Here is a 232,004-nt window from a genome sequence, read left to right on the forward strand (position 1 = left end):
CTTTTCCCTTCCCCACCCTCCCCTATTACCCTATTTCCTCTTAAAAAGCCGGCAACGTTTTGATGCTGCGAGTGTCCATGGGCGACGGAAGTTGCTTTCCATCAGGTGACCCGTTTGGTCGTTTACCCCCTTATTTCATAAAAAAATAAGTCCTGAATAGACTGAATGCGAGACTGGATTTGTCTCGCTAATGTTATAAAAATGCGACAGCGCGCAAGTCAGTTAGCGGTTACCAGATATCAAAAAAGGTACGTGTAATAATTTGTAGAGTCCAGCTGGGAATGGAGGATAGTTTTCTTTGCGAAAAAAGTACGGACCCCGTTAAAACAAAATCAGCGCAACAATGTTTCGGGCAATATATCTAGAATGAACAATAATTATAAACAAAATTAAAGTACAAGTGCTACAAAATCGTGTAACGAATCATATAATAAAGATCAAAGTCGATGAAGCTAAATTGAGAATTCATTTGTTTACTTGCGCGCTGTCATTTCAGCCTACGTAAAACAAAAGATTTTTTTTGTTTGAAACACTTCTGTTATGGCTAAACGCTCCTACATTCAGTATGTCTACTGTTGATTATTATGCCGGCAATGCACCGCAATAGTTAATTAGGTACAATTTCCCAAAGGGCGGTAACGAGCTTACTGCCTGTTCCCTGGAGGACGCCTGGGAACAGCGACACTGTCGCGTTGCTGTTGAGAACAAAAATCAACACTCAACGCCGTCAGTTGTTCATTTTAAGAGAATCGACCACGAGTAGGGTAGGGTATATTGGATGTGGCAATTTTAACCGACTTCTAAAAGTAGAGGTTATCTGATGTGAGAATGTTTGTAACCGATTGTAAATTTTCTTTTCAGGATTAGTAGGTGTGGAATTAGCATATTAAATTAGAAGTTGGAAATTAACACAAATAAGTAATACTAGATTTTTATATTTTTTAGTTTTGTACTATCTTAAAAATATATTCTCTATTAGATATAAAAACAATTATTGGCCACCCATAAATTGAATGACACATTTTTTCTAATTCAACTAACTTTTTTAACTGGCAGAAAAAAAGCATATATTGTAGAGAAAGGTTTAACTAAATAACTGAACAATTCTTAACTACAGTACTGGAAATGCCGCATCCTTCCCAATCTGTCAAGTCCCGCAGGATTAGGCGTACGTCAAGTGTCACTCAACGCGTATTGACACTACAGATTACCCCACAGTCCACACCATGGTTTATTAGCCAATAGCCCGGCCCTACAATATTACACTCATATTTGATTAGTGCAAACTTGATATTTCAAATATTATTGTGAAATGTGAGGCCGAGTGTTACGTACTTTTCGAAAGTGGAATATTTTTTTCAATATACATTGACTTTGCAACTAGTTGGTGTTAAACTTATTAAGAATCGTCCTAATTATGTATTAGTAGTAATACACTTACCACCGTACTCATATGCATTTAATTATGATTAACCTTCAATTTAATGAAGAGTTTGACAGATAATGTATGGGGCTCATGTCAAAATTTTGAATTAATTACATTTAAGTAATTAATGTTCCACTCTGAGTACGGCAGTTATACTAATAGTTTACTAGTTAGGGATTTTCATGCAAAAGTCACAATACATTTTTAATATGAACTACTAGACACTGTAGTTAACCCGGACACGATTCTTAGCGAAGCGAATTTGGTTTAGTTAGATTAAGGGTCTGTTTCACCTTTTTCTGATAAGTGCCGAATAGGCTATCCCCCAATTAACTTGACAGATCAATTATGGAGAATCTGTCGAAAAAGTTGTGAATAGACATATTCGGCACTTTATCAGTGAAAGTGGTGAAACAGGCCCTAAATTATGTTGGCACGAAGTGCACGGAATGTGCCGCTCTCTTACAGGACAATTGTGGCCCTGCGCTGCAACTACGCTATCACTATCGCTTCCAACACGCCGTCGAATGTATGGCAGCTGCCGCGTTTATCGTTCAGAACGGGCCCTTAGGATCTAATCAAAATCCGTTATTTCCATCTTAGCGGGGACATAAAGCATTCCTTTATCGATCCGAACACCTAGCCCGGGGTCGGTGGAGGGCACGGGAGGGCACGGAGGGGCACGGGAGGGCACGTCTCCGAGCAAACACGGCCACGTGACCGCCCTCTGGCCGTCACGTGCGGGATAGTGATCTCTGGCGCGCGAAATTGTCTATGCCTCATCCCGCAACTGCCAACTGCCAGTTGTGGGTTAAATTAGCTTCTTTATCTCTTTGACTAGAGTTGAAGAGCGGCTTTTCCGGAATCAAGAGCAAGTAAAGCAGTAGATGACTTTCATCAAACCTTGGTTGTGCCATTGACGATGGTGACATTAAGTTTTTAGGTGAGCCGTAGTTTTACCAGAGCTATAGATCTTTTGGCGCGCTGTGATATTTGAAACGAATGCCGCCGTTTTGTAAAATGCCACTTTCTTCTACAGAGTGTGTTTGCATATGACGACCTCTGTGGCTCAGTGGTGAGCGCGTCGGTAGCTCAAGCCGGAGGTCGCGGGTTCGAATCCCGCCGACGGAACAAAAAGTTTTCAATGTTCTCGGGTCTGGATGTATATTAAATATGTGTATGATATAATAAAAATCTTAAATATATGTATAGTATAAAAGTATTAAATATATTTCCGTTGTCTGGTACCTGTAACACAAGTCCGTTAGGTACTTAGCACGGGGCCAGACTGACGTGGTGTGAAGCGTCCATAGATATTATTATTATTATTATATTATGTGTGTTTAATACAAATTGATACACTTATGCCCCAGCACCCCATGGCATTTGGCTGACATTGTCAAGGGGGACAATGTCAGCCAAACGCCACAAGATCCATGCCTAATATCGTTGCACTAAAGTTTCGAGCAACATCTTACTTTCAAAAACACTATTACGAAACGCAGTCAAGGGTCCAACACCTATTGCTTTGTTAAAAAAATTAACTAAACCTTCAGCGCCTTTGATGAAGTCTCAATTAAAGCATTGATTAATGGGCGCAGCGTAATTAGTTAATAGTGAACAGTTCGCTGACAGACAGCCCTCGCAGGCAGGCGATTAGCGCTAAACACCGATATGATGCCAGGTTAGAAAGTTATTGAAATTGATGCCACTAAAACCTCAAATTAGTCCCCGAGGTGATGGAAGGCGAAAGACTGAAGACGGAAAAACGGAAGACTGAAGACGTTTCGATAGAGCTATTGATGTTTTTTGTATCGCGGACACAGGTCAAATTGAGAATGTCCTTTTTAAAAAAAAAATGACTTCTTGTTTTAATTTATTAATTCTTGATTATTTTTTATTTTAAAACCATTTGACTTAAGTGAATACCATCAAGGCTTTGAAAATGAAGGTTCGGATTGAATATTATAAACTTCCGTCATCATTAAAATTGTCTGTATCGACTTATTCTAATAGTTACAAGTAATTCTAATGCTAAGTACTCACATGCGGTTTTGCTCGATAGTTTTACTCCAAATCGAGTAATAATTACTGTGTGGACCGCAAACACACTCTCACACTCGAAAGCTCCATCGGGCCGCTCGAAGGCTGGCATCGAGCCGGCTTGATGGAATTAAATATATCGATTTAGAATAAAACTATCGAGCAATGCTGAATGTGTGGACGAAATCCCGAGCTGCGGGTTTTGTTCGATGTTATTGCTCGATCGAGCAAAACCGTATGTGAGTACTTAGCACTATGTATTATGAGTATTATGTCTTTATATTATGTAATTACAAGGGTCAAATTCCTCTTCCTCGTACAAAACTTTATGGCTTTGATGTCCATTTACATGCGTTTACGATTAAAATCTGCACGGCTAATCGGCCAATAATGAGACATTATTCAAATGACCGGCCCGCGGCTGCCCCCGCTTCCATATGTAACCGCCGATGCCTCATATCTCGAAACCTTATCTTTAATTCATACTTTATGCAGAAATCTCTAAGCTAGAACCTGTGGAGGATACAAGTTTAAAATATTATCCTTAAAAAAATGTGATCTAAGCATCGGATCTAAGATATTATCTCTTAATTCGATGCGATTAAGATGGATAAAACCTGGTTTTTATTAACTTAATGGAAGGTTTTAGAATTATGGATAATATTATCGACTTTTAAGATGATGGCATCATTATTTTTTGCCTTATAGGTAATTTGTATGGTACTCTACAGTTGGTAGAGGTACTTATGTACAGTTTATAGAATTATTTTGTCTGTACCTTAATTTGTTATGTAATCTAAATAGGTACTAGTCGTAACTATTAGTGATGTAGCCTAGACATATCGATTAAAACAGGACAATAGTTATAACTTACAAACAATAAAGTGTACACGATCAATAAATAACATAAAAATAAATAGCACATAATAACATGTACGTCCGTTCTCTGATGCAGTCTAGATCAAAATGCAAGATAATGGTTCTAAATTCAAAACTGAAGAAGTTATGAACACAGCGGTCGGCGGTCGCGCACGGGCCGGTGTTGCCAGTTATATAATTAGAAAATGAAAGGGTGGCGCACACGCAGCCCCGGGCGCGATCACTACTATCGCTCACTATCGGATACACCGCCGCTAGTGATGTGACGTGCGTTCCCAACATTATCGATGTTTTAATTTTTATTTTACTTAAGTAGGTCTCAAATCTCAATAAAACTTTATGGGTCGATGTAAAACTTGCAAGAGATCAGGCGCAGGAAGTCGTTCCTGCGGCGGGCGTGTACATCCGATGCATAGATCACATTTCTTGACTGACAATTAGGTGATCAGCCCCTATTTTCCTTTTTTTCGTTGGGGAAATGCATTTACGCATCTTCTGTGGTGGATAAGGGGGGGGGGGGCGAAAGGGAGTCCCACATTCCCCGGTGGCCCAACCAAACTTAATAACGACATCTTTGAAGCCACGACCTCCGAGTTCACGACTGTACTTATGAGGTGTGAATATGACGTACCTTCACATACATCAGCTTAATAAATATTATTATTTTAGGAAAAAAAAATACACACATTTGAGGAAATAAATATACAAGCTTAGGGCGGTGCCAATGCGAGGTCGGATTGTAGTTTGAGAAGACTGTTGTGACTTGTACCTACTAGAATACTTTAATTGAATATTGATAGCAGAAATTATGTAAAGTGCTCCCAAACTGATAATGTGCATAGAAATTTTCGTAATTTTTCGGCAACGATTGTATTTCCCGAGCGTCGGAAGACGTTGCTGCAAGCGCTGTTTTAAACTTAACTTTAAGAGAAACAGCGCTTTGCAGCGACGTAGAGGAGATAGATTCGGGTGTTTTCGTGATTACGACAATTAGCGAAGATTTCCATGCGCATTATTAATTTGGGAGTACTGTAGTCTCTATAACAAATTGAAAATAGAATAACGCGCGCTTCCTAAAAATCACTTGATTGATATGAAAAGAAAAATGCATATGTAAGTACATATTATGTATAATAATGATTTTGTTATCGATACTCTTATTTCCTCTCTAATGCAAGAATTTACTCCCCTAACCTGCGGGCAAATGGTAACATTCTTTTTACGAATATTAATAAGGAGCGTGCAACATTACGCTATTTTTTACGTCAAGTAACATCTCGGCTTTTTCTTAATACTACTACCTAAATTTAAAACTAATCTTCCTGCATGAAGGAAATTTTTAATAAAATCTATTGTTATAGATCCATGTACCTATGACCTACTCGTTAGGGTCGCCGCAGATATACAATTTCAAGTTGGCCGACTATCGTACAACTAAATTGCGTAGTCGCACAATTTAATTGGACAACTTTTTAATTGTGGGTAATCGGAAAGGAATCGCGGTTCTGACACGATTGGTGTCCAATAATTATTTAGTTGTAGGTACAATTCACTTGGGAAAATGTGCGAGCTCTCATAAGTCGCTATCTATTGTAATACTATGCGATTAGGGAATGCAATCTCGTTCTCGCGAGATCTCGGCCTTTTTAGCGAGATTGATCTCGGACGAAAAAAAGCGAGATCTCGCGAGTTTGACGAGATTGCACTTGAGCTTAAAAATGTCTTATTTTAAGCGCAGAGTGACACGGACGCGACGGAGTTGCGATCACGAAGTAAAAACAAATAGGAGCTGGCCTAAGCAATTACTGTGCACTGTGATTTTCAACTAGGTCATGAATTTTGACTTCTCGTTGTTTTGTTAGTTACAAAATAACTGTTTTATTACTAAAAGATTTGTGTTTGATAGTGTACGCTTTTATAGAATTATAACGTGTCACGTTATCGTGGACGCCGGCTTCCACGATAAAACGTTGGGTACGTTCAATGCCCTTTAATTGATTTTACGCACGTGGACGTTTTGTGCGGTTCAAAAGTGGAGACGTCGTGATGTCCTCTAACGTGCACGTTAATAAGTTATCGTCGACGGAAATTTAAAAACGTCTTCATATATTTCCATACATTGTACTTCCCTATGCTATCGTTTTACCACGGACGTCCACGATATTACCGCCACGTCCAAAATTATAAAAGCGCACATTAGAAGAAAAGACTGGTTGTTTCTTTCATTTGTTATTTGATAGATAGTAGATACGTACTTATGTCAAAGTTTACTACTTAAAAAATATAGACAGATACGTCAAACAATGTTTGATGTTTAAAATTCACTTGAAAAAAATCGTGAAAATGAATGTTAATCTTATAATAGTTTGTAATTTTTTCGTAATTTATTCAAATATTGTGATTATTTGCAAAAAAAAACACCAAACTGCTAATCTCGCGAGATCTCGAAATTAGCGAGATCTCGCGGTATTGTATTCATAAACTCGCGGGATCTCGCTTGAGCCCCAATGTCGCGAGATTTAAATTCCCTATATGCGATTTAGTTGGCCAACTTGAAATTGTGAGTCTGCGGTCGCTCTTAGTCTACTCTATCAGAATTTTAGTAAAAATTTAAGTAGTCCAAGGAAAGTCAAGCAGTAAGAGAGCATGATAATGAATTTGTAGCTTATTATTTTTTATAAACTTTCTTGATCAAAAAACTACATCGAAATAGGTTTATTCGTTGACGAGCCTAGGGCCTAGACTCTAGTCACAGTATAAGACGGACATGTCAAATATTTTTCACCTCTGTTTTGGTAAGGAATTAGAAAATTTAAAAACACTCATTTAATACCTCGATCGTGGGAAACTCAGACACAATAGATATTCAATTTGTTTTTCATTTTCATTTTGTTTTAATTACATTATTAACAATATATAATAAATGTTATTACAATTGTTATGCGGCACCCGAGTGCCGCTCGCGCTTGGGAGTTGATGGGTTATAAAACAATAGAAAATTAAATTCTGAACCTCTGTTCTTTTGGAAATTGGCTAAAAAAAGAGCTACACTTAATTTTGCGTGATCGTTGTCTGAAAAGTTAACTACCTACTCCTATCCTTTCGTTTAGAAGAAATGAGAATTCCCTAAACCTTTGATTGTATAGCGTGAGTACTGATAGCTAGATAATGAGGACAATTTTAGTGTCAGAACCGTAAGTGGACTGGAGGGACATTAGAATACCACCGAAATATATGACATTATGTGACAGCCCCGGGCCTACCTCCTAAATACTTAACTGTAGATACTAGGCTCACCAGAACTTTGGTCATTTTCAGGACTGATATTTATGTTCTTATAAAGTGATTAAAATGTATTATCAGAGAAGTTGATTCATAGGCGGACCTACGTAATTTGGTCGCGTTATGTCAAACCCAGCTGACAGATCACGACAAAAGGCGCCGGTTAGCAGCGGGCGACATGAAGCAACCGCAGACGACGTGTCGTCGCGACATTACTGGTTTCTATGTCCGTCAAGAAAGTGAAGAAATTAAAAAGTGGCAACATCGTAGTGCTATCCCTTTTTTCTTAGATTGATTTGAAAGGGATGACACTACGATGTTGCCACTTTTTAATTTCTTCACTTTATTGACAGACTATATTTCTACGAATTACCCTCCGCAGCTAGCGACATGAAGCTAGCGACACTTTTCATAGAAATACATAGGAACCATTAGTGTCGCGACGACACGTCGTCTGCTGCCGCTTCATATGTAGCCGGCTTCCAACTTGTACCCTAATATTAAATTGACATATAACTCGACTAAACGACGTAGGTCCGTCTACTGCCTATGATTTTTATGGAAGTACTAGGTATGTTTTGCTGAAATAAAGTACTTATTTTCCAATTATCCAGTCATATTTTAGCAAATGTCTAGAACGTATAAGCTCTCCTAGCTTATACGTTCTAGACATCAAAAATAAATATCGGTACAGAGGAAGCTTTTTAAGAATTAAAATACTAGTAAAATCAAAATCATGGACACAGTAAAAAAATACCAGAAAGAAACTGATCGCGTGACAAAGAAGGCCACTTTCAGTTCACACTCAGATTCCTATGGGAACCGATCCTAATACTTTCGACCCTAAATCTGCTGATAAATTGCAAGGATTTCTTACAAGAATGTGCTAATAACTTCAAAATGATGCTGCATGTTACACCGAACTGTAAGGTTCAACATAGCGAACCACTTTTATGTGTGTTTCTTAAGTTCGGTATTTATCAGCCAAATACGTTAGTGCTCAGTAGGTACTTTTCATGGCAACACAACTAGGTAAATGAAACATAATAGTATTGATACAGTAGGTAGAAGTCACATGTTAATGATTAAGCTAAAAGATAAATACTTAATAATTCTATCTTTTCACTTATTTATTCATCATTACGTGAATCACCGTTTTTATATTTCTACCTACCTCCATAATATGGAGGTAGGTAAATCGTAATTCAATTTGGTAAAAGTCGTCTTACAAACTGTAAAATCCTATAAGAAAAAATAATAGTAGCCCCAATACTTGCAAATGTTACGTTACGGTGTGAGAGACCGCCGCCGTAAGTTGCAATTATGAGTTTTTAGGCTATCATTTTCGTGGAGCTAGGTTAACATTTGTTAATATGCACTTTGGAACAGTCGTGTTGCGGATTCACGACTTTTGAATTTGTTTGACGTGGACTTAGGATGTGTGGGAGTGACCGAGCCCTTGACCGCCAAAAATTATACATTTTGTACAGCCTAAATGAATGCCTTTAAATACTTTCTGAAGGACATCTAGAGTTTGGTTGCAACACTGGGTTCCTTGTAGCAACTTATATTATGATACTAAGCACGTAGAACAAAGTTATTTTCTTTACGACGTCCTTATTAGCAGTCTGTAGTCAGTTATACCACGTTATACTTAGATAATATTATTATCATATGAGTCAATGGGGCGGCAGGCTGCAAGGAGCGGCTTGGGAGTTGGGAGCGGCGATGAGGCTTCGTACTTAGCCGCCGAAGTTAAGTTTAACGGCCGGTTTACATTATATTCTAATCCAATAATCTAACCCAGGCCCCAGCACTGGATTGCCACTGGAATAATGTGCTTACACTATTCCAGTGGCACTAGAATGCACTAGAATGCAATTCTAGTGCATATATTATACCTATTAATTAAATAATTATACACTTTCCTTGCACTTATTCCACTTTATTAAATAAAGTGGAATAAGTGCAAGGAAAGTGTATAATTATTTAATTGAAGATGAATTTCCACCAAGAAGTGACAGTACATTCAATATCATATCATATTATATACTTATAGTAAAAAAAAGAAAACTATAAAGGGTGTAAACTAAGTGATAATACTTCAGGGTGTGTACATAGAGGACCCGCCTCTATGTAGAGTTCGCTGTGAAAGTAACTTTTTTAACCCCCGACAAAAAAGAGGGGTGTTATAAGTTTGACGTGTCTGTCTGTCGGTCTGTCTCTGTCTGTCTGTCTCTGGCATCGTAGCATCCAAACGGGTGGACCGATTTTGATCTAGTTTTTTTTGTTTGAAAGCTGACTTCATTGAAAGTGTTCTTAGCTATAGTTCATCATCATCAGCCTGCTCCGTGCTGAAAAGTGGCGGTTCATCCGGTTCGTGAAGGGCCGATTAGCAACTTGCAGTCGTTTGGTGGGCTTTATTGCATTCTAGTTCGTGACATTTATGAATATTTACACATTAATGGAAAGTTGACCTGGTGCTGCAGCATCACCTGGTAATCAATAGGATACCCAACTCCTCACCAACTTAGAGCAACGGTTTCGTGTTTGGGCTCATTTGAATTGCGACAACTAGTAAGACGTAGATAACCAATAAATTTTTGCATGCTGCTGCTGCAGCATCACCTGGATTCTATAGAAGCCGAGCTTCATATGAATCCAAAGTGGAGGTTTCATGTTTGGACTCATATTGACGGCCTCATCCAAAAGGACATTCCTAGATGGTATTCATTACCATGGTCCTGTTAATAGGAATTATTCTGCACTATAACCAACACAAGTTTAAAAAGCATGAAATAAAATTAAATTAAGAAATTTAAAAAAAACCCCCGCCAAACAACTTTAAAAAGTAATGAAATAATATATTTTACTGACTTTAAGTTTAAATAATTCCTAAGTGTAAAGTGATATTTTAGTACATAATTGTTGCCAAGGTGTGTCGGAGGACTGCCAACAGTGTATTTTGTATCGCCATGTCACCGATTGTCTCGATTCGGTTCGCTGTGCCTTGCCCATACAAATCACGAAAGAAACTTTCGCAATGAATAGGGACAAAATATACAAAGCCTAAGTCTTTCCCAAAGTGGGTGATAATGCCCCCTTTTGGGCGCTGGAGGTCTAAAGGTGGTCGGTGTGGGACCCAAAAAAAATGGGGGCGTTATGTAGAGGGTTGGGGGGGTGATTTATTTCATCTGGATGCATTTTAAATTAAAGAATGCTAATAATACTACGTTCGGTCACGAGAGGGGGGAGGGGGTCTAGAGTTTTGTCACGTAGTCAATTTCGCCGAGAGAAACCGACGGGTGCAAAGTAAAAAAAGTCATCTGCAATTTTGAGTTTTTCGTTTTTTTGTAGAAACTAGCTTAAAATATCATGTTCTACAACATAACAAAAACAAAAATTCAAATATCACCTTATTTCTGGTACTTTTGTCACGTAAAAGAAGACATCTACTCCTGTTTTGTGAAATTGCACGACGTAGATGCGGATAACTACCGCTGATCGTCTATACGCGGGACGCGCGGGGTTAATGTTATGCGGCATAAGCGGCTATCTGCCATATAGCTTTTTCTACGTTGCGATTGTGATTTAGATGTCTCAATTTACTTTTGTAAATTAGTATTGTTTGTTATGTTTATGAGTACCTTTCTATGTTAATTCTTATTGTTATTATATTAATTGACTTCTAATTTCTTTCTGTTATTTTTTACTGTTGTTTCATGTTCAGAAAGTCCAAAACAACTTTTTAAAGAAGTTGAAAGTTTCCAGAACATAAACGATAGATTTATCGAGCAAAATACTGTGTTGCCCGATGAAGAATTATTGAACTTCTATAGAAAACCTTGATGTATCAGCGATGAATACAAATGAATATAAGTTAACTTCGTAAGATAAGTCCCCATGATCTGAATACTCTGGGCCAGTCACACCAGTTCACTCTCAGTCTAAAATATAAAATGATTTTGAAAATTTGGATGTCGATCTAAGCAAATTATTAAATACGCCAACGCCCTCAGAATACAATTCATCACTTCAAGTCCGCCGCGTCCATTATCAGTATTAGATCAAAATATTATGTCTTTTTTAATAAACAGATAGTTTGATCTCATATAATCTATGACCTGCTTGAGTTTATTAACTCATATATCGAGCCATCGAGTATATTATCCCTCTCAAACTGTGAATCTTCTAAAGACAACACCATTGATACTTCTTCGGCAGTGGAGGCATCAAGTGAATATTCTATGCCTTCCTCGTTAAACGGTAGAAAAAGACGTCATCAGTTCAGTATTGATCTAAAGAAAAGGCGATTGAGAAATAAAAACACGTGTATTGACACATGACGTAAATTACGAGAAAATTTAGGTAAACAAAATATGCAAAACATCATATTCCGGCATTTGCAAGTTTAACTGTAGCGCAAAAATATCTCGCGAAATTTTCCTTTTAACTTATCTTTGACCGGTTTTAGGATCTCTGTGATCATGAAAAGCAATTGAGAAATCGTTGAAATAAAATTTCATTTTGTGTTCTGAAGAATCGTATACATCCCTTCGATGGTGTAAAATGTCCGGCGACGCTTATGATGTTATAATGAACCCATCATGATCACAATTCACAAGTGCCAAGTACAAAGACTTACTCGTAATAAGCCTCTGCCTAAATTATAATAATTTACAACATAGTTCCTGTACTGATAATGATACTGAATACTTTTTAAATTAGTTTTAAAGTAATGACACAGAATTTCATTTTTGTTGTGAGAAATTACGATTTGTACGAAAGTAAATGAATGATTCCTAAGTATATCCAAACTAATATTAAAATGGGAAAGTATGTTTGTTTATTTATTTATTTATTTGTCCTTCCTTCACGCTCTAACTAAGAAACTAATCGTATTGTTTTTTTGGCATAAACTTATTTGAAAAGATAAAACCGCTTATGTTACTAGACTACTTTTGGTCTTGGAATAACATCATGTTTCTAAGGGAGCTTACAGGAATATTTGCATTTTACGCGATTTTCAAATTCCACGCGAGCGAAGCCGCGAGCAAAAGCTAGTATTTCATATTTTAACTTCCTTCTAAATCGTGCACCTTGCACCGAATCGACAACGTAGAAAAAGATATCTATGCAATTATGTTCTGAACTTGGTGTTTTTAAGGTGTAAAACGGGCATTAACTACATATTTTAATAATATAAAGTGTTACACTTTACGTAGGTACTGATAATCGCACTAGTAATCGGTAAAAATACTTTAATAAATATAATTTTTAATTCCCACGTAGAAACGACCAAGTGGTAGTTAACTCAGTTGTCATATTTTCAAGCGCAATGTAGATGCAGACAACTACAATATCTCGTAAATTAAACATAAATAGAAGAAATTAAATATACATGTGGATTAATTTATAAATAATGAAACAACGATGAAAATTTCAATAAATTTGATTGGAAATTGACAAAATCGGAGCATTTTTTCCTATTATGCGCTCTCCTGAAAAGTAGCTGTTTTGTAGATGACTCTTTTTACTTTGCACCCGTCGAAACGTTATACAAAAAACTTTTTTTCGCCATTTAATACTTGACACTGGCATTTATTATGGTTATTTATAACAAACAGCCATTAAAAAAACAGGCACAGTTGTCACTTATCAGGCATTTTGAAGTTTGGTGGAGCTATCAAGCTTGGTGATCATATATTTACTATTTGGTGTGCAATTACTATTTGAACTACAGTCGTGACTAAAATAGCTAGTAGGTACCATCGAGGAAATTGATTCCTAGGTAGTTGACAGACCAACGTCATGTAGTCGAATCATGTCAATTCAATGTTAATTGTGATCTGTCGGTTGGGTATAACTTTAAACGCGACCAAATTACTTAGGTCCGCCATCTGCCTAGAAATTAATTTCTCTGATTGTTCTATTGTAATTTTAGACTATCGCTAAATATTATAAAACAAAGTTTTTTTCCCTCATGTCCCTTTGTTCCCTTTAATCTTTAAAACTACACAACGGATATTGATGCGGTTTTCTTTAATAGATAGAGTGATTCAAGAGGAAGGTTTATAAGTATAATAACATTCCAATAGTGGAGAAATACTGTTGGGGTTTCTAATGTGATGTCGTAAATAATTAAAATTTTTTCCACTTACATTGCAAACGCAGGCTGAACACTACGAGATTTATCAAAATAATGTACCAAGTATTGTACATATTCAAAAGGTCTACAGAAAAATCCACATTGGTATATGTCTATTTCTTATGGATATCCCACAATAAGAGTTTTTTGTCATTTTCTTTTAACGACAAATAATGGCTAATTTTCGAAGCGATTTTAACCAATACGGCATTAATACTTATTCAAAATACTTTTAATACATTGTAAATTTAATATATTATGTAGATCTATATGGCTCTTTACAGCATATGATTTTAATGAATATTTTCGAAGATAATATTACATATTTAAAAATTGCGAGACTTAGCTTTTGCGGCGGTACCGACCAATGCAGCGGGCCACGGGTAGTAATAATGAATATAAGTCAAAGCTGCTGAATAAATTTTAATCATTTTTTCGATGGCTGTAATATACATAAATCTAAGTGATAATACTTTAGGGTGTGTATGTGTTCCTTACATAGAGTTTACTGTGAAAGTAGCAGCGCTGAAAGACCAAATTGTTTTTCACTTTTGTATGGGGAAACTCGTTATACTGGGGCGCTTGCCCATACAAAAGTGAAAAAAATTTTGCTCATTCAGCGCTGCTACTTTTACAGTAAACTCATACATCCTAATACAGGAACACGTACACATCCTAAAGTATTATCACTTAGTTTTGTTACACCTTGTATAGTATATCTTAAATATTGGTGTCAAGTATTGCTTTTTGGCAAACTATTGGGTATCAATGTATTTTTGGTGATCGTTATTTTTATTCCCATATATAATTAAGTACTAACAATTATTGTAAATTTTGGTATCAAGTACTTCTTTTTGGCAAACTATTGGGTATCAAAGTATTTTATTCCTATATTTAATTAAGTAGTAATAATTATTATAAACATGCGAAGAGTCTTTTGTAATAAATTAATTAATAAGCACAAAATAATTATATGAGTCAAATTATTTTCATTTGATATCTACTCTTTCAACTTACAAAATGATTAAAAATTACTCTTGTCAATACCACGTGAACAATTGAAGGGGGGGGGGGGGGGGGGGGGGGGTTAAAAAATCTTAAAACGTAGGTCACGTAGTATGGGTATGCTCCCTAATGTCACAATAGACATAACGACCAGTAGTTCGACAGCAAAGAGACGGACAGGTTTCAATATCTGTCAAATTCGTCGGGTTTCACTAGGATTATGAACGGAATGTGCCTCGCGCTGGCTGATAAAATTTATTTTTAAATATTAAAAATAAAGTTTTCAAAATTTTATTTTTTATTTTATTTTATTTTATATTTTTCAAAAAGTTATTTTAATTTTAAATGACTTCTAAATAGGACAAGTGGAATAAGCGCTTTAGACACTGTACAATGAGGCATTTTTGCACAACCACTCCGGTGTAACCAAGTCGAGACGTGCGCGCTGACTGAATGAACGTTCAACGAATCTTGCACGACAGAGCAAGATTGAAACACGCGTACTCCACGCGCTTAGCCGTTCTAACTATAATAATAATAATAATAAATCATTTTATTCATCTCCACAAATTACAAGGATATATAAAGGTACTTAAAAACTAATAGTTTACACATATTTATTAAGTTGTAACTTGTGGGAGATCTGGAGTCTAAACTAGGCCAAGCCTGTAATATAGATCTCCAGGCCCCCCCAACCAAAATTATTATAATATGTATTTGTGTACAATTTGTGAACATCACTTAGTTACACTCATTATATGTATATTACAATATAATATTATACATCCGTTAAATATGCGTCAAACATATTGATATTCTTACCTTCTTAATTTAAAGTAAATAGTAAAAAATAATCTTATTAATTTAGGTGTGTGTATGTTGTAAGTGTAATTGTGTATGTGGTGTTTGTGTGTTGTTTGTTGGTTGTGTTTGTATATATTATGATTATAAGATAACAATATTTTAATATTAAATATGATTTTTACCTTTTTGTATATAAATAAATAAATTTACATTCTAGCTAATAATAGCTTTTCCGTTTCTTCGTAATTAAGACCTAGTAACCATTTATAAATTAGTTTCTTGCATTCAGTTCTGGTACAATTAGATATATAAAGTTGTTTGTTACATTTATTATAGAGGGCGCTACCTAAATATTGAGTAAATCTCTGAGCAAAAGATGTATTGACGGCTGTAGGCTCACATGTAGCGTAGCTACGTCTCGTATGGGCTATAAGTGTTCTGCGGCCTTCTTGTGGTATATTATTATGTGTGTGTAGTAGAGTATGGTATATATAAAGTTGACGGACTGAAAGGACTTGGGCGTCTTCGTATAATTTAGTTGTAGGATATAAGCGAGGTTTTCTAAAGCTAACTTTGAGTAACATTCTTTGTGATCTTTCGAGGGTTAGTAATTTAGATTTGGAGGCTCCGCCCCACGTAGTGATACAGTACGATATTATGGACTGTACTAATGCCTCATATACTGACTTTATAATCTGTCTATCTGCCACTTCCCGTAGTGTTTTAAAAATGTAAGACAATTTCCGAATTTTGCTGCTTAAGGAATTGATGTGGTTCTCAAAGGTTAGATTAGAATCAATCTCAATACCCAGATATTTTATATTATTAACACGGGAAATTTTGGCGCAGTTGCAATTATTTGAAAGTGGAGAAAAGTGACATTTGTGTGCATAAATTTGGTTCTTGAGATTGTAGCGATGGAGTAGTGCTACTTACTGTAGTGATGTACACTCGGAGGTAGAGACGTATTAAAACACCAATGGTCGGAATAGGAATGTGTATTTATTTACATTACAGAGCTGAGCTATATTTAGATTACAATACTTAAGGTTAGTGCGTGCGAGCGGGACGGACGACAAGTATCAGTGCGTCTCTGTCTGTCGGTTGATAAGGAGGACATCGTAGTCGGTAGAGTAGCAATAGGCAGCTACAGGACTCCCCCTCAAGTGAAACGTACCGGTGTTCTGATGATTCGCCCGGATCGCGATTGTTTCACGTCGTCTCGCGGTTGTCCATCCTCTTCTTCGTTGATGATGTACGCAGGTTTCAAGCGGTCAATTGATACGACTGCTTCTTGTCCGGATCGGAGTATCGTATAAAACTTGCTATTTCGCTTAAGTACACGGTACGGTCCTTCATACGGCGGCTGTAGCGGTTTTCTCACAGCGTCGATTCGTAAAAAGACATGTTCACATTTTTGCAGGTCTGGGTGTACAAATGTGACACGGCTGTTGCTGTGATGCTGTTCTGGCTGTGGCTTCAGATTGTTGATGGTGCGGCGAAGATTGGAAACGAAGTTGTAGTCCATGGTTGTCTGGACTTTTGGCTCGGTGAAAAAGTCGCTAGGTAGTCGCAGACTTTGACCGTAAGTGAGTTCTGCGGCGCTAACTCGCGTGTCGGCGCGGAGTGCGGCACGCAGACCTAACATAATAGTAGGTAGTTCGTCGACCCAGTTCTTGTTTGGTGTGAGTCGAGCTTTAAGTGCTGCTTTCATACTGCGATGCCATCGTTCCACTAGACCGTTGCTCTGAGGATGGTAGGCTGTGGTTCGTGTTTTATCGGCGCCTAGCATTTGTGTGAGAGCAACGAATAGTTGACTCTCGAATTGTCTTCCTTGATCCGATGTTATCTTGGTTGGACATCCAAAACGGGAAATCCAGGTTTCGTAGAGTGTCTTCGCTGTAGTTTCCGCTGATATTTCTTCTACTGGCGTTGCTTCGGGCCATCTGGTTGTGCGGTCTACCATAGTGATGAGGTAGCGCTTTCCATCGGGCGAAGTGGGAAGAGGTCCGACAATGTCAATGTGCAAGTTAGAGAAGCGATCCGTGGAAGGCGGGAAAGTAGATACAGTACTTGATGTGTGTCGCTGTATCTTCGCCTTTTGACATGCTATACAGGTTTTCGCCCATTTTCCGACATCTATGTTCATTGCGGGCCAAAAGAAGCGGTCTTGAATAAGCTTGCGTGTCGTTCGTATACCAGGGTGACTGAGTTTGTGGACGGCGTCGAATGCTTTTTTACGAAGTTCTTCTGGTATGTATGGACGAATGCGAGAAGTTGAACATTCGCAGTATATTTGCTTCTGAGATGTCGGCAGGCTGATTTTCTTTATTTGAAGATGTTGTTGTCTCATTAAATCTTGTATAGCGCTGTCCTTTTCTTGAGCTGCGGCGAGTTCGTCGTAGTCGAACGAAGTTGGAAATGTAATCGCATCGACTCGTGATAGTGCGTCGGCTACGATATTATCGGCTCCACTTATGTGTCGTATGTCCGTCGTAAATTCGGCGATGAATAATATTTGTCGCGTGCGTCGGGCCACTTCATTGTTGCTATTTATCTTCGTGAAGGCGTATGTGAGAGGTTTGTGGTCCGTATATATTATGAGATGTCTTCCTTCGAATATTTTTCGGAAATGTTTAACGGCCATGTAGATTGCAGTAAGCTCTCGGTCGAATGCGCTGTATTTCGTCTGTGCGTCGGAAAATTTCTTAGAAAAATATCCAAGTGGCTGCCATCGTTTGTTTATGTGTTGTTGTAGCACGGCTCCCGCGCACTTATCAGATGCGTCGCACATGAGTGCGAGTGAGGCAGAATGATGTGGGTGAGCGAGAGTGGCGGCTTCTTGAATGCTTTGTTTGCATTTCATGAAAGCTTGATTTGCCTCTTCGGTCCACTGAATTGTCGTCTTGTCTTTTTTCTTGCAGTTGTGTAGAAATGAATTGAGCGGGGCTTGTATGTCGGCGGCTTTAGGTATGTTTTCTCGGTAATAATTGAGCATACCGAGAAAACGTCGGAGTTCTTCAATATTGGATGGTTTTGGGTAATCGATAATAGCTTGAATCTTGTCTTCCGGCGGTTTGATACCTTCTTGAGAGACTGTGTAGCCCAAAAACTTGACTTGCGGCTTACCAAAAACACATTTAGACGGGTTTATGGTAATGCCGTATTCTTCGAATCGTTGTAGTACTTCTCGTAGGTGTTGACGATGTTGATTCTCGTTATCGGAGGCTAAAATGACGTCATCGACAAACGGGAATGCGTAGTCGAGTCCTCGGAGTACTTCGTGAATGAATCTTTGGAATGTTTGGCCGGCGTTTCTTAGTCCGGGACACATTCGAGGAAATTCGAAGAGTCCGAACGGTGTTGTGATTGCAGTTTTCTCTATGTCCTTTTCTGTGATAGGTATTTGCTGGTAGGCCCGGTTTAGGTCGATCGTTGAGAATATGACCTTCGAAGACAGCTGATTGGTGAAGTCACGTAGTCTCGGGATCGGATAGCGGTCGGGTGTAGTGACTGAATTTAATCGACGATAGTCACCACAGATGCGAAGATCACCATTTTTCTTCGATACTACGTGCAGTGGGCTCGCCCAAGGACTTTTGCTTGGCCGGCATAGTCCTTGCTGCATCATGTTGATGAATTCATTCTTCACGTCGTTGTATCGGTGCGGCGGTAGTGGCCTCGTTCGGCAATATATAGGCGGTCCGGTCGTTTCTATGACATGTTCTACGTTGTGCTTGTTGTTAAGTTTCATGGCGGACAGACGAGTTGTACCAGGGTAGTCGGCCAGGATATCGTGGTAAGACTGATGCTGGTCGATGCTTCTTATTGTAGGTATCTTCGTGCTGGTCGCTGGAGCTGCCACGGTGAGGTTGGTGATGTTATCTATTAGTCGACGGTTTTTTAAATCGACTATTAGATTGTGGAAATTGAGAAAATCTGCGCCAAGGATTGGTTTTGTGACATCTGCTACGACGAATTTCCACTTGTACGGTCTTCTCAAGTTTAGGTCAAGTTCGAGCGTCTTTTCTCCGTATGTTGCTATTGTTGTATTGTTGGCGGCGTATAACTTGAATGGGAGAGATTGAACTTTTGATCCTTTTTTTCTCGGTATGACGCTAATATTTGCGCCGGTATCAACCAAAAATTGAAGCCTTGTTCTCTTGTCAGTGATAAAAAGGCGGTGGGATTTGCTTGATACGTTAGGTTCCGCCGCTGCTAACGTTCTCCTTAGTTTTCCGACGACTTGTTTTCTTCTTTAAATGTGCACGGAGTTGTACATCTTCTTGCATTAATTCCGAAGCGGCGATGATAGTAACAGTACGGCGATGGAGTACTACACCGTTCGCGCGAGCGAGACGGCAGGCGCTGTTGTTTATTGTTTCTATTGCTTGAGTGGAAGCGATAAGAACGGCTCGATCTGTACGGTGAGCGACCTCTGTAGTAATGTTGCGACGACTTGAGTTCGGCGATTTCGTTTGTTAATTGTTTTATGATTTCTAGGAGTTCCGGATCTCGGCTTGCAGGTGAACACGACGATGACGTTGAGGCGACGGCGGAGATTTCTTGATTTTGTTCCAGCATTTTGTCGGCGAGAAGTGCTAATTCATCGAGAGCAGCGGTCTTGCTGATAGTGTCGCTTACTACGAGTACCGAGCGAACGTGTGCAGGAAGATGATTCATCCACATTAGACGTAATGTTGAGTCGGGTACTTTGTCGCGAGCGAGATTGCGCATGCGACGAAGTAATTGAGTAGGCCTCTGATCTCCAAGTTCCATTTCTTGTAGTAATTTTTGGAATTGACGTCCTTCGCTTTCTTCGTAGACTGATATGAGGCGTTCTTTCAGGATTTTGTACTGGTTCTGGGCTGGCGGACTGTAAAGAAGATCGGCGATCTGTTCGACATCTTGTTTGTCTAGCTGGGCGATTACCATCTGAGAAAGTTGGGCTTGACTCTTCTTCAGGTCGTGGGTTGCGGCTTCGAAGCTGATAAACCATAATCTGGGACGATCGCGCCAGAATGGTGGTACACGAAGGCTTAGAGCGATGGATCCGAGCTCGTGTGTCTCTTGTGACTGCGGGGGCTGCGTCGGTGGGTTGACCTTCTCGTGGGCTTGGGCGGCTTCACTTCCTTCGGACATTGTTCTTGCTTCTTGATTCCTATGTTTCTTGCTCGGGGTCACCAATGTAGCGATGTGTAGTGCTACTTACTGTAGTGATGTACACTCGGAGGTAGAGACGTATTAAAACACCAATGGTCGGAATAGGAATGTGTATTTATTTACATTACAGAGCTGAGCTATATTTAGATTACAATACTTAAGGTTAGTGCGTGCGAGCGGGACGGACGACAAGTATCAGTGCGTCTCTGTCTGTCGGTTGATAAGGAGGACATCGTAGTCGGTAGAGTAGCAATAGGCAGCTACAAGATTAATTATTTCTTTACGGTTTTGAATTGAGAACACAATATATTTTGTTTTATCCTCATTTAAAGTAAGGGAATGGGACGATAACCAATTGCACACTTTGTTAAATCCTACTTGAGCAGAATTAAAGACTTCTTCGAATGAGTCTCCATAAAAGGTAAGAGCCGTGTCGTCTGCATATGCGGAGATACGGCATTTTTGAAGGTTAAGTGCACAGAGCTGATTTACATAGCACAGAAAAAGGGTGGGACCCAATATGCTTCCCTGTGGTACCCCAAAAGTGACCGGAAGTTCTTCACTAATATTGTCACCGATTTTTACTGATTGAGTTCTATTTCGCAGGTAATCAGTTAACTTGATTTATTTATGTGATCTCAATGCTAACTACAGTTCGACAAGGCTTTATTTGAATGTGGGTGACATTGGTCATTGACGGGAGCGCTGCTGGTAAAAAGGCCCATTCACGGCAGGACTGCACGGCAGTCCTGCAGTGAATGGGCCTCACTGATTGGTTGACACTCGCTGTTACCGGCCGGCAACACCGAGTGTGAGCTTCAGGGGGTCTGCAGTATGCACCAACATTATAAAAGTGGGCCACGAAACAAAGGAGTTAGGGAACCTCTGGTCTAGATGATCAATTTTATTGTGCGATATCACGTATTGTGCAACACTATTGACTGTCTAGGGTCAATATTGAACGCGCCCGCCTTTAATCTTATTGTCAAATAAATTGTTGAATAATATTGTTCAATGATATTGCACAATAAAATTGATCGTCTAGGGGCCCACTTACAAAAATATTGTTTTCCCGCCATTTACTTGACACCATGGTTATAATTTAAAGGCATAGCGCCATAAAAAGGAAAAAAAACTTAACTGACAGATGACAGTCATTTCACATTTGACAGTTCAAAAAACTGTTTTCGCTTGTCATCATTCGGCTTTTTGTTAAAGATAATCCAGTTATAAATTAAATAATGGCTTTGCTAGATTTTTGTCGCTTAGATGAAAAGATCAATCTTAAACCTGTGGACTCCCTGGCATCCATTAACAACGATGTGCTCGGCTACACTCAAAACTTTATGAATAGTGCTCAGCTCGCTACTCCACCGTTCGCCAATGTAAGTGGTCATAATTTGTCGTTATTTACTTAAAAATTTAATAACAAATATATCAAATAACTGGTTCAACACCTTTATTTTACAGCCGATAGACACACTCGCTCAATTCAACACCAAAGACGAGACAGGAAGGCAAATAAAAATCGAGTTTGATCATGGTACCACTACTTTGGGATTCCGTTACAAAGTAAGTTAATCCAATGTTGTCAACTAGGACTCTGCAAAATATAAGGATCCCTCCCTAACTCGGTTCATCTTAGAAATTTAAACATTAACATGTGTACTCAATAGGGTGGTGTGTTGCTCGCTGTGGACTCACGAGCAACAGGAGGCCAGTTCATTGGATCACAATCCATGAAGAAGATTGTGGAAATAAATGACTATCTACTTGGTAAGTTTCGAAGAATTTTGTAGTTTCCTAGATATTAGTATAATATACAAATTACAATGTACATATAAAGTTTTTTTCAATGTTTATATGAAATGTAAAACAATGTAAATAATATTAATATAATAGTTTTAAAAGTAACCATGACTTGCATAATCCTCTCTCTATCAAGCATCACTATACACTACACTGCACTTTACAATGCACCTTAATTTTCCAGGAACACTTGCTGGTGGTGCAGCTGACTGTGTATATTGGGACAGAGTACTGGCCAAGCAATGCCGCTTGTATGAGCTCCGCAACCGTGAACGCATCTCTGTAGCCGCTGCCAGTAAACTCATGGCCAACATGGTCTACAACTACAAGGGCATGGGTTTGAGCATGGGAATGATGTTGGCCGGAATTGACAAAAGGGTAAATTTGTTAAATTTTTTGAGTATATCTTATTGCCCGGCAGTTTCATATCAGCAGTAAAAATTATCACAATAAAAAGTGTTCTGTGTGTCATCCAAATCAGTTCAGTGGTTTAAAATTTAAATGCTAAGAGGTTAAAGACAAGAATCCTCTGTCTAATTAGTATGATTAGAAAGAAAATTTAAAACAGATATAGGTTTGTGTTTCTTATCATATTATGTTTATCACCAGAAAAAGTATTGTAATAGTTTTCACTGGACTATTATAATAATATGCTGTAGTTTTATTTGACATTCACTACCTAAAATTTTTTCCTGCAATCAATGTGATGGATGCATCTTATAGTGGTCTGATTTAACTACTGATTAAAAATACCCTATTTTACAATAAATTCCTATTAGTAGCTCCATTCACAGTTTTATATGCTCGAACTTACATTATATTTTACATTATTGTTATTTCAGGGTGCCCAACTTTACTATGTGGACAGTGAGGGTACCCGCACACCTGGCAAAGTATTCTCAGTGGGATCTGGCTCAGTCTACGCCTTTGGTGTACTTGATTCTGGTTACCACTGGGATTTGGAAGATGTAGAGGCACAGGGTATGTATTTATGGTCTAATAGAGCTATTTAGTCACCTAACTGTTGTATTAAATCAAAATTTGTAAACTTGTAAATACCTATAAAAAAAGGCCTAGGCGCCTAGAATGAGCAATTTTATTGCGCAATATCACGTATTGCGTAATAATAATGACCATCTAGGGTTGATATTATTGAACATCGCGCGCCTTCAATATAATTGTCAAATAAACTGTTAAATAAAATTGAAGCATGATAATAACAATTGATCTTCTAGGGGCCAGCTTAGACAAAAAGCTATATTGAGGAATATATTATAAATAATAAATATATAATAAATAAAATTCGAAATACTATAATTTTTATAAAAACGTAAAAAAACTATGTGGTATATAACCAACTAGGTGGGACGACGATCTCCACTTAGTTGCAGGCCCATGTTGGATGCGAGTAGCAGGAGATCGGTCATCTTGGCGTTCATTGAGAAGAGGCCTATGTCCAGCAGTGGACGACTATAGGCTGATATGATGATATATGATAAAAAAACTAACCCAAGCGGTTAGAAAACTCTGAACTAACAATATATTTTTGTACAGAACTGGGTCGTCGTGCCATCTACCATGCTACCCACAGAGACGCGTACTCCGGTGGTATCATCCGAGTGTACCACATTAATGACCAGGGCTGGGTCAACATCTCCAATGAGGACTGCTCCGACCTGCACTATAAATATCAAGCCGAAAAGGGCATCACCGATGAATAAATTATGTATTAAGGTTTTTTAAAATAAATAATAATAATGAAATATATGTTTTTATTAAAGACAAGCTTACAAAGAATATAGAAGCCAAATACCGAGGCCTCTTAACAGACATAAATCCTTACAATAAGATAAAACAGGAGCATATACTAGTCAAAGGATACTTTTTAGGCTGTTACTCCTAAAAATGCGACTGCGGGACTTGTCACAACTCACAGAGGTGGCGCGGCGCGGGCATCCCGGTTTTTTATCAACATGTAGCCGACCACCACTCGTAACGCCGCTGTGTCACAGCGACGCTGTTTTCGACGCCTATAAAATTAATGCAAACTATAGCGCCCGCCGCCACTCTGCATGTATGTACAAAATTAGAAGCTTAATTAGAGCTTTAATAATAATAGCTCCCACACCGGTTTCGGTGACGGTGGCCGGTTTCATTGAAACCAGGCCAGCTACCAAGGAGTAATTTTATAGTGCCCAAGTGTGAGTTCACAACAGTACACAAGAGCACTCTCTATTCAAAGGAATAGAGAGTGCTCTTGTGTACTGAGGAAAAGGAGAGTAAAGACTCTCATAGCCCAGTGGGACGGACGACCGGCGAGAGATCAGGCGCAGGACTGACTTTTTACATACCCATCCGACGCATGGATCATCTTACTTGTCAGACAATCAGGTGATCAGCCTGCATAGTCCTAACCAAACTTGGAAATAACATGTTTCCAACGCGGGAATCGAACCCACAGTCAAGAGCCGCGCTCTATACCACTAGACCACTAAACACAACATCTAAATGAAACACTAAAATCAGACTAGATGTTTATTTTTACCTTAACTTTAACAAGAACAGCTAACCCTAAATAATACTTTATTTTTTATCATCTTTATCACTGTCCTCATCTTTTTTGATACTGATTTCTTCCGTTGAATCCTCTATTTCCCAATCCTTGAGTGGAGCTTCGGTCAGCTTGTAGAATTTTCCATGTTTTCCAATGCCTGTAAAATCATTGTTGTTATTATAATATCAGTATTGGAATATGCAAATTGTATAGTCATAAATCATAATTGTTTTTATATATGATGATATTGAATGTAATATAATAACTTTGTAATAAAGTGTAATAAGTGCAAGGACAGTGTATAATATTTAATCATTGTTTTTAATTTTATTTAGCAGATCACACAAGAACCATGATAGTCATCAACATAAAAATTATGCCTCTATCTTCTAGAATCTACCCTATCAATGCTTGTCTCTTTCTGATTTAGTGTTTCTATTTCAAAACCAATTCAAATCAATTTCTTAATTCAATAATGATGAAAAATTTATTTGGAACAACCTCCTTGGAACTTCTTAATTCCCTTCTGCAAGTCCTCAATAGCCAGCCCCATCAGACTCTGCATGATGGCCTCATCTCTCATGCTCTCCTCACTGTTTGGGTTCAACTGGGAGTTCACTGCGGCTAGCTTGTCCATAATTAAAGCATTCTGTGGGAACTTTAGTAGAGATTTTGCTAATTTTATTGACTCTCCCAAAGCTGAAATAAAATATTTTAAAACATAAAATTTGTTTTGTAAAGCCAAAAACCTTTACTAATTTCAACATTCAATTCAGATACTACCATTTTTTTCATTCTATTCATTATATTATCCTACATTCCAGGTAAGTATATTTTTTTTGTACAAAGGAAAAAGAAAATGTGATACCCTTTTACATATCTGTCAACAATATATTTTCAGACTCACCTGTACCAGTAGCAGTAACTTTCAATGATAGGCCCATGTTGTGAGCTTCCACCCCCGAGATTGGACGTCCAGTTATAAGCAGATCTAGAGCTCTTGACAGACCAATTAAAGATGTAAGCCGTCTTCCACCATACAGACTCTGTGGTGCACCTACAAAAAATTGTTTAAATTATAACTTAAGATGTGATACTGATTCTGATACTTCCAATTGCAAATGTTTGTAATTTGAACACTACTCTTTGTAAAAATACTATTTTAATAGTAATTACATATTGAAATGGCATACCAAATCTTCTGCCCAAGCAACCTAGGACAGCAGTATCCTCAACCACCCTCAAATCACAAGCTAGAGCAAGCTCAAAGCCTTCCCCAACCGCATATCCTGACACAGCTGCTATTGTTGTCTTATCACACAGGGGACGACGCAAAAGACGAGACTGAAAAGGTGTAATTAATATACACTTACTACTATGTTTTAATAATATTATTTGATTTCTAGTATATGATATATCTAATTTATAATTGTAAAGTAAATAATAATACCAGGTAGCGAGTATGCCTACAACCAGATATAAGGATTTTAACTCAATTTAAGCTCAAGTTATTACTCTGTCATATAGCTTACCGCTGCATCAAGAAGTGTATTATATCCTTTGGCTTCAACTTCGTCCAGGTCAAACCCAGAACAAAATGAACCTCCTTCTCCATTGAATACTAGCACCTTTGCTTCTGGGTCTTTGTCGAAGGAATTTATTGCATCTGCCATTTCTCGTAATGTTGCTTCATCCAAGCTATTTCTAGTCTTCTGACGATCAATGTTTAGTGTAGTTATAGCCCCATATTTTTCAATTAAAATATCTATAAGTAATTGTAATTACTACGATTAGCTGATAAAATAATGTTTAAAAATAACAATAATTATTAATTATTTTATCTCGGGATTTGAGTAAACAGTAGTCCAGTCAAACACAGTCCCGAAGCAACAATCAATTAATCATAAAGTTTTTAAATCCAAATGCTTACTTTTTTTAATATCTTCTGTAGATTTTTGGGCATCATCTTTTTTAGATGCATCTTTTTTGGATGAGAGAAGCCGAATTGCATTTAATCGGATAAATGATAAATTACTGGCAGATACTATTTTTTTTACGAAAACACTCATTTTTAATATTGAGTAATAGAATTATACATCTAACGCCAAATTTATTATTTATTGATATTTTTTTACACTTTTTGCAAATTGAGGTTATGTTTACGTCTTTTACTTGACAGCTAGTTTTTTTATTATAATATTTTTCTTATTATGGCACTTCGGCTATATAACCATGGCCAGTGTAGAGTATATTATATTATTATGGCGGGAAAATAATATTCTAAATATACAATTTTCAGCATCGTTTTTCTATATCGTCAGGTCCAAAGTCTAGTCAAAGTCTTAAGTAAAAGTCAACACAGTCAAGTCAAGTGAAGTCGGTTGATTCAGTAAAGTGCACAGAATACAAATTACTGGTAAAGTGGTAGCCGCCTTACTGAAACTTTAGATTTTGAAGGGAACACAAAATAGCACGTTTCTGGATATTGCATCACTTCCCTATATATTCTATAGTAGTTTTATATTCGATTATAATAGTGCAGGAAACTTTGACAATTTAAACATTATTTTAATATTTTTCGGGAGATTATAAAACGACTTATGGGTAAAAAATAATAACACATTTTACTGAAACGACATTCAATTCTTTCACCCAGTCGTGGGACATAGTATTATATGCAAATGGAAAATTAAAAGACAAATGCTCATAAAACCCATTTTTATTAGATATGTCATGAAACAGCTTTACATTTCCTCCTTTGTTACCAGTACTCCTTCTTTGTTACTGTCCCAACATTTTCACTGTCGTTCTTTTTAATTTATTTCGTTTATATTCTACCAAAATTAACAATTTGGCTGCTAGTTAAAAGAACCAATACCTAATTTTCATAAAAGATACAAACTGGAATCCAGATACTTATATTTTATATTTAAACAAAACTTTATGTGTGATTTGCTGTCAAGGTAACACAGAAAAAAGTCCATAGCGAAATTTAACGATAAATTACAATTTTAATACAGCATTTTCACTTATTTGATTTATTTTTTATTTATATTTTTATTAAATAACTTTATCAAATGGAAAAATATGCAACTTTTCAAGATATTGTTCAAAGAAAAAGTGACACACTAGGAACCAAAATTCTGTTTTCCCTCAGTAATTTAATGTTTTAACGGTTTAAATCCTCTAATTAAGAGGTTACTTGTACATTTTCTAAAAATGTATTATATATTACACCGAACATCGCTATCAAATTTAATTTATTCATACTTTTTCTATTTTGATCAATTTTGAAAAGTAGTGGCAAATTTTATGAGAAATGATCTGCTATGTTTGTATAGTTTTTGTCTACTTTTAGTATTTAAATACCTTATTCATAGTAATATAACATGTCCATGACTATTTAAAAAAATTGTAATAATTAGAAAATCGTCCGTAGCTGTTATATAGTTTTTCTTCTTTTGTATTTTAATTATTTGCATATTTAAGGATAATATTAGAAAATATAAATGTTTTTCATCTGTTACAAACCACTTAACGCTATGCACTAATGCATTTAAAATTCTTTCTCTTTGTTAGGAATATTTTGTATTTTTTTTTTTGTTATGCCGCGAACAATGGTGTGGGTTATGTGTTTATCACTTTTATTTATGTAATTGTACTTACTTTAAGATTATAGCATGTAACTGTTTTTTGTTCCAATAAAGAAAATAAAATAAAATAAAATATTCAAGTACATAATATTTCATTGGCCTTTTTAATTGTTCATTTTTATAAGATTTATAACGATTTTGTCATAGCGGTTAAATCAGTAGGTATCATGAATTAAATTCCTCTATGATGGTATCACGCGAATCACAAGTATAGTTGCCAACCGCTTCATAGAGCTAAGCTGTAGATATGCTAGAAAAAAACTGTAGAATGTAAATATTAAATTGAAAAACAGTAAATCTACAGTTTTATCCTTAATGATTTTTTATTATTTAATTATGGTAATAAATAGAATATATTTCAGGAAGCCGGGAATCAAAATCCATAAAAATCATGAAATATGTCTGTTTTACCGACTTAATGTTGGTAAAAAAGACATCGATCGACCGAGCGATCCATGTCGGTAAGGGACTTATTCCACCTTACCTTTAGACGTCCTAATTAGGATCCTAAAAAAGACAAATTAGAAGCTTCTGATTCTGATTGCACCAATCAAAATTCAAAAGCCTCTATTCTTCTGATTTAGTACGCTAATAATTAGGATCCTAACTGTTTCGTTTGACGATGAGATGATGATGACGCTGGCTAGCTCATAAAAACTGTAGATTTCGAGGCCTAAACTGAAAACTGAGAGGATTTCCGAAAAACTGTAGATCTACAGCTAAAACTGAGGCGTTGGCTACACTGACTGTGATACTGCGATTCGGCCTATTACACCATCAATATTATCACGGAATCGTGATAATATTCATGCGTGTAATAATATGCCCCATGGTTGCCCATTGGTATGGTTAATTATTATACCCTACCAATATTACACATTAAAAACCCAGTTAAGTGTGTTTACTTTTTACACACGGGCCACGGTGCCGCAGTGGCAGCGTTTTTCGCCGCCGTGGCGGCGCAGCGCCGCCATGGTAAAGAATCGCTGCCGCCGTGTGTAAGGGCAAATAAAAACACAAGGATGAGTAATGGAGCGGCATGCACCGCCGCGGCGGCGTGTGTATAAACAGCCTAACACAATTTTGGGGAAATAATACAAAAACCCTATAGGTGAAGCCAAACGAGCGTAGGTAATTTGTGAGTTGTGATTTGTATGAAAAAAATTCAGCCTGGCAGAAATTCTGCGGCTCAGAAGTCACGACTCACTTACGCTCGTTTGGCTTCGCCTCAGAACAGGAAAATAAGGGCTTCGCCTTTAATCCTTAATCTGTGACAAAAACACAACATCACTCTTTCACATTCCCGGCAAAAAAAAAACATTCTCAAAAAAGCTAAAGATGACATTTGGAGTTTTGCTTGGAATTGGAGTGTAGATGGAGGAGAACTATCTCTGTAGGTATTTAAAAAGCATAAACTTATAATATACTGTGTCCGCTGAAATGCGTTAAATTAGGGTGGCGCTACAGTAGCAACAGCGTAAATTTTAAATAATTTAGCACCTTTTATTTCAGCTATTTTAGGTTATATTTTTCAAAATATATTGGTATTAACCCAGTAATTTTGTGACTTGGCTATTCGGCTAACTTCAATTTATATTTTGTCACCAACGGCTACATTAATTCCATACCCTTTGCTGCAGCTAGCGCCACTCTTGGAGGATTTTTCAACTGTTATTTACTGTGTACAGCTGGACACTTTTCCAAATATCCCCCATTTAAGATAGTTCTCCTCCATCTACCCTCCATAGCGAATACGCGGAAAGAGTGCCCGGGGCCATTTTTAAATAAGAAGAAAAATAAGTGACAACTGACTGTGTTTTTGTATTATTTTCCTAAAATTAGCCCTGTTCGTTTCATTTTTTCGCAGTTTGGCAGCTGACTGTCAACTTCATAATTGAGTGTCATGTTCAATAAAATCCTAACAATTTCTGTCAGAACTGTTGGGATGTTATATTTGAACATGACACTCATTTATGAAGTTGACAGTCAGCTGCCAAACTGCGAAAAAATGAAACGAACACGGCTATCGTGTAATGTTGATAGAATAATAACTATTAAATATTCGATGTTGTGCAAGTGATACAAGTTACAAGTTACAACTTCAAGAAACGTGCCAATTACCATTTTGTGTTCCGTCCAAAACTTCATCGAAAGTTTTAGTAAAGGGCACAGAAATGGATATAGTTAGAACCGCCATGTCGCTCCAATGGGGAAGGCCGGTCGAAACTTTTAGTAGATGCCGCCACCATAACTTTTACCTGTCAATGATCGTGTCAAGCAACAACAACAATTTAATTTAGTAGTTTTGCATAATTTCTGTATTAAATAAATTAAAATCATTATGTATTCGTCTTGGCGTGTAAGTGAACTAAAAGCTGAGCTAACGAAAAGAGGCGCATCGGTTAGAGGAAGAAAGGCAGAATTAGTCGAAAGGTATAACCTCAAAATATTTGATTTGCATTTTTTTTCAATAAAATTAGGTACTTATAGCCAAAAAATGAAAAAAATGTGTAGCTTTTTACAAATATTTTTAAGTTACGTAACAATATTAAGTAAATATTTAATTTGGAGCTTAAATTGTAACTTCTGTTGTTGTTATTTATTCTTATCTATTTCACCTTGTAGATTGGAAATTTACGACCGGAACTTTAATTTTGGAAGTGCAGAGAATCAGTCCGATGACGATGCAATGGAAGTTCCTGATGTTAGGACATATCGGGACATAAATGCGACTTCATTGTTACCTCATTTAACCCAAACTCACATACGACAGTATTTTTGCTTGTAAGTACGCATAACCCATGTACATAAGTACTTACAAATGTTTTTTATTACAATTCAATCAAATATTATACTTAATATACTTACTTTATACAATTTTTTAGTGATGACAAGAAAATTAAAGAAGCTAAGGCATTGTATGAGTCCCGATACCTTGTTTTGGCAAGAGTGTCAAATGTGGGGGAAAATACCTTCATCAAAGGATATTGCAAGAAAACTATGAAGCAGCTGCAGTATGAAGTGAATTTAAAGCTTCACAAAAGTGGAATACCACAGGAATCGAACTGTGAGTGCCCGGCGGGAAGTGGGACAGAAGCAAAATGCAAGCATGTTGCTGTACTGCTTCATGGAGTGGAACATATGGTGCATAATAAAATATTACTTTTACACCAAGTCTGCACCCAAAAACTTCAAGACTTTCACATGCCCAAAACACGTTTTACTTCTTCTCCCATAGCAGCTCACCAATTACCTAGAAATAAGGCAAAAAAAAGATTTTGTCCTTTCCCCATACAAAAAGTAGATAAAAATAGTTACAATAACAAAATAAGAAATCTGGTTTTAAATTTTCAAAATTCAAAAATGCCTATTAAACAGTTATATGAACCAGCGAACCCTTATGCAGTTATATCTGACCATAGATATACTGAATTTGATCCTGAAGAAGAACTATTAAAAAAACTTAATTTAAATGATATTAATGATGAAACCATAGTTGAAATTGAAGAAACAACAAGGGGACAAAAAAATTGTCCTAAATGGCTTACTGAAAGAAAGTATCGAATTACAGCAAGTAATTTTCACACAGTGTGTCATTTAAAAGATACTTCAAAAAAAAGTTACTGCCACCAAATATTAAATCAACAATTATTTACGTCTAGGGCCACGACACATGGCATTTTAAATGAAGCCATTGCACTTAATCAATATATGGCCGTTTATGATTTAAATGTAATTCCTTGTGGACTTTTCATTAGTAAAGACAAGCCATATTTAGGTGCTAGCCCCGACGGACTGTTAGGAGAAGAGACAATTATAGAGGTAAAATGCCCATTTTCCTCAAGGAATGAATTCATTACACCTGTTACTGTACCATATCTTGTAAAGGACCCTCAAAGTCAAATGCTCACATTAAAGCAGTCTAGCCCATATTACTACCAAATACAAGGCCAGCTTTATTGTACAGGTAGATTGTATTGTAATTTAATTGTTTATACTTATAAATCTTTAGAAGTAATTCATATTTCAAGAAATGACGAGTTCATTAACTCTATGTTAACAAAAGTCGATGATTTTTATAATAACTATTTTAAGGCTGCGATTTTTAATCAATTTTTATATAATGATTATGATTTAATAAAAAAACGTATTTAATTATCTTGATTATTCGAATCATAATATTCGTGACGTGGGTGGATTTTTTTTATTATTTAAAATCATTTTCCAGGTTAAAGCCATAATTTATGCAAAAAACAAACATTTCTTAATTTGTTTACCCACTACATCTTCAGTCAGTGAACCATCTACCTCATTGTGTTCGAACTGAAAACAAGTTTTGTTTCTACTAACTATACACATTTACTAGTTTAGTTATTAGTTTAGTCACAAATTGCCAAGTTTAGTTATTAGAAACAAAAACTTATTATTTAGCTATATCTATAATATATTATGTTAATTATAAAGCATCAATGTGATGAAAATGGACTAAAGCATTCTGTTATAACATAATAATAATAATATATAGCCTTTATTTCAGAATTACAGCAATGTTTATAAATACTTTGTTAGTTTTGGTAGTAGTTATCTGTTATAACATAAGATCACATAAATAAAAAAATACATTGATTTTTTACTTTTTATTATCAACAATACATTCCCTAAAATTACATAACATAAAACAAATAAAAAATATTTCTGATGCTAAAGGCACATAAAAAGAGTTTAATGATGTTTGTAAAATTTTGTATGTTTTTGTTAATCCTATCAATCTCTCAATGTGCACACGTTGCCTTGCAAGCTTCTGGTCACGTTTTAGCAAAACCCCTGGTATTTGTGATTTGCCTTTTAAAAAAGTAGGTATGTTAATAGAAATGTTTTTTATTGCAAATAGGTCTTGAACATTAAAACCCCTGTCTGCCATAATACAGTCTCCTTCTTGACACTTATCTATTAAAGGACTTCTCTCTATCATTTGACGGTCACTTGTTGCTCCACCATACCCTTGAGAACAATAGCAAAACAAACCACCTGGGGTTGAGCCTACTAAAAATTTAATAGTATTTTTGTTTTTGTATGAGCTGTAGGTAGCTCTTTGAGACAGGTGATTGCTTGGTTTGTTGATAGGTATTTCAGTAGCATCAATAATTATTCTTGTGCTACTATTTTCTTTTTTAAATAATTTTGGCATATAATAGTTCACTAAATCCCTTTCTGGCCAAATATCAATTAGGGACCACATATCATGCACAAAATGTATGGATACATTTTGTGCATGATATATATACGTTACAATTATATTAGAGACTTCTGTTTTGCTTATGTTGAACATAGTCCCTATTTCTATGTCTGGTTTATTTCTCCTTAATTTTATAAGTAACATTAAAAATTGATCTTCAATGGGCACACCCACTACCTGACTCCATCTATATTTCAAATTATTAGCCATAGGCAATAGCGTGTTTAAGACCAAAATAAATTTTGAATAGTTCTCTAGACCAGTGTAAAACATAACTAATGAATCATCACTTTCTAATAAATCAGTACAAAATATTCTTAAGCTTACACTCGTTTGTGTGCCAAGAGACCTATAGGTACTACTATGAGTAGTACCGCTTTCAATTTCTGAAAAGTTGTTTGTTGCTTCTATTTCTTCTGTTGCTTCAACTTCTATACATATATCATCACACTGAGAATGAAGACTTTCAATTATATTATATTCTTGACCAGATAAACCCGAACTACACTCAGTGGAATCTGTTGTAACAGCAGTTTGATGCACTTCAAACAAGTTTTTTCTAATATTTCTATTAATAAGGCGTTGATCTCGTTGTTGAGCTTCTGCTGAGAGTGTTTTATTACTCCACGGAAAGATCGATGGTATAGCCGTCTTCTTCAGGTATCTGTGTTGATTTTTGAGACCTAAAATTATAATTTTATGTTATAAAAACATGTAAGTACATAATATATTGACTGGTGACAGCGAGTTACCCAATTTTTGTAGAATCATCCATATCTAAACAAACTAGGTACGTCTACTTATATATATATATGATTTACATACAAAATATAGTTATAATAATAACATACCTGTATAAATACTTATGTTTTGGAAGTCGGAATCATGGAAATGTTTACGACATAATTTTGAATTTCTTTGGGGCTTAAAGTTTTTCCTTCTTATAGCTTTCAGCCACACCTTAGCCATACTAGGATCTTTTGGGAAATTGTGGGCACCTATTTCTTTACAAAACGGGACTTCACACATCTTAGGCATGTTATTTATTTAAAATAATTGAAAATTCCTTGAAATTTCCATACAATAAAACAAAAACAAGGTAAAAGCTATTACAGCGCCACTTTGACAGTTGCCAACCCCATTTGTATGAACACGAGCGTGTCACTTTTTTCATACCTACTGTGACGTCACAAGAGCGCTTTAGTGATGGGAATACGCGTACGCGCGGAATCGATTCGAAGGCATCGCCGAGGCCCGTCTCATTTGTCATTTTAATAGGTGTATCGATTATTATTCGAGTTAATATACAGAGGAATGATAAATCTAAAGATACGTGCTTGCCAGGACAGCTAGTAATATATCATATTATTCTAAACTAAATCACTAAACAGGAACATAAATACATATTGCATAAAATATAATTACCGAGTCACAAAATATCCCAAAGCGAACATTATCATTCCTCTGTTTCATGTCTGTTTCGAAAATCGATTAATTAGAATCGAGAACATGTACAACACTATTTGCTTCATTTGACAGAAAAATGAGAATATTGACTGTACCTCGAAACTAAGCGATGAGTGAAAGTATCGATTGTTTTATTTCCATTGCGCGCTCAATAGCGGACAAACAGAACGGGCTCTATAATTTTCTAACTAAAGCGGCCATGTATTATGGATCATGCGGTACACACGCAGTTACGTAGATTGAAGTTTTTACCATGAGTAATTTCGAATTGCCACAGCCCAATACGGCACAATTAGACATTTTTAGAATTCCGATTGACGTCCGATTCCGATAACGGTGGAGCGCAGACTAAAGAACAGACTTTCGAAATTTTGACATTGTACAACGTTTGGGAACGCGATGGCACGCGAAGTACATACACATGGCAGTTCTAACTATATCCATTTCTGTGGTAAAGGGTCTACCTACCACTTTGCTAAAACAACTGACGTTGATCGACTCGTTGACTTTACTGACTAATTTTTTAGAGTTTTACTAGACTTTCGACTTGACGATCATCTGGAAAATGACTTTTCAGGAAAAAAATTTTTTCTCGCCATATTTTACTTGACACTGACCATGGTTAAAAAGCCGAGCGCCATATTATGAAAAAAAAGATGACATTTGACAACGTCACAAATGTCAAAATGCAACTGCAAATTGTTTTTTGACGATCATCGTATTTTTATAGTTTTTTGGAATCTTCGTTTTGTTTCAACAAATTCTGATAAGACACGTGTACTTTACTTATTAGTATTTTGTTTATTATTGTGTCTAAATACTGATTAACAATATCTTGCATCATTCTACAGTGGTTACAAGCGGCACTTAGAGCCCTAGTGTGTCGAAAGCAGCAAAATGTCTGAATTTAAAGATTGGTTTAATAGTGTACCCTTTTTTACGAGATACTGGCTTGCATGTACTATTGGACTGAGCTTAATTGGCAGATTTGGTATATTGAACTACTATTATTTAGTTCTTGACTATTACCCTTTTATTCACAAATTTCAGGTAAGAAATTAAAATTTTAATATAAGTTACTTATGAGTTTTCCTATGATAAATATTACTCAGCTCTCCAGGACAATTATGATAAACAACTTGTAATGCAACATTGCCAAAATAATGAAGCCCTGCATTATTAGTACCATATTTTACTTTTTGCTTACTTGAAAAGCTTGAAAACTTATTGTAAATATATGCATATTTTGAATTTACATTGCTAAAGTATTAAGTATAAGGGAATTATGTTAAAATCTTTAAATCGTACATTCAATTTAAATGCTGTGATAAATGAATCATTTACTTAGCATAACACTATAAAATATATCATTAATGTTTTCAGATATGGAGACCAATCACAGCACTTTTCTTCTATCCCATCACCCCGGGAACCGGTTTCCACTTTTTGATCAACTGCTACTTCCTGTACAACTATTCTCAGAGGTTGGAGATGGGCATGTTTGCCGGGAAACCTGCAGATTATCTCTACATGCTGCTCTTCAACTGGCTCTGTTGTGTCGTAATTGGATTGTTGATGAGTTTGCCGGTGTGTATAGTATTTTAACTGAACAGTTAATCACTGTTATGAAATTTTTGTTATCAATTAGTGATACTCCTTTATCATAAAAAACATTTCTATCGATTCCTCTTTGAGTTTCCTTCTGTATTTTGATTATAATATTATACTCCAAAAGAACATGTAAATTCTAATAAGTTTTGCTTGAAAAGAATAAAAATGTAAAAGTAGATAATGGAGACTCATGCAAGTTGTTTAATTTGAAATATTGTTAATTTGACAAATGATATTATGTTTCAGATTCTCATGGACCCAATGGTGATGTCAGTACTGTATGTGTGGTGTCAACTGAACAAAGATGTGATAGTCACCTTCTGGTTTGGAACCCGCTTCAAAGCTATGTACCTTCCATGGGTCCTCATGGCGTTTAACCTTGTCATCAGTGGAGGGTGAGTTCTTTTATATTTTTAAAATTATGTAAAATAGGTGATGGTTATTGTAGATTGAGTGTATATATTTGGATGTTAGGTGTAGGAGGGAATTCATTTCAACCACAATATATACTTTTGTAGGGTTTAGGTTAAGGTCTTTGTCTGCAGATACCTTTTTAGGGTTCCATACCCAAATGGTAAAAACGGGACCCTATTACTAAGACTTAGTTGTCCGTCCGTCTGAAAAACACAATTTTTGGCATATTTTTGCTCTATAACGGTACAGAACCTTTCGCGCGAGTCCAACTCCGAGACGGAGACAGAGGTACCGACACAAACCCTTGTCGGGTATAATGGTGCTGTCATTCGGTTTAAACATAATGTTTGTGTATCTTATGCTTCATAAATAAAAAAAGTAAATAATAACTCGCACTTGGCCGATTATTTATAATCAGGGCTCGGGGTTAGGTAGTGTGATTTCGGGATTTGAACAGGATTGAAACACGAAAAATTTATATGGACATTCCTTTCCGCGGGATTCACATAATTGTTTTTATCGACCTCAAATAAAATACGGGATGTTAAAATGTATTAAATAAACATTAATATTGTCAGAAAAGAACACTACTACTACAATTAGGTCCTGCAAAATTAAACTTTGGTCATAGATTATACTACAATACTCTAAAATCGATAAATCTATCTCTAAAACAAGGCTAACATAATGCCTAGTTTCATTTTTTTTTCAAAGCCTCTACCAATGAATATAATGTAAACTATCACTGACTTACATAATTTCGGGTATGTATATGCCCTCTTGCTATCTTTGTGCACTGTTTTCAAACTATATAATTTTGAGCTAGGACGTAGGAAAATTACCGATCGGAAACCGACCACTTGCATTATTAAAAGTTAATTAAATGAACTATTAACTCAAAATAAGATATGTACTTATATGAAATATTGAGAACTGTTAATCAGTAGGTATAGCGAGGAGAGACAGGAAAAACAAATACTTTGCGCAGACTGAAGAGCAAAAAAGAACGTGGCTTTTTTCCAAGATCGTAAAAACGACAGTGGTCGGCGAGATGGTCGGCGCGGGGGGCGGGCACTTGATGGCTCGTATCGCTCCGGGCCTACCCGGGTGAATACGATCGTGGTGATTTTGACTCGTGCATTGCGCCCGAGTAGATTGCCAAAATATTATTATTATTTTGTTAAGCAATTCTTATATAATATTTACAATCACGCAATGTTGTTTTAGCCTAGTTCAATATATTTTTTTAAAAAGAGAGCATCACTGTGCACCTTAAAAAACAAGCCTAAAATTGTGCAGAAGTAGTTCTAAGTAGGTAGCATAATTAATAATCAACAAATCAGATCAACAATCGGGATTCGGGATTTATCCCGGGGGCATGTCCATATTAATCTTTACATTTTGTCACAAGTACCAAAATCACACTACCTAACCCCGAGCCCTGTTTATAATACATGTAATTGGACTAACAGTAACATTATAATTTGTATGTCAAATAATATTACGATATGTAGTTACATATTATGCATTGTTTTTTCCAGTATATTTGTGCACTCTCAATATCTTCTTAATTATTTTCAGGGGTGTTATGGAATTAATTGGCATCTTTGTGGGTCATTTATCATTCTTCCTGCTGTTCAAGTATCCGCAAGAGTTTGGTGGCCCAGCACTGTTAACTCCACCGGCGTTCTTGTAAGTATTGACTATAAAATACTAAGGCCCACATGTAGGTTATTTGTTAAAATATCTTGCCTCCCACCAATATATAGTCTGTCAAAAAAGTGAAGAAATGAAAAAGTGGCAACATTATAGTGTCATTATCTCCTTCAAATCAATCTAAGAAAAAAGGGATGACACTACGATGTTGCCACTTTTTAATTTCTTCATTTTTTTACAGACTATAAATATCAAGAGAGCTAACATGATATTCAACTTCAAGTAACAAAAGCCTGGTGAAAAGTTATATAATGAATATAATATCACAATAATTATTGTGATTTTAAATATACATTATTAAATATATTTAAAATCACAATAATTATTAATATAAAATTTGTTAACCTTTACCTCTCAATTATTTCAGGAAACAAATTTTCCCCGATACTCGGTATGTGGGTGGCTTTGGATCGGCACCTCAATCTAGGGCTCCCACGGGTCCTAGGGCAGGGGGAACAGTCTTCGGTGGCCACAACTGGGGCAGGGGACATACTTTAGGTGGTAATTGAAACCAAATGTGTTGCAAGTGGAACAAAAAATTACTTGGACATAACATAGGACATAAATAGAAATTTATGAGCATTTTTTGTGATAAATAATAATTATAGTATAATGGCATATTATAACATTATTGTGTTACATTAACAGTAACTTATACACATAATAAGTTTTAGTTATAATAATGCTTTGATTAAACATAAATTACTTGGTTGGGTTTTTTTCACTGGAGCAGTAAGTACCTAGTCTCTTTGTCTAAAGATTTTCTCTGTTGTTACTGAGGGGCATACTAGATTATCATGTATATTCATTGTTTATAGAATCATATATATGATCCAATATAAATGATCATTTGATCATATCTGTGTATTACATTATCATATTTCATTAATCCTATTTTACGTTATATGTGGTTACAATAGCCAATAGAGAGCACTAACGCTGACAGGTATTGACGTCAGGGTTACTAGATCTCAGAGAATTCGATTTGTCAAAAGACATCGTCATTTTTAATATGGCTTGCTTTTTGTTATTTCAGCAAGATTATGCAAGTATATAATTAGAAAAAGAATTACATTACATTATTTGAAACATATTAACGAACAAGAAATTAAAAACTTTTTTTATATTAAATAACTGACAACACCTATTTCTATAATCGTATTGGATCCATAAAGTTAATATACCTCCACTAGGTATATTAACTTTATGGATCCAATACGATTAGTTGTTACTCTAATGACGTCTTGAGCTGTCAGACGTAACCAAAATTGGTTTTCATCTGTGTGAAAAATATTTGTACGTATACACTTGCACAAGCATGATCGAACATGAAGTCTATGAGATAAAATTGTCAACTTGCGACACGTGCCGACTGGACGTCAAAAAAGTGTGCTGCTGTCATGTATCACACGTCTCTTTTTACCACGCAGTGTTACTGATAGTGACATCTCTCTTGCTCGGGCCTTTGCTTCTCTATTCCGCTAGGTATATTAACTTGGATTATTGATTGGATCCAATCTCTCAGCAAATGTAAAAAATCTATGATCAAGGAGGAAATGAATCGTTTATCTATATTACATTGAGTGTTACATTATCCAATATAAATGACTTAATGATCTAGTCTAGGATATAAATATGTAAAATAAATGATAATCTAATATGCCCCTGATCTTGAAGTTTTAAAACTATTAAACTTTGTCTTAAACTGTACAACATAATATTATGCTAAGGTTAAGAAAGTATAATGAAGTGTTTAGCAAATTTTGCTATATCAAATAGATTTATGAATAAAAGAATATCTACTATGGTGAATGATTGTGTTTTCTACTTGTTCTTGTCATGTCCTATGTATTTTAGATCTCAATAAGCACTTTAACTATGTTAACAGTCACTATGATAACAACTTGTTAGTCCAAAACAAGAAGCAACCCATAAAACGACTAATGATATTTCTTGCAAAGCGTAAAAACCTTTTTATCATATTTAGTTATCAGCTTAGGTTTTATTGAAGGAAGCTCAGTAAAATTATGATTTTATATATTGTTTTAATACAGTATACACAATATGTAGTATATAGTTGGTAATATTGTACTTGTGTGATTGAATAAATTTTTTAACAGTACTTATAATATTTTTATGTATCAGCATTGATATAATTGATAATACTATGAACACTTAAAAGCAATTTAAAACTATCAAAATGTGGTAATTTGCTTGTTTTTCAAGTATGTTTATTGTAGTGAGACTTATAAAGTGTTATTTTATTTTATTTTTTTACTATAGATCCTTTACGCCATGTTAGTCTGGCCCCGTGCTAAGTACCTGAAGGACTTGTGTTACAAGTACCAGACAAGGGAAAAATATTTATTACTTTTATAATATACATATTATATGTATTTCAGAATTTTATTATATTATGATACACATATTTAATTTGCTATTGCACAACTATAAGCTCCAGGCTCCTGTGGCAAACCACCACAATATATTCATATGATGTGCATATTTTTGATATAATGTGTTAAAAGAGGAACTTTAATATTTTGTGTATATACCTAGTTTGTTAAACATAATAAACCCAAATCTAACATGTGGAGTTTTATTACTTTTTAATATCTTAAATTAAACAAAAATGATATTTTAAACACAGTATTTTTTGTATTACTTTGCTATATTACAATTACTATACATTTAATGTTTTCAATGCATATCTTTAGGATCTGGTTTTCCAAATTCTTTCTCCCAATTGGCAATGAACTCTTTCTTCCTCTGCTCACGTCTTTTAAAGTATTCTGGATATTGAGCCTTTTCAAGTGGATGCCAATAATCCAGCACCCAATCTGGCGGAGTCACAACACGCTCATATGCCACTCCCCCGGGACTCAACGGGACTGAAAAATAGAGACAATAGCATGTTAAACACTGATATTATATCTATATAATTTTACCTAATTTGGTGGTTTTCACATTACATGGGGAAGTATCTATACTTCCCCATGTAGGGTTGCCAGGTTGCTGACAAAGCAGTCAGCTTGACCGAACATTAGTGCAAAAAATACGGAACCTTGCTATCGAGTACTTAAAATCTAAACTTTTAGTATAGCAATACATTTGGTGGCATGTACAGATTTTCATTTAATCCATCGATCGTGGAATAACGAGACACAATAGCTTTTCCATTGTTATCGCGGCCGGATGCGGCCGCTTAGGTCTTCATGAATTACCATCTAATAGCTCGACAATTTTACATCTCATTAGGTGTCCGTCAGTCAACCTTCTAAAATTTGTAGGACTTTTATATAAAGTTATAGATTCTAGGCTCTACGAAAGCCGGACTCCCTTTAATTTTGGCCGGACACACAAGCGAAAAGCCTAACTGTGTCCGGCTTTATCCGGACGCCTGGCAACCCTATCCCATGTAATGTGAAAACCACCAAATTTGGTAAAATTAGACTAAGTACATATTTCAATAAGCAAACTTACATTTTTTAGGAATAGGATGCTGTTGTAGAAACAGTTCCTCTTCTCCTTGTTTGAGTAATTCTACAGCTTTACGCATATCTTTTATAGAGGCATTTTTGTCGAAGCGCTCTCTTAGTAAGACAGCCTGGTAACGGTATACATGTCTGGAATGATAAATTTCTTTGAACATTGTATATAAAGTCAGCTGATTTAAAAAACTAAAGATATCGGCAGCTAACAAATACAATATTATTAGCATGAATAAGTTTGAGCCCTTTTTTAAAACAAACTTAGCAATATAAGACTTCAAAATAATAGCTACAAAATAAATTGAATAGAAATACAAATATGATTAAGAATATTATGCACAATAAGTATAAACAGTATTAATTACGTAATTGTTTCGTTCTTTTCTTTATGGAGTTTCATAAATAATATAAATAAATTGTTACCGTCTATCATAAAACGCCTCTAAATTTCTCAAAGCTCTTTTATACAGGCTGCAAACTTTTTGAGCATGAGTTTTTAGCCCAAATGGTATCGTCGCCATTTTCGTAATTTTTTGCAAATTGCAGGCTATTCAGGGTTGCCAGATGACAATTTTTTTTTCTCGTACCAGGGTTGCTAAATATCTCGTAATTTCAACAGATAATCTCGTAAAAGCATTAATTTAAAGAAACTCAAATAAAATTTATGATTTTATGCTATTTACTGTACTATGTAACTTGTGTAGTCATATTCTTTGCGCTTGGAGCTGTTAAATTCAACCAAAACAAATCATATTTTTTATTGATTATATTCGACATCAGAGATTTTAGTCAAATCATCTTTATTTTTAGAGTATAGCTTTTTAGCTGTCATTCTGGCGAACATTTCTTTATGTAGGTAGGTGTGCATTTTGTGCACAGAACACATATTTTGATTAGTGATACGCCGAGTGGATCGTTTTGTGTTAGATGGTTACATAATGATAATAAAAAAGAAAATAAATTTGCATATTTACTACTACTACTAACTAAATTAACTTTTTGGCTGATATAGGTATGCGAAAGAAGTCGTCATTGTTAAAATCTCGTAAAAAAGTGTGCGAGATTTTTGTTAATCTTGAATCTCGTACAGACCCTCTAAATCTCGTAATGTCGGCTGTACACTCTCGCCGAGACACAGCGAGGCGGCCCGAGTGCGAGAGTGTAAATGGGTGCACTCGCCTCGTCTCGCCTGTCTCGGTCCCTCTCGGTCCGGTATCGGTATTTTGCGCCCGAGACAAAGGGTCTCGCGAGGACAGCGAGCGCATTACTGTACACTCTCACGTTTTTCACTTCTAGTCGCGCCGCTAGACAGTGCAAAACAGAAAAATAACAATAATAAACGTTATTATTAGTCATTATCTGTGAGAAATAAAATTAAATATGATTATAGATCTTTGGATTACAATGATATCTTTCGATGCATAGAGAAAAATAATGGTCCATCTTCTCTGAGTTCATAACTGCGATTGAACTAAACGAGAATGTACATGATCGCACTCGGGTAAGGGGCTCTCGCACGAGACTCTCGCCCGGGAGCTCTCGGCGAGAGTGTACAGCCGACATAATGGTACGAGATTTCTCGTACGTCTGGCAACCCAGAGGCTATTTCACTCATTGAGGTACTATCATAGAGTAAACATTATAGCAAGCCGACAGTATATATTATGTCTATGTAGCAAGCTATAGAGTGCTTCTAACAAGGTATGAACTGTAAGCACGAGTGTGAACATATTTTCCTATAAGCGTCTTACGATGGCGCATGGAACATCACTAGACTTGCCTTATACGTTTGACAAGTATCTATAGAACTTCTGCTTACGATCGGCACAACGGGGAACGAGCGATGAGCGCGCTCTATAGCTTGCTAATGTATACTCTAAGGGTACTATATACTGGAGAGAGCCTTATATCGGTGTATAAACGTCAAAAGCGTGTAATGTTATGTCCTACTTACTAGGACATAACAAAGGAGTCGGTCTGCATATTTCATGTAATAAAAGTGTTAATAAAGGTTTTTAGTGAACATTTAATGCTAGATATTGTTGAGTTTTGTGGTTCCGCTAAATAATAAACCATAAGAATGGTCAAAGAATGCCTCAAACACGTGGATTTAACATTAAATACGTAAGTTTTGAACAACGTTTTTTGGGCTTCTCAATCGCTATTTTTGTTAGCTAAAAAGATAATTTATAAGTTTATTAATCCCTTATTCGTAATATGTAAGGCATTAGTGCTAAAAATGTCACATCAATTAATAATTTGGCTATAAAAATTGCATAGCTTTTTACGTGTGTTTACGGATTCTCTTCACTTAAACTATAGTTAATCGATATTATGAACTAATTGACTTTCTTTCCTGTATCATAATGTGCTTCGAAATAATCGACAAACAGAAATATTCAAGAAAATATACGCACCCTACTTGTATGAAAATAAGCACAAAATGGCCACGCGATGACGGGCTAAGACTACATCTATAGTATATACTTCATCTATGATTTCACTATTTCATATTTGACAAATGACAATTATTGACATTTCGAAAATATAGGGACCGTGCAGAAACTATAGAGGGCGTCGTAATTCGACAGCAGCGACACGATGCGAGTAAAAGAAGTAACTTGTGAGTGACTTTGGCTTCGCATTCTCATTGACCCCGGCTAGTTTATAAGTGATTTTTTTATTTTTTAGACTATAAAATGATTTGATACTTACACTCCCAAGTGGCCACATGCGGCCGCGAGAACAACAACAGATTTCCAAGAATCCGCGATCGAAGGAAGGAGTAAAAGACTAGATGACGCCCGCAACTCCATTGCGCCATAAAACATTTATCGCGAGAGAACCGTACATTTTCCCGGGATAAAAAGTATCCTATGTCCTTTCTCGGGGCTCAAAGTAAATCCATACCAAATCTCAGCAAAATTGGTTCAGCGGTTTGGGCCTGAAGTGCTAACAGACAGACACACTTTCGCATTTATAATATTGAGTATGGATGAGTTTCTAACCGTAAACAAAGAACGAAAGCGTGAATAAAAATGTATAAAGCTTACTAGATAAGCTTTATACATTTTTATCGAATATTAACTAGTTATCGAAAATATCTGAAAAAGCAATGAAAAAGTAGAATATCATTGTGAAAAAGTAATTAGTAGCATCCATCAGCATAGAAAGTAAAAACTTGATAAATATTGCAATAAAATAATGAATATGCAAAAATATAAGTATTTTTTTTTACTGTACTATTAATAATTACTGAAAATGTCTGTGGATTAATAAAATAAAACAAGTTCACTAAAATAAATGCTTTTATTTCATCAACCTTCTGCGATTCGCTCGATTCCATTATCACAACTTTTGTTTGTCACTATTTTTAACTAATTTCAGTCTGGACCTCATCAGTGCAAACACCAATCTTTAAATAACACCCAAAGAGTGCACTTTTAATCTTTTTCTTACTTGAAAAATCATCCTTTTGAGAACCAACACTTTGACAAAATGGTTCAAGTTCAATACTATCCTCAGTAGTGAATTCCTGGCAGGACTTCTCCAAATTACCTATCCTTACTTTTGATGCAAATTTATGCCAATTAAATGATGTATTTCAATTTAGATGGAAGCCAGTTTGGATGTTTACTGAAAGAAGCAACGGTTATAGGTTAGGACTTAGGTTCATATTGTGTTCATCAAAAATGAATTTATGTTTAAAATCTACAAAATTCAGTGTTTTCATGAGTCTACACATAAAATTCATGGAACTTTTTAAATGCTTACTAGTTTGTAGTACTTAGTGAATACTTTTGGCAGAAAAATAGTAAAATTTTACTCCGTTCGATTTGCCTTTATTTTTCTTGTATGCATTAGAACATCCGGGAATACAACAATGCATTTTAAGTCCTGAAAATTCCCAAATTTCTCAAAAAATCTTATAATTTTCCGTAGCTTGACAATAAAATTTTCGTAAAAGTTTCAGCAACTCGTCACTAGTGGCGGTGTCATCGCTCTGCACGGTCCGGGGTCCCTATACCACAGATTACTAGTATATATTTGGTACTGACTTAAGCCCCGCCCACAATGATGACGCCAGGGCCTAGTTGAAAATCATAGTGCACAGTTGCTTAGGCCAGCTCCTCTTTGTATGAGCTCCGTCATCCGTGGTGTCGAGTATCCAATCATGGCAACGCACACGCCAGAGCGCGAGAATTCTATCATTCACTCATCTTTTTAGGGTTCCGTACCCAAAGGGTAAAAACGGGACCCTAACCCTATTACTGGACTTCGATGTCTGTCCGTCTGTCTGTCTGTCTGTCTGTCTGTCTGTCTGTCTCCAGGTCTGTCTCCAGGCTGTATCTCAAGAAATGCTATAGCTAGCCTTCTGAAATTTTCACAGATTGTCTATTTTTGTTGCCGCTATAACAACAAATAAGTACTAAAAACAAAATTAAATTAATATTTAAGAGGGGCTCCCATACAAAAACACAATTTTTGCCTATTTTTTCTCTATAACGGTACGGAGCCCTTCGTGCGCGAGTCCGACTCGCACTTGGCCGATTATTTTTGTGTGCGTGTGTTGTGTATGTTACTGAGCTCCTCCTTAACTGCTGGACCGATTTTGATGATTCTTTATTGTGTGTGTTTTGAGAATGGTTTAGATTCATAGTTTGTTCCACAGGAAAATGCTCTTTTAATTATTTTTTGTGTAATGTATGTACCTAGCTATGTACAGACTGGACAAAGGCTTTTAGTTTGGGTCCGCTAGTATTTATAATTTCCTATCATCCCATTCCGCATCCGCTTCCTCATCCGCATCCTCTTCCTCAAAAAATATCCTCTTCCTCATCCGCATCCTCTAAATTTGCGCGTGACAATTCCTCTTCCTCCTCCTCTTCCTCATAATCACTTCCTCAACAACCCTACTTTCGATGGAGTTTTGGAGGGAACACAATATTCCATATGAAGCCGAACCTGCGCCTTGTAGAGTTGTAGGCGTTGGCCCGGACTGAAGTACTGTCTCGCTCTGTTAAGAACGCCAAGCTTCTTCGAGGCTAATTTGGCCTTACCCTCAAGATGATATCGGAACTGGACTTCGCTCGATATGTTGACGCCAAGTATCTCAATGCTAGGGGAGATGGTTAAGGATGCCCTCAAAACGAGGATAAACGACCATTGGTGACTTTTTATTGGTGAACGCGCAGACTTGTGTCTTGGCGGGGTTGAATTGGACTAAGTTACGTCTACCCCATTCAGAGACCTTCTCCAATGAATTCTCCACCTTAGACACAAGTTCGTTTCGACTCTCAGTCACATTTTGCCGAGAAATATTAGGGGAGCCGGTATATACAGCATCACCTGTACTATCATCCGCATAGCAATGAATGCCGTTGGTTTGTAACATGTCATTGATATGCAGTATGAATAGAGTAGGCGATAGCACACAGCCCTGAGGGACACCAGCATTAACAGACTGAGTTTCCGAGCATTCGCCGTCAACTACGACCTTTATGCTTCTGTCTGCTAAGAAACTAGTGACCCACTTACATAATTTCTCGGGCAGCCCGTATGATGGAAGCTTTGATAGCAGCGCTTTATGCCAAACCCGATCAAAGGCCTTCGCAATGTCCAAACTAACAGCCAATGCCTCTCCCTTCGACTCAATTGCCTGAGCCCAACGATGAGTCAGGTATGCCAAGAGATCACCAGCCGAGCGACCCTTACGGAACCCGTATTGTTTGTCGCTTAGCAATCCCTGGCCGTCCAAGTATCGAAGAAGCTGGCTATTGATAATGGATTCCATTATCTTCGAGAAGAGAGAGGTTATAGCGATTGGTCTGTAGTTGGAAGGATTTGAGCGATCACCTTTTTTGGGGATCGGGTGCACCAAGGCTGTCTTCCAGGAAGCCGGGACGATGCCAGTGGAATAGGAGAGCCGAAAAAGACGCGTCAAGACCGGAGCCAACTCTGGAGCACACTTTTTCAACACAATAGGCGGGATTCCGTCAGGCCCACTCGACTTTTGGATATCATTATGGCCTTCGGACCAAGAGACACCTTTTTTGAATTTGCGCTTATTTGTAACATATTATTATCTTTAAGTTACTAGAAACAACGTATTAACCGCCATTTGATTTTTAATAAATTTCAAGGATTTACCTCGACTGCTCATAGATCCCATCATCAAATCACTACTTTCGTAATTGTTATACAAATTTTAGATTATATCCTTTATACAACAACACAAGAATTTTAAAAATCGGTTCACATAGAGTGAAATTATCTTCAAAAACATCAGCTACGATGCAAAATATCACGAAAAGTACTAATAATTGCTTCATGGTATAATTATGGTTGTGATGATGATGATGATTAATGAAATTGATATACTGGCTTATAATTTCAGTTGTTTAAACAACGCCAAAATCCCCGAACCTGCATCTATAAAGTTTCAAAAGTTCTGTTGGGTAACTTCGGATCCAGGGTTTAACCTGGTGCGAAATCTTACTTTTCGGTAGCATTTATCTCAGATGCTTCAGAAAAAATCACTATATGTTTCCATACAAATTTCAAGGAGTCCCCTCGATTCCTCATGGATCCCATCATCAGATCACGACTTTTGTGAACATGGTACCAAATTCGAGCTATACCCTATACAGCACAAAAAAATTTTTGAAAATTGGATTATAAATTAACGGCTGAGTAATCGTTGAACATACATAAAAAATACATACCTAAAAAGGCCCATTCACGGCAGGACTGCACGGCAGTCCTGCGGGGCTAACTGTCAAACTGACAAAATGTCAAATCAGTACAGAAATACAGAAATGAATTGCAAGCAGAGTTGCATTTTGCGATTTTAGAAAAGTCATGATTCTTCAAATCGACCATTTTAGCCCCGCTGCAGTGAATGGGCCTCACTGATTGGTTCACACTCGGTGTTTCTGGCCGGCAACACCGAGTGTGAACCAATCAGTGAGGCCCATTCACTGCAGGACTGCCGAGCAGTCCTGCCATGAATGGGCCCTTTTACAGCCGAACGTATTACCTCCTCCTTTTTGGAAGTCGGTCCAAAATTGCAAAAAAATGAATGCCCCGTACCCCGCCAATCGATAAAATTAAAACGTAGCGGTATAGACTCATTCTTCCTGAAGATATTTAAAAAGAATAAATTTAGATAGGATCAACTTTGAAGAAGGAATCACGGGAATACGTTTAACCTCGATTTACTGTATCAGCTAGAGACAGATACAGTAAATAAAGATACAAAAAATAAGATTTTTTACTAAAAAATCGCCGTAACGTAGTCCCCTGATTCCTCCTTCAAAATAGAGTCTATCTAATTTTATTTATTTTTTAGTATTTTCAGGAAGAGTGAGTGATCCCTACGTTTTTAATAATTTATCTTAAAGATCTTTCAAAGTTTTATAGTCGGTCGATTGGCGGGGTACGGGGCACTCATTTTTTGCGATTTTTAAGGGTCATATCCTACTAATATAATAAAGGCGAAAGTTTGTTTGGATGTATGGATGTATGGATGTATGGATGTATGGATGTATGGATGTGTGGATGTGTGGATGTATGGATGTTTGTTACTTTTTCACGCAAAAACTACTGAACGGATTTTAATGAAACTTTACAATAATATAGCTTATACATCAGAATAATACATAGGCTACAATTTTAACCGACTTTCAAAATGGGGGAGGCGTTATGTTCGTTTTCTTATGTTCAACGATTACTCCGCCGTTTGTTAACCGATTTTCAAAATTTTTCTTTTGGTATATAGGGTATCATCCCAATTTGGTATTATATTCACAAAAATGGTGATCTGATGAAGGATGCATAATTAATCGAGGAAACTCCTCAAAAGTTATATGGAAACATGTGGTGACTTCGGTTTCGTTAGAAGTATTCTAAGCATATGCTACCCACAAGTAAGATTTTGCACCGAGGTATACCTGGTATACCGTGGTTCGGAAGGTGCTGAGAGAACTCCTGACTCTTTATAAATACAAATTTGGGAGTTTCGGCGTTGTTTTAAGAACGGAAAGCATATGCTACTATGCAAATTACATTCATCATCATCATCACTACCATATTATTATACCATACATCGTCCCATGGTTATGACTTATGAGCCTATAATGACCGTGTCATTGGTACTTTTCATAGTCTTTTAGATCGAGACTCGAGTTTGTCAAGCGATAATTGAAAAAATGTATACTTAATATTATAAACCTGAAGAGTATGTTTGCTTGAACGCACTTATCTCAGGAACTACTTGTCCGATTTAGAAACTTATTTCAGTGTTAGATAGCTAATTTATCGAGTAAGACTATAGGCTATATATTATCACGCTAAGACTAATGCGACCTAAGAAACTCAGGAAAATGTGGGAAAAACGTGGGAAATATTAGAAATTACGAACTACTGGAGCAATTTTTATGGCAATATTTCCCACAGATATAGAGTAGACCAAGTGAAGGGAGTAGGGACATAAGAGCTATTTTTTATGGGAAAATGTACGGTTTCCGTAAAATTCCTAATTTATGCGGGCGAAGCCGCGCGGGACATCTAGTTTTTTTATATAAGTAAATTTAGATAAAATGAAACGTAGCTTTAACAGATCATAATATTGTATAAAAATCATTTGTCTAAACGCATTGTCCGGGGAGCAAATTCGGGAATACGTTTGTATGGAAAAACTTCTTTAGTTTTTCCATACAACAAAAATTTGTATATTCATCTGGACACCTTTAGGAACAACTGTACCAACTTTCAAAACTACTCGAATTATTCGGTCTGAATTCCTTAATTTTCCCAGGCTAAGTATATTTTAAAAGCTTTTATTTAACTTGCTCTGTGTGTATGTAAGTATGTATGTTCGGGTGAAATCTTGGAACTCAATTTTGGAGTAGATATATTTAACCGATCGAGCTGAAATTTTGCAGGCACGTTTCGTTTGGATGACAATACATGATATTGTATGTGACATCACTCTAAATCCAATATGGATGACCATCCAAGATGGCGAAATAGTTATTTTCTATGCAGTTCTACAATATGGATATTAATTGAAAGGGCTTTTTGAGAGTAACTCGAAAACGAATGTCATGTCATACTACAACCAATATGGCGGCTCATCCAAGATAGAGGTATAGTTATTTTTAATGCACTTCTGCAATATGGGTATCAAATGAAAGGGCTCATTGAGAGTAACTTGGAAACGAATGTAATGTCATTCTACATCCAATATGGCGTCTCATCTAAGATAGGGGAATATAGTTTTTTTTAAAGCACTTCTGCAATATGGGTATCAAACAAAAAGGCTTATTGAGAGTAAATTGAAAAGTCATGTCGTGTCCTGTCGTGCCGTGTCCTGTCGTGCCGTGTCGTGTCGTGTCGTATCGTAACATGACGTGACGTGACATGTCGTGTCGTGTCGTGTCGTGTCGTGTCGTGTCGTGTCGTGTCGTGTCGTGTCGTGTCGTGTCGTGTCGTGTCGTGTCGTGTCGTGTCGTGTCATTTTTGTTAAGTGATATTTAATTTTTTAGTCGTAAAATTAAGTACGATTTCAAGACATAAATTAAGTTAATCAGATTTTTTAACAAATTCCTGAAACAAAACAAACTACAATCAAGCAAACTTAAGAAATCCAGTCAGAGATTTAACTAAAAAACAAAAAATTAATTATAAGCAAAAACTTTTTGAAAAAAAGCTTTTATTTAAATGCTTACATCAAAAAGAAGAAAATAAATTTCCCCTTAAAAAATTCTATCTATTAAGTTATAACCTCAATATATTATACAATTTGCATTATTATAAAAGCTTGTCGCGAGACATAACAATCTGTCAACATTTTAATTAATTTTATTTTGTTGGCACTTACTAGTTTATTATTAACAAATCGCGCTACAAGCTTTTATAATAATGCAAATTGTATAATATATTGAGGTTATAACTTAATAGATAGAATTTTTTAGAGGAAATTTATTTTCTTCTTTTTGATGTAAGCATTTAAATAAAAGCTTTTTTTCAAAAAGTTTTTGCTTATAATTTATTTTTACATAATATTATCTTAGTTCAAAATTGACATTAAAAAAAATTCATACGTTGTTAGTTGTTACTCAAAACAGTTTCGTGGTGCGCCCCTGGGTACGCCCATGAATTGGTATTACTTTGGAAGCTAAATATCATGAGTGTAATGAACACAAATAGCTGTTAGTAAATTAATAACGATGAAAGGAATGTTAAAATACTGAAGATTGTTACTGTATTTTTATTATATTTTTTTAGTTTTCAAATTATGAGTTAATAAGGCTCTAAATACGGTAAATTACGGCATCTTCGTGGGGGGAGCGCCTTAAGAAAAATCTGTTACAAGGCCGTTTCGCATACAGCTTCTTATTATTTTAATAAGTGGTTGCGTAAAGACATCGTTTTGATCGCGACGACCACAATGCAAATACATTTAAAATAATAGCATGAAGACAAATTACTTACTTATCAATCTTGCTAGTCCTACTTCCTACTAATATTATAAAGGCGAAAGTTTGTTTGGATGTATGGATGTATGAATGTTTGTTACTCTTTCACGCAAAAACTACTTAACGGATTTTAATGAAACTTTACAATAATATAGCTTATACATCAGAATAACACATAGGCTACTATTCTAACCGACTTTCAAAATGGGGAAGGTGTTATGTTCGTTTTTTTATATTCAACGATTACTCCGCCGTTTGTAAACCGATTTTCAAAATTTTTCTTTTGGTATGTAGGGTACCTATCATCCCAATTTGGTATTATATTAAGAAAAGTGGTGATCTGATGTGGGATCCATAAGTAATCGATGGAACTCCTCAAAATTTATAGGGAAACATGTGGTGAATTCGGTTTTGTGAGAAGTATTCTAAGCATATGCTACCAACAAGTAAGATTTTGCACCGAGGTATACCTGGTATACCGTGGTTCGGAAGGTGCTGAGAGAACTCCTGACTCTTTATAAATACAAATTTGGGAGTTTCGGCGTTGTTTTAAGAACGGAAAGCATATGCTACTATGCAAATTACATTCATCATCATCATCACTACCATATTATACCATGCATCGTCCCATGATTATGAGTCTATTATGACCCTGTTATTGGTACTTTTCATAGTCTTTTAGATCGAGACTCGAGTTTGTCAAGCGATAATTTAAAGAAATCTATATTTAATATTATAAACCTGAAGAGTATGTTTGCTTGATCGCGCTAATCTCAGGAACTACAGGTCCGATTTAAAAACTTATTTCAGTGTTAGATAGCTCATTTTTCGAGGCGATTAAGGCTATAGACTGTATATTATCACGCTAAGACTAATACGACCGAAGAAACTGAGGATAATGTGGGAAAACCGGGGGAAAAATTAGAAAGGGTTTATCTCACGAACTACTGGTGCAATTTTATAGCAATATTTGGCACAGATATAGAGTAGACCACGTGAAGGGAGTATATATAGCTATTTTTTATGGGAAAATGTACGGTTTCTGTAAAATTCCTAATTTACGCCGGCGAAGCCGCGCGGGACATCTAGTAATATTATATGAAAATGTAGAATATCATTGTTACTTATTAAATTATTTATTACTTGTAATGTTCCCTATAACAAAGGGATTATCTCATATTTCCTACTAACTATTTATGTAATTACTAAGTATAGCTAACTAAACTAAACCTACAGTTGGTACTACTAATATACCTAATATATTCTGTGCCTATGCCCTATAGTACCTACTATAAGTAATAAACTAAGTCTAGGTATTACTAATATGAAATAACTCGGTACGTAAAAAATTAGAAGTAGGAATCCTAATTCTGCTTATATGGCTAAATGATAATAAAATTATGTAGATACCTACAATGGTACACCCTTGACCGTACTTATTACTGGGCATAACATTATTTCATACCTCTAAAATATCTAATATAATCTAAGGTAAGTATATTTTCAATTTTGTCATTGAAACAAATGACATATTATGCAGAGATATTCCAATAATCTATTCAAATGTAAGAAAAATGCACAAGTTTTGTTTTAATCATAATACTTACTTACAATTTATTCTTCGTAAAAGTTTTGGTATATACAAGCATTAAGTTATGAAATTCGATCACAAAATTGTAACTATACGCCGCGCTACACAAACGAGGTCAAAGAAAGTTAGAAAAACGAAACTAGAGAGCAACCGGTCCGCGCCGATCTCTACAGTTATCATTCAAAATAAAGAGATTTCTTACTTTTTTAAAGCGACCTATTTATATTTTTAATTTGCTTGTTGTCTGTTGTATTATATTTTTCATCTAGAAAGTCCAAGAAATACGGTGGTGTTGACAATTGACCCAGAGGCTCGGCTCCCTTCACATTAGTAATTTAGTAGCGCTGCGGCACTCGAAGAGGTGTAACATCGCCTCACCGCTCACAATTCACAGTAAATAAATATCATAAATTAGATTTTAATAATAATAGTGAATAAGTGTTAATTAAGTCGTGTTGGATATTTGCAGTTAGTAAAACAGGTAAAATATTTTTCTCATCTACTTTTCAGTGCTTTTCACGATAAGAAAACTTTTCATGGAGTGCATCACATAATTTATGGTGGTTACCCCACTGTGCCAGACGAGGAGGGTTATATTTCTTAAGTGTGTGTACCTATGTGTATTTGGCACGTGTTAGTGGTTTTAAATATCAGGTGATCTGTATGCTCGACGTTTGCCGGCTTCATTGAAAACTTGCGGTCAATTACACACATTCTTGGTTCTACCGTCTAGTACCTACATGGCTAAGTGGTGGTGGTAATACCAGCCTAGTAGGATCTGAATTCTGAATACCTACTACCGCACTCTGCATCGCACTCAGAAACAAACATTAATAAGTTACTTAACTGTAATTAAATAAAGATTTCGACATAATCCCCGTACATTATCTGTCAAACTCTTCGTTAAATTGAAGTTTAATTATAATTAAATGTCTCTGAGTGCGGCAGTTAGAGTGACAAACTAAGTATTTAATATTTAAATGCTTATATCTTAACAAGCAGAATATCGAGATCTAAAAATCTATCTGTGTTAACATCGAGATCTAAGAATTAAGTAAGAATCTCAAAGCTGCAACCAATGATGCATGATTGATGATGCATCGGTCAACTCATTCTCAGAAATAAGCATTTTACCCAACAGTTTAGCAATGAAAATATCACAATCGCACACCGCGATGGTTATGTAGGCGGTGAGACCATAATTATAATCACTTCACTTTTTCTTCCTTCCATCTTCACTTTTTGAAAACGGTAGGGTAAAATTCGTACAGTAATCCAACTATAATCGGCTCTCGTTAAGAAGCCAGTGTCAATATATTGTACTTTAAAATGTCAAATCGATATCCATAAGGGCCTTCTTCAAGTTGAGACATGATAGATTATAGATATTTATTATTGCAACCATGATGGCGCATCTGCAATCATAGAGGACATTCTCTACAGTGTACACCACGTCTACACGTTCGTAATCACTTGTATTGGTCCCTCATGGGTCATGGCCAATATAGATAGGCCGCATTAGACGTCGTTTATCAAATTCATCTCAGGCCTTTGCATCCGTACCGGGATCGAACCTGCACCCTCTCAAGTGCGAACCAAAGGTATACCCACTAGGCCACGCGGACGCTATATTTATCAAATACAGGGCCGTCTCTAGCCCATGTGGCGCCCGTGTGCAAATATTACCCTAGCCCCCCCCCCCCCCCCCCCCCCGAACCCTTCTAAATAAAAAAGAAATAGGCCAAGTGCGAAGTAGGCTGCACGGCGCTCGGTGCGGCAAGGTCGAGAGTACATTTTTTGTGATCTTGTGGTTTAGCAGCAACATTTTAATAATTTATGACTTCACCAGATGACCCGGTGAACTTCGTATGACCTCCCTCCTAATATGAACCTTCTTATGAATTCTAGGAATAATTATTTCGAGACTAAAATTAAAATAATGGTTTATGGTAGTGATGATGATGACAATGATGAATGTAATAATATCATAATATTTTCCGTTATTAAAACAATGCTGAAACTCTCGAACTTGTATCTTTAAAAAGTCAGGAGTTATGTATATAATCTAAAAGCTATAATTATTATTGTAAAGTTTCATTAATATCCGTTCAGTAGTTTTTGAGTAAAAGAGTAAAAAACATCCATACAAACTTTCGCCTTTATCATATTATTATAGCTTCATTCATTATGAGATCACGTACTCGTCATTTTGAATGAAATTCGTAAATTGTAATACGAATTACGACGTCCTTACTCGACCGCAATCAGGCAGCGACTGTCGTAACTCGTATCGGCCACGTGTAGAGGCGTACCGCCATCGCTGGGCCATCGCCCATCATCCTTTGATGTGCGGCCGAAAAACCGACACCGCCGCCATTCCACGGCCAGCGCTGGCGCCGTCGGCCAGCCTACGCCACTACGTCCTCCCCACGCTGGCCCATCGTGATGGCATACTACGCTGGCCCATCGTGTAGAGCCGCAATAAAATAAAACGATTCGGGGCTTTAATTCGGTCAACGGAGCCGAGAAAGTTATCTAAGTGAAAACGGCTAATCCTTCATTGTTAACGAAATAATAAATAAGTATACATAAATAATAATCATTACTTCGGCCTCTTTGCGAACTGACTTGTTAAATTAAATACCCATGTGAGTGCATACTACGTAGCTGGGGAAAGCGTCTTTTTAACTGACTTCCAAAAAGGAGGAGGTTATATTATGTACGTCTGTGGATATTTTTTTATTTTTGTATGTTCAACGATTACTCCGCCATTTGTGAACCGATTTTCAAAATTTTTTGTTGTTGTATAGGGTTCAACCCCAATTTGGTGCCATGTTCACAAAAGTGGTGACCTGATGTAGGTTTAAGGTTTACCATTTATGACGTTTTAGGGTGAATTTCAACAAATGACCTTTTTTATCATATCGGTGAACTTTTTTATTTATACATATTTTTAGTGTCCGACCGAAACTGATTTTTCAGCCGAAACCGAAACCGAACTTTCGGCCTTACTCTTAGTTTCGGCCGAAACCGAAACCGAAACCGAAACTTGGTAAAACATTTAAAATTACGATTATTTACTGAAATTTATTGATTTTTTACATAAATTACAATTTTTTAACTAAAGAAAAAGTACCACATTGAATTTTTTACGTTTTGTGACATTTCTTACCATAAACATTATTATTCTTAGACCCGAATAACTTTTTGTACTATATTCCGTTTTTTTATACGATTCCAAGTAGGTGCGTTTCGTCTCCTCATTCACAGCAAATCCGATTTATTTTTATGAAATAAGGGGGCAAACGAGCAAACCTGATGGAAAGCAACTTCCGTCGCCCATAAACGCTCGCAGCATCAGAAGAGCTGCAGGTGCGTTGCCGGCCTTTTAAGGGGTAATAGGGGAGGGTAGGGAAGGGAATAGGGGAGGGTACGGAAGGAAATAGGGGAGGGTATGGAAGGAAATAGGGGAGGGTAGGGAAAGGAAAAGGGTAGGGGATTGGGCCTCCGGTAAACTCACTCACTCGGCGAAACACAGCGGAAGCGCTGTTTCACGCCGGTTTTCTGTGAGGACGTGGTATTTCTCCGGTCAAGCCGGCCCATCCAAAATTTATTTTCTGAACGCCCAATATTGGAGTTTTAACTTCATAAAACACATGTCCTGTCGGTGTAGAGTATGACAGATCGAAAAACATAGGATAAAAATTGTTAAGTTGACAGTTTTCAAAGATATGCGTTTGGTTAGCTTATTTATCGTTTCTTGCTATTTGTTACTAAAACAACGTGACAAGGCTCAAAGACGATAAAAATCTATAAAAATCATCAATCAAACGTATAACGTAAACTTAGATTCATTAATCGTGATTAAATGAAGAATGTAAAATCTATTTGAAACAAAACGAGATTCACGTCGCCATTACAAATAAACGCGTTCATTGTTCAATGAGAACTTAGTTTAATAAAACGTTTAAGTGTGATTGGTGAAATTCCCCTTAATGTATTGTAACGAAGGATTACCCTAAGAAAGAAGAGCAGAAGTTATTTGAAGTCATTTTATTTAGGTGCGATTCACCTAACAAATAGAACGCGCTTAGTGTACCTACACGTGTAAACGCGTTTATAGCACCAACTTGCATTTCACTAACATAAAGTTCACAACAAATCCGAGTTTTATCTTCAGAATGTCCAATGTTGCACGGTTAAACTTCATTAAAGCCGTTAAAGTCCTGCTTAAAGTTAAAGTGTAGTGTCATGGCGATGTTATAGACGAAAAAAATGATGCGTTTGGGTAGTTTATATATCGTTTCTTGCTTTTTTATTGATTGAGGAACGCGTTTAATGAGAACTAAGTTTTATAAAACGAAGTTGTGCGATTGGTGAAATCCTCCCTTAGACATACTACTGAACGACGTACTACTAAAAACAAAATCAATAATTGCAGTATATTATTTTTATGGGAGACATGGACACGACGGCGGTCGAAGTTCAAAACGAAATGACTAAGCAAACTTGCAGTTGACGTCACATTTTTTTTCTCCAGAAGGCGTTTTGCCACTAAACCTGAAAAATATACTGAGGGCCGCAAGAGTGAAGCTTACGGGGAAGTGGGCTAGATAAGATTCTAGCAGGGTAGGAACGGTCTAAGTCCTATGAGATTGCGTGTCCAAAAAAAAAGAGTGAAGCGAGATGATTTACTAGATAAATCTCGCAAGATATTATATCCTAAGATATCTTATAATCTCACAGTCAAACAAAATTCTTAAGTAAATAAAGTTCACACACAATATAATCAATTTATCATAGCATTTACTAAATCGTTTGTTTGGGAAACATTGTTCAAATAGCACGTAATTTGCCAACAGTTATATATATTAAATAAGCCTGCTTTTATCGTAGAAATAAAATTCAATAATATAATTTTGATAAAAATAGGTTAAGACTATTTAATGAAAATAAAACGAAGTGCTAATTTTTGATTTGGGACTAATCTGGAATACATAATCTCAAAACATGATTAAATAGATGGTGGCGAACTGAGCCAGGGCCTCGCTGGCAAGCAAGCTCGAGTTAACTGCGAAGTTTACCGAACGATGCATGAGTTTTGGTTTCGGCTATATTTTAGCCGAAACCGAAACTAAGGCCGAAACTAGATTTTTTGGCCGAAACTGGCCGAAACCGAAACCGAAAGTTCGGTCGGTCACTACATATTTTATATACTTTTCAGGTTTTATGTATTCTTTAGGATACAAAATGTTCCCAAATTTAATATCATTAACGTATCATTTAAGACTAAGGAGAAAATTCAGTTAAACCGGCACCGATTTTTATTTCTGTGCACCGATATGATAAGCTTAACCACCGAAATGACATACTAATCCAGCGATGTGATAATATTATTTTTATAATATTATATTTATGTATTTATTTCTATCAAGAACAGGGTGCTTAAAATAAAATTAAAATATTTTTTAAATGTTTTACAATATTTGAGTGGATTTTCAACAACTTGCATTTTTATATAATTTTGGTAAAAATTTTTGTTTCCACCAAAATTGGAGATGTGTTTACGAGAAACTGGTACGACAACCACCGCCTAGACGAGTTACCTTATGACAGAATGAGGTGAATGGCGTATTTTTTATGCTTCAAGAATCAATGGTATTTTGTAAAAATAATGTTTTACACACCTTCTTACCCACCAAAATTGGAATTTGCGAGAAAAATAATCATTAAAAAAAATCGTGCACTAAAGTTATAGCACTTTAACTTAACTATAAACAAACCAGAACTCTACCGATATTCAAAATAACAACATGATATTATTTCCACAATTAGGTTTTGTGATAAAACGGTTTTCTTTCATTTCTGGCTGGAAACTGGTACGACCCAGCCCACAGCCACTTCCTAAACGGGATAGCGTGTGGCTAAATGAAGTAAATGGCGTATTTTTTATGCTTAAGGGATCAATGGTATTTTTTAGAAACAACGTTTCGTAAATCCCACCAAAATTTAAAAATTCTCCGCGACAGACCTAAACTGTGTCATAAAAACTCAACTACAGAGGTTAGAACAATAAAATGGATATATTATGAAGAGTCAACTATATAAAACGACTACATAAAAATAAAAATCTAATCCAGTATCAAGTTTTCTGTTAATCGGTCTAGATATTGAGTAAAATAGTTCGGCGACAAGCCACCAAAATTGGAAATCGCCTATAAATTATGTTTATTTTCTTGGAAAATAATAATTATTAAAAAAAAAAAGGATAGGCCCAAATTATAAGCGTTATGTTTTACCTTTAAAATCAAAAATGAAAACGATATCTTGAAAAAATAAGATAGCTTTCAGCCTTGCCGCGCAAAAAAGCGATTTGGGAAATCCAGTCATTTGATGTAGGGATATAGAATAAATAAAATAATAAAATTTATCATCGTTGCCTTTATTAAAATTAACTAGATGTGAAAAGAAAAATAAAGTAAAAACTTTAAATGCCATTACATCCTTACTATCATGCGCATTTGTAATGTCTTTGTATACTTAACGAAATGCCACTAGATCAACGGATATGATAAAACAATTCACCGATTTGGTAAAATTATCAACCGATATGATAAAGCAATCCACCGATGTGACAAAACTGTGCGTTGGTTATGATTCCAAAATTAGATTTAAGACACCGATTCGTTTTTCCTTATAATTTCGGTGTAAATTATCATATCGGTGGTTAAAATGACCACCGATTACACCGATATGAGAGCAGCGACGTGAGAAAAAACGCACTTTTTATCAAATTATAAAAAATACATTATATCTAAGATAAATTTGGTTACAGATAATGAAGCTTTATCACTTAATACATTCAATAGAACCAAACAACAATTTTAAAACTATTAATTACATTTAAAAAATTCAATCACCGATATTATAAAATAATTGCCCGAGAACATTTTAAAGGCATACTTATATTGTTGGCACGAATATGGAGCGTTTTGACGAAAATCTGTCTTGACTGCGTGGAAGCACACACTAAGGAGTAAATTAAAATTGGGGTGGGGAGACTGCCCGACTCGTCGATGAAAAGTAATGCTCAAATTTCTTTTATCCAGCGATATGAAGAAAATTCTCAGGACAAGTACATTTGTGCCTCTAAGTAACTATAATCGTTAATTATGTAATAAAATATGGTATATAATAATAGATTAACTAGTATTCTACGAAATAATATAAGTTATACCTTTAAATTATTCATATTTTCTAGTATGTAAGCGTTTTTGTTTGTAAAAAAAAGTAGAGGGACAGCACCGATTTGATAAAAATAGATCTTCAAGTTATTTATTTCTACCTTTGTAATAGTCCTAGGCATGTTATATTTTTGCCACAATCCTATAGCTACCCATTGAATAGTAAAACAAATAATTTACAACAATATTCCCTTTTTTTAATAGTAATTTCAACGAAGACAAAAAAAAGCCGTTTGGGAAATTCACCCTTTAGTAATGTATTTTATATAGTAATGTCACTAATGTACAGCATAATATATTTTTTTAGACTTACATGAACTATTTTAGAGTAAAGCACCCTTAAGACTATTAAGATAGGTAGTACCACCCAGAGGTATTTTTCATAGAGTAGTTTGATCAAATTAAGGGTTTAAGTGCATTAAGAGGATACACCAGGGGCGAGAGAAATTGAAAATAGGTATTTGAAAATGTATTGCTGTCTCACCAAACTCAAGTCTCCCACCGCAGAGCGCGATAGAGACAACACGACAAAAGTTCTAATAAAAAAACAGAAAATCATCGATTCGTTGTTCGCTGATTCCTTCTCTAAAACTTAACCGATTTAAGTAATGTTTTCATTAAGAATTAAAGCAAGGCTTGAGCTGTGTTCCTATGTTTTATTTTCTTTTGTATATTCTAGCCACCTTTGTTTTCTGAGTGTTTGAACACAGAGGAAAATCTGGCAATTTTTTTGGGTTTTTGGACGTTCTTACCTTTTTTAATAATTAAATTATGAAAAAAAAGAAAGGGACATAGGGACATGCTAATAGTGGCCATAGATATTCAGGAAAAAAATCATAACTCTACCGGCATTATCCAGGGAGGAAACAGGGGACAGCGTTTGTATGGAAAAACGGCGGTGTGGAATCCTCTTAATATAGGCCGATAAAAATCGTTTATTTTATGCACCTCCGTACACAAGATATAATACTGATTAAGCGGTCGGCTAAACTATCGGCCACCATACCAGCTAATTTAATCGTGATCGATTTGAGAGATTAACCTATGCGTGTGGGGTATCTGTGGATAGGTCTTCAAAAATCATATTATTGAAGTGTCTAATATAATTTTAACTTTCATTAACAAGTCAAAAATTGTTAATCGGAAAGAAGGGAATATAGTTTAAAAGTAATAGGATGATCATTCTTAGCCTTAAAATAAGGAAAAGTGTTATTTTAACAAGGAAAATATGAATATAGAGAAGTACAACAACAGAACAATAATGTTAAACAATGCATGGAGTCGTGATACGCATAATAATTAATAACATGATGACACGGACGTCAAGTTCGTCAGTTGTTTTATGGAACATTCGTATGACTTTAGTATAGTATGAGTATTTGAGTTTGGATAGATACATGGGCGTACCCAGGGGGGCAGGAGGGGGCCCCCTGCTAGTATCTTATCTAGTACTTTTATCTATAAAAATTTAAAATTAAGATTATTTTTAACAAAAAATTAAAACCGACTTCCAAGGTAACAACAATAATAACATCCTTATAATATGAACTAAAAAGTATTAAATAATGTTTCCTATCTAATAGTGCCTTTTTCTGTATTCGGCTAAAACTCAACTAGGTATTTCTGTACTAAATCTTCATCATTTTGAAGTCGGTACCAGATATAGCTGAATCTTTAGTCTGCCAGAATATTTGAAACTTTTGTAACTGGCACCGACTTCAAAATTATGAAAATTATCCAATTGGCTATTTGAGTGAAGAAGCTTCAGAGGCAAGGAATAAAGAATTTAGAAATACTAGAAAGACGAGTCGAGCAGAAACTAATGAAGATTTGTTGCACAACTTTTTAATAAGCTCTGATCCATATTTGTCTCACATTCGTCCAAAGTTGCCTAAAAATAAACACCAAGAATTTCATCCAGACACAGTCGACCTGTTGCTTGAAAGACCTCTTTTATCAGAAGATTACGAAGAAAGTGAAGTTGTTCATTACAAGGCGATGATAGCATTGGAGATCCACTATATTTTGTAAAGCGCGTTGGTTTAATTGATTATGATTTATTATTGTTTATTTATAAGTTTCATTTGAAATTGTTTGAGTTATTAGTGTGTGCAACAATTTTTATTTTATTATAATTACAATAGTTTAGTCAGTAGTTCATTTTAGTTTAATTTTGTTTTTGCTATCCATGTTTGTAAATACATATAAGTATTGTTGCTTTTTAAGGACTCGTTTTATATATATTATACCCATACAATTTTCGTAATTATTTTTTTTTGGCTTAAAACATCATTTTTGTACAAAACTTATAAAGGATTTATTGTTACTCTTTAGGACATCTTTCGAATAGTATTTTTCCACACCTAAAAAGTTAGTAAAATTATTTCAAAATTTTTAACCCCTCTACTGCAAAAGGCTGCACGTAAATTTTCGTATTTTTTTTTTCTAAACCTTATATACCACTAGAACTTTACTTGTTTCAAAAATGAACCAGAATGACTCAGTAGTTTTTGCAAAAACTCTATTTATAGATTCTTTCCCATACAACATTTTCGTAATTATTTTTTTTCACCTTAAATATACATTTTTATAAAAAACTTAATAAGGATTTATTGTTACTCCTCTTAAAATCTATCGGATGGTATTTTTTTCAACACCAAAATCGAACTTTTTTGCGAATGTCCACTATTTAGCGATTTCGGACCACTGTGCGGCGGCGGCACGGCCGGCTTCGAAATTTATATGGAAACATGTGGTGATTTTGGTTTTATAAGAAGCATCCAAAGCATATGCTACCAAAACGCAAGATTTTGCACCGAGGTATACTATGGTTCCGGTGGTTACGAAGATACTAAGAGAACTCCGGATTCTTTATAAATACAAGTTTGGGGGTTTAGGCGCTGTTTTAAGAACTGAAAGCATATGCTACTATGCAAATTACATTCATCATCATCATCATTACCACGTCAGGGTCACCAATGTCACCAAAATTTAACATAACAAATTCAACCTTAACTCCAGAGCATAAGGCACACATTTGACATTACTTCTGAGAAGTAAGCTGCTTCGATAATACAAGTAACATTAATTAAATAATTATTGTTACTTGTATTTCTCAATTAAATAATTATACACTTTCCTTGCACTTATTCCACTTTATTTTAAAAAATACACACCTGATGATGATTTTTTGCTTCTCATAAAACCAAAATCACCATATTATGTTTCCATATAAATTTCGAAGAGTTCCCTCGATTACTCATGGTTCCCATAATCAGGTCACCACTTTTGTGAAAATGGGACCAAATTGAAGTGAAACCTAATACAACAAAACAAAAATTTCGAAAATCGGTTCACAAACGGCGGAGCAATCGTTGAACATACAAAAAAAAATATATATCCACAGCCGAATATATAACCTCCTCGTTTTTTGGAAGTCGGTTAAAAACGAATTTTTGCCATTTGTTTGCAATACTTACAATACCGTATTTATTATTTTTACAACTAAACATTTTTTTTTAATTTTTTTTTTTTTTTTTTTTTTTTTTTTTATATCTATGGACGCTTCACACCACGTCAGTCTGGCCCCGTGCTAAGTACCTAAAGGACTTGTGTTACAGGTACCAGACAACGGAAATATATTTAATACTTTTATACTATACATATATTTAAGATTTTTATTATATCATACACATATTTAATATATACATCCAGACCCGGGAACATTGAAAACATTCTTATAAACACCTAGCTTATAAAAATATCTAATAATATACTTTCGGATCAGCAGTTTTGTTAGCTCCGCTACACCCGGAAACAGCAAAGCTGCACATTACTGATATATTTAGAGTAGATAATAATATACATCTTCATGCTTCATATTATAACATAGCAGGTTCATTACAGATCTTGAACAATATCTGGACGCTATTAAGCATTCGTGTACTAACCCTCATAAAAATTATTGTGTATTGAGTTATGAATTTATGTTCTTTTTTTTATGTTCTTTAAATGATTTAGAACAAGACTGCATTCAAAATTTAACAACAAAAAAACTGTTTTTTTCTACGAAAGGGTCTAAGCTTATCTAGTTTAATCGTGGCTATAATTACTAGTCTGTTGCTAGTTGGTTAATGGTTTGGAGATAAACAATGAGGGGGCCTGGCTTCCCCTAAAGTCACACTCGTGACATTCTAATCGGGCAATATTGAGAGCTACGAAAATAAGCTATATTTATCTGAATACAAAATACCTATGTAAAAAACAAAGAACATAATATTATGTATATTCGGTCGAATTGAGAAACCTTATCCTTTTTAGAAGTCGGTTAAAAATAAAATAATATGGTCATTTGTCGTGTATAACTAGGGCTAGGGTCAAGAGACGGTTTGCGCAATCTTAGGGTAAACTCGAGGTACCAAGTATCAGCATAAATTTTCCAGTAAGGTCGAATTTAAAAGTCTTCGGTGACCTCACCAAAATGACCCACTTAACATTCAAGTCCAATAGTTTCACAATACGAATAAGTTAATAAAGCTGGACCAGAATTTTATAGCTCGTAAGTAAAATATGCACTTTAAAGTTTAAAGATACAGCGACTTACTACAACATTTTTTTTTAATTATTTTTGATTTTGGAACTTGGTGCCAATAGCCAATCGTCCTAAAATGACGAAAATTAAGGTTTTTTTTTTTAAATTTTGCCATTTATTCAATAATTTTTCTTAAAGTTAAGTATCTTGTTAATCTAGGTTACAATGTATCAGCGGTTTTGAAATTTGAAAACGACCACTAGCTGAACTTGGGAAGTCTTTTTCTTTGTCACATTTTTGTTTTCACCAAAACCATAAAAATTTATATACCTTATTCATATTATCATCTTCTTCTATGTTTTGCTTGGTTGTGATAGCCACATTAGGTGTGTAAATATTAAGGACATCTGTGCCGATGTCGACCTTAACCTCCTAGGTACAGAAGAGATAATGGATTGTACTCACTGTACAATGTTTGATGGCTATTTTCAAGGAAAAATGTATTTGCACACATATTTAACATTGTTATATTTACTTTGTAGTCTTGAGGAGGATAAAAGTTCATACAACACTGAATAGTAACCTGGGAATTGTAAGAATATTAGAACCGATGCGGTGGACGGTGGTAGAGTTCTAAATTCTAGAATCCTAGATTTTACACTGCACGCTTGAGACTGCTTAATGGTTTACTTGTTTTTTTTTTAATGAAATAAGGAGGCAAACGAGCAAACGGGTCATCTGATGGAAAGCAACTTCCGTCGCCCATGGACACTCGCAGCATCAGAAGAGCTGCAGGGGCGTTGCCGTCCTTTTAAGAGGGAATAGGGTAACAGGGGAGGTTAGGGATGGGATGGGAATAGGGGAGGGTAGGGAAGGGAATAGGGTAGGGGATTGGGCCTCCGGTAAACTCACTCACTCGGCGAAACACAGCGCAAGCGCTGTTTCACGCCGGTTTTCTGTAAAACAGCGTTTTTAAACAATCACAAAGAAACGTTAAAACAATCACAAAATCACGTTTTTAAACAATCACAAAAAAAAGTAACAAGAATCTTCTTCCAACTAATTATTCTCTGGATAAAAAGAAAAGTAGGTAATTTCTGTTATGCATCAAGCTATTATGTTTTGCACCAAATAATAAGTTGCACACATAAAGTTACATTTATATATTACTAGCTGTCCCGGCAAACGTTGTTTTGCCATATAAATAATTTTTGGTATGAAAAATAGATGTTGGCCGATTCTAAGACCTACTCAATATGCTCACAAAATTTCATGAGAATCGGTCAAGCCGTTTCGGAGGAGTACCTACGGGAACGAACATTGTGACACGTGAAATTTATATATATTATTTAACATGGGATAAAAATATAGTCAGTAAAATAAACATTCACAGAGCTATGAGATGAATCTCGGTGCGGGGAAAGTCTGTGCAGCCGAGCAGAATGGGGTCGAGTGAGTCAGCGCGTCTGCGCCCGCGCAGCCGTTATGCCCTGCACTCTGCTGCAATATCTGTGTATATGTAAACATACTTACAGAATATAACAAAATACAGTCATATCACAAAATACAAATAACAAATAATATACAATATCACACATATACACATATCACAAATAATATACAATATAGAGTATAGACTATCATCAGACTGAATCGGGCAGGTACATGTATGCATTAAAGGGACTTTAGAGAACTCGAAATAGTCAAAGAATGCAGTTTCTTCTTGATACTGCACGATCAGTGGTCACCATTGGGCGGTACTTTCTGAGATTGCTGAAAGTCGTTGTTCGAGATAGACCTTTTCAGCGTAGGATATTATGCGTACACGCAAAGAAAGGATTGCAACGACCGCCAATTTTTTTACACTCCGAATAGTGCCAGAACAAGTGACAGAAGAGTGCGCTTGTTTCATGAGAATCACAGTCCATAGACACAAATCCTGTTGATAGCTCATGTTCGTCCACGTCTTTGTATCATATTTTGTCTAGGAAGTGACGTGTCACAACTCACGAGCATACACAAGTCATAGGTTTGGTGACGCTGTTGAAGACATTCACGATATTAATTAACCGATATAAATTGTATTCTCGTTACATGGTCCATTATGATCCATATACGACGGCTGTTGATGCTAACACTTGTCGCTAATAAAAGATGTGATTTATTACCGGCGCGCTTTTAATTACCTCTGTGACATTGCTGCCACGGTCCATTGTTTCCACATCACGAGTTAGTTGTTATTGCTTCACAAATTACTGTAAATAAAGGATTATGCACTTGAATTACTTCATCAGTGTGGGATACTTATATGAAGTCAGATGTCATCGTTTAAACTCTATTGATATGGAAATTAAGTGCCATACTATATAGCTTATAGCTATGCCTGGGGAATTTCTTTAATTCTGCGATTGATCAACTTTAAACCGCGAGTAGGCGTTGATCTTAACCGCGGTAGGTTTCCGATTTCGATTTGAATGGTATGCATTGTGAATCCGGCGCCTGGTTTTGTGGCTAAGGGATAGAGCATCCCTTAGCTTGACCAAACTTAAAGCTGATTTTATGACGTCATTTTAACCATTGCTCGGTATACGCAGAACATTATAATAACAGGGTAGGTTATAGGTATGCTCTATTTTACCTTGTAGTGAAAGCGCTAGGTTTAACCCAGAAAAGGGAATACGATTTCGCCACAAACATAAAATGGTTTGACAAGCGCAACCAGCCATTAGACATCATTAGCGGGGCTCGCAATCACTGCATATATTTTGTATAGGATTACGATAGCCGTGTTGTAATATCGATGACAAAACTCTATTACGTTTTGGTTTTTTAACGGGTTTCAAAAGTAGAACGGAACCTCATTTACAATACTTTAGCTTATTTATTTCTAGCGAAGTCGGTGAACATTTTTCTTGCAACCTCGTACTGAAGATAGTGCTTGCGTAAGACAGTAGCCACATTTGTTGCTGTGTTCCATAGTTTCGTTTGTTCATCCGATTGCCGCGAAGACAAACCCAACCTCCGTACCCTGTCTGTCCGTCTGTCTGCCTGCAGGCTGTATCTCAAGAACGGTGATAGTTAGATAATTGAAATTTTTACAGATTATGTATTTCTGTTGCCGCTATAACAACAAATACTACCTAAAAACAAAATACTCAAATATTTAAGGTGCTCTCATACAACAAAATTGATTTTTTGGCATTTTTTAGTCTTTATCAATAATGGCACGTACCTACACGTAGGCACTTGAAATATTCACAAAATACTTAATAAAAATAGTAATTTAATATTTGATAGATAAATTAAAATAAAATAAATATTTAAGGGGGACTCCCATACAAAAAAAATTGCCTATTTTTGCTCTTAAATGGTACGGAACCCGTCGTGCGCGAGTCCGACTCTCACTTGTTTTAGATTAGCGTTTTTAAATCTAGATTTTTTTGTCATTTGTATGGTAAAGCGCGCGGCGCGGCGTCACGAGTTTCCCCATACAAAAGTGAAAAAATTTGCTCTTACAGCGCTGCTACTTTTACAGTGAACTCTACACACGGGACTCATTCAAACCCTAAAGTATTATTACAAATTAGCTTTGTGACACCTGTATAACCTTACCTACGTATAGGCCGTATAGCTCAGCTGGTCCATGGCATAGGGACCATGATGTATTTATTTACATACAGTAACGAGGCCAGTAACCTGTGAGAAAAAAGTACGCTAAGGGCCGTGTCGCAATATTTCGGGAACTAACGGTAGGGCAACGACCGCCAGTCGGATCCCGCCTCACCTTCCCACCTGACGTGCATCCAGATTTAAGACATGTAGCATCCAGTAAGTCCTATTTATTTTTGATTTAAAAAAATTAAATTTTTGGAAAAGAGAACAACGTAAATATTTTCCCTTGAATTGGAGTTATTTTTTTTAAAGGTGAAATTATTTGTAAATATTGAATTTTGAACTAATAAAATGGAAACAAAAACTTGCGACTTCTTAATCTATACTAATATTATAAATGCGAAAGTATCTCTGTCTGTCTGTCTGTCTGTCTGTCTCGCTTTCACGCCAAAACTACTGAACCGATTGCAATGAAATTTTGTACACAGTTATTCTAGAGTCTGAGAAAGGACATAGGCTACATTTTGATGTGGGAAAATATCTTATTTCCATGAAAATATCGATGAAAATTAATTCGCATTGCGCGTGGCCAGCGCTCATCCCAGGGGTCCTGGGTTCGAGTCCCGCAGGCGGAACAAAAAGTTTTCAATGTTCCTGGGTCTTGGATGTGTATTAAAATAATATTTCAAAAATCTTAAATATATTTTATATATAATATTATAAAAAATCCAGAAATATATCGATGCAATGAACATTTTAGTTCTAATACGATTCAACAGATGGCGTTTTATTTTTTACTTCATTGTAACATAGAACTAATCATATTTATTAGTTATTATGTTTTTGTTTATAGTTTTTAATACGTTAGAATATTATGTTTAATAATATTATCACTTGGTATAATAATAATCAATCTATCTTATCTTATAGAACTCCTACTGCATTTCTAAGGAGTTCGAGTGTACCGTGTTGGCCTATATTCCATCCAAAAAATATATCAATGCAATCAACATTTTAATTCTAATATATGAAAACAGATGGCGTTTTATTTTTTACTTCGTTATTGTAACAGAACTAATCATACCTACTTTATTATATATTATTGTTTTTATTCATAACTAGCTGTTGCCCGCAACTTCGTCCGCGTGGACTTTAGTTTATAGCGCGCGGTGTCAACAAAATTTGTGTGAAATTTAAAAACTTTTTAACACCCTGGTAAGTGGTACCCCTATTAGGGCCGCGCTACACCGGAATGGCAGCGCTGAAAGTGCTCGCCTCGCCGCTGCCATTCCGGTGTAGCGCGGCCCTTAATTAATCAAAATACTCAAAAACAGCTGTGCAGTGTGCACATAATCTATACTAATATTATAAATGCGAAAGTATCTCTGTCTGTCTGTCTGTCTGTCAGTCTCGCTTTCACGCCAAACGCCAAAACTACCGAACCGATTGTAATGAAATTTTGTATACAGATAGTCTAAAGCCTGAGAAAGGACAAAGGCTACTTTTTTACTGGAAAAAAGGATTGTAAGGGTCGTAAATTTGTTCAAAAAATTCATAATAGATGGCGCCGTGCGTCTTCTACATCGCGCTGATGCTTGCTCAAAAGTCTTTCTATAAGAGGTGGTATCATCTTACATTTAAAATTGGGGGGCTAAATATGTTTGAAAATTTGGCATAAAATATAAAGTTTAATATAACAAATGAAGTACTTATTGTGTGCACACTGCACAGCTGTATTGATTTAAGGGGTACCAGGGTTTTTTTATAAAAGCTTTTGACACCAATTTTGTTGACATCGCGAGCTATAAACTGAAGTCCACGCGGACGAAGTCGCGGGCAATAGCTAGTTATTAATATACAAACAAAAGTGTTACCCTATTGAGCGTGTCTATACGAAAGACTTCAACGCACGAAAATATGAAGTAGAGCGAGCATCGTTGCGTCGCGTTGTTTTAAACAAATCACTCAAACTTTTATGAAAGAGTGACGTTCACGACATAGTATAATTATATTTGGCTTGTGTATTTTACGTAGTGCATACGTGCATATTTTAATAGATATTATAATATACTATTTAAATGATAGCTGATGGTAAATTGCTCTATATATTTTATATATCCGCATTTGTTCCGTTCTTACGTATTTGAGTAGTTATAGAAATTAGAATTAAGATTATTCTAGGTCTAAGGAATACATTTTTGAACTCTTCTGCCTTGCAGGGTTGTCTAGAAGAGATCGCTTATAGCGATAAGGCCGTCCTTACCCACATTAATGTCTTAGTTTTTAAGTACTTTAAGTCTGATTGTATACCCATTTTTATGTGAGCAATAAAGTGTTTATCTATCTATCTATCTATAGAATTACCATAGAAGTAAATTGTATGTTTTGTATTAACATTAACCCATCAAGCCCCATAAGTTCACCGGTGAGCGAGACACAATAGAATAACAATAGATTTCCAGGAATCCGCGATCGAAGGATTAAATGATTATTTCTAATGATTACGTAGTTAGTATAAAATGATTTCTAAGCCGTTTACAATATTTTGATACTAGCTTTTGACCTCGGTGGCTATACAGGCATCCAAACTTTCTCCCGCCTTTCACGTCATAGTAAAAGTGTTATGTGATTACAATGGCAATCTGAAATTTTAAATTACCATTTTCATTTTCGTTTCGCAACCTGTTTATTTCTTTAGTTTGCCGTCTTGCATAACATCATCTATTAACCTGGTAAGATGCCTGATAGTAAAGCATATAATTTATGATGAACTTTAAAACCGACTAAAAAGTTACAGTTATGACCTATAATTTGTTAATAGATGTTGTTGCTTCAGTACCTAACTGTAAATATATTATATGATTTGCTTTGAAATTGATTTTTCTAGTTCTCTGCCGGAAAACGTACTTTTTTATTATTATAAAATGTTTTTCAACGCCCGCCTTATACCATCTTTGGCGTTATCTTGTAAACTGCTACAGTGAATGAAATTTTGGTTTCTAAATAATGATCATTAAATGACTTTCTCTTTCCAGACACCAAACCATGGCAACCTCAGTTCTCCAGCCCGAAGACTGCCGGCGGGAGCACGAGCCGAAGCCCGACGCGCCGCGGCTGACCGACGACGAGAGGCTGAGCATCCTTGAGGCCAACGAGCGGGAGACCGGGGATCTGCCCGCAGACCTGAAGGAGCGAGCCAGGGTGGAGATACGAGAGGAACCCGCCATACGGGACCATGCGCTCGCACAGATGAGACACTTCATCGACAAACATCCGGCCATCAGAAAATGCAGGACAGGTATATTGTGGTTTTGTCATTTTGATAGATTTTAGTCATTAGGGACCAATGACTACTGACCGACTTAGTGGAAGAAGATGTCCAAAAACTCTAACCGGTTTATCCATACACCGATTTACAGAAGGTTGATAAGTTTACATGAGAAATTACATTTTTTTTAGATGGACCATTCCTGCTGAGGTTCCTTCGGACCAAAAAATACTCCGTTCCGCAAGCCTGCTCCATGCTAGAGAGATACCTGACCATCCGGCAAATGCACCCCAACTGGTTCCAGAAGTTGGATCCCCTGGACCCGAAGATAGCTGCCGTGATCGACGCTGGGTACCTGGTTCCTCTGCCGAAAAGAGACTCCGAAGGCCGTCGAGTCGTGTTGTCGTGCATGGGTAAGTTCTGTTTTCCTCCTTTCCTCGCTCATGCCACAAACATTTCGTAATTTCATACAAGAAAGTGGTCACAGTAACGATATTTTGATTACCCACCATTACAATGCATATAATATTTCATGTGAAGTTACAATTTCGGATTGCGTAATATTATTCGCTTTGTACTATTTTCGTAATTTGAAACTTTACAATCCTGGTATTTGGTGTCTGCTACTCTAAATACTACCTAGAGGTAGGTACTACGCTTATTAAAATACATGGTATAACGTGTGCCAACTGGAACTACGCGATCAGTGCATTATCGATATATTAAGACCCCCTCCCAAGTCCCAATGACCGCAGCATGTATTTAACATTGCATAGCCTACTTTACCATGCTCGTAATCTTTTCCAGGTCGTTTCGACCCTTACCTCTACGACAGCTCCACGATGGCGCGGGTCCACTCCATGATCGTGGAGCTGCTGCTGGACGAGCCGCGGTCGCAGCTGCTGGGCTACTCGCACGTCAACGACGAGGCCGGCATGCAGATGCCTCACGTTAGCCTGTGGTCTCTCAACGACGTCAGAGTCATGCTGAACTGTATCCAGGTGAGGAAAAGCAAAATTAGGAATATAATCAATTAAATATTGCGAAGGATCTAAGCCTCAAGAAAGTTCTCGAGTGGAAGACTAATTATTATTTCTTGTAAATTTTTTTCACGCTCCATTATTTTTGTAATTAATAAAAAAGTTGGTACCTATCTTTGGTTGATTCCTTTGTTTAAAAGTTATCATCATTTACAGAACTCAACTCCGATGCGGCACAAGCAAACTCATTTTGTGAACATCCCTCAGTATGGCGTAAAATTCTTCGAGTTCGCCGTATCCCTCTTGAGTGACAAGCTGAAGGATCGTGTGATGGTAATTCAAAATATTTATAATTTTTTTCCAAGTTTGACCAGGTTTAATCCAAGTACCCAATGCATGGGGCATAATATTATTATCCCATAAATTGGCAACTTTGATATTACAGACATCGCTTAATGGCATGTCTATAAGTAGTACCTGCTTAAAGTTGTGTCACTTGACGATATTCTAACAGTTAATACCATACGAGCCATACTTTATTGACTTAGAACTTTAGCGTCATTATGAGAGATTCCAATTTCGCTGTATCTAATTAGCTCTAGATTGCTGACTTGAAAATATGATTTTAATCCTAATTTTTATTCCAGTTCCATCGAACTTCAGAGGATCTAACTAAATACGTGGACGCCTCTATTCTGCCGAAGGAGTATGGTGGCACTGTTCCCCTCAAAGAAATGATTGAAGAGTTGAAGCGAAAACTTCTGAAGCACAGGCAAGACCTGATGGCATTGGACGACATGTGCGTCGATCTGCACGCGCTGGAGAAGAATGATTTGACTCAGGACATACACTCCACTGCAGGATCTTTCAGAAAACTTGAGTTAGATTAGTAGAAGATCTGGAAGGAACTAGAAGTATGATTTGTCAACAAGAATGTGATTATTTATTATAGCCTTTGTAATGGCGATTATTATTCTAATCGCAAATCATCAGTGACGGGAAAATTATTTTCTCAGAGTCAGTATACTGTACTGTGTTGGTTATGCACTATAATGATTTAAATATTATATTTTTGTTTACAAAAAAGCTGTGTGCTTGCACGAGGTTTACAGCAAACTTTAATAAAAATATCACCATTAGCGCCACCTATTGGTGAAAAGCCAAGCCAAGATAAACAAAGTAAAATAGTTTTAAGCCTAGATTTGTTACGCTCACGCTAGTAATAAGATCGTAATTAAATATTAGTTAGCATGCAACATAATTTCACTTCGTAAATTGTTTTTAAATATCTAACTACTTACTTACCTACGTAATGTTTTAACACTCTCAAGCGGAAGACAAAATAGTGTTTTATTTTCTACAATGGTAGGGTACTGATTAGGAATAAAAATATCAATTTATTCCCCAACTTTTTCAATTTTTTTTAATTAATAAAATCATGTATTGCAAAGGGACACCGCCATTGCGTGTTCATGTTTTGTATTAAGTATATTATGTAATTTATACATAAATATCGTCCAATCTGACGGTATCAAAACTTAAGGTTTGTCGACGCATAATATTTAATTACAGTTATGTTTAATTAGTAACAGCCGTTGAAAATTATTTTACCTGTAGAGGCTTTTACAGAAATTATTAAGGATGGCTCAGAGAGGCAAAATAATTTTGAATGAGTTATCTGACACTTGGCTGCCATTGGTGGAGTCGCGTTACCATTTAATGGACAAACATAATAATTATTATCGTCAATGTGCTTCATCGTTAATGTAAATACTAAATAGTAAATACTTACATATTAATAACTTGCAGAAATTAACTTGGCATTTGCTTCTTTTAGAACAGCTATCCCCAACCCGCGGCCCGCCGGGACTTTATCTGTGGCCCGTGTGATGTTAAACCATTTTGAAAATCACGCCCACCGGCAAAATAATGTAAAGTCGTCGTGAAAGACGTGACATTTTTTTTATTTTGAAATCGTTAATTTTGAAGAACGTTATTTTTTAACCCTAAAAATTTTTTAAGCGGCCCGTGACACCAAGACCAAGACATGTGTGTGGCCCGTATGAAAAAAAGATTGGGGACCACGGTTTTTGAACGATGTGCGGACCCGGTACCTAGTTAGATTCTGCGTGTTATCCGTTGTCAATACCATGAGACGAAGCACAAAATTTACATAATATTATTCACTCACAATACTACGTGCCGCTTCTTAAGGTTTTGACTGTTTAAGCTTAAAAACACAATAAAATTAGTTTTTATGACGAACTGACAGGTGCGATATAAAAATACTTACTTACTTACGAGTTACGAGTTAGGTAGATACGTTTTAAAAGTAACTTAGGTATAATATGATATTACATATTATACTTAGTTGCTTAGTTTTACCTAACAGTACCTAATACCTATATTGCTATTATGATAATCTAATTGTTGTTTCAATTTAATTAAATTAGTTAATGCAAATAATTATTAAATGGTTGAATAGGTAAATACAGATTAACATTTCTCAATCTCAGTCTTTGTTAAAAAATTACCTTCGCACAGTTACGACGTCAAACATTAGGTTTTAATCTCATTCTAGGGAATAATTATTATTAGTATAGTCTTTGAGTTTTTATAATAATATTATTATATGATTGAGTATAGTCAGGGCCCCCGTAAGGGCTACTGGCGCCTGTGTGCAAAATAAGGATTTCAATGGCGACCCTTTAGGCGAATTTTTTGAGTCCTTGGTTTTGGCGCCCATAAAGATGACGATTTGGCGCCCCTAGACTCTAGAGGATGGCGCCCGTAGTATCCCTAAGTAGTCTGTGATGGCGCCCGTGTGCATTACACACATTGCACATATGGTAGCGGGGGCCCTGAGTATAGTACTGAACGCTTAAAGCTGAATTACTTTGATTGTACAGTAAACTTTTGTCATAGGTAACATTTCTGTAAATAGCAAAAGTAAAGGCTTAGTTATTCCATTTATATTTTATTTTTTCCTATTCATTTTTAGTTGCATTATATTGTGTTAATAAATAAAAACTCAGTCCTCCGTCATGTCTCATGGGTTCGATAAGCATCTTTTACCTGTATGTAGGCAGGGCTGTGTCCTACTGTAGGTATTATCTATGCTGTGTCTAAAGACTAAAGTCTAAATACACTAAACTCTAAACACGAAGTTTGGCAAGATTAGGCCTGCAATGTATTTTAAATTGCTGATGAGACACCAATATGCCGAAATAACGTCGTGTTATACCTATTGTATGTGTAGCGCATTGCTGGCGTACCTATTCATGCTGAATTTCGGCAGTGTATTTTCGGCCTAGTGGGTTTAGATGTAGATTTAGACATTATAGCGTTTTGGGCATCTAGAACTGCTCCTGGGCAGGGCAGGGCGCGGCGGGCCGAACGAAATACGAAAATAGCTGAAGTTTAAATAAAGAACATAATCTATTAAGTGCTTCGAGGATCATCGGTTTTGTTCGGCTATTTCCGTATCCATTCGGCCTGCCCCGGGGTAGTTCCAGATGCCGATATAAGCTGGCTTTATAACCGTAATTGCCCCTCTTCATGAGTGGCAAGCGCTGGCCGATCGAATGGCGCATGCAATGGCTATGCAATGGTCGCAACATAGTCGCAACGCCTCTACATGATGGCCGTTTCCAATAATATATATACTAGTTTATGGATGGCCGTGTTCAGTTGTGATCTAAACGTCGTTATAGATGGACGTGTAAGCATTAGCCATAATTGCGGCAGTGCAAAACGTGCATTTTTAATAATTTATGACTTCACCAGATGACTCGGTGAACTTCGTATGACCTCCCTCCTAATATGAACCTTCTCTTGAATTCTGTGAATAATTATTTCGAGCCAAAAATTAAAATATTGGTTTATGGTAGTGATGATGATGAAAATGATGAATGTAATAATAGCATTTAATATGCATTCCGTTCTTAAAACAACGCTGAAACTTCCAAACTTGATATCTTTAAAAAGTCAGAAGTTATGTATTGTTTATGCTATTATTATCGTAAAGTTTCATTAAAATCCGTTCAGTAGTTTTTGAGTAAAAGAGTAACAAACATCCATACATCCATACAAACTTTCGCCTTTTCATTCATTATGAGACCACGTACTCGTCATTTTGAATGAAATTTGTAAATTATAATACCTACGAATTACGACGTCCTCGCTCGACCGCGGTCCTGTCGTATCGGCCACGTGTAGAGGCGTACCGCAATCGCTGGGCCATCATCTTTTGATGTGCGGCCGAAAAACCGATACGGCAGCCATTCCACGGCCAGCGCTGGCGCCATCGGCCATCCTACGCCACTACGTCCTCCCCACGCTGGCCCATCTTGTAGAGTCGCTATAAAAAGTTCATCTTGCCGCCTGCATCATCTCTCGCTTGTCGTGTCGGACATCCATCCCACAAAATATTGCACGTCACGGCCAACTGCCATCCAAAAAGTGAAGAAATTAAAAAGTGGCAACATCGTAGTGTCATCCCTTTTTTCTAGATTAATTTGAAAGGGATGACACTACGATGTTGCCACTTTTTAATTACTTCACTTTTTGGACAGACTTAATACGTCTGGATACAAGTTGGATACAAAGCTGGAATCTAGATTCATTAAGGGCCCCCTAGACGGTCAAACGGTTTGTTTCAAACACGTAAATTTTGGTTTGACTCAAACCATTTTAATCGTTTACAAAGCTAGTTTGAACGGCTTTCATTTACGTGTTTGAAGCTCGTATGATGGAATTTCATATTTTTGTTGTGTTTGACGCGCCGTTTAATCGTGTTCCAAATTTCCGATGCGTTTGAACAAACTCGGCTTAGTTTAGTACCGGATTTTAAAGTTTAGAGCATCTTGTCTGCATCCACTGATCTCCATTATACTGTATTATGGAGGTCAGTGTCTGCATCACACACGTCTACTTATGGCGGCGTTCCGAACTAAATTCAAACCGACATCAAACGGTTTTAAGTACCCTGTTATGTCGGCTGTACACTCTCGCCGAGAGACAGCGAGGCGGCCCGAGTGCGAGAGTGTAAATGGGTGCGCTGGCCTGTCTCGGACCCTCTCGGTCCGGTGTCGGTATTTTGCGCCCGAAACAAAGGGCCTCGCGAGGAAAGCGAGAGCATTACGGCGTTTTCACACGAGACACGACACGACACGATTCATAGGTGGGCGCCAGACATGTTATCAAATACGCAAATTCGCCAAGTGTGGCACTGACATTTGCCTATTTGTGCAAATAAATTGCTGGCATTTTCCATTTTGTGCAAAGTTTGCTCAAACTTTGAAGCCCATGTCTGGCGCCGGCTATAGACAAATATAAATTGCACGACAGACGTCACACAGTCTGTCGTTTGAACGTTTTTCACACGAGCGACGATTTCTGCGACGACACCGTATTCACTTATGGCTGGTTTACACGTATTAAGTAGATAAGTAGTCAACAAGATTTTAACTTAAATGACTTTATACTTACTTAACTAAATTTGAACTTGCTACTAAATTTTGTGTTTACATGTAATTAATAACTTAAAATTAAGTTAAAATTTTGCTGTTACCTCGATAAGCAATTTATACGTGTAAACCAGCCATTACTTCTTAAAAATATGTCATCTATTGTTGGGGTCCTAAGCTGATAGTTAAGCTTATTATAAAACGTAGTTATAATATAATATTATTTATGTATAGTCTACGAATAATAAAAACTAAGGAATAGTAACTCCGTCAAAAAACATGCTCCACAGTACTTGTCAAAAAAATGTACCTTTGGTACACATTTCAATACATTTGCAATATTTAGGTGACCTTGAGCGGTACTAGGCTGACGTTACATGACAGATCAAAAGGAACCAAATTTAAAACGGTAATCGGTAATAGTATGGGAGTTACGATTCCTTAGTTTTTATTATTCGTAGTGTATAGTTTAAAAAACCTGCCAGTACCTCGCTACGCCCATGTTAAATGTTAATTATTACCATGTTATAATACTAGGTATGATGTAAATGTAATATAGCGGCATAATGCTCGCCAGAAAACCGCTATGCAGTTTGGCAGGCTGTTAGATTATGATTAAGAGGATACACCAGGGGCTAGAGAAATGAAAAAAAAGTACGTGTAATATCTATAGCTGTCTCCCTTACCTCAAGCCTATACCGCAGAACGCGATAGAGACAACTGCAAAAAATCCAGAAAATCAACGATTCGTTAACCCCTGATTCCTTCTCCGATTTAAGTAGTTTTTTCATTAAAGATTAAAAAAGGATTGAGCTGTGTTCCTGTTGTGTTGTGTTGTATGTTTTGCTTTTTTTTTGTATTTTGTAATCTAGCCAAATCTGTTTTCTGGACCTTTGAACACAGCGGAAAATCTGGCCATTTTTTTGGGTTTTTGAACGTTCATATTTTATTTAATAATTAAATTATGAAAAAAAAGAAAACATAGGGACATTGTATTAGTGGCGGTAGACATTCAGGAAAAAAATTATAACTCTACTAGCATTATCCAGGGAGGAAACAGGGGACAACGTTTGTATGGAAAAAAGGGCGGTGTGGACTCCTCTTAAGTACGGTAATTATTTATTTAACAATTTTTCAATAAAGAATTTATTTATATACTAGCTGTTGCCCGCGACTTCGTCCGCGTTAGGAAAATGTGATAACAAAGATAATGAAAAATAATAAATTTTCCCTTTTTAAGGTTCCACACCCAAATACTAAAAATGGAAATTTATTGTAATAATAAAATAATGTATGGCGGAAATATTTTCCTTTTCCAGATCTACAAAAAAGCTCGCCATAGAATATTATGTCTATCCTTGAAGGTGAACTTGCTATGCTTACATTTATTTTTATATTGAAATCAGCTGAAGTTAGCTGCTACTGACTTGAAAATTATGAAGATTGAATACAGAAATAGTTGACGCGTCTATTTGTGCCCCAATATCATATCACCACTTTCGTAAGCATTGTACCAAATTCGGGTTATTGTACCTCTATAGCAGTCTATAGTGTATATAAACTCTATACAGCTATAAAACAGTTTTGAAAATCAGTAAAAAACGGTGGAACAATAATGTAATCAAAGGCAAGAGTTTTTATAATACCTAATATAACTTACACGGCCTAATTATAGTAATGATAATGATTAGTATTTAAATTGACACATTAACATTTAAATATGCTTTTAGTTGTTGAAACAACGCCGAAATTGCCGAACAGGTATGCCGTATCTAGAGTTATAAGGATTCAAGAGTTCTGTAATCTTTTTTTTTTTTTTTTTTTCGAAATGGTCTAAGCTACTGGTCTGGTTAAGACCATGGTAGTTTAATCGTGGCTATAACTAGTCTGTTGCTAGTTGGTTTGGAGATAAACAATGAGGGGGGCCTGGCCCCCTCCCCTAAAGTCACACGTGTGACATTCTGGTCGGGTCTGCAATCTGTACAGCACCTTCGGAACCAGGGTATAATTCGGCGCAAATTCTTATTTTTTGGTAGTTTAAGCTTAAAATCCTTCAGAAAAGCGTAAAATTACTATGTGTTTCCATATTAATTTCAAGGAGTCCCATCGTTTTCTCATGGATTGCATCATCAGATCACCACTTTTGTGATCATGTTATCAAATTTGGGCTACATCTCATTCAACAACAAAAGGATTTTGGAAATCGGTCCACAAATGCCGGAGATGTCCGCGAACCATTATAAAAAAGTAAAACATATCCTCCTCCTTTTCGGAAGTCGGTTAAAAAGTAGCCTAAGTTATTCCTTACTACATCAGCTACGTGCCTAAAAAGTCCTGTCAAAATCGCTCCAGCCGTTTCAGAGATTAGCCGGAACAAACAGACAGACAGACTGACATACAGACATAAATTGTAAAAAATGTTGTTTTGGTATCTGTACCCTATAAACATTCTTATGCATGTAGTAAAAAACGGTTCCTTTAATATTACAAACAGACACTCCAATTTTATTTATATGTGTATAGATTATCTGTAGACAAAAAACGTGACGAGTTGACGACATAGCGGATTGTCGTCTCAAAATCGTGTGTCGTACGGTGCCGTGTGAAAACGGTACATAGAAATGTATGGCGCCCGGAGTCGTCACCGCATTTTGTCGTGTCGTGTCGTGTCTCGTGTGAAAACGCTCTTACTGTACACTCTCGCGTTTTTCACTACTAGTCGCGCCGCTAGACAGTGCAGAACAGAAAAATAACAATAATAAACGTCATTATCAGTCATTATCTGTGAAAAATAAAATTAAATATACCTACCTAACTATAGATCTTTGGATTACAATGATATCTTTCGATGCATGGTGAATGGTTCATAACTGCGATTGAACTAAGCGAGAATGTACATGATCGCACTCGGGCGAGGGGCTCTCATACGAGACTTTCGCCCGAGAGCTCTCGGTGAGACTGTACAGCCGACATTAACGATCAAATTTGTTTGACAAATTTGTTTGATGTAATTTACGTTTTCATCAAACAGCAGCACAGACGAACAAACGTGCATCATACAAGTTTGTCAAACAATTAGCTAGAATCGGTTTGAGATCATGATATTAGGTATCTTGTTTGACAAATACAGCGAAACACGTTCAAACACGTTTGTCAAACGCTACGCCAGTCCAAAGGGTATTGGGGTTACAAAGTTATTTGTATTGACCTGTGGCGTCATTTTTTTTTCAGCGGCCAGGGATTAACCCAATACTATTTTGTAGCACTACATTAGTGAAACATATATTAGTAATAAAAATTGTTCTAAGTAATATCGGAGCTGAGCTACGATTATTTTAGTACTTATATTTATTTTTGTACCTTATGCTCACAATATCAATAGTAATTAACGTTACTTTATGGAGCTATCCTCAACAAACAGGCGTAGAAAGGGTATATTAATCTGTTGGATATATATTTCTCACTAACTATTGCCCACGACTTCGTCCGCGTCATATATAAATAATTTTTCATACATATTTTCACACTGGGTTTAACTCTCGTCCAGCTAAAATATAGCCAGACTTGAGACTATATTTCATTAAACAGTAGTTTTCAAAGGGCCGGATGCAATATAAGCAAACATAATAATTATTGTTCTTGTGTATTAACCCTAGAGTCGGCGCGCTATGAGCATTTTGCCGTCCGCGCTGAAAAATCGTTAATAATTCGTAAAAAAATTGCTCGTTAGTCTTGTGTTTTATAGTAGCTGCCCCTAATCTCGTTAGCTATGCGTGCTGAATAGCTGGACGCCGTCAGAACACGGGGTCCCGCTTAAAGTTAAGGTTCTTACCATTAGGCGTCACGGGGCGGCAATTGAAGACGTAGATCAAAATTTTGACAGTATTTTTTCCCAAAGTTGCAATACTGACTTTATTTATGGTGGATTGGTTGTAAAAACAATTTTAATTATACAATTTAAAAATATTAAGTAATAGCAATGCAACGTAGTATTTAGAAGATATTTTCTTTCAAGTTTCAAATACTAAATCAATTGCTAAGGTGCCAGTCAAGTCATAATAAATGACCACAAGGTCTTCTATACACACATTTCATATTTCTTTCAGGAACCAAATTACTTGATTTGTACAAGCAAAGCTAGCATCATCTTCCAAGAAGGTAGATGGATCTTCTATCGCCTATATTTCGGAGAAAATAAAATATGTATTATAATCTTTGAAAGTACGTGCACTAAAAAGGGTGTTGCAGATGGCCAAAGTTGCTGTGCAATGAACAAGCAATGTTCATTGCACAGCAACTTTGTGAAGACTGTTCAGATAAAACATATCCTGCAAATAAGGAAAACATATAATGTTGATCCTTTTTTCTTAAGTTTTCAGTATTATTGGGTATTATTATGGACAAAGTAAAAAAAGTCAGTAAAAATATTAAGTTTTCTAAAATGTTTTGTAAGCCAAAGTCCTTTAAACAGATTTTTATTTGTGTGTTATTTAAATCGTGACAAAATAAATTAATGATATTGCTTAATTCCTACTAAAAATAACTAAAGAAAAGTGGCGGCAAAATGCTCCACACGCGCCCACTGACGTTTCGCGGAATACCGCGCCCACTGACGTTTCGCGGAATACCGCGCCCACTCTAGGGTTAATGTGTTGTGGGTAAAATGACTCTAGGGTGCTGTTCCCATAATATTATAATGTCGATTATTTTCACTATTTAGCGAATTTTGCAGTATACAAAGTAGTATGACGCCCGACGCCACCAGCTTTCGGCAGAATTTTCAGTCCAGTTTTTAATCTACTTCCCGGCTCATTATAGAATTGTACAGCTGCAGGAATGTTTTATAGAATACTAGGTGTCCCGGTGAGCTTCGTGTCACTTTAAAACCTTCCCTGGACTTCTACGAATATATTTTAAGACTAAAATCAGCCCTACACGTTTCGAAAGTAACACATTTGAAAATCCATTTTTATAATATAAGAAGATTAACTATGTACTTACACAAAAAATATAAAAAAATCAAAAAATCTTTAAGAAATTCGAGAAAAAATGGATTTGCATTTTTTTGCAAAAGCAAAATAAATAGTTAAAATCTCATTGTATGTTAAATGATTAAGTTATTCTCTAAAATGTACGAATAACTAAAATTAAAAATAAATGATGAAATGAATAATTAATTTTTCTTGTATAATATATCTACAAGTTGTAACATAAGTGATAATACTTTAGTTAGGGTAAGTATTTAATATTATGTGTCCCTTGTAAAGAGTTCACTCTAAATTTTTTTTTGTGATTTGCATGTTTTTTTTTTGGGTCAGGAAATCACCCACTACCCACTAAAACCCGACCGTGTTCCTTTCTGCATGGGCAAGCGCCCTTGCGTAAAGAGTTTCCCCATACGAAAGTGAAAAAAAATATGTTCTCTTTCAGCGCTACTACTTTTACAGTAAAATCTATACACGGGACTCATACACACCCTAAAGTATTATCACTTAGTATTGTTATACCCTGTATAGTAATATTATGAAGCTGAAGTGTTTGTGTGTTTGAAAGTGCTAATCTCAGGAACTGCTTGTTCGATTTGAAAAAATCTTTTTGTGTTGGATAGCCTATTTATCGAGGATGGCTTTAAGCTAATAAATAACGCCGTTTTTTGTATTTTCCTGAATATTCAGGTTATGATTGAATTTATGTTTAGTTGAAAATACGAACTTAAAATGCTTAATATCTCGGCTCCAATATAGTTTAGCTGTATGCCCCCCATAATAAACTTTACTCCCCTTGATATGTTCTTTCATAATATGCCGGTTTAGTGAGTGGCCGCGAGATTTGAAAATGACGCCAATATTACCCAAACCCCTTTTCTTCAAACACCTCAAACACGTAGATTGTTTGATAAACGCTTCAAACAAAGCTGTACACTATCAAATTGTTTGACAAACACGTAAAGTTTGACAAACAATAATTTGATCGTTTATAGGGTACTTTAAATCACACCGTTTGATCGTCTCGGGGGCCACCGCTGCCAGTGCCCACAGATTACTAGTATATATTTGCCAGTGCCACAGATTATATTATTATAACCTTGAATTGCGACGCCATCTGCTCCTATATTCGCTATAGTTTTTCCCGCAGTTTGGCGTCCACCGATTAATAAAAAAAATTTAGAGTTTTTCTATGTATTTAGATCAATAAAACTATTTAAATCACACTAAATTGTTTATGAGTGATGCGTTAATAAGCTTAACATGCTATATTTGTGATTGCATAAGATAAACATACATTATAAGTGGTTATTGTAAACATCGGGAACGCAGGCCACACGTCTATGACTTCTTGTGAGTATTTTGTATTTTAGCCATTATTGTTCTAGTTTTATAGTATTGCTCCTGTTTAGAGGTACTAATTAGATTAAAGAACCCAGATTAACAATATCCATAACTGTAGACAGTACCACATTTGCTTCAGAGACATGATTGAAGAATAGTTTATGAAATGACATATTATTCGACTTCACAATATACATGTCTTCCCCAAGAATATAATCATAACTTGAGAATTTCAACCAAGTAATTCAAATTTTGTTTAAATGATGCGCATTGACGCCGATATTTGTTGTTGTCGTGATATTGTTTGTAGACAAAAACAAGATTATCGGTGTTAGCCGTTTTCTTAACTTATTTGGCTTTCTAAACACACAATATTATACCCTAATAGCATTTTTCATCCTATTATATTGAAGACTGCATCGTACAAATCACGAAATCTACGAGGATGTTACAAAAAATCTTAAAACAATTATAGAGATGCAATATTTTTGTTTTAGATGACCTACTTATAGGTAGGCAGTTTGCATTTGTATTGTTTTATATACTTACCCAAAAAATATAAAATAGTGTAATATAAAATAAGAGTAAATGCATATACACACTTGTATGTCCAATCTTCACATTTCTAATGAAATAGTTTTACCCAACAAACAATGAGCGATGAATTTTTTACCTAAACCAAACCAAAGTAATGTAACAAAAAATGTGCTGGTTATATTTCAAAACTATGAAAAATAGGGGAAAACTAATTGTGTAATTAATATTGTAGTGTTTGTAGGTTGCTAAATGGGTTCCTATTACTAAACATCTGTTTTTATAAATTATTCACACTTCCTTCCAGCTATCCAGTTGAAAAGTTAACTTTTTCATAGTTAATGTTTAATTTGTTGCCAATTAACACCAAATACAAAATTAAATGAAATTAAATATAAAAGATCTCAGTAAATCACAAACAATATCTGGTACTTAATACTTTATGTTGGAACCCAAATTTGCACAGCTCTTTCTTGCTTACTTTCTGAAAAATCTTGCTATATTAGCATTAACTGCAGCATTAACAGCATTGTCTAAACAAAAAACATCAAATGTAATTATTTGACAAAAATGTTGCAAAATATGCTGATAATATTTATAAACAATATAAATTGGTAGGAAGCAGGATAATGGCTATGTCATTGACCTTGATTCAAAATGCTTCTTTAAATTTTAAATGCTGAATTATATTTTGCAATGTAATAATCACTGGTTGTATCTTTACTCTTAGCTTTTGTAAACTTAACATGGTTTTAAATAGGAAATGTGATATCTCCTTTAATTGAAAAAGTTTTATTATTACTACATTTTGTCAGTTCTCATCCTAATTTAATTCTCAAGTATTAGTAGATGTTACCTGCAATGACTAGCGAGCAAAAAGAAATCCTAGTGCCATATAATCAGGGCCCGATCAAATGGTGGTTTATGTAAGCCATACACGCTACGATCTACCGGAGAGATCCAGGTCCATGCGCAGGTAGACCGGAATGAGTGTGGGAATAGATTTTGCACTGGTCGCCTGCGCAGGTCCAAAAACTGCACAGGTCTCTGATAGACTATAGCATGCACGGCGGGAATTAGGTTGGAGGGTGAAGATATTTAAGTATTTTATTTAAATATTCCCCCCTATTATCTCCGAACAAAACTAGCCCATGACTTAAATGGTTTTCTGTATGTATTACATATAATATGTGAAGGGTGGTGAAAATGATCCTTGCCCAGAGCAACTTAATAGCTAGTACGGGCCCTGCATGTAATTCTCCAAAAGATATTTCATTGGCTAAACCACTACTTTAGATGTAATTAATCATGATCAATGCATCATTATCTCTTTATAATATCGAATGGATTTTTCTTTATTAATATGTTTGATATTATGGAAGTATTTATTTCTTATAATTGTAAAATAAGATTTTTGGGGTCCGTTGACACCCCAGCCTTCTGCTTGATAGCCTCCTTATTGTTATGTAGTATTGTTCTTAGCACTCAACATGTTGATATGTTTGATATGTATATAATATCAAAGTTTTTTGTGCATATATAGCTCAAAAACAGATTAACTAATTTAGATTATTTTTACAGATTGGCAGCATGGCGGAAATAGTGTACCCGCAAGGCTGCCGACCAATTACCGATGACCTAGGACCAGATGAACTTGTTAGACGATTAAAGGTAAGCTTAGTTATTTTAAAAACAGGACATTATTTTCATGAACTATATATATATATATATATATATATATATATTATTATATTATGTTTACATAAAGTAATAGCCCAAACTGTTGGTGAGTTACTACTTACCAGTAAGCTGCAAGACTCAATCCTTCGATCGTGGATTCTTGGAAATCTACTGTTATTCTATTGTGATGTGTATTGTGTATCTCGCTCACCGGTGAGCTTATGGGTCTTGATGGGTTAAGAGTTATCAGTCGTAAATGTTAAAAGTCTTAACAGTTTTTATACTCAACCTTGTGCTTTTTAGGCATATTATTTAATTTCAAAAGGCCCTTTTTACATCTTTTACAAAATATTTAAAAATACCATCAGATATTTTTTCTAAAGTTATGAACGATTGCTACACCAACCTACTGTTTCTTCTTCTTCTTAATTTTATGGCACCCAAAGATGTAGGGTTGCACCATTCTGCCAGTGTCGAGTTAATAAAAAGTAAAAATACAAATTTCGACAATTTAGGAAGTGCAATATTATCTGACAGGAATAACAGGATATTCACTTCCTTCTACTGACAGGTCTGGCACGTCATTAATTTGATAAATCTGTAAATGCTATCCCCATAAGGCAATAAAGAAAGAAAGATAGAAAAATTAATTTAGTATTTAAAACATTTTAACAATAAATACTAAATTAAGTGACAGCCATGGTGCGAACGGATCCGCAAAGCTGATTTTTAATGTTTTGAACTACAAATTCTATTACTTCTATCGCCCTAGATTTATAACCGTTGTCGTACATAACGCTTAATGCCGCGCAAGTTTAAGATAGCTATATAGATAGGACGAAAAAGGTCAACCTACCTGTGGGTCGCGAGCCGCGACCCCCTGAGGGTGGGTAATAAAAAAAGAGGTTGGAAAACAGTGGTTACAAATAGCTTTGTACTTAATATGAGTGATCTTAAACTTTTGCCTGGTCTAGAGGCCACCGGAAAGGGAATAAACAGTAGCGGTTTAATTTTAAAAAAATCAAAGAAAGTATTTTTTTTCATTTTTAATTTACCCCATTTAATATTGAAATGTATTACTATTAGGTACTATTGGTACTATTTACATTATAAATTTAATATGTCAACTATAAAATCATAGTTGCGGGAAAAACTATTTACTTAGTGCTCAGATCATAACCTTTTGGGTCGTCGATATTAATTTAATTTAGTTTGAGTTGTACAATAATAAATAAATTAATAAATCATTTAAATTTTGTCGATATGTTTATCTTTAAATTATTCATTTACGAGATGTGATTGCAAAATATGTGAATACTAATGACTCATAGTTAGTGTCATAATATTTTGTGCCAAGTGCCAACTAAAACCCAGTAAATGTATAAAATAACTTGTATGATGTAATTTGTCGAGCATTCATGCATCTTTTATTGTGAGTTGCATCAATGCTCCAAGTGAAATATAATACATACTACGTCGAGTTGTTGTTGCATATTTTATATCTGAGTGTGTACTCCTATTTCGTTGAAATTGCACGTTTGCCGATAAAATACAGCAGTAAATAAAAAAATATTGATATTATGTAATAGCACCTACTATTGTACTGTCTTCCATGATCGAATTAATAGCTATCTTAAACTAGGCACCGTAGTATCAATATTCTGAAAGCATTTTCTTAAAATCTACTCAGAAATAAAACAATTTTTATTTTATTTATTAATTATATTTTAATAATTGACATTTACTTAGATCATACAGTAGAGCAGCCGTTCTTAAAGTGTGCTCGCAAAACAGCAAAACAGTTTGTTCCCCTGTTTTTTTAGAACAAAAAAATAGGGTCAAGGTTAGTTCTCTTTGTGAGTGTGGTTTAGATAAGAGTACCTTGGACCATAATCTTTTTCTGCCGTCCCAAAAACGTTGTTTCTTCACTAGACCTGCAATGTAGAGCAAAGTCAATACAAAATCATTCTGACATTGGCAACTCCGCCGCCATAATAAAAGAAGAAGAAGTGTGCTTTGCGGAGCCCTGGGGCTCCGCAAAGACCTTGTGTTCCGCGAGCGATTCATAAATTGTTTTTAGAATCAATACCAACGGACACCAGCATGGAGAAAATTCATTCAAAGACAAGGGTCCGTCATAGATGTCACTTATGAAAAGGGTTCCGCCACCAAAAAGTTTGAGAACCGCCGTGGTGGAGTCTAAAGTAGAGACCCAATTATGGGGGCCTAGTTTTTTGGATTTTCGATTAGGATTACCGAACGTGTTATTGAACAAATTTATGTAATGAAACTTCAATTTAAATGTACAAAATATCTATTTTGTGGTATTTCTTGCTTTTAACAGGTTCTAGATGTCATCTAAGCTACACGCATAAACGAAATAGCTATTAGCAATATCTGCAAGATATGCACATTATACAGAATTACCTGATTCAAATGATAGTTTAATTCTTATACTTTAACCCGGCGAGAGTGTGGCAGGGTATGTCATACCCCACCATGTTACTAATTTGCGTGCAGTTTTCATTTGTGACCTTGAAACATGTTCTTGCTTTGAGTAGCTGGAGGTAAAGGAGTGCGGGATGGGATAATGGCATGATCGTAGTGTCGCGGCACCCTGCGCTTGAGTTATAAACCTGCAAACTTCGCTCGGGTATGAGATACCCTCAGTGCCGTAAATAGCCTTTTTGGCGCCCTGTGCGAGCTTATATAACTGCACCCTTGTTTTTTAACTGCCTCCAAAAAGAAGAAGGTTATAAATTATAAGTTTGGCTGTGGATATAATATATTTTTTTACTACATTGGAAAACATCTCTGGGGCGCAGCGGGAAGTACTTATCGGGAGCAATTCGAAAAAATAAGAGTCTACCTTGCCATTCTTGCGCCCCCACAGAGTCTACGACCTGTGCCTGGGCACCGGTGGCACCGCCCTATTTACGGCACTGGATACTCTGCCACATAGTTGGTATATTTCGTGACAGAAACTAACATTGCTTTTTCTGCTATTTAAATTTTCTTTGTTTCATTGTAGATTTAAATTAAAATGGACGTTGACGCTGTCGCTGCGGCGCCGTGTGTAAACACGCTTAGTTCATATAAAACATATTATATACTAGCTGTAACCCGCGACTTCGTCCGCGTGGACCTCAGTTTATAGCGCGCGATGTTCAAACAACAAAATTGGTGTCAAAAGCTTTTATAAAAAAACCCTGGTACCCCTTAAATCAAAACACCCAAAAACAGCTGTGCAGTGTGCACATAACTTATTTCATTTTTTAAAATTAAACTTTACTTATACCAAATTTTAAAATATATTTAGCCCCCCAATTACACAACTTTACCCATAAACTATTTATCACTGATAGTTTTAAGGTTACGTCACTCATCACTGCATAGATAAAGTACAAAGTTATTTAATAAAGTAAAAAAGAAATGACAATCGAAAAAACCGAAAATCGAATGTAAGATGATACCACCTCTTATAGAAAGACTTTTGAGCAAGCGTCAACGCGATGTAGGAGACGGCACGGCGCCATCTATAATGTATTTTTGGAAGTAACTTAATTTGAACAAATTTACGGATTTTCACCCCCTTACAACCTTTTTTCTAGTTAAAAAGTAGCCTATGTCCTTTCTCAGGCTTTAGACTATCTGTGTACAAAATTTCATTACAATCAGTTCGGAAGTTTTGGCGTGAAAGCGAGACAGACAGACAGACAGACAGAGATACTTTCGCATTTATAATATTAGTATAGAAAACTAGCGATTGCTGCAATTACGCTTCCATTGTGCGCCCATCACACATCTGTTGCGACGATCGCTTTTTAATACTTATTTTTCCTCTCCCCCAAACATTTGGGGGAGTATACGCCAGACTGATTCGTTTAAATACCATACTTAAACAAGTTTTTCCCATTTACTTACACATTATTTGTATCCTATACTTGAACCACATTCATGATAAGTCTTTTAAGTAGGCTTCAGAAGTATTAGGGTGTTGTGTTGAGTAATGTTGAAATATAAAGGTGCCGGTTGGTAGCGGGCGACATGAAGCGACCGCAGTCGACGTGTCGTCGCGGCACTACTGGTTTCTATGAAATACCCGGCGCAGCTAGCGACACGAAGCTAGCGACACTTTTATAGAAATACATAGAAACAGTAGTGTCGCGATGACACGTCGTCTGCTGCCGCTTCATGTCGCCCGTTGCCAACCGGCACCTTTAGGTGCTTTGCAGACGACGGGGCGGGGCGGGCATGGGCGATAGCACAAAGGGAATCCTATATTACCTAGTACCAACGCACACGGCGGGCAAAAAGATGTCCGCGGCTGCCCGCCGTGGATCACACAAACCAGTTTACGCAGACGGCTTGTGCTTCGTTTACGCGGCGCGGGCAGCCGCAGACATCGACGGGCGTACGCAGTGAAATTGACCGGCCGCCCCGCCCCGTAGCGCTTCGTCTGCAAAGCGCCTAAGCCTATTGTATTTTTTGCAATAATATAATCTACAATCTGGCAAAGAATCTGTAAGGCGTAGGCTCCTTTCACATCTGATAAGTGTGATAACAAGGCAACAGCGTCATGACCGTCATCATGATATCGGACCTTTTCTTGGCAGAATTTTGACCGGGTAGTTCGGTTAGTATTAGATGAATAGAAAATACTTTATTTGCACGCTCAATAAAAACCAGATATGTACAGTGAAAAGTGTAGGAGTTCCAGAAATTGGTCTTAGGGTGCGTTTCCACCGAAACTTGAGTCAAACGCAGCTTATCTGAATTTTTTAACTGGACTCCTGTATGTTATCTATTAAATGGCTGCTGTTAAGCATTGGTGTTTCATCCCACATAAAATCGGGTTTTGAGTTAATAATGCAGTTTTGTTCTTTATAGCATAAGGTTTACGACAGTGAAATCCATTTTTTTGAAAACCCACTGTAGCATATTCTAGAGTACAAAAATGGTTAATGCTTATTCCTCTTAGTGAGGTTTTGTATACAGCATTTATGTACTATGTTTCTAAAATGATTTGCGCTTAAACCGCTGAACCGATTTTGATAAAATTTTGTATGCGGATACTTTAAATCAATTAAAATGACCTGAGATACTTTTTGTCCCGGAAAATGTGCGGTTCCGGCGCAGTCAACAAAAATGAATTTGGCATAAGATATCGATATTGAGTACATGTAGATATTACGTAAGGTGTTGGAGAAGGACATAGGATAATATTTTTATTATGGAAAATGTTCGGTTTTCACGCAATAAACTTTATTAATTTGCGTTTAAACTGCTGAACCGATTTTGATTAAATTTAGTTAATGTAGAAATAATTAGTTTATCACGTGCAGAGTTGAGCAAAAAGTAATTAATAAAAGTAATTTTAATCAGATTACAAATTAATCAGATTGATGAAGTAATTGTACATATGAAATTACCCGTCAGTTGATTAATAATAATATGTATAAAATGTATTCTAATTATTTTAGTTTGCAATTAGATTACTAATTTAATTAGACTAACGAGTATTTCAATAATTATGCCCAATGTCCAATGCTGGTAATTATAATAAATAAAAAAACTCCCACACCGATTTCGGGGCGGTGGCCGGTTTCAATAAAACCAGGCCAGTTACGCGGGAGTAATATCATAGTGCCCAAGTGTGTGCGCAATACACAAGAGCACTCTGGGTTCAATGAGGTTTCATTGAACCCAGAGTGCTCTTTACGGCCAGTTACGCAGGAGTAATTTTATAGTGCCCAAGTGTATGCGCAATACATAAGAGCACTCTGGTTTCAACGAAACCAGACCAGTTACGCAGGAGTAATTTTATAGTGCCCAAGTGTGTGCGCAATACACAAGAGCACTCTGGTTTTAATGAAACTAGGCCAGTTACGCAGGAGTAATTTTTATAGTGCCCAAGTGTATGCGCAATACACAAGAGCACTCTGGTTTCAATGAAACCAGACCAGTAACGCAGGAGTAATTTTATAGTGCCCAAGTGTGTGCGCAATACACAAGAGCACTCTGGTTTCAATGAAACTAGGCCAGTTACGCAGGAGTAATTTTTATAGTGCCCAAATGTATGCGCAATACAAGAGCATTCTGGTTTCAATGAAACCAGACCAGTTACGCAAGAGTAATTTTATAGTGCCCAAATGTGTGCGCGATACATAAGAGCACTCTGCGGGAAGCGCGGGAAGAGAAGAAGAAGCGGGAACTCTCTGTACTTCTCCGATACATAACGTATCTGCATACCAAATATCATCAAAATCCATGTAGCGGTATAAGCAGAAATCATTATATTTAACGCCTGGGAACCGTACATTTTTCCGAGACAAAAAGGATCCTATGGCCTTTTCCGGGACTCAAAGTATAAGTCATACCAAGTTTCATCAAAATCTGTTCAGCGGTTTAGGCGCAAAATAGGAAATTTTATAACGCGGTAACCGTACATTTTTCAAGACACTAATTATCTTATGTCCTTTTACGAGAGTCAAAGTATGTGCACACCAATTTTCATCAAAATCGGTTCAGTGGTTTAGGCGCAAATCATTTTTGTTTATCATACGGGTACCGTATCTCTTACCCGGATGTAAAGTATCTTATGTCCTTTCCCGAGACATAACGTATCTGTATACCAAATATCATCGAAATCCACGTAGCCGGTAGCGGTATAAGCTGAAATCATTTTTATTTAATGCCTGGGAACCGTACATTTTTTTAAATAAAAAGGACCCTATGTCCTTTACCGGTTCAGCGGTTTGGGCGTGACAAGGTAATTTTATAACATTTTGTTTTTTTTTTTTTTTTTTTATGAAATAAGGGGGCAAACGAGCAAACGGGTCACCTGAGGGAAAGCAACTTCCGTCGCCCATGGACAGCATCAGAAGAGCTGCAAGTGCGTTGCCGACCTTTTAAGAGGGAATAGGGTAATAGGGGAGGGTCGGGAAGGGAAGGGAAGGGAAGGGAATAGTTGAGGGTAGGGAAGGGAATAGGGTAGGGGTTAGGGGATTGGGCCTCCGGTAAACTCACTCACTCGGCGAAACACAGCGCAAGGGCTGTTTCACGCCGGTTTTCTGTGAGAACATGGTATTTATCCGGTCGAGCCGGCCTATTCGTGCCGAAGCATGGCTCTCCCACGTATAAATGTGTTAAAATTAAAGCACTTAAATTTGTATTGAAAGAACAAATCAGAATTTTGCATTTATGTGAAATAGCACAAAGGACATTAATGCTATGTAATAAGCCCTATAGCAATATTGCATTAACCATTTTTCTACGTTTTCTCTTAAAACTGAATGTAAAATTAAAATGTTTTTTCATAATCATAATCTACGCATTTCAACAAAAAAAGATACCGCACAATACCATTTTTTTGCTTAAAATAAGCAGAAAATAAAGATTATTCCAAAAAAACTTAAAACACCGATTACTCAAAACTAGTCCGATGTGGGATGACACACCAATGCTTAACAGCATCCAAATAGATTTGTTCATTGGTTATTGTTCTTTAGCCAATCATAAGGCAGTAAATAGATAAACCCATCAATAATAATAATATCCTCCCTTTTCCTCCAGGCCCTAGCACACACTCTACAAGGGCTCGGGCAAGATGAGGGCATGTACCAGCAGTACATACCGCTGGCGCTGCACCTGGCGGACGACTTCTTCCTCACGCACCCGTCACGTGACGTGCAGCTGCTCATCGCGTGCTGCATCGCCGACGTGCTGCGCGTCTACGCACCGGAAGCGCCGTACAAAGATCAGGAGCAGGTAGGCTATTGATGTGCAGGGTGTGTCCTTTTTTAAAGACGGGAAATGCGCTTAAGCATTCCCGGTGGCACTGGGGAAGGACCACCGAGGTATGTGGGACTCGCTGCGGCCGAGAAGATGGTAAGTTGGCCGCAGCTCTACCCACTAAAAACCGTCCGTGCTTTCTCCTCGCAGCGGCCGTGCAGGATGTGTCACCCTTCCCCTACGGAGATTCCGTAATTTATCGTATTTAGAGCCTTATAAACTCATAATTTGAAAGCAACAAAGTTATAATGAAAATACAGCAATAATCTTCAGTATGTCAACATTCCTTTCCCCGTTTTAAAATTTTCTATTTTTGTTTATTATACTCATGATATTAGCTTCCAAAGTAATACCAATTTATTAAAATTGAAGCATAGTTTCAGCATCTCCCTAGTATTTACAAATAACGTTTATATGAAACACACGACAATAGATAGATAATTTCATTAACTACATATTCCCCGTTCTAAATTTTGTTTAGATCAATTTTGAACTAAATTATGTAAGTAAAAAAATAGGATTTTTTTGCGATCTCGGCAACGCGTCAAATGTCAAAGGTCGTTTGCTCGGGGTATGGCAGGGACTGAAAGCGGTACCGTTATAAAGGGTATATACCGGTATAAAATTACGGTATTGCTTTGATTTAAAGGTTGAGTCAAAACGGTTGAACTTCACCATTGCGGTACCGCAAAATAATGAAATATAACTTTATTTATACGGTACCGATATATCTCTTTATTTTATTGCTACCCCAACCGAAATTATTTCGGTACCGAAATAATGCTAGATGACGACGTACCTACGCACCGGTACGGGGTTGCCAATTCGCAACTATCATATCAAAATATTGTACAATCGAGGGTACAATTTAATTTCAAACTCTTCCTGTACTTGAATGGAGTAGCAACACTATATTATTAGGTATTGTTTTAAAATTAACGTCCTGCTTGACTGTAACCTTTAAGAAAGTATAAATGCAACTCAAAAAATTTGAGTAAGGTACGCGTACGTGCGCGTGCCACGTGGTGTGTGTTGAACTGTAAATGGACGGGATGAATATTACAATAATTATTATTGCGAGCCCTGACGTGATATTTCGGCGGGAGGCGTAGCCGGGTGGAAAGAAAACCTTTATTTTACAGATTTAGATATCTAAAAAAATAACGATATAAATTTTGCAATACCGATATATATCAGTACCGTTATTTAAAGGTTACCGTAATTTAAAGGTATGACGTCATACCGCTAAATTTCTCTACCTATATTTTCCGGTTATTCAGTCCCTGGGGTATGGCCTTAAGATAATATGGTTGAGAATGCGGGTAACCAATGAGATTGTGATGTGCAACAAGTTTTCCAAAAATATTAAATGCGAGTAAACCGATATTATACTTCTAAATGTTAATCCAAAATTCTTATAATATACTAGCTGTTGCCCGCGACTTCGTCCGCGTTAGCATAGTAGATCACATCCCATGTATTATTTATTGTACAAAAATATTCAATGTACAGAATTGACTTTCCTACGATTTTATTTTATTATATACTTAATGTAGATGTTCCGCGCAGCTTTCCTTGCGTAATTTAGGAATTTCACGCAACCGTACATTTTTCCGCAAAAAAATAGCCTTTATCCCTTCACGTGGTCTATTCTTCATGTTTGGCAAATAACATAAAAATTGCTCCAGTAGTTCTTAAGATAATAAGCAATTTCAAATAATTTCCCTCCGTTTTTTCCGCATTTTCCTCTACTTTTTTGCTATTATTAGTCTTAGCGTGATTAAATATAGCCTATAGCCTTCCTCGATAAATGGGCTATCTAACACTGAAAGAATTTTTCAAATCGGACCAGTAGTTCCTGAGATTAGCGCGTTCAAATAAGCCCTTTCATATAATTTCCCCCGTTTTTTCCACATTTTCCTCTATTTCTTCGCTCCTATTAGTTTTAGCGTGATAAAATATAGCCTATAGCCTTCCTCGATCAATGGGCCATCCAACAGTAAAAGAATTTTCCAAATCGGACCAGTAGTTCCTGAGATTAGCGCGTTCAAACAAACAAACAAAAAACTCTGCAGAATTATATATTAGTATAGATTATATAGATACTCTATAGATTAGTATAGATACGTACATAGTACAATACCTCATTCTGATTTCGATTCTCACCTGTTTCGGTAAAGTTAGCTGAGAACGAAACCGAGTCGTACAAGTGTAGCGTATGGTCGAATGGACAGTCATTGAGGAATTGCAAAGACAAAGCAGATTTTCTTATAAGTGTTTAATAATATAATGTCAATGGGTAATATGGTCTTGCTCTGTAATTAAAATTTGCGAAGGAACGACATACAGCACTTGTGGGAACAGGAAAATATTCATACAAATTGAAATTACAAAGTCTATAAATAGAAACTATGAAAATGATATGTTCAATAGACAAGTTCGTTATAAACCATTCATAACATAATGTAATTAATATTAACGATTGTACTATAATATCTACACTGTCAATTATTGTCATACAGTTGATGCAACATAGTTCTTAGTAATAACTAATAACTGGTAATAATATCGCGCGTGCAAATTGAAGATAGGTCACAACTCACAGCTCATAGTCGAACAAAATCGATACGACTTGTGCTCCATTCTTATTCCAATTGAAGTTAGATCGCAAAACAACTTCATAGACGGCAATCTAATTGGAATTAATGTTTTTATTTCTTATATTTTCTTTTTTCGCAGTATTTAGAGGGTACTTGTCTCGAGTGAAATGTATATTTATTTTTAGCTGTAATATATTACTTCTTTTATCGTAATCGCAAAATTGTCAAGGTGTGTAAGCCGTAAATAGAATATCTTGAAGAGGTGTCGAGGTTTCCTTTTGACACCTCGACTCTTTGTGCATGATACGTTGTGAATGTCTACTAGTCCGTGGTACAGCGTAAAGGTCTAGTAAAGTTGTAGGATGTAGAAAAGATGATGAAGAATTTCTAAATTGCTGTAAACTTTGCATTGGAAACAATCTAGAAAACTGTAACTTTAACTATAAAGTAAAGGGCCATTACAGTTAGACGGCAGGCCGTCGCCTGGCAGTTAGTTAATCGGAAAAGACCACAGACTCACAGTTCCCCTGACGATTTTGTAGATTTTGTATCGACGGTCAATGACTGTCAGGCAGCCTGCCGACCCGAGCCTGAAGGCGGACTGAATGTATTGGACCCTTAACTGGGGAGGCCCAATCGCCTAGGCCTACCCTATTCGACTCTTCCCTACCCTCCCCTACCCTATTACTCCATTCCCTTCCCTACCCTCCCCTACCCTATAACCCCATTCCCTCTTAAAAGGCCGGCAACGCACCTGCAGCTTTTCTGATGTTGCGAGTGTCCATGGGCGACGGAAGTTTCTTTCCATCAGGTGACCCGTATGCTCGTTTGCCCTCTTATCTTATAAAAAAAACAAACTGCGATAAAATCCGTAGAAGTAGTTTTATTTGCATTTAAGTTTTTACGTAAGTGTTCGTAAGGTTTGATGTAATTCAATTACACGTAGGTAATTCAAGGGCTCGCTGATAAGGGGGACACTTGTAAATATACGCTATTAATACACTACTGCACTGCATGCGTCCACATGACTCATTACAATGCTAGAGGAAGAAATGATAAGGCACCCCAATTTGCCATAACATTAGATAGTATATTATGTAATGATAACTTGAAATACTTTTATTTTTATTTAACATTGATTGTAAAGAAGACTTATTATATTATAACAATCGAGATGGAAATACGACACAAAACACTTTTTACTTTTTACAAAGTTCTATAAAAAGTTTCGGAGCACTTATTATGATGATAACGTAAAATGCTTTTCTTATTAAATTGCAAGAATACAATACCTCCCTTCTTTTAAATAGAAATATAAAAGGAGGTATTGGCAACCACTTTAAATTATGATGGTGTAGGTCGTGTAGACTTGTATAATATCTGGTATTTTAACCCCACCTGTAGGCTGGGCCCCCTAGACAGCGGTACATTAGATTAGATCCGAGATTGGGAATATAAGCTCTCAAGGCTCAAACTCTCCACCGTTACAGGTAAAGACGATATTCCTGTTCCTGATCAACCAGCTGCAGGGTCTGCGCGACCCCAAGGACCCGGCGTTCAAGCGCTACTTCTACCTGCTAGAGAACCTGGCCTACGTCAAGTCCTTCAACATGTGCTTCGAGCTGGAGGACTGTCAGGAGATATTCTGCGCGCTCTTCTCGCTCATGTTCAAGATAGTCAAGTGAGTAGACAAGTGTTATTGATATTCGATAGTTATGTTATCGTTTTGTTGTTGTAATTTGATAGTATTGTTTGGAGTCAAGCGAGTGATCTAATAAAGACCACCCGCTTCTGTTAAGACTTCTACTGATAGAATGTATAATACATCGTTTCTGCATTATATGTGTAAGGTCGGAAATAGGTGAAATTATTGTAGTACAGTCTGGTGGCAGAGCACATGAAAATTCGTATATTGCTAGTTCCATACCCATCCCTAGTTGTCTCTTTCACTCTCGCGTATTAACGTAGGAGCCCGACAGCATATTGATGTTGTTGTCGGGCTTGGACACGAGATGCATGAAAATTAATCACAGTTTTCGAAAAACCTATCCTTCGCTTAGTAGTCGACTGGTATTAACAACACTTCTAATGTTACATTTCAATTTACAGCACAGAACACTCGTCCAAAGTGAAATCGTTCATGTTGGATGTCCTGTGTCCGCTCATCACGGAGTCGGATGTCGTCTCCAACGAGCTCATGAACGTTATCCTGGCCAACCTGGTGGAACCCAACAAGAGGGAGCACAAATACGCATACGCCCTGGCCAAGGAACTCATCATCAAGACCAGTGAAACGTTAGAACCTTATATACAGGCTGTGAGTATACTCTGATGTAGGAAGTTTTTGCCAATAGGTCATAGGTATAGAAGAAAATATAGTATCCCGCCCCGGTTTCGCACGATGCCAATGTAATATCGCGAAGCGACCTAAATACCATCCAATGCTAAAAGCGGCATTAAAATTTATTAAATAGCTTAGGTCTAAGCACACAGCAGAAGCAAGTTCATTCCATACAATCTTAAATTTTATTACTAGTTAAGGTTTGTAATATTTTTATATTTTTTGTTAAAAATTGAAAACTGCAATCTTGATAGGTAAGTTAACTACGTAATAGTCGGTAGGCTTAAACCTAATGCGACCGTCGATTAGATTATCCGAACCAGCATGTGCAGTGCTCGTAACGATTCTTGGTCAAGGCCTGACCTATTTCGGGTACATAATCCGAAAGATAAACACTGCAGCAAATCCCGCAACTTGCAATCACATAGCAAACGTCGCGGAACTATTTACAAAATAGAATGCATTCAAACGAGTAATAAAACCAGACCATTAGAATTGTTTGCTATTAACCTGGTTTTATGTATGATGAAAAATGTTTTGTTGCAGTTTTTCAATCACGTTCTAATCCTGGGAAAAGAAGAGAAGAATCTACTGATATTTTCTAAAGTGTACGAGCTCATTTACGAGCTGAACCAGTGCAGCCCCAACGTGCTGCTCGCGGTGTTGCCGCAGCTCGAGTGCAAGCTCAAGTCCGCGCAGTTCCAGGAGCGACTGAGCGCGGTCGCCCTCCTCGCCAGAATGTTCTCCGAGCCCGGCTCCACGCTCGCCAAACAGTACCCAGCTTTGTGGCGGGCGTTCCTGGGGCGGTTCAACGACATCTCCGTGCCCATCCGAATTAAATGCGTGCAGTACTGCATGCACTTCCTCGTGCACCACCCAGACCTGAGGAAAGACATAACAGATACACTAAAGATGAGGCAGCACGACGCAAACGAGCAGGTCCGCTACGAGGTCGTCATGGCCATCATCGCGACCGCCCAGCGAGACTTCCAGGCCGTCGCCGAGTCCGAGACACTCCTGCACTTCGTCCGGGAGAGGACACTAGATAAGAAATTTAAAATCCGAAAAGAGGCTATGTCTGGGCTGGCGCTCATCTACAAGAAGTTCCTGACCGAGGAGAGCGTGCCGCCGGCGACGGAGAAGGCGGTGCAGTGGATCAAGGACAAGATCCTCCACGGGTACTACATGACGGCCCTCGAGGACAGGCTGCTCGTCGAGCGGCTCCTCAACACATCGCTCGTCCCCTACACGCTGCCGCCGCAGATACGGATGAAGAAGCTGTACTATCTCATGGCCAACGTGGACGACAACGCGACTAAGGCGTTCATCGAGCTGCAGAAGCATCAGCTGGCGGTGCGGCGGACGGTGGCGGAGTGGGTGGAGCTGCACACGAAGCCGCCCACGCCGGCCGTGCAGAAGGACCTCATCGCCAAGGTCCTGCACATCAGCTCCAAGTTCCTGCCTGAGTCGGTCAAGGCCCAGGAGTTTCTGAACAAATTCTCAAATCACATGAAAAAGGCACCGGAATTATTACAGGGGATGGAAACTATTTTGAATCCGAATGTTAGCTGTGAAGTTTGCGTACGCACAACGGTGAGATATATATTTTTTAAATAATAAATAATGCGAATTAGATCAAATTAAGCATGGAAATATTCATTATGTACGGTTCTGGCGCGATATACTTTAAGTCCCTGGAATGGACAATGGGGAGTTTTTATCACGTCAAATCACAACGAAAATGTGGTGTCACCTAGTATTATTCATTAAAACTCATCACGTCCCAGCATGCAAGAAAACTTCATGTTAAGTTAATGTTATACGGCGACTATAATTTAACTTAATTTTTCAGTCGAACGTACTCAAGAAGCTGGGCCAGCCGGTGATGACGAACCTGTACTATAACACAGTGAAAATGTTGCTGGAGCGCGTCAGCTCGGTCATGGTGGACCACGAGTCGCTGCTCATACTCGTGGGCTATGTTGAGGGCGCCGTCAAGGGCACCGACCCCTCTATAGCTGAGGAGTGCGGTAAGTAACTATATTTTTAACCGGCATAAAAAAGGTGTCTCTATTCTCTAATTAATGCTTTTATATGTTTGTTCGCGGTTTATACTATGGGCCAAGATGCCTGAATTAAATCGTGGTGCATGGTAGTGCACCCACTGAAACGCGCATAATAAATTAAATAAATAACTTCTTGTTGGATGGAAGACTACAGACAGTGTCATTTATTTACCGCGCAATGCAGAATTATTACATTTAATGGGTCGAGTTTATTTAATAATATATTAAATAGAATTGAAATGTTTCTCATATAACCTAAATACCCAAAATATTTGCAGGCATAGAACTAAACGTGGCGGTAGAACGAGGGCTCAAACTGCTGGTGATGCTGTCGTTCGTGTTCCCGTCGCACTTCATCCACCTGGACGTGCTGGAGCGGCTCATCTCGCTGCTGGAGCTAGACGAGGAGACGGTCGCCCCACACGTGCTCGCCGCACTCACCTTCCTCGGCAAATACAGACCGCTCAGTGAGTTACGTTTACAGTTAAATTAAGATAATCAAAAACCCCCATAACAAAGATTTAAAAGGTCTAATATTAATAAGTGTAGAATCAGAATACAAAAGTATATGTCTAATTACTTATATACTTTTTGTTGTTAAAATCTTTAAACATCTGATAGCAGATGTTGAAAGATTTTAACAACAAAACTTTTTTAACTTTAACAACATACTCGACTATGTCAGCTTTCAAACAAGAACAAAATACAGACACGTAAAACTAATTACACCCCCTTGTTTTCGTCAGGGGATAAAATCGAAAAGAAGTTTATTTTAACGTAGCTTATGGGAGTGGTATTACCCGTGATCTGCTTATGAATCAATAATTTTCTTAGTATTAAATTACTGTTTCCGTTTTAGGCGAAGCCTGCCCAACATTATTCCCGAAACTGATAACACTCTGCAAAGCATACGCCGAAGTTGGCACACCGAAACAAGCCAAGAACGCTGTCAGGTATTCTTACTTTGTTTGTAAAAGTAATTTTACGAGTGTATGGAAGTTATAGCTGTTATAAATGTGGTATGTATAGTATTTAAGGATGAATGAATATTTGTTTATTATTCTTTCACATCAAAACATCTGAATGTGTTTCGATATTTGCTAATAAAGCTTCCGATTCAAACATTAAGGGGAGATTTTGGGCTACTAGTATACTAACTTTCTGTTATATTTCAGATGTCTATTTGTAAACGTACCGGATCAGAGAGCGCACATCTTCACGGAGATACTGGAGACATTGAAGACGACGCTAAACCCCAACTCGGAGCACTACCGGACGGCGATCGTCACGCTCGGCCACATCGCGCAGAACCTGCCCGACAACTTCCCCGTGCATATCAAGAACATTGTGTCAAGAAAGGTCAGAAAAAAAGAGCTTGTGTGCTTGTAGTTTCTGTGGTTGTTATTGTATTTTTCAATATAAAAACGATAGTTAAATTTATAACGACAGCTTTAAATTTATAATTTATAAATGTTAATATATTCACAATGTTCTCATTAATCGTGACTTAATACGTAACGCATCCGCGGAGAGTTCGTTGCGCGACCGCGACGTATTCACTACGTGCCCGTCCCACTCGAGCACTCTGAAGTCGCTAGCCAACCGCTGCTACCATAAAACTCATACCGCCGTACTCAGAGACATTAAGTTATGATTAACCTTCAATTAAATGAAGAGTTTGACAGATAATGTATGGGGCTTATGTCAAAATTTTGAATTAATTACATTTAATTAATGTTCCACTCTGCGTGCGGCAGTTAGATACCAATAAGACCGAATGAAAACGCCATTTCAATTTTCATCAAAATATATGTGTCCTCACCGATTTCGGCCTCGGTGACTTGACTTCGTACTGATGCGGCGACGATCATGGGCACGCATATGACTAAGGTATCCTATATTCAAAGCCTTAATGCTAACGGCAGGTTATCAAGGTTTATTTATTTGTACAGATAGTAAAAGAGCTGCTTGTCCGCGAGGGTGGGGGCGGGCCCAACGCGCCCGAAGGCGAGTGGTGCGAGGAACAAGAGCTGCCCGAGGAGACGCGCTGCAAGCTGGAGGGGCTCAAGTGCATGGCGCGGTGGCTGCTCGGCCTCAAGAAGGACGAGCTGTCCGCACAGAAGACGTTTAGAATGCTCAACGCGTTTATCGTCCACAAGGGCGATTTGCTACAGGTAAGGATTTGTTGTATTGGCGATACGTTGTAAAGTAGTTTGCATAATTTTAAAGTATGATTCATATAAATCGGTGCGTTGTGTTTAGTATCATATTTTTTTATTGTCCAGCAAAACCAGCTGTCGGCGGCGGAGATGGCGCACCTGCGGCTGGCGGCGGGCGCGGCGATGCTCAAGATCTGCGAGCAGAAGGGCGTCGGCGACCAGTTCACCGCTGAACAGTTCTACAACCTCTCGCATCTCATGATCGTGAGTGTCGAATTTTATGTTACCCGATGCGATATCGCATGATGCTGCGATAACGTATCCTGTTTTGTATAAGGCGTATCCTGTTTAGTATAAAAATGATAATGATAAATAATAATAATATTATCATATCTGCGTAAAGACATAAGAGTGTTCTCAGTCCATGACTGGCCTCTCTCAATGAACGCCAAGATGACCGATCTCCTGCTACTCGCATCCAACATGGGCCTGCAACTAAGCGGAGCCCTCTTACAACGCAAAAAAATTCAAAGATTATTAAATACATAGGTATAGTAATAAGTACTCTGCAGAATTTCATGTCATTAGGAAAAAAATATTTTCTGACAAACACTATTTTTACAGGATGACGTACCCCAAGTACGAGAAGCGTTTGCTGCCAAATTACACAAAGGATTATCAAAGGTAAGACTAATGTTGTTTTTGTTCAGACATGCAACATCAGGCAAGATATAAGGATGCGCAAGGATCAACTTTTAGTAGCTTTTAGTATAGGGCAATAAATGCTACTAAAAGTATAGGATCTATACTAATTGGAAAGTTTTTTGTTAAATCGAACTCAATAATCTTTAAGATATGAAGCCAGCTATATACCACTTAAGTTCTATCTACATATTCTATATGCCGTACTTTGTATATACAGGGCATCCCCAACAAGTGCCTACCACTGGACTTCATGGGCATGTACGCGCTGGCGGGCCGCGAGCCGGTGAAGCGCATCCGCTCCGTCGTGCGACACTACATGCTGGCGGACGTCGTGCGACGCCGGGAGTACGTGCGGAACATCACCGTCGGCACTAAAGGTACAGGAAGGCTTTACTATACTGGGTGTGACAAAACTAAGTGACAATACTTGTGTTGTCACTTAGTTTTGTCTGTGTTTTGTGAGTGTATGTGTCCCTTGTAAGTAAAGTATTATCACTTAGTTTTGTTACATCCTGTATATTGCCAGGATTATAATAATATTATAATCGTGCAATTTGCATACTTGAGACAGGTAAGTTAGTTGTGTCATGTGTGGACCTCCTGGATTATAAACTTTTACTTATACTTACTCTAAATACGATTTGATATCATTAATAACATTCCGTATGTTATTACCTTGAGGACACCAAGATACGTTGCAGTGTCGCGTCGTAGTTTACCCAAATCCTTTTCATTTGTATAGCGACGGTGCGATATATAAAATGTATAAACTGCTCAAGAGAGATAGTGTGAGCCGTGAGCAGTGGTCTCGCATAAATAATGTTGAAATTAAAGGTATTCCAGTGAAGCCCAACGAAAATTTATTTTCTCTTATTGATTCGATCGCTAAAGTTGTGAATTATTCTCTTCCGAAGACTCAAATTAACTACATAGCTCGTGTTCCATCACACGGCTCGAAGGAAAAGTCAATCATTATGTGCTTTATAAACCGGTACGTCAAAGAGGAGTTTATTGCCGCTACTCGAGCACGGAAACGAATAAGTCTAAATGATATAGGGATGGGAGGAAACAATCAACTTATATATGTCAATGACCACCTTGTTCCCGACATGAAGAAACTGCTTACTCGAGTTAAAGAGATTTCAAAACTAAAGGGACTGCAGTATGTATCGGTAAAATATTGCAAAATACATGTACGCAAAAATGATAAATCGCCTGTCCTTATAATATCAAACGAGGCTGATTTAAACAAATTAACGTAGTGTGCCTTTTGCTTTGCTTGTATTGCTATGTAGTTATTTTTGCTAAAGTTTATTGTGTACTTTTCTCATTTTCTAAACCATGCTCATACCGCTTTTTCTCATTTAGGTGTATCATAATCAGCTTTTTCATCAACAGTTCATTTGTGTATTGTGCTTTACATTTATGCTATATTGCATTACAAATATTACATCTCGCTTTATTAACTGTAATAATATTGAACCACAGGAAAAGGTTTAGCGCCCCTGGCTTTGCACTCGGCTACTCGTTTCGCAACTGTTCGTATGTCGTCGGTTTGCCAAAACTTAACCGGTAATGATCTATAGATCGCTTATATATTTGTCTCGCTCGCACTCGCTGCCGCTTATGGGCGGCTTAATATGTACAGATTTCTACACCTACCTGCTTTATTTTTGGTCTTATTTATTTTATAATTATCAAAAATTATTACTCATTAACGTTTTAAAAAATAATATATTGTATATCTTAGATAATGTAAGTATTGTAAAATTTATGCATTTCTCACTCGGTGAAAGGTTGGATTTATATTTTGTGAAATTCCTGTTTAGTAACTTTGTGGGTACATCAGCAGTTTTTAAATTGAATTTATATAAAGAATTCTATTTTATTATGTTATACAAAAAGACAATTATTTGCCTTGATGTATATGAATTCCAAAAAACTCTGCTGCTACTACTCGATTTATTGGTATTTATCTACTTACTTTGATTATATAAATGTCCTCCTTGCGTTAAATAAGACGTTTAAAATGATATATTATTTACTTTACATCCTGTATATTAATTTAATAGGTTCTGTAATAATGATTGCTATAAATGTACTTTTGGACTTATTTTATTCATTATATGATGTTTCGAAGATTTACGCGATCAATTTTATAATTTATTTCAGAATAGCAATCTTCTGTTATATGTTTATTTTATGGTTTATTCAGGATGTAAGTGTATGTTGTAAAATAATTATTATGTTAATACTATTTTTGCCTCTTAGTGTGCACTTTATTAATATTGCAAATTTTCGCTACTTATATATTCACATAATATATTATAATGTTGGAAGGGATTTAACTAGGTGTTTTATAATTCATTATTTATATGTGAATTTAGTTATGTTAATTTTAGTCTTAAATTATATGAGTAAATTTTACTTGGATAACATATTATGCAATAGTTGCTACTGTAATTTATATCATGGAATCTAAACTTAGTATATTTTATCAGAATGCTAGAGGCTTGCGTTCGAAAACAGACACTTTCAAAAGAAATGTTTGCCTCAATTCGTATGATATCATATCTATTGCTGAGACTTGGTTATTAGAAGGTATTATGGACGAGGAATTATTTGATAATAGGTATGTTGTTTGGCGGCGAGACAGGAATTACTCTCTAACTAAGCAATCTCTAGGGGGCGGTGTCCTAATAGCGATACGCCGGGAGTTTGAAGCCCATAGGCCGTCCCGAATGGCACACCACTGCTGAGGACCTATGGGTGTCCATAGCTCCGAAGGATAAGTCCTATGATACAATCCACTTTGGCGTTCTTTATCTTTGTAAACAAAATGAGGGAAATAGTTCTACTGTTCAGCTTGAAGCATTTTCAAATAATCTTTTCAATATTGTTAACACGTACCCAAATGATAAATTTATAATTTCTGGTGATTTTAACCTCCCTTTTATTGATTGGAATACTAAAGAAACGCAACCCATGTCAAGTATATCTCTCTTTAGAAGTCACGTAAACTTCCTCGATACCCTGGCGCAGTGTAATCTCACGCAGCGCAGTCAAGTGCGTAATAACAACGACAGGTTACTGGATTTAGTTTTCTCCAATTGTGAGCTGACTGTTACTGCTTGTGACGACCCCTTGGTCCCAGAAGACTTACCGCACCACCGGTCTTTATGTATTGAACTTACACAAGGTGCGGAAAGTAATCTGGAATCCAAAACACGTGTAAAATATTTTTACGGTCGTGGTAAATATCACCTTATTCGTTCATCACTAAACTCAGCGAATTGGCTTGAATGTCTTAATGGCATTAATTTGGATGAGGCGCTTAAGTATTTTTATGATATAATATACGACCTTCGGAACACTCATATACCACATAAGGTCATTTCCCCAAACAGTTACCCGCCATGGTATGACTCTGCCCTAAAGAAAGTCATCAGGGAGAAACACAAATTTCATCGTAAATTTAAAATGTACGGAAATCATAGCGATTACATTACTTTCTCACTGCTTAGGAGTAGAGCCAAATCAATGGAGCACAAGTGTTATGAGTCTTATATTCGTAATACAGAGAACTCGATAGTTAATGACCCTGCACTCTTTTGGAATTTTATAAAAAGTACTCGCAAAACTTCTACTACGTTTCCTTCTTCGATGGGCTTTGAAGGTAAGGTTACAAAAGAAGGTGAGGAAGTTTGCAATTTGTTTGCAACTTACTTCCAGGCAAATTTTCTTGATTCCACTAGTTCGCCTGATGAAACATGTACTGAAGAACATACCGTTCATCAGAACTCCGTGGGAGATATAACGATTGATCCTGATGAGGTACTGAAATTGCTAAAGTTAGTAGATTTGCATAAAGGAGCGGGGCCCGATGATATTTCTCCCCTGTTTATTGTTGAGTGTGCCACTAGCCTAGTTCTCCCACTTACCATTCTTTATTCAAGATCCTTAATGGAAGGATATGTGCCCAGTATGTGGAAGTCAGCATTTATTACACCTATTCACAAGGGAGGGGACAAGGGCAATATTCAAAATTACAGACCAATATCAAAACTCTGTATATTTGCTAAACTATTTGAGAGAATTGTGCATCAACAAGTTTATACTGCTCTCAAAGGCTGGTTTATACCAGAGCAGCATGGTTTTCTGAAGGGTCGCTCAACAACTTCAAATCTCCTCTTAACTTATGACCATGTAAGTTCGGGGATGGATTCAGGCGCACAAGTGGACTTAATATTTACCGACTTTAGCAAGGCTTTTGATCGTATAGATCATTGTATATTGCTCCAGAAGTTATCCAATGCAGGTATACATGGAAATCTCCTTCGCTGGTTTACATCTTATATTTGCAATAGGTCTCAAGCCGTTACTATAAATGGTTTCATTTCTAGGTGGATGTTTGTACCTTCTGGTGTCCCACAAGGTTCCTTACTGGGGCCCTTGCTATTCGCTATTTTTATAAATGATATTTCTTCCTGCTTCCACCATGTTTATTTCTTTTTATATGCAGACGACACCAAAATATTAAAAAACATAACCTCTTTTGATGACTGCCGCCTTTTGCAAGAGGACTTGAATAGATTTGAAGAATATTGTGTGCGTAATAGGCTAGACCTTAACGTATCTAAATGCTTTGCTATCAACTTTAGTCGTAAAGTAAATTTAATCAAGTATAATTACAAGCTTAAGAATAAGGCTCTTATATTCAAAAAATCTACAAAGGATCTGGGAGTTATTGTAGATTCAAAACTAATTTTTGATGAGCATATAGATTACGTTATTAACAAGGCCTCGAAAGCCTTAGGATTTGTAATTAGATCGTGCAGAAATTTCAAATCTATTAAAGTGGTCAAGATCCTGTATTGTGCCTATGTGCGCAGTATCATGGAGTATTGTTCGGAGCTATGGAACCCTGCTTACAATATATACATAGATAGATTAGAGTCTATCCAAAAACGCTTTCTTAGATATCTCCAGTTTAAATGTAATCAATTTCTTTCTAACTACGATGCCAGATGTAAAAAATTCCATTTTTTTCCACTGTGCCTACGAAGGAACATTAGTGACCTTGCTTACCTAAGTAAAGTACTGAATAGTAAAATAGATGCACCCGAATTACTCAGTAGATTTAATATTAATATCCCCTTTAGAAACGCTCGTCATTTTACGCCTCTATATGTCCCACCCTACAACACCTATTACCGTAGGAATTCGTTTGTGTTAAGGTCGAGTGCACGATTTAACAAATTATTGAATACAAATCCGCTTGAAGACATATCCTCCCTTACACCAAATAAAATCAGAAAACTTTTGACTGATGCCTATTTTAATTCTATTCAGTAAACGCCTTTCTATATAAGTAGTTTTATTCACAGCGAGTATAACAATAATATCCATAGACTGTATAGACGCATAACGAGTAAGCGCTTGCGAATTCATAATAATATTATATTCCTTTTCTTGTGCTTTAATAAGGTTTAGTTTAGCTTTGTTGCTTATTGTTAGTTAAAATTTTTTAATTTATTATGTTGCATAATAATTTAGATCATTGTGTTTGTCATGATTTGATGTTGAGTATGTTACATTTAAGTTCTAACCTATTATACACTAGTGGAAACTTTTAATTGGCATATCGCTGTGTAATATGTATCTTATTGTAGTTGTAAATAGCTGTAAGTTTTCCCAAAAATAAAAAATAAAAAATAAATAAAAAATAAATAAAATAAAACGTTAACGACATATTAAAATCAAATCAGTAGCTTAGTCTATGGGGCAAGGCTAAAGCATAAACTGCTAGGATCGTCAATCTGCTACATAACTTGAGTAATTACCTGATTTGTTTAGCTTTAAATTGGTATAAAAGACACATAGAAATTACACAAAATGTTTATTATAACACCTAAATGAATAATATGTCCCACCTACAGTGGAGAAGGCGGTGTCGCAGCTGCCGCACATCCTGCCGGACTACATGCTGGTGTTCGCGGTGCCCGTCCTGGCGCACGACCCCACATTCACATCGTACGACAACGTCGCACAGCTCAAGGTAATTACCCCATGGCATCGAGCCCAATCATTAGATTAGACAAAGGGATCCTGAATATTTTTTACAACAATAACAATAATATAATAGTTGTTGTGTTGACTGACCTCTCGTGTGACCATATTTCATTATTTCAGAATAATTATAATTTTATTTGCAGAAAGAAAATTACAATAGGTCTTATACACGGTTCAATATTTGTGACTAGTTTGTATAAAAAAAAAGTTAAATTAAAACTATTTAAAACCTAAGTCAAGAACTTAGTATTTAGCTGATCATCAACATCAGCTGCTGATGCTTCTGACATGCTCCTAAAGCAGGTTCAGCATAAAACGTAAAAATAAACTTAACTTTCTGTTGTGTTTAAGGAGAAATAGTTTTCATTTTAATTTAGTGTCGTCGTGGATTAAAAAGGGCTGTGACTTTTTCTTTATTATGTATTGGTAGATATACCATAAACTGTTTTATAGGTGGTGAAACAATGCCTATGGTTCATACTGGAGCCGCTGATCACTAGAAATGACTTCTACTGCTACGGATTTTACAAGAGTCTGGTGGAACGAATGAAGAACCACAAGGACGCGATAAACGAAACAGATGATGTGACAAATTATGTAAGTGGTGCATCATATTATTTTAATGTCAAGATTAAATTATTTCAATGAAAGTTATATCACTCGCAATTCGCGGGGCCTTCTACAGTTTTAGTTCGACTCATTTATTGAAAGAATGCCAGGATGTTTTGCCCATACCCAAAACACCCGGGCATTTTTAAATTTTCCCTAAACACGGGCGTTTATTAGTTGATTAAGCTGTATATTATTTTAGATAAAATTTAAAAAAAATGTTATATTGTGGTTAAATATCTAGATTCTAGATCGTACTAAGAGACTTTGGTTAAAGCCTAAGTCAAAATTATGCCACAAAGTCCGTATAATGTTTACAGTATCTGTATTATTATTTTCATGTTTTTGATTTCTAACAAATTGGTCGGTAAGTACTTTTAAGTTGAAAGATCTTTAAAATAAAGTTTCATTGTTCACATTAAGAGAAACTTATCTAAATATCAGGTTGATGATTTTCACGGCGTTTAAGTTATGAGGTAAAAGAAATGGTATAAATAGCAATATGCAAAGGTAACTAAGTACAAGGATATTCCAGAAACTATGGGCTACGTGCGACCTGGCTATGTCTATAATCTGGTCGCGGACGACGAGTTTCGAGATGCGCGAGTTCCCGTCCGACGCGCGCATACCCACCATGTACTTCGCGCCGCAGCCAGACTTCTTCGTCAACACGCGCATCTTCCTGCCGCCGGAGCTACAGGTATACTTTTTAGGGTTCCTTACCCAAAGGGTAATAAACTTCTGGTCTGTCTGTCTCCAGGCTGTAACTCAAGATCGGCCATAATAACCTTCTGAAATTTTCACAGATTGTGTATTTTTGTTGCCGCTACAAAAACAAATACTAATTACAAAATAAAATTAATATTTAAGGGGGGCTCCCATACAACAAACGTGATTTTTCTGGCTTTTTTGCTCGATATCAATAATGGCAACAGGTAGGGACTTGCAATTTTCACAAAGTCCTTCATTATAATATATCTTTAACTATTAACAATAATATTAAAATAGATTAATAATTTAAGGGGACTTCCATACAAAAAACACAATTTTTGGCCTATTTTTGCTCTGTAACTACATTTTTATAAGTATAAAACATATTCTCTTAAGCTGCGCGGCCACTGAAGGTACGCGTCCACCGAATTAGAATCGGAGCGGTCGGATTTGTTGCTTTGTATTGATTTCTATATACATAACTCCGTCCGTCCGCTGCGTACGCTCCGATTTCGATCCGGCGGACGCGCAGCTTTAAAGTTTAAACCTAAAATCGCCAAACTGTATGACAGTTTGTTGGCAATAATCTAATATCGTGAAATAACTACAATATCGATATTATTGTTAAACACTGAAGTCGTCACCGTCGTAGCATTAGAGCGGTGAACATGACTTCCTGGAGACAGAATACTACTGTTAATTGTGTGGGAGCTGGCGGTATTTATATACAAATCATTTTAGATAACGTTACGACTACTATCACCACCAGGAATTCGTATCTACTCAAATCTCTGATAGCTGTGCAGGGCTCGGAAACCTGGTTAATCTTCGCGATCCTGTTCGTTAGAAACGCCATTCATTTCCAAAAGAGCGTTTTCATTTCGATTCCGCTCTGAACGGATCGAAATTATTCCTGGTTTTGTTCAAAGAGCAAAATGAAACTGCTCCTGCTCAAAATACCGGTTAGAACCGTTCGCGATTATGTTCGCCCCGCCCACTCACACACACCACGACCCTCACCCATTGTCCACACATTCAAAACAAATGGCCTATTGGCTATTAGATGGTGCACTTGGAAGGGATAGAAGATATCACTGCACTAGTTACTTTCCGCGAGGAATTAACCAGGTTAATTTCAGAAGCAATAACGCTCGCATCTTGGTTTCGCTCCGAGCGAACACTTATACAAAAACCTGGTTAAAGAGCGCGTCGTTTTAACCTGGTTTGTAATTTCAGTATCAACAACCCAAAAAGGCGCCGTCGGTTGAGCCGGCGACCCGGGCCAAGAAGCGCGCCCGCCCGGACAAGGACAAGCAACAGCATTTCACGAACGACGTCGAGGTAGGACATATAACTTAAATGTTGGAGTGATTGAATGAAAGGATGTAAGATGATTGTCATACAAAAACTAGGGGAGACTGCTGGTATCTGAATATTTTTTTATTCTTATATTTCTCTGTGCAGGTGTGGGACACTTGTATAAACTTAAGGTTTCAAAAAGATTACGCATAGTAATTTCCGATGTTCATGTTTCAATGTTTCACTGGCTTGGCGACAATACTGCACTTCATCGTAAAGCCGCTTACGGACACTCCGGCCAAATGTGCTTGCATTATTTTCTCGCCTGTGTACAGTGCGATCATATTTCTTGTATACTCATTATTATCTTCTTTTTGGAAATTTATTTCACATAATTTAAATTAAACGCGTGGGTATACGTGACGTAATCGAACGATTCAGAATCAAAGCTTGTAGAAGCGCACAAAAGTATTTATAATAAATTAGCAATGGTTTTATCCGAAAACTAAATGAGTTGATGTCATTTTGTGTGTATGAACGTGAAATATGTTTCACCGTATAATTTTAAACACCGTTAGATTGTAAATATATAACATTTGTTAATAAATATTTCGTTCAACCAATAATCGCGTGAAGTTTAATAGTTTTAAAGAGTATAATATTATAATTTATAAGGAGAATGTTTATTTCCCAATCTAACGGTATTTGCGATTCTACGGTGACATAATATATGTATTGTGTTGTTACAAGCTTGACGTCGTCGACCGGAGGAGCATTGATGCTAAGGTAAACACGACCGAGCATTACCGACGCTTGTTATATTATGTTCCTTATTGGTTTTACATAGACGTGGAGGTATTTTGTGAAATTTGTTTGTACGAATTGTGTTTATATTAGCATTGAATGGTCTTTCAAGTTCTGTTGCAATTTGTTTTAAGAGTTAGCGCTTTTTGTGTAGTGAGCGCGAGGTTTATTGTGGAGTAAGAGGCTGTAACGTAACGATGTATAGTCTGTGCATTGACTGGTAATAAACCTTTCGATCGCGGAAAAACGAGACACAATAGCTTATCTATTGTTATCGGGGCCGTAAGTGGCCGCTTGGGGCTTCATGAATTAAAAGTATGTCAGCCAAGACAACAAAATAAGTTGCTGTGTCATCACCATATTATTATACGTGTTCAATCGATTAATTACTTTCATATCAACACATTGGAGCATAGGTTGCTGGGTTCACACTTCACATATCAAAACAAAACATTTTTTATTGTTTTACTAGGTGAACTTGGATGTATTTTTTTAGAATTTAAGATAAAATGGTTTGTTAAGCAAGTAAATGTAATATCAGAGAAGTTGATTATTAAACAGATGGGGACCTACGTAGTTTGTCAAACCCAGCCGACAGATCACAATTATTAACATTGAATTGACATGATCCACTGACCTCCATTATACAAGTACGCTGTATGATGGAGGTCACTGACATGATCCAACCAAATGACGTTGGTCTGTCAACTGCCTAGGAATCAATCAATCAGTCAATTCAAATAGCCGTGATAGGTTGGATGGGTTTGACTTAACGCGATCAAAATACGTAGGTGGGGGACCTATCTGCCTAGGAATCAACTACTCTGATAGTACATTAAATTAGTTAAATTTAATCGTATCATAGCATCAGGCAATTGATTAAAACGCAGTTAACAAACCTACATTATTTGGTATGGTGTTATGTCAAGCCAAGTCGACTTACGGCTTAATTCCAAGTATATCCATCTTTCAATTAAGGACATACCCATCATGCTTATAATATAATTATAGCAGCATTGGGTTGGGGACGGTAATCTAATGCGAAGGAGTCACAATAGATCCTCGAGGGTCGCAGTCGCATCAGGGCTACAATGACCTGCATGAAAAAACAATGCTTATAATATGGTTGTTACTTTCAGCCATCGGAGGCGTCGGACACCCAGATCATACTGCCCGGCATCGAGGAGCCGCCCGAGAGCGAGCTCGACGAGCCGCTCGCCAAGCGGCCGCTCGGCGATCCGCTCGCCGATCCCGCGGTCTGAGCGCATCACCGCGTCGCCGCACCACGTACTGTATTCACTTACTCCCCTACTGATAATACACAATGAATAAGCTTTACTATGTTTTGTCTTTGTCTCTCAAGATACTGTTGCTACAGTGAGACCGCATTAAGCGACACTACGCCGCAGCGACGCGACACTTCACGTTAAAAATATTGAATTTTGTATCGCGTGGTGCCGCCGCAACGTAGTGTGGCTTAGCTCGTACGATTTGATCCTTCGATCGTGGATTCTTGGAAAATGTATTGTTATTCTATTGTGTCTCGCTCACCGGTGAGCTTATGGGGCTTGATGAGTTAATACAAAGCATATTTGGCCGTGACGCGTCGTGTCGCTCCGCTGCAAAGCTACGCTTAGTGCGGTCTCAACTTTAAGTAAATATTGTATAGCGTATCAATTGTGTATATTTTCATTAGTAAGGGGTAACATCCTGTCATTGACAACGCAACGATTACCGGCATCAAACCTACGTCTCAGTATTTCGAGTGTCAATATACCGGTAGTTTACTTATACAGTGTTTATCGTCGAACGATTTACGGAAAATAGTTAACTTTAAAGTGTAACGTTTCAAGTAAGGTGTTTAAAATATATGGAGAATACATATTTCATGGAACTTTATATACTTAAATGGGTGTAGTATCGATGTTGCCATACTATGTACTCGTTCTATTTATTTTCCGTTAAATATTGTATTAAAATGTCCGAATTTTGTTGGTAATTAGAGAGTAGCAGCTCAATTTGTGGGGCTACTGGCTATCCGTATACAGTGATGTGAATACACGCTCGCCCATGTTCCTAGCGCGAGACCCAGTCAGGTAACATTACGCTTAAACACATTAAGACTGGTTACTTCTTATATGTAGAACATCCGACGTACCACTCTGTCGTAGAGATATAATATTTTCTGTAGTCAGTTACATTCGTAACTGTATTTTTAATGAAATGAACAACATATATTGTGCTAAAAGACTGGGTCCAATTCTCTTATCTCGTAGAACCGAAGTCACATTCGGGGTAAAAGAATTGAACCCCTGGTCTAGTAAATTTTTATAATGACATCGAGGTCTAATCAATTATAGCGTCTAAAAATTGATCACATTTGTGATGTTTCTGTAATTTTTGATGATTACCAACCTTTTTGTATGTTTTCAAGTCTTTTTATCTACAGACGAAAAATTACCACCTTCTACAGAAAGGTTTAGTTCATATTATACTTGTATAAACGTATCAACATTCAACATTACTCAGTATTTTTTATCATATTACCAGCAATGCTGGCTGACGATAAGATGAATGTTAAAAAAAATCTGCATCCAATGTAACTTTAGACGTTGAGCAAAAATGAATTCTAGGAGCATTGATTAAAATTGGATTTTAAATATTTAATTGGCTTTTTGGTTGTACAAAATTATGCCATTGCATGTTATATTCGTAGGTTTTGTGTCCAAGGAGACAAATTTATGTGAAGCAAACTACATAAAAAATGCGAAGTCTTATAGGAGAGCTGAACAGGAAGGATATAAGAACATGTATAAGTTTATCTTTCTAACAAATAAAACGCTATCAAATAAAAAGAAGAGGCCATCTCTGTCCTTGCCGAATCCTTTCTGTTCACCAAACACATTAAATTATATTATTATTTATACTTACCTATTCATCTTTGGGTGATAAAAATAGTATACTAAGAAAGGCAAGATTTTTCTTACATTGTCACAAAAGTGAAATAATGAAAGTGAAACCTGAAATTCATCTTGACATAAAGGATAAATATAAATTATAATTACTTAACAAAGTTTTCATGCTCTGAAAAATAGATTTTGTGACAAATTAAAAGTTTTTTTCTCTTCATCTACCCAACGATTCGCTCGGTCCCTATACTACAATTAATATTGTAAGTTAAATAGATTTTTTAAAAGACATTTCGGCAAGGTTTCATAAATACTTATTGTCACTTTTTTGCCCATTTTGTATTTCGGATCTCCATTTACTATGGAGCCTAGCCCGATGTGGATCGAAGTAAACATTTTACAACTTCATCGAAACTATATTTCTATTAAGAAAGTAAGGTGGGGTTGTAAAACGGATACGAACTATCCTGGTGTATTATAGTTTAATCGTAAGCTTATACGTTTGTTCGTTGTTCTAGCTGTAATATTATTTTCGATATAATTTTTATTTTACATATTTAATTTTTGGTTAATACTGTCAACATTTCCATGTCCGAATTGAATACACGTAGATGTTAAGTTTATTTTTGTACCGGCGAATCGTTTTTGTAATGACTCTTATTACGCAAGATTTTATTTATCGGACTATATAGGGTTACAGTTATTTGTGATTTGTGTATTTTTGAAGTTCTTTATAAAATTATGTGTATCCTTAAACCCCTCTATCGAGCATACGTCTGGGTGTATTCAATGTTATTTTATTATTGTTTTTTTTGCGGACTAAATTAATAATGTGTGTGGACATCGTAGTGTCGACATCTCTTAAGTTTAAAACAATACATCAATGCAACTTCGGCAATAGCCGGCATGCACTCGCAGTTTCCTTTTATATGTAGTTAGATGGTAAATTATTTGGATATTTATTAGCACTGCGATGTCCACAGTTAAACTATTGACTTTATTATAAGTGTACCAAAAATAGGGGCGTCAGCGCCACACGCGGGCGGCGGGACTCGTGCGCCCGTCGCAGTGATGATTCTCTGTAGTTATGTATTAAATAAACAATAAATACATAACTACGTTGTCTTATTTATTTAACCTCCTTTTAGTAAAGTGTAGGCTAAAATAGTAATATTTTTGCAATAAGAAATCAGTGTCTATACTTACTCTATTTGTATTAAGCCATTCTTACACTCATCAGTAAATTTTTGTATTTTATAATGTTATAAACCAAATGCCGCAGTACAGTGTTTACCACAATGTATTTCATAGATTTATTTAATCAATGACTTTTTTAATAAAATATAGGTTTACTTTCACCCTAACAGAAGACAACTACCACAAGGACTTAGTAACATTATGGAAGTCTTGACATGAAATAATAAAGCTTGTACAGTTGTTAACGCTATAGTTGTATTTAGTATTCAGCGTGTTCACTGATCATCTACACCAAAATCTTCCTCGGTTGCCTCTCTAACGTACTCCGGTTCCATCGTGGTGTTCCCACTGAATGTGGACTCGTACTCCACATTAATCTGCGCTTCGGCCTGCTCCCGTGTCGTCTTGTACGATGCTATAGTACGCGCTACGAAGTCCCTACAATTTTTTATTAATATGGTAAGTAGTATTTAGTCAGTCCATACTCCATACAGCAAAAGAGAGATTTTGAAGCTGTTTAATCGACACGAACGTAACTTTTTAATTTGCTGTACATAATATCCGAATTGCAAAAATATACAAACGCATGGTCAAACTCGAACCAGATAAAAGAAGGTGAAAACTTTTGGAACTTAAAATAGCTTTTAAAGTTTTATGATACAAACACAATACATACTGTGTTCTCATTTTTAGTTTCAGTTAACAGAGCCAGCGTACCTAAAATAGTATGCCTTTATGAAGACGGGCGGCTGTATTTCGTCACCGCAGCGCTTGGGGCCGAAGCTCATGACGCCCATCAGACGGTTCTGCTGCACGGCCGGCGCCCCCGCGTCGAACTGATGATACATGGTGAGTGTAAATCAAATATATTAATGTAAGCCATTGCTTTTTGTGTTTTTTTTTACGACAATGTTACAAATGCCATTTATCAGGCTTTCCACCGCCAAGCAGGCCCTTCGCATTTTATACTTATTAGTTGTTAGAGCCTCATCTCCTCACACTAGAATCTAGATCAGGGGTCGGCAAGTAGTTTTAGGTGGGGTCCGGTACTGTGGGAAAATTTAAACGAGGTCCAGAAAAAGCACATTTGTCCTATATTATGCACTCTTAAAAATATTATTTTAATTAATAAAGGTATACGTATACCTTATCTATGTATTAATTGATACCTATTTGGCATACAATAAATAACAATATTTCGCAGTCCGAGATTCGACCTTTCGCGGTCCGCAAACGGACCGCGGTCCGCCTGTTGCCTATCGCTGATCTAGATGATCAACAACCGCACAACCGCTCCGCCCGCAAACCAACAGTGCGAATTGCGATAATGTAGTCATTGTAAGCTAGGAATTCTTACGCAACAAAATGGTAGGAAGGTTAAGAAAAAGTAACAGAGTTATCATGACAAAACTTATTACTTTGTATCGGCGAGTATTGACCGCGCAAAAAGGCAGCAATGAAAAATCCAGCCAAATTACCAAACAGGCATCCCTCGTTCCGTTCCGCAGTGAAGCGCAAAAGAAGTCGTTGTCGTAGCGAAACCCGCTGACTAGCTCGTACGCGTCCTCGCAGTACGTCTGTGTGCGAACCTTGAGCCGAGCGGTCAGCAGATCAGGCGGGTGTTCCTCGAAATCTTCGTTGGACTACACAAAATGACGTTTAGTAGATCTTTCACAATATGTCCCTAAACAACTAATGATTACGTATGGCATTCAAAACCTTTGTAATAAGTAGGTATCCTAGATGATTTTGAATTTGAGCTGGGTTTAAGGGACAACCTAGCTGTAAAAGTAATAGGTATCTGCGTTACGTCTTCTAGCTGCAACTTGCACGCTTTTATCGTCTTTCGTCTACAACTCTAGACGTAAGGTATAGTTTTCACAGAGCCAGTACTGGCTGCCAATAAGACTGGCAGCCAGTATTGGCTTGATATATGCCGCGCGTGAACAGTTTTTCAAGCCAGGCCAAACTGTTCACACGCGGCATATACCAAGCCAATACTGGCTGCCAGTCTTATTGGCAGCCAGTACTGGCTCTGTGAAAAGTATACTTAACAATTTTTATTGACTTCAATAAAATATTATTTTACACTCGTATAGCATTACCTTAGTGGCTCCCCAACCGCACACTAGAACAAAGCTCTGAGGATAAGGCTCTACAAAGCCCTCGAATATTTTTATAGCTCTTACGGAACTGCTAAATCCTGAAATGAGTTGTTTAGGTATAAGTTCCGAAAATTTTGAAAATATATTTTGCAAAAATCATAGAAAGTGCGTTTTACGATAAAATATGAGACTAGAAAGAAGGCAAGACAAGTCCATGGACTAACAATCAATTTCTGCTGGAAAGTAGAACCTAAGGCTCAATTCACACCGGAATGGCAGAGGCGAGGCGAGCAGTTTCAGTGTCATATGATTTTATACTTTATCTTCATTATTGTAATACATAGTATCGCTCGAGAAATCGCCGCCGGCGGCGGCCGCAAGAGGCCACGAGCGGCCACGAGCGTCCACGGGCGGCCGTAGATTTCTCAAGCGATACTACGTATTACAATAATTAAGATAAAGTATAAAATCATATGACACTGAAACTGCTCGCCTCGCCTCTGCCATTCCGGTGTGAATTGAGCCTTAGTGGCATAAACTACCAAGGGCTTTAAAAGAAAATATCGCCTACTGACTTACTCAATCTCCCAGCCAATTTGAGCAGGGCGATGTCAGCGTGAGGGACCGGCTCCTCCTCAAACTTGGGATGGCTGACGGCACCCACAATATCCACCAGCTTCCCACCCTCGAGGGGCTTGGAGCTGCCCACGCGGACCTTCACGTAATCCTGCAATCCTCTCATGGGATCCACGAAGATCACACTGGAAAATTGTTCAACTTACTAAAGTCTTCGTTGAACTAATTAATTACTGGATTTGTCTTTATTCGACGCTAAAATATCTTGCGATTAATTTGGATTTTGTGGACTGGTTTTAGTTATTACCTGAGACGGATTGTATAGATCTTACTAGGTCAGAAGTCAGAAGCTTACACAAAACGAAATAGCCAATTTGAAAATAAGGTGGGACTAAAGTTATAGGTATCAGAATAAACTAGCAGGCTACAGGCAGTTTCTGAACTTGAAGAGGAGCAGGATTCCGGATCATCGAATATTTGCATTCCATCCTCTTATTGGCTTACTAATTCAAGCAGTGCGCAGCAGTGAGCACCCAGTCGACGTCGACGATGGAGCCGGCGCACCACAGCCGGTCGTGGATCAAGATGGCCGCCACGTACGGATGGTTGCTGATGTCCGCGTCGCTCCCGCCCATTATCCTCAAAGCGGGCTTCGGCTCAGGAGCCTCATAGTTACGACGACTCGGCTCGGCTGACTCTATGTCAGTTCTAACGATATCTACTTTGAAATTCACTGAAAGTAATATGGTAATTTCTAAGTATTTTATCAGAAAGGCTGGAGTCTTGTCACTCTTGTACATGTGGCTAAGCAAGGAGTCGTTAAAGGCATAATAACATTTCTCTACTCTTTCCTTAGGAGCTTCTTGAGTCTCAATTAATTGATAAACAAAAAACTCTACTTAAGCCAGCTCAGATTTAATTTTGCGTCATGTAAGTTCTAGTACTAACCTACCTCGAGGAGCATTGAAACAATATGAGACTGAACTACACACGAAACAAATAATACACACACAAATAATCATATTGGAAACCAAAAGAAATAAAATTCTTGTATAGTTTTCATAACATTATGAAACTGGAAACAAATAAAATTTTATTACAGTTTGTTTTCGTAGTTTCATGTTACGTTATTGCTCTATTTTTTAGGTTTTTATGTAGGTGTAATAAAATGCTCATAATGATTTTCAGAATTACCTACCATAGCAGCTACTTATAATAAAATTTATAAAATGAACGTCATCGAATTTAAAAAATTCATCATTTATACCTAAAATACATAAAAACTAAAAAGTATGGGAACTTATTTTAAGGGTTTTTGGTCAAGGTAGAGTGGAGCCGGTTTAAAAAGGAAACAAAATTTTCTAGAAACATTTTTATTTAAATGACTTAGTCTAATAATACCGGTGCATAAACAATATATCGTCATATCACAATCGTTGGTCAACAATCGAGCAACATTTAACAGAACATGTAATATCACCTTTATCACAGTCGGTATAGTGTGGGAGGTACCGAAGCATTCTTTTACTTTTTCTTTTACTTTATTATTTCTAATAATATTTGAAATTTACTAGATATAATCATATCAACTAATTTTATGTGTATGGCAGGTATGGCACTACAGTCTTTTCCCCTTTACCATCCAATAAGATAATAATAATAATTATTATTATAATTCTTTATGTAGACAAAAAAAATATTAAAAAAAATATCGTCGAAAAAGAATTATAAGAATGCAATCAGTACGACCCGCATTATGAGAATCATGCGAGCAGACAGCTGAAACGTGATATTTTAAAACGTCAATATTCTGACAACTCGGTATTTGGATCATGAGGTAGGCCGTAGGTATTATTTAAAGAAGTTATAACAAAGGTCTTGCGCATACGAAGGATCTTAGACTGCAAAATTAATCTCTATTAGTATTATCTCCAAACTCCAATTTAGGATCTTATTTATAATTTTTGAAAACGATTTAGGATTCTTATTGAACCTACTTCCTTACGCCATAGACTACTTATTAGGTTACAAGTTGTAAAAGGTACGACTAATGACCAAAAACAGAAGTCAAACGAAGTCCGGACGCATGCGCAAGCGTTATAAATTATGATGTCTAATATCTTCTAGTTCTCCTAATAAAAAGACTTCCCCATATAAAATGCTTTATATGGGAAGTTCGATTAAATTTTGAAGGATTTTGGAGTCTGAAAGAAAAATACAAGGAACATTATGGTAACCCATAACTTACATATTACATTTAAATCATTTAATATTGATCAAACGATCATTATTATAAAGCATCTAACCGCCATATTCAGAGATATTTAATGTGTGCTTAACTTTAATTTCAATGAATATTTACATAACTAACTCTACTTTCTCTGTCAAACTATTCATTAAAATTAAAGTACCATTAGATATCATTAAATGTACGGCTGTAACTGTTTTAGACCCCGTAATTCGGGCAGAAGAAATACTCGTTTCTTCAAAGCAGACCTCAGTTCAGCTGAGGTTAGTGTGATCAGCAGTTAAAAACAATGAAGCAACTTATTTACTAAGCAATTCAATTGACGTTTTAAAATATTAGCACAAACTACAGTCTACTAATTTCGTTACCGTTCTCCGGATCTTTCCTCTTCTCCTTCTGCCTGCCGTCGAGGATGGCGTAGATCTCCTCTACGGTTCTGTCCTTGGTCTCCGGTACGTAGAGCACGGTGTAAAGGGTGCCCAGGAAACATACGACGGAGAACATTATGAAGACCCAGTGGATTCCCAGGAGTTTGAGGAGAGGATCGTAGGCTTTCGTTTGGAGGAAGTCGCTTAACGCATCCACGCTGCTCACAAAGGAGGTTACCATGCCTCGATGCTGAAAGAGGAAACATGTGTTAAATAGGGATTGAAGCTGCACTTGCGACAGAGTCGCAACATTATGACACATACTGATTAAAATCATAACAGAAACACCTCAGGTATAATATGACCGTGAGCTTCCTCTCCGCTCAAAATGGAAAGATAAAGTACTACGTTACTTTACGGTAAAGTTATACCCTACCTGAAAGGAGAACAGTTCGGATGTGATGACGTAAGGCACAGGCTGGTAGCCGGCGGCATCGGCGAAGATACACAGGCACATGGCCAGCACCGGCAGCCAGCCCGGCAGCCACACGCCCATGCCAGTGATGTAGAACCACGCCCCCAGCGCTAGCATTGAGAGACCCGTCACGAACGATGTGCTCGCCAGCAACCACTAGAATGGAGTAAGCGCTTAGAGTCTGAATGGAGCAACTGTTAAAGGTCTGGTGCTAGTATTTATTGGAGCCAAATATTATTCAGATCTCTGATTTTCTATCAGTTATCTGATAGTATAGTCTTTGAATTTTCTGAGTTGATATGAGACATCTGACGTCTCTCTATACGTCCCATAATCGACACCAGAAACCTGAATCCAGAATAACTAAATCTTAATGATTCTGGGTTCATCATCAGTATTTTTCACCTGGTATTGTAATGTTGTCAAGTAGACAACAATATTGCAACGCTATTTTCATTAATTTAAATGTGTTTTCTATGTGAGCTCCAGTGTTACCTTCCGTCCAGTTTTCTCTACGATGCAGCTAGCGACGATGGAGCCGAGCAGCTGTATGGCACCGACCACGATGGTCTGCTTGTTGGGGCTGAGCGTGAGGCTGATGGACTCTGCGGCCTGCTCGAATATGGAGCCCGCGTACATCAGCACCACCAGGTACCCGCACGTCTCCTGCGACAGCATCACGTTCAGTGAGATCCGGAACGCCTTGAACGTGGTCTTGTCTTGAACTGTGGATTGAGTGAGGTGTTTGAGATCAAAGTGATCCATACTATCCTACTAGTCCTACTAATATTATAAAGGCGAAAGTTTGTTTGGATGTATGGATGTGTGGACGTATGGATGCATGGATGTTTTTTACTCTTTCACACAAAAACTACTGAACGGATTTTAATGAAACTTTACAATAATATAGCTTATACATCAGAATAACACATAGGATACCGACTTTCGAAATGGAGGAGGTGTTATGTTCGTTTTTTATCTTCAACGATTACTCCGCCGTTTGTGAACCGATTTTCAAAATTTTATTTTGGTGTATACTGTATAGGTTATCATTCCAATTTGGTACCATATTCATAAAAGTGGTGACCTGATGAAGAGATCCATAAGCAATCGAGGGAACTCCTCATAATTTAAATGGAAATATGTGGTGACTTCGGTTTCGTGAGCAGTATTCTAAGCATAATATGCTACCAACAAGTAAGATTTTGCACCAAGGTATGCCGTGGTTCGGATGGTACTAAAAGAACTCCTGATTCTTTATAGATACAAATTTGGGAGTTTCGACGTTGTTTTACGAGCGGAAAGCATATGCTACTATGCAAATTACCTTCATCTTAATCATCATCACTACCGTGAACCGTTATAGAACTATGTGTTGTCCCGTTTTGACCCTATTATTCATAGTCTTTTATGATAATATATCACTTAAACCGCGGGTAACACTGCGGGGCACAGCTAGTAATAAAATGTGTTTGAGATCAAACTTCAAAGTGATCCATACTATAATATTATAAATGCGAAACTGTGTCTATCTGTCTGTTACCTCTTCACGCAAAAACCGCTGAACCGATTTTGCTGAAATTTGGTATGGAGATACTATGAGTCCTAGGAAAGGACTTAGGATACTTTTTATCCCGGAAAAATGTACGATTTCCGACAAACAAATTTTGGCGCAACGGAGTTGCGGTCGTCATCTAGTAGAAAATAATTCTTCTAATTTCGTTCTACTGCGTCTAGTCTGGCTAACTAGAGGTAGAAAAATTTGTTACTTCCTAATGACAACTGTATTAGGTAGCTTTGGCAATATACCTAACATTGATAAGACGTTCAATAATCTCCAAGAGAATTATTTTATATTTTATTTATATGTACTTATAGATTTTGGCGGCCGCAAAATTTATTTACTAATGCTCAAATTCCTGCCGTCATTATCCTCATCTGAAACAAGAGTTACTTGTTTCTTGCTCAGACCAAATAACAAGTAATTTTTATTTGGTCTGAGGTTTCTTGGTGATTCATCGACTGTCTGTGACGACCGATTTAATACTTATTTATGTAGTTGGTAAATCCTTGTAAAGCACAAGTCCCAAACGAAACCGCAATCTTGAGAGACCATAAAATATATTATTATGATCATGTAACAATGATAATAATTATTTATAGCTTTAAGTATAAAGGTAGCCTTAATAAAAGTCGTATTACCGATGCTCTTCCACGTTGTCTTCTTCATGGATCTAGCGTACTGCTCCTCATTTTCCATCTGCTGGATTTCTTCCTCCAAGTTTTTGTCTTCGACTGAGGAATTCCTCAACCATGCCAGAGAAGCGCGGGCTTCCTAGAGAAGACATTTTTTTAATAAATAATAATATTAATAATAATAACTCTCACATCGGTTTCGGTGACGGTGGCCGGGTTTTCTGAAACCAGGCCAAGTACGCTGGAGTAATTTTATAATGCCCAAGTGTGTGCGCCGTACACAAGAGCACTCTCTATTCCTTCACCAACAAGACCGAAACGACCGGCGAGAGATCAGGCGCAGGACCGACTCTTTACATGTCCATCCGACGCATGGATCATCTTACTTGTCAGACAATCAGGTGATCAGTCTGCATTGTCCTAGCCAAACTTGGAAATAACATGTTTCCCACGACCTTCGAGTCATTAAGAGCCACGCTCTAAACCACTGGAGGCGTTGGATAAAAGGATCGAAATCAATATATTAACTACATAATATTAATATTATTGGATATAATATGTAACATGTAATGAGATTTTTTTCGGGTCATATTTTGGTAAATTACCTAAGCGCTCCTGAGACCTCAAAAGCCTAATGGAATTTCTCAATCGTATTAAACGATAAGAATCACCTTTCCGCTTGATCGTAAGGTCACAATTAATGCATCAAACGAGTTCGGAATATTTATTGTTCGAGGAAGTTTTTACTAGAAGATCACACATGTGACCTCGACCCCCAATCTAAAGGTCGTGGGTACGAACCCATGTGCTAAATTTCAATGCCAGCTGGTTAGACACTTTCTGTTAACTTGGCCAATGTAGCTTCTAAAATAAACCAAAGAAACCACGCGACTTGTGAAAGTTAATAAAAGTTGCAAAAAAGAAGTTGGTGTTTCTCTGCCGTCATCAGCATTATCTTACAAAATACTGAGGCTCAAATTTAGTTTTTACCAATATCAAAGAAACATTTTGTCAGACGTGAAACAGCTACAAAGTTTAAATTGTTTTGTCTGCTCGGTCGTGTATAAAATTATTTAATTGATGTTAAAAGGTAAAACGAACAAAATGTACATCAATATACAACCGTTGCAAGTTGAGATCGTTTCTCGGAAACTGTTGACTAAAAAAATTTGGTACCTATTTTTTCTTAGAAATGGAAAGGTTAAAAATATAAAAAGAAATAAACATGGAATATTATGTTAATGCTTGTTATTCCGAGGTATTAAATTGTTGCTTCTCCGAATTTTTTTTATTCGATTTAATATAAACACAATATTGCGATCGATTTAGGGAAAATTTTATGAACACAAACAAGGAAGTACTTACCCAAAATATTACGCCGAACAAAAAAGAAATGTTTAGGGATAAGTACTTATACATTAAAAAAGTTTGTGAGGAAGAGTTTTCTCTTCTTAGAGTTAGACCCTTACAAGGTTAAGGCGGGGATTAATCTCAATCCAAAACGATAAGTTTGCACACAACCAAAGACCAAGCGTATGCGCATCGCAATAAGATTCATTTTAGCTTAGCATAAAACTGTAGTCACTCGAGCGGATCTTCTCTATTTTTCATGTTTTTTTTAAATATCTTTGGAAATAAACATTAAAAAACAAAATTGTTCGGTTAAAGAATTTTTAATATAGATTTACTAACAATTTATTCAAATAAAATGTATAATTATCCTAGTTAATACTTATATTTCGATGAAATAGATTTTTATCGGAGGTGAGTTTGTAAATTAATTACAGCCAAAGTATAACGTTTTATTAAAATGTTTATGGTTTAAGGTATTTTAAATATTGTGCTTTATATCTCATATTTTTTAAAACTTCGTTATTATATTGGAACTAGGTAAACCGGAAGTCGCGGAATAACAAATTGGGGTTTATCCTCGCCTTAATTGATTGAGTTGATTGTCACTCTTGTAAACATAAAAGAGTATGTACCTAAACTACGTACCTAACAGTAAACGTAGCAGTAAACATATTATGTATTACTATTATGTTGGGGCTGATGTAATTTGTTATCATTATTTTTGTAAAATTAAAATGATTACAGTATAAGAGATTGCACGTTGCTTTAAACAAGATATTAGTGTAAACACCGTTATCCTTGAAACCATCAATTAATGAGCCCGTCAAAATGAACTTTTTCTATGAGAACAATGTTGGGAACTCAAAAAAATCCGTCTTCATACCCATACAAATTGCTGATCCGGGCATCCGTATGGGTATGAATACGGCATCTTTTTTTTTAAATTCCCAGAATTGTTCTCATAGAATTCTCATAGTTTTGACGGGTTCATTTGATGGTTTCAAGGATAACGGTGTTAACACTAACACACTGTGTACTACATCTTGGAAAGGTAGAGCGGCTAGATATACATTAGGTTTTTTTTTTATTAAATAGGGGGGCAAACGAGCAAACGAGTCACCTGATGGTAAGCAACTACCGTCGCCCATGGATACTCGCAACATCAGAAGAGCTGCAGGTGCGTTGCCGGCCTTTTAAGAGGGAATACGCTCTTTTCTTGAAGGTTTAGGTAAGTTATTGGTTGCTTATATTTAACTGATTCTGATGGATATTGTTTAGGTCAATGTAAATCTTCTAAGGGTTTGTATTTAAAATATTTTTGGTATTTTTTCCTAAGAAATATAACCTTGTACGGAAGTGTACGTATAATGCAGTCTGACACGTGATTTGCAGGAACATATTAATATTAATATATTTAAATTGGACACTGATTGCGAAATACATTATCAGATCTAGTTTATGATTTATGATCTATATTCAGCTTCAATAGATTTATTGCACACATTTAAATAAATCCAATTCATATGACACATTATGATTTACTAACAAGCGCGTTAACAGGGAAGATAATATTATCAATAACGCATATTAATCGTATTCTTTTTTGGAGATTTTATTCTAATAAGGACTAATAAACCTGTGAAATGAAATAAGCCACAATAACCTTGTAAGCGCGAAACTCTTTTGCGACTCCACAATCTACATTGCGTTTCGTACACGCGCTCGACCTCTCAACTTAGTTAGATTATGTATATTATATATTTGAATAGAAGCAAATTACACAGTATCATAGCACATCTAATATATAAAATTCGCGTGTCACAGTGTTTGTGCGCGAACTCCTCCGAAACGGCTCAACCGATTTTAATGAAATTTTGTATTCACCATCGAAGATATTGATTCATAGGCAGATTGACGCATCTAGGTCATTTGGTCGGATCATGTCAATTCTATGTTTGCTGTGATCGGACGGATGGGTTTGACATAACGCTACCAAATTATTTAGGTCCTCCATCTGCCTATAAGGAATGTTGCTCCTCTGAAAGTACATTCCTTAAGCCTGCGAACAGGTTTTTATCTACTTTTTATATTGGTACTAGAAATAATTTATATGGCAAAACAATGTTTTCCGGGTCAGGTGGTCATGCCTTCCATAACGTCGAAATTACCTGAATCTTCCCCTGCTTGACCAAGAAGACCGGCGTCTCCGGCATGACCAGGAACAGCAGGGTGTGGACGACGGGTATGGCGGTGCACAGGTACAGGACCGCGGCGAAGGAGAACACGTCTCCCGCCACGTACACTATCAGGTAGCCCAGGTTCTGGGAGAGGATGAACAGCGAGCCCAGAGCGCCGCGCACGTTGTCCGATGCTATCTGGAAGTAGGGGTTTTGTTAATGTTGGTTACTCTTGTATTTAGTTGGTAACTGTCCTGGTCATAAGGCAGATAGTCCCTTGAGCCAACGTTGAAATATTGCTATATACCGGTGAGAAAGGCGTAGCGAGCGGTGGGTCGCGGAACGAATTTAGATCAGCAATTATTTGACTTTATTGATATGGAACTTAAATCTTTTAGGTCAAGTCGCCAACACAACCTGGGTTCACAATGGCAACCCAGTGGGTGCCATTGTGTCAAAATCTTTGACCATTAGTAAGAGGACAAAGATCATCTGCATGATATATGAAGAAAGCATTAAAATCTTACTTCTTTTAAGTACAGTGGTGTGACAACGTAGCAGCCCGCGCAGGCCAGGCCGGCCACGGCGCGAGACGTGATCAGCGCCCACGGCTTGAGGGAGAATATCGTGATCACCCAGCTTATCTGAAAAAAAAATTTACTATTAATCAAATTTACGCACCCAAACTATTTTACATCTATTTCCTAAAAAAGTTTTACATCCAAACGCCTTGGTCCACCTGTTTCAAATTTAGAAGTGTTAGTGTTTCAGCAGGATCAAGATCAGGATATGCGCTTACGTAATGAACTCATTACTTAGTAATTAGCTAATTACTAATGAAGACATAAAAACTCAGTATCAAGTAGGTATCAACTATAAAAACTATACGATTAACCGGTACTTTAATTAGAATCATAAATATTTCTGCACTTTTTGCAGAATTACTCGACTTTTTATAGGTTTAACGATGTTATTAATAATATAGAGATAATTATAATGAATCTACAATTATTTAGCAAAACTGAATTTCTGCGAACTCGTTATACCTACAGAGGTAAGTATTTTTTAATCTATTATATTTTTATCTGGGTTTTCTGGTGTTTCTTGAGTTGGTGATGCAAGTATTAAATGGGAATCTAATTTTTTGAACTGTTATTATGAAAATTATTCGAGATGTTATTATGATCAGCTGAAAAAAAAAACAAAAAAATATTTTGCAGTTAATTAATTTAATTGCGGTTGATTAATTACTGCGACAGTAAAACATGATCGGTAAAAAAAACCGGCCAAGTGCGAGTTGGACTCGCCCATGAAGGGTTCCGCAGCAGCAATAAGGTTTATTTCTATGAAATTAAAAGGTTTTTGATTTATTTTTATATTTCATTTGATTTTATGAAAGTTAAATTAAGGTTTACTATTTATGACGTATAAAAAAACTACTATTATTTTGTTTTAGCAAGTTGCTAGATCCCGTTCAAACCAATTTTCGTTGGTAGTTTTTATATATATATGTACATCATATATTTTTTTTAGAATTATCATGCACCACAAAACAAAATAATATTAATATTTACGGGGGGCTCCCATACAACAAACGTGATTTTTAGGCCTTTTCTGCTCGATATAAAATATAATGGCAACAGGTAAGCCTAGGCACATGGAATTTTTACGAATGCATATAAAGGCATTCGTGAAAATTTCGTGTGCCTTTTTTGTACGGGAAACGGTTTAATAATTAATAATAATATTAATTATTAAAATACAAGTTTAAGGGTGGGTACCCTTAAACTTGTATTTTATTTATTAATATTATTATTAATTATTAAACCGTTTCCGGTACAAAAAAACCTATTTTTGCTCTATAACGGTACGGAACCCTTCGTGCGCGAGTCCTACTCGCACTTGGCCGATTATTTATTTTATTTTACCACCTCATCGCTTAGAATGAGATTTCTCACTTACAAATTCCGATTTATTACTGCCCACACGTAACCGCTCGCTCAATAATTTTTACTGCTCATTTAATTATTTTCGTACTTAATTGTATACGAATCACTGATCCCTTTAATTATTTTTTATTACTTACTCATTTTTGTTTACTTTACTGCTTAGTTTTATCTGCTGCACTAGTGTCTAGTTACACGTTCAAGTTTAATACGTGTCATTTATAATTTTTAACTTACCAAAACTGCTATTATAACTGCCTCTTTAAATCAATGCCGCATTAAAATAAGCTGTTCTGTGACATACACTAGTTCCGCGTGACCATGACCTACACAAAAGTACTCACAACAAGCATCAGCGACGTGAGTATCGTGGTCGGTTTCCTTCCCCATCGGTCGGTCAGTTTGCCCACGAACACGCCGCAGAATATCGGCGGGAAGAACGTGACGGAAGCCATCCACGAGATGGTGTCATCTGAGATGGCCTCGCCCGCGGGCCCGTCCGCCGCCTGCAGCAGCGGCGTCATGGGGGACTGCCACCCCATGAGCATGCCGAAGTTCAGGACTGGGATCGTCACTGGAACAAAGTGATGTTCGAAATTATTACGGTTCGAAATTTAAAGTTTCGGGTTTTTGAAAGCTGATCGCATATTTAATTTGTCAGCACGTCAGCACCGTACGTCACGAAATGCGGCGCGGACGGTGCGGATGAATGTGTTATGTGCACAGTGCATGACAGTGCACACCGCAACCATACGCGCCGCATTTCGTGACGTCATTTCATTCTAAAATGCGGCGCGCACACCTGACATGTGCGATCACCTTTACTTTACCAGATTGATTTATTAGAATTGCTATTATAGATAGATTCGATGTCTGGCATGACTTTCAATAATAATATAATAGATATTATAGGTACATTTTAAAATATTTCTTGCTCGCAGAGTGGTTTGATAAATCAGGAAAAGTTTTAAACTGACTCTACTGTTACTTTATAGCTACTATCTGCTGCTCCAAAGTCTGAACAGTGAACTTTAATATGTCACCTTCGGAGTCCGATTGTAGAGTCGTAGCTCGTACCTAAGTCATAGCTTGCAGTTCTTTTAACAATAACTCAAAACTTTTAATATTCATTATTTTTTAATATATTATGTATACTATAGGGGAGAGGGGGGCTAGATTTAAGAGGATACAACAGCGGCTAGAGAAATGAAAAAAAAGTACGTGTAATATCTATAGCTGTCTCCCTTACCTCAAGCCTATACCGCAGAACGCGATAGAGACAACTGCAGAAAATCCAGAAAATCAACGATTCGTTGTCCCCTGATTCCTTCTCCAAAACTTAACCGATTTAAGTACTTTTTTCATTAAAGATTAAAAAAAGGCTTGAGCTATGTTCCTATGTTTTGCTTTTTTTGTATAATCTATCCAAACCTGTTTTCTGGACGTTTGAACACAGTGGAAAATCTGGCCATTTTTTTGGGTTTTTGAACGTTCATATCTTATTTAATAATTAAATTATGAAAAAAAAGAAAACATAGAGACATTGTATTAGTGGCCGTAGATATTCAGGAAAAAAATTATAACTCTACTAGCATTATCCAGAGAGGAAACAGGGGACAACATTTGTATGGAAAAAATGGCGGTGTGGAATCCTCTTAACAGGGGTAAATATTAACAAGTCTATAACTACTAAATTAGATGACGATACGGTAAGACGTTCGATGTTATAAGTTCGGGCGACGTCGGTGAACGATTTGCAACAATTGAGTTGCCCACCGGCAGCCGCGTTATGAAGTTATTGTACGTCTGTGCAAAAATGCAGGTAATCGAACATTTTTACGTCTCGAATTTTTTTATTCATGCTTTAAGTAATTGGTTTTGCGATTGCAGATTTTTATATAATTAATGGTTACATAGTTGTCAATTACATTTCCGTGTTATTTGATTAAATATACCTTTAGTTTCTTTTAAATAATTAGTTATATCCAAAAAGGTCCTCAGGGGCTAGTTTTAACAAAAGGAACGGAGTAAGTATTAACCCGTTAATATTTGGTATTACAAGCCAGTTGGAGCTTCTACATCTGCCGAAAGAGGTACGTGGATCACTCTGGCGATGGCGGTAGCTATCGGCAACACCTTGCCAACGATGTTCATATTTCCGAGGATCAGATTCAATTTTTGTTGCAAGCGGTCCACTAGAATCCATAGCAGCTCAGAGTGGATGACAGAAAAGGAAATGTATGTTGTTTGAGATAAGTTTTTATTGTTATTTAACATTTGTATGTCAAAAAATAAATAAATTGCCATTTTAATATTGTTTTGTTTTTTACTTCCATGGTTAAATGAAATTGTAACAAGTTTTGCTAGCGTTAATACATACCCCGAAACGGGGCAAGTTTTAACCGCTGACTTTAAAAAAAAATGCATCTCCCTTTGAATCCAAGTAATTTAAATGAATTTTTAGCTTAGTATATGCAAGCCATATAAATTTCCGTTACTCGGGTATAAAAATAATAACTTAAAGTTTTCAAATTAAGAAGATAAATGACAATATTTAAAATCTGTTAGAAGTAGCCCCCCTCTCCCCTACCTGATATAATTTCATAGCCATCAAATATACTATAATTAAAACTAAAATATATTATACGTGGGAGAGCCATGCTTCGGCACGAATGGGCCGGCTCGACCGGAGAAATACCGTTCTCACAGAAAACCGGCGTGAAACAGCGCTTGCGCTGTGTTTCGCCGAGTGAGTGAGTTTACCGGAGGCCCGATCCCCTACCCTATTCCCTTCCCTACCCTAAGTAAAAATTGTAATTTACACTGTGAACGTTCTCATCTGTTTATTTTATATTTTAGCATATTGTTTGATCAAATGTTTGATGACCCAGTGATTTTGGTTTCATTTCATATACTTTTAAATACAAACCTTCCCTGGACTTCCACGAATATTTCAAGACCAAAATTTGCCGAGTTCTCGAGTTAGAAGACTAATTCAGCATTAAAAATTCATTTTTATTTTGAACTAGACGTTCCGCGTGGCTTCGCCCGCGTAAATTAGATATTTCACAGGCAAATTAGTCCACAAAAAATAGCCTATGATCCTCCATGTGGTCTATTTCTTATCTGTACCAAATAACAGAAAAATTGCTCCAATAGTTCGTGAGCCCTTTTAAATAATGTGTGTGATAAAATATAGCCTATAGCCTTCCTCGACAAATGGGCTATCTAACACTGAAATAATTTTTTAAATCGGACCAGCAGTTCCTGAGATTTGTGCGTTCAAACAAACAAACAAACTCTTCCGCTTTATAATAATATTATAGTAATAGATATAGATAGATGTAAATTCAACCTTAAGTATAGTTAATTAAAGGAGACATTTTTGTGGGACTATAGCTTAAAATTTTATTATTTTTAGCATAAAACATGAACGTATTTCGAAGAAAAACGATACTGATAACCCCAAAAACAAAAGGTTATCCAAAAAATATTTATCGCAAGAGCACATGTCAAACCGACTCGTTATCATAATATTATAATGTTTCATGAAATAGAAGAATATTCTATTACAATAAATTGTACAATGTGTCCCGACACCGGTGTCCGATCCTTTAATGTCATGACCTATGGCATATTATATCGACAAATTGGCCCTCAAATTTTTTCTCTCTCTCACGGTTGTAAAATGGCAGCCATTTTAGTTTTTCTCGGGCTTTCACACTAATCTGACCATTACTTCTCATGTAAATATCCTATGAAGAAAAAGAAGGTCTCATTTGATAGCTAAACTTGTGGACTACGCTTACACAGGCAATATGTTATAAATTTCGTGGAATTACATATATAAAAACCAAAGTATAAGAAAAAAAATGTGTATTTTTTAATTAATGGCTTTTTGTGAAAAATCTACCACATTAAACTGTTTTTTTTTTATTTTAAAAAGATAGAGGAGGTTTTTATCTTAAATAAATTCTTTACTTCAATGCTCTAAGTCAGATAGTTTAGAAGTTATAACGATTTTCCTATGAAGGTCAGATTAGTATGAAGCCAGAGAAATTTTTTTTTTGTGGTTTTTGGGTAGTAGTAAAGGTAGGTAAGTGCAATAATAGCTGACTAGTGACTACTGAGTGGTGGGCGTACAGCAAGGCTTTATCGTAGTTCTTAAAAACGATGGTGTTTTTTCGTTCGTATGAAAGGCAAAGGTTAAGGTAACCGTAAAAATATTATCTTCCAATTACAAACAATTACAAAATTGTTGAATCAGTTTTAAAAAGTTAACTCGGGTTTTTTTGTGATTTTGGGTTAATATTTTTATGTCCACCAATTGAAAGCTAAAAGCCAGAGGTTTGACCACTTATTTCTATCGTACGAGGAAAATCCACAATAATCATCAATTTAATTAAAATGCAAAACTTTTTATACAAACCGGTGCGATTTTGCACGAATTCTGCAAAATACCTACTTCACACGTAAGTGACTTACTAAACTAGTTAAACGACTTTTTAAGTTTATAAAAAATATACTTACAGAATAATTCAATTGATATTGTAATGATATAACTAGTCAAGAGTTTAGTTTTGAAGAATATAATATTTTCATGCTTGGCATTAAAGTAGGTACGATTTTTGAGCCACTAATTATTACTATAGAGGTACAGAAGATTTAAGGTTTTGATAATAGTAGATCGCTATCAAAGCCATAATAATATAATAATATGCTAAGATTGTTATTAATCTGTGTCAATAATTAAGGGCAAGGTGAATGCTTGTTCAATAGTGTTACACTACTCTGGTCACTACCTATTCTCTTTATAACGTGTAAACTGTCAGTACTCCATGACAATGCATCTCAATGGTATGAATAATTAGTAATTACTAATAAGTAATTACGTAAGTAATTACCTACTAATTACCCATATATTATATTTGTTATTAACGATGTTAAAATTATTATACTTTTCTTTCTGAAACAATGATGATTGTCCCCGCAAATTACTCAAACAGAGTGTTAAATATCACCTTTAGTATAAAGTGTAAACTACTTACATATGTAATAATAGTAGGTACTAGGTAGGTATTGAATACAATGGCCAATAATACGTACAATTCTATACAATCAAATAAATTAAGTAGCTTTAAATTAAAATCAGTTCTATTTTCGTGTCTTCTTCGATCTTTTTATTAGTAACAGTTTTGTAGACTTCTTGCAAAACTGTACTAGCAACAAATCGTATTTTTATGGCAGAACTCAGCCGTGAGCCTGGACATTTTTAATAAGGTACTAAGTGCTAACTAGTACCTACCTAATTAATAATTAAATTATAAATACAATGACAAAGTTAGCGACTAACTTTGATTGTAAACAAATCAGGTTATCCACTTTTAACCGGTTAAGTCTGGTTGATACTGGATAATACTTGGGGTAGTGGTTAGCAACAGCTCTACATTTTATATTATAAATAATAATAATAACATTATAAATAATAATGCATAAGTAAATAAAATCAATCAAGGGAATATTTCGCAAGTTCTGTGCGTGAATCATGTGCTCAAACTGGTTTCCACGAGACTTGTTACCAGGAACACATGAGAGAGCTGAAGTTCGATGGCCATCCCACCGTATGTGAAAGTGCGTATCTATACTAATATTATAAAGCGGAAGAGTTTGTTTGTTTGAATGCGCTAATCTCAGGAACTACTGGTCCGATTTAAAAAAAATCTTTCAGTGTTAGATAGCCCATTTATCAAGGAAGGCTATAGGCTATGAATTATCACTCTAAGACCAATAGAAGCGAAGAAACAGAGTAAATTGTGGTTTTCCACATTTTCCTCTGTTTCTTCGCTGACCGGGAAAATTATTTGAAGCCGCTTATCTCGCAAACTACCGGATGAATTTTTAAGTTTGGCACAGATGTAGAGTAGACCAAGTGAAGGGACATAGGCTATTTATTGCGGGAAAATGTACGGTTTCCGTAAAATTCCTAATTAATAATTTCAATTCTAAGCATATTAATTAAACAAAACATAATCACAATAATATTTGAAATGTTACGGTCGCCAACTATCTATCGACGCAACGGCTTTATATTATGAGTCTAGATCAGAGGTTTCCAAACTCCTTTGTTTTGTGGCCCACTTTTAAGGTGTCGGTGCATACTGCGGAGTGCGGACCCCTGAAGAACCCCTTCTACAATAGTAATCCCCGAAACTTGCTATTATTTTAAGTACCTAACGACAAATAATTATCCGCCTATGCCTAGAAAAATATAATTTAATGGCAGGTCTTTGTCATGTGGCACGTTGATAAGGCAGGGTTCGCCATCCCTTGTTGTTGTTGTTGTACACAAAAGTTCTTCACTGCTAACTAAATTAATTGACATGTGCCACCACCAACATTTTTTGTCAGGGCCAACGTAGACCCCCGTCTAGTCCCGCGTGGACCCCCGGGGGTCCGCCTGGACCACTTTGGGAATCACTGGTCTAGATCGTGGCTTCATTAGCGATTATGCCCAAATGTGCGTTGCGCCTTCTTAACGAAAATCGCCCAAAGGATAGTGCACTGTGCAACAGTCATAGAGACTTAAGAAACTAAGAAAATACTTAGAAAAAAATCCTATACCTTTATTTAACACGCGATTGCTATCACCTTTAAGTTAAGAATTGAGATGACATAGGAATCATATACCCCGCGTTCCATTTGATGTTAAAAACGATCAAAACGCCTAAAAATAGGAGTCATTTTGAGCGTTTTGATCATAATATCAAATGGAACGCGGGGATAATGTAGAAGAAGAGGTGTAAACTGTAAAGTATTGAGCAACATAGTCATTCATGTTGCTACGAATTACGATCCTTACATAATGATACACCCACGCGGTCTGAATACTTACCGGTTACCGAGTTAATATAATTCGTCTCACGTGCAGACACCAACTTAATGGAACGATTTTATTATTTTAAACAATGAATCAATTGTTCAAGTCATCTGTCGATGTCTTTAGGTTGCGAGGAGAAAGAATTTCGGATCAATGCTTAAAAGAGGCTAGATTAAAAAGAGACGTCATTACAAAAAATCTCTAAATACATATATAGCGAGCTAAGAGAGCCCATATCAAACTTAAAAGTAAACTAGCTATTTGACCGAGCTTTGCTCGGTATTCGATAAAACATGAATAAAATGACATTTTCTAAAAATGATTCCTAGCTAGATCGATTTATCGCCCCCGAAACCCCCTATATACTAAATTTCATGAAAATCGTTGAGCCGATTCCGAGATTACAATTATATATATACAAGAATTGCTCGTTTAAAGATATAAGATAAAGTATGTAACGGTCACATAGTAAACATTTGCCAAAATTCATCACAAAGTATTTATTTTCTGTTGCGTCAATATCTGCCATGTAATTTCTGGGGGTTTTACAGAAGTCGGAATAATCTAGGTACGGTAATAACAGCTTATCGGCTTTAGGAGTCGGATAAGAAGAAAGTTAGTAAACAGGTTCTACGCATGCGTCACACTGCTCACACACCAGCCTGAGGCCGGCTTCATGAGTGATAGGACAATGATACACTGCAGATAAATAACAGTTTCGTCTGCTACATAAACTTGGTCAAGTAGACCGTAGAGCCTAGTTCCTAGTTTACTTTGACAACATACAATCTCAAAACAAGGTACGTTTGACGACCTCCGTGTAGTTACGCGAGCGTCATGGAGGTTTTCTAGATTAGGTAAGACTAATAAAAAAATGCGTTTTTTATTTTAGCGGTGGGTTCAGAAACTGCAGCCCTTTTAAGGTTATGAAAAAGAAAATATATTTAGAAAATAGCTTTTTTAGGTAAATTATAATATAAGATTTTAGACAACAAGGACTAAATTATTTAGTATGAGTGCAACATAAAATATCTGCAAAGCTTAGCTAGGAAAATATGAAGCTTTATTTTTCTATATTTTAAAATATCTCTACAGGCTTGCTTTACCTTTATCGTCAGTGCTTTATATGGAAGCTTCTTTGGGGTATGCTAAACCATAGACTTAATATATACTGTCGTATGCCAAACATTCCCTATCTTAATCTGACAGATCCGAAAATATTTTAATATTTCAAAATAACTTTTTTTACATCCACCACGTGAGGAATCTGATTTCTATACCATGATAACTAGACACATCACACATGTCGGAAGTCTATAGATACTCGTACAAGCTTAATCTGACTGACTGAATAAAGAAAAATAAAATAAAAAGACACGTCACACGCTCGAGCAAGTCGCGAAATCCCCTCTTCCCCTTCCCTACTATTAAGTAATTAAATGACAGAATATGACGCTTGTCGGTAACACGGACATGAGGAAAGAAAGACGAAAAAAGATTACTGATTGAGATCACAAATCCGAGTCAAGTGAGACTTGGTTTCAAATTTTTAAGCCTTGTTTAAGGCCTTATGACATGAGATATCAGATAAAATATGTTTATGGGACTGGACTTTGGAGGCTTATGCATAAAATTCTGTATATTTCCAGATGTAAAGATACAGATCGTGTCCAGCTCTTCAATGCAAAATCCACTCGCGTCTAGCGAGTGGATTTTTCCATTCCAGATTTATAATCTAGAAAATAGTTCTGTTAATTTATTATTTAAAATGTCGACTATTTTAATAGCTGAATATCATGATAGTATTAATATGGTATGAATTTTTTAACAGCTTGCGGAAGTCTTCAAGACTCGTCAAGTATTAGTATTTAGTTTAAATTGCAATTAAAATACCGAACGATTATTTAATTGTTATAAACGTATATTTTAATATTAATAAGAGTACTCGGGCTATTGGACCCAAAAAATTGGCCCCATTGGGTCCAATGACTAGATATGAATTTTTAACATATTTTCATCTAGCGATTGGACCCACTTTTATGATCCATTGTTTTTGAAGTAGGGTTGGCACAAAAATAATCAGTTATAACCATAATATTATTTTGTATATTTAAAACTTAGAACACTCTCATTAACTTATATTATAATTACTACTATTATGTACTTAAATCTACTGCATCGAATTACGTTTTAAAAAAATATCTTTAATATTATAATAATATTAAAAATACATATTAAGTGTTATTAATTTTGTATTTAAACTAACGTTAATTATTACTGTTAAAGTCTTAACTAGTCAATCGGCGCGAGCGCGCGCGCCATGCACATTGTACAGTGTACTTGTTTCATAAAAAGTGCATTTTGCACAATAGGCATAGTGAGTGCGAGAGAGATGGCATTAATTTAACAAGTTTTCCCAGCTCAGTGATAAATTATGACGTCGGTTATAATTTTAAAGGTTATAATTTTATTAATAGTTTTAATGAATGTTACTACATTTAAGACTGATTTCAGGCATTTTTAATACTTGATTTATTATTATTATTATTAGTATAAAAAAACTGTTAAAACTATATTATACTTTTATAAAATAACCACAGAATTTACTTAACGTAACATCTAAGGATTATTTTTGTTAAAAAATTGTAATATTATTAAAAACTAAAAAAAAATGTATGGAACGTATTACTCATACTTTTTTAATTATAATATTATTACTTACTTAATAATATTATTTGAGTGACCTACTGGCAATTCTATTGTTCTTAAACCTAGTAAATTATAATATTACTAGCTGTTGCCCGCGACTTCGTCCGCGTGGACTTTAGTTTAGCGCGCGGTGTCAAAAAAATTTGTGACAAATTTAAAAACTTTTTAAAACCCTGGTAAGTGGTACCCCTCTTAGGGCCGCGCTACACCGGAATGGCAGCGCTGAAAGTGCTCGCCTCGCCGCTGCCATTCCGGTGTAGCGCGGCCCTTTATTAATCAAAATACCCAAAAACAGCTGTGCAGTGTGCACATAATCTATACGAATATTATAAATGCGAAAGTATCTCTGTCTGTCTGTCTGTCAGTCTCGCTTTCACGCCAAACGCCAAAACTACCGAACCGATTGTAATGAAATTTTGTATACAGATAGTCTAAAGCCTGAGAAAGGACATAGGCTACTTTTTTACTGGAAAAAGGGTTGTTAGGGGGTGAAAATGCGTAAATTTGTTCAAATTAATTTAGTTCCAAAAATTCATAATAGATGGCGCCGTGCGTCTTCTACATCGCGCTGACGCTTGCTCAAAAGTCTTTCTATAAGAGGTGGTATCATCTTACATTTAAGTTTCGATTTTTTTCGATTGTTATATCTATTCTACGGTATTAAATAACTCAGTACTTTATCTGTGCAGTGACGTAACCTTAAACCTATCAACGATAAATAGTTTATGGGTAAAGTTGTGTAATTGGGGGGCTAAATAAGCTTTAAAATTTGGCATAAAATATAAAGTTTAATATAAAAAAAATGAAATACTTATTGTATGCACACTGCACAGCTGTATTGATTTAAGGGGTACCAGGGTTTTTTTATAAAAGCTTTTGACACCAATTTTGTTGACATCGCGCTTTATAAACTGAAGTCCACGCGGACGAAGTCGCGGGCAACAGCTAGTAACGATAAGTATGATTAGTTCTATGTTACAATGAAGTAAAAATAAAACGCCATCTGTTGAATCGTATTAGAACTAAAATGTTCATTGCATCGATTTATTTCTGGATTTTTTATAATATTATACATAAAATATATTTAAGTAAAAAATAAAACGCCATCTGTTTTCATATATTAGAATTAAAATGTTGATTTCATTGATATATTTTCTGGATGGAATATAGGCCAACACGGTACACTTGAACTCCTTTATTTTAGAGCGCCTTCTGTTGTCAACTTTTCACATATATTAGAAATGCAGTAGGAGTTCTATATAATAAGATAAGATAGATTGATTATTATTATTATACCAAGTGATAATTTTACTAACCATAATATTCTAACGTATTAAAAACTATAAACAAAAACATAATAACAAATAAGTATGATTAGTTCTATGTCACAATGAAGTAAAAAATAAAACGCCATCTGTTGAATCGTATTAGAACTAAAATGTTCATTGCATCGATATATTTCTGGATTTTTTATAATATTATACATAAAATATATTTAAGATTTTGAGATTTTATTTTAATACACATCCAAGACCCAGGAACATTGAAAACTTTTTGCTCCGCCTGCGGGACTCGAACCCAGGACCCCCCAGATGAGCGCTGGCCACGCGCAATGCGAATTCATTTTCATCGATATTTTCATGGAAATAACATATTTTCCCACATCAAAATGTAGCCTATGTCCTTTCTCAGACTCTAGAATAACTGTGTACAAAATTTCATTGCAATCGGTTCAGTAGTTTTGGCGTGAAAGCGAGACAGACAGACAGACAGAGATACTTTCGCATTTATAATATTAGTATGGATTATTACAATAACTAATTCACAATTACAAGGTACACCTAAGAAGTTATTTTATAATAAAACCTGTGATTTTATTTTATAGAAAAAAAATTACCTACTTTAGTTTTATTTCAATGTTTTTAAACAAAAGAAGTACGAAGAATCTTATGTTAGTTTTAAAATACTTTATTTTAATATTATTGGCCAAATATTGATTTATTTTCTATTATTTTTACTAATTGTTTGGAGTTTTAATTTGTCTTGAGCCTTGACCGATCTCAATAATTATTTTCATACAAAGTAATTATTATGCTTTTTATTCTAATCTACAACTTTTTTGCTGGCCCTACGGATATAAACCCGACAGTCATAAAAAATAATTACTTGGGTCCAATCGCTAGATGAAAAAATGTTAAAAATTCATATTTAGTCATTGGACCCACTGGGTCCAATTTTTATGGGTCCAATAGCCCGAGTACTCATTAATAACCTATAAATTGTGAGTTGGTTAAATGACTCACATGGTTTTATTAATTATTAGAACAAACCTACGCGTCAGTGACGTAACTTGACGCTCTGTCACTGACGCAGCTTTAACATTTTGTAGAGTACTTAAGCAATTATGTAGAGTCAGCAGTTTTTTGAATAAACTAAAATAACTACATGAAAATAATTTGGCCATTGAGAATAAATTGTCAAATTAAAGACAGTAGCACTCGTATTACAAAGTTAATAGCTAACGGAAGTGTAGAATTTCTGCGGTCTAGGCACGGCTGAAGTTTATTTATAAATAAAGTTACAGTACCACTACTCAACCCGACAAGTTTTCACTTAGGTAGGTACGATTCTAGAATCCTATACATCCATATTCATCCTATACATCCTATACCTACATCCTACTACCTAATGTCAGTTTCTAGCAATCTCTATCCGTTGTAGATTTACTTCATTTGTTTGAAACTTATTGTTTGTTTACGAAATACATATAATTGTTTAAAAATATAAACGTAGCTACTATTAAAAAAATAATAGCCGCGTTTGAGGTTCTCGACCTATCTGAAGGTAGGGGAAAAGTAACTAGTACTGTTAACTGTTATATATTTAAGGTTACAAAAAGCCCTAAACCATAAAACAAATACTTTTTACTAGCAGTAAAGAGTTAAAAGTCCATAAGCCTTAAGAACTTACATGATAGGTACAAATATGAGTTCAAATTAAAGAAACAGGTATCCCACCAAAACATTTCATGTAAAACGTTGCCAAGACGACCACATAAGGTTTGTCCTGTGAAAAGATCTCATGTAGAGCCAAGCTTCTGAATCTCCACGGGTAAATCTACTGACCCTAACTTCAATAAATTCTACTACATATAAGAAATATCTTATATGGCTTCGCTACCGTCATAGTGGTGATGCGAATATTTAGTTTCTGATCTAAAGTAAGTATACTGTATATTTACGTAGGTACATTAAGATGCGCTTGGAGGGAACGGGCAAAAGGTTATAAGCATTATTAGAAAATAAACTTACCCATGATCGCCATTAGGAACTGGTTGGTGAGTCCGCCATTGAGTATTTTCGCCAGCCATATTAGAGGTTGTTCAATAAGCATACTGTATGCCGTATGGAGCTGTCTACTTGCTTCTAGCACATTTTCCTCTGTATACTGAAATAAAATATTTTAGAATATAAACATATTGCATACTATATACGAATACGAGTATGGCCACGTTAAACTTTTTAAATACTTAGTTCTCTATAACTTTGTAGTCTCTACCTTCCAAAAACAACACTTCCACAGTTATAACTTATAACTATTACTTTAATATTTTTATTTTTTTTTATGAAATAAGGGGGCAAACGAGCAAACGGGTCACCTGATGGAAAGCAACTTCCGTCGCCCATGGACACTCGCAGCATCTGAAGAGCTACAAGTGCGTTGCCGGCCTTTTAAGAGGGAACAGGGTAATAGGGGAGGTTAAGGAAGAGAAGGGAAGGGAACAGGGGAGGGTAGAGAAGGGAAGGGAAGGGAATAGTGGAGGGTAGGGAAGGGAATAGAGTAGGGGATTGGGCCTCCGGTAAACTCACTCACTCGGCGAAACACAGCGCAAGCGCTGTTTCACGCCGCTTTTCTGTGAGAACGTGGTATTTCTCCGGTCGAGCTGGCCCATTCGTGCCGAAGCATAGCTCTCCCAGGAATATAATAATTTATAAGGCGATGAAATAAAAATATAATGAATAAACATTTATTTTTACACTTTACATCTATACATCTATACATCTATACATACATACATACATACATACATACATACATACATACATACATACATATAAATAAAATTGGAGTGTCTGTTTGTAATATTGAAAGAACCGTTTTTTACTCGATGCATATGAATGTATATAGGATACATACACCAAAACAACATTTTTTACAATTTTTGTCTGTATGTCTGTCTGTCTGTCTGTCTGTTTGTTCCGGCTAATCTCTGAAATGGCTGGAGCGATTATGACGGGACTTTTTTTGGCACATAGCTGATGTAGTAAGGCATAACTTAGGCTACTTTTTAACCGACTTCCGAAAAGGAGGAGGATATATTTCACTTTTTTATATTGGTTCGCGGACAACTCCGTCGTCTGTAGACCGATTACCAAAATTCTTTTGTTGTCGTATGAGATGTAGCCCGAATTTGGTAACATGATCACAAAAGTGGTGATCTGATGATGCAATCCATGAGAAATCGACAGGACTCCTTAAAATTTATATGGAAACATATAGTGATTTTACGTTTTTCTGAAGGATTTTAAGCATAAACTACCAAAAAATAAGAATTTGCGCGGAAGTACACCCTGGTTCCGAAGGTGCTGTACAGAACTCTTGAATCCCTATAGATACAATATGTTCGGCAATTTTTGCGTTGTTTCAAGAACTAAAAGCTTATTATTATGTCAATGTGTCAATAATACTAAGCATCATCATCACTATAATTATGCCATGAATCATCAACATCATTTTTGCGTTGTTTCAACAACTAAAAGCTTATTATTATGTCAATGTGTCAATAATACTATTCATCATCATCACTATAATTATGCCATGAATCATCAACATCATTATCAAAAATCTTGCCTTTGATTATTATATTATTGTTCCACCGTTTGTTGACTATTTATTTATATATTCAAAACTATTTTGTTGCTATTTAGTGTTTACTGTTTTGGAGTCCGTTGATATGGTAGGGCAGATATGTGCGACAGAGACGCCACATTGTTTATAGAGTTACAATAACCCGAATTTGGTACAATGCTTACGAAAGTGGTGATCTGATACTGAAATTCGTGAGATATAGGGATAGGGAACTCCTGGATATTTTTTGGGACACACATAGACGCGTCAACTATTTCTGTATTCAATCTCCATATTTTTTTACCCCGTAGCAGCTAACTTTAGCGCAATTTCTATGTGCAATTTACTGATTTTTTTGTAGATCTAGATTAAATGAACTAAAAAGTATTAAATAAGTAATTTATATTCTGTACTCAGTATTTCTGTTCTTAGCCTTCATTATTTTGAAGTCGGTACCAACTACCAGCTAACCTAATCGCCAGTTCTATGACAAAATATAACTGCAACTTATAATATGACTGGTACCGACTTCAAATTACATAGTTAGATTAAGAACAGAAATACTGAGTACAGAATATGAATTATTAATTAATACTTTTTAGTTCATAGCAGAAAATTACTATTGTCTTTACCTTGCAAGTCGGTTTCAAATTTTGTTTAAAAAATAATAACTTTACTCTTATTCGTTATCCTTAAGATTTTCTATACAGTATTGGCGTTTTTATCTACAACTTAAGGTTCATGAAAAGTTATCAGATCAACTACTTAACAAGATCCCATTTTTACTATTTGGGTAAAGAAGGAGAAAATTTATCTTTTTCATTTTCTTTTTTTATCACATTTTGCTGACGCGGACGAAGTCGCGGGCAACAGCTAGTTTTTAATAAATCTATCTTAATTCTCACAATCATTATAATCCCGTATTAGATGACTAGCATTGAAGTCTACTGGCGCGTGACCTATACAAATCTTAGCAAAGTCATTCATCATTTAAACTCTATTATAGTCATTATAATAATATTAACTATATTTTTTATTATTATTGTTACGATTATATCAGATAATATGTGATCAAATCTTGAAGGTTTTAAAAATGTGTGAGCTAGGAAGTGAGACAAATAGGTATCTAAGTACGAAGGTGAATACTATAATAATATAGTCTTCAGCTTTATTGCAATCAGTAATATTATGTAAGTAAGTACCTAGTTACTATCAAATACATTGATTCACAAGCAGTTGACGGACCTACATAATTTGTTGGGTTATTTCTATGTCAAGCTCTCTGCCTGCCTAGCATACGCCAACGAGATATCTCACTCTCGAGATAATTAAAAACTACTCGTCTCATAATATCAAAATTTCGACATAATCTCGACAAAACTCTATAAAAATGTGTTATTTCGATGATAGATCTACGCAAGAAAAAATGTTTGTCATGCTAGGGTCAATAGAGATGAAGACATGAAACTGAAATGAAAAAAATATAGATGAAACATCGAGAAAACATGTAGATTGAAATAGCTCGTTGGCGTATGCTAGGCAGGCAGGTGACATGATATCACGATTTACGACTAATTTTTATTATTTAATTAAGCAATTTTGATATAAAAAACAAAAAATTAAATTGCAAGATTAGATCTTTGATCTCTAGCCAAGAGTCGATCTGGTAAACAGCATTTTGCAAAATCAGTGTTTTAATGCACCAAGGGCCCTATTATGAGCTCTTAAATCCATTCAATTTACGTCCTTATACAGTCAGATAAGGACGTAAAAAGTATGGATCATGATAGAGGCCCAATTCCTGGAAATAAATGACAAATAATGATTTAAAAAGTAGGTTCCTAAGAACACAATAACTTTTAATGTGATATCTATAGATATTTTAACTTTTAAGAGTATATTATTGATCGAAGAGTATAACTGTTTATTCAAGTGCTGCTGCAGGTAGAGTAATGATACCTTTTGCGAGACAGTTTCTTACAAAAAACAGTTGTCTTATTAAAAATATAATATACCTCTATTGTACGTAAAATTATTAGAATAGGTACCTAGATATTATAATGGTAGAGAGACGAGAGGGTTTATGTAAACTCTACCATATTAAGTATTTAATTCTACCTTAACTATAGCTGCAGAATATAGAGACATAAAACTCTCTTACTTACTTGTGTACTGCAAATTCTATTCGTATTTTTTAAGAAAAATAACCATAAAATCAAGAGTCCAATCGTTATAAAATATAAATACGAAGCAATATTTGTTAATTATATTTCAATGTAACGACTAACGACACGATTACGACTACGATTATAAAACGAGGCAATAACTCCACATTGATAAAATTTGACAGTAATCGGAAAGCTGACCATTTCAGCAATTTTGTTTATTTTATTGTCAATCATTTTCAACAGTGGAGACTAGCGCGGCCCGGGGCCGATTCAGTCGGTATTGTATTGTACAGTTTACACTAATCAATGCTGTTTTGTCAACAATTATTACGTTTGTGAACATGAAATTGATTCATAAATTATGAATCATAGTAGTGCTAACTTCTGTACGGTGAAGGAAATCGTGAGGAAACCCGCACATGGTTGGTCCCAGACGTATTGACTGACCTGTTGTTGCCTCTAGACTAGACTATGTTACGAGAATGCCGTATGCGCTTGGGCAATCATAAGGACATTAAAATCTTGTACCAGGCACTACAGACTACAGTATTTTGAAGAGTGGTTAGGTATTTCACTCTGAAAAAATATTGTATTAATCTGTGGGTTTCCTTGTTTTTTAGGGTTCCGTACCCGTAGGTTAAAAACGGGACCCTATTCCTGAGACTTCGATGTCTGTCCGTCTGTCTTTCTGTATGTCTGTCTGTATCTCAAGAACGGCTGAAGATAGACTTCTGAAATTTTCACAGATTATGTATTTCAGCTATTGCCACTATAACAACAAATACTAAAAAACAAAAATCTATACTAATATTATAATTCTGCAGAGTTTGTTAGTTTGTTTGTTTGTTTGTTTGAACGCGCTAATCTCAGGAACTGCTGGTCCGATTTGAAAAATTCTTTCAGTGTTAGATAGCCCATTTATCGAGGAAGGCTATAGGTTATATTTTATCACGCTAAGACTAATAGAAACGAAGAAATAGAGGAAAATGTGGAAAAAACGGGGGAAAATTATTTGAAAGGGCTTATTTTAACACGCTAATCTCAAGAACTACTAGTCCGATTTGAAAAATTCTTTCAGTGTTAGATAGCCCATTGATCGAGAAAGGTTATAAGCTATATTTTATTACACTAAAACAAATAAAAGCGAATAAATAGAGGAAAGTGTGGAAAAAACGGGGGGAAATTATTTGAAAGGGCTTATTTGAACGCGCTAATCTTAGGAACTACTGGTCCGATGAAAAATTCTTGCAGTGTTAGATAGCCCATTTATCGAGGAAGGCTATAGGCTAAATTTTATTATTCTACGACTAATAGGAACAAATAAATATAGGAAAATGTGGAAAAAACGGGGTAAATTATATGAAATTGCTTATTATCTTATGATTCTCAAGAACTACTGGAGCAATTTTTATGTTATTTGCCAAACATGAAGAATATACCACGTTAAGGGACATAGGCTATTTTTTGCGGAAAAATATACGGTCGTGTGAAATTCCTAAATTACGCAAGCGAAGCCGCGCGGAACATCTATATATAATAAAATCGTAGGAAAGTCAATGCTGTACATTGAATAGTTTTGTACAATAAATAATACTTGGGACGTGATCTACTATACTAACGCGGACAAAGTCGCGGGCAGCAGCTAGTACATTAATATTTAAGGGGGGTTCCCATACAACAAACTTGAATTTTTGGCCTGTTTTGGTCGTACCTAATACATGATGGCAACAGATAGGCACTTGAAATACTCACAAGATCCTTCACATCCACAAGATTAACTATGTTTGTACTTTAATAATTAGTATAGTAAAATAAAATAAATATTAAAGGGGTTGAGGCTTAGGCGAATTGGGGGGGGAAATTCAATTTTTTGCCTAAAAATATATCTTATATCTTTAAACGAGCAATTCTTGTATATATACTTATATAAGTATAATTGGAATCTCGGAATCGGCTCCAACGATTTTCATGAAATTTAGTATATAGGGGGTTTTGGGGGCAATAAATCGATCTAGCTAGGAATCATTTTTAGAAAATATCATTTTATTCGTGTTTTATTGAATACCGAGCAAAGCACGGTCAAACAACTAGTTTTTTTGTTATCTGAGTATGGCCGCTAAAAATTATACCTACACACATTCGTGAAATGGTAACACACGGTAACATACGTGAATGAAAGTAACACACGTGATTTTGTTAAGCCTAAGTACATTAAATCATCACTTTTATGAACATGGTACCATTTACCAAATTCGAATTACATATTATACTGATATACAAAAACAAAAAAATCGGTTGACAAACGGCAATCATTATATTATGCTAGTTCCATATATTTTCGGTACAATCATAATTTATTTGGTTCAGTTAGCCAGCTCCTGTATACCAGTTCTTGAAGGATAGCAATTAAATATGTACACAGCTGAGCCCGCAGATTCGCAATTAAGAGGGCGACTAACCCCAAAAATCAAACATCGTCCTTCTCTCTTCACACTCACGCCCGTCTTTCATATGCCAGATGAAAAACAACAACGCGGATTCATCACCAAATTAGTTTTTTCTCAATAACTTGATAAATATACAACATTTAAAAAGCCCGCTAGGTCGATCTCTCAATGATAGAATTTTACACAATGTGTTAAAATATTAACTTAGTTCAATGCACGGTTATGGCAGTAAATGAAAAATTCGTGAAAATTAGATGCATCTTTGTGATTTTTTTCTATCGAGAAAATTTTAAGATATCGTGTTATTGCTCAGATAGAATTTTCGAAAATATAATGTAGTATCTAATTTTAGAAAATGAAACAATTCGGGGCTTATTTTCAAGTATAAAAATAAATTATAAAATCGACACTTTAGGGTTAGTCGCCCCCTTAAGTCAAACTACATGCTACTACTGTCTACGACAGTTTACACTCGGACCCAGCTATTGAAAAATTTTAGAATGTCTTTGGCCTTCAGGTCAATGGCTTCTTAGGACCTACTACCTACTAGGTAATAATACGTTACACTATCGTTACAGTATATATACTTACATAAATAAATAAATTATTGCTCTATGAAAAAATTTACTCTTGAAGAGCTGTTTGTAGGATAATAATTTATGATTGATCAAAAAGCAACTGGATACCTATGTCCTATGTATTAAAATGAAGGCGTGTGCTTTATTTATTTATTTATTTAATAATTTATGTAAGTACACATAATCGTTAACAGAGAAAACTTAAAATAAGAGATAAATTTTAGTACAAAGGTACTACTTATTCCAATTGGAATCTCTTCCAGTAGACCTGTTACAGGAAACATTAAAAAAGAGGTAACATAGGTAGTGCACACGACAATTTAACAATAACTTACATATTAGGTACCTATACTAAAATTACATAAAATAAAATATAATATTAACCTAATGCTATGTTTTAATAAAATACGATAAGTACATATAATATTTTATATTAAGTATAAAGTATATATTACGTAAATAATAATAATAATAAACATAATATAATTAATAATACAATATATTATAATATTAGGGCTTATTGAAATAGGTAACGTGGTCAGGATATGCTTAAATAGTGCTCGTGCAGTCTTTTTTTAAAAAGTGCAAGTGTTTTACAATCGCGTATATTACTTGGCAAGGAGTTCCAGAGTTTAGCAGCATAAACAGTGAAGGAATAAGCAAAGAAGTCAGTACGATATGGAGGGATATCTAAGAGGGTACGTCTAAAGGATAAATTTTGGAAGTTGGGAAAGGAGAAGCGCTCTTTCAAATAGGAAGGGGTTGTAGGACTGAATAAAATATTGTAGAGGAAACAGAATATTCGGTAATTTCTACGGAAGCGAATAGGGAGCCACCGTAACTGCCTTCTGTATTCGGACACGTGATCGTATTTTTTTAGGCCAAAAATAAAACGTATGGACAGATTTATTTTTTGACGCATTCAATAATTGAATGCGTCAAGGAACGTAACGCCAATATTGTCATTTTTGAAGTTTTGGATACGTCATACGGTCAGAGGGCATGCGTCGCGGGCATGCCTTACGTTCGCTGTTGACTGCGCTATAACGCATGCCCCTGATGAACAGAAAAAGGCACAGTGTGGACAAAGCTATTGTGTATTATGAATCTAAAAAAATGTTGGCAATAATTTTACGAGAAAAACTAGTATCTATCTATTTAAATTTCGATGTTTAAATTGTTCAAATGAAATTTTTATTGAGAATCTTAGGTACTTAGATATGCATTGAGGTAGATTAAGCATTTTTTAATGTTTAATTTAGATTGAATTTTTTATAATAAATTAATAAGTAGGTAAACTTTAAACTTACAGAGTAACAAATTTTATTTTAATTTACGTAAAATCACCACATGATAAACTTTCACAGAATTTATAACTTGTATGTCTTGCTCACATTTGAAATTAATTAAAAACTTAAAGGCAATCGCGTTCGATTTTCGAAAAATCGAAAATTTATGGACCGTCGAAGCGCGCGTCTCGTGTACTCGCTATCCATTCACTGAGGCGGCCTCCGAGGAGCTCCATTCATATTATACACTTGCGTGCAAAAAAATCGACCCACCCCGCGCATTTCTATTCAAGTCGCTATATCTTAAAAAGTTATAGTAATTTATTATTTCTTTTTATTAATAATGCGAGTTAATATGATCGGGAATGTGTACGTTTACTCTACATTTTCATTTCCAACATGCTTGACTACAAACGACACAAATCACTAAGCACCCCCATCACTCAGTTTTTTAATCGTTAATTGAACGGTTTTGTTCTGTATGAAAAATCGGTCAAATCTTATTGTTTTTGTTTTGTCTCGATTTTTATTGATTTATTGTTCATTTAACTCCATTTTAAACGTAATTTCTTTGGGGCGAAATGGATATTACTCCAAATAAAGCCTCTCAAGCAAGGGCTTTGCTAAGAGCTGAATTTAGACAACAAGTTGTGGCTAGAAGTCTTAATTTAAGTCGAACTTCGGTTACAAGAGTATACCGAAGTATTCTGGAGACTCTAAACTTTACCATGCGATCATGTTCAGGAAGACATTGGGCTACATTTGAACGTGATGATCGTTTTAAGGTGTCAACGTCCTTGTGGAATCGACATCTCATTTCAGTTCAAGTGCAACGACGGCCAAGAGAAGTCGGATGAGTTACAGTAATTGCGTAGAATGTATCGATACATTCAGGGCATACTAGCACAACATGATGAAGGTTTCATATTGATGTAGAACAATGCTCGACCGCACGTTGTTGCGAAAGTTCGTCAATATCTCTCCGACGTCGAAATTTCAGGTTTGGACAGGCCAGCAAGGAGTCCTAACCTTAATCCTATTGAGCACCTATGGGGAGAACTCAAAAGGAGGGTCAGGGCCCGGACTCTTGCCGCAGATACCCTTCAGGACCTCCAGGTGGCTGTACAAGAAGATCGGCATGGTATCGCTCAGGAGTTCATCATAACTTTGATAAGGTCAAGGAAAACCCGGATGGAAACCTAAATTAGGGTAATGGGTGGCACTATGAGCTATTGAAATCAATTTCTTAGTGTTTTTTACAAGAAAAATGTCATTAATCGCCTACTGAAATGTTATGCCAAACTGACCGGTTTTTGTTTTAAGGCTGTAGAATTAATAAACAATTTACAATTGCAATAACTATAGCAATAATTAAATCCTTATTGTACTACCTTTAAAATGATTCCAACATTTATTTAATACTAATTATATTTCTTGAGTTATTACCGTTTGAATCATAAGGAGAGAGGTGGGTCGATTTTTTTGCACGCAAGTTTATTATTTTAGATAGGAATAAAACAAATTGACAAAAAAGCAAAACTTGTGTGCAAAGCGAACAGGTTACGTACCTGTTACCTTTTTTTTTTCACACTACGGGTTTCCGGTTGGGGGTAAGTAGCTGGATGTTGTAATTTTTGTAGGGTGAGCACCTTATTTTCCTGTTCTGAGGTGAGCACAATATTATGTTCATGATAACCAAAAAGTTTTAATATTTCCAGAGTTTGTAACATATTCGGTGCAACTGCAGCTATGTATAATGGATATTTTTGTATAATGGATACAATATTAATATTTTTTCTTCAAATAAGCAGCTTTATTTTCCAAATCTTCTTTTTTTAGGGTTCCGTAGTGAACAAGGAACCCTTATAATGATCATGGACCATGGAAGGCCACGCTCCTTTGAAGGCCAACTATTAAAAAGTCATAGTTATCGTCATGGTAAGACATATTATTTCTTAAAATTATTAATATATAAACAGTTATTTATTAGTTACAAATGTGTACCGTAATAATTTAAAAAATGAAAACTTTACATAATTTGATTATTAAACTTTATATACCTATTTTATTTATTTAAATATAATAATGATTATTAAACTTATACTCTCACATTGAACATTTTGGCTTTGGACGGAACGGGTCCATAAGTATTTCCATTAATATATTCTTATTTATAAGCATAAAGTTAATATACCTAGCGGAATGGAGCAACAATCTCGAGCTGTCAAACGAAACCGAAATTGGTTTTCATCTGTGTGAAAAATATGTGTACGTACACTTACACAAGCATGATAGAATATGAATTCTATGAGATTAAATTGTCAACGTACGGCACGTGCCGACTGGACGTCAAAAAAGAGTGCTGCTGTCATGTATCACACGTCTCTTTTTACCATGCAGTGTTACTGATAATGACATCTCTTTTGCTCAGGCCTTTGTTTCTCTATTCCGCTAGGTTTAATAACTTTATGGTTATAAGATGATGTTCAAGCAATGTTCGTTATAGTTTTTTTAGATGATATAAATATATTGAGCATTGTGTTGCTTAATTGAAAGAAATTATAATGTCGTTTTAGTAAAAGTAGATAAATAAATACTTGTAACTCTATTTTCAAGTTAAACGACTAATGTATAATTGGCCTTGTTTGGAGCTGTGTTCCTTGCAATGCCATTTGGAAGAGCTTAACAAAACTTAAGCTTATTAAATGGCTATTGAAGCTAGGTTAAAAAGAGATTTATAATATGATACCTTATAAAACAGAGCATTACTTGATAATTTGTTTTCTTTATTTATTTAGTTAATAAACGAATAAAAAGCGTTTTTCCGTTAGAGTTTTCTTACATGGTTCGTGGTCCTTATTATATTATAATGTTCGGTAAATTCTAATTTATAACAGTCATTGATCAAATTTGATCATAAGTTATAGATATGTTGGCGAATTACCCTTATTTGTCAAGTTCCTCAGCTATACCATAACAGCGTTTTGACAGGTTTTTGTAAATTAAACATTGTATCACTAATCCTATTGGTATTACCATATTTGTCGGTCTTATAAACATTCTGTAATCAGTATCTACTACGTTTTATAGTGTTGGCTGAGTGTGCTTAGAATCTATTATCTACTAAATTCGTGATTGGACGTGATGATAATTATATGACTGGGGTGAAACTAACTACTAAGTTTATTATCATTTGTTGAGTATGTTAAAACATTCATTGTTAGTGGTTAGTAGTTGGCATAGGGGCATTCATTGTATGCTCCTGTGAAACGCTCCGCGCCCGGATGCACCGCACCCCTTGAACCTGGTAAGACGGCCCTGATATTGGATAACCAGTCACAATCTTTTAAATTTTCCCATAGTCTCCTCTATCGCGGTTGCTGACGGATCAATTATGACTTATTGTGGTTTTAAAAAATCCAGTTTTATAATACTACACACTACTACTATAAATACTGGTGAATTCAATCAACATAATATTATTGTGATGTAACTTTATAGATTCGACTTTTTACTTTATAACAATAATGTTTCAGTAATTTCAATTTATTTATTAGTAGGTAGTATTGTAATGTAGGTAATGCTCGAATTTTAATTAAATTAAAATTCGAGCATTACATTACAATACTACCTGCCTTGTATTTGTGTGAGTAATATAATAAATAATAATATGAAACTTACCTACTTCACGCTATAATTTCATTAAACGAACATTTTGCGACCACGTGTTAGTGAACGTCAGTCGTAAAAGGTCACAAGTCACTTTGGTACGAGCACATGATAATTTACAACGAATCAGCGTTGAGTCATATTTTAATGTTATCAAGATATCCCCTGATTTGAGGCTTGTTTTTGTCTACATTTTATGCCGAGCAAGATATAAGAGCAACTGGGCGGGTAAAGCTCTTGTACGAGTAGTTTATGCCTAACCGATAAATACTTTGTTGTTGCTGTAAGCTACAAAAAGCCGATTCCGAGATTCCAATTATATATATAATATATACAGGAATTGCTCGTTTAAAGATATAAGATAATAAATTCAAAATAAAGTAAATATTTAAGGGGGGCTCCCATACAAAAACACATTTTTTGTCTACTTTCGCTCTATACCGGTGCGGAACCCTTCGTGCGTGAGTCCGACTCGCACTTGGCCGATTTTTATTAACCAATGCTTCTAATATGTTTAAATCATAGTTATAATTTAATCATTGCTGTGCCCAATGGCTGTAGTGAAGACTTAACTTTGGTTGGTGAAAACGGAAATAGCATTTTATTACCAAAAACCTTTGTTAGTGCCCAACATGACATGCTTTACCAATATTGTATGTGTTCAGGATGTTATTACCGTGTATGACTGTTAACTTAACGTGATTAACACATCGTTAACTCCCACATTTTATCTACTTAATGGTCCTTCCAGCCATATTAGGCTGACGATAATATTTACTGAATATCAGGTAAATAGCATTTTTAAATTTTATAATAAAGTGTATAGTGTAGTTCTTCTATAGTAAAATTGAATTAGATACAAACGAAGGCTTACTTTCTTACCTAATTTCTACGTTATTTTCAGTAACAACCTGTAGATTGTAGAGGCCAAAACAACATTTTAATAATTGTAGACAACTTACATTCAACAATAATTTATTATTGAAATAATCATAATTCACTACATTTAAGTATTAGGTAATATAATTTATTTACAGTTATTTTAGATATAGGTAATAATATTTGAAAACTTTTATTGCGTTGCTTCGTCTTGGATTTATATTGTTGTTCTGGAGACATAATATGAATGGACGGAATTTTTTCGACTAGATTTGAACATTCAAGAGCATTATCATACCTTCAGGCGTTTTCTAAACCTTTTTCACTGAGGTTGATTTCTTAAATCATATTACATTATAATTGTTAACTCTAAGTACAGTCAATGACATATCCGCAGGGGCATTTTGTGACAGCACTGCAAAAAGCGTTTTGACGGCAGATATTGCACAATACACAACTGCTGTCAACCGCCTTTTGTATTGAATAGCTTTGTTCACACTGTGCCTTTTTCTGTTCGTCAAGGGCATCCGTTATAGCGCAGTCAACTGCGGCGAACGTGAGGCATGCCCGCGACGCATGCCCTCTGACCGTATCCAAAACTTCAAAAATGACAATATTGGCGTGGCGTTCCTTGACGCATTAAATTATTGAATTCGGCAATAATATGAAAGTTGATGACGAAAATTTAAGATGAAAGTACACAGTGTGGACATAGCTATTGACCATTATTACCGAGCAATGAAGTCGAATTATGATACAATTTATATGTCTTCAAATGTACTAATTAGATTGAACAATATATTACTATTTGACAGTTTAATATTTAATTTGTGTTGACAGTACTAACTAATTTGACCAATTTTCTTGATTAACTGCTCTATGAGAGTTTACAGAATCATATATCATAATAGTTTAAAATATTATAATTTTACGAGTAACTTAACCGAATAATTGACTCAACTACTTATATTCATTTATTATATTATCATTAACTTAAAATAATTTTAAGACTTTAATATACAGCCTTTATTTCTATTTTAAAAATAGTGTCAATTCTCATAATAACAGTAGTTATGACTTTGTTCCTTATAACTACGTTTAGACAACAAACCCAAGAAGAAAATTAACCGGTGAAATGAACCAACGTGAAAGTTCTATCACCATACCAGAAAATAACTAGGCACTGTGTCGTCATTTCTGAGTACGGGTCGCGAGTACGCAGTGAGGTGCGAATGCGACCCATGGTTTTCGCTGGTTTTCGACCCCTGCGCTGGAAAAGTGTACTTTTCCATAACTATTAGGTTAAAGTATCTTATAATAATATGGTTTATTTCACCGGTTAATTTTCTTCATGGACTTGTAGTATAATTGAAATAAATGCTACGCTCAATATATCAGCGTACTTCTGTTCTATTCGGGATAAGTTAAAAGTGTTAATCAGTATCAATTTAAATGTTGATTTCACCAATAAGTAATAACGCATCCCTACTATTGAAGAGCTTAATTGAAGACGTAAGTGGATGAAGTTGACAACTAACGTTTATAATATATTGGCAATTACATATTTTTTCCTTACAATTTAAACAAACCTAACTTACTTGCTTCATCATCTGACAAATATATCTGGCTACGCTCATAAAATCCACATTTCTTTGTAAATTTAATCAGTTTATGCAAAAAAAAAATGAACATTTCCAAATTGTTATAGTTATCCACTTCATCCATTTACGTCTTTAATGTAACTGGAGAAATGAATAGCCTTATATTTATTAAGTACATAAAACAATTTTTGAAGACTCAATAGTATAGTGAAATATTAAATAATTGCTATTTGCGGCTTTGCCTACACAGAGTGTGATTTCGAAGAAATACAATGTATACCTACTGCCTTATTACACTTGTTTCTCAACAAACAGCCTTTAAAAGGTATTGAATATTTTTCTACATAATCTAAATTACATACACTGTTACTATTTGAGAAATTCGTAGGCATATGGCGGACCTGCGTAGTTTGGTCGGGGAACGTCAAAATAACCAATAATACAGCAGGCAATGATTTGATATAACCCGACCAAGTAGTTCCGCCATCTGCATATGAAACGGATTATCTTAGTACCTTATTTTTTACTATGGCTTTCACTAGGGTACGGTTTCAACGAGATCCTTCTTCTTCTTCTTAGTAGAGAGCTTAGCGTAGATCTCCTCGACGGACTTGTTCCTCGTCTCCGGGAAGGCGAAGATGGTGTAGATGCCCGCCGCGAAGCACACGGAGGAGAAGAAGAAGAACGTCCAGTGGATGCTGATCAGCTCGCACAGCATCGTGAACCACTTCATCTGCACGAAGTTGCTGAGTTTCGCGCAGATGTTGGCGAACGACGACACCGTGCCTCGCAGCTGGAACGAATTGCTGACGTTAATGCATTGTTTGAGGTTTCTAAAGGTAGATAGTATAGTAAATTTGACGCTGTTAAGCATTCGTGTAGTAACCCACAAAAATTACGTATTGAGTTATGAATGCAGTTATGTTTATGCAGTGATGATTTACAACAAGACTGCATTCAAAATTTAAAAACAAAAAATATTGTGGGTTAGGACACTTATGCTTAACAGCGAACAGTTAACGTAGTAACTGTTAAATAATCTGTTGTATAGTCTAGTTGCTGAACCGCCAAATACTTATAAGTTATATCGTTTGAGGCTTCTATTTGTAAGCAGTCTAGCCGCTGACACGTCGTAGTTTAATTTCGATTGCTTGCTTGTTTTCAATAAAATTGGTTCCGAAATATTAAACCTATTTTTATGTTTCTTTTGTCTCTGGAAGTCGCGGTCGACATCTTGTATGATGTATCCAACAACCTGTGTTATTTAGGGGGCCATTAAGCACCAACCAAGCAAGTTAAAAACTTTAGTTTTTTACGTGCTTGGCTAATTCGAATCCTAAACTTACTACCTACTATACCTACTGTATTTTAGAAAAGCTTTACTTTTCTTTCTTTAATATTTTTTACTCATAGTCTTTGAGAATATTATCAGAACATTGGTAAAAGAGAAATCAATTCCTGACTCCGTTAAAGTTTTAAGTCAGGGGAATGTTGTTTATTGCCAATCAGTAGTCCTACAGACCTCTACTTTTAAGGAATTTATGGAAACTTGCGTATAAAATTGCTCATAATTATAATAAATACCTTCCTTGTAACCTTGTCTCAGCAGAGACTGATAACGTTCCTTATCAACGAAACGCGAATGCTTTATCTCTTAGCTGCTAGTGTCAATGTTATAACTTTAACTATGTAGAGATTTAATTATCTTGTGTCAACGTCTTTGATATTAATGTTCACCGGAGAATATTATATCTTAAATCTTAATCTATAAATAAATGTTTAATAATAATATGTACAGACGTGTTGAAAGTATCACGAAATAATATTGGCGCGACCTCCTAGAGTTTAATAAGACCTCAATAAAAGTGTTACGATTTTTTATAATTTGTTTGAAAATGTAGAAACCGTGCACATAGTACAAGAAAATTTCTGCATAATGGCAATATTTCGGGTAGAACATGAAAATTTAGCAATACTAACTATACAATATTATAATATAATGAATATTTTATGGATCTAATTAAGTAAGTATTTCTAGATTATACTGTATCCGCAAGCCACAACAAAAATATTATAGTGGCTTTTGCAATCAACATAATAGTAGAATAATAATAATTTTATCTTCATTCTTACTCTACTTTTAATTGGGTGAAGGTAAATGTATCAACTTAACAAACTACATAAGTGCCTTGGGGAAAATATGAGGTAAAAAATCTACGTAAAAATGAAATAACGTAGGTACTATGGCATTACGTATATGGATTTATTTTTTACAAATGTCAAATACATATTTCATTCATATACACGTGATACACGAGTAATTATTCTCAAATTTCTCAATAACTAGTCAGCTATTTCGGACTATGTTTGGCTAATAATTATTATTATTTAGCTTATAGTCAGGATATGAGGTCATAATGCAACCCGCATTATGACCTATTATGCATAACGCATCCTCTTCAAAACTTACCTGTAGAGCAGATCCAAGTTTTTGTAGATATTCTGTTTGCTTATTTATATTTAATGTGCCAATAAGGAATTTACTACGACTTACCTGGAAGCTGAATAGATCAGTGATGATGATGTAGGAGATGGGCTGGAAGCCGGCGGCATCGGCGAAGATGCACAGACACATGGCGAGCACCGGCAGCCAGCCCGGCAGCCATATCCCGTCGCCGGTGGCGTAAAACCACCCGCCCAGCGCCAGCATGCCCACGCCCATCGCAAACGACGTGAGGATCAGCAGTAACTGCAGAGGTTCAACTAGATTAGCTCATCCACGTTTGTAAGGTTTAAATGGTGCGCCTAGGTAATATATGGATGAGGCACTCAAAGAAGAGAGCGTATTCCCTCTTAAAAGGCCAGCAACGCATCTACTGCTCTTCTAATGTTTGAGTGTCCATGGATGACGGGTGATCAGGTGACCCGTTGCTCGTTTGGCCCCTTATTTTATATTAAAAAAAATTTGGACCAGTCTAGATCTTTCTCGTTAAATGAGAAAGAAGGCATGATATCTTAACACAGGATAAGCTTTAACTGAGATTGACAAGACAAGACGTGTGTGGGCCCACTGATTACCACTATGTATACAGCACCAGCATATTATGCACAATCGACTTCAAAAATAAGTTATACATAATTATACGAATGTCACAATCTCCTATTAATGGGCCAACATAGGGGGACCGCATTAAAATGGTAGCAAACATGCACAACGCACGTCCTGTCATTCAATAGCAATGTCAAACTCGTGAAAGCATAGAGCCTTCTAAAATGTAAAAGCAACTACCTAAAACATTAAATTGTATTCTGTTAATTTTCATAAGGAGTGACTAATCAAAAAGGCTATAAAATGCATGCTATTTTAAGCAACCACCTACAGTGCTCCCAAAGTGATAATGCGCATAGAAGTTTTCGATTTTTTTCGGCAGCGGTCGTATTTCCAGAGCGACGGTAGATGATATTGCATTTTCTAATTGCATTGCGTATTAGTCAAAGTTCGTCGTGATATTCCTGTAGCTTTTGTAACACGGTCATCATTTACGGTCATTCATGCGCATTATTAATTTTGGAGTACTGTACGTAAGTTGGTGGCGTTATGTCAAACCCAGTCGACAGATCACGAGTCACGCTTATATTGAACGATTATAGATGACGCCTGCAACTCCGTGGCACCAAAATTAGTTTATCGCGCGGGAAGTATCTTAGTAAGTAGTAACTATGTCCTTTCCCGGGACTCAAACTTTCTCCATGCCAAATTTCAGCAAAATCGGTTCAGCGGTTTGGGTGTGAAGAGGTAACAGACAGACAGACACACTTTCGCATTTATAATATTAGTATGGATGGATTGACATAACTCAACCAAATGACGTATGTCCGTCAACTGCCTATGAATCAACTTCTCTGACAGTATTTTACCTTTCTTCCAGTCTTCTCAACGATGGCAGTGGCGACTATGGACCCGAGCAGCTGCACCACCCCGATGATGATGACCTGCTTGTTGGGGCTGAGCTTCAGGCTGATGAAGCCGGACGCCTTCTCGAAGACGAAGCCGGCGAAGATCAGCACTATGAGGTAGCCGTCGAACTGCTGCGTTATTTTTATCACCAGCGTTATGATGAACGCTTTGAACGTCGGTCTGTCCTTTACTGGAAAATATAGAATTCGTTACAGTTTCTAGGAAATCAAAAGGTTTCGGTTGGTGTGCAACTTGAAGACCGCAAAAGAAATTACAACCTTAAAATAAAGGCATACATTAGAGGTACATGTTACGAATAAAATTGACATTTTAATTAAAATAATTATTTTACCACAGTGGTTTAAAATAGTTAAAATAGACGCCAGGCGTTTAGCTTTTTTGCGAGTTATTGGTTTTTAGGCGCCAGTTGTTTTTAAAATTATTTGAAATTTTAATATAAATTGTTTTATTAATTATTAGCATCATAATTATTTATGATGTCCACACAGCAATCAGAAAAAACCTTCAGAGGTTTTTTCGTGATCGTTACTAGTTATAATAATTAAATACTATATATTACTAGATGTCCCGCGCGGCTTCGCCCGCGTAAATTAGGAATTTTACAGAAACCGTACATTTTCCCATAAAAAATATTTTCCCCGTTTTTCCCGCATTTTCCTGAGTTTCTTCGGTCGTATTAGTCTTAGCGTGATAATATATTATATAGGTAATATAGCCTATAGCCTTGCTCGATAAATGATCAATCTAACACTGAGATAAGTTTTTAAATCGGACCTGTAGTTCCTGAGATTGACGCGTTCAAGCAAACATACTCTTCAATGTTATTATATTAGGTAGATATAGATTTTTTTTATCTATGGACGCTTCACACCACGTCAGTCTGGCCCCGTGGTAAGTACCTGATGGACTTGTGTTACAGGTACCAGACAACGGAAATATATTTAATACTTTTATACTATACATATATTTAAGATTTTTATTATATGATACACATATTTAATACACATCCATGACCCAGGAACTTTGAAAACTTTTTGTTCCGTCGGCGGGATTTGAACCCGCAACCTCCGGCTTGAGCTACCAACGTGCTCACCACTGAGCCACAGAGGTCGTCAAACTATTTTTAGAAATAAAATAAAGATTTTTTTTTAATTATCGCTTGACAAACTCGAGTCTCGATCTAAAAGACTATGAAATGGTATAATATGGTAGTGATGATGATGATGATGATGATGAATGTAATTTGCATAGTAGCATATGGTTCCTGTTCTTAAAACAACGCCGAAACTCCCAAACTTGTATCTATAAAGAATCAGGAGTTCTCTCAGCACCTTCCGAACCACGGTATACCAGGTATATCTCGGTGCAAAATCCTACTTGTTGGTAGCATATGCTTAGAATACTTCTCACGAAACCGAAGTCACCACACGTTTCCCTATAAGTTTTGAGGAGTTCCCTCGATTACTTATGGATCCTTCATCAGATCACCACTTTTGTGAATATAAAAATCGGATAACATACGGCGGAGTAATCGTTGAATATAAGAAAACGAACATAACACCTCCCCCATTTTGAAAGTCGGTTAAAATTGTAGCCTATGTGTTATTCTGATGTATAAGCTATATTATTGTAAAGTTTCATTAAAATCCGTTCAGTAGTTTTTGCGTGAAAGAGTAACAAACATCCATACATCCACACATCCATACATCCAAACAAACTTTCGCCTTTATAATATTAGTAGGATGTAGCCTATAATATATTATCACGCTAAGACCAATAGAAGCGGAGCACCAATGAAGAATGTTTCAAAATCGGGTGATTTTTCCTATTGCGCTGCGTAAACGATAAAAGTTTCGCAAAAATTGGCAGAATTTTCTTTATTTACCCATGAATTAGTTACTCTCTCGGGTCTGTGGCTGTTTGGTTGTTCGTTTTGTTCGGTGTTGCTATGTGTCTGTGCGGATGATTTTCTTGCTCTCTGTATTCGATGCCTATCCCTATCCTGGCTGAGGCGAGCCTCACGCTCTACAGATGATTCTCTTTCTCTCTGTATTCGATTTCTATCACTATTCTGGCTGAGGCGAGCCTCACGCTCTACAGACGATTCTCTTTCTCTCTGTATCCGAATTCTATCATTTTTCCGATTGAGGCGAGCCTCACGCTCTACAGACGATTCTCTTTCTCTCTGTATCCGAATTCCATCATTTTTCCGACTGAGGCGAGCCTCACGCTCTACAGACGATTCTCTTTCTCTCTGTATCCGATTTCTATCACTATTCTGGCTGAGGCGAGTCTCACGTTCCGTTGACGATTCTTCATCTCTTGCTGAACGTGCTCTTTTGGCATTCACTGTACTACGACCTATGTTCGAACGACGACGTCTTCCAGGCATGATCGTATACCCAGTACCCACCCAATACCCACAAAGCAACAAATAACCCAATCGCAAAGCAAAAACAAAAGTCCGTTTTTCTAACCAAGTCAAATATATTTTTATCGACAATTCAGAAACCAAAGAACCAGAAACAATGAATATCTGAAAGAAAGTGTGGTTGCTCCTCTGCGTTACCGTCTGCACAACCACACAATGACGAAATACACTATCTACTACAATAACATAAGCCCGAAGCTTATGAGAGCCCCCTGCCGGTTCCGCCGTAACCGCTATGTCCCTCGGCCGCCGCCGCGCGACATATTTTTTGATTCCGCGTAAGTTTATACGTTTGAAAACTTCTAAAGTATTGATCGAAATTGTATAGTGTAAAAGACAATTATAATCTACATTTAATGTCTTAGCTTCCAAACATGTTTATTTGGATAAGGGTTAATGTTGTAAATTGTTAAAATCGCTTCGTAAATAAGCCATTATTTTTCGTAAAAAGTAAAGAACAAAAATGGGTATTGTGAGTTATCCCTAAGAAATAGACATATACCATCGCGGACTTTTTTGTTTACCTTATTAAGGTGTACAATACTGTAGTACATTATTTTGATCTATCTCGTAGGGTTTAGCCAGCGTTTGCAATATAAACGCAAAAAAATGAATTTATTTACGACATAACATTAGAAACCTCTAAAATTATCAGTGTTTCTCTACCATATTATGCATATGTTATACATATAAACCTTCCTCTTGAAACACTCAATCTATTAAAAAAAACCGCATCAAAATCCGTTGAGTAGTTTTAAAGATCTAAGCATACGTACACACATACATACAGACAGCGGAAAGCGACTTTGTTTTATACTATTTAGAGATTAATAATATTATAATATATTTACTATAGTACAATCACGAAAATTATACTTAAGGTCAATGTGTCGAATTCCGGCATACTTTTCTAATATAAAAGTTTAACATAATTTATTTTTAATTCGCTTTTTAAAGTAACTTGTGTCATCGGAAGGTAATAATAATAATAATAATAATAGCCTTTATTCAGATAACAAACTTATATGATAATTTTGATGCTTAACTCTAAAATATGATCTTTATTTCAAATTTATTTTTTATATCCTATAATATATTTCTATTTCTTATTATCTGTTTGCTGCATGGCATAGGCCTCCTCCAACATATTCCAGGTGTATCTTTTGCTATTCTAGTCCATGTGGGACCTGCAATCTTCTTTATGTCGTCTACCCATCGTCTGGGGGGACGTCCACGTTTCCTTTTGAAGTGGCCCAAGAACCAAGAGAGTATTGATTTACTCCACTTACCTTTGCCACGTACTATGTGTCCTGCCCATTTCCATTTTAGTTTTTTGATGGTAACTATTACGTCTCTAGTTTTTGTTTTACTTCTTATAGTTTCTATTCTAATCTTATCTGAGAGCTTTTTTCCTATCATACTTCTGTTCATTGCGTTTTGACATATTGTTAATTTCCTAATATGTGCTTTGTTTAATGCCCAAGTCTGGCAACCATATATAAGAATTGGTATGATACATGTATCGAAAAGTTTTCTTTTGATCTCCATACATATTCAATCGGAAGTTATAGGCTATATATTCATTAGACCTATAATGATCTAAAAATAATCTTAGTTGCCGTATTTTTTTACTTACGTGGTATTTTTTAAAATCTCGGCGTGTAGATGGACTTCCCTTACAGTTTGAGGTAAGTCCGTCTAGCAGCAGTATAGCCCTAACTTGTGAAGTAAAATGCATGGCAACGGTTTCTAGCAAAGCCGCAAAATGGCCATTCAAATATCGTTTAGGGTGTCAGTAATAAGGTTCGCATTCCAGAGAAAATTAATTTTATATCATTTTAAGGCAAGACTATCTACTATAGATATCGTGAGTCTAAGTGGTTGCAAACATTTTCATTAAAATTGTAGTGATTTTTTTGAAAAATTAAACACTAAGTATAAACATAAATGCTTATTACAACAAAATTATAATAACTAGTGCCGGTAAAATCTACAACTTTGCTTCATCATCATTTATGGGATAAGACATTTTTCAACATACTCCCCTACTTAATTTTGATTTGATTATTGTTATTGATATTATGTATACTTAGTACCAATTTTTTATTCTGTCATATTAATATTCAGTTTGTTAAAATAACTTTTTAGTTTACGTGGCAGATTGGGGCCATGCACGCGAAAGTTACGCGTTTTACCGTTATTTTCGCCGCTCAATTAAAATTATAAGGGTTGTTGGTCCGGGAGGTAGTAATTTTTAAGGAAATTTCCTGCTCTTTAAGGATCTTTTTTCAAATGTTGATTATCTCAAATACTTTTTGTTTTTGGAATATTAAAAAAACCAAACCCTTCTTTTTTTACTGTATTGTTTATAACTTTTGCAATTTTTATCAGCCCCTCTTGTATGCTCTTTTCGTGCAGTAAAATTTGGGCAATGCTATGATTTAGTAGTTCTAAGTTCAAATGCAAATTAACAATAAAGACATGTTTATTTGAAAAGGTTGACAATATCTGATTCGAGGCAAGACCGGCATATGACGGCCTTTCCTTATGAAAACTAGACGGACTTCCCAATTATTGCAATTTTAGGTTAGACACATGTTGCAGGTGATAATAACAAAATTAAAGGGATATTAACGAATCGAACAGCAGCAATAAGTAAAAGGATCACTAAGTTACTTATGTAATCCAAGAAACCCCAAAAACTCCTTCGTATTTCCACTTTTTTTTTTTGGCAGAGACTTACACTCCGACTGCGAGTACAAAACGGGAAAAATTTTGAGATCATTTTTTTCGTAACAGGTAGTTAGTAGCGACATGTCTGTTTCTTAGGTCAAACTAACTTTGCAATATCGTTTTACCCACTGAGCCATATGAAACTAGTCGTTCAAATATGGAAGTTATTGCCGCTAGACGGACTTACCTCCCAGACGGACTTCGACACATTGACCTTACTTAATAATTATTAAATAAGTATTATTATTAAAAACAGGTGTAAAGTGTCGCTTACAAATAATATTCCAGACGGATTTATTATCAGCCTTGGTCTGTTTCTCGGCTTTTACTATGACGTCTATCTCCTGCTCCAGCCCCTGGTCCACGGGACTCACACCCCTCAGCCACGCTAAAACATTTTTCGCTTCCTGAAAAAAAAAACGGTATGAATTGTAAGAATCTGCACTTTTTATAAATTATTATATTACTAGCTACCTATTATAATATAATTACTTATTTAAGTTTAAGCAATACAAAAATTAGACGACAAGTGATTACCATGCTCTGAACCTTAGGTAAAATCTGTAAGATTTTACCTCAAAATACTTGTGCAAATTTAAAAAAAAATGAGTGGTGTCAGGGGACATCCGGATGGAACGAAGTTATAAAAAAAACAAAAAAAGAGAGACAAAGAGAGAAACGCGCTACCGTACGTACGGCTTTCAACTATAGCTATTATAATATAATGCTCTATATAATATAGTGCTCTAGTTGTTATAACTAGAGCAAAAATGCTATAGTTGTAAACCGTACGGTGCATGCGGCACTATTGTGTCATGTCATTACAACTTTTTCCGTCTAGCTCCCTTTCGCAACGCGCGATAAGGAACTTCGTTCCAAAAATATTATATTATGTCCGAAACTTAAAGATAGCAAGAAAGCTAGAGAATTTTTAGTTTCTAAAAAACTAATAACGAATTTTCAGTTTTTTTATAGAAATAGACCCAACAACCCCTTTTAGCTTTCTATCCTAGGATTCTAGTTACGAATTTCACCTATCATGTTCACTTTCGAAATACTCACATCAATCTTCCCCTGCTTCACCAAAAACTCCGGGGTCTCCGGCATGATGAGGAACAGGAAGAACACCACGGTGGGGACCAGCAGCCCCATCCACAGCATCGGCGCCACCTCCAGCAGGTCCGCAAACACGTAGCTTGTCAAGTACCCAATGTTTCTGAAACGTTCGACGTGAGGAATTCACTCCCATTGTTACGTTCGATTCTTGAAATTGCGAAATCGCTGTGATCTTTCTTAATTGCGATGGAACTCAATAGTACCCTATTATTAGAGAGAAGATATTATTATTTATTTTTGTTTGAGACAGTAATACTTAGGTATTTTGTTGAACAAACATTCTGGTTAAAATTTACTTAAATGATTATTATTGTATACTGTAAGTCTGTAATACAAAACTTAAGTTTTTCTGGATTGATTGATCTTAATGTCTTTGACGGGGTAAATCCTCGATGTTTTGAACCGTTTTGATTTTTTAACCATGTCGGTGGGTACGAAGGTAACTAATAATACCTAATTGAACAAAATATCTACCGTACGTACGTACAATACCATTAATCTTTTGTGTGAGATCTCTTTCAATGGATATTTTTTGTTTTTATTACATAAAAACATTATTAATTTATTTTAGAAGTATTATTATTTATTAATTTCCTTCGTGGGGACTTTAATTTGGTTATCGATTGTTTTATAAATGGTGACAAACCCAAGCACTTCCATAAATTAAAAGTGGTGGAGTCAATCTACCCGCGAGTTGGACTTTGAATTAGGGTCAATTTATACTAGCGCAGAGTCGTTTTATTTTGGTAATTCGCTTCGATGCGCTTCGACTCTACAGTCTACGCTAGTATAAATTGACCCTTAGTCTGGTTTTAGACTTTAGAGTTCGAACCGAACTCGCTTCGATGCGCTTCGACTCTACAGTCTACGCTAGTATAAATTGACCCTTAGTCTGGTTTTAGACTTTGGAGTTCGAACCGAACCTAATCTATTGTTCGATCATCGACGAATAAGATTCTACAATGACAACCTAATAATACTTATTATTCTCTCGTTTTATGGGTGAATCTTATAACTTTTTCAATACGAGTTTAATATTCCGAATAAGAAATGAAACATCACGATTTTTTGTGTGTTTGGCTCACTAAGATGCCGTCAATCAGACTTGGGATTTCCATTCGAAACTCGTTTTATTTATGCCCGTGTGTAACTTTTGGGGTATTAATTTTTCACATTAAAGGAGCAACGGTTCGGTCTGACCCGGGCACTCGTGTTGCCCCTAATATGTATTATATTTTTTTACCATGATGCATCTAAGTAACTTTTGTATTCTTTTTTGTTGTTTAGTTTAAATGATTCTCTTTTTATATGATTACAGCCTTTGCGTGTTGTCTTCTAGATTGTTCATGAGACCGCCGCATCGTTCATTCATGTCTTGTTCTATGGCACGTAATCTGGTCAAGTACGTTTGTTGACTTGTTGTTTGACTCTATAGTACCTACAACCTGACTAGGTAGTAATTATTGTTATTCATATTATTAATAGTTAAAAGTAAGATTTACGATTTTAACATTGATATACGTATGATACTGATTATTTCGAACACAATAGCAAACGTTCTCAAGCGAACTGGATTGTTGATTTACTTTTTTTGCTTAACGGAACTGAACTTAATAATAAATTGTTTTTGCTGCTAAAAGTATTATTTTGATGCTATCTGATACAAGAGACCGAGGCGTTTATTAAACGATTTTATTAACTCGCCGAGTTACTGTACATCGCACAATTTGCTAGTACAAGCAAATTGTGCGATGGGTTATTCTATTCTCATACCTATCCCATACATAGGTGACAGCGCTACGCGTTTCATTAGGTGTACGTTTAATTACTACTGCCTAGGCCAAATAAGTGCCCTGATTTGTCAACTCAAAAAAACCTACCTATTTAAAATGAGTAGAGATCCCAACGCGCCTCGTAGGTCGATGTCGCTGATCTCCTTGAGGTAGATGGGCAGAACTATGTAGCAGGCAGAGCACGGTATACCCGCGATGGCTCGCGCCAGGATCAGCGCCCACGGCTTCAGACTTAGCAGCTTTATCTGCCAGTACAGCTGGAGAGAAACAAAATGATTATATTCTTATGTGGTTAGTCTAATCGTAGGTTCTAATGCTCCTACCTTCCGAATCTCTCCAATTCGATTCAAATAACAATTTGGTTTAAAAGAAGAGAAAAAAATAGTTACATATATCAATAATTTAACCAGCCGGCTATATTATTATATTATATTATTATTATTATATATTATCCATTTAAAAAAATGTTATGGCAAGTACCCCTTAAATATTTGTTTGCCACTATAGTCTAAGAAAATTAGTATCAAAATCGTCGATCAGACCAAATAATTCAAGCAATTTTAGAAGTTGCTACAGTTATTCCTAAAGTTGAATATAGTATAAGTCCCCGAGGGAGTGACATGAGCCGGCGGTGGGGGAAACCTTCCTCCCCTCTAAAAAACTTTTGCTTGTGCCTCGAAAATTATTTTTAATATATCTTTAGTGACTTCTGCATTAGTTATCTACATTAAATTTCCTACGACCTCGATGGTTCGACCCAAGCCACTCCTGTACTTGATGGAATACTTTGTAAGCGGGATATTTCGCTGACCCTTTGGTAGGGGGGAGGGAAGAAAGATCCGGTTTGGGATTGGTACAAGATTTCAGCGTTACATTTTCAGCGAAATAACACGCTTACAGAGTATTCCATCAAGTACAGAAGTGGCTTGGGTCGAACCAACTGCCTCTTGAAATATGGAGTTGGAAGCGAGAAGTCGATAGAAACTTAGAAACAATCACGACCTTGGATCCTCCTGCTCCTAACGCGTCGTTAAATTCAAATTTTTTGCCGATGTAAAAGTGGTCGTTCTGAAAAATACAGTTGCCGAAAAGCGGACATTAAGTGTAGTCTTATCTGTAACGGCTGCCTAGGAGCTAATGGAGCCCCCATCGATGTTAATAAAAAGGTGACGAAGGTAAAACACAATTTTATTGATAAGTCGGCATATTCGTGCAAAAAATTTTGTTTAATTTTTTAGAATTAAAATTTGTAAAACGATTTAGCTTTTTTTATCACCTTTAATACTCTGTATTTCCTAAAGTAATGATCGTACAGTAAAAATATATAGACGTAATTTATAGGAAATTTAATGTAGATAATTAATATTGAAGTCACTAAAGAGATATTATAAATAATTTTCGAGTTACAAGCAAAAACCTTGAAAAGGAGACCTTTCCCCCCGGCTCGTGAACTTTTACTATACTCTTTACTATATTCATCTGCACACCTTTAGGAATAACTGTAGCCACTTTCAAAACCACATGAATTATTTGGTCTGAATTACTTAATTTTCCCAGACTAATAAGTCAAAATGTGTCAACTGAATCTCGGATACAAGTGACAACCTCACAGGTTTTATTCGATTTAGATTTTAAATTGTATGTAAAATTATTTTATTCTTAAATGCATCATAATTTGCAAGGCTAGCTGACGTCAAAGGTGTTAACAGATTTCGTCTAAATACACAATTACCATAAAAGATATACTGGTATAACCGGAAAATATCTAGTTTTTTTCATGAATCATTTTCAATAAGCATTGTATAACTTCTAATAAATATAGAGGAAGGTACATGGGCGTACCCAGTCAATTTTCCTGGCAAGTGGGAATTAAAAACGTGTTACCTACTCTGCCCAAAATGAAGTGTTGAAAACAAAATATATTTTCATTCAGATTAATAAAAGTCAATTTTCATGATTTTTTGTTTCACTATACCAAACCGACCATCTTCTCGAAACAGGTATGCTGCCCCCCTAAATGGTTTAGTCCTTGTTGTCTAAAATCTTGTTATAATTTACCTAAATAACCACATACATAGATCATGATAGATACCGCATGTGTATGTACTTCGCGTGCCATATCGCGCTCCCAAACGACGAGCAACGCTCGTCTTTCGTCTTTGTTCTTTAGTCTGCTATCGGAGTCGGACGTCAATCAGAATTTTCAAAATGCCTAAATGCCTAAAAATGCTGTAGAAATTCAAATGGAAACGTTGACCTAGATAACGGGCACTTTTCTAATCATCGGTAAGTCACAGTAGCTACAAATAAAAAAACCGGCCAAGTGCGAGTTTGATTTATTTTCATATTTCAGTTGATTTAATGAAAGTTAAATAAAGGTTTACCATTCATGACGTATAAAAAAACTACTGGCTAGATCTCGTTCGAACCTATTTTCGTTAGTAGTTTTTGTAGTAATGTACATCGCTCTCTTGGCTATAATAACTTGATACTCTGCAATGTAGGCTGTAATCTGTCGGCTGGGCTTGACATAAACCGATCAAATAACCTAGGTCCACCCTCTGCTATCAGATAAATTGGCATATCGAATACAAAACTAGTCATTCTACGAATTGAGAGCTAAGTCACAATACCTGAGTTGGCGAAAAATCTAACAACGTCTGTTGGAAACCCCTAATGGGTGCATAACAATTAAAATTGTATGTTGTAGTTTATTTAAGTTATTGCAGGTATTGAGTAAAGTAATATTAGCTAGCTTTATTATCTGAAGCACAAATGCTAAGGTTCTTTGACTTAGAAGTTAACCTAGCTATTTCGATGTCTTACGTAAAAATATTAACCAATCAAAAACTCTATTGAATACATGAACTGCTGTCAAAAAACTCAGAGACCAGGCATAAGAATTAAGAAGCAATCATGTTATAGGAAGGAACTAGGAGTAGGAAGAGATGTATTGGGTGCTTGGACAATCATTGTAGACGGAACATCTTTGTCAGCAACGCTACAAAAAGTTACCACAAAACAGTTTGGGTGCAACTACCTACTTGCAAGGTTACTTTTTGTGTAACGTTTTGGAAACACGATGACTAATTTACGTTAAAAATAAGTAAAAAAAGTAATTTTAGGCGTTGCAACTTCGATACACGCGTCCATTCTTTAGTCGACCGCCAGTACATACGTCCATTTACTCAGGTTTTTTTTTCTATTTTATCTTTTAATTACCTATCGTCAAAATTAAATCAATGAACAATGCTGTTGAATAGATAAACTCTTGTTAAAAAAACAGAAACTGCGAAGTGTTGCTGTTCTACGTATGATGCTACCCGCTATGATTTTTCTCTATAGTTTATTATCTATACAACTGATGAACTGACCTTAACACTCGATCTCTGCTCAATTAAAACAAAGTAATGAATAGAATTTAATAGCTGTCGTTAAGTTACAAGGTTCCTACAAATTGCATGTTTTCCAAACTAAAAAATATTTACTATAACAACTTTAGCAAATTATTCGTACTATTTAAGTATTTGACTATAAATGGCGAATAAGTGTGTCTACCTGTCTGTCTTCACCAAACCTACCGACTGGTTTACATAAAATTTGGACTATGGAAATACTTTCTGGTCCCGAGAAAAATATAGGGTAGTAGAATCTTGGATAATGTATATTGTATATCAGGCTAATATAAGCTTTCCGTGACATAAAGGATTTTTTGTGAAAACGGAGTTGCGAAGAACATCTACTATGTACCTACTTAGCTCCTAAGTCCTATATAATATTCGACTACCTATAATATAATGTTATCACTGGAGACAAAATTTCGACATTGTTTCTCCAAAATTGGCATGCTACATGAGTTCCAACGTGATCAGATATCATAAGAAACCTAAATTCACATTGTTGTTGTTGTGTCTTCGCCGGCGCATACCTACATGCGTACGCGCACGTTTCACACATGCTACCAAAACAACACATATTTATAACAAAACTAGATGACCCCCTTAACTCCGTTGCGCAAAAAATCGCGTGGGAACGGTTCATTCTTCCGGGATAGAAAGAATCCTATGTCCTTTCCCGGGACTCAAGATCTCCATACGAAATTTCAGCAAAATCGGTTCAGCGGTTTGGGCGTGAGCGTGAAGAGGTAACAGACAGACAGACACACTTTCGACTTTATAATATTAGTACGGGCAATACTCACAACTAATGACAACGTAGTCATAAGAGTCATATTCTTGCGGCCGAACCGGTCGGTCAGGTAGCCCATGGGCGCGCCGAAGATGATGGCCGTGATGTACGTCACCGACGTCACCCAGGAGATCTCCGAGCTGGTGAAGGGCTCCTCCACCGGGCCCTCCGGCGACTGCAGCGCCGATATCATGGGCGACAGCCATCCCTGGACCATGCCGAAGTTCAGCAGCGGGATCGTTACTGGAACAGGTTTTGCGAATGTTGGTCACGTTTTCGATATTTTTTCCTGTTGATCGCATGATACAAACATATTTTATATAACAAAACATTTGACACCGATCTAAGGTGCTGTTTTAATTTACTCGTCTCTTATTTTATCTAGGTATTGGTGGTTGTAAAGGTTTTCGCGGTTAATTTGTGACTTGTGCGATGTCTTTTCCCTTGTGTGTACAATGGCTGTACCAGAGAAGGGTTGCTTTTATAGGGTTACTTATAATATTTTTTTAGCAAGCTCTAAATCTTAGTCGACTTGTCGCATTTCGTTGGCATACATATATCAGGTAATAAATTTTAAGGGTATGTTACCATATCAACCCAATATAAAATTATCTACGTATATATTTTGCGATATTGTATACACTATACAGTATACATAATATATCTCGACCTACATGCATAATATTAACAAACAATGAAGCCGGTTTGTCAATTTCAGGACAAATTGGAGCTAAGAAATGCAAAACGAGTTTTGGGCCTGATAAAGCGAAATTTTAAAACCCGGTGACATGCATTACTACTCGTAAATTTTTTGTTTGAGGTAGGCAGTACCTACTTATCAAAATTATTATTATATCAAAATTAATATTTAAATAATTTTGTTTGTTTACCTACATTTACTGCGACTTATTTCCTCATTCAGTGGTCTGGCCAGTGTTTTGATCATAGTCTAAGGACCAAAGTCCAAACCCAATCTATTGCGTTCTCTGGTGCTATCGCTTCACTGCTGCCACTGACTGCCATGCATTCAGATTCCTCCCCCTACTGGCTCAGAAGTCAGACGTCAGCGGCAGCCAGACTTTCATCATTTTATTGTCGTCATATTTCGTCATATAATTATTCTCGTCTTCAACTATTGCACATAATGTATGACAGTTTCTTCCCACTGCCCGCGCCCCTAAAGTATTAGACTTTGAGATGGTCTGGCAGTTGAAAGCATAGATGTCATAAGTGTCCGACTGTGGCAGACGAGGTAAAGGACATAGGATACTTTTTATGCCGGAAAAATATTTGGTTCCCTCGCAATAAACGAGTTTTGGCCCGCGCAACGGATTTGCATGCGTCATCTTCACACAATAAGGCGACGTACCGTGATTGTCATTCAATCTGCAGGTCGTATATGATGCATCGGTTATCTATCAGTAATGAATGCAGCTCACGAAAGCTGTAATTGCAACAATTACTCGCTCGCTTTGTCCAGCTAATGGTAATACCAAATTAGTTCCGTTCACAAATTAGTAGATAATGGATTAAGTAACTTTTCACCATGGATAAAGAGTAAGTAGCAACAGTTTTATTAAAATTGCTTTAAGAAATTTATAATTTTAGCGGTATCTACACCTAGGTAATGAAAATTAAAGGAGAAAATTCTGTAATACAGCGCGAAAAAATACGAGGCAGTTACCGCGATAACTAGTACGCAGCTAGTTTGTGCTACCGCGCGCGAGCAGCCTCACTCGTCTGAGAGTGAGTAAGGGGTCGGACCCCTTAAGAGCAGGGGGGTCCCGTGTCCCCACGTCAGATAAAAATAGCTTATTTTCGTAGCTCTCCCCAATATTGCCCGACTAGAATGTCACACGTTTAGGGGAGGGGGCCAGGCCCCCCTCATTGTTTATTTCCAAACCAACTAGCAACAGACTAGTTATAGCCACGATTAAACTACCATGGTCTTAACCAGACCAGTAGCTTAGACCCTTTCGAAAAAAAAAAAAAAAACGAGGCAGCCTCTGTACCAACTCTTTGATTCAGCATTATAGGCATATTATAAGTTTATGATATTATAAGTTTATTGCGAGGTAGGTATATTAGGTAGGTAGGTATATTATAGGGAGGTAGGTAGGTATATTATAAGTTTATGATTATAGGTATATTTTAGTACCTACTCCTATGTATTTACTAAATATAATATTTACTAGCTATTTGACCGAGCTTTGCTCGGTATTCGATAAAACACGAATAAAATGACATTTTCTAAAAATGATTCCTAGCTAGATCGATTTATCGCCTCCGAAACCCCCTATAAACCTACTAAAAAAAATTCATGAAATCGTTGGAGTCGATTACGAGATTTCAATTATATAATATATCTTATATCTTTAAACGAGCAATTCTTGTAAGTATATTATATATAGATATATAATTGGAATCTCGGAATCGGCTCCAACGATTTTCATGAAATTTAGTATAAGTATAGGGGTTTTCAGGGGCAATAAATATGTCATTTTATTCGTGTTTTATCGAATAACGAGCAAAGCTCGGTCAAATAGCTAGTATATAATTATATATACAAGAATTGCTCGTTTAAAGATATAAGATATATTATATAATTGAAATCTCGTAATCGACTCCAACGATTTCATGAATTTTTTTTAGTAGGTACCTGCCCTACACATCAAGCGGGGATGAATTTTTTTGTCGAGCCCACCCCATCGTGTGGGGTGTCGTTGGATAGGTTTTTTTAAAAATATAAGGAATATTTATAGATCATTTTCCGATTTAGGGATCCATTTGTGAAATATTAAGTTTTAAAGTACAAAAATCGTTAGAGTCCAGTATCTCCCCCCCTTCTACCAGCTAAGCGGTTGCTTCTGTAAATGTGAAAAAACTCACGAGACTAGGAAATATGCTGAATTTAAAAGGAAAACTATCACGGCTAAGAAGACTTCGTAAGTTATTGAGTAATAGTCGATCAACTAAAAAAAAATGTATTCGGCGTAGTACGAGTATAATAGAACTTTTCGTTCTTTCTTTGACAGGAACTGAGATGATGTTGTTATACTGTAGTCGGCGAAACATGGCGGTAGCGGTCATTGACTCCCTGTCAAAAACTTGTCATTACCTATATAAACCGTGATTGACAATGAAGTGTCAGATGTTGTCAATCGCGCCTTTGAATGACAAGTTTTTGACAGGGAGTCAATGACCGCTAACGCCATGTTTCGCCAAGTACAGTGTAGTATTGTAAAACACGATATAAATGTACGTACATTCACCATACAACATTTTTCAAAACTAACGGTACTACGGGACCCTATATTGCGCGTGGCCCGACACACACTTGGCCGGTTTTATTGTTTAATATAAATTTAATAATTATTTTTCGAAAACGGTTATTGAAGGGTTTTTATTCGTAAATGGGTGCGTATTTTACACGTGAGGCAGTCTGCACAGCCTACTGATAAGTTAGCCCCAGTTACTCAATGCAGCAGAAGTTTTATATAGGCACGTAGGTATGGACTAAGATTTTCATTCATACAATATTATCAAAACAAGCAGGAACGTACGTGCGAAATAAACAATAACAAACATTTTATCTTCAATTATCGGTTTTATCGAAAATGACTGAAGTTATTTAGGTAATAAAAAGATTAATAATAAAAATACGGGCTTTTTTATTTTTAAATAATTTTAGTTAATTAAACTGACTTGAAGATGCAATGCTAATTAAATACACACAACAGGTATTTTAACCTTCGTTTAGTGAGATGATATTATTATATCTGTCGTAGGATGATTTGATAAATCCGTGTTTTCGCGAAATCCCTAGAATTTTCGCGAAAATTCGATTTATCAAATCATCCTACGATGTCGTATATATATATATATATATATTTTTTTTTTTTTTTTTTCAAATTTATTGAAACTATGAGAAATCGAGGGAACTCTAAATGTTATGAAAAACATAATATTGATTTCAACTTTTTATGAAGTAAACTAAGCAAATGCTACCAAAAAGTAAGATTTTGCACCCTTCCACCCCTACCACCAAGGTACCGATAGAACTCTGGCGTTCTTATGGATACATACTTGGGGATTTCGGCGTTGATATACAACGCCGAAATCCCCAAGCAATGCAAGCATATTCAACTACGTAACTTGCATCAATCATCATCATCATCACCTGCATTACGCTAAGACTCTATTTTTGGTATTTCTCATATCTATATACTTATAATAAAATCGTAGAGGTAAAATTTTTGTACATTAAAAATAAACTTGAAAAAACGAGTCAGGTGCATGTTAGAACAGTAGTAGAACACATTTTAACTGTTTTTGAAATTTTTGTTTCTCTGTCTGTTTGTACAGGCTAATCTCTGAATCCGCTGGACCGATTTCAATGAAATTTGGCATGATGATACCTTACATCCCTGGTCGACATCTTAGATACTTTTTTAACCGACTTTCAAAAAAGGAGGAATTAATTTTTACTTTGCAGTTTGTGGTCAGATTTTCAAAATTATTTTTTTGTTGTATAGATTGCCCGAATTTGATACCATGTTTGCAATAAAATCGGCCAGGTGCGAGTCGGGCTCGCGCACAAAGAGTTTCGTACCGTTATGTCTCTTTCAAAATTGTCCTAAAATGTAACGATTTGTCTACTCAATCTTCACACTTTTGAAGTCGGTGCCAGCCCAAAAAATTGCATAAATCCTTGATATGGAATATTGACTTGGCTGGAAGCGCCTTCAAAAGTGTGAAGATTAAGTAGAGAAATCGTTAAATTTTAGGACAATAATTCTGAAAGAATAGTGGCTACTATAGTAATAAAAATTATTAATTTTCGTACGTAGTCTACTTTTTTGTGAGTTGGAAGTCGGGTTTACAATTTTTTGTAAAAAAATAATAATTATTCTAACCAAGACTAATATATTTTATTGCTACATTTACTATGATCAATATTATCGAATAATTATAATATTTTTATGAAATATATAAATACCGTACTTTCTTTTTTAAGGTTATTTCGCTGGTCAATTCTGCAGAATTGTAGAGCATACTGATGGATAAAGTAAATACTAAATAATAATAATTACAATACGTTACGTCTTAAGTTCGTCATGCTATCACGTTTTCGCACATCTTAAAAATGTCATTATCAATTACGACATACTTATACAATATATTCACACAATTCATATAACATAATTGTTGAAGTACCTAAGTACCAATACCTCCTTACATTTTTTTAAATTTAAATTTTGATTTCAAGATCAATATCTCGACCTAATAACGGTTTTAGAATAATATGTGTTATTATTTAACTCGTAATTTATAAAATAACTAGCGACCCGCCCCGGCGTCACACGGGTATATAATATATAGGTAGTTGCTCCAGTAGTTCGCGATATATGCCCTTTCAAATAATTTCCCCCGTTTTTCTACATTCTCCTTTTAGTCTTAGCGTGATAAAATATAGCGCATAGCCTTTCTCAACAAATGGGTTATCTAACACTGAAATAATTTTTAAAATCGGACCAGTAGTTCCTGAGATTAGCGCGTTCAAGTTAGGACTTTCAAATAATTTTCTCCGTTTTTTCCACATTTTCCTCTATTTCTTCGCTATTAATCTTAGCGTGATAAAATATAGCTATAACCTTCCTCGATAAATGGGCTATCTAACACTGAAAGAATCATCAAAATCCGTTGCCTAGTTTTAAAGATTAAAGGGAATAAAGGAAAAAAAGCGACTTTGTTTTATAATACGAGTATGTATAGATAGAGTAACTAAATATGTTTGTAAAAATGTAATTAGAAATTATAAGAAAATTCTGTTCATAAGACCTAAATAGTTAAACGTTTTTTTCCTTATGTAAAATAAGCTCCTATAGTTTAGTAGGTATTGATGGCACTTCAACAACGATATTACCACCATTAGCATTTACCGTTTCATTGAAACCAAGCCAGCTTCGTAGAACGTAAGAAGTATTTGTGTAATGTGTAGTACTTGTTAAACTAATATTATGTATTCTGTGGTAGTACTCAATTGTCTCTCCGAGTCAAGAGCGAAGTTCTATTGAACCATGCAGGTTAGTTCAGAGTTAAATATATAAATATAATGCTATAAATATATAAATAAATTTAAATAATAATACTATATGTAATGCTATAAATATAATGTTAATTATAATACAGAAAGTGTTAATTTTTTTTATTTTTGTAAAGGTACCTATTGATTATTGTTTGTATTTTTTAAGTTTTTCAAGAGCTCAAATATGTCTATTACTAGCTGTTGCCCGCGACTTCGTCCGCGTGGACTTTAGTTTATAGTAATTGTTCCCGTATATCGATTGAATCGTTTACGCGCAACCGAACCGTACATTTTCCGGGACAAAATTAGTATTCATTGTCTCCATACCAAATCCCATCAAAATATATTAAATAAATAGTTTACGCGCAAATCATAAAAGTATATTATTGTGCAGTAACCGTACATTTTTCCGGGACAAAATGTATCCTATGTTCTTTTTTGGGACTCAAAGTATCTTTATACCAAACTAGCTGTTGCCCGCGATTTCATCCGCGTTAACATAGTATAATAACAAAGATGGATAGTTTTCTCCTTTTTGTTTTTGTGGTTCCTTATACAAAGGGTAAAAACGGACCCTATTTAAGCAAACGTCAAACGCAAACGTCAATAAACTTTCAAGTTTCTAACTCAAGAAATTATGGACTTTCATTAAAACTTTCACCCCCTTGGGGGTAGAATTACCAAAAACACTTAAATTCGTATCCATTCATTTTTAATCAGTAGCACAAAAATAAAGTTTCATGTTTCTAACTCAAGAAATGATGGACTTTCATTTAAACTTTCAACTCTAATTTCACCCCCTTGGGGGTAGAATTTCTAAAAACGCTTAAATACGTATCCATTCATTTTTAATCAGTAACCCAAACATAAAATTTCATGTTTCTAACTCAAGAAATAACGGAGTTTCATTCAAACTTTCAACCCCAATTTCACCCCCTTGGGGGTAGAATTACCAAAAACGCTTAAATACGTATCCATTCATTTTTAATCAGTAACTCAAAAATAAAGTTTCATGTTTCTAACTCAAGAAATGACGTACTTTCATTAAAACTTTCAACCCTTATTTCACCCCCTTCGGGGTAAAATTTTCAAAAATCCTTCCTTAGTGGGTGTCTACTTAATAAAAAAACCCTACTCACCAAATTTCGTGGCTGTAACTTTTACAGTTTTTGCTCAGCGATGATGAATCAGTCAGTCCGTCAGGACATGTAATTTTATAAGTATAGATTTCAGCAAAATGGGTCCAGCTATTTACGCGTGATGTCGTGACCACGCGGCATCGCCCGTGTAAATTAGATATTTCACAGACAAATTAGTCCACAAAAATAGCCTATAATCCTTCACGTGGTCTACTTCTTATGTGCCAAATAACAGAAAAATTATTGCTCCAGTAGTTCCTATTAGGCTTAGTGTGATAAAATATAGCCTATAGCCTTCCTCGATAAATGGGCTATCTAACACAGTAAGAATTTTTCAAATTGGACCAGTAGTTCCTGAGATTGGCGCGTACTAATAAGCCGTTTCAAATAATTTCCCCCCGTTTTTTCCATACTTTCCTCTATTTCTTCGCTTCTATTAGTATTAGCGTGATAAAATATAGTATAGTAGATCACGTCCCAAGTATTATTTATTGTACAAAAATTTCAAAGATGTTCCGCGCGCCTTCGCTTGCGTAATTTAGGAATTTCACGCGACCGTATTTTTCCGCAAAAAAAAAAGCCTATGTCCCTTAGCGTAGTCTATTCTTCATGTTTGCCAAGTAACATAAAAATTGCTCCAGTAGTTCTTAAGAATCTTAAGATAATAAGCAATTTTATATAATTTCCCCCGTTTTTTCCACATTTTCCTCTATTTCTTCGCTCCTATTAGTCGTAGAATAATAAAATATAGCCTATGGCCTTCCTCGATAAATAGGCTATCTAACACTGAAAGAATTTTTCAAATCGGACTAGTAGTTCCTGAGATTAGCGCGTTCAAACAAACAAACTAACTAACTAACAAACTAACAAACTCTGCAGAATTATAATATTAAGTATAGTATAGTATAGAGTATAGATTAAGGGAAATCCACAGAAATACTGAACTTACAAAAAAATATCAAAGCCTGTTTGAGTCTACAAAATATATACAACATACATCATGAGTTATGGCACGTTTTAAAGTAAAAAACCACAACATTATGTGATATGTCGTATTACAGGAAATATTACCTAGTACTCTATTGATAACGGATCGCTCCGACCTTTAATTAAAAGGTCAGGGAGCTTAGTGAATAATTTACATCAGTTTTAGATTATAAACTTTACATAAGTTATAAAAATGTTGTTGTCTCCCGACTTCTCGAGCACGTGACTGCAAGGACGCGGTCTCGTTTATAATTAATGATTACTTCCATAAAATATTGCAATAGTTTTTTTGTATTTTGCTCTAGATTAAGTAGTTAACTTTTACAACGTGTGTTAAATTCAATCATGTAACATAGTTTAAATTGTTAACTAGCTTTTGCCCGCGGCTTCGCTCGCTTTAAGAAGTAGGTTTAATGTATTATTATAATAATATATATACAATCTTTCATCTCCTATTTTATCCCCTTAGGGGTGGAATGGATCAGAATCATTTCTTAGCGGATGTCTACGTCATAACATCTACATGCATGCCACTGACCTCCATTATACAAGTACGCTGGACTTATGATTGACCCTTTGAAATGACAGCTATTTTTCGTGCCTATTTGAAGCGGAATCAGCGCCCCTAATGCGGGGGAAGAGAACTAAATCTGACGTAAAAATGACGTTTGAAAGTCGCCATATGGGCGCTGATAGCAGTAGTGAGAGTACTTGGAACTAATACTAGTAATGACAACCAATAACGATTAAGCGGCCATTTGCAAGTTACGTCAGTTTTAGTTCTCTTGCCCCGCATTGGGGGCGCTGATTCCACTTCAAATAGGCACCAAAAGCAGGTGGGCATCATAAGTCCAGCGTACTTGTATAATGGAGGTCAGTGATGGATGCAAAATTTCAGCCTCATCCATCCAGTTGTTTGGGCTCTGCATTGATAGATCACTATGTCAGTCAGTCAGTCACCTTTGAGTTATAATATATATTTATGGATAAATCATTTTTATTGCGTCTTTAACATTTGATACTTACATCTTATCCTAATAATTATTATGTTATGAGCATAAACCTATAATGCTACAGTATATATTAAGTCTATGGTTATGAGTGACATGTCTAGGCAGGCGTGGCAGATCAGCCACAAAATGTTTATTTGACTGAACCAGAAGCAAAGCGCGCCGCGCGCGCGTTGAAATCGTACCATACTCTTTTCGAAAAGTTTCCTCCTTTGGTTGTGAATAGTAGATATGTTACCGTTAGAATGCAAAATACGTTAACGTGCGCATTACCTAAGTAATCTGCAGATTCCTTGATACCTATATAGTTGCATTCTCTTCCTTCGTTAAAATCCTATTAACTTTGACTTAAGCTTAATGTTGCTATAATGATTGTTTTTTACGACGATCTGTTATTACTTTATTAGTAGATTAACATTTTACTTAAAATTTAATAATTAATTCCTTTGTTCATGTCTAAAAAATTATATTCAATAATTCTCTATACAGCTAAATAACATGTTTTATTCAAACAAGAACCTGTTTTATGTCATTTAATGAGAATAGAAGAGAATAAAATAACTGACTCACCCAGGTAATCTGCAGAATACCTTGTTAATCTGCAGTCTAACTGGTTTACGCACATTACCGATAACAGAAAATATTATATCCATTTTATTTATCTAATTATATTATCAGGACAATAGTCCAATCCAGGATGAAACCAACTATGGAATATTACTTAAAATTATAACAGTGATGATAATTAACTTGGAGTTTTTGCAGTACTGTGCTAGAGCTTTTCGTATACCTACCTATTATTATCATCGAAAGTTTAGACATCGAGTTTTAGAAGCAAGATGATTTTCATAAGCATTTGGTTACATATTAGCAGTTAAGTATCAAATGCTTAATGATACCTAATACTCTTGTTCAGACATTTGTTTCCTTTTTGGAAAGCTTCTATTAATTTTGGCAGTCAGTAGATTTTACTTTGTAAGTGGGACCTATTACTCTTTTGCTACATGTCTAATTAACGAAATTTTTATGCAAAGTTTTAAAGATAAACAGCCGCACTAGAGACATATTTTAATCATTAAGACTTTGACTGAAAATGTGATAAGTTTATGTCAAAACATTAATTTAATTAAAGTTATCATTAAATTGATCTGAGAGCTACCTTAAAGTAAGTAATAAGTAAATAATAATAAATAATACAAAGTTAAAAAAAATTGACCAAAATAATCCATATGATTATTTTGTTAATTGTTTACAGGTGGTATTTTGTGCTGACGTCAATATTTTTAATTTGTTTACCATTTAAGGGTCTCCGATCGTCATTATTATACTCTCTTAGATTTTCACGTTTTAAATTATTCATTATATTATTTATGGTCACTTATCACCCGTAGTAATATTGTTTTTCCTCATAATCAATCTACAAGTAATTTTCTAAAGATAAAATATACAAATAATTGTCTAAACGTTATATAAAGTTTGTCGGACGTTTTCTAACTTTACGTAGAAACGGTTGCGAAATTGAAATTAATCTGTTGTGAAGACTAATGATAATTAACTTAAAATATATTAAAATTATAAAATACTTTGAAGATATCAAATTAGCTTGGTACAGAAAACGTATAAAATGATAATATCTTTCAATACTTATCAGTTATCTCTTTCTCTCTCGTCGATGAAACATCAGATCAGTAAAATGTTATGTTATCAGTTAGATTCATAATTAATATTGCTGTATTATTTTAATGAAACCTACAACTAACTGCTAAGCTATTTACTATCAGAGAAATTGAATCATAAGTCATAGGCAGTAATTGACCTACAATGGGCTGGGTTTTGACATGTATACTATTTAGTAATTACTAATAGATACATAGTATAAATCTATATCTATATATTGTAATAAAATTTAAATGTGAAAGTCTTACTGTCTGCTTGTCCGTTACCTCTTCTCTTCACGCTCAAACCACTGAACAGATTTTACTAAAATTTGGTGTGGAGATACTTTGAGTCCCGAGAAAGGACATATCACATAGGATAATTTTTATCGTGTTCCCGCTCGATGAACTTTTGGCACAACGGAGCTGCGGGCGTCATGACGGTGATCATCTAGTAACTCTACAAAACACGTAGTCCATCTATTTCTCTGAATATATTAATTTATCTATTTGCTGTCGGACAAAACAATAACGTTACAAAAAGTTGTGAAGACATTAAACTTGTCCTTTAGTGGAAAATTCCTAGTCCGCGAGTTACCTATTTGAATATATTTAAACCATCGACCAGCCAGCGACGCATCTACAGTTCTTTCGGATTTTCAGACTCTGATATGGGCCTAGATTTGAACCTGGGGAAATGTGAACTTTTTGTCCCTGATGATTGTGGGGATAGGTAGAGATGAGATAATATCCAGTTTCAAGGCCGTCGCCCCAGAATTATCAGTGATTGAGAAGAGTGCACTTTTCCTCTTGGGTTCACCTGTTCTAGCCGATTCTTTTCCGGACTATATAAATGAAAAAACACGGAATTTTAGTGAAAGTTTAGATCGTCTTCTCCAAATTAACAGTCACGTGGCACTTACTCTGATTCGATATTGTTTATTCGTTCCAAAATTTACGTATGCTTTGCGGTGTTGTCAGTTCCCAGAACTTCTCCATAGCTTAGATGACACCCTAAAGCATACGCTTTCCACAATTTTAAACATAAAATTTGATGAACGTTCCTGGACCCAAGCTACACTACCAGTAAGGTTCGATGGCCTGGGAATACGAAAAACATCGGACACAGCTTTACCGGCGTTCTTGTCCTCGGTCCACGCAAATCGCGCAGTAATAGCCAAAATTTTAGAGCCCTCATCTTGCCCATTCGTCATTCCCTTTGCGGACGAGGCCAAGGATGCCTGGGATATTGCTAGTGCCGGCAGCGGGGTTCCCAAGAACACATCTTCCCAAAGGCTCTGGGACGAGCCCATCTGCGAACTGGTGCGTAATAAACTGTTTAACACGTCTACCAGCACCGTAGAACGGGCTCAACTTTTGGCCGTGGAGAGGTGGGAGTCGGGAGATTGGCTGCAGGCACTGCCATCTAAAAACACAGGAACATTGCTGGACCGTAATACATTCCGTCTTGCCACTGCCCTGCGTCTTGGTGTCCCCCATGTCGTCCCCCATCAGTGTGTTGTGCTGCTCGCGAAGTGCCGGACGCTTTTCACGGCATCACAACCTGAATGACCTCATTCGTCGGGCTCTTGTCACTGCCGGCGTGCCAGCGATACTGGAGCCCTCCGGTTTGGCGCGCGACGATGGCACTCTTGCCATCGTCTCTACCCGATGGAATGACCCTGGTGCCCTGGAATGTGGGTCGGGCCCTTGTGTGGGACGCTACTTGTGTCGACACACTCGCCTCGTACCATATTCAGAGCACCTCGAGCTGTGCGGGCGCAGCCGCAAACCAAGCAGAGAACCTCAAGCGGCGCAAATATGAGAACCTCAGCGGAGATCTTATATCTGAACCGTTTAGGGTGGAAACTCTAGGCGCATGGGTCCGGGGGCACATAAGCTTTTTAGAGGAATATCTAAGAAGCTTGTTGAAGCCACCCGAGATCCCAGAGCTGGGAGCTACCTGGCACAGCGGATAGCAATTGCCATCCAACGTGGCAATGCTGTCAGCTTGCTGGGCACTCTGCCAGATGGGGACGACTTGGGCAAGTTTTTCTTTTTATAGTTTTATATTTAAAGTTTGTATATATAATATATCTGTATATTTTAGATAGTATTTTAGTGTTTAGATTTCTATCATAATGTGTTATTGTATATGTACTTTAAACCATTTGAATATTTTTTTAACGATTGTTATAGGGAGAAGTGACAATCTTATCAATCGTGGTTATAGATTTTTTAGAGCTTGGACGATTTTTTCTTTAGATTAATATTAAATAGGACAAGTGCGAGTTGGACTCGCGCACGAAGGGTTCCGTACTATTATAGAGTAAAAATAGGCCAGAAATTGTTTGTATGGGAGCCGCCCGTAAATATTTATTTTATTATAATTTTATAATTAATTATTAAAGCTTAAATATAATTGATATTTTTTTTGAATATTTTAAGTGCCTATCTGTCCCACTATTGATATCGAGCAAAAATGGCAAAAAATCATGTTTTTAGCATGGGAGCCTCCCTTAAATAATAATGTCTTATAATTAACTGATCACCAGAAATAGTAACATTTCACAGACAAAAATAGTACCTAAAGGATCACCAAAATACAGACCACCATTTTAATGTAAAATGATAACCAAATATTTAACATCTTAAAACCAAAAAAAGTAAATGATCACCAAAATAAGTAAATGATCATCAAAATTAGTAAATGATCACCAACATTATACTAGCATTTTAAAGTAAAATGATCACCAAAATTAGTTAATGATCCACAACATTATACTAGCATTTTAATGTAAAATAATCACCAAAGATTTATTATCTCGCTATCCTATTTATGCAAAATGACTCCAAATAAATCATTGTTTCTTAAACCAAAAGTAGTAAACGATCACCAACATTATACGTTAGCATTTGAATGTAAAATTTTAACCAAATATATTTTTATTTAGCAAATATCCTATTAACACCTTCGCTGCGGGATTAAAAGGGAAGGTATTTTATATGGTGCGTTAACGGGCCGATTAGCCTTATACTTAAACTCTCCGCCGCTGCGGTATTGGGCTTATTGGCCTGGTAAGGTATCGACCAATATAAATGACTGTAACTATGCGAATACTGAAAATTTTGAAAATCCACTAATCAATATCGATATTGTAGAAGAGTTAGTGTTTATGGTGCAGGCTTCGCCCTGGATTCCTACTATTTACTTGAGAGATACATGCAAAAATATATGTAAGGTCTTATAACCCGATACCGCACTGAATTATAGGTTTATTTAAGGGAGATTTAGTGATGGGAAATAATGTTATCGACATATTATTTTTAATATAATTTATTGAAGAAACAATAAGATATTTTTTACTTTGAAAAAATAACAGGCCAGTACGGATTTGGTTGTGACTTATTATTTATCATGTAATTTTTTTAATAATCTATATCAGAACGTTCACTTTCACGATTTCATCCTTGCTGAAACGATTATTCAAGCATTTTTCTACAGTGTTTATTTGGCCTAGGCATTATTAATGATTTAACACCTATAACAAAATCTCAAAACGTAAACAAACGACTGTGTAAATGCACTATCGTACCGCTTCCGCTAATTACGTCACAACACTAAAATGAAGTAAACAATTCAATTACCTAAACCAGTGCGGGAAGGGGTGGAATGACCCTGTGTTCTCTGACGGGCCTTTCGGCCCGTTACCCGAAAGGAATGGAATTAAATATCAATCAGTGCGTTATCAGGTCGAAAGACCTTAGCACGATTTTAATGCTTTATCGAGTAGCCCTTAAAGTCCTAAACTCAAACCTATACTTGTCTCCTTTTAACATACAAAAATACTCATTATACAGCCCCCGCACCAGGGGAAGTTGGCCGTTTCTCGCCTCCGCACAGAGCGCGAGTACATGCATCGGGCCTTTAAGCCTTATAACGCAGCGAACGTGTTAAAGAAAAGACAGATAGACGGACAGACAGACATCAAAGTCTTAGTAAAAGAGTCCCGTTTGTACCCTTTGGGTACAGAACCCTAAAAACGGGACTCTATTACTGAGACTTCGATGTCTGTCCATCCGTCTGTCTTTCTCTAGGGCCTAGGCTGTATCTCAGGAACAGGCCAGCTAGACTTCTAAAAATTTCACAGATTGTGTATATCTGTTGCCGCTATAACAACCAGTACTAAAACAAAATAAAATAATTATTTAAGGAGGGCTCCCATATGTCCGTTATTTTTTTGGCCTTTTTTGCTCGATATCAATAATGGCAACCGGTAGGCACGTTGATATTTTTGAAAAGGCCTTGATTATATTATGTTAACTTCAATAATTAGGTAACAATAATAATAATAAAATAATTTAAAAGGGGCTCCCATACAAAAACACAATTTTAGGTCTAATTTTGTTCTATAACGGTACGGAACCCTCCATGTCTGACTCACACTTGGCCGACTATTTTGTTAATAATAATATGCTTACATGTTTTGTCAATCGTAGTTATTTATTTGGACAAAAATATCGCATTGGTTTGCTCACAAGGATTTGGTAATCATTTACTAAATTTAGTGATCATTTACTATATTTAGTGATCATTTACTATATTTGGTGATCATTTACTATATTTGGTGATCATTTACTATATTTAGTGATCATTTACAATATTTGGTGATCATTTACTATATTTGGTGGTCATTTACTATATTTGGTGTTCGATTACAATTTGAAGTGTTGTCATGACTAAAATAGCTGGTAGTATTGAAATTTTAGACTTTTAATTTTTTGGTAAACAAGTTTAGGGTATCAGTGCATTTTTTGGTGGTCATTATATTTGTTTCCAATAATAAATATTAAATAATCATATTTTGTTTCGAGTAGTTACTTGTTATAGCGTCAGCAGAAACACACAATCTGTAAAAAATCAGAAGTCTAGCTATATATATATATATATAAATAACTAAAATTTTTGCCTATTTTTGCTCTATAAGGGTCAATTCAGACCGCAACGTGACGAGGCGATGGGAGGCGCGGCGCGGCATAAATTTGTATGGATTTGACAGATTTCATTTGCGTGAGACGTCTTGCTTATCTGTCAAATCCTCATAAATTTAGAAATACATCTAAGCGTCGCGTTGCGGTCTAAATCAACCCTAACAGTACGACCCGTACTTGGCCAATTTTTAGTAAGTATATTGTGTTGTTATACTAGCAACAGAAATACGCAATCTGTGAAAATTTCAAGTCTATGCTATAGTGGTTCTTGTGTTACAGCCTGGAGACAGACGGATAGACATTGACGTCTCAGTAATAGGGTCTCGTTTTTACCCTTTGGGTACTTACGGAACCCTAAAAATTGTTATATGAATTATGAAGTTTAAGTTAAATTCCACTGAATAATCCGTGAAAATGGTTCACTAAATCTTAAGTACATCGTTTATTACGCGGGAACCGCACATGTTTCCGGGACAAAGGTATCCTATGTCCTTTCCCGGGACTTGAAGTATTCCCATACCAAATTTCGTCCATATCGGTTCAGTGATTCAAGAGGACACACTAGAACCGTTTTTCCATACAAACGTTGTCCCCTGTTTCCTCCCTGGATAATGCTGGTAAAGTTATAATTTTTTTCCCGAATATCTATGGCCACTATTAGCATGTCCCTATGTTTCTTTTTTTTCATAATGTAATTATTAAAAAGATATGAACGTTCAAAAACTCAAAAAAATGGCCAGATTTTCCGCTCTGTTCAAACATCCAGAAAACAAATTTGGCTAGATTATACAAAAAATACTTAGATCGATCCGACCGATTTTTGTGAGGGCTCGCATCGTTTTTCTGTGTAATGATTTTTGACGCAGTTTTTTTAATATTTTAATAGTAACCAAACCTTGTCTGACCGATGATAACACATCTACATATAAATAAAAACTAGCTGTTGCCGTTAAGCTTATTTAGCCCCCCAATTACACAACTTTACCCATAAACTATTTATCATTGATAGGTTTAAGGTTACGTCACTGCATAGATAAAGTACTGATTTATTAAATAACGTAAAAAAGAAATAACAATCGAAAAAAAATGGAACGTAAGATAATACCACCTCTTATAGAAAGACTTTTGGGCAAGCGTTAGCGCGATGTAGGAGACGCACGGCGCCATCTATTTTGAATTTTTTGAACTAACTTAGTTTGAACAAATTTACGCATTTTCACCCCCTTACAACCCTTTTTTCCAGTTAAAAAGTAGCCTATGTCCTTTCCCAGGCTTTAGACTATCTGTGTACAAAATTTCATTACAATCGGTTCAGTAGTTTTGGCGTGAAAGCGAGACATACAGACAGACAGACAGACAGAGATACTTTCACATTTATAATATTAGTATAGATATAGATAGTATAGATATAGATTACTATGTTAAAGCACAAATCGATAGGCGTGATAGTTTTTCCGTAAAGTGTACCACAAAAGTGCTCGTTGTGGGATATACTTAATATAATAGGGCTCGCTACGCTCGCCCTAATTAGTATGGATTTAATTTAATACCTAGCACCTACCACTTGTATTGCTAAGCCACGTATGAAAATTATTAAGGGTGTGTAGAGTAAAACCTTGGGTAACGTAATAGTCCGGTTAACGAATGACTCAAAAGAGGGTATACAGTGCGTGAGCGGGAACCTAAGCGATTTTTGCTGGAACTTATTCAGGGTGATCAGGGACAAAACATACTAATTAAAGTCCTGACGTCTAGGAGGTGAGCCGGAGGGAGGGGAGGGCGACAAAGGTCATTTTTTTGGTTTTTTGTCAATAACTAAAAAACTATGTGTTGTAGCAAAAAATATTCTATGACGACATTAAAGCTTATTAAATTCTCTATAAATTAGATTCTATACACTTTTTCCAAATTCTCATCCGTTTTCGAACCAATCGCTCAGGAAAAGTAAAAATTAAAAAAAACTTTATTTTCAATATGTAGGTATTCCTTTCTAATTCTGTTTGCAGCGACAAAATATTGTTCTCAGTAAAGACTCAGATGCTGGTAAGTAGTTCGAAAACGGATGAGAATTTGGAAAAACTGTACAGAATCTAATTTAATAAGCTTTAATGTCGTCATAGAATATTTTTTGCTACAACGCATATTTTTTTAGTTATTTGCGAAAAAAAAATAGACCTTTGTCGCCCTCCCCTCCCTCCGGCTCACCTCCTAGACGTCAGGACTTTTAGTATGTTTTGTCCTTAACCACCCTGAATATTTTTCTTCAGAAATTGCTTAGGTTCCCGCTTTTCTGCAGAAATTGCTTAGGTTCCCGCTCACGCATTATACAACTACTTTGTTGACTGAGCTATAAGGCTTGATAACTTTTACAGGCCACTAATCTCATCTTCGCATAATTTTAAAATAAAATCAGTAATTGTTGTATTATTAGTTAGTGTGTTTTATGGTGTACCTTTTATCCTATATCCTATGTACCTAATTAAATTGAATGTTGTTATAAATTGTTGTAGCTGTAGTAGTAAAGATAAGTACATATTATTATCAAGTCTATACTAATATACTAATACTAATATACTTATCTATACTAATAGTATAAAGCGGAAGAGTTTCTTATTTTGTTTGTTTGTTTGTTTGTTTGAACGCGCTAATCTCAGGAACTACTGGTCCGATTTGAAAAAATATTTCAGTGTTAGATAGCCTATTTATCGAGGAAGGCCACAGGCTATATTTTATTATTCTACGACTAATAGGAGCGAAGAAGTAGAGGAAAATGTTGAAAAAACGGAGGAAATTATTTGAAAAGGCTTATCTCACGAACTACTGGAGCAATTTTTCTGTTATTTGGCACAGATAAGAAGTAGAGCACGTGAAGGATCATATGCTATTTTTTGTGGACTAAGTTGTCTTTGAAATATCTAATTTACGTGGGCGAAGCCGCGAACGTCTAGTATTAGATAAAATCAAGAGAGATATTATACTTCCGAAGTTTTGGCTTCGCCTTAATTTGATAAGGATGGTAATAATGTAAAAATTTGACCGCATCATGTGCCAAAAACCTTTGGCATTTAGAATATTTTTATAGTTTATTTATAAATTATAAAAAATGCGGCCCGGGGGTTTTTTATAATATGCGAACAGTCGCACAAACTCGTCGACGATTTCTGCAATAATTTAACATTTTGAAAGTGGAACTGATAACGGTTTTTTATTAGCAATATTTTATGTTTTATTCATTGGTTTATGCACAAGGATTCATAAATATTATAATATTATTAATAGTTCGCGAACGATGCCACAGACGGCCTTTGGGAGGCCTTAGCGGTTTATGAGATATTTTAAGCCGACGTGAATGTCGGAACTGAGAGTAAGTAAAACTGGTAGTAATCCATGGATTTATCATCAGCACCACTTTCATCTCCAGTGTTAGTAGTACACGGCAGGACCCTATACCCAGTTTAACATTTTTAATAAAGTGGTTGTGGAATACTCACAATTTAAAATTTTCAGGTTTTAAGAAAGAAATTACCATCAGGCTTATTTCACCCTTAACTATCGCAACCTTAAATGTTGTTTAAAGGTACCTTACCTACTACTGACTTAATAAAATATGAAGAGGAACTTTACTGGTAAGTACATAGTTTTGGAGCATGGACTATGGATAGTACAAAAGTATAATACACAATCTAGCGACAAATTTAGGTATTTTAGTATCGTAAAGTATATTAATTTACTTAGTACTTATTTAATTCATCAAGGCTACAAAATATGTTTCAAAACACTTTTGAAATATTAAGAAAGTAAACATGCCATTTACTCGTTTGCATTTCATAATAAGAATCATTCAAAAGCTAAATAAAAAAGAATACAAACTTTTTTAAATTTATAGAAGAAAGTTGAAATTCAGCCAGTGTTTTCTCTTCCGCTCAAGATATTCTAATCAGAATATTTTAAAGATGTAAACAAATTTAAATTTAAAACTAATAATAGCTTTAAACTGGTAACAAAAGTCTAACTGATATTTAACAATAACACTATAAATAAATTTATAATACAACATAAACGAATTTAGACGTTAGTAAAATAGCGTTTAATACAAAAATTATGCAAAGGACTCACTTAGAATTGCGAACATGTACTGATTGATCCTCGTCCCATTTTTCCACATGAGTTTCGAAATTAAAAAATTCATTTTTAAAATAGTCACTGATAAAACTTCGTACGAATCATATTCAACCAAACACGACTGCCGCTTTTCTCACACTAACTCGAAGTGTTACGATCTACAGTGGCTAAAAAATTATTCGTTTATCAGCGCTCGGTGCTCATTACGGCGGTCTACCCTAACAATCGGCTACAAAAACAAATTAAACGCGTACAATGAACAAATAAACGGTTGATTATTTTTTACTCAATCGGAAGTTGACGTTGCGGCGAGAACTCTGGAAGGCGAGGATTATGTTCTTTCTGTTTCGACGTTTCAGGAAGAAACTTTTTGGTACAAGGGGATCGGCATCTGACCTTCGTTTTTAAGGTTCCGTAGCCAAAGGGATAAAACGGGACCCTATTACTAAGACTTCAATGTGTGTCCGTCTGTCTCCAGACTGTATCTCAAGCTAATATATAAAATAAACGGTAATAGCTAGGGAGAAAATTTTACAAATGATAAATTTCTGTTACAATAAAGGAAAAATGGTAATAGGTGAAATATTTATTTGTATCCCTACTTTTCCAATAAATTTATTAAATAATAATAATCGGCCAATTGCGAGTCGGATTCGCGCACGAAGAGTTCCGTACCGGTATAGAGTGAAAAAATTGTCTATTTTGTATGGGGGACCCCTTAAATATTTATTTTATTATTAATGATTAAAGTACAAATATAGTTATTGAGGATTTCGTGAAAATTTTAAGTGCCTAGCTGTTGCCATTATTGATTACGAGCAAAAAAGGCCAAAAAAATCACGTTCCTTGTATGGGATTAATAATCCCCTTAAATATTAACTTTATTTTATTTTTAGTATTTGTTGTATAACAGCAATAGACGTACCTACATAATCTGAAAATTTCAGAAGTCTAGCTATAGCTTGAGATACAGCCTGGAGACAGACAGACAGACGGACAGACAACGAAGTCTTAGTAATAGGGTCTCGTTTTTATCCTTGTGGTACGGAACCCTAAAAATGAAATAATATGAACATGGGGGGCTCCCATACAACAATCGCCGTTTTACGCTACAGAACCCTTCGTGCGTGAGTCCGACTCGCACTTGGACGATTTTTAAATAATTTATGTCGATATGATAATTTCAATATCGTGGCCTTCGATGGCCCATTTGATCCAGCAGCCTGCGAATTTTAGACGTGTCAGCGAGGTACCTACGAGATACGGCCTACGGTACATAGTCTGGAGTTATCCTAATATTTTTTAAATATTATTTAAACATGAGTTAGTTTTTTCTTGAAACTGATGGAATCATTTTAATTAAACTCACATTTTTTCCATTCTCATTTCATCATTCCATATTTAAAATCAGTTTCAATGGCGAGTAGGTACGGAGTAGCTGGTTCAACACCTATCAATTAGTGTCTCCTGTAGGCTGTGGTGTGAGGAGATTTTGCGCAAGTATTTTTGTGTCCTTGGAATCGAGTTTTGTATTTCACATTAAAATAAGGGATATTATTTAATGCACATCAGAATAATTTTTCAGCACACTACCTTAACTCCGCTAATTAACTGAATGCATACCAGAAAAACTAATGCTGATCAAAAAAACAATTGATTAACTGAACATGTCCTTCAAAAAAAACTTAAACATCATACAAAACGAGACGACCTTTATAACCGAATTCACACCAAAAATATGGTTCATACATCAAATATATTATTTGTAAAACTAAAATTTAAATTGTTTATCAAAAATACTAACTTGCACTCTAAATTAGACAATCTTACAACGGAATTTCTAAAAACTATATCGAAAGGTGCACCACAATAAATTCAATTTCTATTATCAAAACATGTCTACAAATTGACTAACTTTATTTTCTTTTTGTTTCTCTGTTTTACTGAAAAGCATGTTGGGGCATCCTCATCTAACGCCGCACTCACTCCTTTACGCTCGCTCTTTACTCTTTTGCGACCTCAGATATATCTTGATCTATTTCTGTCAAAGTCTTAGCGACAAAGATTTTCGGTAATTACGATGAGATATGGTGAAAGGTTTTATCATTCCAAAACTATATAATTCAAGGTTTCTTGATAAAAATTAAGAAAAATTATCAAAATTCACTACTGTATTCTAATTTTATGGGTTAATAAATTTATTAATGATTCTTAAATAATTAATACCAATGTTGGCCCAATACGACTTGATTGGGTTAGGTTAGATGGGTAAGGCGGGAGCGTAGCGCAGCGTAGCTCCCGCCTTAGCCATCGTGGTTATTTTTTGTGAACCACCCAGAAGTAAGTAAGACTCATAATTGTTGTTTTTTCTTTTTTTTTTCTTTAGTAGCTTGTCAACCCCTAGAGTGCAATGTTGCAATATATCGGTAAGGAACCCTTTGTGCGCGAATCCGACTCGCTCTTTGCCGATTGTTTATTATTATTGTTTATAAACTGAGTTACCATTCACTGTGCCAAAGTTTTGTCCACGTTTAGTCCAAGCACTTGATGATTTTTATGTGTCCTTAATTATATTATGAACATAACAGATTAAATTGGGTTTTATTTAGAATAAATGGTGTTCCTAAAAGTAATTTAGGTGATGATTTTCCTTTAAAAAGTTGTAGTATGTTAGTTGAACTAAGGAATTGTTAGATATACTATTTTAATAATAGTTATTCGTTCAGTAAAGTCAGTTTCGCGAATAACTTTAAATAGTATGCTGAATTCGCATTATTTAGGGTGCATAATTATTAATTAGTGTGCAAGTCAGTATTTTTGGTGAAACTTTCAAATATTTTGATCGAGAAAAGGGAATATACAGATATTGATTTAAATACATGCCTTAAAATAATAGGTACTAATTGACTAGATGTGTTTGTGTATTTTCCAGATATTATCATAACAATATCTAATATTTTTCTTCAAACCTTCCTCATACAGATATGAGGCATCATCTCGAAATTATTGTGAAACTTACTAAGTAATATTATTTTGTGTTTTATGAACGGCTCGTATTAGGGTGAACAGTGAACACTGAACATGCCACAATTTTTTCCTCGATATACTTGCCCACTAAAATATGTAAACAAAGGAAGCCTGTTCCAATTTTTTAAGTAAGGTATCTATGCATGGTCTCTTATTGCTGTAAACACCTAAAATTTTAGTAATATGCCATTTTAGTAGGGAAATGGGTACTGGCCACTGGGCCTTTGTTTTTGTTTTTTATTTATTTGGGGCAACATATTAAATTTACAACTTTGTAATCTATATTCGAGTTAACTACCAAATGAATTAACGATGTATCTAACTAACTATACTAGAGATCGCCCAATGGTCGAAATTCGACTTTAGTTTCAAGGACATTAGGATTACTACCTAAATTTTGTAAAAGATATTGACTTTATCATTTTTTTTTCAACTCTTGTCTCTGGGACTCGGGCCTCAGCTGATCTCAGACTGGCCGTGTAAGCATTGTCTAATAGTATCTTAGATTCAATAAAAAAAACTATAATCCATTTTCAATTTGTCTGTTGACATTGGTTGAAGTCTGTTGACTTCAACCATAAATGAAAGAGTATAATTTGTATGTATAGGCTTGTCACTCAAAAATCTGTCATTTCTGATGTGTGTGTGTGTGTGTTGCAGTGTGTGTTATATTTTATTTGTTAAAAAATGTATGATAAAAGCATAATTTTAAAATAATATTAGTTCGATGCACTCCTTCACCATATAAACTATAACTGTGCAAAATTTCATGCACCTACGTTTCCCCATTTTTCGTAAAAAGGGTTACAAAGTTTTTTGTTCGCGTATTAATATTATGATGATGAAGATTGTGTCGATAACGATGACATCATTATTATAAGATATTGTCATTCATGTTAGGTACATGTATTTATTAATGAACTGCAAGACAAAAAAAACACAAGCAGAATTTCCGGACAAATACGACCATCAAACTTTCAAGAAGAGAGCGTTTTCCCTCTTAAAAGGTCGGCAACGCATCTGCAGCTCTTCCTCTCGCGAGTGTCCATGGGTGCTTGCTAGCTTTCCATCAGGTGACACGTTTTTTCGTTTGCCCATGTTTGCCTCCTTATTTAATAAAAAAAATCTATGATTCTTGTCCGCTACTTCAAGTGTCGATTAACATTGTTATGGTAGCAGGCGCCAGCGGTGGATTCCAGCGCTGAGTCACTGTATCTAAACTTGTCTACCAGTAGCTGTATGTAAACATGTTTCAATCCAGTACAATATCCGGCCTACTGGCGCCCGGCGCCTAGCGTGAGCTTACCAGGCCCTGGGCTGAAACTACTTAGGGCCGGTGCCGTAAATAGGGCGGTGCCACCGGTGCCCAGGCACAGGGCGCAGACTCTGGGGGGCGCAAGAATGGCCAGACCTGGGAGGCCTACACATTGCACTGCTCTGAGTACCTAATATAATATCTACAAAAGAACAAGGGCGTAGTTAAAGAAGCTCGCACAGGGCGCAAAAAAGGCTATTTACGACACTGCTTAACGCCACAACATTTTAATTGTTAGTTCGTAGTACCAACACCTAAATTGTATAATAAACCTTGATCGTATGATTCTCAGGGATACCAACAAAAATGTAATAAAATTATGAATTCTTTCGCATTATCGTCTATTTCTGACTAGACTTAGCTGAGGGGCGGAGGCCCTTGAACTCATGGGGCCCTGGGCTTAACCCCAAATAGCCATAAAGTTGCTAATTATTGGTTAATTTTTGACGATGGCCAGTCAAAAGCGGTATTAAAAAAACCCAAAAACCCCAGAAACCATACTTAAAGAGTACATATAGTATTCCTGGAATTTGTGATTTAAACCATTTAGCATGCCGGCCAGCTCGACCAGTTTTACGAGACGGTCGTGCGAGGTTCCAACCAGTGCTTAAAAAACAGTCATGTGATGTACCAGACATACCTACTTACTCATATGCTAATGCTAAGTATACCAAACCTGCTTTGCCCCTACTGGCATTTCATATATTGCGGTAATAAATCTTATACATCGCGAAGTAACCTAATCGAAAAAAATACTTATAAGAATTAGCGCCAACACAAACAAAACTAATTGACTTACTTTCCCTTTCTTTCTTTTATTATTATGGCAGTTGGTGGAAACCAGTGCCGGATTTATATTTTTTATGAGTGCAGGTCATTTTATTTCCGCCGCCCCACGTACGAAATCTGCCGCCCCCTAGGACGGTGCCGCCCCTAGGCCGCGGCCTATACTGCCTAATTTATATATCCAGAAATGTTGGAAACAGGAATATTATGTATAATATTAAGTCTGGTGATCGTCGCTTGTTTTACCAAACTGCGTTATTTGATTGTTAGGGCCATGAAATAATAACAGTATGGATAAAATTACAATAAATTTATATTTTTCATTGGTTCCATTACATTAACTTTACAAACTTACATTACACAAAAACAATATGTAAGTATATATAATTTATAATTAAATATAAACATAATCTGACAGCTAAATATGTTCACTTTTTACCACTACAACACTGTCCAGTGGCAGTGGATCGCACAGTGTGATAAAAACCTCGATTTTGTTTCGTCACGTTTTTCTTTCAAAATACTATAGTTGATAGCTATATAAGCATTAGAGTAAAACTCCGAGATCGATATTCTTTGTAGTTATTTTTTTTAAAGAGTGTCAAAGTTGGCGTTTTTCCGGGTAAAAAATTTGCATAAAAATTAATAAAAAAAAAAACTAATCAAGTAACATTCATTTTGTTTATACCAATTGAACAAGCACTTAATACTTTACTTTTTCTCCAAATTTGGTTAACCTACTGTGATCAAGTAGGGAGATATTTATTTATTTGATAATTATAGTTTTTCATTTTTAATTTCGCGATTAGATCGAATTAGAAAAAGTTTTAAGCATGAAACGATAGTGTGAGTAATTCTTTATCAATGTTATTAATAAAAATCACACTCTAATAACCTCTGTGTCAGAAGTAATATCTAATTAAAAAAATTTTTAATAAAAATTCGGATTTTTTATACCTAGGGTTGTCACTAAAGTTGATATTTTATTTTCCCCGACTACATCAGAAGGTGATTACTGATTAGATACTGTTTGAGCATCCATACTAATATTATAAATGCGAAAGTGTGTCTGTCTGTCTGTCTGTTACCTCTTCACGCCCAAACCGCTCAATCGATTTTGCTGAAATTTGGCATGGAGATACCTTGAGTCCCGGGAAAGGACATAAGATACTTTTTGTCCCGAAAAAATGTACGGTTCCCGCGCGATAAACGAGTTTTGGCGCAACAGAGTTGCGGGCATCATCTAGTATAAAATAATTAATTTACGTCATATTTTTTTCACTTTTTAGATTTTTTATTATTAGACCTGCCTAAACGTGATCCTGATATTTTTTGTATAGGATATCGATTGCGAATTTGCGTATCAACCGGATGAATCAAACAAGAGACCTTTAGTGACAACCTTAGATACAAAAAATCCGAATTTTTATTTAAAAAAATGTAAATACGATATAACTTCTGACACAGAGGTTATTAGAGTGTGATTTTTGATAACATTGATAAAGGATTACTCACACTATCGTTTCATGCTTAAAACTTTTTCTAATTCGATCTAATCGCAAAATTAAAAATAAAAAACTAAAATTACTAAATAAATAAATATCTCCCTACTTGATCACAGTAGGTTAACCAAATTCGGAGAAAAAGTAAAGTATTAAGTGCTTGTTCAATTGGTATAAACAAAATTAATGTTACTTCATTAGATTTTTTTTAATTAATATTTATGCAAATTTTTGACCCGGAAAAACGCCAACTTTGACATTCTTTAAAAAAATAACTACAAAGAATATCGAGTAAAACTCCGAGGAGTTTTACTCTAATGTTTATATAGCTATCAACTATAGTATTTTGAAAGAAAAACGCGGTGAAACAAAATCGAGGTTTTTATCACACTGTGGATCGTCATTTAAAAATAATAATAGTATATGTACTTAATATGCCTGGTTAAGTAAGTTAGGTTAATATGCCTGGTTTTTGAGGTTTTTTTTACAGAAAATTTTCTTTACACTAGCGTTGTTAAGAGCCTACTGTCAAAACTGTAGCGGTGTGTGTAGCTAGCATGAAAACATTGTAGTAATATATCTAAACATTGCAGTAGTATAATATTATGGTTTTGACGTAATACAATTAAAAACGCTACTGACTCGATAAACTTCTGTAAAAAAACTCAAAATGATTCCGAAGTTATATTGTCTCGCTGATGGCACTGCATTGTTTATAAAATATAATAAGGTATAAAACAAATATAATATAAGTTATAAGGTCTAGGAGTTAGGACTCTTGAACTTTAATCATTAAGAGCCCATATGACCCTAACTTGACTACATACTTTAACCTAGATCTCAAAATCTGTAAGGTCTAGAAAACTGATTTTTTGACACAAGTAACTTCAGTTCATAAAGATTAAATGCTCAAGACTAAAAAAACACGATTACTCAAAAAATGCTCGATAGTTTCTTTTTTACAAAAAACCTTGTTTTAGACACATTTTTGCTTGGATCTTCGAAGTTTGCTGTCTTTTCTTTAATATTTTTTAATATCTAAAAAGGTATTGATAAAACCTAAATTTGCTCAAAACACTTATTTCATAATCATTATAGTTCGTCTTTTATTCAAGTAAAACTAAATCGGCGATGATTCCGCGCCGTTCTTTTTCACCTGGCATATGAAAGAAGGGCGTGAGTGTGAAGAGAGAAGGACGATGTTTGATTTTTAGAGTCAGGTGAGCTCTTAATCCAACAACAAAACGACATTGATTTTCGGAAATTTGAGAATACCATTTTTACGTCGACGTACAAAATTGATCGAATGAGGGATGAAGTTGCATTAATGATGCACAAAATGACTGGGTATAGATTTAACTGCCCCGCACACAGAGACGAATATTAATTATTTAACTGCAATTAATTAAGGGGGCGACTAACCAACAATTTCCGATTTTATAATTCATTTTCATACTTGAAAATAAGCCCCCAGTTGTATTATTTTATATTTGGAAATATAATATAGTATCTAATTTTATAAAATTAGATACTATATTATATTTCCAGGAAATTAGATACTATATTATATTTCCAGGAATTTTATCTGAGCAAAAACGCGATATCTTAAAATTTTCTCGATATAATAAAATCACAAAGACGCATCGAATTTTCAAGAATTTTTCATTTATTGCCATAACCGTGCATTGAACTTAAGTTAATATTTTAACAAATTGTATAAAATTCTATAATTGAGAAACCGACCTAGCGGATTTTTAAAATGTTGTATGTATTTATCGAGTTATTGAGAAAAAACTAATTTGGCGATGAACCCGCGTCGTCCTTTTTCACTTGACATATGAAAGACGGGCGTGATTGTGAAGATAGCGATGTTTGATTTTTTGGGTTAGTCGCCCTCTTAATAAAAATTTCGACAAATAATGTTAAGTAATTAAGAGCTCACCTGACTCTAAAAATCCATCATCGTCCTTCTCTCTTCACACTCACGCCCGTCTTTCATACGCCAGGTGAAAAAGGACGGCGCGGAATCATCGCCGAGTTAGTTTTACTTGAATAAAAGACGAACTATAATGATTATGAAAAAAGTGTTTTGAGCAAATTTAGGTTTTATCAATACCTTTTTAGATATTAAAAAATATTAAAGAAAAGACAGCAAACTTTGAAGATCCAAGCACAAATGTGTCTAAAACAAGGATTTTTGTAAAAAAGAAACTATGGAGCATTTTTTGAGTAATCGTGTTTTCGTCTTGAGCATTTATCTTCATGAGCTGAAGTTACTTGTGACAAAAAATCAGTTTTCTAGACCTTACAGATTTTGAGATCTAGGTTAAAGTATGTAGTCAAGTTAGGGTCATATGCGCTCTTAAGAGGATTCCACACCGCCGTTTTTCCATACAAACGCTGTCCCCTGTTTCCTCCCTGGATAATGCCGGTAGAGTTATGATTTTTTTCCTGAATATCTATGGCCACTATTAGCATGTTCCTATGTTTTCGTTTTTTTCATAATTTTATTATTAAAAAAGATAAGAACGTCCGAAAACCCAAAAAAATGCCAAGATTTTTCTCTGTGTTCAAACACCCAGAAAACAAAGCTGGCTAAAATATACAAAAAAAATAAAACATAGGAACACAGCACAAACCATGCTTTAATTCTTAATGAAAAAAGTACTTAAATCGGTTAAGTTTTGGAGAAGGAATCAGCGGACAACGAATCGAAGATTTTCTGTTCTTTTATTAGAACTTTTGTCGTGTTGTCTCTATCGCGCTCTGCGGTGGGAGACTTGAGATTGGTGAGACAGCAATACATTTTCAAATACCTATTTTCAATTTCTCTCGCCCCTGGTGTATCCTCTTAAGATTCGTCTCTGAGTGCGGCAGTAAGTAGAATTAAGGCCGGTATAAATAGTCAGTACTTAAGATGCGACCCGGTCTCAAGACGCGGTTCGGCTCTGTGAGTGGTCCAAATTTTGACAGCCGACCAATCACAGAGCCTGAACCGTGTCTTGAGACCGAGATGCATCTTGAGTACTGACTATTTATACCGGCCTTAGTCTTACAAAGTTAACTAAACTTAATTATTGTGACTGGAATAACTTAAAGCTACCTAACAAACAAACATGTAACCTGTACTATAAAATAATTTCGTGCTTGAAACTCCTTGTGAGATGTTTGTGCGGCAGGACGATGGAGTTGAGGAGAATTGTTTCTGCGGGTACTACGACACCAGCGCCTGTAAAAAATATTTTTCATAGGTTTTTTTTGTTATCTTTAACTGGTAATTAGCATTTACAATAAAAAATAATCGATCAAGTGCGAGTCGGACACGCGCACGAAGGGTTATTGATACAAAGTTGCCAAAAAATTGTGTTTTTTTTTTGTATGGGAGACCCCCTTAAATATTTATTTTATTATTAATTATTTAAGTACAAATATAATTAAGAATATTGTGAGTATCTCAAGTGCCTACCTAATACCAATATTGATTACGAGCAAAAAAGGCCAAAGAAATCACGTTTGTTGTATGGGAGCCCCCCTTAAATATTTAAATTATTTTGTTTTTAGTATTTGTTGTTATAGCGGCAACAGATATACACAATCTGTGAAAATTTCAGAAGTATAGCTATAGCGGTTCTCGAGTTACAGCCTGGAGACACACAGACAGACGGACAGACATCGAAGTCTTAGTAAATAGTAATAGGGTCCCGTTTTTACCCATTGGGTACGGAACCCTAAAAATAGACGTTGGGTCAAAACGACATCTATGAACGACGAGTTAAAACTGTATTATTAAGTTTACTGCAATGACCGCTAGATGTCACTATCCCGCACAAATACAAACTATCGTGTGGTTTGCTTCCTCGGTCCTATACGAAATCATGAGCGCCGATAACCTCGTGCCTCAATCTATTGAGTAAGGAAATTATTGGGCCTTGGTAATTCTTGGCTATGTCCGTAAAGGGCGAAATGATTTTTGAGGGGTACAGGTCGTCCCCTTGAGGGGCAAGCCTACTTTGCTGGCCCTTCGGGTGAAGCGATCTGCCCTGTATAACACACAAAACTTAAGTTCCCATTGAACGCGTTCATGCTGTGACGTAAATCTCGTTTTGTTTCGATTGGATTTCACAAACTTCTTTTGATCGCGATTATTAAATCTAAACTTACGTGACGTCACGCGATTATTTTACATGTTTTCATCATTTTAGCCTTTTCACGTTAATTTAACAACAAAATAGCAAGAAACAGTACATAAACTAACAAACGCATACGTCAAAACTGTAATTTCTTTTATCTATGTTTTTCGTTCCGCCATGACAGGGCTTGAACGGGTTTTATATGACTTAGGACTTTGGGCGTTCAGAAGATAAAACTCGGATTTGCTGTGAACGCGTTCAGTTTATGCTGGTGAAATGCATTTCGATGTTATAATCGCGTTTATACGTTTTGAACCGGTTCAGAGTGCTTTGAACGCGTTCCGTTTCTATGGTGAAATCGCCCCTAAATAATTATTAATTATAATTTCTTATATTATTATGTAACTCAAAAAACTTTTAAAATACCAACAAAACTTACCTAAAATTGTGATAGACGGATTCAGCCGTCCGTCGCTGTTGAACAGGGGCGTATTGTCCATCTTGGCAAAGGGCTTGTTGGGGTCGGGGTCGGACGGGGTGCCCTCCACGCGGGCCCACTCCCCAACTGTCGCCTCTTGACCAACTAGTAAGAAGTAATATTAAGGGCCTGTTTCACCACTTCCTGATATTAATTGCCGAATAGGCTATCCATCTTCTCTTGACAGACAAAGTATGGAGAATCTGTCAAAAAAGTTGTGAATAGCCTAATCAGCACTTTATCAGAAAGTGTTGAAACAGGCCCTAAGCGACTTGTTACAAATAGTTATCCTGTAGAATCGACAATGCTTTTCGAGTTGGATTGACAATAATTTTACCTAATCATTGGTTGACGCTAAAGTATAGTTTTCTCAGAGCCAGTACTGACTGCCCATAAGACTGGCTAACTTAACTATACTTAAGTCGCGAGTACCTGCGCAGTATCTTTTCAAATTCGACTCGAGCGGGAATTGTAAACTAATTTGCTAGTATCTGACTTTCATAACTTGAATGTCGCTTCGATCGCAGCCTGTTTCGCAGATAGAATCGAAGCGATATGAAGTATGACGTGAATCACGACTTGGCATAATATATGCGAAATTTTTCATAAATTCAGATACACAAGCAGGTATTAACTCACCGACAGAGTACATAACTAGCGCGTGTTCGTGTATCGCGGCGTTGTTCAGTACTATCGACTCTTTGACGCGCACGCCCGCCATCACTCGCACTCCCGCGCCGATTGACACGTTCGGTCCTATCTGGAAATAATTGAATTATTCAATTATCCGGCCAATGAAATTTTTGTGGCCTCTCCTCGTTGGTTCATGACCAATACAAACAATTGGAAACATGTAGAGGCACATATTCGTCTATAGTTGTTGTGCATGTTATAGACAGCAATGAGTATATCCAGATATACTCATTATCAGTCAGTTATTCCAGATAACTAACGGCCGTTCCTAATATTTGATCTATCTCTGGTTTTGCCCTACTAGAGATAGGAATAGCTCGCATAAGACATTAGAGACATATATTTTATGTCAGTTCAATGTTAGCTGCAATCGGTTGTATGTCAAACCAGAGATAGATTGAATATTGGGAACACGGCCATTCCCAATATTCAATCTATACAACATCATCATGTTGACTTATATGTTATGACAGATAATGGTCTATTTATTTTGGTTGACGATAGTTGTGCTGGTGCATACTAAACTCAACTTCACAATCATGGTTTTCCAGCATGACCCAACATCGAGAGGAGCTTTTGTTTTGTAAATGTTTCCTAGATGAATCAGTGCTGTGTTACTGCTTAAATTAACTTATTAAGTATGATCAATGATTACACACAAATATGTTGGTGATTTTGCCTGGCTGACTTGGCAAACAATGAAACCAGCCACCGTCACTAAAACTGATCTGAGAGAACTGGGAGGCGTTATAATTATTATTCTCTTGTTTTATTATTATCATCATCTTAAAGTATTTACCACAGCAGTTTCGTCGACCACAGCGGTGGGGTGTATGAACACGTCGGGCAGTATCACACAGGGTGCCTTATTCATTCTGCTCCTGTATAACTCCAGGTAGTGGCGGTTGGCGTAGATCGCCGAGCCCGCCGTCTTCACTTGCGACCACCAGTTGGTTACCTAAGCAAACCACTTTGTTATTCAAAACAAAATCTTCAGGTTACATTACAATAATCCCATTTGTACACAAAAAAACTTTTTGGTTAGTCATTTTGTCAAAAAAAAAAGATTACTTTCAAACACGACATTAAGTATGTGGTTGTAGCACAATGATTAAAATCTTAACAAAGTGTTTTTTTTATTTTTATTTATTCAAATTTTTTTGACAAGGCTTAAAAATGCACTTGGCATCTATGCCAGCCTCATAGTATTATTCAAAATTTAATAGATTAAACTATAATGCGACCCTTCATTGACAATAGATAGACAAAGTGTTTTAATAAATATTAAATTTTTATCTAAAGGCAATGTTATGGCAGAAAATAGTTACATTGCTAGTCCCAGTACTCATAGGGGATAAACGATAATAAAACATAGAAAAAGAACAGTACTCACTTGCAATGCATATAGTTTATTAGTTCCAGCCAGAGGTCCCAAAACATCTTGTTCCCAGGACATGTAGCCTGGGTGTGGGCTGCTTTGGCCATTGCTACTAAAAACAAATAATAATGTGTAATAGTTGACATTAATGTAAAAAAATTGCCTTAACACGTGGCTTTCAACTAAACAACAAATCGGCACTCTTTTATATTGTATTTTTTTTAGGTGGAGTATGGAGTGGAAGTAGTCAATTAAAGCAAGTCATGCTAACCTGTAAAATCCATCTTGCTTTCTCTGAAATGCTTCAGCCATTATCTGGAACACTTGTGTTGAACACACATACACACCACAGTTGATCAGTGTTGACACATATGAGTTTGGTTTCTCTACGTAATGTGTGACTGATTTGGTCACTGGCTCTCGGACCATGCAGCCGTAGAAGACAGATTGTTGTCGAGTAGCTTCTGTTCCCATTATAGTGACCTACAACATAATATTTGAAAATTTAATCCTTCGCGGATTATTGGAAATGCTATTGTATTCTATTTTTGTTGTGATCACCGGTGCTCTTATGGGACTTGAAGGAATATTATGGTTATTTGTTTTACTTTTTTGTCTTATTTAAACAAAGCAATAAATAAGAGTCTGTAATATTAAGTTCATAATAAAAAACTGATTTCATACCAAAGCATTGCTTCTTTCCTCGTGAAACTGCCACAACTCTTTCAGAGGAAAATCTGCACAAACATCACCATTCAATAGGAAGAAGGCACTAGGGCTGCCTGCACGAATCTGGTCTCTAAAGTGGTAAAGACCACCTCCTGTACCCAATGGTGTGAACTCTTGAAGGTATCTGAAATAAAATGCATTAAAATATTTAAATATTATTTGAAGTATCTAAATTTCATTTCCTTTCTTATAAAGTCTTTGGAGCAAAGAAGTTTGTTTATTACTTCAATTTTGAGGAATAATAGTCCAGAACTAAACGTAACATATTATAATATCATACCTAATAATAACTTGATATTCCTTCTGCATTTCACTAACAAATTGTGACATAGTAGTTGTAACATATGACCCAATAATTAGTATTTCCTTGCATTCTGGTAACTTGGCACATGCTTCTATATGGTGCTGTATCAGTGGTAACCCTGCTATTGGAAACAAGGGTTTGGGCGTGTCTAATGATAGTGGCCGAAACCTTGTACCTGAAAAATATTTAGTAAGTAATACAAGTAATTTTATGACATACTGTAATAACTTATTAATTTTCGAATGTATCCGTTTCTTCACGCTTAATATTTAAAGATTTAGGTAAGTATAGGTGACAAATATTTCAATCAAAATTCAAGAATCTTGGAAGGATCTCATAGTGTGGAGAGTACTCAAGCTGCTTGAATGTTTAGTAGAAATAGTTGACCTAAATACACCCGTATACAATTTCGAGTGTATTTATACTGAAGTTTGCTCTTGTAGTGTAAACGTGGTTATATTAAATTCAGTATTTGTGATTGAGAAACATAGAAAATCTATTGAAGATAATGCCGGTGACGTAGACTGTTTAGATATATTATTATTACCTTTTTGTGGGCCACCAATCAATATAACAGCCTTCAGCATGGTGCGTATTTGATAATATTCAAGTTAAATCACAATACTTCGATTAATAGAAAAATGGAAAATAATAGAAATACAATACGAAAACATACACAAACAACCTTAAAATTGATACACGTCAACTAACAAGTGACAACTGACAAGTGACAAGTGACAACTGACAAATGACAACTGACAAGTGTCAGAGACAAATGACATTTTTTTTCTTATTATGGCACTTCGGCTATATAACAATGGCCAGTATCAAGTATTATAAATGGCGGGAAAATAGTATTGTTGCATACAATTTTCAGCATCGTTTCTTTATATCGTCAGTTCAAAAGTCTAGTCAAAGTCGAAGTAAAAAGTCAATACAGTCAATGAGTCAAGTCAGTCGATTCAGTAAAGTGGTAGACGCTTTACTGAAACTTTCGATAGAGTTTTGGAGGGAACACAATATAACTCGTTTCTGGATATTGCATCTAATGGTTAATATCGTACCAATATTACACATTAAAAACCCCATTCATAACACAATTTAAGGAAAATAATACAAAACACAACATCACTCTTTCACATTCCCGACAAAACTCCAAAATGGATTTTTCTTAAAAAAAAAAAAATCAAAATCAAAATCATTTTATTTGCTTAGGAATATGGTACAATAAGGTGTTAGCTTTTTCATTTTCCACATATTCTACTACAATGAGTGTGCAAATATTATTACCAGATACTAAGGTTAATGTATTACCAAGTCGTATGTATTACCAAGATTTATTATATAGAAATAGAAATGTCGATACTTAATTAATTATTGATTTATTACATTACAATAGATAGGTGCATTTTATAATTTGTCAAATAATTTTTCAGAGATATATATATCACACGTTAATTTTGTTTAAATTAACTCATTCATAATATTTTGTCATCGAAGAATTCATTTACTGAATAATACATTTTGTTTAGAAGCCAGATGTATAGTTTATTTTTATATTGTTTTATGGTCATCTCTTTAAAGCAGTTAGGTAATTTGTTATAGATCCGAACTGCCATACAATACGCGTTTTTACTACAAATGTTGAGTCTTTGGTCAGGTATAACAAGTTTATGTTTATCTCTACTACTTTTTGTTGCTAAGTTAATTTTTTTAGTAAAGAAGCGATCTAGATTGTTCTGCACAAAAACACCAACGTCAAAAATATACTGACAAGGCAGCGGCAGTATTTTAAATTTTTTGAACAACGGCTTACATGTTTCAAAATATTTAGCGCTCGATATACATCTGATACATTTCTTTTGTATTTTGAAGACTCTGTGCATGTCTACGGAGTTGCCCCATATAACGAGACCATAGCGAAGAACAGAGGCAACATGCCCATGATACGCTATGGTTGCTGCTTGAACAGACACTGTGTGTTTTAGATTGAATAGAACGAACATATACTTTTCCAATTTAATACAAATTTTATCGATATGTTCCTTCCATGTGCATAAATAATCCACAGTTAGGCCTAAAAATTCAGTCGATTCTGTCTCTTGTATTTCAACGTCACCGAAATTTACTTTTAATTTATAGTTTGTATTTTGTTTACGAGTATGGAAGTGAACTAGTTTTGTTTTATTTAAATTCATTTGTAAGTTGTTATTTTTTAGCCAATTTGATGCACACCGCAGAGTTTTAGTTATTTCGCTTTTGATGTCACTTTCTTTAGTTCCCCTGATAAGAATAGTAGTATCATCCGCAAATAAAATAGTTTCATGTTCGATTTCATCTGGCAAATCATTTATGTATTCCAAAAATTTCTTTTCAATAAACATATTGTACATTGCACAGAGTATTAATAATGAAGATGGAGCAGCTACTTAAAAGGTTGTCCTTATATTCACGCCTCGGTCCACCCGAATAGTGGGGCTAGGTGACTTTTGTTAAAGAGAGTGTAAATCTATAATAGTACCTACCTATATTAGGAATTATCGATAGTCGAAAGCATGAAATCAGTCGGCAGTCGGCACTCGGCGACTATAATTATGGCAAATTATCTTCGTCGTGGCTGAAATTATGCAACTGCACTTTCATGCATAAAAAATGAGAAGTAATTAATTGCGTACGCCGCGTAATTTTAAACACAAATTGGCAGCGAGTTTTATTATGTATCTGCAAAATAAACAGTCACTCGGCAGAATAATTACTTGGTCAGCAAGATTATACATTCGGACAGCAGAGAAAACATTTCTATGTTTTATTTCATTTCATTATTAATGAAAAGACTTAACAGAAGGCCTGCTTACCACGGATACCGAGCGGGGGACGGGGGGGGTGCAGCCCCCCCGAAATGGGGCTCGGGGGGCGCAGCCTTCCACCAAAACAATAACAAACACAATCCAGAAAGTCCAAAAGTAGGTTAGGTTAGGTTAGAACAAAATCAAACACAATCCAATTTTAGCGGCACTAAAATGATTTTTTTGCTTATTCTCTGAGTGCTTATCAAAATTTAATTAGGTATAGGCCACTCATTGCAGCTTTGATAAAATATACTCAGCTGTAAAAAAAATTTTAGGTACTGCTGTTCAGAACAAAAACTTCTATTTAACCTCAGTAAAGGGATGTTAGAAGAAAGTAAACGATATGTTTGATTTTTAGAAGACAAAGTAAATTATATACTATTTAATCTTATTATATATAGTTGTCCAATCACGCAAGTTCCACGTGCATTGGAACGGAGCGAGGGGAAGGCGGGACGGAGGCGCGGATCGCGGGACGCGGGGGCGCCCGCGCAACACCGGCCGGCGACCGGCACTCTTCGAGGACAATGGCTACTGTCGACACCCATGTCGCGTCTAATAATTAATATTGTACAAGTCTTGGTTCTTTAATACACCAGTTTATTTGTTACAGTCCACTTTTATTTGAGACCCTTAACATAGTATAATAATATATAAATATAAATAAAATACCTATATAAATAAATTTTAAGTCAATGACACATGTGACACATCACACATGTATCATTGACTTAAAGACAGAGTTGCTAACTTAAAAATCAACTTAAGTACCTACGAAATTAAAAAGCAGAAGATATCGTTTTTGATACAATTTCGATATTGGATATTTGATATCGATATATCGTAACAAAACATATCGCCCAAAAATATCGATATATCGATATTTTTCGACAAGCCTATAACGAGTTGGTCGTTAGTCTTGAAAGCGCATTAGCGGCTAACCGAACTGAGACTAGAGGTACCTAAGTACAAGAATTGAACTCCTGGAGCGCAATATGAACGCGATCTGACCTTTAACGATAAGTCAGCTGAGCTGGAGACCGCACGCTGGTTCAACAGAAAGAGTGCATTAATATTATGCCATACAAGAAACTTTCGTTCCCACATAATAATAATATTTAAATGATTTTTATATTCGTTTTATTCAATCAATTAATTATTAGTACAAGTTTTTGAAACAGTGATTTTTATGAAAACCTAAAGTTTATGTAGTAAGTTTCGTTTGTAACGACTAATAACTTATTATTAGTCGTTTCATAAAACGCACAGAACTACTGATCCAGTTGTTACTGAGAAAAGTAATTACAAAACAAAGTTATGGCAGCAATTAATCAAGCTCTCAGTTGCGACATGTATCGGCAAGTTGCCACAAGTTGCCAACAACGCCCAGATTGAGTTAAATGTGTATTGAGAGCAAGTTGTTCCTAATAGTTTTACTATAATTACTCGCTACGAAATGAAAGGACTTGCTAGAATGTTGAAATACCTATAACAAACAGCTATTTAGGTCTAAAATCTAGATAGACCATAATTTTAAGTGACCATATATATGTATTTTGAACCGATGGAGTATTTTGAACAATCTGCTGTTCAATATGAGCAAATGTACTGTAATGACATATGGAAGGAAGTTACGACCTCTTGTATTTAATTACACAATGGATGGACATCCCTTGACTCGAGTCCACAACACAAAAGACTTAGGGGTATACTTCGATAAAACCCTTACATTTAAAGACCATATTGCTGCTATTGCTAAAGATAGTTATAAACGCTTAGGATTTGTTCTCCGAAATGTTAGGGACTTTAAAAATCCCAAAGTAATTAAGTTACTGTATAACACATTAGTACGCAGTAAATTAGAAACGGATGCTTGTGTTTGGAGCCCTCATACAAGCGCATCAACACTGATGCTTGAAAAAGTACAGAAAACTTTTCTCAGATTTCTGTACAAAAGAGTTAATGGATATTATCCTTATATGTACCCCACTAACTTCCTTTTAGGTACCCTAGGATATCACTCACTAGAGGTCAGGAGGGGTGTGGACCTCGTTCTAATAATTTAAAAGCTCTTCGTGGAATTATAGACTGTTCGGAACTTCACACCCTCGTTTGTCGTTTGTTCGTGCCCGACAATTATCGCAGGCACCGCTCTTGCCGTCGGCCCAAACTATTTGCCTTACCTATATGTAATTCTGTCGCGAGAGCCGAGTCCCCACTGTGTCGTGGGTTAGACGTGCTCAACGCTCTCCTGTCTGCCAACCCCGAGTGTGACATTTTTGCTGATAAGTGGACGGAAATAAGGAAAGTATGTGTGAAATTCTGTGAGGGAAAGTATGAAAGAGCTTCTACCGTTGTCTATTAGTTAAGTTATTATTATTAGTTTTTAATTACTATCAATGTGTATTATTATTGTGTAAGTTTTAGGTTAATTAATGTAATTGGGGTCACCCGTTTTAATTAACTGTAAATAAATAAATAAATAAATAAATGTACTAAATATTTTTAAATACATTGATTACTTATATAATTATACTTATTATACAGTTGACCCGCGTTAATACGATAAACGTTTTGCACGGCGGTCTCGCATTAGCGGATTTGTCCGATTATAGAGTACTCCATACATTTTTACACATTACAATACCTTAAAATCATAATGTTAAGAGGATACCACAGCAGCTAGAGAAATGAAAAAAAAGTACGTGTAATATCTATAGCTGACTCCCTTACCTCAAGCCTATACCGCAGAACGCGATAGAGACAACTGCAGAAAATCCAGAAAATCAACGATTCGTTGTCCCCTGATTCCTTCTCCAAAACTTAACCGATTTAAGTACTTTTTTCATTAAAGATTAAAAAAAGGCTTGAGCTGTGTTCCTATGTTTTGCTTTTTTTGTATAATCTATCCAAATCTGTTTTCTGGACGTTTGAACACAGTGGAAAATCTGGCCATTTTTTTGGGTTTTTGAACGTTCATATCTTATTTAATAATTAAATTATGAAAAAAAGGAAAACATAGGGACATTGTATTAGTGGCCGTAGATATTCAGGAAAAAAATTATAACTCTACTAGCATTATCCAGGGAGGAAACAGGGGACAGCGTTTGTATGGGAAAAATGGCGGTGTGGAATCCTCTTAAGGTTTTGTCTCAACTACAAATATTTTTTCTAAAGCTAGGTACCTAGTATGAGCAAGCTGTAACCGTAACCGTTGCATGCATTGTAACAAAAAAAAAGATTGGCCAAAATAATGGTTATTAGTCATATTGTCGGATTACAAGAGACGCCGGATTAGACAGGGCCGGATTAGCGGGGGTTTACTGTAATTAAATATGGCTATTATTACTTTGTTCTCCATTCTTTACTTATTAAATTTGACATCGATTTGTTCTTTAAAAAATATTATTCACTGCCGCACACAGAGTGGAACATTAATTACTTAAATGCTACGAATAATAAAATTATTCGTAGCTTAAATGTAATTAATTCAAAATGTTGACATAAGCGATAAGCCCCACACATTATCTGTCAAACTCTTCATTAAATTGAAGGTTGATCGTAATTAAATGTCTCTGAGTACGACGCGCGGCGGTAAGACTTGAGCCCCTTGCTACGACACATGTTTCTCGTAGCACGCTACGAGATGCTACGAGCGTTCCCGCTACGGCCCGCCTGCCGCAGCTTGCTACGAACTTATATAATAACAAGTATCAAAATATTTCATAACAAAATATTTAATTATGTATTTTTATTAGTTTTTATCATAAGCAGATACCTCTATACAATGTGTCCCGACACCGGTGTCCGATCCTTTAATGTCATGATCTATGGCATATTTTATCGACAAATTGGCTCTAAAATTTTTTCTCTCTCTCACGGTTGTAAAATGGCAGCCATTTTAATTTTTCTCGGGCTTTCACACTTATCTGTCCAGTACTTCACATGGTAAATATTATATGAAGATAATAAAGGTCTCATTTGATAGCTGAATTTGTGGACTACGCTTATATAGGCAATATGTTATAAATTTAGTGGAATTAAACATTGAAAAACCCAAGTCTAAGAAAAAAAAAGTGTATTTTTTATTAATAGCTTTTTTGGAAAATCTAGCACATTAAACTGGTCCTTTTTTATTTCAAATAGATAGAGGAAGTTTTCATCTTCTAAAATTATTTTACTTTAATGCTCTAAGTCAGATAGTTTAGAATTTATAACGATTTTCTTATGATGAGGTGGTCAGATTAGTATGAAGCCAGAGGAAATTTTTTTTTTTTAAAGTTGGAGAAAAAAATTTTGAACTCATGATGTATGGCTTATATTAGTGATAAATTGGCCTTCAAATTATTTTTTTCTCCATCTTTAAAAAAAAAAATTCTCTGGCTTCATACTAATCTGACCACCTCATCATAAGAAAATCGTTATAGTTTAACGTTGTTAGTGGCGGCCGAAAAGGAAGATCTTCCGACCGAGCGAGATAGCATGCTCGGTCAGGCCGAAGCCCACTGACGTCATTTCAGACGTTGTATACATCGTGCCGTTCTCCGAAACTTCGATAGCGTGATGCAGGAATGTTAGGCGAATTGTGGGTACCGCCATATCACTTCCCCCCCGAAGACCTGTGGTATTCTTCGATGCGCTTGTGTTGTCAGGTGTGGGCCGAAGCTACGCGTGCAATGACCAGGAGAGGGACCCCGTGCTCTGCTTGCTGACCGGTCGTTGTAGCCTATGGCTGCCCCGTTCAAGCCAGACGCGGGTTCGACCGGCGCGGACCTCCAACGCGGCTTATGGTCGAGGCAACCCGGTTATGCTTGATGTCTGCTGACGTGGTGCGGAGGGGCGGGGAGTGTTGATGATGATTAATGTCCAGAAGGATGCGTGTTCTTGTCGGTGGTCACCAATTTAACGTTGTTAGTGGCCATAGACTTAATATATACTGTCGTAAAGACCACCTGACAACCCGAAAATGCGTGACCATTTTCGATCTGTCAATGTGTGCGTGTGCTAGTGATGTATATTTTACTATCGATAGTATAGTATTTTGCTATCGATAGCATAGTCCGTTCGAGTTATTTTACCTGAGTTTCTATAAGAAATAAATAATATGCAACTTTGACAGATTTGTATTTCAAATTAGGTATCATAAATTTTAATTGGCAAAAAAAGGTGACTATTGAAAAGTAGATACACATTTTCTTTTGGAATGATTTTTGAATCGTCGGATATGTTACGAGTATGACATGAGGTTCTTATAGGGGTAAATAATATACACATAACACATTATAAAGTTACTTATTTATTACTCAGGTAAAATCTATCTGGTAAATCAGTCCTTACATTGAAAGAAAACGTTGAAAGTAAACAACACACATAGTATATTATATTTTATTCTTAAATTAAATACATATCATAAAATATCATAATATTTTTTATTATAATTATTTTTAACCGACTTCCAAACAGGAGGAGTCTAGCCGTTCGGCTGTGGATATATTTTTTATGTATGTTCAACGATTACTCCGCCGTTTATGAACCGATTTTCAAATTTTTTCTTTTGTTGTACATTGTATTGTTCCGAGTAGGTATCATGTTCACAAAAGTCTGGTGATGGAAACCATGAGAAATCGAGGTGACTCCTTGATATTCAAATGGGAACATATTATGGTCCCAGAAAATGTTCAAAATCTTTCTATTATAATACATTTGAAAAAGTAGTCAAAGAATGTTTTGTTCCAAAGCCTATTATAAGGTCAATGATTTCATAAACGATGGCACATCTTGGGAGTAGAATGCTGAATTACTGCTTGCAAGGCTACTTCTACATGACTTACAATTATTATGTATCTATCTATGTTTACATTGTATAATTTTTAGTTACAGCATTGTAAATTTTATTTTAAAAGATTATTTTTTTTCTCACTTTTTTTGGTAAAAAGTAGGCCCCGTGCGAGTTTCTTACGCCGGTTCTTCTCGTCGGCTTAGTTCCCGAACCTGTGGTAGGCACCATGTATTCTGAAAATATATTTTATTTTAGATTTGTTCAGAAATAAAGCAATTTTGATTTTGATTTTTTAAAACACCAACTGTAGGTATAGAAAACCTTAAGGACAGCTAAAAAGGGTAAAATTATCATTTTTTAAACAAAAAATTAAAACCGACTTCCAAGGTAATGACAATTCTTATTCTGTACTCAGTATTAATTCTGTTCTCAATCTTCATTATTTTGCAATCGGTACCAGCTAACCTAATCGCCAGTTCTCTGACAGAATAGGTATAACTGCAACTTATATACTTAGGACTGGTACTGACTTCAAAATTATGAAGATTGAGTACAGAATAAGGAATATTTAATACTTTTAGTTCATTAAAGTATAATCTTAAATGAACTAAAAAGCAATAATTGCTTATAATTGCTTATTTTTAATAATTGCTTCAGTAACAAGTGCAACAGTATGTCAAACTTACTGGCACAAATAAAGTTGGGATAGCTCCTTTAACCAAAATAGTATTTATTCTACTTTTTCTTTAAAAATTTTCAATGAAATGTTTGCTACATATTGTTGAATTTTTCTTGGGATTCCAACCAACACGCCCAATTAATTTCAGCCATTTTCCTCTTATTAGAGGATCTTGAAGGAATCTGTAAAACAAATGATTATGATATATAAATATAAACCTTCCTCTAGTTTTAGAGTCACTCTATATTATAGTAGTTATATTATATTAGCTATATTATAATATACTATTAGTTAAAATAAGATAATATGTCCTTTTTAGTCCGGCCGCACATTATCCGAATGTGTGATCACTAAAATTCGGACGCCCCGCCCCGCTCATACATTTTGACACGTCAGAAATTCTTTTAGTATGATGGGTCTACAACAAAATGTATGAACAGAGTGCGTTCCGCCGGGCGTCCGAATTTTTCTGATCAGAAATTTCGGATAATGTGCGACCGGGCTTAAGGTGATAAATATAAAGGTAAATGATTTTTAATTTTAGTTTTATGTTATTGTAAAATATCGATAAGCATATCGATAAATTTGATTCAAGCACTAGCGTATATGTAAAAAATTTTGATGAAAATTTTTTCTTCAAAATTTGTGTAATATAAGAACAATAGTACCTTTAGTTACGCAAAATATGAAAGTAAAAGGGAGGATTTATAATATTTTATTTGAAATAGAGAACTAAAGACAGAATAGAGCGAAAATAAACACATCGTAGCAATTAGGACATGAAGATTAATTACCTGTGAAATGTATATTTTTCAGGATTATTCTTATGATTTACACTGCAAACAATTACAGCACAAGTCAACATTTTTAAATATAATAATATTTATTAAAAATAACAAACAAATTGAACAATATATTGGAAATACTGAAAGGGCATAAAAACGACTGACGACTTTTGACGACCTGTCAAATAAAAGTGGTTACAATTTTCATTAGACTGCCTCTCTCTTTTCATCTTGTTATAATTCCATAAAGGATTTTCTTCTCACTCGCACTCTTTGTTGGTCTTGAAGATCTTCCGACCGAGCGAGATAGCATGCTCGGTCAGGCCGAAGCCCACTGACGTCATTTCAGACGTTGTATATATCTTGCCGTTCTCCGAAACTTTGATAGCGCGATGCAGGAATGTTAGGCGAATTGTGGGTACCGCCACAATAGCTTCTAAACTATCTGACTTAAAACATTGAAGTAAAAGAATTTTAGAAGATGAAAACATTCTCTATCTTTTAAAAATAAAAAAAAACAGTTTAATGTGCTAGATTTTTTACAAAAAGCCATTAAAAAAAATACACAATTTTTTTTTCTCAAACTTAGGTTTTTCTATGTTTAATTTCACGAAATTTATAACATATTGCCTATGTAAGCGTAGTCCACAAATTTAGCTATCAAATGAGACCTTTTTTATCTTCATAGGATATTTACAAGAGCAGTTCTGGTCAGATTAGTGTGAAAGCCCGAGAAAAACTAAAATGGCTGCCATTTTACAACCATGAGAGAGAAAAAAAATTTGAGGGCCAATTTGTCGATGAAATATGCCATAGATCACGACATTAAAGGATCGGACACCGGTGTCGGGACACATTGTATATGTGATATATCGCGTCTGTTACGATAGTTTTGTGCGAGAAAACCCCCAAAACTCCTATACAAACTTGGGGCCTCAAAACATACAAAACAGAGCAATTCTAAACAACGTGAATATTAAGTTAGTTTCAAAGATATATATACCTTAGTTTGTGTTCGTTACTTAGATTTGCCACTTTTGAAGGACAGTCGCTTTGACAAGTTCGAGATTGTTCGGAGTTACGCAAATTATTGTGAATAGTATCGATCAAATGATTTCGCTGAACACATAGTCACTATCGACAAATTTGCCATCCGCTCTCGAAAATATCTATAAGAATATAATAATAACCATGAGAAAATCTAAACCACTAACACTCACATATACTCACTAATTAATTATTTTGTACACTTACACAGATATTTACTGCAAAACTCCAAGATGATTAACTAATAATATAAGATAATGGGGCAATTTAATTTCCGTGCAAAATTCTAAGTACCTATTACCTACAACAATAATAATAATTATGATATGGACGACCTGGTCCTCGAGGCATTATAAGTTTCGTCATGTTCCAATAAACGTATTACAAAAGTTATAATGGACTATACATGTAATAGAAATAAGGACATGGGATTAGTACGGCGAAGTCTGTTCGTCGTGCTAATAAGTTTTTCGGAACTAGGGTGAACATGACTAGTGACTGCACAGTACTAGTCATTGGACAGAGCACAAGAACACTATATTTATTAAGGTTGCTTTAAAAACTACCTGTTTTTTTCTTAAAAAACGTGTTTTTATGCTCTGTCCAATGACTAGTAGGTACTGTCCAATGTATAGTCATTTACCCTATAACGTTATACAAGCTATTGCGCTCGGCTTCATCGATGTACTATCAGGGAAGTTGATTCCTAGGCAGATGGGGGACCTGCGTAGTTCGATTACGTGAAACCCAGCCGACGGTTCACAATTAACATTGAATTGACAAGATCCGACCAAATAATGTTGGTCTGTCAACTGCCTAAGAATCAATTTCCTTAATGGTACGTACAATTTTCATACTACCCCCATTTTAGAGATGGAGTTTTTTAAAATCCAGTCTTAGTGGATCTAAGTTTAATAATGATATAGTTAAGGTATCACAGTTTATGAGATTTCGTGATTAATTAATGAGTGGTGTCTATGTATGTATACAGAGAGGATAGATCACGGATAGATACAAAAGATTTTACGTAGGCAGTGTAGAAATTATACATTTTATACTTACAAGTTACATGTGTTAAAATCCTAATTTTATAAGTGCTAAAATATATAATACCTACTTAATAACAAAGTCAGAAAGAGTATAGAAATATTTTCACATTAAAGGCTTAAAATACAATAAAATACTCAATTTTATGGTACTCCGTTATAGCATAAATATTGTAAAAGACGTTAAGCACAATTTTATCTCGGGGAATCCCCGTGGGCTTCGGAAGGCTGACTTTCGCCAAGTTGTAAACGCCTCTCAAATGTGTATAACGCTATTTACCACTTCAACAGTTTGAGACAAAGGACCGTTTCCTTTCGCATAACATGACGATTATCACTCTGGCTTTTAGGCTTTTGGTTGCTTAAGGCTACTTTCTGTTGCGTGCGACTTTCGACAAACATTTTCATAATATTTTGTGTTGTAATTGCAAAGCTGATTTATAGGTTATTGTAATACTGTAACAATAAAACCAACATTTCTTGTTGGAAAATTATTTCCATTATTTTTTTAGATAAAGTCCCGGCAGGCTGCATGCGGCCTGCGTGCAGCAGGTTGAGTATAGCTGGTCTAATTTATGTAGCTAAAATCTAAACATTTTTTGCACACCAGACAAGCAAATAAATTATCTTGTAATCTCAATAGCTCACTGTGTAGGGACGTCTTAAGATTAACATTTAAAGTTTTCTTACTTGTATAAATGTGAGTTTCGAATACAGTATTTATCATACTTCTCTATCTTTGAAGGTTAGTGAGTGAGTGGAGCATAGTTTGACGCGACAGTATATAAATAAGTCTATGACCGCAATTATCTCAAGTAATTAAATTAAACATCACGCCTCGGTGGGTCGCTGCAGAACAGGCCCGAAAACTTCATCTGGCGTCACACGCTTTGTTGTTCTAATTACTATTAATAACAGCGTGTTTGATACAGTGTACAAACAATACAAAAGTTACAAACAAACATACTTACTGATAATGTTCCTAGTTGTCGAGATGTTGGGGAGATGTTTAAGAGGGCACAGGTTTTATCCCGAATTATAAATAATAAAAATAAAATAAAAATCATTTATTTTCAGCCAGTGATCCATAGTGTTAGTAACAATTAGACTTAAAAACTATGTTAGTACATTTCTATAATTTACAATTTAATAAATAAAAATTGTCTATGATTGACAGGTTCACTGAGACTTCATAACGTGAAGTTCAATGGACCTGCCCACCAAGACTGAATCTACTCTTTCACTAATCCTTAGGACCATAGACTTAATAATATATACTGTCGTATTATAGATTTATGCTTAGGACCATAATTAAGTCTATGCTTAGGACTGTGTTCGAGCTCCCTCGCACTCTGTTTACTAGTGAGGTGACTCTTTTCCTAATTAGTGCATAAAAGTCGACTACACTGGCATTTGTGGATATACCCGATGCACTACAGTAGCGAGGTAGTCGGAACGAAGCCCTGAAGATGTTATTGTACTGAATCCGCAGGGCATTGTAAGACTTCTGTGTATAAATATTTGGCCCACAGACTCGTGTAAAATGTCTGGCAATATGCTTTAAAAGAGTGATCTTAACTTCAGCTGTGCATCTGTGTGCCAACATAATAATATATTATGTGCTAAATATATTATGTGTTGTATTTACAAAACTTCTAGATGATGCCTGCAACTCCGTTGCGGCAAAATTCGTTTATCGCGCGGGAACCGTAAATTTTTCCTAAATGAAAAATATCCTAAGTCCTTAGATGAATGATTGGTCTCGCGCTCGCACTACGATTAGATACCGTCGGAGTACTTGAAAAATGCGGCAACAAATAATACGCCTCATCGGGCGTAACCGCGCCAGTCGCGCCGCAAGCTTCGGGTGAGGTAGATGTGTCGATAATTTTCGAAATTTTAAGTTACGTCCGCAGCAAAATGCCAATTTGCGTAGTGAGACTATGCAATAATAACACTGCAAGAAACAAGAAAGGTACTGGCATCACATACCATCAGTAAATATTATATAAATCGTCATAAACACAGAAAAATAATATAAACCTGAAAATTCGGATCGGAGTACAGCTTGATGTTCAGTGTTGCCAATTACCATAAACTAAAAATTCCCAATTTTTTCTGAGATTGTGATTTTTATTTATTTATTTATTATATCTTATTTTTTTATATATACATAGTGGATGAGTGGATGAGCGCATTAAAATCTCTAGCTAGGGTAGCTGGTTCGAATCCCGCCAACGGAACAAAAAGTTTTCAAAGTTCCTGGATCATGAATGTGTATTAATAATTAATATGAATTATGAGTATCATATTATAATAAAAATATTAAATACAGTTTATATTTTATGTAAGTACACAATACAGTAACAAATGAGAAAACAAATTTAACATTTGCTTTTTTATGACTCATTCTTAACTTTCGGTTAACTTCCTACCATTGTTTTTGTATTGTTTTCTCATCAATATTGTACCCATTATATTTCGTTGACCTAAACAACGTTGTTATTTTATCGCATTCTTTTCGAATGGACTTTATTCCAATGGTAAAGTTTATCTGGTGATTGAAAAATCAGCACTTACTATACACTCGTAATAATAAATTACAAGACCACAGCAACTAATTTTTCCCCATTGATTGGGCACCAGTCACGTATCTGGCAACCCGATTATCTACACACACAACAATATTTGTGCATTGTTTTACACACACTACAATATTGAGGTGCCGCATTCGGGAATCTGTGTTTTCTATGCAGCGCGGTATCTAGTCGAGCGCGCGCGCGAGACCAATCATTTATCTAAGCCTAAGTCCTTTTCCAGGACTTAAAGTATCTCCATTCCCAACAAAATTGTTTCAGCGGTTTGAGCGTGAACAGACAGACAGATACACTTTCGCATTTATAATATTAATATTGATATGGATTGATAAGTTTTTTTTATTAATAAAAAAACATATCAGGTAATTAAAGAAACTAGAGATCGCCGAATGGTCGAAATTCGACCTTAGTTTCAACGACATTAGGACTACTTATTTTGTAAAAAAATATTGACTATCATATTTTTTCAACTCTTGTCTCTGGGACTCAGACTGTGCGTGTAAGCATTGTTTAATAGTGATTCAATTAAAAAAAAAACTACTTATAATCCATTTTCAATTTGTCACCTTGTTGTCAACAGACCTCAATCATAAATAAAAGAGTATAATTCGTATGTATAGGCTTGTCTCTCAAAAATCTGTCATTTTTCCTAGTGTGTGTGTGTTGTAGTGGGTGTAATGTTTTATTTGTTTTTTTATTGTTTATTATTGTTTTATTATTGTTGTATTGAATTTTAGTTCCTTTGTGGTGAGAGTCCCGACGCACCATCTACCGACCTTCGAGAAGGAGGAGTTCTGGCCGATTGGAGTCGTCTACAGGAGGTTCCGAGGACGACTTCCGAACACGTCGCGCCCCACGTCGCAGACAATACGTGTTTAGTGTTTTAGTGTTAGTGTTAGTTTTTAGTATAATTGTATGTATGTTAGTCTATAAGGTATTTATAATATGGGCCAAGATGCCTGAGTTAAATAAATAAATAAATAAATTTGTTAAAAAAAAATTATGATAAAAGCATAATTTCAAAATAATATAAGCTCGATGTTCATCATATAAACTATAACTGTGCAAAATTTCATTCACCTACGTTTCCCCATTTTTCGTCAAAAGGGATACAAAGTTTTTGGCTCACGTATTAATATATAGGTTTGAATTTGAAACACCTTCAACACTTCTATGATACTCCGTTAGTGCTTATTAATTTAATCCAATCCATCGCAGATCCATTCAATTCATGAATAAGGCCTTTTTCATATTGGGTAATTCCGAGGGAGATGGCCCTAGTAACTTGAGACTCTGTGAAGGAATTATGATGAATAAAATAATAATTATATTAATTGTTATTGAAAATTTACAATAAATTACTTAATACGTTAAAGAATAGGCCAAGTGCGAGTCGGAGTCGCACACGAAGGGTTCCGTACCGTTATAGAGCGAAAATAAGGAAAAAAATGTGGTTTTTGTATGGAAGCCCCCCTTAATTATTTATTTTATTTTAATTTTATTATTTAATATTAAAGTACACATATAATTGAGGATTTTGTGAAAATTCCAAGTGTCTATATGTTGCCATTATGGATTACGAGCCAAAAAGACCAAAAAAATAACGTTTGTTGTACATGGGAGGCTCCCGTAAATGTTAACTTTATTTTGTTTTTAATATTTTTTGTTATAGCGGCATCAGAAATACATAATCTGTGAAAAGAAGAAGTCTAGCTATAGCGATTCTTGAGTTATAGCCTGGAGACAGACAGACAGACGGACAGTAGGACAGACAGACGGACAGACATCGAAGTCTCAGTAATAGTCCCGTTTTTACCCTTTGGGTACGGAACCCTAAAAACACGTAATATTCAACTTAAAAAAAAATATGACTGGCCATCTCTCGCAGTGTCCGGTAGTGTTGGCCATATAGCGGCTGGGGAGAGATGGCCAGTACTTATTTTTGCATTCCCCTTTGCCCTTATGATCTTTTGACTGTTTTTTTCTTAATTAGTGAAAAAAACACACGTCTTCAAACTCGCTACAACTTTCATGCACTCAGAACTTGCAAATATACATTCTAATAATAATAATAATAATATCTATGGACGCTTCACACCACGTCAGTCTGGCCCCGTGCTAAGTACCTGAAGGACTTGTGTTACAGGTACCAGACAACGGAAATATATTTAATACTTTTATACTATACATATATTTAAGATTTTTATTATATCATACACATATTTAATACACATCCATGACCCAGGAACATTGAAAAACTTTTTGTTCCATCGGCGGGATTCGAACCCGCGACCCCCGGCTTGAGTTGCCACACACTCTAACCATTGAGCCACGGAGGTCGTCAATTCTATCCAGTCTTTTTCAGTCTTCCATAGCATTTTTCTCCATCTCCCCCAGAATTGCCCCTAAACAAAATATGTTACCGATCGCTATTCACGGAACGGAAGCAGACGGACGTAGGCGAGACACGTGTCAGGACTTACTCCAGCGTCTTCAGCTCTTATATCCCACTTATATTATTAACTGGCTGTTGCTCTCGAGTACTCTCACTTTGTGAAAATGTGTAAGAATAATGTATCACGATCACGAAAAACATAACGTTTTAAGCCTTAAATTATACGAAAAACAATATTGTTATTTTTTTAAATATAATATTTTTATTTATTCAAAGCCCACATATAAAAAGGCGCGTAGGATTCTCTAAACTACAGCTTAACACAAACCTATAAGGTTTTTTGGCTTATATTGCAGTTACGACATTTTCTTTTGGTCGTGTCATAAATAAATTAAGAGTAGGTGTCCATTATACATAACGGTCGTATGAATAAAAACTTAGCGAAGGTTTACAACAGCTTTATAAGCCTGTTGTAAAATTTAATATGAATAAAGGTTCTCTAACAGTGCTCTAACACCTTTTTAAGGTGACAGCTGTCAAAAAATAGCGCGCCTGTTTTAAACCTATTTTAAGAACATTTTAAGCATAATCGATATGAATAAACGTTTGCTAACAGTTGTTTAGGCGCGAAACGTCAAATAGGAGTTCGCAAACTTTAGTGAAGCCTCGGACCTACTTTAAGACCATTTTAAGAGACTGAAAATGGATGCAATATCGAGTATTATCGCGATTTCTGACATTATTGCAATTTCAAGAATCAGTAAGGGTCTCTACAGACGGACCGCATTTCAACTGCAATCCAACCGCAAATTGCAGTTCAAGTGCAGTTTAAATCCAGTTGACACGATTACGGATCTACACAGACGGATCGCGTTTCAACTGCAATCCAACCGCAAATTGCAGTTCAAGTGCAGTTTGAATGCAGTTGACACGATTGCAATTCGACTGCAATAGAACTGCAAACCATACAGTTTACACGACTGCACGCCAACTGCAACTGAACTGCAATCCGACTGCGCGTTTAGTTTGCAGTTCTATTGCAGTCGTATTGCAGTCGTGTCAACTGCATTCAAATTGCACTTGAACTGCAATTTGCGGTTGGATTGCAGTTGAAATGCGGTCCATCTGTGTAGACCTTACAATAGAACTGCAAACCAAATGCGCAGTCGGATTGCAGTTCAGTTGCAGACTTGCAGTTGACGTGCAGTCGTGTGAACTGCATACTGACTGCATCTAAACTGCACCATCCTACCCGCCCGCACGGTCCGCTCTCCAGCAGTGCAGTTTGGATGCAGTCGGTATGCAGTTCACACGACTGCACGCCAACTGCAAATGAACTGGAATCCAACTGCGCGTTTGGTTTGCAGTTCTATTGCAGTCGTGTCAACTGCATTCAAACTGCACTTGAACTGCAATTTGCGGTTAGATTGCAGTTGAAATGCGGTCCGTCTGTATAGACCCTTAGATGCATTGTGTCAAATGCACTAATTGTAGGCCTCAAAAGTAAAACAGAATAAAATAGTATTTTTAGTTATCTTCTCCTTCTTTTCATTATTCTTCTTCTTCTTTTATTATGGCGGCCTTAGTGAGTTGCCAATGTCAAAGTCTACTTTGCTCTATGATTTATAAAATCCATAAAGTACATTTATTTTTTCTTTACTCTTTATTTTTGACACATTGAATACAATTTTTAATCTGTGGAATACAATAAATTGACACACTGCCAACATTACCAAAAAAAATTCTTATAAAACGTCATCTAAAGGTATTTTACCTAGCGAAGGCTTAGCAAGCGTTTATTCATATAGAGTGTTATAAGACGGTTTTTAACTTTAGTGAACATTTTAGTTAGAAAGCTGTTAAAACGTTCACTAAGATTTTTTTATTCATACCACCGTTAGTGTTTACAACAAAAGGCGCTCCTAGTAACTTGTTACATTTAAGTGGTAGCTAATCATCCGGGAATGCTCTGTCGGGTACCTTAATTGTATTTTATTTATTGTAGGCTTTTATTTCCTTAATGGCTACGTAGTATCAGTGTTTGCTGTCAAATTATTACAAGGTTTATTTAAGTAAAGGCTAGTGTACCAAATAGTACGTTTGCTTACTAAGTACATACCTACATGCGCGCCGGCTTTTATTAAAGTTCTGGGCCTCTATCATGAGCTCTTAAAGCCAGCCAGAATACTGACTGGCTCGCATTTTGGTACCATGACCTCTATTTTCCAGCCAGTCAGTGGTCACGTGACACAAAACTCACTTCTCCATTGTTAACTGAGTAATAATTTCGTATCATTTGGTATCATGACAACACTTCTGACATAAGCTCGCTTGCTTTTACGTCAAATACAGCAATTCAATAAACACCAACCAACGAGTAGCTTTTACTGAATAGTTTACATTTTAGTAATTTTATTTATTAATATTACATACCTTTTTAGTCTTAAATTATATTGCTATTTAGTTGGTTAGTTACTTAATAAGTTATATTTTAGTCTGTAGCATATATTTTAGTGAAAATAATTCGTTATTAAAACCAAAAAACTTAACATTCGAAGTGTCCAAATTTTTGGAAAACGATTAAGTATTCTCAAGTTAATCACGAACTGATACATAAGTAAAGACGTAGAGACCTTAGTAATCCATTTAGTGTTAGTGAGGTTTCAGAATAATAACATAAGTGAGGTGTAGTATACCTATATGTCTAGTCAACAATAAGGTTTGCATTTGTGCGATGAGCTAAGACTGCATTGATTTAGTACACAAGAAACACATACAAGGTATAAGGAACACAAGTGTTGTGTATAATTACTGTAAAACAAGTATGAATTTTCACCAAAAACCTACAGGTACAATCTTATAGTTGCATTGTAGGTTTTTGTGTTATTTCACAAACTATTTCCTTGTAAACCTGAAGTATTTTGGTATATGCATGATAAACACTGCACCAAAGAGGTAAATAATTCAATATTACTTACTTTTAACAAGAATTTTCAGAACACAACCTTTTAACCTTTAGATGTATGTATAACATGCTCCGGATAAACATTGACACACCTAAACTACTAGAAAAGTTAAATAATTGATATGATATTATCAATCCCAATTAGAAACCCAATTAGCTAAATTCTCATATGAGCACTTTTTCATTTATAACTTCTTCTCTTGACGACAATATGGTATTATATGATGGGAATAGTGTAAATCACTAAATTTTACTCAAAAACAAAAACCTACATTATAGTACTTTTCCAAAAAAGACTTACTTAATAAGAATTGCATAACAAACATATGGAACTTATTGTTCATAAAACATAATATTATCATAGGAACATATATTATTATGTATTACCAAAAATACTTTTGTACTTACCTCAATAATAATAATAAGTATTAGTTTTATATTAAATTAAAACTTACTATGTACTTCTTAGGAACCTATCTTAGGAGCATTTCGTACAATCTTTTGATTGCAGTAGGTCTTTGTGTTATTTCACAAACTATTTCCTTGTAAACCATGCATGATAAACGCTGCACCAAAGAGGTAAATTCAAAGGTATTACTTTCTCAATAACAAGAATTTTGAGAACACAACCTTTGAAACTTTAGATTCAAGTATATTCACGAATAAATATTGACACACACACATACACCTAAACTACTAGAAAAGTTAAATCATTGATAATATAAAATCCAAATTATCTAAATTCTCATATGCACTTTTTCATTTATAACTTCTCTTGACTACAATATGATATAATATACAATGGGAATAGTCACTAAAACTCAAAAATATAATCCTACATTACTTATAGTACTTTTTCCAAAAAGACATAACAAAAATTGCATAACAAACATACTTATTGTTCATAAAACATAATATTTTCATTGGAACTTATATTGCTATTACCAAAAATTCTTTTGTACCTCAATAATAATAATATTAGTTTTATATTACTTATTACATTAAAATTTTAAATACATGAGGACTTTAGTAA

The 232,004-nt window shown here is 35.8% G+C and overlaps 11 protein-coding genes and 1 non-coding gene across 18 annotated transcripts; 6 read left to right on the forward strand and 6 right to left on the reverse strand.

Moving 5' to 3' along the window:
- The first annotated feature begins 21,916 nt into the window (after positions 1-21,916).
- On the forward strand, positions 21,917-24,318 carry LOC121733807 (proteasome subunit beta type-5). The gene is made up of 6 exons (XM_042124176.1): positions 21,917-22,135; positions 22,221-22,322; positions 22,427-22,526; positions 22,744-22,937; positions 23,402-23,540; positions 24,114-24,318. The coding sequence occupies exons 1-6, from the start codon at positions 21,992-21,994 to the stop codon at positions 24,278-24,280; spliced, it is 846 nt and encodes a 281-aa protein (XP_041980110.1). The 5' UTR covers positions 21,917-21,991; the 3' UTR covers positions 24,281-24,318.
- A 763-nt stretch (positions 24,319-25,081) lies between these two features.
- On the reverse strand, positions 25,082-27,242 carry LOC121733802 (probable enoyl-CoA hydratase). Its single transcript, XM_042124161.1, has 6 exons — positions 27,044-27,242; positions 26,646-26,878; positions 26,307-26,457; positions 26,021-26,170; positions 25,615-25,812; positions 25,082-25,270 (listed from the first exon to the last, which is right to left on the reverse strand). Exons 1-6 carry the CDS (start codon positions 27,180-27,182, stop codon positions 25,143-25,145), a joined length of 999 nt encoding a protein of 332 aa, XP_041980095.1. The 5' UTR covers positions 27,183-27,242; the 3' UTR covers positions 25,082-25,142.
- A 3,865-nt stretch (positions 27,243-31,107) lies between these two features.
- Positions 31,108-32,054, forward strand: LOC121733822 (the record flags this gene model as incomplete). Its single annotated transcript, XM_042124202.1, has 3 exons — positions 31,108-31,199; positions 31,392-31,550; positions 31,652-32,054. Coding segments are annotated over exons 1-3 (654 nt in total), but the record flags the coding sequence as incomplete, so codon positions are not given.
- Positions 32,055-36,195: 4,141 nt separating this feature from the next.
- Positions 36,196-39,885, forward strand: LOC121733813 (derlin-1). Its single transcript, XM_042124189.1, has 5 exons — positions 36,196-36,519; positions 36,853-37,056; positions 37,327-37,475; positions 39,076-39,186; positions 39,578-39,885. The coding sequence occupies exons 1-5, from the start codon at positions 36,367-36,369 to the stop codon at positions 39,717-39,719; spliced, it is 759 nt and encodes a 252-aa protein (XP_041980123.1). The 5' UTR covers positions 36,196-36,366; the 3' UTR covers positions 39,720-39,885.
- Positions 39,886-41,871: 1,986 nt separating this feature from the next.
- Positions 41,872-43,266, reverse strand: LOC121733832 (NADH dehydrogenase [ubiquinone] 1 beta subcomplex subunit 9). The gene is made up of 3 exons (XM_042124211.1): positions 43,125-43,266; positions 42,694-42,836; positions 41,872-42,101 (listed from the first exon to the last, which is right to left on the reverse strand). The coding sequence occupies exons 1-3, from the start codon at positions 43,220-43,222 to the stop codon at positions 41,911-41,913; spliced, it is 432 nt and encodes a 143-aa protein (XP_041980145.1). The 5' UTR covers positions 43,223-43,266; the 3' UTR covers positions 41,872-41,910.
- An 11,834-nt stretch (positions 43,267-55,100) lies between these two features.
- On the forward strand, positions 55,101-91,176 carry LOC121729203 (clavesin-2-like). 2 transcript variants are annotated; one of them, XR_006035938.1, is made up of 7 exons: positions 55,101-55,254; positions 73,196-73,458; positions 73,620-73,841; positions 74,236-74,429; positions 74,625-74,741; positions 75,056-75,429; positions 91,166-91,176. XR_006035938.1 is itself a non-coding variant. In XM_042117635.1 (7 exons), coding segments are annotated over exons 2-7 (1,029 nt in total). In that variant the 5' UTR covers positions 55,101-55,254; positions 73,196-73,205; the 3' UTR covers positions 79,453-79,462. The 2 variants fall into 2 exon arrangements, 1 of the variants encoding a protein (XP_041973569.1); XM_042117635.1 differs by lacking the exon at positions 91,166-91,176 and adding an exon at positions 79,452-79,462 and having other exon boundaries at positions 75,056-75,297.
- On the forward strand, positions 85,984-117,066 carry LOC121729156 (sister chromatid cohesion protein PDS5 homolog B). Of its 2 annotated transcripts, XM_042117567.1 has the most exons (20): positions 85,984-86,214; positions 88,321-88,410; positions 95,995-96,189; positions 100,304-100,494; positions 100,923-101,130; positions 101,701-102,747; positions 103,007-103,184; positions 103,499-103,687; positions 104,080-104,173; positions 104,396-104,579; positions 105,173-105,394; positions 105,506-105,643; positions 106,004-106,063; positions 106,302-106,461; positions 112,024-112,142; positions 112,610-112,753; positions 113,301-113,465; positions 114,713-114,817; positions 115,526-115,561; positions 116,719-117,066. In XM_042117567.1, exons 2-20 carry the CDS (start codon positions 88,330-88,332, stop codon positions 116,839-116,841), a joined length of 3,639 nt encoding a protein of 1,212 aa, XP_041973501.1. In that variant the 5' UTR covers positions 85,984-86,214; positions 88,321-88,329; the 3' UTR covers positions 116,842-117,066. The 2 variants fall into 2 exon arrangements, with proteins under 2 accessions (XP_041973501.1, XP_041973509.1); XM_042117575.1 differs by lacking the exon at positions 115,526-115,561.
- Positions 117,067-119,863: 2,797 nt separating this feature from the next.
- Positions 119,864-123,460, reverse strand: LOC121729214 (trypsin-7-like). 3 transcript variants are annotated; one of them, XM_042117666.1, is made up of 7 exons: positions 123,319-123,460; positions 122,871-123,099; positions 122,370-122,551; positions 121,791-121,888; positions 121,164-121,328; positions 120,403-120,521; positions 119,864-120,112 (listed from the first exon to the last, which is right to left on the reverse strand). In XM_042117666.1, the coding sequence occupies exons 1-7, from the start codon at positions 123,386-123,388 to the stop codon at positions 120,058-120,060; spliced, it is 918 nt and encodes a 305-aa protein (XP_041973600.1). In that variant the 5' UTR covers positions 123,389-123,460; the 3' UTR covers positions 119,864-120,057. The 3 variants fall into 3 exon arrangements, with proteins under 3 accessions (XP_041973600.1, XP_041973581.1, XP_041973590.1); XM_042117647.1 differs by having other exon boundaries at positions 119,864-120,123; XM_042117656.1 differs by having other exon boundaries at positions 119,864-120,123; positions 123,315-123,445.
- A 636-nt stretch (positions 123,461-124,096) lies between these two features.
- On the reverse strand, positions 124,097-154,300 carry LOC121729161 (solute carrier family 2, facilitated glucose transporter member 8-like). 2 transcript variants are annotated; one of them, XM_042117589.1, is made up of 10 exons: positions 154,127-154,300; positions 146,027-146,162; positions 133,474-133,703; positions 131,711-131,827; positions 131,175-131,381; positions 127,660-127,792; positions 125,953-126,182; positions 125,419-125,613; positions 124,983-125,232; positions 124,097-124,570 (listed from the first exon to the last, which is right to left on the reverse strand). In XM_042117589.1, the coding sequence occupies exons 2-10, from the start codon at positions 146,106-146,108 to the stop codon at positions 124,530-124,532; spliced, it is 1,485 nt and encodes a 494-aa protein (XP_041973523.1). In that variant the 5' UTR covers positions 146,109-146,162; positions 154,127-154,300; the 3' UTR covers positions 124,097-124,529. The 2 variants fall into 2 exon arrangements, with proteins under 2 accessions (XP_041973523.1, XP_041973531.1); XM_042117597.1 differs by lacking the exon at positions 124,097-124,570 and having other exon boundaries at positions 124,605-125,232.
- A 5,369-nt stretch (positions 154,301-159,669) lies between these two features.
- On the reverse strand, positions 159,670-196,697 carry LOC121729174 (facilitated trehalose transporter Tret1-like). The gene is made up of 8 exons (XM_042117610.1): positions 196,482-196,697; positions 176,508-176,737; positions 172,394-172,563; positions 170,460-170,613; positions 169,672-169,804; positions 164,173-164,402; positions 162,809-163,003; positions 159,670-161,047 (listed from the first exon to the last, which is right to left on the reverse strand). Exons 1-8 carry the CDS (start codon positions 196,552-196,554, stop codon positions 160,793-160,795), a joined length of 1,440 nt encoding a protein of 479 aa, XP_041973544.1. The 5' UTR covers positions 196,555-196,697; the 3' UTR covers positions 159,670-160,792.
- Positions 196,698-206,137: 9,440 nt separating this feature from the next.
- On the reverse strand, positions 206,138-211,528 carry LOC121729182 (mannose-1-phosphate guanyltransferase alpha). 2 transcript variants are annotated; one of them, XM_042117621.1, is made up of 9 exons: positions 211,377-211,528; positions 210,806-211,004; positions 210,481-210,649; positions 210,068-210,279; positions 209,812-209,905; positions 209,218-209,376; positions 208,365-208,485; positions 207,687-207,830; positions 206,138-206,346 (listed from the first exon to the last, which is right to left on the reverse strand). In XM_042117621.1, the coding sequence occupies exons 1-9, from the start codon at positions 211,414-211,416 to the stop codon at positions 206,246-206,248; spliced, it is 1,239 nt and encodes a 412-aa protein (XP_041973555.1). In that variant the 5' UTR covers positions 211,417-211,528; the 3' UTR covers positions 206,138-206,245. The 2 variants fall into 2 exon arrangements, with proteins under 2 accessions (XP_041973555.1, XP_041973554.1); XM_042117620.1 differs by having other exon boundaries at positions 209,812-209,908.
- Positions 207,011-207,159, forward strand: LOC121734602. Its single transcript, XR_006036761.1, has one exon. It is a non-coding gene; the product is annotated as a U12 minor spliceosomal RNA (small nuclear RNA).
- Positions 211,529-232,004: the final 20,476 nt, after the last annotated feature.

The sequence above is a fragment of the Aricia agestis genome, chromosome 1 (genome assembly GCF_905147365.1).
Source record: "Aricia agestis chromosome 1, ilAriAges1.1, whole genome shotgun sequence".
NCBI lineage: Eukaryota > Metazoa > Arthropoda > Insecta > Lepidoptera > Lycaenidae > Aricia > Aricia agestis.

Excerpts from the sequence above, each read along its gene's own strand:
- LOC121733807 (XM_042124176.1), top strand. The coding sequence starts at position 21,992 with ATGGCTTTGCTAGATTTTTGTCGCTTAGATGAAAAGATCAATCTTAAA. Across the intron at positions 22,527-22,743 it reads AATAAATGACTATCTACTTG|GAACACTTGCTGGTGGTGCA; the intron begins GTAAGTTTCGAA and ends TTAATTTTCCAG. Across the intron at positions 23,541-24,113 it reads GGAAGATGTAGAGGCACAGG|AACTGGGTCGTCGTGCCATC; the intron begins GTATGTATTTAT and ends ATTTTTGTACAG.
- LOC121733802 (XM_042124161.1), bottom strand. The coding sequence starts at position 27,182 with ATGAGTGTTTTCGTAAAAAAAATAGTATCTGCCAGTAATTTATCATTT. Across the intron at positions 26,171-26,306 it reads TTGCTTGGGCAGAAGATTTG|GTGCACCACAGAGTCTGTAT; the intron begins GTATGCCATTTC and ends AATTTTTTGTAG. Across the intron at positions 25,271-25,614 it reads AATTAAGAAGTTCCAAGGAG|GCATTGGAAAACATGGAAAA; the intron begins GTTGTTCCAAAT and ends ATGATTTTACAG.
- LOC121733813 (XM_042124189.1), top strand. The coding sequence starts at position 36,367 with ATGTCTGAATTTAAAGATTGGTTTAATAGTGTACCCTTTTTTACGAGA. Across the intron at positions 37,057-37,326 it reads GATTGTTGATGAGTTTGCCG|ATTCTCATGGACCCAATGGT; the intron begins GTGTGTATAGTA and ends ATTATGTTTCAG. Across the intron at positions 37,476-39,075 it reads AACCTTGTCATCAGTGGAGG|GGGTGTTATGGAATTAATTG; the intron begins GTGAGTTCTTTT and ends AATTATTTTCAG.
- LOC121733832 (XM_042124211.1), bottom strand. The coding sequence starts at position 43,222 with ATGGCGACGATACCATTTGGGCTAAAAACTCATGCTCAAAAAGTTTGC. Across the intron at positions 42,837-43,124 it reads GAGGCGTTTTATGATAGACG|ACATGTATACCGTTACCAGG; the intron begins GTAACAATTTAT and ends TTATCATTCCAG. Across the intron at positions 42,102-42,693 it reads GCATCCTATTCCTAAAAAAT|TCCCGTTGAGTCCCGGGGGA; the intron begins GTAAGTTTGCTT and ends TCTATTTTTCAG.
- LOC121729203 (XM_042117635.1), top strand. The coding sequence starts at position 73,206 with ATGGCAACCTCAGTTCTCCAGCCCGAAGACTGCCGGCGGGAGCACGAG. Across the intron at positions 73,842-74,235 it reads AGTCGTGTTGTCGTGCATGG|GTCGTTTCGACCCTTACCTC; the intron begins GTAAGTTCTGTT and ends AATCTTTTCCAG. Across the intron at positions 74,742-75,055 it reads AGCTGAAGGATCGTGTGATG|TTCCATCGAACTTCAGAGGA; the intron begins GTAATTCAAAAT and ends TTTTTATTCCAG.
- LOC121729156 (XM_042117567.1), top strand. The coding sequence starts at position 88,330 with ATGGCGGAAATAGTGTACCCGCAAGGCTGCCGACCAATTACCGATGAC. Across the intron at positions 105,395-105,505 it reads ACAAGGGCGATTTGCTACAG|CAAAACCAGCTGTCGGCGGC; the intron begins GTAAGGATTTGT and ends TTTATTGTCCAG. Across the intron at positions 113,466-114,712 it reads TCCTGCCGCCGGAGCTACAG|TATCAACAACCCAAAAAGGC; the intron begins GTATACTTTTTA and ends TTGTAATTTCAG.
- LOC121729214 (XM_042117647.1), bottom strand. The coding sequence starts at position 123,388 with ATGATTATTTGTGTGTGTATTATTTGTTTCGTGTGTAGTTCAGTCTCA. Across the intron at positions 121,889-122,369 it reads CAAATTGGCTGGGAGATTGA|GATTTAGCAGTTCCGTAAGA; the intron begins GTAAGTCAGTAG and ends AACTCATTTCAG. Across the intron at positions 121,329-121,790 it reads GCGGTTGGGGAGCCACTAAG|TCCAACGAAGATTTCGAGGA; the intron begins GTAATGCTATAC and ends CATTTTGTGTAG.
- LOC121729161 (XM_042117589.1), bottom strand. The coding sequence starts at position 146,108 with ATGCTTATTGAACAACCTCTAATATGGCTGGCGAAAATACTCAATGGC. Across the intron at positions 133,704-146,026 it reads GTTCCTAATGGCGATCATGG|TGACGATCCCAGTCCTGAAC; the intron begins GTAAGTTTATTT and ends ACTTTGTTCCAG. Across the intron at positions 124,571-124,982 it reads GAGGAAAGATCCGGAGAACG|ACTCCAAAATCCTTCAAAAT; the intron begins GTAACGAAATTA and ends TTTTTCTTTCAG.
- LOC121729174 (XM_042117610.1), bottom strand. The coding sequence starts at position 196,554 with ATGAATTTTTTAATTTCGAAACTCATGTGGAAAAATGGGACGAGGATC. Across the intron at positions 170,614-172,393 it reads TCTCTACTCATTTTAAATAG|AAACATTGGGTACTTGACAA; the intron begins GTAGGTTTTTTT and ends CGAACGTTTCAG. Across the intron at positions 161,048-162,808 it reads CTGATCTATTCAGCTTCCAG|CTGCGAGGCACGGTGTCGTC; the intron begins GTAAGTCGTAGT and ends AATTCGTTCCAG.
- LOC121729182 (XM_042117620.1), bottom strand. The coding sequence starts at position 211,416 with ATGCTGAAGGCTGTTATATTGATTGGTGGCCCACAAAAAG. Across the intron at positions 211,005-211,376 it reads GATTGGTGGCCCACAAAAAG|GTACAAGGTTTCGGCCACTA; the intron begins GTAATAATAATA and ends AATATTTTTCAG. Across the intron at positions 206,347-207,686 it reads TCCGTCTATCACAATTTTAG|GCGCTGGTGTCGTAGTACCC; the intron begins GTAAGTTTTGTT and ends TATTTTTTACAG.